The 223,183-nt window shown below is 43.7% G+C and overlaps 1 protein-coding gene, 1 long non-coding RNA gene, 1 other non-coding gene and 1 pseudogene across 4 annotated transcripts; all 4 read left to right on the top strand.

Moving 5' to 3' along the window:
- The first annotated feature begins 16,988 nt into the window (after positions 1-16,988).
- On the top strand, positions 16,989-17,107 carry LOC125396411 (5S ribosomal RNA). Its single transcript, XR_007230794.1, has one exon. It is a non-coding gene; the product is annotated as a 5S ribosomal RNA (ribosomal RNA).
- Positions 17,108-26,055: 8,948 nt separating this feature from the next.
- Positions 26,056-83,177, top strand: Gpat3 (glycerol-3-phosphate acyltransferase 3). Its single transcript, XM_087908833.1, is given in 13 exon segments — positions 26,056-26,696; positions 38,756-38,822; positions 64,954-65,224; positions 68,190-68,264; positions 68,810-68,899; positions 70,389-70,482; positions 73,922-74,037; positions 75,486-75,541; positions 76,536-76,621; positions 77,284-77,412; positions 77,651-77,730; positions 81,812-81,918; positions 81,921-83,177. Coding segments are annotated over 13 exon segments (1,371 nt in total). The 5' UTR covers positions 26,056-26,555; the 3' UTR covers positions 81,980-83,177.
- Positions 37,590-37,685, top strand: LOC148121087 (small nucleolar RNA U13; annotated as a pseudogene).
- Positions 83,178-87,055: 3,878 nt separating the features above from the next.
- Positions 87,056-212,137, top strand: LOC125396285 (uncharacterized). Of its 2 annotated transcripts, none has more exons than XR_015002626.2 (4): positions 87,056-87,146; positions 138,857-138,985; positions 140,126-140,240; positions 212,032-212,137. It is a non-coding gene; the product is annotated as an uncharacterized LOC125396285 (long non-coding RNA). The 2 variants fall into 2 exon arrangements; XR_007230771.3 differs by lacking the exon at positions 212,032-212,137 and adding an exon at positions 144,316-146,442.
- Positions 212,138-223,183: the final 11,046 nt, after the last annotated feature.

Genomic DNA, 223,183 nt, shown 5'->3' with positions numbered 1-223,183 from the left:
GGAGGAAGGCGGCACAGCTCCACTCTTTCCCTTAGGGAATTTCGGGGTAATGGTGTGGAGAGGAGGAAGGGTTTATTAAAAGACATCTTATATATGGATTCTAAGCATCGGGGTTAACAGAGACGCTCAGGGAAAACATAAGATGGGTGTGGGCTTCTTACGGGAGAGTTATACCCATGTCACATATGTAGATAATAGATATAAATTTTTTGTAGTGTGAGGCCGAAATAGATTCCATTTCTGTGCTGGACCCTTTTGGGACCTTAAACTATACCCCAGTTCCCAGTATAACCTGAAGGCCACGGTGGTGTGGGAAGTCCTTCTGTATATGTGTTGCTTTTATTGGTTAATGAATACAAAAGCTGCTTTCGGCCAATGACTTAACAGAATATATCCAGGCTGGAAAAGATATATACAGAGAGTCGGCGGAGTCAGGAGACTCCATGAAGCCACCATAGGAGAAAGATGCAGGCTGCCAGTTGGAACCTTGCTGGTAGGCCATGAACCTCCTGGTAAAATATAAAATAATAGAAATGGATTAATTTAAGAGATAAGAGTGAGCTAGAAATATGCATAAGTTAATAGGCCAAGCAGTGGTTTTATTAATAAAGTTTCTGCGTGGTTATTTCAGGGCGGAGCAGCCGGGAACAAACAAGTGGCCTTCCACCAACACTGCAGGACCCAGGCCCCCTCTTGCTCTCTCTTTTTGGCTTTTTTCGAAACAGGTTTTTTGTGTAGCTTTGGAGTCTGTCCTGGCACTACCTCTTGTAGACGAGTCTGGCCTCAAACTCATAGAGATCCGGGGCTGGAGAGATGGCTCAGTGGTTAAGAGTATTGCCTGCTCTTCCCAAGGTCCTGAGGTCAATTCCCAGCAACCACATGGTGGCTCACAACCATCTGTAATGAGGTCTGGTGCCCTCTTCTGGCCTGCAGACATACACACAGAATATTGTATCCACAATGAATAAATAAATAAATATCTAAAAAAAAAAACCTCATAGAGATCCACCTGCCTCTGACTCCCGAGTGCTGAGATTAAAGGTGTGTGCCACTACTGCCCAGCTGATCCCTCTCTAGAGGAAGTATTAGCTAATGGAGAAACCTAAGTTACACAAAGTTGCCCATTCCCCCACCTGGAGTCATACAGAGAATGTTGACCACCCAACTTTCCCTGTCAGCTGGGTAATATTTCAAACAGTCCCTGTGGTTAGCAAAGGGTCAGCAGATGTCTGGAGGACATAACCGGGGCGGGGGGGGGGGGGGACAGACCTGTTGCTATTTTCCTTAGATAACAATAGCCTATCAGGAACTAACAGCAGGGCTTTACCTAATCTTTAGTCAATTATGATATAGGATACATAATTTTGTATTTTGAGACTGTAACCTTGTGACTGCTTCGTGGTTTTTTCTCTATAAAACCCTTACAATAGTCGATGGGTCCTTCTCCCTCCATCTGCTGTGTTACACCGGGAGGCAGAGGCCCTGTGCTAGCCCGTACTTAATAAAGGAAACCTTGCTTTTGCATTCGGAAGTGTGGCTCCGTGTTAATCTTCTTGGGGGTCCTAGGACTCGGGTACAACAGTAGTACATCTCAAATGTATCATGGATATTATTATACATGACATATGTGTGTGTTGCTCTCACATTTAATTTTCAGAAAAGTAGTATGTGTATCTAAAGAACTGCATAAACAGGGGGTCAAGTTTGATTGTGATGGCAAGGGGAATAAAAATAAGAGCCCTAGCTGACGAAATAAGAGTCCTAGCTGACGAAAGTCACACTCAGGGTGTAGTTTTCCTGCCCCTTAACCTCTGCACTTCCATCCTCTCCTGTGCAAGTGTTTTCATTTACCTCAGTTCCCTGATGTGGAATAGTGCGGGGAGGGATAGTTTCCCTAGTCTTCTCAGAAGAGTAACTCCTACATAAGCCTTTGCTTCCAGCTCTCATTCCCTGAGCACTGGCTTATGTGTGGAGCAGGTGAGCTTGGATCCGGTAACATTTCTGCTGAACATTGCATTGGGTACTTTTCTATGTCTCTAATAAAACGCCACGGCCAAGACACCTTCCAGATGGATGGGTTCTTCTGTTACAAAAGAACAACATCAGGGAGTGCAATGAAACGTGGAAAAACCAAAGTTCCAGCCGGGCGGTGGTGGCACATGCCTTTAATCCCAGCACTTGGGAGGCAGAGGCAGGCGAATCCCTGTGAGTTCTAGGCCAGCCTGGTCTACAAGAGCTAGTTCCAGGACAGGCACCAAAAACTACAGAGAAACCCTGTCTCGAAAAATCCAAAAAAAAAAAAAAAGAAAGAAAAAAAAGAAAAACCAAAGTTCCTCCATCTTGTCCTCTGCCTCCATCTTGTGTCTTGTATAAGCAAGTTTCCGTAAAACGTTCCAGTCCTCAGAAATGGCTAGGGGCAAAAGTAACAGGGTAACCATCTGGAAACGTACAAATAACCATAGAATGTTGTAGCATGAGGGCTGGCTTGTTGGAGTTTCTGTCCCGCCCGGTACCCCACAGCTGGCAACTCCCAAGGAAAATCACACGGAGTCTACATTAGGTTATAAACTGATTGGCCCATTAGGTCAGGCTCCTTATTAGTCCTTGTATCATGTATTACCCCATTATCCTTATCTACATTAGCACATGGCTCAGTACCTTTTCCAGTGGGGCAGCTTACATCTTTCCTCTCCAGTGGTCTGGGCAGAACTGGAGAGGGAGCTTCCTGCTTCCCAGAATACTCCCAGTCTCTTTGCTCCACCTCTACTTCCTGTCTGGCTTTCCCGCCTATACTGCCTGCCTGGCCAATCAGTGTTTTATTAAAATATGATTGACAGAATACAGATAATACGCACCAGAATGTCCCCACCTGAAAGTCAGCCGATAAGAAACTTTGACATCCAACAGGTGAGACTGAGGTTTGAAATGAAAAATTCCTGAAAAATACCTAGACATGAGCCAATCAGGATTGAACCCATCGCCCCAAAACCTGCTAATGTAACTTTCCTGAGTTTTGCCTTCAAATAGTGCTGTCTAGAAGGGTGGGGCACCTCCTCTTGCTGCTGCACTGATGAGGTTCAGGCTGGCTGATAAGTGCTTTTGCATTTCAGTGAGTCAGTCTCCCTGGTGCTCTTTTGGGCACAACAGCATCACCAGTTGAACTCATCTTAAGGTCTTTCCTCTATTTAAACCTAAATCTGCCCTGAAGATGAACTCGGAGTGATCAAACTCATATTTGTTTCCCCGGAGTTGGGAGACTCTCACTCAAGTCTCCGGATAACACGACCCCCCAGGAACTCATGAGAGACCGTCCTTGCTGCAATTGCACGAGGTTTATTGATAGGAACCAGCGCGCTGGGGCAGAAACTCATTTCCCACGCAGTGGTAGAGGAGTTCGACCCTGAGTAGCTGGAAGAAGGGGTATTTAGGGGGAAGAAACCACAACCCAAAGGGGGTAGGGAGGGCATCATTGGAAAATTCTGAAAATACCATTGATAATCACAAAGGGGTAACTCTCTGTTTCTCAAGATTGTTCTCAAGATTATAATCTAACTTTATGGTCAGCTAGTTCCTGGAACAAAGTCACTGAACCGGCTAACCTAGATTTTTGACTCTACTCTTCTTGCTAGGGGGTCCAGATTTATCTGGGTCTTTCAGTGTCATACGCCTTTAATCCCAGCACTTGGGAGGCAGAGGCAGGTGAATTTCTATGAGTTCAGTTCAAGACCAGCCTGGTCTCCAAGTACAAGAGCTAGTTCCAGGACAGGCTCCAAAGCTACAGAGAAACCCTGTTTCAAACGAAAAAAAAAAAAAAAAAAGGAATGACCCTAGTTTGTCTTTATTATAAGATGGCTTTTAAGCCTAAGATGGAGACAGGTTGGTTCTTCACTACCACATCGATAGTTCTCTAACCACAATCCAGGAGTCACAGAATGTTCATATTTATTTTATTTACATGGTATTTCTTATATTGAAATAATTTATATCATTGTGTGATGCAAATTTCACTGTGTGGGCATACATTGGTATGTTTCCCTCTGGTTTCTTCCCTCATTCCTCCAGCATCTCTTGACTCCTTTGGGAGCTAAAGAGATAGTTCAGTGGTTAAGAGCACTTGCTGCCCTTCCAGAGGACCTGAGTTCCAGCATCTATACAGTGGCTCACAGCCGTCTGTAACTCCAGCCTCAGAGGATCCGATATCTTCTTCAAGCCTCTGAGCGTGCCAGGCACAGACATACATGCAGGCAAAACACCTATACACATAAAAAGAAATACATTTATTTAAAAACTATGAATTGCTTTCAGAGGACTCAGGAGGTTTGTGCATAGTTAGACACTGCCTCTGGGGAGGCTGATGCAAGAGGATCAGCAGAGTCCCAGACTTCAAAACCCAGCGTGCTGAACATGGAGGTACATTTATTTTAGCTTCATCTCTGTTGCCATGGACAAAACAAACAAATAAAAACAAACAAACAAACAAAAAGCCCCTCTGTCTTGTGGGGCTAGTGGCACAACTTTAATCCCAGCAGAGGCAGTGATCTTTGAGTTCAAGGTGTACAGATTGAGTTTCAGGACAGCAAGGACTGCCTAGAGAAGTCCTGTCTGGGATGAAATAAAACAAAGAAAACCACAAAAACACTTTGACGAAAAGCAACTTGGGGGAGGAAAGAATTTCCATGAGCTAACAAGTTATAGCCCATCACTGAAGGACAAGTTGTAGCCCAACACTGAAGGATGACAGGGCAGCAGCTTGAGGCAGAAACACTGCTTGTTGCTTGCTTTCTGATCTGGGTAACCTCCCTTCTCAGGTCATGGTTAAAGCTAACTGGGACACCATCTCAAGAAAAAAGTTAATTACAAACCAGATTGTTCCTAGGCCCCATGGATAAATTGAATCAAAATCATTGGAGATGACGCCCAAGCATTGAGAAATTTTCAATATACGATAATGGGAATCTTAAGCTCTTTTTTTTCCCTTTCTTTCCTCCTTCTTCTTTCTTTTTTTTTTGTTTTTTTCAAGACAGGGTTTCTCTGTGTAGCTTTGGAGCCTGTCCTTGAATTTGCTTTGTATACCAGACTGGCCTCAAACCCCCAGAGATCCGCCTGCCTCTGCCTCCTGGGTGCTGGGATTAAAGAGACATGCACCACCACTACCCAGCAAGTTTTATTTATTATTTACTTTATATGTTTGAATGTTTTGCCTACATTAGGTCTGTGCACCAAGTGCTTCTATATTGCTCTTGGAGGCCAGGAGAGGGCGTCAGATCCCTTGGATCTTGAGTTACAGACAAATGGTTGTGAGCTGCCACGTGGGTGTTGGGAATTAAACCTGGGTCTTCTGGAAGAGCAGCCAGTAGTCTCCAGTACCAAGTTCAGTTTTATAAATAACTGCTTTATGGAAGATTATTGGTGGTTTTACTACCGAAATTTATGAATTAATAATCTCAGAGCGTGATGAGTAAGCTTGGACAAGTCTTAGTTCGGCATTCCATAGTAATGTATGTAATGACTCCACTGTAAGTCAGCTCTGTGGTGGAAGAGTGGTGGATCAGACTAAGGGAAGGAAGATTCTTTTCTGACTCCATGGCAGGTCTTTCTTTGAAGCCCACGGACAGGTTTGCCCACTTAGTGGAGAGCCAGTCTGATGGTTCACGCGGTTGGCTGGGAAGCGGGCTGCGGGGTTTTAAATGCTGCCATCTGGACTGACTGTCCTTCCTCCCAAGTCTGTCTGTCTGTGCCGCCGCCTAGGTCCCTGCGGAGAGTGTCCCTGACAAGATCTGTTGCAGATCCAGCCAAACTATTCTTCGCGCCAGCCTTTAACTGGGAGAATGAGTCAGGCTGACTTCAAACAGGCTCCCGTGATTTCTGACGCTGGCACCTGGCGGGTGTGGTGAGCCTACCTGAGATAACAGAAACAAAAACACTTTGTAAGCTGCGCCGAAGTGACTCCTACTGGTCATTACCCCGGGTCCATCCTGCTAGACGTCACAAAGTGGGCACTCAGCAGAACTAGAGCCGTGGCCCACAGCGAGTGTGTGTTCTAGAAACTTGCTAAGGAGCCTTCCACCGCTGAAGCATTGGCTCCGCCCATCTCCCTGGCACCACTAGGAATGCAAACCTCAGTTCTTACCCTTCCTTGAAAGTTAAACTGCCACATGTGAAAGTGGAGGTCCCTAGATTTGTTTTCATTTCCTTCTCTAGCCGTGGGTAGAGAGCTGACATTCTGAGCTGCCCACAAAGAGACAGTAGGAACAATTATCTCTGTGTTGTGTAAATTTCCTAAGAAATTAAACATTCTATCCTGCAGGGAAGCTCCTTAAGCAGGAAGGTAAACAGCTCAAAATAGCTTCAGAAAACCCCCCCCCCCCAAGACTCACCGGTGGCGTGACTAAACCCTCCCCTCCAGGATAAGCAGTAATCTGAGAGTCCCTCTCAGAAGAGCAGAGCCAAGATGCGAGATTCTGAGACCAGACCAGCCTGATTGGAAGAGGTTTAGACCGACTGAAGCGCCTGGAAAGGACACTCTCCAGGTTCCCAGCTCTGCGAGCTGTTTCCCATGCTGGGGTGGGTTTTGGTGATGCAGCCATCTCTGAGTCATTTCTGCTCCTGTAACAAACCCCTCACCCATGCTCTCATAAGTAACCCCAATAAAACTCATGGTCCACCGAGCGGAACTTTGGTGTTATCTGCACTTTGGTCTGCGGTGGACTCCCTGTCCGGGGCGTCTTGAAACACCTCCTAATGAGATAACATACTTTTCCTTCCCGAAGCCTGCTTTTCAGGACAGCCCCTTGCAGCTGCTGTCACAATATCTGCCACGAAGTCTGCCCACTTTTTAAATTACACAGGAAAGTGTGGAGCTTCCCCCACCCCCTCCCTGCCAGAGCCCAGGCACGCTTCCCCAAGGCTCTGTGCTTTGTCGTTTCTTTCCCTGTGGTCTCCCTTTGCCTCTCCTTCCACCACCTGGCTGCTCATCAATCTCCATTACAAGTGGCATTGTCTTTTCTCTTCCTCTTCCATTTCTCTGCTCCTGACCATTGCCAAATTCAGAACTTGCCTGTCCTGTTTCTTTTTTGTTTGTTTTGTTTTGTTTTTGCTTAAGCTCTGAGGAATTATCCTCAACCTTCCTGTCTTCTACCTTTACCAAACAATTTTAACTTTATTATGTATTTGAGGCTTTGTCTGTGCCGCGGGCGTGCCTGGTGCAGGTGGAGGCCAGAGGAGGGCATCAGGTCCCCTAGAACTGGAATCAGATGGTTGCAAGCCACTCTGTGGGTGCTGGGAATTGATCCGGGGTCCTCTGAAAGAGCAGCCAGTGCTCTTAACCACTGAGCGATCTCTCCAACCCCTTTCTTGTATTAATGAAACTAACAATCTTAAAAGGGAACCCCAGTTTTCTTTGTGACAGACTGTTGCACATGTTGAGGCTGAATTTTAAAGCATTTGAGCTGCATCTTAGCAAAGCTGCCATACTTTGAAGGACGGATTTAAAACGCACAAGCAGCAACAGTTCCTTCAGCATCTCGCGTTCTGAACCCCTTGGTTAACCAAGGGGTGCAGAAATTTCTGAAGTGTCCACTAATAACCTTTCAGTCATTCCTTTCAGAAGAGTCTCCTGTACCAGAACTTTACTGGTAATGACCATCACGAGTATACAAATGGATGCAGATTTCACATGCATGCACTTTGCACACACATGTATAGATACACATTATACACATACACACATCACACACACACAATGCATGGTCACACACACGCACAAAGATCTATAAAAGGGGCTGAGGAAATGGTTCAGTGGGTCGAACACTCACTGTGCAAATGTGGACCTCTGAGTCTTGAGTCCCCAGAACCCTGTGAAGCTGGATGGGTAACACACACCAGTAATTCTAAAGCCTCAGTGGTGATTTGGGGTCAGAGGTAGGAGATTCCCTGCAAGTTCACAAGCCAGCTCGCCTAACATCCACAGCAGAGAACAGCAAGAGATTGAAAGTAAAGACTAAAACCCAATGTTGTCCACTGACCCCCATATGTGCCGTGGTGCACATGTGCCCTCATTTACACACCTGTACACTCAGACACAAGATTGAAAAGGAAGCAAAAACCATTTCTGGTAGTGAGAATAGTATTCTGAATCCTTCTTAGATTGACTGCATCTTGCAGCAGCTACCTGTGTATGTGTCTGACAGCAACAGACTGAGTCACTCTTGCAAGGTAGGGTAGTGTCTGCCAAGACCAACAGAATCCCTGGTAAGGGTCGTGGAGCACACATAACCACGGAACCTAGGGTTACTATCGCTGTGAAGAAAGATGGAGAGGAAAGGGTTTATGTGGCTTACACATCCTAAATCACCATCCACTGCCTCATCAATCACTAATTAAGATAATGCCCTACAGGCTTGTCTGTCTACAGCCTGGTTTTATGGAGGCATTTTCTTAATTGGATTCCCTCCTCTCAGATGACTCCAGCTTGTGTCAAGTGACTATAAAACTAGCCAGCATACCTTCCCAGACACTGTTTTACCTGTGGGGAGTCTGCAGTCACCTCTGCTGCAGCGCTCTGAACCCAGGCTTTACACTACCTTTCTTGGAGAATTGGAGCTACCGAAATTCAGCTTCCGGGAGATTGGTGGGCACTCCTGTGTCTGAGGACCAGAGAGCTATGTATTGTTGTTTACCACCTACAAGTTGCCCTTGGTAAATGGTAAATGGTATTTTTACCAGCATGAACGAGTCATTTTCTCCAGTGTTGGTGCCTTTGCAGTTTGAGATCAGAGATTAATGTTATCTTTTCCCAGAAAAGGACAATATTCCCAGACTGAGGTAGTCTTAGTTGTAGTTCAGAGTTTACAAAGAGGAGCCAGACATGGTGGTTCATGCTTGTAATCCTTGCTCCCAGGAAATAGAGGCAAGGGGATGGTGAGTCCTTGGGCTACAGAGCAAGACCTTATCTCGCACACATACACATGTGTATATATACATTTATGTGTATATATATATATATATGTGTGTGTGTGTGTGTGAGAGAGAGAGAGAGACATATTTATATATAATGCTTATATTTCCATAAAAGGAATACTTAATGATTAATAAAATGAATTTTTAGCGTATTTTCTTCCTTTGTTAATCATCTTTAGACTGAAGTAGAAATATTACTTACAAGGTGGCATACAAGAAATGAGTGCATTAAAATTTTTATGAGATGATTTTTGTCTCCCTAACATTTTCTCCTCTGAACAAATATGTAAGCAAATAAAAACATAGAAACACAGAGAAATGTTAAATTTGTTGGGTCAAGCTCTGTTTGCAAAACCATTGCAATAATTATATGTCATTAATATTTTTAACATGAAAATACATGAGTTCTAGTGTACACACAGAAAAGGAAGTTTTTTTGTTTTGTTTTGTTTTCTGAGACAGGGTTTCTCTGTAGCTTTGAAGCCTGTCCTAGAACTGAAAGACCTGGATAAATTCAAGTCCCCCCCCCCCAGCAGAAAAATAGAGTCGAAAAATCTAGCAGGAAAAGAAAAATCAGAAATCTAGGATTAGCCAGTTTCAGGGTTTCAAGAACTAGCTAAAGATAAAGGTAGATTGTAATCTTAAAAGTAATCTTAAGTTTCCCCCTTGTAATTATCATTAGTATTTTTAAAATAGGAACTAGCTGATTATGACCTTGAGAATGATCTTGAGAAGCAGGGAGTTGCCCCCTTGTAATCATCACTGGAATTTTCGGAATTTTCTGTGACACCCTCCCTGCCCCCCTTTCGGATTACTGGGTTGTATGGTTTCTTCCTATAAAAACTACTTCCCCCAGTCACTCTGGGTCGAATTCTTCCCCTGTGTGGGTTCTGAGTCTTGGCCCCAGTGCACTGGTTCTCGTCTCGTTGATTAAAACCTCGCGTGATTGCAACAAGGACAGTTTCTCGTGAGTTACTGGGGGGGTGGGGGGTTGCGTCATCCCGAGGCTTAAATGAGAGTCTCCCCAAATCGGGGATCTTTCAGAACTCGCTCTTGTAGACCAAGGTAGCCTTGAACTCACAGAGGTCTACCTGCCTCTGCCTCCTGAGTGCTGGGATTAAAGGCATGCACCTCTGTAACATGAGGGGGCTGGCTTGTTGGGGTTTCTGTCCTGCCCAGTACCCCAACAGCCGGCAAATCCCAAAGAGAAATTGCACACAGGACTCCATAAGGTTATAAACTGATTGGCCCATTTGGTCAGGCTACTTATTAGCTCTTATAACATATATTACCCCATTATCCTTATCTATTTTAGCCACATGGGCTCAGTACCTTTCTCAGTGTGACAGCTTACATGTTGCCTCTTCGGTGGTCTGTGCAGGAGTGGCTGAGAGAGAGCTTCTGCTTCCAGAATACTCCCAGTCTCTTTGCTCCACCCCTACTTCCTGTCTGGCTTTCCTGCCTATACTGCCTGCCTGGCCAATCAGCGTTTTATTAAAATATGATTGACAGAATACAGATAATTCTCCCGCACCATTTCCCTCTTTTTTTTTTTTAAACAAAGGAAAATACCCATAATCCATTTGTTGGGAATGTGGGCGTAGTATTTCAGGCTACTTCCTGCTGGTTGGGGGCGCTGATAGTCTTAAGGGGACCTAAAGAAAATTTAGAGTTATAATCAAGTCATGACTGGAGTATCCTGTGAGTCTCGATCATCTCAGGCAGCAGTCTTGGATCAGTTCTGGATGTAGACCTCTGTCATCTGGGCCATCTGTTCCTATCAGAGATTTTTCAGGTGGCCTCCCTTGGTCAAAGGTGATTTTTCTTAACTCTGAATAAATCCAAAGCCTCTCATTTTCTGTGGAAACAAAAGCAAAATCTCTTCTCCAAAGTAACATACCTTTTGACTTCAGTTTTGAAGCCAAGGTATTTTCAAAATTCCTATCTTGGGTTAGTTCAGCAGCATTTATAAACAAAAGTCTTTTAGCAGTTGTTGCTCCTTCCTCAGCAATCAAACAATTTAAAGAGAGCATAAAAGCATACAGTATGAAGATTCTCTGTGCATTTTCCATCTTTATGTGGCTTTATTTTAACCTCTATTTCTTTTATTTTTACTTTTACTTTTTGAGACAGGATCTTTGTATATCTTTGTCCTGGAATAACACTGTAGACCAGGCTGTCTTTGAACTCACAGAGATCCTCCTGTCTCTGCCTCCCCAGTGCTGGGATTAAAGGTGTATGCTACCACACCTTGAACTCACAGAGATCTGTCTCTGCCTCCCAGGCATTGGGATTAAAGGCATGTACTACCACACCTTGAGGTCACAGAGGTCAATCTACCTCTACCCCTTGAAGTCACAGAGGTCAATATGCCTCTGCCTCCCAGGCATTGGGATTAAAGGTGTGTACCACCACACCCAACTACTCTCTTTCTTTCCTTTTAACTTTAAGAACTTTAACTTTTAGCCTGCATATACACACTGTAAACCATTTAGAGGTTTTCTTCCTCTTTGAATCTCTCTTTACTGTATATTTTTCTTTTTCTGACCATATGAGCCTTTAATTTACTAAGCAATATGGAGAGCTGTGGCTTTGACGGCTAGATCCAGCTCATTCCTTAGCTTTTCAGCCTCAAGGCTGAGGTACCAGCCAGAGCTGTGTTCACTTCCACAACTCTATGGCGTTTCAAGGTCCTTGCTAGCAAGCAAACAGCGTCATCCTGCTCACAGACCACACTCAGTTGGACTGCCTGCCTGAAAGAGTCAGAGTTTGCCCTGGCAGGACAGCCCAGAAAACCAGCATTTTAAAATGGCACAGCTTTTTTCCTGCTACAGCTGAAAACTGAAAAGCATGCGTTCAGCTTTTCATCAACACCGTTTAAGTGTTTCATGACAGGACCTCTTAAAAGAGCTGCAGGGTTTTGCAGCTAAAGCTGAGTCAGGAAGCCTCTCTTAGATGAGAGTGCTTGCTTGCCTCTAGCAAGCAAAGTAGACCTGAGAAATTGCTGCCACCAAGAAGCCATGCTTTACTCTATTCTTTTCCAAGCTTTCTCAGGCTTTCTGTGGATTCAGTTATCCACGTCTGGGCGCCATATGTAGTATGAGGGGCCGGCTTGTTGGGGTTTCCGTCCCTCCCAGTACCCCAACAAGCCAGCAAGTCCCAAGGAAAAATCACACACAAGACTCCATAAGGTTATAAAGCTGATTGGCCCATTTGGTCAGGCTACTTATTAGCTCTTATAACATATATTACCCCATTATCCTTATCTATTTTAGCCACATGGGCTCAGTACCTTTCTCAGTGTGACAGCTTACATGTTGCCTCTTCGGTGGTCTGTGCAGGAGTGGCTGAGAGAGAGCTTCTGCTTCCAGAATACTCCCAGTCTCTTTGCTCCACCCCTACTTCCTGTCTGGCTTTCCTGCCTATACTGCCTGCCTGGCCAATCAGCGTTTTATTAAAATATGATTGACAGAATACAGATAATTCTCCCGCACCACACCTCCACCACCAGGCAAAATTTTGTTTTTTATTTTTTAATTATTGATGTATGTGTATGTGTGTGACTTGCATGTAGTTCTGTGCACATGTGATGAATGTACTTTCAGAGTTCAGAAGAGGATACCAGATGCCCTGGGCCTGGAATGACAGAAAGTTGTGAAGGGACATAAACCAACTCTATTTTGAACTAGACCCCAAGGTGGCTGTCAGCAGAGTGGAAAATCCCCTGGACTGGAGTCAATCAGAGAGTCACCCATACCCCTTATGCCCATAACAATAGATTTGTGATTTTTTTTTTTGCCTTTATAAACCCTGCCTAAGAACCTACCTCCTCTGGCCCCCACTGCATGGGTGTGCAAGATGAGGTCCAAATCGCAGTTTGCATAATTAAACCTTGTTTTTGCATTTTGATGAGTCTGTGTCTCTAGAGGTCTTCTTGAGGTCCTTGCGACTCAGGCACTACATTTGGGGGCTTGTCTGGGATCCTCAGGCAACCCCTGAGACCCCAAGACCACAAAGGTTTAAGCTGGCTGGAGGGGTGAGTTACAGTGCTGTCTCTATCTGTCTTTTGTTTCTCTATAACCTTCTATTTCAGTAGCAGCCGCATTCAGCTCTCTGTCAGGTTCTTGCCTTAGTGGATGCACTTGCAAGGCAGACTTGGACGAACTAGGAGATGTCCTGGGGGACAAGGAAACACTCTTAGAGACCTCCCTCCCCATCCATATGGTTTTCAGAATCATTGAGTCCGTTTACCAGACTCACGTTCCAGGACCATCTGTAGACCTTGGTCATCTGTTTAGAATCCTCTGTCTAACTATAGTCTGTGTCACAGTCCCTGTCCTAATTGTGCGTCTGCCATTTGACTGACAGACTGAAGATGGGGAATGTTTCCTCAACCTTCTTAGATTTGATGCTGGCACATTGGTGGGAGGTCAGGAACAGCTGCCCCCATAACAGTGTAGACATTAAGAAAAGAAAATAAGTAACTTTTTGTTCCTCAGAATGGCCCTTTTTTGACATGGGCTGGCCTCCAGAGGGTACTTTTGGCCAGACACCATACACCAAGTGAAGAAGCAGATTTTCAACCCAGGACAGAGCATCCAGACCAGATCCCTTACATCCTAACTTGGAGAGAGTTGGTGGATGGGCTACAGGGCCCCCTTCCCTGGATTAAACCCTTTCTTCCTCCACCCCAGCCCTCTTCCCCTATACAGGTGTTTCAAGGTGAAGCCAAAGGAAGATCCCAAATTCTCCAAGGGGGTACTGAGGTGTCTGAACTTCTTCCTCCACCCTACACTCCCCAGCCTCTGCCATGCAGCTCCTGTCCCTCCCGCAATGCCTGAGCCCCAGCCTGAGGCCAATCAAGGGCCAGCACAGGCTACTCAAAACTGCCAAGAAGCAGCAGGGACAGTTTCCCAGCTAGAAACCCCTGTTGCCCTGCCTCTCAGACCAGCAGGGCCGACAGATGAGGACAGGAATCAGCCTTTTCACTAATGGCCCTTCGCAACGAGAAATCTATACAATTGGCGTACCCAAAATGCTCTTTTTTCTGAAAAAACCCCAAGATCTTATTAACGTGTTGGAAACTCTCCTCTTCATCCACCAGCCCACCTGGGACGATTGCATCCAACTGTTGAAAATATTGTTCACCACTGAGGAGCAGAATTGGATCCTTGAGGTGGCCCGGAATCCTTGGTTTGTGGGCCAACGGAAGCTCCTCTAACAGATCCGGCTCTATTGGCAGGTCTCAAGGTGGAGGCTCACAAGCTTACCAATATGTCCAAAGTTTATGACATAAGGCAGGGAGCAAATGAAAGTCCAGCAGCATACCTAGAAATGATGTGGGAGAATTGTCTGTATTCTGTCAATCATATTTTAATAAAACGCTGATTGGCCAGGCAGGAAGTATAGGCGGGTCAACCAGACAGGAAGTAGAGGCGGGGCAATGAGAATAGGATAAGGCTAGGGAGGAAGAAACTCCCTTGGCCACTCCTGCGCAGACCACTGAAGAGGCAGCATGTAACTTGCCCAGCTGAGAAAGGTACGGAGCCATTATGGCTAACATAGATGAGAATAATGGGTTAATATAAGTTATAAGAGTTAACAAGAAGCCTGACCTAATGAGCCAATCAGTTTATAACCTGATGTAGACTCCGTGTGATTTTCCTTGGGACTTGCTGGCTTGTTGGGGTACTGGGCGGGACAGAAACCCCAACAAGCTGGCCCTCATGTTACCTAGAAAGACTCCTTGAGGCCTTCCGTCCTTATACTTCGTATGACCTGCAAACGGAGGAAACCACCCAAATGATGATGTTTGCCTCCATTAACGAGGCTGCTCCTGATGTTAGGAAAAACATGACAGTCTTTAGAAAGGCTAGGAGAAAAACATATCAGAGGATTAGCGGCAGCGGCGGAAAAAGTTTACAATAAGAGGGAGACAGAGGAACAAAAGGAAGAAAGAAGGGAGAGGGTAAAGGAGAGAGAGAAACTAGACAGAAAGCAGAAAGGAACCTGGGCTGGATCCTGGAATGGCAATAAGTGCCACACAGACAAGACCTGGAAGAAATCTTGATGGCGACAGCACCAGTTCACCCAAACCGTCTCAAGATGCTGAAAGGAGATGGCGACCCAAACCCAAGGTAGGCGGGAACCAATGTGCCTATAGTAAGAAAGAAGGATTAAAGACTGCCCTAAGAAGGGGGGCCGCTGACCTGAGGGCTTTTGGCAGCCGGGGCAGAAGACAGCAACTAGGTCTAGGGTGACCCTAAAAGTGGAGGGGAAACCTATTGATTTTATGGTAAATACAGGAGTAGAAAACGCAGTCTTATTAAAACCGGGTGGGGGGGCCATGCCCACCAAAATGACCTGGGTCCAAGGGACTGTAGCGACTAAATCTTACTCATGGACTACCTGAAGAATAGTGGACGTGGGAATGGGATGGGTAATCCATTCATTCCTAGTAATACCTGAATGCCCCTACCCTCTGCTGGGCGGAGACTTCTTATCCAAAATGAAAGCCCGAATTCATTTCTCTGAGAAAGGAGCCAAACTGGTTTATCTGAATGGAGAGCCAGTCAGGATCTTGGTCAATAGTGATTTGGCTGAGGAATACACTCTACCAGGAACCAGCAACACCAGAGCCTGATACAGAGAACTGGATTCAATGGTTCCCTCTGACTTGGGCAGAGATAGGAGGCACGGGACTGGGTCCCAGTCAACGTTGAGATCAAAGCAGGAGTGGATCCCGTTAAAGTCCGCCAGTATCCCATGTCACTGGAAGCAAAGAGAGTCATCACCCTGCACACACGGAGGTTATTGAAGCTTAGGGTCCTAAAACCTATCCAGGCTGGCTAGAACACACCCCTGTTTCCAGTTTAAAGGCCTCATACTAATGACTATCGCCCAGTGCAGGACTGGAGGGAAGTCAACAAAAGAGTAATGGACATACACTTTACTGTCCCTAACCCTTATACACCGTTGAGTACCCTGCCTCCCGACTGGCAATGGTACACTGTACTGGATCTTAAAGATGCATTCTTCAGCCTGCCATAGCCCCTGAGAGCCAGGCCTACTTAGCCTTCGAATGGCACGACCCAGAGATCGGAATCAGCGGAATCAGCGGGCAACTGACTTGGACCTGCCTGTCTCAAGGCTTCAAAGACTCTCCCACCATCTTTGATGAGGCACTGCATGAACACCTGGGGGGCGAGTCTTCTACAAAACGTGGATGACCCTGTTGCTTGCTGCGGAGGATGGAGAGAGTTGCATGAGGGACTGAGCATCTGTTAAACTCCCTTGGCGAACTAGGACACCGAACATCGGCAAAGAAGGCTCAGATCTGTCAACGACAGGTAACCTATTTGGGATATGTACTTAAGGAAGGGCAGAGATGGTTGTCAGAGGCCCGTAAAGAGACTGTGCTAAAGATCCCAAACCCCAAGTTGGCCAAACAAGTTAGAGAATTTCTGGGGATTGTGGGATTCTGCTGCCAATGGATTCCTGGGTTTGCTGAGTTGCCAGACCCTTATATGAGACCGCAAAAGGAGGTCAGGACTTTAGCTGGATGGAGGAGAGATAAAGGACATTTGAAGCTCTAAAACACAAGCTCCTGGAAGCCCCGCTCTTGGACTGCCAGATGTGAGGAAGCCCTTTCTCTTCTGTCTCGCCGGTTCCCGCAGTCATTCAGTCCCCCCAAAATACACAGAGGTCTACATTAGTTATAAACTGATTGGCCCACTAGCTCAGGCTACTAATTAACTTATTCTTATAACTTACATTAGCCCATAATTCTTGTCTGAGTTAGCCATGTGGTTTGGTACCTTATTCAACGAGGCAGTCACATCTTGCTTCTTCTGACGCTGAGTCACAGTTATGTGCTCCCTCATGGGGTTTAGACTCTAGCTCAGATCCTCAGTAACAGTAGCAAGCGCTTTTAACCGCTGAGCCATCTCTCCAGCCCCTTATTTCATTTTATTTTGCTTTGTTTTAGTGCTTGATAAGTACAACTTAGCATCGTTAGCAGCAGCAGCAGTGTCTACGGCCATACCCCCCTGAATGCACCCCATCTCGTCTGATCTCGGAAGCCAAGCAGGGTCGGGCCTGGTTAGTACTTGGATGGGAGACCACCTGGGAATACCGGGTGCTGTAGGCTTTTGAAATAAAAAAATAAAAAAAAATATTATCAGCAGTGACATGTGTTGTGGTGGACAGTACAGGTCTGTTTGCCTGCAATGTGGAACTCAGGGGACAACTTCTGGTTCTTCTTTTCCATGATGGGTTCCTGGGAGAGAATTCAGGTGGTCAGACTTGTAGAGCAAGCATTTTTACCCGCTCAGCCGTCTCATCAGCCTCGCTTTTTTGGTTGTCTGTGGGGAGGGAGGTGTCTCACTTTGTAACCCGAAACTCACTACATAGCCTAGTCTGGCCTTGAACCCAAGGTAATATGTGAAATTACCTGGCGCGAGTGAGAAGGAAACATGGGACACGCAACAAACCTGCTTAGGAGTTTTCTAGAGAGGCGTGTACAGGCCTGGGGAATCCGTGTGCATAGAGAGGAAGATGGTGCGTCCAGCTTTTTAAAAGCTGCCTAGCGCATGTGCACAGGGGGTTGGCATGACTATGTCATATGCAGATGATGGGCTCACGCATGCGTGCAAGGGCTTAGCTGAGTCATAGTGGATGTAACCACGCATGCGTGCACGTGGGTCACACAGGACCCTTTAACATTTAGGCACTTCTGCCTGAGGATGTGCATGACTCTAGAACCCGGAAGTGCAGAGTTATTTGTGGCTGAATAATTACAATATCTCCTGCTTCATTCTCCTAGTGCTACATTGAATGACTTCACACTCATCAGTTGTGGGAGCAGTCACTACTGACTGTCTGCTCAGTCCAACTGCTCTCAGTATTATAGTTTCTCCTAGAACATAGAAAACAAATTCAGTTATGGTCACTCTGTATGTATCCATGAACAGACAATGATTCCTAAAAAAGGTTTAAGGTGACTGATTTTTGTCTTTCTCTAGATTCTTTGCTAAATACACAGCAAAGAAAGCAGAATCTAAGATAATTCATGATTCTATAAATACTGATGACTTGAACGTATGCACACCACACCTGCGGGTCTCAGGACTGTGGTGATATCCTGGGATATTTAGCCTCCACAGGAAAAGCAGGTAGAACATGGCTCCTGGCCATCTTTGTAGATGTGGGCAACAAAGATTAATGTAAAACTAAAATGGCCTGTTAGAGAAGTTTCTCTGACTCCCAAACAACAAACACAGCTGAAGTCTCAGTCCATGACTATGGTGCCTACCCTCCAACCTCAGAGCCCAAGGACTGAAGCAAGCCAGAAGGAAGTGTTGTCTTCCTCCTAGTACAGAAAGGTACCACACCCCTTCCTTATCTCCTGCCCCAAAGCTCTCTACCTCAGGAAGCCAGAAGTCTCCCATAGGGTGTGGCCTTACCCTCTACAACCCTTCAGGTAGTGGCCTCAGAACCCTGGGATAGCTTTCTTATGTCATTAGCATCTGTGGACAAATAGATTGGGGGGTGGGGGTGTCCCTGCAGGTGTCAGAAAAGGAAGTAAACTGCTGGAAGAGGTGAGAATGAAAACCTGGTGCAGATTGACCTCGTCAACCTGGATCAGACTATTCTCAGCACATTTAAAACACGGTACAATCAAGAGGTTTCCAGGCAACAATCAGTCCAGTTCCAGGTGCACAATAAGGTTTAAGACGTGACCACATAGCCGGTCCTCTACAAAGTTTACGTGACCACGAGGGTGGGTTCTATAGCTAAAATGGCTAGAATATAATGTGTTCTTTAACCAAGAGCATAGAGGTCAGAAGGCCTTAAAGTACTTATGACATCAGCCCTACAGACTGGTAACAGTCTAGGGAGGGAAGAGTCTGGGATAATCAATCTGGGAAATTGGGTGAGGTTTGCCTCCACAGAGAGCCAAAGGTCACCAGGTCATTAACAAATCCACTGCGAGCTTCTGTGGGGGGGGGGGGGAAGCAGGTGTTTTATCTCCTCCATTGAGGAGAGGCCTTGTATGTTTAACATTCCTAGTTCCCTACTGCTCTGTGAACACAGGGACCTTTGTGCCCCCAACATCATTTGGTACTCACTTGAATTTTTTCTTATGCTTATTTAGTGTGTGTGTGTGTGTGTGTGTGTGTACAGGCATGCATGTGGAGATCAGAGGACAATTTTCTGTTCCTACTAGGTGAGTCCTGGAGATTGAACTCAGGCTCGGTAGCAGACACCTCACCTGCTAAGACATCTCTCCTATCCTCGATGGTCATTTTAAAGGAATAATTGAAACGTTATACTCCAATTAGAAATAATATAGTAGGGCAAACAAATGATTCCACGTAAGCAGCACCTAAGGAAGAACTGAAGGATTTGGAAGTGTTTGGTGGAAAGTTCCAAGTCCCTCCACTGGGAGCTGCCACAGTCCAGACTTCACCTCCAAGAAAGTCCATCGAATGCTGCCCCCTCCCCAAGGAGGGTCAAGACCACTCCCATAGGTTATTTAAACTGCACTCCAGAGAATGAACATGTGGTCTCCCGGGGTCTTCTTTTCCCCGTCTCCGTGTTGTCTTAGAGGGCCACCTGGGAGCACTGGCATCCATTAAACCTGGGCCTTTTTAGATTCGGTCTGATTTGTCTTATTATGTCGCGGAGAGGTTTGTCGGGCCGGAAAAACTTCACAGGAATCAGCGTATAATACAAATTGGGAGCCAAGAGTGGTGGCGCACACCTTTCAAACCACACTTATTAGGCAGAGGCAGGGGGAGCTCTGTGAGTTCGAGGCTAGCCAGGACAACTTACAGAGACCCTGTCTCAAATACCTGACCCCTCATGAAGAAAATGTAAAATAGAGTTTTAGGAAACCAGAGATTCAGCTGCCCATGGGAGTATATTATGAGTTGACATAAAGCAACTTAAGGGATGAGAAGTTTGTTTTAGTCTGAGGGGATTGAGGTTTGAGGGGATGTGGTCCTTCATCGTGGGGAAGGCACAGCAGCAGATGCAGTTAGCATCTTGGTCACAGGTGCTTGTAGCAGTTTGGTCCTTGACATTGCGGGTCAGGTGGGGTCAGGTGAGGGTGAACAGCAGCAGCCGGGTCACTTTCTGCTTTTTTCCCTTCCTATTTATTCATCCCAGGGCCCTGGGCCATAGAAAGGTGCCACCAACTTCCAGGGTGGCTCTCCTCCTTCTGTTAACACAGGTGCACCTAAAGATGTGTCTGGTTACTGGCCTGGGTCTGTCTGTCTATCTGTTTATCTGTCCTGCCTTCCTTCTTTTCTTCCTCCCTCCCTTCTTCCTATTTATTTATTTATCTTTGTTTTTTCGAGACAGAATTTCTCTGCAGCTTTGAAACCTGTCCTGGAACTTGCTCTATAGACCAGGCTGGTCTCAAACAGAAATAGGCTTGCCTCTGCTTCCTGAACCCTGGGTATTTCTTGATCTGATCAGGCTGACAGTGGAAATTAGCCATCACAACCATTAGATGAGGTTATCCGTATAGTGTGTACTATTTGCAGGTTACTGCATTGGTAAGAAAACAAAGCAGAAAACACGCAGAGGATCTGGGGACTTCTGAGTGCTTGTCTGTGTCTGCCAGGGAGGCAGTTTATCTTTGCTAATTTATTCAGGTGGCTAAAAGCAATTCACTAGTTTTCTCTGAGTTTATGTAAATCCCAACCAAAGTTTTGTTAGCTTCTGGAGAGGACAGATCTGATGGGTTTAAAAGTAAAGAGCCAGGTGGTGGTGGTGCATGCCTTTAATCCCAGCCCTTGGGAGGCAGAGGCAGACAGGTCTCTGTGAGTTCGAGGCCAGCCTGGTCTACAAGAGCTAGTTCCAGGACAGGCACCAAAGCTACAGAGAAACCTAAAAAAAGAAAAGAAAAGAAAAGAAAAGAGCTCACAGTGAAGACAGTGCTTGGGTCTCTGAAAAGATTACATTTAAGCTTTTGCACAGTTTTGGAACTGTTATGGACTATGGGGACTTTTGAAGTTGGAATGACTATTCTTTGCATTATGTCATGATGTCATGAGCCTGTGGTAATAAGAGGTGGAAGATGATGGCTTACCAGTGATATGTTTGGGTGTTACATTGAGTTACCATGATTAATATTGATGGTCAACTTGACAGACTCTAGGATCACATAGGAGATGGTCCTCTGGACCTCATTGTGAAGGGTTATGCAGTTTAGGTGACTTGAGGTGGAAAGCCTCCCTCACCCTGAAGCATCATGGTCTAGCCCAAAAGAACCACACCTGACAAATTTCTGTAAAACACAAGTCTGTTCCTTGAGTGCATCCAAATGCCAAAGAGATGCCTTTTCTTTAAACCTCCTATACCGTTTCATTCAGCCTTAGATGCAGATGGAAATTTCTGTCTTGCCTGGTCCTGCAGCTGTTCAGTTCCAACAAAAAACACAGAGGCTTATATCAATTATAAACTGGTTGGCCTATTAGCTCAAGCTTATTATTAACTAACTTTTAACACTTACCCATAATTCTCATCTATGTTTACCAAGTGACTTAGTAACTTATTAAGTAAGGCATTCTCATCTTACTTCTTCTGTGTCTGTAGCAATTGCAGACTGAGCCTTTCCTCTTCCCAGAATTCTCCTAGTCTGGTCACCCCGCCTATACTTCCTGCTTGGTTACTGGCCAATCAGTGTTTTATTAAACCAATACGAGTGACAATCTTTACGGAGTATAAGAGCATTGTCCCACAGCGCTCAGGTGTTGACAAAGTTCTCCAAACACCCATGCCAATGGTTAAGGGAAGAAGAGTAATGAATGGATTAGGTTTCACAGTCGGTTGTATCTGATAATCTAATATTTTAGGATTGCAAAGGTTGTTAGTATTGTTCTTTTTTAAAAATAATATGATGATGGGATATCCCGGGCAGCTCGCGGAGCAGCTGCTAGTGGCTGTGGGTCCCCGCAAGATCTCCAGGGTGGCAGCGCCATGTGGCTGGGGGAGTCAGGGTCCCCGGGCGAGCGGCAGAGTCAGGCGGCTGGATGCGGTGGACGGCAGAGTAAATGGACATAAGGCTATACATAAAGCTAGATATTTGTTACTTAAAGAAAGGGAGACGTAGACAAACATAGAGAGAACAAAGACACACGTACATACGACACGAAACAAACACACGCGCGCGCACACACACATACACACACACACACACACACACACACACACACGAGAGAGAAAAGATAGCGGCGGGGGGGGGGGGGGGGGGGGAGGTGGGGTCAGAAGTGGCTGGGGTGGGCGTGGTTAGTTCTTAAAGTGTCCCAATGGAATAACAGTTAGAAATTATGAAAGCATAAGGGGAACATTGATTTAATCACCAAAATGCAAACATTTTGAGAGTGAAAAAGGATTCTGGGGAATGTAGCTTAGCAGGGAGAATGTTTGCCTAGAATGCATGAAACCCTGGTTTGACTACTCAGCTTCACATGCTTGGGACAGATGGTGTGTGTATATGTGTCATCCCAACACTCAGGAGGGAGAAACACAAGACGCTGAAAGGTCATCCTTAGCTACAGAGGAATGAGTTTGAGGGTAGCCTGGGCTACGTGAGACTCTGTCTCCAAAAAAAAAAAAGTTACATTAACACACACACACTCTCTCTCTCTCTCTCTCATACACACACACACACACACACACACACATACACACACACACACACATACACACACACATATACAAACACAGTGCCCCCCCCCAATACCAGGGTCTGGACAATTTTTATACTGAGCATTTACTATTAACAGAATTTTATCTTTTTTTTTTTTTAATATTTATATATCACATATACGGTGTTCTGCCTGCAGGCCAGAAGAGGGCACCAGATCTCATTATAGATGGTTGTGAGCCACTATGTGGTTGCTGGGTTTTAGGACCTCTGGAAGATCAGGCAGCATTCTTAATCCCTGAACCATCTCTCCAGCCCCTAAATTTTATCTTAAAAAAAAAAAAATAGTACATAGCTTTATTTAGAAGCATGGACTTTGTCTTAAAACTAAAAGAAAAAAAAATAAAGTGTTAACCGTGGACTGGGTGTGTTGACCTATGTCAGTGGTTCCCAGCCTTCCTAGTGCAGTGAATCTAATACAGTTCCTCTTGTTATGTTGAGACCAACAATAACATTATTTTCATTGCTACTTTATAACTATAATTTTGCTACTGTGATTAATTATAATGTAAATATTTGTGTATTCCCATGTTTTAGGCAATCCCTAAAGTGAGCAAGACCCACATGTTGAGGATCAAATCCCAGCAGTCAGGAGACAAAGGCAGGTGGATCTCTGTGGGTTCAAGGACAGCCTACTCTACAGAGCAAGTTCCAGGCTAGCCTGAACTATGTAGTGAGACCCCCTCTAAGAAAGATAGGGAGGGAGGGATGGGAGGAGGGAGGAGGAAGAAAGTAAAATGAAATGCTAATTGTGCCAGAGTTCTAAAGACTTCAATTAGACTTGGGTACAAAAGGTCCCTCTCTCTTCTTGTGTCCCTATAATTTCTCTGTCACAGTCTGATTGATTGTAATCAATATTGTTTGTTTGTTTGTTGAGTCAAGATCTTACTGTGTAGCCCTGGCTGGCTTTGAGCTCAAAGAGATCCACCTGCCCGGGTTTCTTGAGTACTGGGATTAAAGGCGTGCACCATCGTGCAGGCCTAAAGAATGGTGGGTTTTTAGATAAATTCTTTCTAGATTAGTGTAGGCCCTAAAGCCAGGATTAAATGTCTTCATAAGAGAAGAGAAAGGCTGAGGATGTAGCTCAGTGGTAGGGTTTTTGCCTAGGAAGATCAAATCAATACTGGGGAGGAAATGGGGGTTACACAAACCCAAAGCTTCTGGAACAGGTGCATCAAGAGGGAAAAGATCCTCCCTGAGGGCTTAGAGGGGAGCCTGACCTACACTACAGACGCCTTGATTGCAGATTTCTGGCTTCCATTAAGGTGAAAACTCTGTGCTGTTTGGTACTGCAGAGGAGTCCTGCCTGCAGGAAGGGAAGGAGCTTCCTGGGAGGGAAGGCAAGCCTGGAGCCTCTCCTTTTCTAAGGTTGCCTAGGGGTGCAGGTGTCTTTTGGGGGCTGTGCTGGTTCCCCAGTCTTCAGGTGAGAAGGAACACTGCCCTTCTAGCAGTTTTCTGACTTCCCGATATAGCTTTGTTTACAGAGCCATTCCTAAACAAAACCCCAAAACAAAGCCAGTTCACAAGTTCGGTTATTTATGAACAACCAAACATACTGGAGCGTGTGTACACTCAGTACCAGTGTGTTTAAACAGAAACAAGGGCTACCTGGATGTTTCCTCTACAGGGTGGATTATGGAGCAATCATTCAGCATTTGATTGGAGAAATAAAGGAGGCTAAATATTTTTTCCTGGATAGTATTAAATGAGCTAGTAAATCTTAGATTGTGAGCTAAATATATAAACCACACATGTATACAAAGATATATGTTGGCCAGCTTCCAGAAATGTTTATTTCTGCACAGAGACGTTTCTTTTTGTGTTTTTGAGACAGGGTTTCTTTGTGGCTTTGGAGCCTGTCCTGGAATTAGCTCTTGTAGACCAGGCTGGCCTCGAATTCACAGAGATCCACCTGCCTCTGCCTCCTGAGTGCTGGGATTAAAGTTGTGCACCACCACTGCCCGGTTGCCTGGTAAAATTTTTAAGTGATGTTTTATTTTATCGTGTGTGTGTGTGTGTGTGTGTGTGTGTGTGTGTGTGTGTGATGTTGCTGAGCACCTGTGGTCAGGGGATAAATTGGTTCTGTGTTTGCACCATGGGGGTTCAAAGACTGACAGGTCACTGTGTTTGGCAGCAAGGCACCTTTGTTGGTGAGCCATCTCACTGGCCCCATTTTGAGAGTAAGTTCCTGATATCTTTCCCTTCACAACTTCTAGTGGGAAGAGTGTGGGCAACTGGTTGGAGGTGCAGAGGAGATTCCTACTTCCTTCACGCCCCCTGGGGTGGGGTGGGGGTAGCTTTCTCTGCAATGTTTGCTTAAATTAACAGGTTCTGTTCAGTTTGCGGGTTACCCTACTTTTTTCAGCTCCAAAAACAGTTCCCGACGGTCAACTGTAAAGCTAGTTTGGTCTACCAAGGATTTAGAGCCGATTCAGTGATGGTCTGGACCCTACTGCTCTCATCGTCCCTTCTCAGGCTTAATCTTAAAACTGTTTGTGCTGCAGCGGAATACACGTGCAGGCTTTTTTGTTCTTTGTTCTAGGAAGGGCTAGCACCACAGCGGCGTGGGACGTGGATCCCCGGGAAACTCGTGCGGGTTGGGTGAAGGTTAGCATTTGAGAAGCTTTTTCTGCAGTCTGTGCTGAGTGTGGGTGTACTAAGGGAAGCTTAGACTGGAATCTCCTCCGGGAGGAGGAGTGACAAACAGTCCCCTCCCTGCTCGCCCTTTAAAAGAGAGTCTATAATGGATCTGGCTATTTAGCCCTAGGCTGACTATTGGTACGCCGTACAGCCCAGTACCGTCTCCTCTTCAGTCTCAGATTCTTGAGTGTAAGTGCTGGAATTACAGTCCTGCGACACTGCCACTCCGGTCTTCTGGATCTCTTCCGTGCCAGAGAGGTGTGGGCAGAGTGATTAAGGAGGCCTGTGGGGAGCGAACGCGCTTTCTCCTTTCCAGCCCGGTAGGCTTCAGCCTTGCGGCTGGCTGGGTAAGAAAGGAGGCGTGGGGGAGCCAGGAGCGGCGGTGTGTGACTGCTCACCCTTGCTCTGCTGTTTCCTCCGGAAAGCTTTCCCCACGAGGTCGTTTTGCACGTTCACAAAACAAGGTTTTCCGCAGTGTCCGGGAGACCTCAGATTCTGTGGGTGAAGATGGAAAGTCTGCTCCCGAAAGGACCTTTGCTGGGAGTGCAGTGCACGGGGGCGGGGGAGAGGCGGGACGGAAGGCAGCGGCTCACAAGGCTGCGTGCACCCGGGACTCAGTCGTGCCAGGGAGCTCCCCGTTGGGTGGCGAGGTGGGTGGGGCAAGGACAGAGTGCAGTAAAAGGGGCTCCCGGCACCCGAAAGCAAGCCAGTGGCTTGCTACCCGCATAGCCCGCTGCCCACGCCAAGACACAGGGAACCTGCAGGGATCCTCACTGCCCCAGGGCCTCGGTGAGTCACCGCGGGGTTGTCGCAATCGCTCCCCGGAGGAAATCAGGCCCGGGGTGGGGCACGTTCCTGGCTGCCTTCGTGAGCTCTGACCGCACCAACCAGGGTGTCCCCTAGATCGCCGCCAGCTGGGTCTTCTCGCCCGACACTCAGATCTGCTCCCTCCGCGGTGTGGCCGCAGCTTGGCCTGGGCCTCTAGTGGAGAGTTAGCCCTTGGGACAGCGGGGACTCCAAACGAGGAAGGAAGGAGATCGCCGTAGTTCTGAGAGTTCTCCCTTTCCCCTTGGCTCCGCAGAGCTCAAGGGAGTGAGGCGGGCGGCTCTGACTCCCCGGAGCCCAGCTCCGGATCGGACGCTGTATTTTCCGAGCTGCGCTGAGCTGCCCAGGACTCGGGTATCTATCTACTGCGCTCGGAACTCCTGGCGACGTCTCCCAGAGGGCGTGCCGAGACATGGAGGGCACAGACCTGGCGGTGAAGCTCCTGTCCACCTGGCTGACGCTGGTAGTCGGCCTCATCCTGTTGCCCTCGGTCTTCGGATTATCTCTAGGCATCTCGGAGGTCTACATGAAGATTCTGGTGAAAACCTTGGAGGTGAGCGCTGTGGGGAAGGATGCGGAGCCCCAACCGCTCTGAGAACTTAGTGAGCCTTAGCTTAGAACGGTGGGAGCCTTTTGAGCAAAGGGTCGGGTTGGGGCGTTGGGGGGGATAGAGATGGAGTGGGGACCTGGTCTGCCTTAGCGAGAAAGACAGCGACCCACCTCAGAGGAACCCTTGCCCCTGGGCTCCATCATCACTAGTTTCACTCACTAGATGAACTCTATGACATCCCTTTCCTGTATCAGCAGATTCATTGCCCGCTGTGCGTGCCCTGCAAGCACAGTCACTTCGTTTTGAGTTTTTACAGCCCCAGGTTTCAGAGGTCCTTTTGTGTCTACCGAGATCATGTTTCACTTCATGCCCAAGATAAGACACCAGTGGCTGGGTGGCAGAAAAAGAATCTGATTTTATTTTAGTGGAGTCACGGGGATTTTTAGCTAACCAGGGACACTGGCATACCATCAGAAAGGTTCTTGGACCTCAGCTTGGCCTAGGGTGTGTTTCCAGATTCCCCTAAGGATGTCAGGTGTGACTGAGTGGGGGTTGGAGGGGCAACTTCAGCTTAAGTTTATACAAGTCTTTAGTAAAATTCAGGAGGCCTCTCCACGTAGGGAGGCAAGTTCCAGGAGACTCAGCGTTCCAAGGTTTGTTTGAATTCAGCGCGACAGACAGTAGTCTTAATGGAGAGGGGCCCTGCAGACTGTACAGATTTGCCTAGATTTGGTGCGAAACTCTCAACTCTGTTTCCCAGTATCAGATCTAACAAGGTCATCTGACTCCAGTATTTTATTGCACTCACCTACCAAATAGGAGTACCAACACCTATTTGCACACCATTTTCATCCGTCTGTTTGATTTGAGACAGGCTAGCACTCTTGGAGCTCTAGCTGGCTTTGAATTTTTTATTTATTATTATTATTATTATTATTATTTTGCTTTTTTTGAGACAAGGTTTCTCTGTAGCTTTGGAGCCTGTCCTGGAACTAGCTCTTAGGCAGGCTGGCCTCGAACTCACAGAGAACAGAGATCTGCCTGCCTGTGCCTCCTGAGTGCTGGGATTAAAGGTATTCGTCACCACCACCCTTTGAAATTCTTGGCTTTGAAATTCTTGGCAATCCACTTACCTCAGGCTACCAAGTTCTGGTTTTTGTTTTGTTTTGTTTTGTTTTGTTTTGAGACAGGGTTTCTCTATGTAACAGCCCTGGCTGTCCTGTAGACAGGGCTGGCCTCGAACTCACAGAACTCCCCCTGCCTCTGGTCTCCCAAATGCTGGGATTAGAGGATGTGAACCACCACCGCCCCACATAGTTCTTTTTAAAAGTGAAAATAGGTGGGTACACAGTGCCCCTAGCAGGGTGCCTGTTTATTAGCTGCCCTGTGTGTTTGGTGTGATTAAGTGAACGGTATGGTTGTTAGAGTCCGATGTCTTTGTTTCTCCTGCTTCTTTATTACCACCTACAACTGTACTGTGTGGGTTTTTTTTTTTTTTCCTGGCCTGTACTTTTTGTCCTCCTGTAGGATTTGGCTCTGTCTCTTAGTAAAGGAGTGACTCCTAGATGTCTATCTCTACCCCTATGGCTGCCTGCTAATGCTTTCCTCTGGACTTTTTCTTTGTGGCTATTTCTTTGCTGAGTCCTTGAGGCTATGTTAGATTCTTTATCTCCAGTCTGCCGCTCTCTCTATTGTTTTTTCCAAGATGGCATCTCACTATGTTGCTCAGTCTGGCCTCGAACTCTGGATCCTGCTGCCTCAGGCTCCCAAACACTGACCTAAGAGAGGTGTGTGCCACCTTGCCAGCAAACCCTTGTCTGTTCTTCTTATCACTGTTACACAGTGTGGTCACACTGTGCTCTGAGTTTGTTCCTCCCTCTGGTTAGACATTCTAGCACGCTCACACTGCAGCAAATGATCCTTCCAAGCCCGGGCTCCTGAAATGATTGAGCTGGTTTCCTGGGTAGAAGTGCCATTTGGAGAACGAGATAAGGGGAGTCACACACATTGCTTCTCGGTGCTTATTACTACCTTTTTGCTTTAATCTTTTCTGGGCAGCTAAAGATCCGGCAAGGAGGGAGTTACCACTTAGCCATTCTCAGCTGGCAAATTACTATATTTGATAGATGATTGCCAGGTCAGGTTCTGACTATGAGTTTGTTTGACAGGGCCCCGAGTTTTCCATCTAGAACAGAGAGAAACTCTACAGATGTTCTCTCTCTCTCTCTCTCTCTCTCTCTCTCTCTCTCTCTCTCTCTCCCCACATGAAACCCAAACAAAATACACGTGTGCGCACATACACACAGCACAATACCACACACACCACACCATGTATATACACAGCACATACATACACCCAACCCCACTACACATGCACACATACACACACACACACACGTACACACACACTCTATGACCCAAGTTAACCTGGAACTCAGAACTCAGTATATGAGTCAGTCTACCATCTGAGCTGACTTTAAACGGTCTTGGCCCCCCAAGTTCATGTTTTGAATTACTGATGTGAGCTTCCACATCTAGTGTTAGAGGTGAGTTTCTTGATAATTGGGGAAGTTTGTCTTCAAAAGAAGTCTACTTTCTTTTCATTTTTTTAATTAAAAAGAAAAAGACCCTTTTTTGGGAGACAGGATCTCATGTGGTCCAAACAGTCTTTAACTTGCTGTGTAGCTGAGGATGCTCTTGCCTATCCCAGCCTCCTGTCTCCACCTCCCAAGTTCTAGGATTCCAACCATGCAACACTGTTTGCAGTTTCATTCGATGCTAGGAACGGAAACAGGTCTTTGTGCCTGGCCACCTCCAGAACTTGTCGTTAGTTTTCTAAGCTGATATACAAAGCAGCGAGTCTCATGGCATTTTCACATAATGATGCTGATGCAGTTTGATATTTTAGGTCTCCTTCCTCCTAACTTCTCGTAAGGAATGCTATTCTAGTTAAAACAGACATACTGTTGACCTTGGACAGTAGGTCGGAGCCAACGTAAGCGGTCATCTTCACTGCCACGCTATTAGATTAGGGGTGTTCGCCATCTACAGAATTTAGGTAGAGATTCATTTGTGAATCAGCTGATTGTCAGTCATGGCTGCCTGGTGCTCCTAATGGGGACTCATCAGGGAAGGAAGGGGGACCACAGGTTGACATTCTCCCCCAGAACAGTGTAACTGTCTCAGCAACTTCCCAAAGGCTAGACTACCTGCAGTGGGTCGCTTTCTTCAGTGTAGGGATAAGTTCCTGTGGAACTGTTTAGTCTTAGAACATGTTTAGTTCTCTGTATATCAACACTCAACAAAGTTAATTTTATAGACCCAGTACCTCTGCTACTCCTATTGCTCAGTAAGTGCTCAGGTAATTTGGTTCTGGGTTGTCTCAAGCGTATTCTTAGGGGAAGACACACACACACACACACACACCAAGTCTTACTATTTAACTTTAGCTGGCTTGGAGGAACTTTGAATATGAGTCCAACTTGGGTATATATCAAGTCACAGGGCAGCAAGGGATACACAGTGAGACCCCGTCTCAAGAAACTAACAAGAAAACAAACAAGCAAACCACAGAGATCTGCCTACCTCTGCCTCCCTAGTCCTGGGATTAAAGGCGTGCTCCATATTGCCTGACTATATGTTGTTTAAAAAGATCATTTAGTCTTGCCACTCTGTGTTTACCTTAGTTTTCTTACTGTTGGTAGATGGTTTTATAATGACCACACTCAGGTTCCGGAGGTTGAGTTGGGTATGGATGTCTGCTTGTTATACTGCCAGGGTAGCTACGCTTACTGCGGGGCTTGTTATACTGCCAGGGTAGCTCACGGAAACCACATGTGCCATCCTATCAAGCCCAGCAAGCAGAGACAGGGGATTGCTTGAGGACAGCCTAGGTTGCAGCATGAGACCTTGTCTTGAAAAACATCCTGTGAGCTCTCTTGATGGCTCATAAGAATTGTTACTATTGGGATTGGAGAGGTGGGTTAGTAGCTAAAAAGGTGCTGGCTGCTCTTCCAGAGGACTGGGTTTGAGTCCCAGCACCCACATGATCTGGGATTCTAGCTCCGAGGGGTTCCAGTGCTCTCTCCTGGCCTCCTCAGGCACTGTAAATTGTGGTGAACAGGCATATGTGCAGGCAAAGCACCCATGCTAAAATGAGTAATTCTAAAAAATTAAAATGAAAAAAGTATTATTATTATGATTAATTTTGGCTTTTATGAGACAGGATCTAAGAATTATTATTATTTTAATTGTTACATGTTCACTTTAATAAATGGAATTTATTATATATGCATATATAATACATGGACTATCTATCTACCTATGTCAATGGGCATGAAAGCAGAAATGACTATCTGGGGAGGAAGCTAGTGGCAGAGGGTGAAGGGAGAGAGGGCGGATATGTGGGGTTATGGTCAGAGTAGATGATGCATCTGGATGAAGATGTCTTTATGACACCCATCACTGTGTGCAAGGAATGAATGTATGCTGAGAGATTTAGGTGGAAACAGAACACAATCTTTCGATCTGCTAAAGTGTATCTGTTAAGCCCTATGAACACCAGCCCGAAGTTAGAAATACTAATGTTTCCTTTGTCTGACACGGTGGTCGTACCTATGATCTCAACACTCAAAAGACTGAGGAAGGCTGCTGTAAGTTTGAGGCCAGGTTCAGGAGCCTGGTGAAATGGCACTTATAACCTAGCCTGACGACCTGAGTTTGATCCTTGAAACCCACATGGTGAGTCAGAGAGGTGACCATGGCAAGTTGTCCTCTGACCTCCACACATGCTGAGTTGTACATGCCCACAGGTTCTAGTAGCCATCAGGTTCTCTGTGAGCTATCATTTGATGTCTCCTTCCCCTCCTTCTTTTCCTCCTTCTCTGTCATTAAGTAGGACAGGATCTCCTTGCAGTGTGGCATTAAGGTAGTGAGGGGCATTGACTTTTCTTGCTTTGTTTCTTCCTTTAAAGAAAATACTTCTAATCTTAAAAAATTGTTATATTTATTTATTGTATTATATTATTATTATTTATAACTTATATGTGATTATATATCATTATGTACTATATATAATTACATATTATTATTTACATACCTGTAAATATTATATATTTATATTACATTATTATTTTTATATATTGCTATCACACACATATATTATATATATTTACATATGTGCTTGCATAATAATTATTTTTTGAGCATCTACTGCATGCTGCTTCCTCAGTTGCTAGGTGTCCCCAGATATGAATACATGTCCTTGGTATGGCGAGCTGTTTGAAGACAAGGCTCGAGTATTTGGGACAGGATCACTTCAGTGAGTGTGTAGAGCGGTGATTTCTAAGGGGTATATAAGAACCTACTAGGTAATATGCATGCCAAAGATTAGTTAATGTTGGGGGAAATTGTTTTGGGATTCAAACTGAGAAGTAAAATTTCAGACTAAGGCGGTATCCTCAGGAGAAATCCTCCCCCTGGATAGTCGAATGTATTGTCAGAATTCCTTGTGTGTGTGTGTGTGTGTGTGTGTGTGTGTGTATGTGTGTGTGAGGTTTGCATGTTTATCCAACAGCAGTGTAGGTTAAACATTGCAAAGTGCCCGCTGCTCTCAACCCTCCAAGTTAATCGTAAGGTTAGTGATTAAGGTGCGAGAAGGGAGGAATTGCTTTGCGATGGTCTGAGGTTTACAAGCAGAAAGAAACAAAGAACAGAAAGACAACATAGAACTATTGACAGGAAGAAAGTGAGAGGGCTGTGGATACTCTCGGCTCGTAGAGGGCCCACCGTGGGCCTAGCCCTCGCTTCTCTCGCCAACCCTGACTTCTCTCGCCAGCTCTGAGAGAAAGGGATTTGTTAGATGCAATTGTTTTCTGATAATGCAGCCACAACAAGCAGGAACCTCTTTCCTCTACTTTTGAGGCATGTACAAGTTCTCCCATGTTTCTGGCTCTCTGGTCTCTGGCAAGTCACTTTGTCACAGCCTTGGTTTCTGCATGTACAGCTCGAGTATCCTATTGGGTTATTCTGAGGATTGAACTAGGAGAGGAAATGAAGGTGCTTGACACACAGTATGTGCTGGGAGCTTAGACTGGGACAATGTGACACTGTGTTGTCTGATCACACGAGACTGAGATTTAACACGTTCACTTTGATGGTGAACACCTGCTCAGCTGATTCTTCTTGAGCATTCTCTCATCTCTTTACTATCGCCAAGTTTGTATACAAGAGAGAGGCACTCTCTGATGCTGGAAATATAATCACTGTGCTGGAAGGCCCAGATTTTTATAGCGAGCAATGGCAGCAACACAAAGCTGGGTTTTCATTTATCTTATTCCACAGGGCCCTGTCATTCATTATTCTTATTGATTTAGGGCAGGAGTTCAGTAGCATTCAACTGTGGGGAAGAATCAGGTTTTCAGTTTGAATCCAGAACCAGGAGTTTTAGTCTGTGGATTGATGGACTCTGCCAAGAAGCTCCATTTGGCTGCAGAGAAGAGTTAGCTGTTATTTTTGTAAACCTTACAATTTGAATTTTTAGATGATTTTATTCATTTTCCTTGTCTCCTTCCCCATCTTTAGTCAATTCTTGACTCGTTACAGCATAAATTTTTAGAAGTTGTGATCCTCAAGGGTGAGAATCTTAGAATTGTGCAAGCTTTGGCCTTGCTCAAAACTCAGACTTGAAGGCTGGGGATGTGGCTCAGATGGTAGAATGCTGTCTTGGTACACAGAGCCGTAGGGTTGATTCCTAGCACTACATGAACTGGGCAGTGTGGCACACACCTGTAATCTCAGCACTTGGGAGGTAGAGGCAGGAATATATATATTTACTAATTCATTAATGCAATATATCACTAGTAATTAAAGAGGTCATGAAATTGAGAGGGAGTGATGGAGGACATGAAAAGTGGGAAAAGATGGGGTAAAAGTGTTGTAAATATGGTATTCAAGTATGAAATTTTCAAAAAAAAGATAAAAGAAAAAAAATTAAGGTATCCTCATCTCCACAGCTTGGAATACATGAGATTTTTTTTTTTTTTAAATCGGGCTTGAAATAAACTTTAGTGAATTTCCCCCTCCAGACTTTGGAAATTTACTGGTGAGAAGCTTGACAGATCCATGCCTTTTAGCTTTCCTTGGGGCTTGAAGATTGAGGTGGGGTGTAGCAGTGGATGTTAAAGCTGCTTCTGTATTCAGAGTCCTCTTGTCTGCATGGTTGTGAGGAGAAGCATTCTGAGAATGCTTGAAGAGACGTGGAGTCTCCAGAAGAACCATTCCGGGACTCCCCCATGAGTGGAGAAGCTGGCTTGGTGAAAGACAATAGTGGCTTGTTGGGAGACACTGATGGTCTGGAGGACATAAACCAAGTGAGGAATTGCCTAGTATTCTACCATCCGGTGGGCACCAGGCAGCTGCTCTCCTTCTGTGCTTCCCCACACGTCCACATCCTCATAGAGGGTTGAACCCAAGGACTTGCATGTGCTAGGCAAGTGCTCTCTACACTGCCCTGTCTCCTCAGTCCTCATTTAATTCGTATTTTGACAGAGGGACTCAGTAAGTTGTGCAGGCTGGCCTTTAAATCCCTAGAACTAGCTATTAGATTTAGTGTACGCAGGCCTTGAATTTATGATCCTCCTGTATCAGCCTCCCAAGTAGTCGGACTTACAGAGCTGGGTCAGACCCTGCCTGGCTCGCTAATCTTTACTGTCACCTTTGGCGTTGACCCTCCTTAGAGAGATGATGAAACAGATGCCCCGGGAGCTTAAAGTCTCATCTGGGAAATAATAGGAAGACAAATTCTCCCTGACACCAGGCAGGCTGCAATGCCTCTTGGTTTTCAGTGGTGAATAAGCACACACTGGGAAGCGGTTGTCTACACAGATTCCCAAGCGGCTGTCTACACAGATTCCCAAGCAGCTGTCTATACAGATTCCCAAGCGGTTATCTACACAGATTCCCAAGCGGATGTCTACACAGATTCCAAAGCGGCTGTCTACACAGATTCCCAAGCGGTTGTCTACACAGATTCCCAAGCAGCTGTCTACACAGATTCCCAAGCGGTTGTCTACACAGATTCCCAAGCGGATGTCTACACAGATTCCAAAGCAGCTGTCTACACAGATTCCTGTTGGCTTTGAAGAGCTGTTTCTCCAACCTTGAACAGCTGCTCATCTTGAACAGTTTTTGCAGACCCTTGATGCTCTCCAATGGGGAAACCTTATGTATTCTCAAAGTTCTTTTCTTTGAGTCTGGTTTTTATGATGTATGCAGGAAGTTATCGTGAAGTTATTACCTTCTGTGGATTCTCATGTTTCTGCCTCCCATCTATTCTATAGGAGAGCTGGGATTATAGATGCTTGCCAACACATCTGGCTTTGTGTGGGCCCTTGGGATCTGAACGCTAATCCTCACACATTGTAGTAGAAGGAGCGGCGGGCTGCGTTCCCGCCTGGCTCCCGCCTGGCTAGCTTTACACCCAGAAATAACAACACACAAACTGTATTCATTCAAACACTGCCTGGCCCATTACCTCCAGCCTCTTATTGGCTAACTCTCACATATTGATTCAACCCATTTCTAATAATTTGTATGCCACCATGAGGTTGTGGCTTACTGGGAAAGATTCAGCATGTCTGACCTGGCAGCTTCATGGCAGGCAGCTCTCCTGACCCTGCTTTCTTCCTCCCAGAATTCAGTTCTGTCTTCCCCGCCTACCTATGTTCTGACCTATCAGGCCAGGCAGTTTTCTTTATTAATTAACCAATGAAAGCAACAGATAGATAGAAGACTCTCCTACATCAACACATGCACAGCAAATGCTTCAACCCACTGAACCATCTCTGTAGCACTATCTCCGGTTGTCCAGATTTCTTCTTAGACTACGCATTAGGGCTCATTTTAACGGCTTCATTTTAACCGTCTCACATCTTTTAAAGATCTGCTCTCCAAATATAAACGTTCTATATTTAACATGTAAATTTTGGAGGGTACATAATTGAGTGCTTACCTGCTAAAAGTGCTACGTCATTAAAATTAAAAATGCTCACATTGTTAGTATGCCCTAACTCTCTAGTCTAAGGTGCCTTAGTATGAAATATAAAATTAGGTGGCCACAATAGAAAGGTGAGTTCTAAGAATAATAACAATTGATTGTTCACACAAACTTATTTTATTTTATATGATCTTTGACTTTTTTACAAGTGATAATAGATGTCAAAGCTTTAGGGGGAAAACTATGGAAATTCACCTTTTCCTCAGGTGAGAAAAGATGGGAGCCCAGAGTTTAATGCCTCTCCCCCAAACAAGAAGAGAAAGGCAACCAGGTGAAGACTGGGTCTATTGGTAGTGAGGGGCAACCGGAAGCCTGGAGGACTGGACCTCTTTAGATGTTCTAAGTTAGATGGCTGTCTCCTGCTTGGTTTCGTGCTGCTATGTATGGTCCTGCTGGAGTCTTGCTCCTTGACTTTCGTGCTATGTTCTAGGCTGTTTATTCTCTTGCTTATTGGAAAAATACAATGTTGAATTTCTCTATTTTAAGACGGATGTCTGAGCCTTTCAAGTTTCTTTTTGTACATTAATAAATCTGTCTTTTCATCCCTTAATGGGTGCTTATATATGATTATAATGATCACAGTGCATTTTACCTCTTATTTTGCCCTTTCCCATTCCTTTCAGATAGTCAGTTTAGACGTTAGTGTCTAGGCTGGGTGTGGTGGCGCACGCCTTTAATTTTAGCACTGGGAGGCAGAGGCAGGTCAATTAGAGTTCGATGCCAGCGCCTGGTCTACAGAGTGAGATCCAGGACAGCTAGAGAAAGAAATCCTAACTCAGAAAGAAAAAAAACCAGATATTAGTATCTGAACTGTAGTCTTAGATATCTTGTAATTGGTTTTAAAATAAACCTATTTATCTGTTTCTGTCTGTCTGTCTCTCTATCATCTATGTATCATCTATCTGTTTATCGATCTATCAGCTATGTATCATTTCACTATTATCTATGCATGTATAGGTGTGCCACCTATCATCTACATATCTGTATATCTATCACCTATCTATCTATCATCTATCTATATCTATCATCTATCTATCTACCTATCATCTATCTATCTATCTATCATCTATCTATCATCTATCATCTATCTATCTATCTATCTATCATCTATCTATCATCTATCTATCTATCTATCTATCTATCTATCTATCATCTATCTATCTATCTATCTATCTATCTATCTATCTATCTATCTATCTATCATCTATCTATCTATCATCTATCTATCTATCTATCATCTATCTATCTATCTATCATCTATCTATCTATCTATCATCTATCTATCTATCTATCTATCTATCCATCCATCTATCTTTCTGTCCAGCTGTTTATCTGTCTATCATCTAAGTACTGCTGAGGATTGAACTAGGCAAGTGTTCTATCACTACATCTTTATCCTTTAACTGCTAAATTTTAAACTCAAAACTCAGACCGCCTAAAAAGCGTGGGGCACCAGTATCTGCAGAGTCTTTAAATTCTGTGCTGAAAAATAAAATCCACTTGTACCTTTTAAGTTGTGGTGGTAATAATATTAGAAATCCATGAAGAGAGGACAGATTGTGGCTCAGGTGGGAGAGTGCTTGCCTTGCGTGTGTGAAGCTCTGGATTTAATCTCCAGGCTTGCATAAACCAGGTGTGGATTGTCATCCTCATTACAAGGGGAGGTGGAGGCGGGGAAAGTCCTGTGCCCAGAGACTGGGATGGGGTCAGCAGTAAAGTGCTTGCCTAGACTGCTCCAGGCACTGACTTTAGTTGCTTAGTTTCTGTTTTGTTTGTTTGTTTGTTGTGTTTTTTTAAGTTCAAGGTCATTCTTGGCTATTTTATGAAAAACTTACCTTAGGATCTTTTTTTAGTGCCACGATGGGCATTCATGTCCTTGCGTGAAATGTGCTCCCCCACCCACCGTGTTATCCTGTTAGCCCAGGACCCTTCTGATGGAACTTAGAGGACACTATGACTTTTGGTGACTGAAACAAAAGAGCTAAAGTGGTCATTAAAAATATCTTGGAAGCCTAGTTTGGTGGTGCACGCCTTTAATCCCAGCACTGGGGTTTTGTGGGGGGTGCAGAGGCAGGTGAATCTCTGTGAGTTTGAGGCCAGCCTGGTCTGCAAGAGCTAGTTCCAGGACAGGCTCCAAAGCTACAGAGAAACCCTGTCTCGAAAATCCAAAAAAAAAGTGCAAGTGGGTGTTTTTCAAGACAGCATCTAAAGACTCACATACTTTTGCCCGCCTCCTGGGGTTGGTTTGGGATTTGGTGGGTCTTCTTTTCCAATCCAAACCAGACATTGTTGAAACCATAGCCTGTTTTTTTTTTTTTGTTTTTTTTTTTGTTTTTTTTTGCCCTGCATGCTTCACAGTTTTCTCAAGAAGTAGGACATCATCAGTGACAACTCTAAGTGCACACAGAAGATCTTTGTTAATCCACTGGGTGAAAATAAGACCACTACCACCTACCACATGTTTGAGCTGAATTTGAAGCAAACTTTATTAAATACTGGCCAGGACAGTGGACACTGGCCAGGTTCATACCCGGGATGCCCAGAGAATGGCAGAGAGTTAGTCCGATGTTTATGGAACCCTAGAAGGCGCAATCTCTCACCTTGCTCCACTCTGGGGTGAGCATACACCCTGATGATGAGAGTCCTGCTGTGTTCCTCCTGCACTGTGTGATCAAGCACATCCTGTGCAGCTGGGGCAACCAACCCTGTTACAGACATGAAAACGCGTGGCTTGTCATCCTACGTGAACAACAGCCCCCAGTACTCCAGGGAGTCGTCTGGCTTACAGGCTAGAAGCTTTTTGTTTCTGGATCTCTTAAGCAAAGTGATTTAAACTTAAAACGTAACTTTAGCCCTCACCCTAACAAGAGTGCATCCCAGAGATTCCCTGGGGCGTCTCCCTAATTCAGACGGTGCCCAGCCTTAGTTTTTAATGTCACTTCTGTATGTTTCCATGTTTGCGTGTGTCTATGGAAGAGTTTCAATGAATGCTTCTTGTTTTGAACAGTGGGCCACATTGCGAATTGAAAAGGGAGCGCCAAAGGAGTCAGTTCTAAAAAGCTCGGCTTCTGTGGGTAAGTCTTGCCTTCTAATCTGACTGTTTAATTACGCAAACTGAATGGGTTTAGCGTGCTCAGGCTGAAGCTGGTGCTGCTACTTCTATAGGCCTAAGGCTATTCAGAGTTTGTCTGTAATGTAGAAGGGCAGCTGCCGGAGTTTTGATAGAGCTGTTATCAGGAGGGCTGGGCGATATGTGTTAGCTCCTCTGTGTGTTCTTCCATATATTATTTTATTTCCAAGGCCTGCATTTGAAGAGGGTACTCACGGCTTTAATGATGTAGTCAGCGATTAAATGAAACAGGCACCGTGTATTTTTGTTGCTACAAACTAACAGGGGTATTCAGCTCATTTGCATATAATCAAGGTCGTGGTGTGGTTCAATCTCCCAAGGCACTGAGTTCTTACTACTTGTATATTTGGTTTTGTGCATGCTTGTTTGGGGGTGGGGTGGGGAGTTATTGTTGTCTCTGGTACATTTTCCAGTTGCTGTAGATTATATGGCCGTCTTAATTACTCAGTACTTCACAAATAAAATTTCTATGTTTTATACATATATTACTGTTGTTTGAGTTTTCTAATTTTTACATTGAAAATTTTGTTAGCTTGAAGACATCGGTAATTATTTTTTCCATTTTGATTCAGGGTTTCTCTGTGTAGCCCTGGCTGTCCTGGAACCAGGCTGACCTCTAACTCAGATCGGGCTGACTCTGCCTCCCAAGTACTGGGATTAGAGGTGTGAGCCACCACCACCTGGCATGGTAATTATTTTTTTCATCTTAGTTTTTTGACTTGTCCTTCGACTTTGCTCTGTGTATGTTTTGATGTTATCAGTAAATTCTTTGTTTTACTTTGACCATTTACATCTTAATTTTGCGACAAATTTTTTCAAGAGGGTAGGATGAGAGCTGTTTATCAGGTTTTTTGTTTGTTTGTTTTTTTGAGACAAGGTTTCTCTGTGTAGTCTGGACTGTAGTCTTGACTGTCCTGGAACTCGCTCTGTAGACCAGGCTGGCCTGGAACTCACAGAGGTCCGCTTACCTCTGCCTCCCGAGTGCTGGGAATAATAAAGGCATGTGCCACCATTGCCTGGCTGTTTGTCTTTTTTTTTTTTTAAAATCACTATAACAAGGGGTGGACTACTATTGAGGTGCAAGAGCAGGATACAGCTCTCAGCTCTCTGAGGATCGCCTGCCGGATGGTGGAGCCCAGGTGTCAGGCAGGTGGGAGGAGGAAGCCTCTCCCACTGTGAACCAGAAGCAGACAGTGACTCAGGGGTCTGTCTCAAGCTTTAACCACTCATACCTACAAGTACTATCACCAGACTGCAGAAGCAGAACCTTAGTCTCTTCCCTGATGACTTAGGGACTCATTCAAGAGCCCACCTCATAAAAGTCCTAAGCACTTAAGTGCTGTTGCACCGAGGACCAATCTCCTGACACGGGAACCTTTGAGATTTACACTTAAGTCATCCCAGAGGTTCATCCAAACCATAGCCGAGACCAATCGATCAGAATACCTGGAAGTTAGAACTTAGACGCTGAGGTTTTATCAGGCCTTCATTCTTACTTCTAGCCAAATGTTCTCAAAGTATGGTCTTTAGAATATGTCTTACTGCTGAAGGCTGATTGACAATGCTGCAATAAAGCTGTAGGCTGGAGGGACGGCTGGGTGGGTAAGAACAAGTAGATGACCCAAACGCAGCACCCAGCACCCACGCTGGGTGGTTCACACGGGTGACTCCAGCTCTAGGGAGATCTGATACCTCCGACTGCCTCAGGCACCTGCACCCGCACACACAAGCCACACACATACAGACACACAATGAGAAATAATTCAGATAAATAATAAGGAAATTAAGTAAAACCACCCCAACTCTTGTCTGGGAAAGGATTGTATCTCACTGGGAGAGTATATACCTCATATGCATGTGTGAAGCCCTAGGATCCGTCTCCAGCACCCTGAAACCCCAGGAATAACAGCATCAGATTCTTCAGGGAAAAGTGTAGAGGCATTGTATACTGTCCCTTCCTCTGGAAGAGCACTATTGTGTGGTGACAAACGTCTAGAAAGCCCCATAGTAATGAGCATTAACGGAGCGTGGTGGTATGTGCCTGTAATCCCAGCTCTGGAGGCTGAGGTAGGATCGCATGTTCGACAGCAGCCTGGACTACAGCTGATCCAACGTCAACTTGAACTATGTTGCTAAGACCTTGTTTTTAAAAACTGGAAAAATGAGAGTGCACATGAGAGAGAGAGATTGTTTTCTATTAAATGTAATGCTTTCCTAGGGTTACTTGACTTCAGTAATTTCCCATGCAATATATGATACCTGTTAGCTTCTGGTAGAAGTGAGTTAAAAACCAGTCCTTGTTTACTTATGCGCCTAAAGAAACAGTTTTAGTTGGAGTAATAATTTCAGATTATTACTCGGATAATCATTTCAGACATTAGGTTCATAGGGAGTCAAATTTTATAGGAGTAGTCACTAAACAATAAGGAAGAAATAAATTATTAAATTAATCAAAAGGCTAAACTTTTCAGTGCTTTCAAAGAGTCCCGCAGTGGTCCTTGTCTGCTCTGTAACCTCTCTGATGGAGTGCTCGATCTAGCCTTGCTATCAATAATGTGGGGGGTTCCCCAAGGGCCGAGCTGGCTGTCTCTAACTAAGGAGCAGAGTTTTGTCCCCTCAGTGGTGCTGCCCATGTGTGATAGCTGCCACCAAGGTTAGTTAACAAGGCACACAAGAAGTTCAGGGGGTGTCCTGTCATGTCCAGTGCACACCCTCTTCCGCTGCATTCAGTGGGCCAACCAGAACACAGTGCAAGTATATCTTCCTTCCCTACTTCCCCCCTGGCTGCCGGAGGTGTTTGCCATGCATGCATAGCTTCTGGCTTGGACCTGATAGGGTTTGGGGGCCAGTTCTGCATAGACAGGAGACAGTAGTCAGGGTTTGGAGGGTCTGCGGGGTCTCCTGCTCTCTTTGCCTTGGTGGGTACACTGTGTCCTCTACATTCCAGCATCATAGATGTCTTAGACTTGACCTGGGCAGTGGTTCCAGATGCTGCCACCAAGTTTTTACAGGACTTTAAATTCTCACTCAGTTTGCATGACTTACCTTAGTTTCCAGTTACGATTTTTTTCCTAAATATAATAAAAAATGTAGAAAAATTTTGGTCCTCTGCTTTCGTGTTAAAACTGGTCAAGTGGTCAGGTACTTTATAAGAAGTTTATCCTCTGAAGGGTTGTGGATGAGGACCTGTAGAACTGTATGCTGTTTGGAGCTGTGGATATTAGTTGGTAGATTGCTTGTCTGGCATACCTGAAGCCCAGACTTTGATCCCTAGTGCCACACGAGCTAAGAGAAGTGGTGCTCACTTGTAATGCCAGGCACTCGGGATGGTAGAGGCAGAAAGATCTGGTCAAGATCATCCTTGACTAGAGTTTGAGACCAGCTTGGGTTACATGGGCTACACGAGACCCTCGAAAGAAAGAGTGGGAGAAAACATGTCGTCATTTAGAGTAAGGCTAGCACCTATGACATTTGCTGTATTTAATCCAATCCAGAGTGGTTGTCCTTTAGCCGGTGAAACTGGAATAAACTCTCTAAGCTATGGACCCTCTGCAACATCTAAGATTGGCACGGGGTCCTTAGCTCATTAAAGTGTGGAGTCTGTTGGGAGACAGTCATCCTCAGACCCCTGCGACAGGTACAAACAGGTGAACACACAAGAGACAATGTGAGAGGAGTACTGTGTTCTGTGTTCATTTGTGTGCGTTAATCATGACTGTATGCTGTTCACCTCTGCCCCACTTCTGATTCTATGTTTAGGAAGCCCGGACTTGGGGCTGTGCCCTGTTGATCCACCCAGTGTTTGGAGTCATTAGGGAAATGGTGTCACAATCCTAGACAGACAGTAGAGGGTGATGAAACACACTGAGCATTTGTGTGCCTGGCTGGTGCAATCATCCGTCCGTGGAGCATCATGTCTCTGTACCGGAGCCAACAGAAGCACAAGTCAGTGTGGAGCCATCCAGCTCAGGCAAGGGTCACTGGCAGGCCTGGGGCCCTGGGCAGTGTGATTTCTGACATGCCTCTGAATTTACAGTCCTGACAATACATTTGGAGGACCTGTGAGGCACAGATTGGCTAGGGAGGGGTAGTAACTACTTATCCTTTGCACGCTCACACAGAATCTGCTCACATAGATGAGTCTGCTCACTCAGATCCTTTCTGATGCTTTTAATGAAACACACATGTATTTTATAACACATCAGGCCTCTCTACCAGTTATGTGTCTTTTGTGTTTTATTTCTTCTGTGCTCTTATTATATAAGCCATCTGGAAGCCAACCTAGGAAAATAGCATCATCATGGAGAAGTCTCTTTTTCTGTCTTTAGCCACGTTCACTTTCCTGTGCTGATTGTAGAAGATGGTGGTGTTGTTTGGGCTCAGGATACATTCATGAGTAGGATCTTTCCTCGCCTGCAACTTTTTGAGATTAGAGGCCTTTCTCTCATTGTTAATATATAGGTGGAGGTTAACCCCTTCAAGTAACTGTTATTCTGGCATTTAGTTGGTGGGACTATAATTACTCCCTTACTCTCATCCGTCCTGGGTACCACCTTCACATGTACTCGTTACAGCCATGTGAGGAGGAAGGGAAAGACAGGGAAGGAATGCTAATGGTTCCTACATTGTCTCCTCCCACCCCACCCCCAGACAGGATTTCTCTGTGTAACAGCCCTTGCTGTTCTGGAACTAGCTCTTGTAGACCAAGCTGGCCTTGAACTCACAGAGATCCATTTGCTTCTGCCTCTCGAGTGCTTAGGATTAAAGGCGCGCGCCACCACTGCCCGACTCTAGACTACTTTTAGTCAATGACCACAGGACTCTAGGATATGGACTGAGATCTTAATAACTTTCATTTTAACTTGTTATAAATAGTACAAGACTTTTAGGACTTAGGAAAACTTATTATTATTTTTTAATATAAAGATAGGATCTCTCTGTGTAGCCCTGGATGGCTTGGAACTCTCTATGTAGAGCAGACTGGCCTCAGAGCTTCATTTGTCTCTGCCTTCTGAGTGCTAGGGTTAAAAGTGTGTGCTGCCTTGCTTGGACACCCAGAAGAGTGGCTGCCCACACTCTTTGGGTCCTTGATTGATTCCAGTACAATGTTAGGCTTGAACTGATCATTTTGGTTGTGAAATTTTAGGGGCAGCAGGTGAATTGTAGTGTAAGCGCATGATGATGCAGGGACTTCAGGATGGTTTCCAGCTCAGAGTCAGCTGGCAGGAACATTGGCACAGATCTGAGAGTGAGCAGGACAGGGCCAGCACTGTACGCGGAGCTGGGATGCACAGAGGTGTGGCGTAGTCATTCAGCCTTGGTCCTGGGAAAGCTGTTAAATTGTCTTTGATAGTCTGTTCTTTCTTTCCCCTAAGGATCAAACTCAGGTCTCATGTTTGTAAGTTGGGTGTTGTACCATTGCGCTAGTCCTTGGTCCTATAGTATGTCTAAATTGGGTAAATTGGTGTAAGTACTATTTATTATCTTGGTTTAAACTCACTGAATACACACCCAATACTCACCACCCTAAAGCAAGGAGTGCAGTACATTTAGTGGAGTACTCTTAACCTCTGAGCTCTCTTTCGGGCTCCCGTTTGGCTAGTTTTGAAGACAGGGTGTGGTGGTTTAAATCAGAACGGCTGTCATAGGCTCATATGTTTGAATTCTTGATTCCCAATTTGTGGAACTGTTTGGGAAGGATTAGGAGGTATGGCCTTGTTAGAGGAGGCATGTCACCTGGGACAGGCTTTGAGGTTTCAAAAACCCAAGTCATTCTAGTGTCTTTCTTCCTGCTTCTTGCTTCCTGCTTGTGTCTCAAGATGTGAGCTCTCAGCCGCTGCTCCTGTGCCATCCTTGCCTTCCTGTTGCCTTCCTCCCATCTGTGATGGTCATGGACTCTCACCCTTTGGAACTGTGAGCCCCAAGTGAACTCTTTGCTCTGTGAGTTGCCTTGGTCACAGCGATGGAGGAGTGACTAAGACACAGGTTTAACTCTACAGCCCAGTCTGGTCTGGACTGCAGATTGGTCCAAGCTTGTCTCACATTCCTAAGTCTTTTACTTCAGGCTGCAGGTGGGATCAGTTGTGCTTGGCCCATCATGATCTCTTCTCCACTCTACCCCCAGATTCAGGGTTTCTCTGTGTAGCCCTGGCTGTCCTGGAACTCGCTCTGAGGAACAGGCTGGTCTCGAACTCAGATCTGCCTGCCTCTGCCTACTGAGTGTAGGGATTAAAGGTGTGTGCCACTGCCACCCGCCCAGGTATAATTTCTTATTTTTATAAAATATTTTTATTAGCATAAATGACTATCTGTAACTACAGATTTTATTATGGCATTTCTATACATATATACATGTTTTTCGGTCACATTCACAAATTCAACCTCTACCCCTTCTCTTCTTCCCTTCCCCCACCCCCTCCACTTCTCAACCCTCTTACTCCTGCTAACACCCTTCCTCTTCCCAACTAGCTCCACTTTTACATTCATCTCGTGTATGGGTGTATGTGTGTGTGTGTGTGATTCAGTGGGTTTTATTATGGTCGTTTATGGAGTTTCTCACCCTCCCTCACCAACCATTAGGGAGGGGTAAAGCTCTGTGAGCCCCTTCCTTTCCTTGACAGGTATCGACAGGCCCTGTCTCGGGGAGATTGTGTGCAGGTAATCACAACTACTGTGAGTTCAAAGCCATGTTATGCTCAGAGTCAGCTCTCTATCTCCTTTCTTTCCTCTGACTCTTATGTCCTTCTTATTCTTCCTCCTTCCTCAATATTTCCTGAGCCTGGGAAGGGGGATAATTAAGACATCCCATTTATCGCTGTCCTTTATCCTCTGTACCTTGACCAGTTATGAATGAATCTTTGTAGCTGCTGCAGAGAGAAGCTTCTCTGAGCAAAGCTGACATAGCACTCATGGGTGCTAAAGGTCAGGTTATCTAGAAAGCAACTGATGGGCACATCGTGTCCACTCATAGCTTAATATCCACTAACACACAGCAATATTTATATTACTGCAATTGAAAAATTTATTTAAAAAAAGACTTTTTTATTATGTATACAGTATTCTGTCTGCATGTATGCCTGCAAGGCAGAAGAGGGCACCAGATCTCATTACAGATGGTTGTGAACCACCATGTGGTTGCTGGGAATTGAACTCAGGTCCTCCAGGAAGAGCAGCCAGTGTTCTTAACCTCTGAGCCATCTCTTCAGCCCTGCAACTGGAAACATTGTTTACATTTGATGTGGGTGAACTGAAATTCACTCATGGTTCAGCAAAAATGATTACTAGCTTTCCTCTTTGTTGTTTTACTATGTAACTCCTGCTAAGTAGACCAGGCTGGCCTTGAACTCACAAAGTCACCTACCTCTGTTGTTCTTTTTATGGCAAATATGGAAGTTTTGTGGAAGTTTTTAACATTTTGTAATTCAAGGAAAGTAAAAATGAGTTTAGAAGTAAGTGGTCCTGAGAGAAGTTACTATATTGCTACCTATTTTTGTCTATATTTTTTTTGGAAGGTTTTGTTTTGCTTTTTGAGACAGGGTCTGGTGTAGCCAGTCCAGATTGACCTTGAACTCCCAACCTGCCTCTACCTGAGAATACAATCTAGGTACATAGCTCTGTCTACTATCTTAGTATTGACCTGCAGCTGGCAAATGTTTGGTTATTTGTTTTCTTGTTTGTTTGAAAACCACAGCTTCCTGTCTCCATTTAAGTGCAATAAAAGACTTAACCAAGGACCTTGGAGATTTGGTAGCAGCTGTGCCTTAGTTTGGTTCTCTGTGATGGACCTCCACGAGTAGAAACCATATAGGGAGGAAGGTGCTTTTACGTCATGCTTCAACAAAGGAACTCAGGGCCGGAAGTCAGACAGGAACCTGGAGGCAGGAACTGGGACCGAAACTCCATGGAGTTACTATGCTTACTGCCTGCTTGTTTTTCTTTTTCTTTTCATTTTTTCTTTTCTTTCCTTTTCTTTTTCCCTCTTCTCTTCCTCCCTCCCTTCCTTCCTTCCTCCTTCCCTCCCTCCCTCCCTCCTCCTCCTCCTCCTCCTCCTCCTCCTCCTTCTTCTTTTTTATAAAACCCAGGACCACTTGCCCAGAGGTGACAGCACTCATAGTGCCACCTCAATCACTAATCAAGAAAATATACAGGTCTGTCTATAGACCAGTGTGATGGAGGCGTTTTCTTGGCTGAGGTTCTTTCTGCCTTCCCGGATGACTCTATCAAGTGTCAGGTTGATGTAACTTCCCGGAAGACTTCATCTTGTGTCAAGTTGACGTATCTAGCAGAACCTACTTACTGACTGCAGTTGAAGATTGTTCTTTAGCTCACGGCCCACGGCCTTGTAAGATATCAAGTCTATCCAAACTCCGAGTGTGGCTGCACCAGGCGAGCTGACACAAGTGCGGGCCATGAACTCAAACGTGGATGTGATGCCTTTTCACAGCAGGACCGTTGATTTTCAAGCTCTATAGCAGCTGGAATGAATTAGCTGGACTTAAACGGAGGGAAGAAAGTAGATAAACCTCAATGTTAAGAGAAAAGAAAATATATACCGTGATCACGTTTCTTTAAAATTTCCTGCCATAGGCACTGAGAGTTTGTGGTTGGTGGTAGAATGCTAGTATGTAAGAACCCTTGAGGTTTTTTTTTTTTTAATTTTTTTCGAAGATAAGGTTTCTCTGTATAGCCCTGGTGGTCTCGGAATTCACTATGTAGACCAGCCTGCCTCCCCGTCCAGAGTGCTGAGATTAAAGGCATACACAACTCTGGCAAGCTTGAGCCCCCTGAGTTTAAACCCAAGCAGCATAAACACACACACACACACACACACACACACACACACACACACACGTTAAAATTTACCGCTGAGTATGGATACTACATATTTAAATAAATATTTACAGATAAATAGATGTATGGAAATGATAAATACTGCAAGAGAGCCGTCTTCTAGGAAGGAGGCAGCAAGGTAGGAATTTAAGATTAGCTTTGCTATAAAGGTGGCTGAAGGAGGGCCTGGGGAGGTAGCTCAGTTGGCAGAATGCTCGCCTAGCATGCATGAAGCCCTGTGTTCGGTCCCTGGCAGCCCGCAGTCAGGGTGTGGGAGTGTGTCCCTTTTCTTGCTGGGACACCAACCCCCGGCTCTCAGTTTTGAATCATGACTCTGTCAAATGAAGCTAGGTAGTCTTACAGGAATGGAAACCTGGCACTTGTCCCGGGAGTCTGACTTGATGCTTACTGCCTTCAAAATACACCTTGCTTTAGCTTGGCTAGTGTCTAGAATTTAAAACTCGCCTTCCTTTAGCCTGGTTAGTGTCTAGAATTTAAAGCCAAGGAACAAAGGCATTGTTGACAGAAAGGTCTTGCTGGGGAGTGGGACTTGTGAACTCCCACACTGTGGTTTAGACAGGGACCCCGTGAGGGTGACTGGGTGACCCTTTGTTGTGGACGGTAGTTTCCTACTTGGGAGATATTTAGCAGCATTCCTGCCTGACGCCTCTAGGTGACAGCGGGACACGCCCATCTGATGCCCGGGAATGCGAGCTGACCCTCTCACGCTCACCCCATTGTCAGCTACCACAATAGTGCCTTCAGCGACTGGCATGCACCATTAATAACATGGTTGACATTTGTGTCCAGCAGAACTTGGTTTCCAGTTTTCAGTGGCTGGTCTGGGGAAGAGCGGGGTGACAGGACAGTGCGAGGGGCAGAGGGCTGGCTATGTGAGTAGCTGTTAACAGAGACGCTGGCATTCACGGAAGTTTGCTCCTCAAGGAGTGGCAGAGGCCTCCACCGTGTCTCTTAACCCAGTGAGAATGCATTGCTGTCTGGGTCTCGTCCTAGAGCCAAGGATTTGCTTAACTCTAGAGTGGCGTGGTGACTTGTGTGTCTCTGCCTTACTGGGTTCTGGATGTCCATGTGTCTGCTGGCCCCACTCCCAGTCTGATCATTTGAAATCTTTGCTCCCAACACTATGTACATTATTTATGTGAGAGAAGTCATATTAGCCCTCACCTTGCTCATGAGGAAGATAAGCAACTCAATCCAGATCACACCACCAGGCAAGGCACCCTCAAAGGAGTTGGGATTTGTCCTGTGCAGAAGCCCCTCCTACCACCCCTCCCAAAAAAGGAATCGGGGGTTTATCCCTTGCTGAAGCCCTCATAGGACCCCCTCCCCCCAGAATCCTGCCATTTTTCTGGATCCCTAGTTAGCACCTACTTCTTACCCAGCTGGCTGAGGCGACTGTCCTATAAATAACACCTCCTCTGCCACTGTCACTGTGACCTAGCAAGAACTGGTCATTTGCCTTCCCCACCCCTTCCCTGATGCTTAGTATAGAATCTTGGGAATGCCTGACACGCAGCATCTTTTGGATACCAGTGGAGTGGCTGCTGGCTGGAGTTTCTGCTTAGCTTCAGGATGGAGCCGATGACCCTTCTCCAACCCCAGGGGCTAGGGACTGTATTAGTTCCCCCATGACCAGGACGACTTTCAGAGAAGAATTTATTTAGGTTCACTGTTTCAGAGGGCTGAGAGTCCTTCATGGTGAGGGGCATGGTGGCGAGGGGCAAGCCTGCAGGAGCAGGAGCTGAGAGATCAGACCTTGAACAGCAAGCCTGAAGCAGAGCCAACTGGGAGGTGGGGGCAAGGCTTTAAACTCAGCTCAGCCCCAGTGACATACTTCCTCTAGCAAGGTGGCATGTCATAAACGTTCCTGGACAGAGCCATCAACTGGGGACCAAGTGTTCAAATGCCTGAGCTCACGGGGGGACATTTCTCATTCGCCACCACAAGAACTAAGGGTTATAGTAATTCTTTGTAGCTAATGTTCTAACTAATCATGCCTGTCTAATGAGTCCTTCAGAAATCTCCAATGAATTCTCAAAGAGCGCCCCTGGATCGCCAAACACATGCAGGCACTGGAATGGAGGCAGGTCCCATTCCAGAGGACAGAGGTGCCCATAGTTGAGACCCTTCTGACTCTTGTCCTGTGTGTTTCTTCATCTGGGTGCTCATATATAGCCTTTAAAATGTTCCTCTGGTTATCAGCGGTGGCAAGTAGAGTATTATCTTGAGTTCTGGTGGTCATTCTTACAGACTGCTAAACCCGAAAAGGCTGATTTTGGGAATCCCTAGTCGATCGATTGGTTACCTGAAGTGATTGTAAGATTGAACTCTTAATCTCTGGTGTCTGACTTTGAATCCCTGCCTCCAATTCCTGCTCATAAAAATAGAGGCAGGCGGATCTCTATGAGTTCCAGGGCAGCCAGGGCCATGTAGCGAGATCCTGTTTCAAAAAGAATATTTAATACTGAGCTGGGCATGGCCATGCATATCTTGAATCCCAGCGCTCTCAGGGGGATCTCTGAGCTTGAGGCTAGCTTGGTCAACATGGTGAATTCCAGGTTAGCCAGAAATCATAGCGAGACCCTGTCTCTCGATTTCTTTTTCATGTTATAACTGAGGACATTGCAGGTGTCTAACATGTTTCCCTCCTGTGGAACTTCTTATTTAATTGAGTTACCTATGTATAAATTGACACAGTTGACTTATACAAGTGTGGGCTGTCAGCCAGAGTAAGAATAAACAGTATTGAGTGAGTTGCTAAATTGGAATCTTGTCTACTATTTCAAGTGCTTGTTGATTTCTCTGTGGTGTTGACTGACAACTGATTATAATGTCTACAACCCACCCCTGACTTTCATGCTTCAAAACACAGGGCTAATTCCATAAGAAATACTCATTTGAGTTAAAAAGCTTCCCATTTTCTAATCGTCATTGATTGTTTTATAAATGTCCTCCATAGAGCATGTAATGACTGAAGAGGAAATAGATTTTCCTCAGTTTTTGTTTCCAATAAAGAAGTAAATGTCTAACACTTTTAACTTAGCAAGAATTTTAGTCTATTTTGGCTTATATAACAAAATATAATAATTTGGGTGGTTGAGAAGCAACAGAAATTTATTTTTCACACTTCCAGAAACTAGGCAGTTCAGTTCTAGGGTCATAGACAAGAGTCTTTCACTATGTCCTTAGGTGGTAGGGGTGAGGGTCTTCTTTGAGATCTCTGTGTGTGTGTGTGTGTGTGTACACACGTGTGCGCGCGTGCGCGTGCATTGTGTATATGTGTTGCATGTGGAGGCTAAAAGCTAGCTCAGTCGGTAGAGCATGAGACTCTTGATCCTAGGGTCGTGGGTTAGAGCCCCATATTGGGCACCAGATGAAGAAGGACACTTAAAAAAAATCCCACACTAGCTCAGAATTGAGAACAATAGACGGTTATTTATTTAGGGGTAAACTCACAAATCAGAATCCTCTGCTGGAACAGAGAACAGAAACCAAGTCCCGCAGCTGGAAAAGAGGTCAGGCGCTTGCTTTCCATGGGCATAAATAGTATAAGAGGCCATGCCCCAGTGGGTGGTTAACTTAAAGGCTATTGGCTGTAGGATTTCCTACAGCAAACAGTAAACAACTTTCCCAGCTCTCTCCACCTTACTGTTTTTGAGACAGGGTCTCATTGAGCTAGTCACCTACCATCTAGTGTGGCTCACTGGTGAGCTCCAGCAATCTTCACTTGGATACAGTGTATACCTCAGGCTATGGGATCTCAGCTGAGGTCCTCATGATTGCCATCTCCCAGCTCTGAGAGACACTCTCGTGACCTAACTGACCTCCAAATGTCCCATCTCCAACACCTTCTGGGGATCACATTTCAGTGTGTGGATTTTATGGGTATATAGCTGTTTGTCCTAGAACAATAGCTTTATCTGGGCCTTGAAAGCCAAGGGACACCAGCAGAAAATCATTTAATGATAAAAAGTGTGTGCACGTGTGTATGTGTGTGTACATGAGTGTGTTTGGTTGGTTATTATTGAAGGATGTGCAAACCATGTAAAAATAGGATGATACAAGGTATATTTATTGGAGTTAAGCATTTGAGTCTTTTCATCCTAAGAAACAGGGTCAACACACCAATTGACCACCCATCACTCTGGAGATACAATGAGCTGGTGAGATCTGTTACTAAACCAAGATACAGCCTCAGCATTCACGTCACACTCCTGCAGGCAGATGTTGCAAGATGTAGCCTCAGCTTTATGTCACAGTTCAGCAGACAGATGTCACAGGATGCAGTCTCAGCATTCACGTCACAGTTTGGCAGACAGATGTCACAGTTAGCTAATTTGGAGATGGCTTTCCTGATGGAGCCCTTGTTCCAGCATGTGGATGATGTCATCAGCCTGTTTTGGCACATACTTAGTTTCTTTGCTTGAGGTTATATTGATCAGTTTGACATAATTGAAAGTACAGCGGGGTTGATTGAATGCTTTTAAATTCATCGTGCTTTTAAACAATATGGAAAACAAATAGAATTTAAAGTCATCTTGGCGGCTGGGAATGCAGCTAAGTATAAAGCATATGCTTAACCCACACAAGGCCCTGGGTTCCGCACTTACTATATAAAGTTAAAATAAATATTGGTGGTTTTCATAAGTGAACCATTGGACTTGGCGACTTCATTTTACCTAATTTACCCCAGGATGATGATACAGGGGACCTTGGGATCCCTTCTCTGAGTTCTTAGTTTTATTAATAAAATAAGAATGGATTTTAATGGGAGGAGGAGGACAATTTTTTAGAGTTTAAAAGAAAAACACCTCAGGGCAGATAATCTGTAAGCCTCAGCAGCTACCTGGAGGAGGAGAATGGAAGGAAAAAGGGAAAGGTAGGCTGTTTAAGCCAGCTTGGATGTCAGACAAGTAGGTACATGGCAGGGATGGGGTGGCTTTACAGAAGGAGCAAGGAAACCAAAGTGTTAGGAGAAACATGCTTAGCTCTGGTTGGTCTCTAGAAGAAAGAGACGGAAACAAGAAAAAAGGAAAAGTTGTACATTTCTCAGACAGGACTGAGAAGCACCTGAACCGCTTGTTCTGTAGGGCTGGGATTTCAGGGGAGGAAAAGATAGATTCTCACTAAAATGATTCCACCTGCCTCTTTAGTGTGGTTTAGAGGAGCCCGCCTTCCTAGGTCTGATTCCTTGGCCAGGGGATTGACCTGGCCCAGGGCAGTGGTAGGTAGGTATCCAGGGCAGGCATTCTGTTCTCTTGACCAGAGGACTCTCCACCCATGAGTCTTTATTGATACTCTGGACAAAGATGCTTGGTTACTTGACAGAAAATGCCTTGCTACAAAATGTCAGCAGAAGAAAAACAGATCGCTACTGGTGGAAAATAAGGAAAAACTAGAACCTAGAAAAATGCCAAGGTGGCTTCCACTGCCTGAATGTTCAATTAAGAAAGATGCCAAGGTGGCTCCCGTGACCCGAAGGCTCAAATATGTAATAATAGACTGCTTGACCCATCTCTCACTGAGAACCACGGCTGCCACGTGTCTCCGCATACCTAGTAGTCTAGCCCGCACTGTGGTGATGTTGGGCGTGGCCTTACATAATTCTTAGCTTCCATGTGGGGTGGTGTTTACCAGCATCTAAGTGTTAATGAGAGTCAGGCAATGTCTCATCGAGTTCCACAAATGTATACATGCAATTATTTGAGAAAGACAGGTTCTAAGTGCTTCAGGGGATGAAATCATTTTGGATGGATAAATTGATGTTGAACCTGCCTTGTGGAGATGATTTTTAATCCAGGGAAATGAAGGAAAAGTTCAATTGTGCACGAGGGTGTGTTGGTTTACAGAAGCAGAGGCGAACAGAAGGTTGCATAGGTGGGCATAAGCAGGCCCTCAGAGCGTGCCAGCTTAGAGCTGTGTTCCTGCCTGGAGCCCTAGTACCTGGGCTGTGAGAGACAGGCAGATCCTGACATCTCTATAGCTAGTCAGCCCATGAGAAATGGGGAACTCTCGTTCAAAGAGACCTTGTCCCAAGGCAACAAGAGGGAGAGCAATAAAGAAAGACACCTGGCATTCTGCTCTGGCTTCTGGATGCCTGAACCTGGATACGTGTATACTCATGTTCATGTACCACATACACGCACATGCACGCATACACACACACACATGCACGTGTACATGCACACACAGCAAATCAGAAACTAGCAAGATTTGAGTTGGCTGTTTATCAAGTCCAGAGGAAAATGGAGATGTTTCACTAAAGTTGTTTAATTACTAGAGGAAGTAAACTTTACTTTTCTTCATATTCCTAAAAGATGGGACAAAAATGTTGGCTTAAGTCAAAATCACATAATTAAATTGTATGTAAGGAAAATCTTCTTATTAGTTAAACACGATCAGAAAACCGTGCCAGGTTAGTACATTAGACAGTTGAAAATTGTGAACTAATAAGGAAACTATTCTCATTTTAAAAAAGAATTAGGTCTGGAGAGATGGCTCGGTTCTTAAGCATGTGAATTGCTCCTGAAGACCATTCTTCTTCCAGCTCCGGGGGCATCTGGCATCTTGGTCCCACAAACACTTGAACAACCATTCACATATGTACCTACGTCACGATTATTTTAAAAGCTTTATTTTGTTTTGAAATTGTGTGTGTGTGTGTGTGTGTGTGTGTGTGTATCTGTCTGTCTGTCTGACTGTATGTGGGTATGTGCACAGGAGTGTAGATGCCATCATAGGCCAGAAGAGGGTGACAGAGCCCCTGGAGCTGGAGTTAACAGGCAGTTGTGAGTTACAGTGTGCTACATGGGTGCTAGGAACTGATCTTGGATCCTTTGGAAGAGCAGCAAATATTCTTAACCACTGGGCTACCTTTCCAGCCCCTGTTTTCATTTGCTTTTTTATTTATAGTTCCTGATTGTCTTGGTGGGTATAAATTATCTATGAAAAAACTGAAGATTCTTCTGTGGACTGTGTTTATTTTTATAGTGGTGGGGTCACCTGTAGGAGGTGGGTCATTTGTTCTATGAAAGCCACAAAGATCTTCAGTTCTTTCTCCTTTTCTCTGAAAGGTTTGTGGCATTTCCCACTTCTGTTTCCTTTCTGAAGCTCTTAATTAACCCCTCCCTCATTACTCCCTCCAAAAATAAAGCAAGCAGTGGAATCAATGTCAAAGCAGGCTGTGCAGAGGAGGCGGAGCGCACGAGGCATGCTCCTGTGTTGAGAGAGAGGTTCCTGGGCCCAGGAGGAGAGCGCAACGGCCTTGGGCCTAAAGAGAATCCTTTGCTTGTGTTAGCGCTGTGAGAAACCTGTGATGTGTGGGTGGCCTGGTGACAGGGGAACCTCAGGAAGGGTCCTTCCCATTTCAGAGCAGTGTGAGGGAGCTTCCCTCACTTTCCTAGTTCAGATGCATGGTTTCCCAGTTCTCCCTCCAAGTTCTGTTTGCTCCAGAGCTTAGATTAGCTTCAGAGGAATATCAACTGCTTGGACTCTTCCATTTCCAGAGGGCTCCTCTAGGAGCAGTATGCCCTTCCATCTGTAATTTCTTAGAGACAGAGGTGAACAATATCAAGAGGAGGGAGCAGCTTCTGGGGTGACGTGAGTGTTCCTGAGCTCCTGGTACTCACAACCTGGACCAGCTCGCCTCACCCAGGTCAGCCCTGCAGCATCAGGATGTAGGGGATCAGGTGGCAACCTGGATCAGGTCGCTTCACCCGGGTCAGCCCTGCAGCATCAGGATGCAGGGGATCCAGTTGACAAGCCCTGACCCATTCCCATTTCAGTATATTGAGAAACCTACTGTGGTGAAGATAGCATCAGGAAGGAGGGAGACTTCAGGCTTTTAAAGCAAAATAACTTATTTTGGCAATGGTGCAACGTGTGTAGTAAGTACATGACATTATTTCTCATGTCATAGACCATGATGATACCTCATTACAGCCAGTGACATGACATTCTCTTGGTTTTTGGAGGAGGATACTTAGGGCTTTGTACGTGCTGAACAGTTGTACCACCTAGGTACATTCTCAATTTTCTCTTTGGGGAATTTTGGAAGGAGAGAGATACTAAGAGACAAGAAATTGAGACTAGGGCTGGAGAGATGGCCCAGTGGTTAAGAGCACTGACTGCTCTTCCAAAGGACCTGGGTTCAATTCCCAGTATCCACATGGCAGCTCACAACTATCTGTGACTCTAGTTCTAGGGGACCCAACATCCTCACACAGATATACATGTAGGCAAAACACCAATGCACATAAAATAAAAAGAAATTACTAAAGAAATAAGAAGAAATTGAGACTAGGTAAAGAGGATGGTGTTCTGGTTCCTTGATGGAATACATAATTCAAGTTATGAGCCATGGTGGTACATACCTTTCATCCCTATAACTGGGAGGCAGATCTATATGAGTTCAGGACCAGCCTGGTCTACACAGACACAGACAGATCTAGGTGAGTTCAGGGCCAGCCTGGTCTACTAGTGACAGGCAGATCTATGTGAGTTCAGGGCCAGCCTGGTCTACTAGTGACAGGCAGATCTATATGAGTTCAGGGCCAGAATAGTCTACACAGACACAGGCAGATCTAGGTGAGTGCAGAGCCAGCCTGGTCTACATAGTGACAGGCAGATCTGTGTGAGTGCAGGGCCAGCCTGGTCTACACAGACCTAGTCTCAACACCCACACCACATAAATAAATTTTTTGCAAGGCAGAACACACTCCCCCATAAAATGTGGTATGGGTACCAGTCAGTATTTCATTCATATCTCTTCCTCTTTCTGCCTCTCTGGTGACGTGGGCACCATTCTGCTTAACTGAGTAACTTCCTCATTTCTGCTGACTCACGCCAGTCACATCAGCGTGTGTACTTGAGCTCACCTATCTAAATAGGCATGCCCCCCCCCATCTCACTTATGGTGACCCCACCCACAGGATCTCTTAGCGTCAGCGCGTGCCGCTGGCAGGCTTTCAAACCATCTGCTGCCCGGTGAGCTCTCTATGCAATGATCACGGGTCCATTACCTCCTTTAATCAAGCTTGGTTTAAGTTTTGAAGCTTTGAAGTGGTATTAAGATTGATATGACCTTTTTTTTTTTTTAAAGACAGGGTCTCGCTCAGTGCTAGAACGGTTTGGGCTACATGGGAAGCTGGGCCTCCTCTTCCCAGCCCGTGCCCAGTGTGTTCCCTGTCCTTCAGTTTGCCTAGAATGACTTCTCATCGATTAGTTTTTCCTGTCTTGGAAATCTATGTATGTGGAGTCATGCTGCATGTTCTCTGTGTGTACTCCTTCCCGTTCAGCAGACAGTCTGGAGGCTTCCTTCTGTCGTATGAAGCAGATTCTTAAAAGCCATTTTTGTGGTATATTCCTTTACACAGGCACCAAGGGTTTGTTTATCTGTGGTCATATTGGTTGACATTTTGGTTTGCTTTTGGTTTTTAACCGTTAGGAACAGGGCTGCTGAGAACATTGTTGTACAGATATTCTGCTCCATCTTTTGGCTGTAGGATTGTTCAGCTTTATTAGAAAGTTCCAGTGGTCTCCTGAAGTGTTTGCACTTAACTCACCAGGTACTGCCAGGTGCTCCCCTCTGGATCCGGGATCAGGCACAGGCCACACCCAAACTCCAATTTTCAAGCACAGAGGTCCTTTATTTTTTATTTTTTCTGGTTTTTCGAGACAGGGTTTCTCTGAAGCTTTGGAGCCTGTCCTGGAACTAGCTCTTGTAGATCAGGTTAGCCTCGAACTCACAGAGATCCGCCTGCCTCTGCCTCCCGACTGCTGGGGTTAGGCTGAGATCCTTTATTGAGCAAGGCAAAGAGACTGAGTGGCTGGGTTTGAATCAGAAACAGCAGCAAAGGCTTTGCAAGTGTTAGCGTGAAGTAGGGCAAAGGGCGAGGAGTCTGTGAATGAGTGAGGCCATGTTGGGAGGTTCTGATTGGACATTTAATTAGTTTAACCTAAGGGCTGATTAGTAAGGGGAGAAAGGTAAAAGGCAGAATTCGCCATTGCTAGGGTGCATGCGAATTGCTGGGGTGCATTGCTGGGGTGCATTGCCTTGGTGTTTGCATGGTCCAGTCTGCTGGAGCCCTTCAACTTATCTAAAGCATTTATGGGGAATTTGATACATTTGCTTCATCTGTCTTTTTTCTGGGTTTCTTTGTTGAATTATTTATGCTTTGATTTGGGTCAGGGCCCCAGTCTTTCCGCCTCAGCCTCCAGAGAGCTGAGGTTATAGGTGTGAATTATCCACCCTACTTGGTTTGTTGAACTGTTTTTAAAACTCAAATGAATTGTAGACCAAGCCTATAAATGACATCAAAAGTTTGGAATTTACAAATAGGTAGTAGCATATTTTGGGGCTGGAGAGATGACTCAGCATTCCTGATGGGGGAAGGAATCTAAAATTACAGTTCAGCTGCTTTTCCAGAGGACGAAGTTCAGTTCCCAGCACCCACGTCAGACAGTTCATGATAGTCTGTGATTTGAGCTTTAGGGGACTGGACATCTTTTGCCCCCAAAGGTACCCACCTGCACACTCACGTGGCCTAGTACGCACAAACACTGGGTTGCCTTCCCAGCACCGTTAACAGGATATGGTGGCTCACATCTGTGACTTCAGACGTGGAGATCTGAAGGTAGGAGGATCAGAAGTTCAGTGGCCATCAGCTACACAGCGACTTCATTCAAGGCCAGCCTGGGATATGAGACAGTCTCTTAAACAAAATCAAGTAACAATAATTATAGCACTATTTCCATTATTACACTTAACTTATAACAATAAGAATATTTTTAAAAGTATTTGGGAAAGCTGAAGTGATCACCAGAAGCTCCAGGAGTCGCTGTGAAGTAAGCATAGATTCCCTGACAGACGCCCTGAAGCTAGGACCTGGCTAATGGCTCAGGGGATGCTTTGGAAGTGGAGAAACCAGGGCCTGGCCTTGTTGAGCTCTCGCTGAATCATTGTGAAGAAGGATGCGGTGCGAGAAGGTGGACGGACAGGGGACCTGTTATTTGCCTGTGTAGTTCATTCAGTGATTCACATATCAATGTCCATAGCAATTATCAAGTAGGAGAATGAGGTGGATCAATGTTCAGATCCTAACAGCTAAGTCACGGAACAACCAAGCTAGCTAGCTGAGCTGCTCCCTTGGTGTTAAATAATTCTGGTCTTAAATCCCAGCAGGATTTCTTCAGCTTTAACATACAGCCATGATTATAACTGTTCTCTCTCAGTCCGTTTAAAGTCAGGCTGATCATATCTATGGCTCAGAAGGAAACTGGGTTTTCATAAGGAGGGACCTTATCAGGCCACATGCCATAGTATGCCCTCTCTTCCCTGCCCCACTTTCTCAGTAACTGGGGATGAAATAGGAGAACAGTACAAAGTAGGAAGAAGTCTGTCTTAGTTAAGACTTCAGTTGCTGTGAAGAGACACCATAACCTGGCAACTCTTAAAAATGGAGTTGTTGGGGTGGCTGGCTTACAGTTCAGAGGTTCAGTCCATTATCATCACAGTGGGAAGCATGGCAGTGGCGCTGGCTACTTCTTGGTCCTAAGGCAACAGGAAGTGGACCGTCTGTCACAGCGAGCAACGCTTGAGCGAGAGAGACCTCAAAGCCCACCGCCACAGTGACACACTTCCTTCACCAAGGCTACAACTTCTCATAGCTCCTCTCCCTTTGGGATTATGGGGTCAGTTACATTCAAACTACCACAGAGTCTAAAATTACAAACGCATATTTTATATTTACCAAAGTGAACTTAATTATCTTTCATCCAAAGCAGTGGTTCTCAACCTTCTAATGCTGTGATCCTTTAATACTGTTCCTCATGTTGTGGTGACCCCCAACTATAAAATTTTTTTTGTTGCTATTTCATAACAGTAATTTTTGTACTGCTATGAATTGTACTATAAATATCTGTGTTTTCTGATGGTCATAGGTGACCCACATGAAAGGGCCATTCAGGGGCTGAGACCCACAGTTGAGAAATCAAGAAATGGAACTTGACCAATTCCTGGAATGTTCTCATGCTCCACCCTGGAGAGTGTACACTTAATTTTAGATATTTCCATATACAGTATCCATAAACAATATTAGAATAGATGATTGCCTGCTTTTTTTTTTTTTTTCAAGACAGGGTTTCTCTGTGTAACAGCCCTGGCTGTCCTGCCTCTGCCTCCCGAGTGCTGAATTAAAGGCATGTGCCACCACCATCTGGCTGTTTGTCTACTTTTTAAAATGTTTTTGAGACAGGGTGTCGGGTAATCCAGGTTTTTCTCACTCTAAAGCTGAGAATGCTGTTGAACTTCTGGCCTTCAACTCCTGAGTCGGTGGGATTCCAGGGGTGTGCACAGCTACCTCTGCTCTTTAGTAAATTATTTCTATTTGCAGTTTTAACTCTACGTGTATTCATGCTTTGCCTGCGTGCATGTTGGTGTACCATTTATGCCTGGTACCCAAGGAGGCAGCATTGATCTTTGAGAATGGAGCTACAATGTGAGCCACCAAGTGGGTGTTGGGTGTCAGTCTGGGTCCTGTGGAGGAACAGCCACCTTTTAATCCCCGCTTGGACTTTTATGTGGTGCTGAGGATTGAGTCCACAGCTTTTCAAATGCTAGGCTATCACCCAGCTGACTGAGCTGTGCCCTCAGTCCCACCTGCCTTCTTGATAGAGGATGATAACTGAGTTGGTTTCTTGATTAATCAAGGTTTGGAATAATGGACTCCTGACCTTTGAAACGTTGGTAGGTTAAGGTCCTACTTACGTGTGCAATTATTATGTCCTCTTTGGGTCTGCAGTAGGCCAGCTTTTCTTAATTGGTGGCTTAGAAAGTTCCCCTTATAACTGGAGGATGGAACACTTATCCAGGGTGATTTACAATGGCGCAGTTATCCCAAAAGTTCACTCAGCTAATTTAGAGTTAATTATGGAGGAGATGGTTTTAACTTCTGCCTCCGTTTCTACAGGCCTCTCAGATGTACTGATTTATGCACAATGGCTCGCTAAAGGCAGAGGGCCACAGGGCACCTTGTGCAATTAATCTCTTGCATTAGACCAAGAGCTAGCTCTTAATTTTCATTTTTTATCCAAGCATGGTCTATGTTGGCTCAGCCAGAGCACTTTGTATAAGGACAAAGTTCAAATATTCATGGCTTTATTTTCTTAAACCGAGTTGTAAAATTAAAGGAAAATTTCCTAGAATCAGTATTTGCTCACTTAAGAAGTGTGGGGTCTGAATAGATCAGGATTAGTCTGTTAAAAAAAAAAAACTAGACTTTCTTTAAAAAACCATTGTTATTATTTTATGTGTATGGGTGTTTTTACCTGTGTATATGTCTGTGAACTGTGCATACACCTTGTGCCCTTGGAGGCCAGAGGAGAGTGTCAGAGCCCCTGGAACTGGAGTTTATAGAGACATTTGTGAGCTGCCTCTGTGACTGAAACCCGGCTTCTCTGGTAGAGTAGCTGGTGTTCTTAGCCACCGAGCCATCTCTCCAACTCCTGTTCTTAATGATAGTGTAAGAATTGTGCCCATATTAATTTGATGTGTGTGTGTGGTAAATTTTATTCTCCTTCCGGACATTTTTTAGTGCCCAAAGAAATATTTTTACTTTTTTTCTAACCTTCAATTTGATGCCCGACTCATGGTTTTCACTGTATATTGATTATATTAGTTTTTTTCTTCCTGTCAGAAGTTTATAATTTGGCAAATTGGATGCATAGTTTGACCTGCAATAGTTCCTGTATCTCAGAGAGAAAATGTTCTGAGTAGTGGCTACTCATAGGGCATAGTTTATACATCCATCTTCAGGTATTGTGTGTCTATTGATCTCGAATATTTTTTATTTTCCGGTTGTGGTTTTATCATATTTATTCTCAGTCCCTTGTTCAATAAATAAAATAATATCTTGAGATGTAGGAAGCTTAGTATATTTAAGGCAGCTAAAAGATTTGAAATGTAGGGCTGGAGAGATGGCTCAATGATTAAGGTCATTGCCTGCTCGTCCAGAGGTCCCAAGTTCGATTCCTAGCAACCACATGGTGGCTCACAACCATCTGTAATGAGGTCTGGTGCCCTCTTCTGACCTGCAGGCATACATGCAGACAGAATATTATATACATAATAAATATTTAAAAAAGAGATTTGACATATAAATCTTGGTTGACATGTAAATCTTGGGTTGAATATTGGATCAGGAAAACAATTGTTTTAAAGGACAGCTGTGAAAGAATCGAATGAGGTAGATTAGGCACCAGCATTGCTTTGGTGCCAACCTCTTCTCTTTTGATACTTTTGTTCTGGTTAAGCACCCGAGGAAGTGTCTGTTGAGAGATAAAGAATACTCTGTGCACAGTTTCTTCTAAGCGGGCCAGAAAAAAACTTATTTTCATGCGCAGAGATGGAATAACAACGTAAATGTGGCGGAATGAAGGCAATTAGCGCATCTGGGCGGGATGACCCATGCTTGTAGCCTTTCTGTGCATTTGGTGTTGTGTAAAAGATCTCAGAGTGAAATCCCTGAGTCCTGCTCTCTGACTGACTCTGCTCCATGGTGCTGAATTGCTTTCCAGGACAGTTCTACTAATCTGTGGAGCACGCGATGTGACCGTGTTGTTGTGGCGCAGTGAAGCCGAGCATCTTTTCTGAGAGTCGAGTCCTGACAGCCTTGCTCCTGCTGCGTTCTTAGCCGTCCTTGCTGAGCTTTGGAGCTCGTTCTTCTGCTGGCTTTCTGCCTGTCTTAGTATATGCTGGAAGTCTTCTTCGTCGATCTTGTGGCGCTGCAGCTGTCCGCACAGTTTTGAAAGATTCTTAACCAAACATACAGAACTGCATTCCATTAGATTGGAATCGCAGGGCACAGAATAGGTCCCAGTCAGGGAGAATACCGCATGTCAGGTGGGTGGGGCTGGCAAGCTGCAGTGTAGGCAGGATTCTTCTAGAAGGTCTATCTACTGTCCCTGGCGTATTCAGAGATTTACTGATGAGCTTTGCTCTCTAACCCTTGTAGATGTTTAAGAAAGATGTAGATTGCTAAATCATGAAACTGTTGAATTGCTAAGTATTGGCCAGTACTCGGATAGAGCACTCTGCCTTAGTGGCATTGCGGAGCCTGTGGAGCAAGAGGGTAACCTGGTAGGGACACAGTCTTGGACCATCCACAGGAAGTAATTAAAAGCAAGAAAGATTTGACTTAACTTTAAGAAAAAGACAATCTAATAAGCATTCAAGAGCATGCTTTATTATTCTAATTATTTTGATTAACTTCTTTTGTTGTTATAATTAAGTTATTAGATAAAGCAATTAGGCAAAACCACACATATCCTCTCTCACTCTCTGATCCCGAGGCCTTAGTCCTGTAAGAAAACTAAAGATGTCCAACTTCTTCATTCTATAAAAGACACACAGCCACCATGGAGCTGGTGCCTGACATAAACACAACCTGACTTTCAGTTTCAAGTCAAGTTTTCTTTCTCTCCTGCTGTGTCCTGAACCCAGAACAGCTGGGACTTGACATGGCTGGGGTTGTGAGGGCACGAAGGAAGGACAGACACACAGACAGATGTACAGAAAGCTCACCGTTCTCGCTCTGATGGACTGAACCTACTTGGCAACAACAGCTCAGAATCCCAGGGCATCCATTCTGTACAACACAGGAGGAGTTAGCTAGTCTTGGTAGGAAGTGTCTGTAGGCGAGCCGTCTGCCTGAGCAGTCTCAGGTTGTACCTGTCTAGCAGGAAGCTGTGGTTGCCAGTGGGGCCAATCACTTGGATTAGAACAATAGTTCTTAAGCTTCCTAATGCTGTGATTCTTTAGTACATTTCCTCATGTGGTGGTGACTGCCAATCACAAAATTATTTCATTGCGGCTTCATAGCTGTAATTTTGCTACTGTTATGAATAGTAGTGTTAACATCTAGGTCCGTAGGGATTGTGATCCACAGGTTGAGAACCCCTGGGATAGAAGGCAGTTCTGCTGTTCTCTGGGCCTCACTCCGGGAAGGCTTCACCAGTGTCTGTGGGTGTGAGGCCGTTGGTGTCCTTGACAGCAATAGATGTCCACTCAGGACTTCACCCACTCCTTACACATCCACTTAGGACTTCTTGGGCCCTCAACAAGGGTCCCCCAGTGCATCATGCTGTTATTCCTTCAGAAAATCAAAAAGAAGAGAGAAAGAAACATCCCTTCTCTGTAAACTTGGCTTTGAAAACCTTTTGAATGACTTTTTTTTTTTCTTTCAGAAAATAGTCTCAGTGGAGAAGAAAACCTAATACTGTTGCCCAGAGAGCATGTTTTCTTCTTGGTATTTTTTCCCCCTCCATAAACATATTTCATGGCTTTAAATTGATTTAAAGTCCCATCTCTTTTCACTTGATACTGGAGCCTTGTTAACCGTGGTGGTCTGTATCACTGGGTAAGGTGCTACCATGAACATCTTCCGTGAGTTCTTAGGGAACATTTTAGGAACGGGATTACCAATCCTGGGTAAGGTGCTGCAGTGAATGTCTTCCCTACGTCTCTTAGGCAGGAACATTTTAGGAGTGGGATTACCAGTCCCCAGCTGAACTCTTTTAGTCCTTCCCTGGTGTGTCACTTTTAAGACCAGCCACAGGTCCTCCCACTTTACACAGGGGGATTTAAAGGTAGCAGTTACCATTTCTGTCAACAGATTTTATTGCGACATCAAAGTGTCTGTTTACTAAGGCGGTTACTCCTATCAATCCAGATGCACTTTGTTTATTTTTCTGAAACACCTTATGGTTTTCCTTTCTGTTTTGAGACAGAGTCTCATATAGCTCTGGATGGCCTGGAATTCTCTATGTAGACCAGAGAATTCTGGCTAGCTTCAAACCCACACAGATCTGTCTGCTTCTGCTTCCTGAGTGCCTATATGAAAGACGTCTGCCACCATGTCTGGCTGCATTTTTCTTATTAAATATTTTTGGCAGTTCTGAGGATTGAACTCAGGGCCTTGTGCATACTAGGCCAGCATTCTGTCACCACACATACACCCCAGTCTCTTCTGAAGTAACTTTTATGAAGTCACTGGGTGGAGGTTGCTCTGTAAAGATGCTGTGGTCTCGCCTCTTCCCATCACGCGCTAACATCTTCACGTCACTCACATCTCATGACGTTCACTAGGCTTGTTTTCTGTGTTCTGTGCAGTTAACATCGCCCCTTTACTCCTATGGCATTTTCTCATGTCTGATACTTTCTTTTTAAGGTATTATCCAAAGAGATGAGTCACCCATGGAGAAAGGGCTCTCCGGTCTTCGAGGACGGGACTTCGAGCTCTCTGACGTGTTTTATTTCTCCAAGAAGGGATTGGAAGCCATTGTGGAAGACGAGGTGACCCAGAGGTTCTCCTCTGAGGAGCTAGTGTCATGGAACCTCCTCACCAGAACCAATGTCAACTTCCAGTACATCAGTCCGAAGCTCACTATGGTGTGGGTGCTGGGTGTCCTAATACGCTACTGCTTTCTCCTGCCTCTGAGGTAAGTCTCCTGCCTGGTTTTATGGGTCCATCAGTCTAGCCTCCCTCTTCACGATGTGTGTAATGGCTGCTTAAGAGTACATGGAGTGGATTCCACCTCTTCCGGGTTAGGAAACACCAGCAGGTGTGACCTGCAGCCACGTGTGATCCGTGTACTCCTTTTAGTTTTTTCTTCCAAATGAAGATGGGCATTCAAAACTTCTCTCTCTCTCTCTCTCTCTCTCTCTCTCTCTCTCTCTCTCTGTGTGTGTGTATGTGTTTCATCTTTGCTCTTAGAGTGGTAAATAATTTGCGAACGTAGGTAAAAGAGAGTTAGAACAAGAGGGGGATACGTAGGTGACTCAGTCACTGAAGTGCTTGGCAGGCAAGCATGAGGACCCGATTCTATCCTAGAACTCACATGAGCTGAGTGTGGTGGCCCATGTGTGTCATCCCAGTGTTGGGGGAACAGAGACAGGCAGATCTCGGGCTCACTGGCCAGCAAGGCTAACCTACTTGGCCAGTTTCAGGCCAGTGAGAGACCCTGTCTTAAAAATAAGGTGGGTGACAGTTAAGCAATGACCCGAGAGGTTGCTCCCTGACCTCCCTGTGTGCATTCCCACACAGGAACACACACTCATCGCTACACACAAAGGAATTAGTTTCATATATGCCAGAGCATCAACTACAAAGCTGCCTGCGGGCATCACCTCTCATTGTTGTGCAGAACTGAGAGGTGTGTAGAGAGAGCAAGCCCCCGAGACCACACTGCAAGAACCCTTCAGCAGTTCGAATTTGTTCCATCCAATTCCATCTCTGCCATTCACTGGTAAAGGACCCCATGAGATCCTCTTCTGATCTGAGGCATGCGACCTCAAGACGGTAGATGATGCCAGGCAGGGAGATGACAGTGTGGTCGTGGTCTCTTCATGGTGATGGCAGGAAGTGGGCGTGTGCACCAGCCACAGTGTTGGTCACCTTGCTTCATTTTCTTGGGCACAACTGTGGTTTCCAGGAGTGGTTACTAGCCAGATACTACTGGCATGTGAATGGAAACTTCGCTTCCATGCCTAGGTGGGTGATACTGACCTCTCTCAGATCTAGCATGGGAGACAACATAGTTTACTTGTAAGTATTAAGTATTTCTAGCCAGATGGTGGTTGCACACGCCTTTAATCCCAGCACTCAGAAGGCAGAGGTAGGTGGATCTCTGTGAGTTCGAGGCCAGCCTGGTCTACAAGAGCTAGTTCCAGGACAGGCACCAAAGTTACAGAGAGACCTTGTCTCAAAAAACCAAAAAAAAAAAAAAAGTATTTCTTAAGTATAGACAGACACAAATCACTAAGTTCTGCTTCCATGTATGTATGTAAGTGTGTGTGTGTATGTGTGTGTGCATGCATGTATGTGTTTATATGTGTATGTGTGTGTCCCTTTGTGTCCTAATACTGTAGATTAGACTGTCTTTTGGGAATTGTTACGGCTGTGGTAAATGGTGAAATTCAGGACTGCATATATACTATTACCAGAACTGGAACCTGTCGGGGACCAGCCTCGACAAAAAAATACCTCTTCCCAGAGTAGGGGTGTGGGAATTTAGAAATATAAGTAAAGAATATGATGATGCATGAAAAATAATAAAACAGAAACCATAGAACAGTACCAGGAGGGCAGTCCAGTGAATACCGAAATTGTCCACGGTTAATTTTCCATATGCTTTTATACCCCCAATACAAAATGGGGAGGGGGAGGCAACCAAAGCCTTCTTTAACATGATACAAAGGACAACTAGAACAGTTAATTGCTTTAACACTTTGAGACATCAAGTCATTAACATTCTGTTGTTATAGTAGTAAAGCCACCCTAGACTAAGTATCCTGAAGGCAGCCACTCCTCAGCTAACCAACCGCCTATTACAGAAGAAGGAGCAGAAGTACACTTGCATGTCCTGACCAACTGTCAGGATGGAGCGGATCTGCTTGTCTGAGCCATCTTAATGTCAAAAGACCAAGTAACCACATCCTGATTCAGGATGTGGAGCTACACTTGTCAACAATTTTGAGCAACCTTTAAATTTTCTGACCGTCAGACAAAGTGGAAACAGGCTCACATTTTTGGGCCTCCACAGGAACCTTAATTCTTTGCTTCCAAAGTGGGGTCCAAGTATTCTGGGGATGCACAGGACTGTCTTTTGACATTTGAGAAAAAAAATACTAGATCTTTTTTGGGGGGTATTTTTTTTTTTTTGAGACAGGATTTCTGTGTAGCAGTTCTGGCTGTCCTGAAACTCACTCTATAGACCAGGCTAGCCTCGAACTTACTGATATCTGCCTGCCTCTGCCTCCCAAGAGCTGGGATTAAAGGTGTGTGCCTCTACTGCCAGGTAATACTAGAGCTTTTCATTTTTGGTTTGCTTATTTGATGCTTTTTGAGACAGGGTCTCATGAAGCCCAGATGGCCTTAAACTCACTAAGCAACCTGGAATGGACTTGAGCCCCTGATTCTCCTGCCTTGGCCTCCCAAGTGCTGAAATTACCAGCCTGTGTCCCCATAGAGCTTCTGTTTCTGAGAATTCACCATCTTTTAATCTTCCTCTCAGAATGAATCATAGAACGATCTATAGAGTCATGTCGGCATCAACATATTTACCAGATCTTCCCATCACTGTACCAGACTCCATAATGCTCTGTCTCCAAAGTTAAAATAGTTTTGGTGTGGGGCTGGAGAGATGGCTTAGCAGTTAAGAGCATTGCCTGTTCTTCCAAAGGTCCTGAGTTCAATTCCCAGCAACCACATGGTGACTCACAACCACCTGTAATGAGGTCTGGTGCCCTCTTCTGGCCTTCAGGCACACACAGAATAGTGTACAATAAATAAATAAATAAATATTTAAAAAATAGTTTTGGTGTTCAGGAGGCTGTGAGGGAATTCTTCAGGCTGTGTCCCTAACGTCTGGCAAATGCTTACAGTAGCCTTCTCTTCTCTTTCAGGGTTACTCTGGCTTTCATTGGGATCAATTTGATGATTATAGGAACTACAGTGGTTGGACAGCTCCCAGACAGCAGGTGACGTGTCTCTTTCCTTCTAGCCTTACACAGGACTGTCCTCTTTCCCTCGCTGTGTCCACAAAGCTAGAATTGGGCTAGTCTGTTGGTTTTGCATTAATGTTATGCTCTTAAACCACTTGCGAGAATTCTTACCGAATTCATCTTTCATGGTCTTTATTTGATTTTTTTTTAATCTGTTCAAACTGAAAGTAGATTCTTCCAAGGGGAAAGGAAAAAAAAAGAAAGTGAGGCTGAGGAACCCAGAGGAAAAACAGAGTCTTTGACCCCGGCAACCTGGGAGGTCCAGACCCGAGAAACTTCAGCTGGTCTTTTAGAACTTTATTATAATCTGGCGGGGTGGGGGTTACTTCATACTGGAATTTTGTTTAATTCTCCTGATGTACTTTGGACCTTTAATAGACAACACATCAACAAGATGGCAAGAATCACTCTTTGGCTGCAAGGGAACCCAGGCTGCTGCCGCGAGCAGCGCATTGAAGCTTTTATTGCGTTTCTTAGGAGTACCCAGAACAAGATAATAAAACGGTTTCTTTTTCTTTCAGCCTCAAAAACTGGCTGAGCGAACTGGTACATCTGACCTGCTCTAGGATCTGTGTCCGCTCGCTGTCTGGTACCATCCGTTATCATAACAAGTGCGTGTAGGCCCGTGGCTGCGGGCTTCAGACAGATCCAGCGGGCAGGGAGGGGGTGGGGTGACCAGGGCTGCGGGCTTCAGACGGATCCAGCGGGAAAGGTGGGGGTGGGGGTGATGAGAGCTGGAAGGGGGTCCGGGAGGCAGCAGTGGGATCTGGGAACTTCTGTGTTCATCATTGCTATGTTTTCAGAAGGAATACAAAAATTAACACTGAGCAGGGCTCGTAGATGGGCATGTGCTGAGGTGTGACCGTCTCGTAGGCTATTCCTGGGGGGTGGACACTGCTGTCTCACGGGAGACATGAATTGTGGGAACTCTGGGTCTGGTTGCCGAGGGTGGTGCAGGCTCAAAGTCAGGTTTTGAGTTGGGTCAGACTATTTTGAAGATGCAGCTGCTGGCAGTCCTGGGGTATGGCCGCGTCTGAGGCCTGTTTTCCACACTTAGTCTTGCCATTTCTAAAATTCTCTGCCTGGTTCCTAAGAGGGAATACTTTATTCTGCTCTCTTTATCCACAATCAGAGAATACGAGTAGCTAGGGGAAAAGGCATCAGCTAAATTAAAATGATTGTGATTGCTTTTGAATTACTTTTCTCATAATTCAATGTTATTTTTAAAAAACTTTGTTATTATTTACTATTATCATTCTTTTTGAGACAAGACCACGCTACGTAACCCTGGTTGTCGTGGAACTCATTAAGTAGTACAGGCTAGTTTCCAACTTGTGGCCGTCTTCTTGCCTTGTCTCCTAAGTGCTGGGATAACAGATACAAGCCACCCTGCCTGGCAGCATCATAATTGTAAAAATTCTAGAACAAGCTCTTCCCAGCTTGACTGGTCTTGTTTACAGGCAGAAGCATGTTGTCATTTGGCTTGACCAGGTGTTAATCAACAAAGGGCTCCTTAAAGTTTTTAAACTGGTTGAGTGTGGTGGACCACAAGGTAATCTTAACATCTGGGAGGCTGAGGCAAGAGAATCAGATGTTCAAGGCCAGTCTCAGCTACACAAGCCTGTTTGAGGCCAGCCTGGGCTACAAGAGACCCTGTCTCAACAACATAATAGCTTATTATACTCAGGCCAATCAACATAAATCAAAATAGTTGTGATTTAATGAAGCAAAATATAAATTACAAAGAGAATGTCATGGACCCTCACACAGGTCATCGTAATACACAGGTTAATGTTCTAAAGATGGACCCGTGTACATAAAAACTTAAAAAATAAAATCCTAACCCTAAGTATAGTAAGTCTTTTTTTTTTTTTTTTTTCCCGAGACAGGGTTTCTCTGTAGTTATTGGGGCCTGTCCTGGAACTAGCTCTTGTAGACCAGGCTGGCCTCGAACTCACAGAGATCCACCTGCTTCTGCCTCCCAAGTGCTGGGATTAAAGGCATGCGCCACCACTGCCCGGCATATGGTGAGTCTTTACATGCTGACCTGTAAAAATCAAGTGTTCCAAGGCGTAGTACTTATGGCTATTTTAATTGCAGGCAGTACAGACCCCAGAAGGGTGGCATTTGTGTGGCCAATCACACTTCTCCCATCGATGTCTTGATCCTGACCACGGATGGATGCTATGCCATGGTAAGAGCAGCTCCTTGTAGTTCAGTTGTGTGTGTTTGCTGCATCGCAAACTGAGCGCTGGTTGTTACTAGGGGTTTGGCTGGGGCCGAGCAGGATAGGCTACGCAGTGCGTTTCCACAAGGAGCAAACACCGTGGGAAGAGAGCTGTAATAGTGAGGGCGGGGAAAACTCCTCCACAGACTTTGTAACGTTGTTTCATCTTGCTCTGAACATGCCAGCTGGTGTATTCCGTACAAAGTTTGTATTCCTCGCCTGAATTTTACAGATCCAGCCAGCCAGTTAGTTCTCTTTTCAGAGAGAGATCAGTACAATTCTTAAAAAATCTGTTTCTTTCGTGAGGATCAGGCAAGGAAGGCAAAATACTTGTGCCTCAGCCCAGGTTTCAGGTTTTGTCCACAGCCTCCAAAGAAAGCAAAGGAAAAGAGCAGAAAATCTGGTAACCACAAAGTCCACAGCAAAACCAGGTCCCCAACGCCCTTTCTCGGGCACGGTGTTTCCGCCGTACCTTCTGTTGCTCAAACAGTTGGTCTTGACATTTCCTCTGCTGAGTGAATCCCAGATGCTGACTCAAGCTTCCTCCTGCTCACGGGTCAGATGTGTCCTAAGGAGGTGTGGGCACAGGACGACTAGACAAGTGTCCGGGGTTCTCCTCTGCTCACAGTTGAGGGTGTAGATGGAGGGTCAGGCTGTGAGGACAGACGGTGGCTTTTGTTCACCGGCCAGTTCTCCAGATTGCAACTGGTGGTCTAGGGTGCTTTTCTGGGAAGGCCTTTGAAGGGAACCTTACTGGTGTGTGTGTGTGTGTGTGTGTGTGTGTGTGTGTGTGTGTGTGTGTGCTGAGTGAGTGGGGAGTGCCATCATGAACACCGGTTTTCACGGTCCCAGCGTGTATACTCTCCATGGGTTGTATGACCAACAAGGCCTCTGTAAAGATTCCCACTTGCTGCTGTGTTTGCATTGTCTAAGATTGTAAGCTCAGTGGATTTCGACATGTTCCCATGGTAGAACACTTGTCTAGCAAGTGTGAAACTCTGGAATCTAGCCCCAGCACTGTCAGAAAAGAAATAAAAATGTCTAAAATAAAAGTACAACCTAGACATGGTGGTATATTTCTATAATCCTAGCACTCAGAAGGGAGAGGCAGGAGGATAGTTGTGAGTTTGAGGCCAGCCTGGACTACATAGCAAGTTCCAGGCCAGTCAGAGCTACACAAGAGAGATTCTGACACACCCCATTTCCATGCCAAAGTAAATAAATAGTGAAATAAAATCTTCAGAACATGTAACTCTTAGACAAGTACTTTTTAATAAGTCATTAAGTTAAGTGAGCTTATTTTGAACCTAAGGATTTTTTTAAATCATCTATCTTTTGGTAGGTTAGTGAACAGTTGATGGTTATATACTTTGAAAAATGAAAAGAAACTGGAAAAAACACACACATATGTGTCATACAAACACAATTTTGTTTATCATTTCAGTCCGTAGACACCCAAGGCATCCCTCAGAGCCCCAGAACATGCTTGGGCATCCGTTAGCCTTTCGGGTATGTGGACACGTCTGATCCACCCACTGTATCTGACTTTCTCTGTGATGCAGTTAGGTCAGGCCTGGGGTTGCATTGTAGGAGGAGAGGCAGAAGCCTAGGCCGCTGATCTGCCTCTCTCAGGTCTACCTTGTGCTGACCAGCTAACAGAGTACTGCAGATGGGGTAGGAGGAGAGGCAGAAGCCTAGGCCGCTGCTCTGCCTCTCTTAGGTCTACCTTGTGCTGATCAGCTAACAGAGTACTGCAGGTGGGGTAATTTATGAGGAACAGAAGTTCCTGGCTCACCCTGCAGGGTGAGGAGTCTAAAGTCAGGATGTCTAGTGAGGATTTGACTGTCAGAAGGAAGGCCTGGAGTTACAAAAGGACGTCTGCCCCCAAGAGCACTCCACTTTGAAGATATTTATTTTCATTTTTTGCATGTGATTGTCTTGCCTGTATGTCTGTCTGTGCATCATGTGTGTGCAACTCCCTAGGAGGCCAGAAAAGGCGGTGGATTCTCTGTACCTAGATGGGGTGAACTGCCATGTGGGTGTTGGGAACCAAACTCAGGTCCCTGAGAGAGCAGCACGTGCTCTTGACTGCTGAGCCATCTCTCCAGCCTCAGCAAGAGCACTCTTTATAATGGTTTTAATTTGTTCATTTGAGCAGGGCTGTCGTGATCCAGGCCTGTCCCCTTAAGTCATTTCTATAGTACTGTTGCACTGGGGACTCAGTTTCCAGGACCTGAATTCCAGGGGATGTGCTCAAACCATAGCAACGGTTTAGTTATGATTTGGGGTTTCTGAGACCACACCCTATTTCTTCTGTGCTCTGGCCAACAAAGAATTGACTATCATACATTTGAAACTGAGGACCACAGAGTATTGCTGATCTCTTTGTAGGTTCCCAACATTGTTGCTTGGTCATCCTTTCTTATTTCTTCTTAAAGGGTTAAAAAATGCAAATGTATCATTTCATTTTTCATTGCATCCCAAAGACAACAGGCTTATCTGTTTTTGCCTTTGTCACTTAACATCAGTGTCTGGAAAAAAGCATCACTCCTTATCTGCCCTGGAGGTCAGCCTTGTCCTTTGCTCATCATATTCTACTGTACATATGCATGTGTGTATGCATGTGTGTATGCACACATGCATATAATACACACATGCACACAGATGTATTCACTGTATATGTTCATGTGTATGCACACACATACACACATATTCTACTGTATGTATGCATGTGTACGTACAAACATGCACACGCACATACACACATGTGCACATACATATTCACTGTATATATGTATGTGTATGCACCCCCCCCACACACCCCTCTACCACCATCACATCATTGACACTATTGTTCATCCGTTTCGACATTTAGGTAGCTTTCAATATTTTGCAATAATAAGCAATGCTATATCTTATAATCTTTTGAGCATGTATTTTTATTGTGCCAATATATTTTCAGGGAGAATTTCTAGAAGAGTAATGATTGAAATGGAGGATAATTGACTATGTCATCTTGACAGCTGTTAGATGTCCTCACTCCTTCCCCCAGATCCTTGTGTGGTATCAGGCACTAAGTCCTTGCTGTTCATTTGAAATCATAGTTCAGTGTAGCTTTGACTTGCATTTCCGTGATCTTGATGAAGCTGAGGGATCTCTGTTTTTCAGAGTTGTAGGCCAGTCCGTGGAGCGAAGTGACTTTAACGTCCAGGGTGCTGCTAAAGAGCACATTTTGGCTTGTATTTGGCTTTGCAAATCTGTTGACTAGATTTGGGACTTACCTGTCAGTAAAAGGCAGCCAGCCTACTCTCTGAGTGGGAAACAGGATTCCTTCTCTTAAAAAGACCCCTTGCATCTTGTGGGTGGCTGTACCTTTATGTTTTTCTGTTTCTCCTGATACTTCTAGGTTGGACAGGTTCATGGTGGGTTGATGGGAATCCTTCAGAGAGCCATGGTGAAGGCTTGTCCACACGTCTGGTTTGAGCGCTCAGAAATGAGGGACCGACACCTGGTCACTAAGAGGTAAGCAGTGCAGTTCCTTGGCCTTCATTGGAGGAACAGAGAAGCTGATTGACTTGGGTCTTTTGGCCAAAGGACAAAAAAAAAATATTAAGATGGGAACAAAATCAGGCAAAGCTCTATTTTTCTGGAGTCATTGATAGGGCTGATGTAATAATTCTGTAGTCAGGGGGATATATGGCTGCATATAACCAGATTGGAAAGCTCAGACATCTGCTTTGCTATGACTTGAGTATAATCATTGAACTGTTAAAAGTTTAAAATTTTAAAAATTTATTAGCTGAATAAATGATCGTTTTTGCTGAGTGGCTCCAGCCATTAGAATCTAGTTACAGAGAGCAATGATCACCGCTGTATCTTTCTGTCACTGTCACAAAATGCATGAAAATCAATACAGTAGGGGAAACGGTTTATTTCGGCTCCTGGTTTTGGGGTTGTCAGTGTGTGGTCCCTTGGATCTGGTGCTTGGGTCTGTGACTACACAAGAAACTGAAAGTTTGTGGCAGAAGAAGTCTGCTCACTTCATGGGGACTGGGAAACAAGAGAGAGTGGAGGGACCATGGTCTCAGTCTTCCCAACAAGGGCAGGTACCTAGTGACCAACGTCTTTCTTCTAACCCCATCTCCTAAAGGCTCCATCACCCCTCAGTAGTGCCACAGGTGGCCGCTAAACCATGAACACATGGCTGCAGAGAGTACATCCAGCGATGGCAGATCTTTACGGAAAGAGAGATGAGCCCAGCAGGAAGAAAGCTAAGGAAAAGCTTTCCCTGTAGAGGCCGTGCTTACTGCTTTTAGACATGCAGGGGTGGCCTGTGTTCCTAATGGAAACCTTTTGCTCTCTGTGGAGCCCAGGCCAGACTTACTTGAGCCAGGCTCCTGTCTCACCCTCCTGAATACTGGGTTTCCCATACCTGGTTTAAGTGTTTGACTTTATAGGAAAGCTCATCCTGACTCATCTAAGGGGTTACTTACTTAATGGCCATAAAGCAGACAGATCAAGCTCCATTGGACTTCCCATTTTTTCCACACACGGACTTACCAACACATGGAGAAAGGCAGAACACTAATGGCACATGGCTGTCTAAGTCCCTTTTAAGAGCAGATGGAAGAGCTGGACCTGGCAGTGCATACCTGCAGTCCCAGGACTTGGAGAGTGGAGACAGGAGGTCAGGAGTTCAAACTCATTCTCACTTATGTAGTGAGTTCAAGGCCAGCTGAAGCTAGTGAGACTCTGTCCCAAACACACTAGGCTGAAGTTACCAAAACCCACTCACTCCAGAGAAAATGAGAGAGCCCCAATTTCCTTGTCCCCTTGTGCCTTATCTCTTTCTCTTTGTCAGTTATTTCTTGTCTTACTTTTTTTCCCTGCTAGCAGGATATGATGAACAAGGACTCTTATCTCTTTGTCTCTCAAGATTGACTCCTAGATCCTTTATTTTTTCTTTACAGATTAAAAGAACACATCGCTGATAAGAAAAAGCTGCCCATATTAATCTTCCCTGAAGGTAAGAGCAGAGACTGCCCACCAGTCTACAGCTGACGGCAGTAAGCCACCTGAGGGACTCTTCGATACCCTTCGAGGAAGGGACGGGAGCCTTTTCTTTTCCAGCTTTCTGATGGGTCACAGAACCTAGTGATTTTTTTTTTTCCTTTTCAAGACAGGGTTTCTTTATATAACGGTCCTGGCTGTCCTAGAACTCGATTTGTAGACTAGGTTGGCCTTGAACTCACAGAGATCCACCTGCCTCTGCCTCTTGAGTGCTGGGATTAAAGATGTGCACCACCACCCGATACTTATTTGATCTGTAAAGTAATTTTTCCACAGTGGTATTAAATAGCATGGTCTACGACTTTGTAGGTGTTGTACTTGAAATGCATTGAAATTGTCAATCATTGTGATGGGGTTATTGCTAAGTGTTTAGTGGCAAAGTGAAAGTTTGCTGCTAAAATTATTCCAAACTTTTGAATTGGTTTTGAAGCAAGCGTTGACTTTCAAAGTAGCAGTGACGTGTCTGCGGCTTTGACCTCCAGATACATGCACCCATGTGAAAAATGTAATAATCTCTAGAGCAATTCCTTTTAAAATTTGTTTTTAAAAAGTGACTTGAAGGCGGAGACTGCCCATGTGTTTCCCGGCTGCCCGGACCCGAATACACACAGAAACTATGTTAATCACAGCGCGGTTTGGCCAACAGCTCAAGCGGGTTTCTGGCTAGCTCTTATATCTGAAATTAACCCATTTCTATTAATCTGTGTATCACTACGAGGTTCATGGTTTACCCATAGCAATCCGGGTGACTGTCTCCTTCGGCAGTTACAGGGCGACTCCATGTTGACTCCCGACTCTCTTTCTATCTCTGTTGGAATTTACCACCTGGCTTTACTCTGCTAAGCCATTGGCCAAAACAGCTTTATTTGTTAACGAATCAAAGCAACAATAAAATATAAAATAAAAGGACATCCCACATCAGTGACTCACTTCCTCACCTCCTCTGCCAGGTACCTGCATCAACAATACTTCCGTCATGATGTTTAAGAAAGGAAGCTTTGAAATCGGAGGGACCATCTACCCAGTGGCGATGAAGGTAGAATTCAAGTTTCAAATGGGGGCCTTTGATTGTTAGCTTTATTTGATATTGTTACAAAAGTTTTATTTGATAGCATTCCAAATTTAAAGCATGCAAGAATGAAGAACGCTTGTATATTCAGTTTCTTTGGATCTTTATAGTGTACATTTTGAGCTTAGTCTCTCTAGATAGATAATCAACAATTGATAGACAAGTGATAGACACATGCATAGATAACTGGTAGATGATATGTAGATGCTCAGATAATAGGTAGATACTTAGAGACGGAGATAGGAAGATGCATAAATACAGAAAGATAGATAGTTGGACAGACAGGTTGACTATCAGCCAAGATTGTATCGATACTAATACAAATATTATTGGTGGGCAAATATGATTGACTCCTGATTTTGCTGACTTTCTAATTAAGTGTGGAGTCACATATTTAGAAGTCATGTAAATAGCTTTCTTAGTGTAGCACTCTGGCTCTATTTAGCAAAGCAGTTGGCACTACTTGAAGGCATTAGTGGGATTGACTTAGTTCTTGCTAAGAATTTTATCAAGAAAAGTCAGTTCTCTCGGGGTCTGATAGGCTCATTTATCTTACCACCTGAAAAACTCTGATTTGGATGAGAGAAGCCAGCATAGAATTCATGGCTGGGATGATTGTTTTCTTGCAGTACAACCCCCAGTTTGGTGACGCGTTCTGGAACAGTAGCAAATACAACATGGTGAGCTACTTGCTTCGAATAATGACCAGCTGGGCCATCGTCTGCGATGTGTGGTACATGCCTCCCATGACCAGAGAGGTATTGCTTAGACCATGTCCAGTCTTTGATGCTTTATATTTAATCAGATAAAAGCAAGGAAACCTTTTCCTAAAGCCTTGGGTAGTTCCATTCCTCCCATAATGCTTTTCTTCATTCCTAGCAAACGGAGTATTTCTAAGTAACGTATTTAGTATTAGAAAAACAGATAAAAATGTTGATGATTTTCAGGCATTTAAAAACATCACTCTCAATTGACGTAACCATTTTATTTAACTAGGAAGGAGAAGATGCGGTTCAGTTTGCGAACAGGGTTAAATCCGCCATCGCTATACAAGGAGGACTGACAGAGCTGCCTTGGTAAGATCCTCTCAGAAGCAATTGTCTTCTTTTGTAAAGATGCATACATTTAACAAAATCACACTAGTTAGCTATAGATTTATCAAAAAGTACGTAAGAAAAACTTAAGTAGGTAGACGCTTCTGTCTTTCACCTTAGCCTGGGAGTCCAGGCTGGCTAACAGCTTCACCTTTATTCCTATACCCACCCCTATCTTCTGGCCCAAAATAGTGGTTCTACCTTCACCCAGTGAGCACAGCAAATGACTGACTGGGGGCCCTTGGAAAAGGACACGCCCATCTCCATAGGCGCACACACTGGAAATTGCACAAGTAACAAACTTGTATCTGTCTGCTGCAAGTCTCAGGATAGCAGTGAGCTGCAAAGGAAACTGGATAATGTAGTCTTTGCGCTGGACGACCGTGCTCTTAGATAAAAGCGAGAGTTCTTTTACTGAAGAAGAGGAAGGGAGAGGGAGCCTGGATTTAGGGGCAGGGCTGTTTGTGTTTCATTCTCACTGTAGCTGTATCAGAAAACTGAAGAATGGGAAAAAAGGAAGGAAGTGAGATATTTTGATGATAGATAACTATAGCTTTCTTTCTTTTTTTTTATCTGATGAAGGACTAATGTAGGTGTGTGCATTGGTCAGCTTGGCTTGCCATAACCACAGAGTGGTGTCTTCATGGGATTTGTTTGCTCCAAGTTCCGAGGGCTAGAGGTTCGAGCTTAGGATGGCCAGCCAGTTTCTGGTGCGGGTTCTTCCTTGGGTTTCAGAAGGCTGCTTTCTTCGTTCAAGCATGGAGAGAGCAAACTCTCTAGTGTCTCTTGAAATAAGAGCACGACTCGCTACAAGGGCCCCACCCTTTTGACCCCGTCCAACCCTAATAAACCTACAGCCCTCATTGTCAAGTCTTGTCACACTGGGAGTTTGGCTCAGCTTACACGTTAATGAGGAAAGACATTTTTGGAGGAAAGCGATGAGCAGCAAGGGTTAACTCTACCCACCTTGTAGGAGGAGGTCAATCCCCGTGTGAGCGAGCTGTCACCAAATAGTCTGTATTTTAAGCCCAACAAGTTCAGTAAAGTCGCTATGATCATTTTGGATGTTTCAAAATACTTTATATGGTGAGTTCAACTAAGGCAGTTGTAGTGATTCTCTAGGATTTGATTTCTGAGTTAACATCAACAAGAATAGCCTCAGCATAGGGGATCGGGATTATTTAGGGGCCATATCTTCAAAGATGGCCTGGCTAGCATTTTATATTCCTTTATCCAATAGTAGAGAATGTCACTAAAATAGATTTGCTCATTCACCTATCTTGAAATCAGTTAATTTATGCCGTCCCGGCCGATTTCTCTCAAACACTGCTTTTTTTGATGCTAATTTTTATAGCAAAAAAGTCATTTTAGAAGTTATTATCCTAATTAGCCTATTTTGGAAATTGATGGGAGCTGGAAGTAGATGCCACGTGACTGCTGGGCGTCTGAATTCTTGACTGGCAGCAGCTGATGTGCTCTAAGCCGCAGGCTAAGATGAGCATCTCTTCGTCTTGCAATCTAATCCGGAAGTGTTAAACTGGCAAACACTGACATCACAGAACTGTAGGCCTCCCTCAGACTAGAAGTATCTTAGATTCTTCAGGTTCATGTGTGTAGCTGCCTTCCTCTTTTTCCTCTTCTTAAAACCTCTTTTCCCAATGCTTCCTCTTACCCGACATGCTAACCCTATCTGAATCTATTATGAAAAGCTTGTGGCTGGGTCTGTGGTTTCAGGCACAGGGAGAGAAGCAAGCACGCACACACACACACACACACACACACACGGGGGGGGCAGTGAGGGAAAGAGAGAAAGAGAGAGAGAGAGAGAGAGAGAGAGAGAGAGAGGGAAAGCAGGTAGACTCACTGTCAGGTTCACTTAGGATCTCTATCAACAATGACTTTCACCTCCAACCCTAGTTTTGAGGGACAGAGGCAGGAGAATTCCCATGAGTTCCAGGCCTACCTGAACTGAATAGTGAATTTCAGGCCAGCCTGAATAAGAGCTTATCTCAGAAAAGCAAAACACACCAAAACAAAGCCTTTGAGCTTTTCCACTTCCTTTTACTGGATCATATGCTATTTTATAAATAAGATTACTCTTAACTACCTGGCCTGTTTTTCCAAAAGGAGAGAATCTTCCTGCCTTTCTGGATATAGTTTTCATTCACCTGCTGAGTATAAGTCTAGACTGATTTCTTGGCAGGTGATTGAGAACTGCTGTGTTATTGGGGGGGTGGTGGTGAGTATTTTTAATTTTATTACTTTTGTTTTTTGAGATAGGGTTTGTAGCCCTATCATGTAGCCCTGACAGACCAGGCTGGTCTCAAACTCAGATCTACCTGCTTCGGCCTCCTGAGTACTGGGACTAAAGACATGCACCACCACCGCTGACTTTTTGCTGTGTCTTAACCTGGCTATTATATAGCTGTACCTTCCTAAAGAACTAAGACCCACTGGTATTGTAGTGGGGAGTTTGGTAGAATTTGAAGGACCTAGAGGTGAAGCATCATAGCTGGGGCGGCTCACTGGGTGGCTAAGAAGACCATCCAAAGGTGATGCCAGGAGGCTTAGGAACAGGCATTGTTAACAGCAGCAGCCCTTGGATCATTGTCCAGTTTGATTCAGGCCCTAGAAAAAGAAAGAGACTTCTTCTCTCTCCTCCTTTGTTTCTTGCTACTGAAAATCCATGCAAGTGCTATGAATAATTAGAGATGGCTCATCTGGAGAAGAGAGGCTTGTGTGTACAGTTCTTAGGACCCGATCACAACCGGGTCCATTTTCAAGTTGAAGGCTGTGATTTAGGCTTGACTCTGAGCCTGAACATTGCACTGGCTTCAGGTATGTGTCTGTCTGAAGGTCAGTTTCTGTCCTCGTGGAATCGAGTTCACTGTGTGAACCATGATCAGTCGGTACTGTCAGAACTTGCCTGACTGGGCTAAAGTTCAGCAGTCCTAACACAAAGTTCTCAGCCCCTCCCCACAGAAGTTAAAAATCTAGCATATTATAATGGGGGCGGGGGAAGGAGTAATCCCCATAGCCTGGTCTGCTTCCAGCTCTCTAGTTTGCTGTTCCTTTTGTCCAAAGAAGGAAAGACACTCAGAGAGAGAGAGAGAGAGAGAGCCCTTATAACCCAGAAAGGTCTGTGGTTCACAGCCCTGGAGAAAGTTCAAAGATTCAAGGCTCCAAGTGGAGGAACGCTGTTTCTACTGTACTAACTTCCGGCCAGATGCAGTTTATGATTTTGTTTGTTTTATCTTTAATCTGTTTTGGAGTATAAAAGTGTAAATATGTTTTTAATGAAAATAAAGTGGTTAAACATAGGATTAGATTCGAGTGACTATTAGATAGTTTATTTTTTAAGAAATTTGCCTGTGTTTATAACTCTCGAGTGGACAGCAGTCTCATCGCTTCCTGTGTGTGTGTGTGTCTTTACAGCTTCTCACGGGCTTTCTTGGCAAACCACAGTCAGTGAAAAGCCCGTTTGGTTTTCCAAGGGAAGAATCTAAAGAAACATCTTGACTGTAGTAATCCTTGTTTCTGTTTAAGTATTGAATACAGCAGCTCTAACTTCTGAAACAAAACAGGTCGGAAGCTAGGGATTGTACAAAGTTCTGAGTTCAAATCCCAGCCCCAGAAAGCAGCTGCCTCTTCAGGGCAGAAATGGCACGCAGGTGGTATTACTCTCTACTTTTACCAAGCTCAGAGAGCATGTTCTTTGCTTGAAGGAGCACACACTTGGTCATTTGTAGAACAGAGAGCAGAATCAGCCCTTCCTGTTTCTGTTGAGCATCCTGGCTCCAGGAGGCATCTGCTCCTCCGGCTTCTGTTGAGCGTCCTGGCTCCAGGAGGCATCTATCTGCTCCTCTGGCTTCTGTTGAGCGTCCTGGCTCCAGGAGGCATCTATCTGCTCCTCCGATTTCTGTTGAGTGTCCTGGCTCCAGGAGGCATCTATCTGCTCCTCCGGTTTCTGTAGGGCGTCCTGGCTCCAGGAGGCATGTGTGAGCATGGGACCCCATGTCTTCACTGGCAGAGCATCCTCCTATGTGTACTTCTCTGTCCGCAGGGATGGAGGACTGAAGAGAGCAAAGGTGAAGGACACCTTTAAGGAAGAGCAGCAGAAGAACTACAGCAAGATGATCGTGGGCAATGGCTCTCCCAGCCTGGACCTGGACTGAGCACTGCGGATAAGCGTGACTTCCCAGAGCTGGCCTTCAGGAGAGACGCTGTATAGCGTCGTTTTGTTGTGCGGCTCTTTGCTCGTTTATTGTTAGTCTTTTCTACCGGATGACTGTCTCTACCTCTTCACGCCGGAGACAGAACCTACAGGTGCCCTTTTCTGACATCTTGGTTAGACTGTGAACTCAGTGCGTTGTAAGGCTGCTTCTGAGTGGAAACAGAGTCTGCCTTTTGTAAAATGATGTGTTGTTGATGACTGAATGAAATCTTTGTATGTAATACGACATGTCATTGATGATTGAATGAAATCTTTGTGTGCAAAAAAAAAGTGCTTCTAAAGCGTGCTTGGAACTTGTTAATAAGGTAATTCTCATAAACAACCCCAAACTCTGCAATTCGATTTCCTTCTCCCTTTAATCTCCTTTATTATTATTTTGAGACAGGGTGTTATTTATATAGCCCAGACTGGCTTCAAACTCACTACATAGTCAAGACTGGCCAGGAACTATTGACTATTCCTGGCTTCACTTCCCAAGTGCTAGGATTCCAGGCCTGTGCCACCTTGCCTAGCTGTTGACGTCAGTATCACATGTGAAATCTCACCACAGCTCATTCCTTACAGGCACAATTATGGTTGCATTCTGCTCTAAGAATGGGAGAAAAATGGAGGATTATTTTTAGGGAAAAGGGCAAATCTGTGGTCACCTGATCTGAAAGGAATTGAATGGAGATTATTTTTTTTTTCTGTGTGTTGCAAGAGAGATGTTGATTGGTTATATTTATTTAAGAAATGTGTAGGAGTGGTGTTTGTTCGCCTTTGTTCCAGCAGCAGTGGGAAAAGCCCTGTTAGCTTTTCTTGTTCGTATGCTAAAGATCCCCTTTGTCTTAGGATTTTCTTCTTTTTGTTTTTAAAAGGGAAGGAGCCTTTAATAAACAATCACACTATCTTCAGTAGGAAGTGAGTGAATACAGAGCTTGCTTCCTGTGCCCCCACCAACCTCACTGTAGTGATTTAGTCCCAAACTTTCCCGGCCTTTTAAGCAGAAAACTAAGTGGTATAATTACCTTTTGGAAACTGAGCCTTAACGTTTTTAAAGGGGAAACAAGCTTTCTCCGAGTCCAATAGCATGAGCAATATTTGATGATAGCAATATATTTCCGCGGCGAGCTCTTGAGGCGTTAGGAACCTCCAGAGAAACCCTATACAGAAAGTGAACTGTCTTACTGACTATGAATAAATTTTATATTTTTAAGTGTGTGTTGCATTGTTCTTCCTCCGCGTCTCCCTCTTTTCCTGTAGCAAGTGTTTTTGTTTCAGCAACAGATTTTATTGGACATACACTGGCTAGTTTTATATCAACAGGACACAAGCTAGAATCATCAGAAGAGAGGGCCTAAGCTGAGAAAATGTCTCCATAAGGTTGGGCTGTAGGCAAGCCTGCAGGTCGCTTTCTTAATTAGTGATCAATGTGGGAGAGCCCAGCTCATTGTGTGTGGTACCACCCCTGGGCTGTGATCCTGGGTTCTGTTAGAAAGCTGCACCCCTCCATGGCCTCTGCATCAGTTCCTGCCTCCAGGAACCCTTTCCTCCCCAAGTTGCTTTTGGTCTTGGTGTCTCATCACAGCAATAGTGACCCTGACTAAGACAGCCCAGGACATCAGCCACCACTCTGTTTCTCACCTCGGTGTGCAGCTTGGCTGTTTGGAATCTGGTCCTTGAGTCCAGGAGAGCTCATTTAAAGGAATAGTAGGGACTCCATTTAAAGGGATAGTAAAGGTCAGAGGAAGGTCAGCCGAAGGTCGTGGGTGGGGTGAATACCCACTACAAACCCCACCTAAAGCAGGCGACTCAAGCAATCTTAGGTAACGTGGCTAGATTGGCAGGCATTGTCAGTGCTCTCTAGCCGATTAGATCCAAAGGACACTGGTGGCCAGCGGTTGTCCCTGGTGGCCAGCATCTTCCCTTCTTTCTCCTCTTCCCTCTGGGTCTGTTGTTGCTTCGGGTTTGACTCTTCCTAAAACCAGATCAGGGCGGTGGTGAAGGATCACATTCAGCTTTGCTAAAGTGACCCTTTGTTTGATTTACTTTTTTTTTTTCTCAGAAAGAGACGTTCCTATTTCTTTTTACTTTTAGTATTTGGTAAGGCTTGAATTACTGAATCCATTTCATGTTGCTGTGTTTGAACACATATCTCTTTCATGGAACATAAGAGAACAATAATGCTGTCGTCTATGCTAGTTAATGGAATGCTACTGTGGAGACAGCGACTTTAAAGGAGTCACTGGGTAAAATGTGGTCCTATAGGAAGAGTCTCACCCAGTACGACTTGTTGACCTATGAAGGAGATGACGCACAGAACACACAGACCAGGGAAAAACCATGTGAATAAAAAGGCAGCCAGCCATGTTCAAACTTCTACCTTAGACTTCCTCAGAACTATGAGAAACTTATTCCTGGCATCTTGTTATAATAGCACGAGACAACCAATACACATTAATCAATGGCCAGGGGTGAACACCCTTGTGAAGGAATGGATGAAGCATGGACCACCTGAGAAGATGCGATGGGAAGGTTGAGCATGCTGTCCTGTTACTTCTCCAAGATGGAATGTGTATACCAACCATGAGAACACACCAGAGGCCATGGTCTGGTCACACATTGGCAATATTGTTCCTTTCCACCAACATTGGCACATGAGCCCTGGCTGCATGGTTGGGTGATTTCTTCCTGCCTAAGTGTGGAAACACAACCCATGAACCTCAAGTGGGTTCTTTCCTAGAGAGCAGCAGGAATGCCAGGACCCTGTTTTCTAGACAGGGTCTTTCTGTGTAGCTCTGTCTGGCCCAGAATTTGCTCTGTAGCCCAGGCTGGCCTCAAACTCACAGAGATCCACCCTTCCTCTGCCCCCTGAGGGCTGGAATTAAAGGCATGTGCCACCACATCCAACTGAAATTTATTTCTTGTTTCTTCTGTGTCTCTGGGTGAGACAGCTCAAAGGTCCTGAGAGTGATCTTTGATGCCATCAGAAGAGAAATACTGGAACTGAGTTGAACACGGGTAAAGCGGGGGGAGTAAAAGGCGTTCCTCCTGTGGTCTGATGCTCTTTATTCAACAGTGCTAAGAGCCAGAGAACCCTCAGATCTTCCAATACTAAATCCACTCCCTCCTTTAAGCCAGAGTAAACTGGGATGCACTTAAAGAAGAGGACTGACCCCTGGACGGGGCTGCAAATGAAGCAGATGCTGTTGTGTGAGAGGTGCAGGCTGCGTCCCACTGCCCAGCTAGCTTAACCCCCGAAATAACCACACAGATATTGTAGTAATTAAATCATTGCCTGGCCATTAGCTCTGATTGGCTAACTCTCACATCTTGATTCAACCCATTTCTAATAATCTGTATGTCACCACAAGGTTGTGGCTTACTGGGAGAGATCTAACCTATGTCCATCTCAGGCCGGAGATTCATGGCATCTGCCACACTGCCTTCTTCCCATCATTCTGTTCTGTCTACTCTGCCCACTTAAGGGATGTTCTATCAAAAAGTCTCCTTATCCAACCAATGAAAGCAACACACAAACAGAAGAACCTCCTACACCAGATGGCTTTGTAGACATGCATGGTTAGTGCACACTGTGTACATGCGTGTGAAGGATCCATGTGGTATCAGCTACTTTCTCACTGCATCGAGAAGGAGCACCTTACAAAAGCAACATAAGGATGGAAGGGTTGACTTTGGCTCACAGTTCAAAGAGATCCAGTCCATCGCGGTGGAAACATCAAGGCTGCTGGAACGTGAGGCAGTTGGTCAGATTGTGTATTTAGGAAACAGAGGGAGACAAAGGCCTGGGTTCAGTTTGTATTCCCCTTTTGGCTGAGTATGGGACCACAGACTAAATAAATGAAACGGTGCCCACAGTTGGGGTGGGTCATTCCATCTCGGTTTACCATGTCTGGGAACTCCTTCACTGACATGCCTAGAAATCCTGGAAATATTAACTTTCAGGGTCCTGTACCCAAAGCGCCCTGACTCTGTTCCTGCTCCCCATTGTCCCCTTGGATCGGTTCTCATGCATCCTAGGCTGGTCTCTAGCTCAATACATAGCTAGAGAGACCCTGAAATCCTGGGGCTGCTGCCTCCTTTGTGAGCACTGGGTGTCAGGGCTGCACCAGCATAGTACTTCAGATAGATGGGGATAGGGCTCAACATGCCTGTACCCACTCCTCGGTCTTGAACTCCTTTGATTCTCCGCCATGCTGTGATAAGACTGAGAACTCTACAAAACAAAAATTAAGCACAGCCTTAGAGCACGGAATATGTAATTCGTAGAATTCCCCTCCTTCACTGTGGGATCCCATTTTAGCTTTCAAAATCCATAACACTCACTACAGACTTGGTTGAATGTTTACAGAATCTAAAATCTTCCCCTGAAATAACTTTTGGCAATATAAAACTACTAAGCCAGTGTTAATCTCACTGGGCCAGAATAAGAGCACCACCATAATTTTTTGAGCCAAATTTGAAGGAAACTATTCAGTACCGGCCAGGGTGATGGACACTGGTCATGTCCACACCTGGGGTTCCCAGAGAATCCCCGAAAATGACATTAGTTAGGTACTTATAAAGGCGAACCCCACAAGGCTTTGTACATCCCACCTTCATCCAATCAGGAGCAAGAATACATCCTGACATAATGCCCTGACATAATGCAACCAAGCACATCCTGTGTAGTTGGGGCAGCCAGCCTTCTCTAGAGATGTGAAAATATGTGTCCTGTTATCTTACACGAACAACAGCCCCCAGCATGCTAGAAAGTTATCTGCCCTTGGGCAAGTGGGGCTTATAGGTTAGAGGCGTTTTTTTGTTTTGTTTTCTGGATCTCTTAGGCGTTGTAATTAAAACATAACGTTGGCCTCACAGTAGATTAAGTATTAACTAAATCAAGCCAGACTATAGACGAGCAATTGTGCCTGGGAGCTTCTGGAAATTTCCTCCCTGCTGCAGAGAAGGCGGTGTGGGTATCTCCGGGACAATGAGGGCTCCTGTGGTGCACAGATTCCCTGGCAGCTGCTCAGCACACTGTTTGCCCAGTGCAGGGCAGACGGCCAGGAAGAGTCACTGAACGCTCATAAGGACTGGGGCAGCCTTTCCAGAGTCTGCTTCCCCTTTTCTGAGAGACAGCAGAGAAGAATGCACATGTTGAGGCCCCGGACATCTCTCACTGGTGAGTCAACCCCTTGTAGGCAGAGGGAAATGGGCACATTTGTCTGAGCTGCAGAGTGGTTATCCTGACATAGCACACACTATTCTTACATCGGAACCTTAAAGGGGTAACTCTCTTGAACAGAAACTCAAAGGGATGTTTTCGTGCTGGGAATTGGAGGGTCCACAATGCTGCTGTTTCTCTTTCAGGGAAACACAAGAAGCAGACATGTTAGCCGCTCATGTTTCAGAAGACCCATCCTCATTATCAGGAGGAAGCTCAGCTTTATAGAACCACTTAGAATTCAACAGGAATGAGCCATGTGATCTTAAATAAAGTGATGTCAGAAACGTGAATCCATGGCTGGAGAGATGGCTTAGCAATTAAGAACACACTGACTGCTCTTCCAGAGGACCTGGGTTCAATTCCCGGTACCCACGTGGCAGCTCACAACTGTCTGAAAATCCAGTTGCAAGGGATCTGACACCTCCACACCAAGGCACATAAAATAAAGTTAAATAAATCATAAAAATTATACACACACACATGCACACACACACACAAACACACACCAGACTAGCCAGGCCATTAAAAGAAAGAAAAAAAGAAAAAGAAAAGAAACAGGAGTCTGGAGCAATGGCTCAGTGGGTAAAACTGCTCGCTGCTCAGTCATGAGAGTGATCCAGCCTCCACAGCAAGTCAGTTTCCCCATGTTCTGGACCCTGCACATGTCATTCACACAGAAGCATATAAATACATACATGCGTATTGTAAAGCTATGAAAGAGAGAATTCGTTTTCTCACTGTGCCCTGGGAATGGGTCTGGATTAATACCAAGTGTTTTGGCCGAGCCTTCAACCTTTCCCCTCCATTCTCTTTTCTCCTATTTATAGCACGGCTACCTTGGCACATGTCTTGTGCAGGTTCTCCCTGCTCTGTTCATTCTGACTTGCTATTTTAAACACTGCATGGAGGACATCTCCAGCTATAGCCATGTGTCTCGGCAGCAAAAGTTGCTCGGCTAAGAAAGGCACAAGGTTCACTGAAGTGGTGGTCAAATTAGAATATTTTTAAAAAAGAATATATATTTTTCCCAGTAGCTCTGTAAATTCTTCTCAGATGTATTTTAGAACAAGTCACATTTATTGATCTCATGTCTTTATGACGTGATCATGTCCAATAGTTGGTTCCATCATTAAAAGATAATTCAGTTTCATAGACTATGAGTAAGTCAAAAACTCTAAGCCAAACTTCAGCTTCTACTAAGAAAGTAAATGGTGTCATATCAGAAACTGGAAATACTGCTACATGCTCACACCTTTAAATGTGCTATTTTCTCTGCAATTTCTTTTATTTTAAATGATGTTTTAAAGAAAAATTTTATTCTTTGAAAACTATATACACACATATATGATATATTCTGATATGCTTCCATTACCCCCTTCCCACCACAGATAATCTTTCTACCCCCCCACAAATCTCTTTCCCATGTTCCTGACTTTTGTTTTGTCTTCCATGTGATTAACTCTACCTGTGTGACTATGAATTTGGAACTGTCCAGAGATATTTGGTGGGCACACAAATTACACTCTGCTTTCTTCCCCTCTCAGAATCTGTTTACTGCTATAGTTCAGCAGTAAGTGGTAAGGTCCCATGAGCCCTCCTCCCCATCTCTAGCTGACTGTTGACTAGGACAGTCTCGTGTAGGCCCAGTGCCAGTAACCAAGGTGGTGTGGGGCCATGATTGCCGTGGACATGTGGTGCTGATCTTACAGTGGTTGTGTTCTTTATGCTTCCTCTCATACAATGATCTTGGAGACTTAAGGGATGGTATAAACATCATGTTTAGGCCCGGACTATTGGCTGTCAGTAATAACTGTCATTCACCATCAGTTGTCATTCACCATCAGCTGTCACTCACCGTCAGTTGTCACTCTCCATCAGCTGTCACTCACCACCAGCTGTCACTCTCCACCAGCTGTCACGACCAGCTGTCACTCTCCATCAGCTGTCACTCACCATCAGCTGTCACTCTCCATCAGCTGTCACTCACCGTCAGCTGTCACTCTCCACCAGCTGTCACCACCAGCTGTCACTCTCCACCAGCTGTCACTTTCCACCAGCTGTCACTTTCCACCAGCTGTCACTCTCCAGCTGTCACTCACTACTAGCTGTCACTCTCCATCAGCTGTCACTCTCCACCAGCTGTCACTCTCCATCAGCTGTCACCATCAGCTGTCACTCTCCGTCAGCTGTCAGTCACCATCAGCTGTCACTCTCCGTCAGCTGTCAGTCACCATCAGCTGTCACTCTCCATCAGCTGTCACTCACCATCAGCTGACACTCACCATCAGCTGTCACTCTCCACCAGCTGTCACTCACCACCAGCTGTCACTCACTGTCAGCTGTCAGCCACCATCATCTGTCACTCACCATCAGCTGTCACTCACCACCAGCTGTGACTCACCATCAGCTGTCACTCTCCACCAGCTGTCACTCACCACCAGCTGTCACTCACCATCAGCTGTCAGTCACCGTCATCTGTCAGTCACCATCAGCTGTCACTCATCACCAGCTGTGACTCACCATCAGCTGTCACTCTCCACCAGCTGTCACTCTCCACCAGCTGTCACTCACTACCAGCTGTCACTCACCGTCAGCTGTCAGTCACCGTCATCTGTCACTCTCCACCAGCTGCCACTCTCCATCAGCTGTCACTCTCCACCAGCTGTCACCATCAGCTGTCACTCTCCATCAGTTGTCACCATCAGCTGTCACTCTCCACCAGCTGTCACTCACCGTCAGCTGTCAGTCACCGTCAGCTGTCACTCTCCACCAGCTGCCACTCTCCATCAGCTGTCACTCTCCACCAGCTGTCACTCTCCATCAGCTGTCACCATCAGCTGTCACTCTCCACCAGCTGTCACTCTCCACCAGCTGTGACTCACCATCAGCTGTCAGTCACCATCAGCTGTCACTCACCACCAGCTGTCACTCACCGTCAGCTGTCACTCACCACCAGCTGTCACTCACCGTCAGCTGTCACTCTCCACCAGCTGTCACTCTCCGTCAGCTGTCAGTCACCATCAGCTGTCACTCTCCATCAGCTGTCACTCTCCACCAGCTGTCACTCTCCATCAGCTGTCACCATCAGCTGTCACTCTCCACCAGCTGTCACCACCAGCTGTCACTCTCCATCAGCTGTCACTCTCCAGCTGTCACTCTCCATCAGCTGTCACCATCAGCTGTCACTCTCCACCAGCTGTCACTCTCCACCAGCTGTCACTCTCCGTCAGCTGTCAGTCACCATCAGCTGTCACTCTCCATCAGCTGTCACTCTCCACCAGCTGTCACCATCAGCTGTCACTCTCCATCAGCTGTCACCATCAGCTGTCACTCTCCATCAGCTGTCACTCTCCAGCTGTCACTCTCCACCAGCTGTCACCATCAGCTGTCACTCTCCATCAGCTGTCACTCTCCACCAGCTGTCACCATCAGCTGTCACTCTCCACCAGCTGTCACCATCAGCTGTCACTCTCCATCAGCTATCACTCTCCAGCTGTCACTCTCCGTCAGCTGTCACCATCAGCTGTCACCCTCCATCAGCTGTCACTCTCCAGCTGTCACTCTCCGTCAGCTGTCACCATCAGCTGTCACTCTCCATCAGCTGTCACCATCAGCTGTCACTCACACCAGCTGTCACTCACCGTCAGCTGTCAGTCACCATCAGCTGTCACTCTCCATCAGCTGTCACTCACCATCAGCTGTCAGTCGCCATCAGCTGTCACTCTCCATCAGCTGTTACTCACCACCAGCTGTCACTCACCACCAGCTGTCACTCACCATCTGCTGTCACTCATTCTCAGGCCCCTGTGCAGTCATGGGTCTCTGTACTCACCTCTGCTCATTGTAAAGAGAAACTTCCCTGGTTAAGACTGAGTGGCCTTTGTCTGCGGGCATCTGTAGATGTTTAGAAGGCAGCTTGATGCTGTCAGGGCTCCCCTAGGACCCAAGACATCATGGTGTTTTGACTGGGTTTATAGTGCCAGACATGAGTTCCCTCTTGGGGAGTGGGTCTCGGATCAGTTAGTCTTCTTATATGGTGTAGTGCATTCTTGTACGGGAGCTTTTGTTCTGCAGTTTGTGATGAGCTTCAGAGAGTGGATCACAGTAAACTGATCAAGAGGACACGTTTCTACAGCCTAAAGTTCAGAAAGGAAGTCTGAAAAGGAAGGAGATCAAGTTTGAGAAAGATGGCAGACCCCAAAGAGCTACATGAAGGACAAATTAGTCTGGGTTTCCATCCTCCTGGCCCTCCTGCTGTTGCTGACCCATTACAATAAATATTGGAAAGACTCAGTTATTCTAGGCTGGCCTAGGGGAAAATAGAGAGTGGCTCTTATGGCAACACATTAAAGTAACTTTTGGATCAGTCACCTGTCCTATAGTGTACCTTTCTGAGCAAAGACTTTGCAAGTACTCATTCATATATTCATTCATTCATTCATGCACGCATGCATTTTTTGGTCATTTGGGGAAAAATGTTTTCTGGGCAATACAGCAATACCTCTCTACTCGAGTGCTTTGACCATCTCTGCTCTGTCATTGGCAGCCTCAAGTCATCTGCTGGCGATCTTGTAGTCTTTCTTTAGCCGTGGGTTAGACGTCTCCAGCTCTTGAAGTAGAGGACCAGACCAGGACTAAATGGAAGAGTGAGGGTTTTGAGCCCTGGCTTCTGACAGGGATTGAAGTACTGCCCCTGGTTGCGCACAAACAGGGGCAGAGCCGTAGATGCGCAGGAAGGTGGTTTCGAGACTTCCGAGCTCTAATGAGAGTGGCTGATTCTCTTCACTTAGTCCTGTAATGGGCATCCTACCAAAGTCAGGAGATTCGTGGGCTTTCCTGGAAGAGGAAGGTTCCTCTGTGGCCGCTGCTGCCTTCACAGAACCTGCTAAGACACGTAGCCGGACTGCGGCAATCGCATTCTCTGCCTCTCAGCTTCTCTAGGGACAAAACTCACTGTAATTGCAGCTTTTCATGAAGTCCACCAGGGATTCTAATCCTGCAAGGAAATCTTTATCCTCGTTTTCAGGTGAGAAGAGTGGAGCTCGCAGAGCCTGGGGAAGGCATGGAGGCACCACGGCTGTGTTTTGGTTATTTTCCTTCTGCGGCTTCACTGCCGCCTTGCCCGTTCTTCACCACCGCGGCTCTCTTAACAGCGCCTCCTGCTGGAGGGACTCTCCTAAGCGCTCCACTTCCTTCTCTGTTGGTTTGTCCCGTGACATCTGAAACTTGGTTGCTCCCTCTTCTTCCCCCTGTAGGCAACAGGAGTCTCCTATCAAAATATCTTTCGTGGGGCTGGAGCTATAACCAGTTCAGTGACTGAGAATGCTTGCTGTGTGCTCCTAAGTCTGGACGCCTGCAGCTTCAGCCCGTACAGCCAGTATTACATTCTCTACCATTTCTTCCTGCTAGCTGACTTGCTCTAGAGCATTGGTTCTCTACCTGTGAGTCAGGACGCCATCAGCAACCCTCTATCTCCAAAAATGTTTATATTATGATTCATAACAGTAGCAAAATTACAGTTATGAAGCAGCAATGAAAATAACTTTATGGCTGGGGTCCCCACAACATGAGGCACTGTATTAAATGGCTGCAGCGTTAGGAAGCTTGAGAACCATTGGACTAGAGTCTCTGTCTGTCTGTCCCGTTGCTTCTCCGTCTCTCCCTTCCTCCTGTGCGGGGCTTGAGGAGGGAGACTGCCATGAACCCAAAGCTGCAGCGTCCTGAGGGTCCCCAAGAATTATGTGAGTCAGAACCATGAGTCTCAGGTTAAACCTGAAGCTGGATTGCAGCTTTGAACACTGTACCAGAGGGCTCAGCTAAACACCATCCAGACACCTGACTGGGGTATCTGTAAAAACAATCCCATGTTATGGTAAGCTGCTTGTGGTAACCGGCTGCTCACAGGTAGGTGGCTGACACCCACCTGTCCTCGTCCCTAGCCTTGAAGGGGTGATGTAGCTACTCTGCCAAGCAGGGCTCCGATTGCTCACCACGGTTGCCTTCTTCTTCCAGGGAACTGTATTGTTCCTGGGAAGCAGTTCCTAGCCAGCTGCCACATTTCCCAATGTCCCTTTTCATCTGAATGGAGTCACCATTGACAGGTTCTCAACAATGAGAAGAGAACGGAAGCCATTTGGGTCATTTCCAGCAGGAGGAAGTTCAGAAGTGGGTGTGTTTTCTCCACCCTCTTGGCCTGTCTGCCTGGTGGAGGCAGAAGGCCAAGGTCCAAGAGTCTAGAGAAGCCACAAAACAAAGCAGCCTGGGCACTTCATTTTATCTTGGAAATCCTGGGTCACGCTTACGAGAGTGAGAAGAACAAACATGATGTCAGGCCACAGACTTCTTGAGTTTTTGTTTATCATAGCAACTTATTTGCTTAGTAGTTTATCAGTTTTCTTATTTTGGAAATGGAGATATTTAAAGCATTCATCAAATTCTAACTATCATAAATTGATGAGTGCCCTCACAGTGACGCTGAGGTGACCAGACAAGGAATTACTACTTCATTTCCTGGATGCTGAAACCACACAGAGAGGTTGCGCGGCTTGAGGTTAGTGTGTAGGTTAGCGATGGGGCCAAGCCTGAAACTTCACATCTCCGGCCCAGGTCTGTTCCAAGCATCCTGCCAAGGCTCAGCTTGCGTGGGCTGAGCTGAGGGTGAGATTGCTGGAGGACACTCCTATTGGACTAGAGAGTGATTTCAAGGCTGCCCTTGTCCAGTCAAACCAAATACCCGTCTCTGCACCGACCTCACATTGAACTGTCAGCTCATGCAAAGGACACGTAGCTATGTCGTACGCATTTAGTGAAGAGATTAATGGGTGTGTATTTTGAAGTGATTCTTAAAATACCTTCCTTTTGAATAATGGAGTTCTTTTCTTTTCCCTTTTGGATGCCCGAGACATGTCATTTAACTAGAGGTGTCAGTGAGATTTCCCACGTGCTTCTGTGAAACATTCGTCTTCTCTGGACGGCCGGTGCAAAGTCCAGTGGCTCTGCCAAGCAGGGTACAGAAATTACACACGTGCTGTGACCTCCCCCGACTAGGTGAGAGCTCTTTCACAGAGAAAGAGATGGCCTCCTATCCCAGAGGGGATAACATTTCAATAGAAAGTGGGTGCTGGGCCTGGTGTGCAGCTACAATACTGGCACTGGAGGTGCTGAGGCCAAAGGATTGTGAGTGAGACCATCGTGGGCTACGTAGTGACAGCCTGCCTCAAGGAGACCAAAACAGCCAGCGAACATCCAAAGCAATGGAAGGAGAAGCTGCCCTCTCAGGCTTTAGCTTAGTAGCCTCTTTACTAGGTAGCGGCAGAAGAGTGTCTGGTGGTACAGGAGACAGTTCCTCCTCCTAGACACAGATGGCCTCGGGGAAGGAGAGGAACAATGAAAACAATGCCACAGAAGTGTTTGTAAGATGGCCAAAAGCAAAACTGTAAGCTGCGGACAGAACGGAACGTGTGATGGCATTTATCACCAAAGGAAGCCTGCGGGGGCTGAAGTTTGAGCTACTGTGCTTAAGAGATCCAGAAACAAAAACAGTCTCAGCCTGTGAGCCCCGCTTGCCCAAGGACAGACAGCTCCCTGGAGTGCTGGGGGCTGTTGTTCACGTAAGATGACAAGCCACGCGTTTTCACACCTGTAACAGGGTTGGTTGCCCCAACTGCGCAGGATGTGCTTGATCACGCTTGGCAGGAGGAACATAGGCAGGAAGTACACCAGGATATACGCTTGCCCCTGATTGGACAAAGGCAGATAGTAAGTAACCTTGTGGGTTTTGCCTTTATAAACACTGGACACAGCCATTCTCTGAGAATCCCGGGTATGGAGTAGGCCAGTGTTCATTGTCCTGGCCAAGTATTTAATAAAGTTTCCTTCGAATTTGGCTAAAAATGTGTTAGTGGTCTTATTCTCACCAAGTGGGATCAACAAGCCAAGAAGGAAAGTTTTTCCCTACAGAATATACAAAACTTTTATTGTGGTGGGAGGAGCCTTGTATTTATCCCAGAGGCCAAACCCTTCCATTTTTTATAAACTCCCATTTACACCCCATGCCAAGACAGCACCTAATATCTGGTGTTTATGTTCAGCAAATCTTAACTGGATATTGTAGGTGAGCTTTAAGATTTCTCAGGCTCTGGAGAACTAAATCTAGACTGGAGACAGGGACACACACTTGTGATATACTGACAGGTAACATTTAAATAAAATAAGGCTCTCTTTGGCCATGAAGACAGATAAGGCTGATATATATATATATAAGGCTGATAAGGCTACTGATGACTATAAAGTGTCCTGTGACCTCCGCTGTCACAGAGCATTTTTATACACAAAGTCCAAACACACTGCAGGCTGATGCTATCCTGAAAGAAATGAACACATTGCCTTTCCACATCCGTTTTTAAACCATTACATGTGGGGATGCCCCGTGAGACTCAGCTGTAACTACTGGAGTGTATTCAGAATCGTCTAGATCTTCCTACCCAATAGGATTTGTGTGGGTATAGTAAGCGGTCGGCTACCAACATGATCGTCGGGTTGGGAAGCTACGGAAAGAATGCTTTAGGCGCCATCTTGTGGACTCTTTGTTTAGCATCGTGACTACTACATTGAGTACAATTTAACCTGCCGTGATTAAGTTTAAAACCTGGAAATGGAACCTGTTTCAACTGGATTCAACAGCTCTCACAGCAGTTATGAACTTGCTGTAGGAACTAAATCCTCAGAAGGCAGAGCCAGGACTCAGGGTCAACTAGACCCTACCATTTTTCATTACTGTAACATGGTTTTGTCCCACTTCAAGAAGAAAGGTTGTTGCAAAAAAACAAAAACAAAAAACAATTTCAAATCAAGTAGTTTTTCAAATTTCACATTGTGACTCTTTTTATGTGTGTGTGTATATGTAGATGCACGTGTCTGCGTGTGTGTATGTGCACATGCATGCGTGCGTGCACACGTGCACACACACACACACACACACACACACACACACACACACACACACACATCACCCTAAGACTCTGGCCTCATTGTCTCCCATGTTAGTGATGCAGTTGGGTGAATAAGAGACCATGGCCAACCTGCTTGAATCCAGAGGCTCCCCACTGTGGTTAGGGATAGAGGAAATAGGACAGACTGTGTTACCCCAGGAGGGGGGATTGTGATGGGAATGTTTGCTGGGAAAATGGGGAAACTTCAAAGAGCAAACCCACCCCACTTTGTTCCACCCTGAATGCCCGCCGCTAGCTTTTCTCCCAGGCATGCTGCTTTGCAAAGTCCCAAATTCCATTGCTTTCCTGAGGGCGACACAGCAAGAGCTTCTTCCAGGCCCCAGAGACAACAGGAAGGCATGTTGACTTGGACTACTCAACATGAGTCCAGATTTCCAGGGTGCTGTCCATCCCTTGAGTTCCAGTAGGTGCCTGCTTTTGGTTCTCGAATCTGTGTCCTCTAAGAACAAACTTCTGAGATGGAACAATGGCTTCACTGGCTGCTCTTGAGGACCAAGGTTTGATTCCCAGCACCCACGTGGTAACTGTCGGTAGTCCGTTACCAGTTCCAGAGCACGGGACACACTCTTCCATCCTCTTCTGGCAACAGGTGTGCACATGGTGCACATCTACACACACAGGCAAAACACTCATATGCAGAAAATAAAATAAATAGATCTTTAAAAAGAAAAAATGGCGATAAAGTTGATTTATTTGTATTAATCTGTTTTGAGTTCATGCAGCATTTCTTTGAAAATCCCCAAAAGATTCCTGAAGAAGTCTTGCTTTGGTGGATCAAGTGATCCCAAGACTTTCACTCAACTGCTTCCTTGTTCCCAAGAATTACTAATTCGAGCCCAAATATTTGCTCAGTATCATTTAAGGTTCAAGAAATGTGTCCTTGACTTCTCTGTATTTAAAGACATAAACTCAAGGTACTAAGTATGAAGAAACTATAATAGCATCATGAATCACATATGTGCTTATAGCGTGTGCAGAAAAGTGCATATATTTCATAGCTGGAGCTTTGGTTTCTGAAGCCAGTGAAGTAACAGCTTCACTGATGTAGAGAACAGGAATAAACAGAGCCTCAAGACAGAAAGATTGCCATTGATTTCAGATCAGCGGATACTTAACAATGGCTTGCTCAAAAATATGGGGACATCTCCTTCCTTTCCCTTATTTTTCTCTGGTCTTTTATACCAGGCAGAGTCTAGTTGCTGCACCCGAAGGCCGACTTATCACAAAGGAGAATATTTAAATCAGTTTGCATTATCCACTGCTAGTTTTGAAGCTCATTGTCCTGTGGGAAATTTTAAAGCAATTTAAAGCAAACCAAGGGACTCATCTTTAAAACACACGTTCCGGTTAATGAGTGGGAGAATGGATTGGTGTGCAGTGCACGGGTTTCGACAGGAGACTGACCAGGGGCCCAGTTCTAATGCCACTTTTATTAGTGGGATGACCGCTAGCAAATTCCTTGACCTTTATAGCCCTATTCCTCGTTTGAGTGGTTAGGGAGAATGCTTTGTGAGTATTAAATAAATATGCAAGAGTTTATCACATCACAGGGATTCAATAACTATTTAAAATAAAATAAGACAACACTTTCCCTCCATTTTATAGGTTAAAATCTATTAATGTCAAACAGAATATTGATTTAATGATCATTGTTCATACCATTGATTGCTGTGGTCTTCACTGAGGACCAGTGTCACATGGGATAAGTATTGAGAACAAAGAAATTAAAATTAAAAAAAAATTTATTATGCCAACTATGGTGTCAGGGAGTCACCAACCTAGCAAAACTCAGCATGTTGATTCGGGGTGGACTGGTGGTGGATGGGGGCCCTTCTTCCTGTCCTGGCGGGCTTATTCTACCTGTCGGGAGCACATGGAGCTCTCCTTCTGGCCTGTTAACGTCTCTTCTTTGTTCCTTTTTGGGGGAGTACCATCACCTGGACAGTGTGACTCAGATTCTGCTTTGGAGCCTGCCCTTAGGAAGCTGGCATTCTTCTTTAAATGTAATGGGCAGGCCTGTACTCACAGGCTCCTTGGGTCACTGGTACTTGTCACTTAAAAAACAAGCAGCTTCAATTCTTAGATTGAGCACAATGTGATGTCCTTACCTAAATATGAAAATCATATTCCTCTGGTGGGGGTGAATATTATCAAATACATTTCATGCATGTATAAAGTTCCTGAAGAACTAATAAATTATATTAAATAATATCCATCTATATTACAACATGGTGTCTACTCTTCTATATACTTTTTTTGTGGTTTTTTTTTTTTCTGTTTTTCGAGACAGGCTTTCTCTGTGTAACAGTTATGACTATCTTGGGACAGACTAGGCTGGCCTCAAACTCACTGAGATCCTCCTGTCTCTGCCTCCCGAGTGCTGAGATTAAAGGTGTGCACCACCACTGCCTGACTTTTTTTGGGGGAAGGGATATGCCAATTATTAAACCTTTTGAAATCGCAAAGCCCTGTTACATGCTTTAGGGAATATTCTGAAAACCTGAGGAGAATATACCTCAGAATCATTTATTGGCAGTAGTGTGTGTGTGTTGTGTGTGTGTGTGTGTGTGTGTGTGTGTGTGTGAAAAAGCAAAGTTGTTTATCCACCAATTCCCATGCCTCACTGACTGAAGGCTGTTTGGGGAATGTTAACATTGACTCTGGGGAAATGGATGGGGGCAACCCTGAGGACCTGGGTTTGAATTCCAGTGCCCCTTTAAATAGCCAGGCATGGCTGTTCATGCTTGTAACCATGGCATTAGGGGGCAGGGATGGGTGGATGCTGGGAGCTCCCTGTGCTGCCAGCCTGGCTCAAATGGAAAGTAACAGTCCTCAGCTAGCAGGCCTTCGGTGTGGGAGCCACTGTGTGTGGCTTGAAGTTTTTATCCAGGCTTCCTAATGCTGAGGGTGGCATACGGACAATGAATGTCCTCAAACCTTCACGGTTGTCCACAAAGGGCTCTGAGCTACGTTAAGAGCCTTGCTCTGCAGTTCCACGGCTCTCTTTTCCCACTGTAAAATCAGCTTCCTTGTTTGGGTTGTGTATTTTTTTTTCCCAAGCTGTAAACCATGCGGGCAAAGCAGGATCAGATGGCTCGCTGTGATCTTAGGGAACTAGCTGGCCAGCTAATATTTGTTGAATGAGAATGTTCTTATCAGGGATAAGTAAATAGTCATACTAGAAAAAAAAAAAGCCTTAGTTTCATGAGCGCCACGAAAGTTGGTTCGAGTGTTGGCAAAGTAAACAGACACACAGAAGCAGGAATGGTATTTCCGAGTCCATTTACCACAGGTCCTAAACGCTCCAGCGAGCCCCATCTGGAGCCCGCGTCGGGCTTGAAGGAAACGGTTGCTTTTTGCAACGTTGTGGTCCAAGGAAAAGTGTGGAAACCACACTTTTATTTTTATTATTATTATTAAAATACTATTGTGGAAGGGCAGTTGTTTTTCCCTACGGTAACGGAGAAAGTCATTTTTTTATTATTTTTTATTTCTTTGTTTATAAAAATTTCCACTTCCTCCCCTCCTCCCCATACCCTCCCATTCCCCCCACTCCCTCTTCCCCCTCCACTCCTTCTCCTCCTCCCTCTCCAGTCCAAAGAGCAGTCAGGGTTTCCTGCCCTGTGGGAAGTTCAAGTTCCTCCCCCCTCCCTCCAGGCTTAGGAAGGTGAGCATCCAAACAGACTAGGATCAAAAACAGCCAGTACAATCTGGGGGTCTCTCCTTGGACCTGGGATCCCATTTATAATCAAGTCTCCTATAAACCCTAAAATGATTCCCTTAGTTGAAATATATTCTTCCCTGATCCCATATCCATCCTTCCTCCCTCCCCCCCATCCCAGTCCACCGAGCTTTCCCCATTCCTCCCCTACTCCCTTCTCTCTAACCCTCTCCCCTTCCAACAACCCTCCCCCTCCATGCACCCGAGGTTACCTGGGACTCTTGTCTATTTCCAATCTCCAGGAGGATAGCTACATGATTTTCATCAGGCTCACCTTCTTATTTAGCTTCTCTAGGATCACGAATAATAGGCTCAAAGACCTTTAATTATGGTTAGAATCCACTTTTGAGTGAATACATACCATATTCCTCTTTTTGGGTCTGGCTTACCTCACTCAGTAAAGCGTTTTCTATTTCCATCCATTTGCATGCAAAATTCAAGATGTCATTGTTTTTTACCACTGAGTAAAACTCTAATGTGTATATGTTCCACACCTTTTTTTAACCATTCTTCTATTGAGGGGCACCTAGGTTGTTTCCAGGTTCTGGCTATTACAAATAGTGCTGCTATGAACATAGTTGTTCTCTGGACAGAGGAGAGGGTGCCTGAAACGGCCTTGGCCCATAACCATACTGATGAATATTTTGCTTATCACCATAGAACCTTCATCTGGCGATGGATGGAGATAGAGATAGAGACCCACATTGGAACACTGGATTTAACTCCCTAGGTCCAAACAAGAAACAGAAGGAAAGAGAACGAGAGCAAAGAAGGCAAGACCAGAGGGAACCTTCATCCGACGATGAATGGCGATACAGACGAATGGCGATAGAGACCCACATTGGAGCACCGGACTGAGCCCCCCAAGGTCCAAATGAGGAGCAGAAGGAGGAAGAACATGAAAAAGGAACTCAGGACCGCGAGGGGTGCCATCACCCACTGATACAAGGGGATGGATCTAATGAGAGTTTATCAAGGCCAGTTGGACTGGGACTGAACGAGGATGCTATCCAATCAGATTCTCTGAATGTGGCCGGATTCTCTGAATGTGGCTGGCCTGGAGTCTTTCTGAAAAGCCATTGACAATGACACTGGGACTTATTTCTTCTGCATATACTGGATTTTGGGGATCCAGTCTGTCTGGACACTCACCTTCCTGGACCTGGAGGGAGGGGGGAGGAACTTGAACTACCCACAGGGCAGGAAACCCTGACTGCTCTTAGGGATGGAGAGGGAGGAGGAGAGGGAGTGGGGGGAGTGGGAGGGTGTTGGGAGGAGGGGCGGAAACGGAAACTTTTATAATTTAATAAAATTACTTTCTCATAAAAAAAAAAAAAAACACCAGCCAGTACATGCAGACGAAACAAGACCCAGTGCCATTGTCAATGGCTTCTCAGTCAGCCCCCATGTCAGCCACATTCAGAGAATCTGGTTTGATCACATGCTCGTTCAGTCCCAGTCCAGCTGGCCTTGGTGAGCTCTCATTCTATCAGTCCCCTTGTATTAGTGGGTGAACGCACCCCTCGCGGTCCTGATTTCCTTTTTCGTGTTCTCCCTTCTTCTGCTCCTCATTTGGACCTTGGGGGGCTCAGTCCAGTGCTCCATTGTGGGTCTCCGTCTGTATGTCCAACGTCGGATGAAGGTTCCCTCTGGTCCTGCCTATCTTGCTCACGTTTTCCCTCCTGCTTCTCATTTGGATCTAGGGAGTTAAGTACAGTGTTCCAATGTGGGTCTCTATCTTTATCTCCATCCATCGCCAGAAGAAGGTTCTATGGTGATATGCAAAATATTCATTAGTATGGTTATGGGCCAAGGCCAGTTCAGGCATCCTCTCCTCTGCTGCCCAGGGAAGAATCTGGGGACCTCTCCTTGGGCCTGAGAACCCCTCCAGAAACAAGTCTCTTGCCAGCCCTAAAATGGCTCCCTTAGTTGAGATATATATTTGCCTGCTCCCATATCCATCCTTCCTCCCCCCCATCTCATTCCCCCACGCCATCCCCAATCCTCCCCCTCTCCCTTCTCTCTAACCATCTCCCCTTACTCCCCCCCCCCCCGTGCACCCAAGTTTGCCTTGCAATCTTGACTACTTCCTATATCCAGGAGGATAACTATATGATTTTCTACAGGTTCACCTTCTTATTTAGTTTCTCTAGGATCACGAATAATAGATTCAAAGACCTTTAACTATGGCTAGAATCCACTTATGAGTGAGTACATACCATATCCCTCTTTTTGAGTCTGGGTTACCTCACTCAGTAAAGCGTTTTCTATTTCCATCCATTTGCATGCAAAATTCAAGATGTCATTGTTTTTTTTTACCACTGAGTAAAACTCTAATGTGTATATGTTCCACACCTTCTTTAACCATTCTTCTATTGAGGGGCACCTAGGTTGTTTCCAGGTTCTGGCTATTACAAATAGTGCTGCTATGAACATAGTTGAATAAATGTTTTTGTAGTATGATAGGGCATCTCTTGGGTATATTCCCAAGAGTGGAATTGCTGGGTCCTGAGGGAGGTTGACTCCCAGTTTCCTGAGAAACCGCCACACTGATTTCCACAGTGGCTGCACAAGTTTACATTCCCACCAACAATGGATGAGTGTTCCCCTCACTCCACATCCTCTCCAGCATAGGCTATCATTGGTGTTTTTAAGTTTAGCTATTCTGACAGGTGTAAGATGGCATCTCAAAGTTGTTTTGATTTGCATTTCCCTGATCGCTAAGGAGGTTGAGCATGACCTTAAGTGTCTTTTGGTCATTTGAAGTTCCTCTGTTGTGAATTCTCTGTTCAGTTCAGTACCCCATTTTTTAATTGGGTTAATTAGAGTCTTAGTATCTAGCTTCTTGAGTTTGTTGTATATTTTGGAGATCAGACCTTTGTCTGTTGAGGGGTTGGTGAAGATCTTCTCCCAGTCAGAAGGTAGTCTTTTTGTCTTACTGACAGTGTCCTTTGCTTTACAGAAGCTTCTCAGTTTCAGGAGGTCCCATTTATTCATTGATTCTCTTATTGTCTGTGCTACTGGGGTTCTACTTAGGAAGTGGTCTCCTGTGCCTATATCTTGTAGACTACTTCCCACTTTCTCTTCTATCAGGTTCAAAGTGGTCAGATTAATGTTGAGGTCTTTAATTCATTTGGACTTGAGTTTTGTGCATGGTGATAGATATGGATCTATTTTCATTCTTCTACAGGTTGACATCCAGTTATGCCAGCACCATTTGTTAAAGATGTTTTCCTTCTTCTATTTCCTTTAGCTCCTTTGTCAAAAATCAGGTGTTCATAGGTTTGTGGGTTAATATCCAGGTCTTCTATTCGATTCCATAGGTCGACTTCTCTGTTGTTATGCCAATACCAAGCTGTTTTCAATACTGTCGCTCTGTAATAGAGTTTGAAGTCAGGTATGGTAATGCCTCCAGAGGTTCCTTTATTGTATAAGATTGTTTTGGCTATCCTGGGTTTTTTTGTTTTGCCATATAAACTTGATTATTGTTCTCTCAAGGTCTGTGAAGAAGTTTGATGGGATTTTGATGAGGATTGCATTGAATCTATAGATTGCTTTTGGTAGAATCGCCATTTTTACTATGTTGATTGGAGAAAGTCATTTTAAGAACTGGGTTGGGGAAGTGTAGCTAGTGGCAGGTCACATGCCTCGAGTGAACAGGGGTTTGGGATCAATCCCTTTGGCCACAAAAGGGGATTAGTTACATCTGAAGCCTCTCCTATCCTTTCTCTTTGTGTACCTGCTCGTGAAACTTTCTCAACAGAAGCTCAGAATTCAGCAGCTCATGAATTTCGAGGCAGAGGACACGATGGTGTAATGCAACAATTTTGCCAGTAGGTGGCATCAGAAGCTTTTTGAGTTTCAAATGAGTTCACACTATTATTCTCAAAACAGTAGACTCATTTCGGAGCCTTCGACAGCAAAAAGGAAGGGAAAACGATCAACCAACTCCACATAAGCAGAAAAGAGCTGTAAATGTCGTTGCCATTTCAGCCGACAGCGTAATGGAAAAGAAACACCTAGGTGTGTGGATGCCTGGTGTGGCCTGGATGGGCCCTTTCGAGAGCTATTCTGTAAGGACACAGACGGAGCAAAGTTCTGCTGTAATGGATAGTGGGGGTGTTTTGCTAAAAAGCCCAGAGCTGCTTGAACGTACAACTTAAAGGTAAACCGTGATGATTGCAAGTTTCTCAGTTGCTATATTGAAAAGTAGATAATGAAGGGATTCTTAGTAATCTATGTGTAACCTGACACATAGCAAATCTCCTTCCTTTTCTTTCTCCCTCCCTCCCTCCCTCCCTCCCTCCCTCCCTCCCTCCCTCCCTCCCTCCCTCCCTCCCTCCCTCTCTCCCTCCCTCCCTCCCTCCTTCCCCACTTCTCTCCCTCCCCCCACCTCTCTCTCTCTTTCTCCTCTCCCCCCCCCAGGGGGTCATGTAGTCCAGGCTAGCCCTGACTTTGAACTCACTACCTGGTGGAGGATGGCTTTGAGTTTACGATCCTCCTGCTTCCCTTTCCCAAGTTCAGGGACTGTGGGTGCATGTCACCGCATCTGCTTCACATGGTGTTGAGGGTTGAACACGGGCTCTGTGTGTACTAGGCGAGCCCCCTGCCAGCCAAGCTACGTCCCAGTCTGACTGAGTCTCTTAAGATTTCAGTTGGATCTAATGAACAGTTGTTGTGAGTCTACAGACAGCAGACAGGCAGTCTTACTTTTCTTTAAGGAGACCCTGCTTTTTCCCTATTGAAGCCAGGGAACTTAGTCCAAGGGGTGCAGCCCAAGGAGAGGAGCCAACCGTGGTCATCTCTGCAAGCCCTCCCTAGGTAGGACACTGTGTTCACTCCGGTGGTGACCAGAAAAAGAGTATCTGGCACAGGTGGCGTTGTCACCCAGTAACACACAACTATAGTCACCGTAGATGCGTATCAACACCTAATTTTGGGGCGACTTCGGGAAGATGACTTAGCCTGTACAGTATCCGCTGCAGAAGCATGGGATCTGAGTTAGGATCGCCAGCAGGCACATGGAAAGCTGGCTGTGGTAGTGTGCACCTGTGACCCCAGTGTGCGATGGGGTGGAGTGGGGGAGGGGTGGGGAGGCTCCAGAAAGAGGTGGGTGGGTCCCTGGAGCGTCTCTGCCAGCCAGGTGTATCAAATCTGTAAACTCTAGACCCAGTGAGAGGCTCTGTTCCTGAAACTAAACAAGAGAGTGACTGAGGAACGCATTCCATGTGGACCCCCGATTTACACACACACACACACACACACACACACACACGCACGCACGCACGCATGCAAGTATGCACTTGTACCTGCATGCACAATGCATATGTACATAAACATGTATGCCTACATGGAATACACATACATACTTCTAGGCTTCGCTTAAAATACCTCATCATTTTCATACCCAAGATTTTCATACCCAAATTTGAAAGTCATACCCTGAAGTAGGTTCAAGTGAAGAGTTTGAAAGGTCACCTCTGGTGCCTGTTTGCCCAGACAGGCTTAAGGTGGTGGATGTCCTCCCAGGCAGCAGTGAAGAAGGATGCTCAGGTACCTTCCGAAGAGCTAAGTGAGAAGAGGCGAGCAACAGTAACCTGGGGCCACAGAACAGAGCATCCTTAGAAATACAGCATCCTGGTGTACGGGGGGCGGGGCGGGGAGAGAAGCATTACAAGAGGATTTGGAGATGATGAGAGAATGACTTCCTTGTGCTAAATCTTGGTTTCCTCATTTATAAGCAGGAGCCAGAATTCCTGGCTCTTAAAGTTGTTTCAAAGCTAGTGACAGAGCATATGGGAAAGTCCCAGCCATAACTTCTTGCATGCTAGACATTCTACAAAGTGTTAGGGTTGTTCTCTTTTTATTTTGGTTGTGAAATGGTTCATGGCCCCCAAACCACATTAGGATTGTTTGGTATTGAAAATGTGCCATGGATGTCAGCCTGGCATCATTTGGTACTGAAAATACGCCATCAGTGTCAGCCTGGTATATTTGGTACTGAAAATACGCCATCAATGTCAGCCTGGCATCATTTGGCAGCAAAGTCAACAGGCAATCTCCTGGTTCAGTGAAGGAGCGGCTGAACATTTGCTCTAGCTGTGGACACATTCACAGGCAGACGCCGACCGGAAGAGCTGCTTGTATTTGTCATACATTTTCCTCTCCGTGCTGAACTGTTTCTGCTGTGACTCTAAATGACACAATCCTGCTGCTTCCCAGAGCCTCCTGCGTGTCAGGCGATTCTCAGCCTGCTGGCTCGAGTGAGTCGAGGCACTGTGTCTCTTCACACGCCACGAGCAATATGGGAGCGTGGCTGCTTTTGTTGCTGATGAAAATATTATGGCCTTGGTTGCCTGTAATCAATTTACTGCTTTATGGACCCAAAGTCCTCCAGAGAATTTAATAAATTCACATAATGTTTCTAAGTGCTGCATTGTGCATTTGGAGCGCTGATTTAGCTGACAAACGTGAAAAATCCGTGTAGCTAGACAGCTCCCCAGCGATTCGACACGTGTGGAAGCTAGAGAGAGCATGTTGCTCGAGAGAAGGTCAGCATTAACATACGCTGAGAGTCTCTGCCCTTGATTGGGTTTGTGTCTTTGCTGCACTGATGGATGGGACCATCTGACTAGACATTTGGGGTCTCTGCCCATCTCCAGCGGGGACGCGCTCTTGTACAGTTTGCAACTTACGGTCTGGGAAGCACAGAGAAGAGCGCGGATGATACGGAGATGACAGAGTCAATAGCTAGGACGGACCGCTGGATTTAGACGGTGGTGTGGTCACTGAATAAGGGCTGCTCAGTTCTGAGGGCACCAGGCCCCTCCAAGGGAGCCTTTTATGGTATAAAACCGCAGAGTCATTTGCTTAAAATGGGTTCACGTCAGCTTAGATTGAGTTTTCCTGTATCTCTCCCCCGCCCCAATTTCTTTCCAAAAGTAAGCAGATTTATCAAAAATAATATATGTTAAGACATTTTTATTATTAAAATAATATTTTCTCTCTGTTAATATACACACAAGCTTTGTGCAGAGTTATTTTGTTTTTTGTTTTGTTTGTTTTGTCTTTTTTTTTTTTTTTTCTTTTAGGAGACAGGGTTTCTCTTTGAAACAGCCCTAGATGTCCTGGAACTCACTCTGTAGACCAGGCTGGCCTCAAACTCACAGAAATCCATCTGACTCTGCCTGCCCCGTGCTGGGATTAAAGGTGTGAGCCACCACCACCCAGCTTTATGCAGAGTTATAATTAGCTAACACCAGTTAGTATTTTATTTTTCCTTTTTAATATTATTTCATGGAAATGATATCGCTGTTGATATCTGTTGAGGTGGTCTGCAGGGCTGTGGTTCAGCTGTCTGAATCGAGTTTCTGAGAGGCATCTTTAGAATATCAGGAGCACCATTGTGCTGGGCACGATTCTTTTCAGGGCTGCTGAGAGTTTTACCTTCGAATTTGTTCTGATATTTAGCTCAGGTGAGGCTTTTGCTCAAAATGGAACAAATCATTCACAGGTAAACCAGGCCTGGGATTTTTATATCCGCTGATGTGGAAAGCAAGTCCGCCCCCCTGCCCCACCTCTAGAGACCCAGGTTTGGCCTCTGTGTTGGCAATGAGTGATAGATTGTGGACTCTCTCCAGCTGGGCCCCAAGGGTTAGAGCTCCCTACGCTGTGAGTCTGGCTGGTTACAGAGGCCCAGCGGCCTCGCTGATTAGCGAGAAAATTGCTGCCTGGATCCGGTTGCTGTGCTTAACGGTGTTTGACCTTCAAGTGTTCCAGCACCCGCAGGGTGGGGAAAGGGCTGGGGAAACACAGGACAGCCAAGCACTGACCACTAGAGATAGGACTGGGCGGAACCCCTAATTACTAACTTGGGGTCCCAGGACACAGTTTGTTGTGATGTAGCAGGGGAGGGACTGAGTAGGTCGTGAAACACATTTTATTTTTTACATTTCTGAACGAGCCTCTGCCTACATGTTCTTACCCATCCAAAGTTGAGCTGGACCCACAGAGAAGACAAGCGACATGCCCATGACCCCAAAGCAAGGCACTGTCTGTGGTAAGATGACTTCTGGATCCCGGCGGTAGGATGAATTCTGGATTCTGTGTCCTCCACTGCACTTTCCCTAACACGCAGGTGGCTCTACTACAAAGCTGTTTTTTGTTTTGTTTTGTGTTGGTTTTCAAGACAGGGTTTCTCTATGCCTTTTGGAACTTTTCCTGGAACTCGTTCTGTAGACAAGGCTGGCCTTGAACTCACAGAGACCCGCCTCCTGAGTGCCAGACTTAAAGGCCTGCCACTGCTGCCCTGTACTACAAAGTTTAAAGAACTCTCTTCTACAACAATACCTTTAGTAATTACACGTGACCAAATCCAGGGTCCCCATGGTGACCACGACACTCCCCACCTATGCTTGTGTGGTACTCCTTCCTACAGATCCTGTTTAGGGAGGCCTGAGTTCTTGGGGCACATGGGTTTTAAAATCCTTGCACACAACAGTTTATTTTTATGTCATAAAATGTTTATGCCCTAGAGGGTAGAGCAATGCAGTGGCAATGTGTGTTATTCATGTCGCCGTGGAACTCCCTCAGCCAAGAATTACCCGTGGGCGCTGAGAAATGAAAGCATGGGGGCCTTAGTGATGGCCTCTTGGGGGAAGTGGGGCCTCCTAATGAACTTTCTTTCTAGCGTCCGGCTTTCTCTAAGGGTGACATTACACGGTACCTAATCCAGCTGGATTGTGTCTTCCCATCACCCCTCCTGAGTGGCTAGAGCTGAGATACCCATGCAGGCAGGCAGGCAGGAATCCATATTACTACTCAAATGACAACCTACGAGGTCACCCGTCCTGTGGACTTGTCATTTTATTTTGCCACTGCCTTGTTGCTGTCCTTCCTGATAAGTGCGTCTCCACACTTGTCGGGTCAAAGTTGCCCTTGATTGGAATACAGAATCAGCCCATCTCCATATGTATGCATTCCTTTTCATTTTCTAAAGCGAACATCATAAAAGGACAGAAATGTGACCTCCAAAGGCTGGATACAGACTTCAGATATTGTATAGCCGCTTCATCTTTTTATTAGATTTTCTGTGTTTTTTCCCCCTAGTTGCTGGATAAAATCCATACAAATGAAATACTGGCTCACTCAGTAAATAATAATGAAAAGGTAAATTCGTTTTGCAGACGAGCCAGTACAGTAAGACATCGTTTTGAATGACTGTGATGTCTTGAACTGATCCCTGAGCTAGGATGGGTTCTCAAAAACAATGCCTGGCTTTCAGGCTCTCCAACTGTGCCTGTGACCTTTCCTTAACCCTTTGGATCGCAAGAAAAATTGATTTTCTTTTAAAAACATGTGCACAGTGTACTGTTGAAATCACACAGGTACGGCTTAGTGCCTATCCCCTAGTGGTCCACAGTGATGCACGCATGGAGGCTCTGACTTCCTTCTGCCTCCCCCAGCCTGTGTCTCCCTTGTCTCAGGAGTCAGGATGGGATGCTGAGGGCCTTGAAAAGCAAATGGAAAAGTAATACTTTTGGCCAGTTTTTGGTTTTATTTTATTGTTATTTCTTTTGAGACAAGATGTCATATTGTATCTAGGTTGGCCTGGAAACAGCTGGGGATTCTCCTGTCGCTGCCTCTCCAGGGCTGGAATTTCAAGTGCCCTGTGCTCTGCACAGCTTTTACATGCCTTCTAGAGTCTGAACTCAGGCCTACTTGCTAGTGAAGGAAGCCCTCTGCAGACTGAGTTATCCCCCAGCAAGCAGTCTGAGGACCAAGTCACCCCCAGCAAGTACTCTAAAGACTGAGCCGTCCCCCAACAAGCACTGCAGACTGAGCCATCCCCCAGCAAGCACTCTCCAGACTGAGTCACCCCCCAACAAGCACTCTCCAGACTGAGTTATCTCCCAGCAAGCACTGCAGACTGAGCCATTCCCCAACAAGCACTCTCCAGACTGAGCTATCCCCCAGCCTCAGTTAAACTATCTTAAATTTTTTCTTCAAGCTGACTATATTTGTAAATCTGTCATGTTCTCCATTTTTTGTGTTTTGGAAAAGATAAAATGTACATTGTGATACTTACACTGTTTCTTGAGTGTGTGTGGTGAATTTTAAGGGGGGTTCACATAGATCAGAGGTGAGAACAGCTCACCTCCTGTTGGCCCAGAACTAAGGATGGTCTTGGACACCTTTCAGTGTCCACACTGAGGAACCAAGGGATGATGGTCTATACAGGCAGGGGTTTTCTTGGTCTTAGTAAAAACAAAACTCATCAGTTGTACTTTGAGTACTTATATAAGTCCTCCAAGGACAGAGGCTCACAACGCAAATCTCTTGTCTGTGAGCTTTCTACCCCAAAAAAATAGCTGGTAGATCAAGACCCCAGACAGTCGCAGGGCAAAGAGGCACACACTAGGAGTTAAGGAGGCGCTCACACTGGTTGCTAGTAAAATCAGAGATGGCCACTTTCAGGATAGAGACGAGATATACTGTAATGCTCTGCCTCTCTCTCTCTCTCTCTCTCTCTCTCTCTCTCTCTCTCTCTCTCTCTCTCTTAACTGAAAGCAGAATATCCGAAGTTCAGAAATTCCATGTAAATACAGTCACACACTGCTTTAGTAAAGGATTGTTCTGTCAGGATTTCACCATTGGAGGAATGTGTTGGGCTGATTTTACACAGACTAAATAACTATGAAGTCACCAGGTGAAGTCATCTTATGGGACCACTGTCGTACGTCGTATCTGTTGTGTACCTGTGACCTTATGTCTGGATGCATGGCTGTAAATACAGAAGTATTTACTGTGAGTCTCAGAAGACACAGTTGTGTCAGAAAGGCCTTAGGAGAGAGTTTGTGCCCCATTTTCTAGGTAAGTCTTGGGCTTGACTGAGAGCTTTGAAGATGAAAGTGTGTTGGGGCTTTCGACATACCAGTCTTTGCTGCAATGGCTGGAGAGAAATGCCATTGTAACTTCTGATGCGGCCAGGCTCATGGGACTTTGGATGTGAGAAAAGAGATCAATGGTTGTTTCCACTGTTGTGAAGAGACACCATGACCACGGCTGCTCTTAAAACGAAAAACATTTAATTGAGGTGGCGGCTTACAGTTCAGAGGTTTAGTCCCTTATCATCATGGCAGGGAACATGGCAATGCGCAGGCAGACACGGTGCTGACTGCACTTTGATCAGAGGGCAACAGGACTGGTACTGAGCATAGGAAACCTCCAAGCCTGCCCCCAGAGTGATGCACTTCCTCCAACAAAGCCACTCCCTTTGGGATTATGGAGGCCAGTCACATTCAAACCACCACAGGCTGTGACTGAGTGAGCATAGGATCTGTAGAGAAGCCAGGCCTGCAGGGCATGAAGCCGCAGGTGCTCATGCTTAGAGGGAAGCCCCTGGATTAGATATAGTGACCAAAGATGAAGAAGGAAGGCGTGATCAGCTACAGGCCACTTATCTTGGCTTGTGTGGTGAAGGTGTGGAAGGCACTCGGTGGAGGTAATAGATGTGAAAGGGGACAACCTCTCAGCTGGGATCCTTTCCCGGAGAGTCTGCTTACACCTCTGTGTTCTTCGCTGTAACGGAGACTTAATTCCTTCACTGCCTTTAGGTCACCAGACTCAAATGAGTGAGTGTGAACAGTGCGGTACAAAGCCCTCAACTCACAGTAGCCAGGGATAACGCTACTATGTAACATTTCATTCAGCTGAGGGATGGGTTAACACGTGTGGATCTTTTCTTTTGTGTTCATATGTTTTTTCTTCCTTAACTCAAACTATCCGTAGATATGTACTTTAAGAACCACTTTCCAATCGACCCCTAGATTTAAAGGACAACACAGCCGTATGCTACCTCTCTGAGGCTGAAAATTTGATCCATATTAACGAAGGAGGATCTTGGACTTCTTCAGAAGTAATAAGCTTCCTGAGAGAGGGACTGAATGTCCTTTGGGATATAGTTTGTCTTCTCCGCCATTAGTGTAAACACACACATGAACACATGCACAAACAAAGGAAAGCATATGCACACACATACACACATACATAAATGCATACACATTCATGCCCACATATACACACATGCACAACATACATACGCACACATACACACATGCATGCACATGCATACATACACAATCATATGGACACACACATGCTCACGAACATGCTTACACATGCACACATGTATGAACACGCATAGATGTACATATATACACATGTGTGTTCTCACAGGCCGAGAAAGAGGATGGAAAGCGTGGGGCTTGCTCTTTCTATCCGGGAAAGAAACCACGGTGGTTGTTAGCACCACACAGAAGACTGACCTGCATGTGAACACGCATCCACAGAGCCGCGCCACCTTCCACCTTGCTCCTCCCTCTGCCTTAGCCCCACCAACTTTCCTTCACCAGGAAGCCTTCTACGGGTGGGGATTGATTTTCCTCGAGAGCTCTGGGGATGATGAAGTGGGCACCATTGCTCAAGGAAGAAGAGAGCCATTTGAAATGTCTGCTTAGGTCACAGAGCCATTCTGTCATGGCTTCTTCCTCAAGGGAAGCTCTGAGTTGTCTGGAGAGCAGATGCATTGAGCTTATCCTCACGAGGGTGGATTCTACAGCTAAGACTGTTCTTTTGTCAATTTATCTATTTATCTAGTAGCGCACACACGCATGTGTGTATGCATGTGTGTGTTTGTGTGTGCTTGCGTGCGTCTCTGTGTGTGCGTACATGATGTGTGCTTATGTATGGGTGTCAGAGGACAACTTTAGGGAGTCCGTTCTATACTTCTACTATGGAATCGAGGGGTCAGACTCAGATGTCTGGGTTTCATGGCAACTGCTTTTACCTGCTGAACTATCTCACTGGCCCCCCTTTTTTGACTTAAAAAAGAACCAAGAGTTGTCCAATATTTTAGAAATTATCATATTTAATTTACATTTTATGTGTGTGGGTGTTTTGCATGCATGTATGCCTGCGACCTGCATATGTGCAGTACCTTTGGAGTACCAGAAGGGTGTTGAAGTCCCTGCAACTGGAGTTACAGCTACTTTTGTGTGCTGGGAATCAAACCCAGAACCTCTGGAAGAGCAGACAGGGCTTTTAAACACTGAGCCATCTCGGCCCCTAGGAATTATTCAGACTTGTCAGAATCAGACACTTCTTGGCTCAAAAGACAAGTATTTATACTTGCTTCCTACCAGAAAATGACATTAAAAAGTACAGGTAAATCAAGTGGACCAGGCAAGGCGTGTGAGCACACAAGCGTGTCTGCAGCTGGGTTACAGAGCCTGGCAGGCTTCTGTCCGTGCAAGGCGCTGGGAGGTCTCCTGGGAAAGGGTGCAACTATGCCAGGCAGGAGCCAGGCTTCAGAAGAACAATCCCAAACCAAGGCCCGAGGAAGCTGATGGGTGGGGCAGCTTTCGAGGAGAAGGTGATGGGGGAGCTGGCGGGGTGCTCTCCCGAGGGGACTGAACACAGTCCATGCTGCCGAATGGGGAGGCGCAGGGGCACTGAGCAGCTTTGAAGACAGACACGGAACAAATCTGAAGCTGACATGCACAGGATGGATTCCGTGCCATCTTACTCCCCATTTCCACATCTGTAACAAGAATTGTAGAGACTGGGTGATTTGTAATGAATATAAACTTATTTATTCCAAAGTTCTGCAGGCTGCAAAGCCCAAGACTGAGAAGTATTGGGAAGGGCCAAAAAAGGCGCAGCCTGAAAGAAGGTGCCACATCTATCCTTCATCAGGACGCTGTGTTCATGGTATCTAATCTACTCTTAGGATCGTGGCGCTACCTCACCCTGATGTCCTCCTATAGGGTCCATCTCTCAATGCGGTTGCATTAGGAACTGAGTTCCTGACATTCATTCTGGGGAGATGTGTTCAACCCACAGCACCTGGGAAGTATAAGCTTAGCAGGGTGGGGTTTGTTAGAGCAGGCTTTGGGCTTTGGCAGCTGTGGGAGAGAGCTTGGGAAGATATGGTGTGGTGTCCCAAGGAACTTGGAACTTTGCAGCCAGGGTGTCCCTCTGATGTGGTCTCCAGCTTTAGCTCAGAGACTGGACCTCACATTCTTACACTAACTACCCAGCAAATCCCAGGCTATCCTGAGAAGAGGGGAAGGCTTTGGTCATGTGGATGTTGTCAGCTACAGGAGGCGATTCCAAGGGGCTCAGAGCTGAGACTTGCGGGTGGATGAGATCCTCAGGCTGCAGGAAGGAATCCTCCAGTCCTGAAGGATTGGCTCAGGATTGGATGTGGGTGGCACAGCATGGTGTGTTACAAAGGGACGTCTTGAGAGACCAGTGGAACACCAAAGACTTCTGGCTTGTGGTCCTAGACGTCAGTGTGGACTATCAAGGAAACCAGACTGTCCCCAGGCTTTGGGAATCAGGGGCCCACTTAGAGCTGAAACCAAGCCAGAGTGAAATGAATGAGCTACGTTTTCAGGGGAGGAACTGGTACTTGAGCTCAGAGATTGTGCATGAATTGCTTCACTATGGAGCAACTTTTAGACCTTTTGTTTTTGGAATTTTGAGGTCTGGTCTAGCTAAGATGGCAAGCAGAACCAACTGGTGACCCTCATGCTTCTGTCTCCCAAGTAGTTGAGAAGACAGGCATGTGTCACTACTGTGGTGACATTCTATTTTCAGGGTAGAAAGGGATATGCTTTAAGAGTCTCCTCATAGTCTTGGAAATAGTAACCTGTCTATTTTTCCTCCCAAGATTTCTTACTTTTATTTTTACCAATGTGTATGTGCCTGTCTGAGTGAATGGATGCAAATGCGTGCATTGCCTGTGGAAGGCAGCAAGAGGGCATCAGATCCCTGGAGATAGAGTCACAGGCAGGTGTGAGCTGCCCTGTGTGGGTACCGGGATCTGAACACGCAAGCCCTGGAAGAGCAGGCAGCACCGTGAAGGGCTGAACCCTCTCTTTAGTGCCCCGTATGCTTTAAATGGGATGTGATGCTAGAATCGTAACATATAACAACGACAACCAAAATAACGCACACTGAGTGCTACCTGCAAGTTGGCAGTCACCCACAGCCCTTCCTGATGGCCTCACCTTGAATCCTTAGGTCATTTTTAGTTCATCTGAAAGATGAGGAAACCGAGGCACAGCGAGTTTAAACAGCTGACATGAGGATGTAAAGCTAACAGTTAACTGTGGTTAGTTAGACTCAGGCAACAGGGAGATCAGAATAAGACCAGACATTCTTTAAGGAGATGGGCTCCAGCCCCTCGAGTGGCAATAATGTGGGTCACGGCATGGTGAGCCATTTTCTAAAGAAGTGTGTCTGGTCCATACACAGACAAGTCTCTGCCCTCCCCGCAGAAAGTGTGGTCTCTTGAGGGGTGTGGTTTCTTTGTGTTAACTGAACAAGTTATGGAAGGATGAATTGGAAGGATAAGAGGTTTTGGAGCTAAAACAATTACTCTGTATCTCTCTCTCTCTCTTTCTTCCTTTCTCTCTCTCTCTCTCTAAAATTTATGTTGTTTCCTTTTTAGGTTTCATGCCGTGTTTCTTTCAGAAAAGCAATAGTGTATCAAGGTGATGGGAGGTTTGGAGACAACCACTGAACTATTGTATGGCATCACTTTCAACCAAGAGGGGCATCATTATGCCGGATTCTCCCGCAGAAAGGGGGAGGCAGAGCCAGACCTGCAGGATGTTCCCTGGGGCTGAGCGACCCAGACCCCTCCCCCCTCCCCCCACCCCCCACCGGCCGCCAGGGAGAAACACACAGACACTGAGTCGGGAGGATCTCATTTAATTGTATTAGGCAGAAACTTATCTAGGGTTGGGATGGGAGTGGGAGTCTTGGGATGGGGAAGGTGGAGTAAGGAATAAGGGCCAATGATAGTCTGCCACGGTAGGGGTTGCTGGGCAGAGGCAGGTCTAGGTCAGGCTGTGGTGAATCGCTCATATGCGGAAGTCATGGCCAAACTGGGCCTCACGCCCAGGCCTTATGAGGCCCAACGTCATTATTGGTTTTATTGATCATGTCGCCCTACATGCTGCAAGATGATAGTTGGCTTAGTTGCAGAGAAAAGCGAAAGGAATGGTGGCACACACCTGTAATCCCAATACCTGTGAAGCTGGGGCTAGAAGATTGTGAATTTGAGGCCAGCTGGGTCTACACAGTGAGACACTGTAAGAAAAACCGACAAATCAAAACCAAAAGAGAGGGACTAGGTGTTTCATTCCCTCAGACCACTTTGGAAGGCTCGACTCCATTGCCCCGTGTCTTCATAAAGGATGGACTGACAGATTCTGATATTTGGCAGCAGGGTAGGGGTGGGAGTGGGCAGAGATCTTTAAATAAAATACTTTGTACTGAAGTAAAATAATGGAACTTCCTACTTCCACCCAGCCTCACCCAGACCTCTTCCAGTATTTTCAAGGCACGTCTTGTTTTTTTATTGCCCTTGCATTAACACGTCCACTTCAAGGAGCTTACCATGACCCAGGAAATGGAGGTTGACTAAAAATGGAGGAGAGAGGACAAGGAGACATAAAAGGAATTTTATGTTCTTTTAAAGGAGTCATTAAAGTAGCATAAAATAAGAATCCTTAAAATACATGTCTTGTTTAGGATAGGACTCTGTGGCAAGGCAGAGGGCATGCGACTTTGGCAGTTAACTTCTGGGCTGAGTTGTCAGCATTCAGTTGCGTGTACTGAAAACCACTTGAGTCCTTTAACAAAAGGAAGGGCAACGGAGGGGATGTGTATGGAAGGATCAGAGCTGCAGACCTCAGCAGAGCCTGCAGTGGCTTCCAAAGACAGCCCAAGGTGACCTTGGCTTAGGCAGGCCCTTGGAGAACTAGTAGGCCGCGAGACCCACTGTTAATCAAGGGTCATGCTACCTTAGCTGTGAGTCTGAGGTCAGGAAGCCATTGCCTCGAATGCAAACCCCAGAGACAGCCGTCTGGGGCTAGGATCTGGGACCTGGATGCTGGCTCCAAACTCACTATTAGCTCAGGCTGTGATCTGCTTGCTGAATCTGCACCTGCTGGCTGTGTCTCTCCCTTCCACACAACACAGGCTGGAATTTGAGTCTTACCAAACGTGTGTTTTGCAAAGGAGTCAGAGATATTTGGCTTTTATTGGTCCTACTTCAGCAGTGGAAGATGTCTGGGCAGACAGGTTGGAGCAGACACTGAGGGACTCTATGGACTCTTGTTGCCACGGAAGTTTAATCGGGAAAAACAAGATGTGCGTTCTGTTTCTCTTGTTTTTATTTGTATTTATAGAAAGAACAGCAGGAAGTCTGGGCATGGAGGCTCAGGTTTGTCATCTCAGCATTTGGGAGGCAGAAACAGGAGGATTTCCATGTGTTAGAGGTCAGCCGGGCTACCTCGTGAGATCTGTCTAAAATAAACACACACACAAACAACGTCCCTGTAGTGATGGATATTCTTGGTAGTTAACTTGACTAATCTGTACCAGAGCAGCTGGGCACACCAGTGAGGGATTCTTTTCTTCATTAAATTATTTGAAATGGGAAGACTCACTTTTAATGCAGCTCTTTGGAGGTGGGAAGATCCCCCTTTAATCTGGGCCATACCTTCTGCTGACAGCCTTTATAAAGGACATGGGAAAAAGAAGCTTGCTCCCTTTCCCTGCTTGCTCTCTCTGGAAAGTCCACTCCTTCACTGGCATTGGAGTCTACTTCTCTGGGATTCTAGCATCGACCGAAGACCAGCTGAGACAGCCAGCCTCGGGGGCTGAACAACTACTGCATTCTTGGATCTTTCGTTGGTAAACGGCCATGGTTGGATCAGCCGAACCACAGCCTGTAAACCTCTCTAATGAATTTCTGTCCCTTTAGGGTATCCTTACTAATTCACTCCCCCATCAGAACAGCACAATGCTTGTGATGAGTTTCTATTACAGGACATGAATTGTTTGGACTTTTGCAAAGTCCAGCTCCCTTCCCCAGGGAACCTAACTTGACTGGAATGCCATTGGAAGTCATTCTGGGTTGAGCAGAGAAATCTTGGCAAGCAGAAGCATGTGAGACTCAGACAGAAGTCCATGGCGGGGGCTGGTGTGATGGTTCAGGAACTTGTGGACAAGCTTGGTGACCTGAGTTCTGTCCCTGGCACCCACCTGTGAGGAGAGAACTGAGTCCTGTGAGTTGTCCTCTGACAACATCTATGTAGACATACCTACTGTGGAGTACATGCCCACATGAATGAATAGATGTACAAATGAATGTACAAATGAATAAATGGATGAATGGATAAATAAATTTAATAAAAAAATTAAAAGAACCCCAGAGGGACAAAGCTTCTCTTAGGCTGTTCTCCTTCCATGGGGTCCACAGGAAATAGAACACAAACCTCATCTGAGTCCTGGTATTGTCTGGAATAAATCTCCAAGGATTGAAATAATTGCCTATGATAGGCATAAGAATTCCCATTATTTTCTAATTGACTCATCTAACTGGGCATGGAGTGCATACCTGTAATCCCAGCACTCATGAGGCTTAGCCAGGAAGATCATACATTCAAGACTAGCCTGGGCTATATGGTGAGCTTCTGACTCAAGTCATATTACATATTTGAGATTTATCATCATTATTATTATTTTATGGCTGAGATGCTCAGTGAATAAAGCATTTGTCACATAATCATGGTGGGCTGTCTAATCAACCTGACACAGGCTAGAGTCATCTGAGAGGAGGGAACCTCCATTGAGAAAATGCTTTCACAAGATTGGGCTGTCGGCAAGCCTGTGGGGAATTTTCTGTATTAGTGATTGATGTGGGAAGGCTCAGCTGATTGTGGGTGGTGCCATCCTTGGGCTGGCGGTCCTGGGCTTTATAAAAAAGCAGGCTGAGCAAGCCATGAGGAGAAAGCCCAGAAAGCACCATCTATCTGTGGCCTCTGTATCAGGTCTGCTTCCAGATGCCCCCCCCCCCCCCCCCCGCCCCATGAAGTTCCAGTCCTGAATTCCTTCAGTGATAGACTATGGGTATAGAAGCAGAAGTAAAATAAAACCTTATTCCCCAAATTGCTCTTGTCCATGGTGCCTTATCATAGCAATAGTAGCCTAAACAGAGACAAATTGGTATGAAGAGTTTGATATTGCTATGACAGGTGTAACTATGCTGCTTTGGGGAGGGTTGTTTAAGGGCTTTGGAACTTTGGGCTAGAAGAGCTGTTGAGGGTTGAGAGCTCAGTGAATTGTCCTGTAGGCGCTTGGAAGATGAAACCACTGAGAGCAGTGCAGGAGATGGGGCCTGGCTTGTGACATTTCAGAGGGAAGCAAAGACTCAACCGGGCCATTTGTGTGAAGAATCTGTGGTGTCTGATCAGCTGGGGCTGAATAATCAGCTGTGATTAAGAAGGGACCAGAATCACTGAGGTAAAATCTTCTGGGAAGATTCCTGAGAGCCCAGAGACACTGTGTTCAGCGGGAGCCAACGTTATACCTCATGATGGCTGCCAGACTTGGTAATGGGCAAGTCTCTCAGGCGGCACTGGCTTTGAAAGCATGAGGAGGGTCATGGAGAGCAGCTGAGGCTTGGCTGTGAGAGGCCAGTGTGCCAAGACCATTGGTGAAGGTGCAGCTAGGGTAGCAGTGGAAGGGGTGGTGGGGGAAAGTTGAGGCTTTTCACCTGGAAGAGAGTCAGGAGAAACCACTGATGAAAGTGCAGTCCAGTTGCAGCAGGGACCCAGCATTCTGGAGATGCCAGTGCCATGAGATGACCACCTGTGCCGTGGGATGATCACCAATGCCACGGGATGGCCACCAATGCCATGGAATGACCACCAATGCCATGGGATGGCCACCTGTGCCATGGGATGACCACCAATGCCATGGGATGGCCACCTGTGCCATGGGATGACCACCAATGCCATGGGATGACCACCTGTGCCATGGGATGATCACCAGTACCATGGGATGACCACCTGTGCCATGGGATGACCACCTGTGCCATGGGATGATCACCAGTACCATGGGATGACCACCTGTGCCATGGGATGACCACCTGTGCCATGGGATGACCACCTGTGCCATGGGATGGCCACCAAGAACATCAGCAGCAGTGCAACGGGGCCAGTCTGGGTCTAGAAGACAAGCCGTGTGTTGCAGAGGCTGGATCCAGAGAAGTGACCCCAGTCACTTGGTCACTTGGAGGAGCCCAGAAGATCGTGAGTGAATCCTAGACACTGGGCACTGAATTATTTATACTGTTGGAGTTTGGCTTTGCTTTGTTCAGATTGTGACTGTGTCCTGGTTCTTCCCTCTTGAACTAAGAAAGTATTTAACTTTTTTCTTTTCTTTCTCTTTTTCTTTCTTTTTTATTTTATAGGAGTTCACAGTTGAGAGACTTTGGATTTCTTTTTCTTTCTTTCTTTCTTTCTTTCTTTCTTTCTTTCTTTCTTTCTTTCTTTCTTTCTTTCTTTCTTTCTTTTTTGAGACATGGTCTCACTATGTAGTTCTGGTTGTCCTGAAACTCACTGTGTAGTCTAGGCTGGCTTCAAATTCACAGAGATTTGTCCACCTCTGCCTCCAGTTACTGGAGTCCTGGGCTTAAAGGTGTGTGCCACCATTCCTGGTGAGACTTTGACTTTTAAAGGAGACTTTGGGACAGGCAGTGGTGGCACATGCCTTTAATGCCAGCACTTGGGAGGCAGAGACAGGTGAGTCTCTGTGAATTCAAGGTAGCTGGTCTACAAAGAGAGTTCCAGGACAATCAGGGCTGTTACACAGAGAAACCCCAGGTCCTGTGGTGCTCAGATGTAACTGACTTTAGTGATCTCATTGAAAAGCAGGTTGACTTTTCACCCATGTGTACAACAGCAGCCATGCAGTCTACAGTCACTTACGTGACCATGGCCTCGGCGCTGATGGTTTCCCATGCATATTACAGGATAGGCAGCCCCAGAAGACTACTCATCATTAGATATTCTTATCCGTGAGAACTTATTGCTTTTTATTTTCTGCACTGCAGTTACTTGAGGACTAATAATATTAAGAATGTTAGCTATCTACATGTAATTAATACCTACAGAGAGAGAGAGAGAGAGAGAGAGAGAGAGAGAGAGAGAGAGAGGATCAGTTTACCAGGACCAGACCCCTGAGAGCAGTCATCCCTAGGCACATGTACATATGAGTGACACTAAATGGGTTCAGGAAGTTTGTGTGTGTGTGTGTGCGCGCGTGTGCGTGCGTGTGTGCGTGTGTGTGTGTGTGTGTGTGTGCGTGTGTGACAATAATAAATAAGAGGAAATCAACAATTTTGGAGAGAATGGCGAGAACATGGGAGGAGTAGAAATTACGTAAATTTAGTATCCATGTGTGATATTCTCATAAAAAAGTTAAGTTAAATGAAAATAAATACTAGCAATATTACCAGGAGATGGTAGCACATGCCTTTAATTCCAGCATTTGGGAAGCAAAGGCACCTGGAATCTTTGTGAATTCAAGGCCAGTCTGGTCTACAAGGTAAGTTCCAGGATAGCCAGGATTGGGTAAACAAAAACAATAAACAAATAACGAATATTAGTCATCTAGTTTTCACTCCCACTGTGCTGTAGAAGTTACAGGAAGAAGTGTGCTCAGGTTTGAGAGCAGAAAAATTCAACGTTCATGCCTCCATGTCTCTTTCCTTCCTTCCTTTGGTCCATTTTACAATAAACATTATTTTATAGAGTAGTTTAGTTGTAATAGGATGCTTGTTTATTTTCCGGCCTCCTGGCAGAAATTACAAAAAATAAATTACAAAAAATAAATAAATTACAAGAAATAATTACAAAAAATATGTTACTTAAAACGCTGCTTGGCCCATTAGCTCTAGTTTCTTATTGGCTAACACATATTTTAATTTAACCCATTTCTAATAATCTGTGTATCACCATGTGGCTGCGGCTTACCGAATAAAATTCCCAGCATCTGTCTCTGGTGAGACTACATGACTTCTCTTTGACTCCACCCTTCTTTCTTCCAGCATTCAGTTTAGTTTTCCCCACCTAGCTAAGTTCTACCCTGCTATAGGTCCAAAGCAGTTTCTTTATTCATTAATGGTAATCACTGTAAGGAGCCGCCAGGATGTCGCCTTGGCGAGATAGTGCCAGCGGTCCTACAGCCTGGAGGTATACAAATCCTTTGATGCTGCCGTGCAGGCCAGTGTGCTTGGGGCCTTGTTTTGCATTTCAGAGACTTGGTTCCCTGACCTGTCCTGTGGCCTTGGGCCCTAGCAGAATGGCATCAACCAATCAGCATTCGAGCCTCTCACCCTAGAAAAGCAGCTGCCTTTGGGTTTTTCCGCTCTCTCTAATCTCTCTCTCGTCCCTGCGCTATCTCTCTCGTCCCTGCGCTCTCTCATCTCTCTCTCTGGCTTCCTGCTCTCTCTCTTCCTCTCTCCCTTGCTCTCCCTTTCTCTGTCTTTTCTCTCTCTTCCCTTCCCCCAATTTTCCTCAACCGAGTGGCTCCGAATAAAGACGTGATAAGGGAAGGAATCTCGATTTTCGTGGCCGTTCATTCTCAGCCCTGAAATAATTACAAAAAATATGTTACTTAAAACGCTGCTTGGCCCATTAGCTCTAGCTTCTTATTGGCTAACACATATCTTAATTTAACCCATTTCTAATAATCTGTGTATCACCACGTGGCTGTGGCTTACCGAATAAAATTCCCAGCATCTGTCTCTGGTGAGGCTACATGACTTCTCTTTGACTCCACCCTTCTTTCTACCAGCATTCAGTTTAGTTTTCCCCACCTAGCTAAGTTCTACCCTGCTATAGGTCCAAAGCAGTTTCTTTATTCATTAATGGTAATCACAGCATACAGAGGGGAATTTCACATCATAGTTTTAGGTTTACAGTAGAATATTTTTTTCTCTAGGGAGGAGCATGCGAGAACTGGTATAATATTTATATGAAGGAGAATCACACACACACACACACACACACACACACACACACACACACACACACACAAATCAGGTTAGCAGTTATTACATAAAAATCCGGGCCTGTTTTCTCACAAATTCTTAGCAAAACTGAAGAAATGTGCCACCCCCAGCAGTGCTGAGAATCAAAGAGCCTGCGTAGGAAGGGAAAATCTCCACCATCAAGATGCACCACTGGCCTGGGATCTCTTATACTCCCTGCACCCGAATGTATAACCTCCCTTGACATCAGTTACTCCCCAAAAGTGGTACCTTTGGTACATTTGTTAGGACTGTACCCCTCCCTAGACATTTGAGCACCTACAGACCAGAACGTGCATCAGGGCTCATACTTAACCACCGTAACGATGGGCTTTCTACCATAGTCTCCAGAGGTAGGCTCTTCCTCCGTCCTTGTCACCCAGCTACCAAATCATGAGTGTTCTCAAAGTGTGTTAGCAGAGCTTTGTCAAGGGCAAAGGAGGAACAGAGTCACGCACACCTCTACAGAATTTGGAAAGGCAGGGAAAAAAAAAAAAACCAAACCCGAGTTTGTTTACCAAAAGAACAGACATAGCTTCTGAAATAGAAAAGAGTCCAGAGGAAGCTGGGACTTCAAGGACAAATAAATGTGGAAAGTTCGGGGAAGAAGGGTTGGAATTACTAAAGCAGGAAATGACATGTGACTTCCAAAGGCGAAACAAAACGTTTCTTCTCTATCAGGAGTCAGAAGACAGGGGTGTTGTCCTTTAATTAGATGGGAAGGGAAGAGGCTCACTGATGACATCCAAAGGTCACAGGGCACTCAGTGCCTTTGGAGAAACCTTTCTGCGCGATCAGGCAAATGGGAACAGGTAATGCATACCTGAGGAGAATGAGCAAACAGAAGGAAGACAGGAGGCAGGTGATTTAAATAAGTGAGATCTGTATCGAATTGTGTAGACCCTGATGGTTCACACCCAAGGCTGCTAAAAGAGTTGGCTGAAGCACTGTGGACCATAAATGAGCATGAGTCAGCAATATGTAATGCTATTACTTATAAAAGGGAGCGTGAGTGAGGGATGTGTTAGCAGGAACACAACATGAAAAGGGCAAGAACTCCTGCTCTGGCCCTTGGCAGGGATCGACTGTGAACTTGCTTGCTGTGTGAAGGAAGGGAGGACCAAGCAGGAGGACGTCACCAGGAAGTGACGTGGTGCAGCGATACCCAAGATGTCACAGTCTTTGCCACTTTGATCGGGAGTACCAGCTTGTAGAGCAAGCTCCTCCTGGCCTGGCTTCCCTTCCTGAATGCTCCGTGTCTATAGCTGAATCTCTGCTAAAAGAAGTGGGTTGTGGATTGTTTTAGGAAAGAGATATCACATGTCTAAGAAAGATTATTATAAAAATTATTCTGGCTAATTGTCCTTCCTGTTTCCTAGGAAGGAGCATGATAGAGTTATTAAGAAAGTTGGAGGGAAGCCTAGCCAGGGTGGCAAATGCCTTTCATCCCAGCACTCAGGAGGAAGAGGCAAGAGAATCTTTGTGTTCTAGGACAGCCTAGTCTACAGAATGAGTTCCAGGACAGCCAGGACTATACTGAGAAATCCTGTCTTGAAAAACAAACAAAACAAAACAACCCAAACCAACAATAATCCCACTCCCCAAAAGAAAAATATTAGAGGGGTTGGAGAGATGCTCAGGTCTCAAGCACTTGTTGCTTTTTCAGAGGATGTGAGTTCAGTTCCCAGCAGTCAAATCAGGAGGCTCACAACTGCCTGTAACTCCAGCTCTACAGGGGTCCAACACTTTCTTTTTGGCTTCTGACTTCTTGACACACACACACACACACACACACACACACACACACACACACGTACGTGCATACACACATACAAATAAAAATAAATCGTGAAAAAAATAGGCCAGTCAGGCTTGGTGACTCAGGCCTGTTGTATCAGGCACTTGAGAAGCTGAGTCCGGGGAATTATAAATTCAAGGCCGACCTGGACTCCAGGACAATTTCAAGAGCAGCCTGGGCAGTGTAGTGAGAGCCTGTGGGGAGTGGAGGAAGACCTGAGAGAACGTATAAGGAGTGAAGTCCTGAGTAAATGTGTGTTGATGGCACAAACACTACCATGTCAAGGCCCCCAAGGCTCAGACCCGAGACAATGGCAAAGCCTTCCCCGGGTCAGACTCAGGAATGGGCAAAACACTCATTAAAGGAAGGAAGGAAGGAAGGAAGGAAGGAAGGAAGGAAGGAAGGAAGGAAGGAAGGAAGGAAGGAAAGAAGGAAAGAAGGAAGGAAATCCAACAATCTCACAAGTTAGTAGGAGACTGGTTTGTTCCGCTGGTAATTTTAGTTTGACGCACAAACTGATAGATCCATAAGGCTTAGTTCTAATTCTTTCCCAGATCTGATAAGCTCCTGTTCCCATAGGAGCATCCCAGGACAACCCTTGTCCAGATTCAGGGGACTCTGCGTTGCCTCTGGAAGTCTAGGACTGTCTTAGCTCATGCTGACGTGCCCCCAGGTTGCTTTCTGGTCCTTGAGGCTTCTTCCTCACACGGCTGACAAAGCTCGTCTTTGCTCTCTTTCGTTACTCACCACCCTTCACTTGCCTTTCCGGAAGGACAGTCTATGACCCCTACAGACCTCCTCTGAAAGGGTTAGCCGTGCTTACTGGGTGACACGGAAGGATGCTGGCCCAGGATAGATGAACAGGTGCGAGTAATCATCGATGTGATGATTTCCTGCTGAATTATCCCTGCTGACCTGACCCTCAAACCCTTCAGGTTCGCTGCTGGAGGGGTTTCCTTTCCTTTCTCATTAGAGTTCTTTCTAGTTCTCCAAAACTGCTAAGTGTCATTTATTGGTTTTTAAAACATTTTACTTTTATGACTTTTATTTATGGGTATGTTTCTATGTCCATGTGAGCATAAGCCACATGTGTGTAGATCTTCAGAGTGTAGAAGAGGTGGGTGGAGTTACAGTCTTGTGAGCTTCCTGTTCGGGTCTTGGGAACTGAACTCCGGCCCTCTGGAGAACAGTGAGTGCTCTTAACTGTTGAGTCATCTCTCCAACCTCAAATATTTTTCTTGTTTTCTTTCTTTCATTTTTTGAGGAAGGGTCTCACAAACTAGCTTAGATTGTATTCAAGTTCAAGATGATCCTGTCTCAGCCTCCGGAGATGTGGGACTGCAGGTAGAAGCCACTATATCGGGCTAGTTTTCCTTTCAAAGCAACTGGAAGATTTGGGCTCAAAGTCCATGGAGCTAAAATTATTTCTTGGCCTTTTTATGGTATAAGAATAATATATATACAACAAGGGAGGCATAAATAAAAATATATACCATGATTAATTATATTAGCTAGAATTTAAATTTATTCCTTTATTCTACTTGCAATTATTTATACATCTCTGTTATTTATGCCAAGAATACTGGTTTCCAGGGCGGTGTTTAAGTTTTCTTTAAAAAAGGAAATTTATTAAGTAAAATATGTGCGTTGATTTATAGGGAAAAATATTACTTTGTTCTGCAGAATCTAAAGATTCATATTTCCCTGATATTTATATTCTCTGAAATCATGATACATCATGCAAATTGTGCACTTGTAATACACCCCTGAGCTAGGTACAGCAGTGTGCTTGGGTGTGTGTACCCCACCTTCAGCTGACATTCATGATGAAATCAAGAGAAGTCAACCTCAGAGTATTTCAGACTCAAAGACACAGGGCAGTACTCCAGCGGGGTGGGGGTGATGTGGGATGTTTGAGGACCAGTTGTTGAGAGACCCACTCTTCTTATCTGTTGCTTTTACGTTTCAATAGGGGCTGCCTATAGATGCAGTGTCTTAACCCCTAACCCTTAAAGGGGTCCAGCGGTAAAAATTTCACATCTCTAAGCAGGCTGCTGTGGGGTCAGGGAATCCTAGCGTGCAGGTCTCTTAGTCTTACTTTGTATTCCTTCAGTGTTCATTGCGTATCAACTCTGTGTTTGTCCCCGAGGCCAGCTTGGCCTTTTGTGACATATACATTATCCTTGTTTAGAAATTTCCAGGCACCACATAATCAGGCTGCAGGCTTATGAATGATAAAAAAGAGCTCTGAGATAATATGCTAGACTAAAGATCAATAAATAGCCCAGAATATCAGATAGCTACTCTTAGACTTGCACCAGAATCGCCATCACCCTGTTTGGAGCTCTCTGCCTGGGAGCTTCCAACAACATCTTCAAAGAGGGAAGGAAGATGGGAAAAAGGAAAGAAGAAGGCAGGCAGGGTACTTTGGTCTTCACTAGAAGATTCTAGGTACAGCTGTACCACGAGTCCTGAGCAGCTAGGGGCCAGTAGCAGCCCGCAGTCCACTCCTCCAGCCTCCTCTGCACATTTGTATGGAATACCATTTGCATACTCTAACGAGATGAGCTATAATTGGCCTTCATTGATTTTGTTTTCATTGAGCTAAAATAGAGTCAGAGTTTCTTAGGCTAGAAGAACTGATTGATTTGTGGTAGATTTTAGGACTATTCAGTTGAAGAAATAATTAATTACGTTCTTATTTAGTAATCATCAACGTTTGGCCGGTTTCTTTGTAGCAGAGTGAGCTCAGCAGTATCGAACTCTGCCCAAGCAGAAATGCTTTGAAACAGATACCCTCAACCAGCAAATGGCTATCTCCACTTAGTATTCTTGCAAAACTGACATGGTTCTCTTCATGAGGCGGTAACGCTTATTATTTTTAAAGGATGGATTTGTGCTGAACAGAGCCCGTCTCTAGCGTACTCATAGAGATCAACACGCAGGCCTGTGTCTTTCTGTCCTTCATTTCTTCCTCACATGCGCCTATTGCCTTTAGAGTTGATCCCTTTGCCCGCTCCCGAGTCTTTGAATCCATTTACTCATCTTTTTTAACTCATTTTGTGAAACTTTTCCTGAGATGATTCAGCATGGGTGAATGGTGTTTCTCACCATTGCCTTTCAGTTTGTGGAGGCAGGAGTTGGTCCAGATTGGCCCTAACCCTAGGGTTTCAGGGAAGGAAATCTCTGCCTGCCCTGTTGTTTATCCTCAAGTGTGGTTCTCTTGAGCGTAAGGTCGTTTGGTTGGCCACCCTCTGCAGGCAAGCTCTCTTGAAATTTTGGGCTGATTATAATCAGCATGTTTTGAACTGGTTTAGTTTCATGCCAATATTTTCCTTTTAAGATTCTGTGCCAATTTTGGATCCAATTTGTCACTATTACAATGAGTTCCAAGCACTAACCTGAGGCTTTCTATCCTTCGGGGAAGAGATAAAGCAATGTGTAAGTAAATAACCATGATTCAGTCTAAAGATTTATTCTTGGCTCAGTGTGAGACACTATGGTAAGGTTTGCAAAGAGGACGAAACCCCGCCACTGCTCGAAAAGAAAACTTTTTCTATAAAGTGGGCAGAAGTATTTGTCCAAAGTTGCCCATCTGTGAGTCAGTGATCTGAAATGGCGTAAACAATCTACCATACAGCTGGCGGCTAAATCCTCAAAACTCTCAAGTATTTGATTGAATTACGTGAACTTGGTTCCTCTACTTCTGCTAGTATCCTTGCGCTCATTTTGTTGGTGAGGTAAGCGGTGAGCTCACACGTGTCTCTCGGCCTGAATTCCAGTTCTACCACTTCTCAGCTCTGCAGCTGTGAAGAACTCCGTGGCATCTTCCCAGGTCCTCCATTGGACAGCAGTATGACGTCATCGAGCTTGGGGGCGGAGGGATGAAGGAAGCACATGAAATGTGGAGTGGTTTGACCCACAGAAATACTAAGTGAGCCATTTCTGGCCTTAATCAGTTTGTTGTTTGCAGGTAGCCTTGATAGCTCCATGACCCTGGGAAAATAGTTAGCATCTCTAGACTGCAGCATCAAACTTGAAAAGTCTAGAATATTGTGGAAAGCCAAAAGTGTGTACTCATTATGAAATGAAATAATGATGTACCATATTAATTAAGCATATTTAGTATACTAGTATATTTAACATCTTAGTATAAAACTGGTCATTATGCAACACTGTAATTAACTCAACTTCCAGTTTTTCTTGAAAATATTATCAAAATATCCTAGCAAGTGAGTTAGGTACTCAAGGGATCATTCAGTTATTCCTGTCTTAAATTGTTCCAGCTTTCCTCTGGGTAGGTTTCAAGGATCAGGATCCCAGTCTTAGCTTCTGGCTTTACACACAGTATATGGTATGGACCAACTATTGTACAATAGACTCAAATCCAAGAGCCTCTTCGGATGCACTATTGTAGCAATCCTTATCTTTTTTTCCACTTCTTTTTATTGATTTTTATTGAGCTCTACATTTTTCTCTGCTCCCTTCCCCGCCTCTCCCCTCCCCCCTTCAACCCTCCTCAAGGTTCCCAGGCTCCCAATTTACTCAGGAGATCTTGTCTTTCTCTCCTTTCTACTTCCCGTATAGATTAGATTTATGTAAGTCTCTCTTAGTGTTCTCATTGTTGTCTGGTTCTCTGGGATTGTGGTTTGTAGGCTGGCTTTCTTTGCTGTATGTTTACAAACCACCTATGAGTGAGTACATGTGATAACTGTCTTTCTGTGTCTGGGTTACCTCACTCAAAATAATGTTTTCTAGCTCCATCCATTTTCTTGCAAAATTTAAGCTGTTGTTATTTTTTCTACTGTGTAGTACTCCATTGTGTAAATGTACCACATTTTCCTTATTCATTCTTCAGTTGAGGGACATTTAGGTTGTTTCCAGGTTCTGCCTATGACAAACAAACCTGCTATGAACATAGTTGAGCACATGTCCTTGTGGCACGATTGAGCATCCTTTGGATATATACCCAAAAGTGGTATTGATGGGTCTTGAGGAAGGTTGCTTCCTAATTTTCTGAGAAATTGTGACCCTGACATCCAAAGGGGTTGTACCAACTTGCATTCCCACCAGCAATGTAGGAGAACAACTTCTCCAGCATAAGTTATCATCAGTGTTTTTGATCTTGGCCATTCTTACAGGTGTAAGATGGAATCTCAGAGTTGTTTTGATTTGAATTTCTCTGATGACTAAGGATGTTGAACATTTCCTTAAGTGTCTTTCAGCCATTTTAGATTCCTCTGTTGAGAGTTCTCTGTTTAGGTCTGTACTCCATTTTTTTTTTTAATTGGATGATGTGATCTTTTGGCGACCAATTTCTTGAGTTCTTTGTATATTTTGGAGTGGGGTTGGTAAAGATCTTTTCCCATTCTGTAGGCTGTTGTTTTGTCTTGTTGACCATGTACTTTGCTTTACAGAAGCTTTTAAATTTCAGGAAGTCCCATTTATTAATTGTTTCTCTCAGTGTTTGTACTGCTGGTGTTATATTCAGGAAGTGGTCTCCAATGCCAATGGGTTCAAGTGTTTTTCCCAATTTCTCTTCTATAAGGTTAAGTGTGACTGGCTTTATGTTGAGGTTTTGATCCATTTGGACTTGAGTTTTGTGCATGGTGATAGTTATGGGTCTATTTTCATTCTTTTACATGTTGATATTCAGTTAGTAGAAATCCATATCTTAACAATCAGTGGGCACACATTTCAAAGAGAGTCTCCTTCCTTCCTTCGCTGTTTCTCTGTGTAGCCCTGGCTGTCCTGGAACTCACTCTGTAGACCAGGCTGGCTTCCTGCTCAGAGATCCACCTGCCTCTGTCTTTCAAGTGCTGGGATTAAAGGCATGGGCCACCACTGTCCTGGCACTTCTTTACAATGATATTTTAAGGCATACGGGATATAGATTGTCATTCCCATTATAGAGACAAAAACCCCAGGGTCTTACTTCTAAGGTATGGTTAGGAAATGAATGTGAAAATTGCTTTCCTAACTGTACAATCTATGACATTTTACATATCATCATTTTTGGCAAGGATGTTGATTGGGGGTTTTGAGTCAATATTTGTCCAAAGGTAATATACTATTTAACTAACTTCTTGCTATCATTTTATGTGATATTTTACACATAATTGTGCTCCAGACTTGGACACTGTAATGAAATTCTATGCTGAACACCCTGAACACCAAGAGTTAGTGCAAACCTCACAGGTTAGAGGTGCAATGTTCTCTGAATGGTAGTGACACACACCTTTAATCCCAGCACTTGGGAGACAGGCGGATCTCTCTGTGTTCGAGGCCAGCCTGGTACATTGCGGGTTTCATAGGCTACACAGAGAAACCCCTGTCTTAAAAATCTGAAAAAAGAAAAAAAAAGAAAAAAAGATGCAGTGCCCATCAGGATGACTCTTGCTTCAAGAACAAGCACAGATTTGAAGGTCCTTAGGATGCATGCACTTCTGACCAGTGTACTACAAACTCAGGAGTTTCCACAGCCTGCCCAAGATAGTGCACCTACAGTGACGGTCTCATAACAAACTTACTGAGATGGTTTCATTATAAAAAACACACATTGGTGGGGTCTAGATGGTTTGGAATACACAAATACATAGCAGCCTTACATATACTTTTTAAAAATGATTTACTTATTTATTATGTATACATGCCCTGCTTGCATGTATGCCTGCAGGCCAGAAGGGGGCACCAGATCTCATTAAGGATGGTTTTGAGCCACTATGTAGTTGCTGGGAATTGAACTCAGGTCCTCTGGAAGAGCAGCCAGCACTCTTAACCTCTGAGCCATCTCTCCAGGCCCAGGTGAGACTCCTCTTCCCACTCCTCGGTGGTTTTGCAGACTAGGAAGCTCACCCAAGCTTCAATACCCAGCATTTTCACTCCCCCACCTTTTGTTGTTGGAGCCTAAACCCGGAAACTCACCTCTCCTAAAAAATAATCTCCTAAGCGTATGCTTGTCTCAGCCCTCACTGGTCTTCCATCGAGTCTGGTATTAGCTGCAGTCTCTCACTGTTATTTCTTCACTGGAGATCACATGGAATCCCCTGCCTCAAAGATTTGGGTCTCGGATCATACAGTTGGCCTTTCTGCCTTACAACCACACCCCAACCTAATGCAAAGTCAGATGTGATATACAGCTGAGCCGGGAGCCACAGAGACTCTTAACTATAGCAGAGGTGTGAGAACGTCCTCCCGGGAACCTGGGGCAAGAACATTTCCTTTATTGTGGAACAGAGCTTTAAATAGGACAAGGATAGATCAACATTTACGTGAAACAGGATGAAAGACTATGGAAACACGATGAAGTCAGTGGAATTTCTGTAGGGTTTGACCCAGGCTTGCTAATAGCCTTTCTAGGGGAACGGATGTGGGGACCTCTGGATAGTCCCTCATGCGATGTATTTTGAATTTGTTGATCCAAATCCACTTGCTTTCAGGGGTCACGTGTCTTGTGGGACTGTTCGGCTATTAAGAATGTTTCTCCAGTGTAGAATACCTTTCAATGAGCCGCAGCCGTGGTAGGGGTGGGCCTCACCTATTTAACCAGCACTTACTGAATGTCTGTCATAGACCAGAAACCCTCACAGGTGTGGAGGATACAAATGGATCAAACCAGACAAAAGCCCCGGCCTTCCTGTAGCTTGCCTTCTGGTTGGGAGAAACAGACAATAAGCAAATAATCTCGGACGGGTATGCAAGTCAGGTGGTGGAATGCGCTTTGGAGAAAAAAGCAAATTGAATGCCCAGAACCTGTCGCTGCTCCTCTGCAGACTGGGCAGGGGAGGCTTGATCAAGCCACGGGCTCTGGGGCAAAGTTTATAATTTGTTGTTGCTGCTGCCTGGCCTCTGGCTGAGGGAAAAAAAAAATCTGTCCCTGAATGTTTAGCAAGCCTGTTTGGCCTTTTGATTCTGCAGTGATTAAATGCCAGCCTATTGGGAATTAGTTTTATTTTAATTCAAGGTTAAATGTAGAAAAGACCTCCTACTTCTTCCATCTATCAAAACTCAGCTATGGATCTTCTAAGGGTGTCAGCTCCCGGCGAAGCCTCCCTGACCTCCCCCACACTAATTGCGGTTCATTCTTCCTCCCGTGGCTTCCCCTCCACTTAAGCTTACAAGTGTTACATCCCATTCCCCTGTATTGCAGATGGAGCTACGTGTGTGTGTGTGGGCCCCATTCTGCCAGTAAAATGTGTGCTTTCCTCGGAGCCAGAGGCTCTTTCTCGTGTTATTCTCACTGTGTCCATCGCCCTCCACCCCCAGGAACTTTGGAATGCCTGGTACACGGCACCTGTTCAATTAGCTATTGATTGGGGGAGAGACACCTGATGCATGCTGAGCAGCAGCGATATCTGATTTGCATTATGTAAGTTTCTTATCTAATTTCCACTGACTTCCCAGGTGAATGAAGTCTTCCCCGGCCTCTTTAAGGCATTAGTTGTGACTGCTTCTTAGGAGAGCATTCCAAAGTTAAGGCTTCTGATATAAGATAGCCAGTAGGCATGCGCTTACTGTGGCTTTTTTTTTTTTATCACAAAGGAATAATGGCTCATCATAGGGAATTGCAAATATAAGTGACCATGATAAAAATAAAGGGGACTCAAGAAGGTGTTCACTCACTCAGAAGGTATTTATTGAGCTATTGTCTCTCTGGGTACTGAGCACCAAGGACAACAAACAGTACAGGCCAAGTCTTACATAGTGGTATCAAATGAGTACTTATGGTTTATGTGATAAATGAGTTATTATTTCCATAATTATTATACATAGTAGTAGCATTTTGATATATATAAGATCGATTTTTAAAAAAAATATTTGTTTTTATAATTTAAAATTGTGTATGTGTGCATGTGAGAACAGGTGGGCTAGGAGGCCAGATGTGTCCTAACTACTGGAGCTGGTACTACAGGTAGCTGTGAGCCTGTGAATACTGGGAACTGAGCTCCTGTCCTTGGAAGAGCGGTCCCCTCTCCTGTGGCACGCCGCGTCCGCCAGCAGAAGAGACGACCACAACAGGATTCTTCTCAGAACGTACTTTCATTGGGAGTGCACAAACTTGAGGTTGATGACGAAGGACCCCGGACTCTGGCGCGCATGGCTTATAAGCCGTGCAGAACAAAGCCTGAGACGTGTCCAAGTCTGAATGGCTCTGGCCGCTCCTGATCTTACCCGTCAGCTCACGATTGGTGGCTGGATCGCGCCATTCGGGAAAGCACGCCAAGTGCCTCGGGGCGGGGCCAAAGCTGCTTGAGAGGCAGGAAATGACAGCAGGGTTGTGGCGCCTTGGCGCCCTACACTCTCCCAACCACGAGCCATCTGTCCCTACAACTTATTGCCTCTTAATGGCAGTGTGGCCATATGAATTTCCAGACAGGGCAAGGCTGCGACATTGTTTTCTAGCTTGGCTTAGAAAAAGTAGTGTGTTATGAATAGTTCTTTGGGTCTGGTAGTAGTATTCTATAATATCATTTTTATTAGCCAGTAACGCCTTGTTCTAATGATGACTCAGAATTCCCAGCTGGGATACATTGATTAGTAACTGCGAGCAAATTGCTGGCCGCGGAATTTCTCCACCAAAGGCTCTGCAAACCCGCTCTCTCACGGGCGTGGTTAAGCAGCCATCACATTGCACCCAAAGACAACCGGAGGCTCACATTGATCAGTGTGTGAGAAGAGTTGCATCAGCAGATTTATTCGGTTTTCGTTTGGAAAAGAATTAACCTGGGTCATGTGTTTTTGCTGGTGCGCGTGTGGTCATTTCTTATGCATTGATCTCTAATGAGGCCTGGCCCACAGTAGATAATGAATGAAATCTGTAATCAGTGTTAGGCCAGAGAAGCATTTTGCCAAGGTGGATGTCAGGACTATTAGATGGTTTCAGCCCTTAAGCCATAAAGGGAGGGGATGACTAATAGGTCCTATTCTTTATATTTATGTTAATTGATTCTTCAGTTTGGCCAGTATCTTGTCCTGCCGTCACGTGGAGAAAGGGCATTTAAGAAAAATCCTGGCCTGAGAATGTCAGGAACACAAGGAGAGAGCTAGGGCAAATGGTCCCCGTGTCACTAATGAGATTGTAAAGGGGAAGTGGTCCCTGGACCCAGGGGAGGGGGAGTAAAGAGCAGCAGTCAGTCAGAGGCGGCATTGCGTGGGCAGGAAAGGAAATGCACTGGAGCGCATGCGCACTGCAGCTTGCCTAGGTTTTTGCAAGAAGGCACGAGGGACCCAGAGGGGTCCTGTGCCTCTTATAGTGCCAGTGTGACGTGCAATTTATAAAATGCTGCAGCATAGCTACTGCTTATTAATATTATGGTTCAGGCTCTAAGGAATTTTTGTTTTTCTTCCTAAGGAGGCTCAAACAGCTAACAGGCCAGGGAGGTGGCTGAGTGTGAAGGGGATGGCAAGAAGCCCTCATGGGAAACAGCGCTAGAACGCCTGCCGGTAGTCTATCCTGGATCACACTGCCCTTACCACGAGCTAGACCCAAACCTCTGCTGGCTTAGTGGTTCCATTTTAAAATCTATCCTGGATCACACTGCCCCTACCACGAGCTAGACCCCTAACCGCTGCTGGCTCAGTGGCTGCATTTTAAAGTGAAGTGTTCGAAGGCAAGGGCTTGAACCACTCTTGGCTTTAGGAAAATCTCTGATGCTCTTGCCACCTTAACCAAAGCTTGCACAGGCTCAGTGAAGACGCAACATACTCTTTCCATTGAGAAACAGGGAATAACGAAGACGGCAACAAGTTCAGTCTGCCACCTCTTCTAGGAGCTTCTTTCCTGAGTGTCCCTAGAGCTTCTGAGAGCTGTAACATAACTGAACCGCTCGTAGATGACAGCTTCTTCAATCACTTTATCTTTATAAGTGCTCCCCCCCCCCATGCAGCCCAGGCTGGCTTTGAACTTGTTATGTAGCTAGGGATGACCTCGAACTTCTGACCGCCTTGCCTCCACCTCCAGAGTGCTGGAATTTTACAACCACACTCCCTGTTTACATAGGCTAGGGATGAGTCCCAGGGCTTCAGGCTTGCTAGGCAAGCACTACTGGGTTTTTAATTATTATGTTGACCATCAAGACCTGGCTTCAAACTCATAATAACAGTGGAGAGGAACCCTTTCTAGGCCTGTTACTCTCCCTCTAGTCTTCTGTTAAGTTTCTTAACTTTCCACATTACCACATAAAATCATGAACACTTTGCAATTTACTGAAGGAGTTGTTCTATAAAAGGCGCCACATGTTCTGATGGCCAGCAGTGGTGTTGTATCTTCATCAGCCCTGGAAAAAAGTGTGTGAGTGTGAGAGTGTGTGTGTGTGAGTGTGTGTGTGTGTGTGTGTGTGTGTGTGAGAGAGTGTGTATACATACATCTACAGGGAGCAGAGGAAGAGAAATGATGAGGTGATCTAGCTTCACAGAGAACATTTGCAGATTTTTATCTGAAACGCATTTTATTAAAATTGCAACAAACTTTATAAAATCAGCTGTATGGTTCATTAAGGGAACATTACCTTACAATTATGATTAATTAGATTAAACTTATGAAAGTGTGTTATTTGTTCAGATCAAAAGGGTGGGGGAGATGATGGATGGTGAAGGAGTGTGATAAATGAACAAAGCAGCTGAACTAAATTGAATGTGTATTCATCCGTTCTCACTTCATAACTAATGATAAATTGAGCATGTCACATTTAACAATGCTCGTCTGGGCTCAAGCACACGGTTTCTTTCCGCTTCTCTCCTCAACGCCTTGTGATGGCTGAGACCATGGAACCGAAATTTTACTCCCTGGACTTTACCTGCCTCTTACCTTGAAAAACACAATGGCTGCTTACTCACTTAAGAGCTGTTAACAGGTTGTAAAATCGCCCTTCCTCAGATCATGCCTGGTATCTGAAAATAGATTTCTCTTAAGCTAAAATGAACATCTCCATTCATAGGCCTAATTATATTATATGGCAGGGGCGGAAAACACCCGGAAGTGGAGAAACGGCTTTCTTTCTCAGGCTGTGTTTTCTTTGGCATTAGATGGGAAGAAACACTCCCCCAAACTCACTCGAGAGCCTGGGAATCAGGAAAGTGAGAGACAAAAGCCAAACAGGTTGTGTTAGCTTCCTGAAACCCCAGGCTTTTGAGGATTTTAATCACATCATCCTTTCGCAAGGATTATGAAGCTGGTGTTGGGGTCAGGGAGGAAGAGGTGGAAAATAGCCCCACCCAGTCTGAAATCAGACACATGCGCCACACAGACTCAGGAATGGCTTTTGGAAAGAATCATTTTTTTTCCCCACAGAAGCTCAGGAACTGTGATACGGGAGGTGACACGCAGCCAGCGCTCACTCCTTTCGTCCCCCGACCTTGGTGGGGCTCATCGGAAGTGAGCGACAGTTTCTGACAGACCGCGGGCTTTATTTCTCTCTGCTCTGAGTTTTCCGGAAGGGTTTCTGCGGATTCACTTTGTATCGCGGTGAAGGTTTCCAGTCTGTTCTGATTTCATCTCCTCCTCCTCATCTTCAAACTCTCCTTGAAGTGACTTGATCTTTCCGGCAAGAAGGGAGCGTTAAGGGATGGAGTCAGATGCTTTTTCAGAATACTGCATGCATGGGCTACACAGATCAGACTTGTGGGGCAGACTTATGCTATCCTCGAGGGATGGCATCCTGGCGTAGGAGGCAAGAGGGCCGGCGGTCACTTAGGAGCGTCAGCTGGAAACCAGCTGCTCCATAGCCGTGCTTCTTGTCCGTTTGGTTGTGAGCCTAGCGTTTAACGGCTGAGCCATCTCCAGCCCAGTTGTGGTTCTCGATGGGCAGGGGAGGCTGCATCCACCAGGAGGCAGTTGCTCCTGGCCAGATACCTTTTATCTATCATAGTTTCTGACAAAGATTGTTTCTGGAAATATGGGTTAGGCCAGTGTTTAGATGCTGTGTCACAAAAAGCTATCACCCGAAGGCCCCCCATTTCGAGATGTCACTAGAGGCAAGGCAGAGAGCGCTACCTGACAGTCAGGCGTACATTTACAGAATGGAAGTTGGTGAGCTCTGACTCAGTGAGCCAGTGACGATCAAATTTAAGGTGATTTACAACGCTGGCATAGATCAAAATCTCAATCACATTCTTTTAAGAGATTTATTTATTTATTTAATGTGTGTGCCTGAGTGTGTGCGTCACAGGCGATGGTGAGTTACCATTGGGTGCCAGGAACCAAACTCTGTTCTTTCCAGCCTCCTGGATTACATTCTTAAAGTAGTACAAGTAACACGTGGGTCAATCCTACGCAAAGCAAACCATAAGATTACCAGCTTTAGAGTAAGGACAGCGAAGAGCGCTGTGTTCATTGGCTTGCTTATTCAGTCAAGCCACCCTTCTCTTCCAGGCCAAGCCGTTGCCCCCACTGCTGAGAATGGTGTTTCTGGCAGTAACAGATGCTCTTTGGAGGGGAGTCGTGCTATGCTAGACTATTCAAGATTGGCTCAGAGCAGGAAACCGCCACACTTATCTGAATTTTGATGTCAAAATACATTTCAGAGCTGAGACAATTCATCTGTTGGGTTTCATGTGGGAAGAATATTTACTCAGCTGTGGGAAGAGGGCTCTGGTGAATACCCAATATTTTGTTTGACAATACTCAATATTCCTGAAGTACTCTGAATCAAGAGGGTTCTTAGAGTCAGAACATAAGATGATAAAGAATACGAGGGAAATTTTCTGAGGGGCACAGAGCATCAAGAGCCCAGCCTTCTGCCACCCCAGAGACACAGGTCCTTTGACTGTTCTGGTGAATTAATTTACAAAGAGTAAAAGTGAGGTTAATCGCGTTAGCTATTTAAAGCGTGCAATTTAGTGGTAATAAGTATATATTTTCAATGTTATATAACCAGCTCACAATGTTTCCCAACTTTATTTATCACCTGAAACAGAAACTAGGCATTTATACATAATTCCTAGATCTTTATTCCTGGCTCCAGTAGTCAGGATGGTCCTGCAAGGACCATCAGACCACGGTTGCTGGTTCTTTTTTATGTTTATTTTTTGGTCTGATTACAGTTAGTTCCTTTACCATTGTTAGTGCTCAGTGAATGTCAGGCATGGAGGATATTTGATAAATATGAAAGAAATGAAAGTGGACGAGAAGTAGCACATATCTTCAGGACCTAACAACTTAAAATTTCTCTTGAGGAATAGTGAGATGGTCCTCAACATGAAGACGTGGGGTGGATTCTCAGAACCCTCATGGTGGAGAAAGAGGACCGACTCTCACATGTGGTCCCCAGCCTTCTGTATGTGCACAATGGCATCCTTACATACACTAAGGTATGTACTCATGCCTCATGAAATAAAAAATAAGTGAGAAATATTTTCTTGTGTCAGGCATGTTAGCGAATGCTTATCATTTCAGAACTTGGGAGGTAGAGGTAGGACAATCAGGTCGGGGCCAGACTCGGCTATATGGGAGTTAGGGCCATACTGTGCCATGCAAAACCCTGTATCCGATATGGAAACCACACCACAACGAAACATTTCTTTCCTTAATTTAGCGAGACTAAGATAAAGCCTGGCAATTGAACACTTTCATATTTCTTTACTCAAAGAACTGTGACATGGTGACCCATTTGATGTTCATTGTTTTGGAAAAACACGTCAATATTTTAGGGAGAGATTGAAGCAAAGCATGCATCTGCCTGAATGTCAACATTTTAATTTTTCTAGCTTAATTGCACTTAGAAACATTTTAACTTACTGTTTTGGGGGTTGACCCCCACGTGATGAGCTGACTGGGAGGAATGCCTGTTTCCTAACCATTTATTGATAAGGACTGTGTCTCCAAGAAGGAAATTGGATCTTTCCAAGGTCCCATGGGAAATTAGCAAGCAAGTCAGAATTAGAATTCACAGCCTGTGCATGTCTAAGGCTCCACTGAGCCGAGCTGCCTAGCAGACACAGTTTTCTTCCCCGTGTGCCTGTTCCCAGTCACCTCTACTGGTGCCTACTGAGCGTGAAGAAAAAGTAACCTTCCATGAATTCCCCCACGGGTGCAAACAGTGCAAATTGTTTTCTTTTGGGGTCAGAGCTTCGCCACCTGCCATTTCAGATGCCGTGGAAGGCTGAAATACATCATTTGAGGGGTCATACACCATACTGGCTGGTCCCGACTTTTCTATTGGAAAGCAGGTCTTCCTCCTTTCTGGCATTGTCTCTAGGATCCTGCCTACCAGCTAAGCTCCAGGAGGCTTGAGGAGGTTGGATGGGACATTCTGCTCCCATTCAGTTGTAGCAGAAGAAAAAATTTAGGCATGAATTACCCTAACACCTTCCTCATTGCCAACTTCATCTGTCCCTTCCTCTACAACCCCCCCCTTTTTTGTCCGTGCTTGTAGTTTAGTATAGCTTTGCTGCACTTCTCTGATATTGTCTCATAAAACTCTGACAGTAATATAATTGTCTAATTTCCAGGTTATGTGTTGCCCCCTCCCTTCCCAAGGCACACACTGGCAGGAATGCAGTTAAACTCCACTCTCCGACTTCCCGAGGCCAAGTTCCGTCGTTTTATCCCAGAAGAGGCTTTCAGGTACACACTCGGCACATTTACCTTTTCTTACCAAGCTTCCATCCCTCCTTCTGGGTCTGCTTGCCCAAGGAGGAAAACAGATGGGTCTGCCTGGAATAATCAAGTGAGAAAGCAAGAGGGAAGGTAGGGCAGGGAAAAGCCAGGAGGTAATTTACCTGGGACAATACACTCATTCCAGCTCAGAACCTTAAAATCACCACGCTTGGGAAAATAACTTTTAATGGCATAGTGGTATTTCAGTGACAATGTTTGAGTCTTGTGAGGAACATTGATTTCTGATTGTAGAGGTGGAGAGGGTGGAAGAGGGGCCGAGTAGTGTTCGGGGATGCTGATTTCTTTGTTCAGATCTCTACCTGTCTATTTCAGTGACGACTACAAAACACCACGTCGGGGCCTTGCTGTGCCTGTCTTTTTCTGACTCCCAAGAGGCATGCTGTCCCCGTCTTTCCTAGAACAAACATGGTTGTTCTGCGTCTGCGCCAATCTTAGTCTCAGAGTCCTGATGGTTCTAAGACTGGATCTCTTTTCATCTTAGTGGTTGCTCAATTAGGCTCATCTTCATCACACTTCATCACACACACACACACACACACACGCACACACACACACACACACAAACACTCTGCATGCATACTGGTCTCCATCTTTCTCTGTGTCTCTCACACATACTCTACATGCATACTCTGCTCCCTCCCTTCTTCCCTTCCCTTCCCCTTCCTCCCCTCCCCCTCCCCCTCTCTCTCACACACATACACACACATATACACACACAGACACACACACACACACTGCATGCATACTGTTCTCCACCTTTCTCTGTGTCTTTCACATGTACTCTGCATGCATACTTCTCTCCCCCTCTAGCTCCCTCCCTCTTTCTTTCTCTCTCTCTCTCTCTCTTTCTCTCTCTCTCACACACATATTTCAAGCATATTGTTCTCCATCTTTCTCTGTGTCTCCCACATGTACTCTGCATGCATACTTCTCTCTCTGTCTCTCTCTGTCTCTGTCTCTGTCTCTCTCTCTCTCTCACACACACACACACACAATGAATGCACAGTCATCTCCCCACCCCCACACTGCATGCATTCCCAGAAACGCAGATCCTCTACACTTCTCCTCGTTGATTTTGACTCATTTGGTTTTGAGTTTACTTTCGAATTTATTTCTGAGACAGTATCTCAGTATGGAGCCTAGACTGCCCTCAAGTTCAAAATCCTCCTGCTCTGGCCTCCTGAGTGTTGAGATTACAGGTGTGTACCACTGTGGCTGGTGAGGGTCATGTTTTAACACCACTCCTCATGGTTGGTCAAGTGATTTCTTGTATCAAGAAATCGTTTTTTTACAGTGTTATAGTCAATTGCTAATTGTGTTTCCTCGTAATGGTGTGTCTTTAGCTTGGTCTCTCATCCACAGGGGCTTTTCAGCCTCAAGAGATCAGAAGCGCAGCTCCATACTTCAAAGAAGACTGAAATAGAATTAAACCCCACTTCTTTCTCTCAGCTGTAGGGTGAAATTCAGGCTTCTTGATTTAGCGAATAGGCCTTCCTAAGTTAAATTTCTGTCCTCACTGTCAGCTCCCTATTCTTTGTTATGTGCAGTACAATCTGGACTTCTCCCTGGACCCAATGTGTCTGCACAGCTGCGCCTTTTGCCTGGACCACCCCTCCCTCTCTGTCACCTGGAACGTGGTCCTGCAGACAAGCTGTTGGGTTGTGCGGACTCTGTTAGTTGCTCTGGGGCTCTGGGGTCCCTGTTTCGTGACACTAAGGCGACACTGACTTGACTGTGTGTGTGTGAGAGAGGGCTAATTCATGCCTCTTACTGTTGTCAGACCTAACACGTGATCTGGAAAACAGTCGGAGCTGTGTGGAGCACGAGCAGATAGACTCACATCTGTTTACGGTGCGGTCAGTAAGAGCCTGGGCTCTGCTCCCAGGGCAGGAACGGCTTTTGGTTTTGCTACTTATTAGTTGGATAGTTTTCGCTGAATTACCTCCTCCAATTTCCTCATGTAGTATCATGCCCCCTGTCATATTAGCAGTATTATTGTTATTCTTGCCAATACTGGGGAAAGACACAAGGAATATCAGCAAAGGTTTTGGATGGAAACAAGATGCATCTTTTTTCTGTCTTGGGCAAGCCATGTGACCATGATGTAACATGATTGAACCTACATGTTCTCAGGTCTGTAGTGGCAATGACAAGCATCAATAGTCACCATTTATTATGTGCTTCTTGTGTGCCAGGCAGTTTCCTAGAATCCTCTGCATGTGTTAATGCATTTAATGGTGCAATTGTACCATATTGTGAGGTACAGATGATTATTCTGCAAACTCTATTGATGAGTAATTGATCTGTAAGATAACTTTCTCCATGTTACACAGGAAGCAGGTGGCACAGCCCCGAGTTCCCCCTACAGGTGCTGTATTTACCCTCTACCCACTCTCAGTATGGACAGATAGATTACACACATGTTTATTGCTTAAAATACCCTGTGCCTGCAAAAGAAGGCTGCTTTTGCTAGGCTTGGTGGTGCACACGTTTAATTCCAGAATTTGGGAGGCAGAGGCAGGTGGATATCTGTGAGTTCGAGGCCAGTATGGTCTACAGAGAGAGTCAGGACAGAGAAACCATGTTTTGAAACAAACAAACAAAAAGAATACTTTGGAATTCACATGCAGTTTTTTTTAAAGCTTGATCCTGGAGTTAAATAAACTAAAAGAAAACAGTACATTTAAATTTAGGTGATAAATGTCAAGGAAATCTGTCTAATACGGTGTGTCACACTAAATCTTCATTTTCCCAGAAAGGATAAATTTTGAGTATTTGTTGTATTGCCATATCTTATATACATGTGCATCATTTGGGGTCAATTAAACCTTTTTCTATTTTGAAATGATTGTACAAGAAGCTGAAAAATGGATAAGGAGATTATGTACACTTTGAACTCAGTATACCACAATATTGACATCTTAAATAACCAAAGCACAATATCTGAACCAGGAAACTGACGTTGACACAAACACACACACAGTTGTGGATGTGTGTGTGTCTCTGAGTGTGTAAATCAGTCATTATTGTCTTGGTTATGGCTTCATGCTATAACCACTGCAATCCAGATACTTGACTGGATTGTCACCTCAAGGATGCTCTCTGCTCGTGATTCCTGCCCCTGGGCTCTGCTCACGATTCCTGCCCCTGGGTGGCCACTAGTCTACTCTCTGTCTTGTGTGATTTACAGATGTGATAAGAACACAATCACATCGTCAGGTGGCAGCAGCCGTGGGTGGTAGTGGCACACACCTTTAATCCCAGCACTCGGGAGGCAGAGGCAGGTGGATCTCTGTGAGTTTGAGGACAGCCAGGGCTACACAGAGAGACCCTGCCTCGAAAACCCCCACCCCCAAAAGAATGCATTCAAGATATGTGCCACGTGAGGATGGCGCCCCCTTCCCCTGGTCCAATTCTCTGAAGATCCCTATAGGTTGTATATGTCAATAATCTACCCCTTTGTATAGCAGAGTACTATGGCCTTTATCATTTGTCTCAGGAAGGCTATACAGTGGTTCCTAGTTTCCAACCACTATAGATAAAACCATGATGGATAAGCTTGTACAGGATTTTCTCATCTATGGGAAAAATGCCAAGTTGCTGGGCCATATGGCAACTATGTACATAGGTTTTAAAAAATATCATTTATTTATACTTCGAGAATTTGATGGCTGTATTTTGATAATATCCACCTCCTACTCCTCCTCAACTCCAGCCAGATCCCCTTTCAACAGACTCTCCTCCCAGATTCATCCCCCCCCTCCCCAAGTCTGGTTAACGCTACCCACATGCTCAAGGGCCTGAGGCCATCCCAGAGAGTATGAGCCATCTACCATGGCCACACCCCAGAAAAAGATTTCCTCCCCACGCAGGCCTTTAGTTGAAATGGACACTTTCTTTTAAATTCCTATTATTTATTACTAATTCCGTAATAGGTGAACGACAGCTGCTGGGATTAAAGGGGAGAGGTTGGGGAGGGTGTCCCAACTGCTGACATCGGCAACCTGCTTCTGCCTTCCAGCGCAGAATCGGCTAGAAACTCACTGCCACAGACATGGTGACTGCAGAGATTCGGATCCAGGGGGACATTCATAGCGTGAAGTCTCTGCTGAGCAACTTCCGATTCCATGACTCCGATGCTGGGCTTCATGACCACCATGCCACCCAGGACCGTTCCTATGACGTCATCACTGGCTTTGGAAAGAGAAAGACTGGAATTTTTGGTGGGCTTTGCGCCCTCTGCTGGATAGCTGCTGAATAGCCTTTAGCCTTCTGCAGCAATCTGATTCTCACCAGTGTGGCTGGATTAATCTCCTTCTTACCAGTGAGGTTGGATTGTGGTTCCTGTCGAGCGCTCCCTGATTCTGGTCACATTCAAGGATTTATACTCTTGCGGCCTGGGTCTTTACAGGCACTAAAACTTTATCTCCAGTTCTAACTTTAGGACGAGAAATTGTTTAAAAGTTTGAAACAAGGGACTAAAGAGATGGCTCAGCAGTGAAGAGCACGGAGTTAAATTCCTAGCACCCATATCTTGTGGCTCTCAACTTTCTGTAACTCCAGCTCCTCCTTGGGCCGCTGCAGGCATCGTACTCGTGTACAAACTCACACTCAAACACACTTATCTACATTGTTAAAAATAAAATTATAATGCCGGCTTTAGTCCCTGCACTCTGAAGTCAGAGGCAGGAAGAGAGCTGTGGGTTTCAGAGCTCTGTATAGTCCAGGCAGGACTCTATAGTGAGACCCCAAACAAACAAAATCAAACCAAAGACAAAACCCAATAACAAACACCCCTTCAATGAAATATGATAAGTAAACAAGCAAACGAACAAATTAACAAAGGGACATTTGAAACAAACAAATGATTTTGTTTGATGTCTGTTTATGGGCATTCTCGGTGAATTTTAAAAAACCATGTAGGTTTTGTTTGGCAAACATTTCCTTGAAGGGCCACATATAAAAATATTTTCGATTTTCAGGATACATAATTTTCTCTGCTACTATGTCTTGAAGGCACCCATTGCTTAGGTAGATGAGTATGGTTGTGTGTTAATAAAGCTTTATTTATAAAGTGAAGTGGCAAGCCTACAGGCTGTGGCTTACAACCGTTCTGCCCCCCAAACTGGACAGGTTATTCACTGTTATTTAAGCTTCAGATTGTGGTATTTATGTTAACTTTTACCTTTCTTTTCCTGGTAGGAATGTGAGTGTAATTTATTTTTAGGAAGTGTTTTAATTACCACCCTGGATACTATTTTTGTTTTGAATCTAGCAATATTGTTCTAACACTTTTTGGGTTGGCTTTAGATACTTAAGTCTTTAGGTGTTTTCCATCCTGCTAACTCTCAATATTAGGTCAAATAAGTCTTGTGTTAATGAGAATTTTAGAGGACTTGTTGAAAACAGTACGTTGACATCCCAGCACAGAGTCCACTCCATTTCAGTGGTGCCCTTCCCAGACCTCAGGGAACAGGAACCAACTCTCTTCGGTCAACATTTTGTCCGCGTTGAGGAGTAATTACAGATGCGTTTGAAGCAGGGTGTGTTTCAAGATTGGAGTTTCCGGTGGCACTCGGTTCTTTCCATCTTCCCGTTCTTCCCGTCTCTCTCCTTTCCTCCTTCCCAAGGCGTTGCTGCCCTGTCTCCCTGCTCCATGATGTAAATTCTCCCAAGAGCTCTAATGTCATGTTTCCTCTTTAGAAAACTGTGAAGTTATACATTCTCTCCCTCCTCCTGTACCAGGAAACGAACCCTTGGTAATTTATTTATATTTTATTTCTCTTTAGCAATTAATGTGTATCACTGCACAAGCATCCGGGGACAGAGCAGGCGTTAGCTGTTTAATTAACACAGCAGAGCCAGCAGTAACTTTCTTCTTCGGCATTTTTTCCCCTGTGAAGTACATTGTGCGGTTCCGGTGTCACTTATGCAGTGACTCATCCACACTCTGCCTTTTCAGTCACCTCATCTGTATGCTGTGCATTAATTATGCTAATTTAGAGACGAAGGGGCCCTCTCAATTTCTGGAATTCTTTCCTATGCGTGTGTGCGTAATAAAAAGCATTCAATTCTTAAGTGAGTACATCTTTTCACATACAATATCAGAGGCCTCCCTACTCCATGCTCTCAATGATAATTATTTAAAAATATTACTCCAGGAACTAGTAATTTCTAAAATGGTGTTTTTATGTTCCAGAGAGTTTGGAAGACTGCAGTTGTATCTGTTTGCATGAATACCAACTGTGTACCAAGAACAATGACACTGCACATTCTGGAAAGGATAATATTAATAATAGTCCAAACAACTGTTTCCTGGCCTCCTACTATGTGTTAAGCGCAGCATTAGGAATGGAAACTGAAGTTAAACCAGAGATAGTGTTGGTAATATTTTTTTTTTAAATCAAATGTCTGAACACAAAATTGCTTTATGAGAGAAACCAACCTGAGAAAATGCCCATGAAATGGCATTGTCATCTTCGGTTGAGCTTATGTTTCTTAGATATTCTTTCCAGGGCTTTGGTTGTAGGAGGGACACAGAGAAGGAGGTGAAAGAGAAGATGGGGGAGAAGGAGGAGGAGGTGGTGAGAGTGGAGGAGAGGGCGTGGGAACCAGTCATTACCTGAAGGCCCAAGTGGATGAGATTTATATAAAACATGAATCTCCCTACACTCTGTGACAAGTTGAGAACTTGCTTTGCTTTCACAGGTTTCTGTTGACATTTCCAAGCTTGCTTCTCATTCTGCTTTTGCTTTTGTTCTATCCGAACTTTCAATACCATAAACATTTTATCTTCTGCAGCATTCTGAAGATGTTATTTGGTTACAGATATGAAGCTTGAATGGCCACCCTAGGCTCATATATTTGAATGCTTGGTCATGGGGGCAAGGTGGGGAGGAGTAGAACTGTTTGAGAAGGATTAGAAGGATTGGAAGTGTGGGCTTGTTGGAGGTGTGTCACTGAGAGTGGGCTTGGAGGTTTCAAAATCTCACAGCAGGCCCACGGTGTCTCCCTGTTGCTGCCTGAGTATTAGCTCTGAGCTACTGTTCCAGCCCCGTGTGAGCCACCATGTCCCCACCAGTCTCCACCGGGATGAGAATGGGTTAAGTCTCTGCAACTGTAAGCAAGCCCACAATTAAATGTTTTCTTTCATAAGTGCTGCCTTGGTCATGGTGTCTCTTAGGAGCAACAGAACAGTGATTATGACGACAGGCTTTCCTGAATTTGTGGCTTGCTCTTATTTTATGTGTTGATATTTTGGGCGGTTGTGTCGCGCTGCCTTTGTTGTTTTCCCACATCCCTTTTCTCCATTAACTGATTCTATTCATGCTAAAGAAATGATTATTCCCCAAGTCTCTTAATTTTCTACAATATTTATCCTTTCATGTCCCTGTTTTCATTGTAATTTTCTTTTGATCTCCTCCCTAGCCCATTGATTTAATGTAATCTACCATGCTTTTTAAAGCCATCTATTGAGATCCTAGTTTTGGTTACTATAACTTTCTCAGTTTTAAGGCTTTCATTAGTTCTTTCTAGAGTTTTGAGTTTTTAACCTATATTTAATGCAGTTCTCCAGCATTCTTATTTTTATTTTCTTGAATATAATTTCCATAGCTAAATTACAGTTGTTGGGTGATGATTACTAAATCAGGAATCTCAGAGGGTTTCTCCATGCTGTCCATTGTAATTTTTCAGTTATTTTTTATTTAGTTCACAAAAGTACATTGGCAAATGTGATAGTTTGAATGAGAAATGTCCCACATTAGATATCAGAACACTTGGTTTCTAGTTGGTAGTGCTGTTTGGGGAGATTTGTGTGGCTTGGCAGCTGGAGCTATGTTATCAGGGTGAGCTTTGAGGGTTTGCATCCTCTCTCTCTCTCTCTCTCTCTCTCTCTCTCTCTCTCTCTCTCTCTCCCTCTCTCCCTCTCTCCCTTCCTCCCCCCCTTCATGTTTGCATTTGACAATGCGGACTCACACTTTGCTGGTTCTGTCATTGTGCCTGCTGTGTTGATTCACATACTAGACTCTTCTTACTTCTCTAGAATGGAAAGACCTTAGGGAGAAAAACTCTTTCTTCTGGAAGTCACTTTTGATCATAGTATTTTATTATAGCAACAGAAAAGCAACAGACAGTATTTTTTTTTCAGAGTGGCTAAACATTTTCTTCAGTAATTATCTAAATAATTGGCATGTAGATTGCAATCTTTGCAAGGACCCATTATTCTTCTGCATTGTTGATTTTGCATAAAGGCAGCCTTTCATGAGTCCAATCCAAAGCAAGTGATTTTTTTTTCTAAACAGAATTTATCTGTGTAGTCTTGGCTGTACTGGAACTCACTCTGTAGGCCAGGTTGGCCTTGAACTCACAGATATCCACCTGTTTCTGTCTTCTGAGTGCTGGGATTAAAGTTGTGCACCACCACTGCCTGGTACAAGGTAATTTTTATTTAATCAAGATCTTCTCATCATATCCAGGGCCCTGGAGTCCCTATATCCCAAAAGATTCAGTTTGCTAACTTTTAAGCCTTTGGCTTCATCTGCTAGGCTAAACCACCATGTATATTATAAAAGTATTATGACTTCAGAATTTGGGTCTAAGAATATGATGCTTTGGAAAAGAGGTTTTTCTTTTGTTTTCACAGAAGATGAGACCCTGTGGGTTGCTTCTATACCAATATGGTATGATAGACCACAACCCCCTGAAAGGTTGCCGTGAACACCCTCCAAAAATTACTTCGCTCAACTGCTGACTGAGATGAACCTAGCACACAGGATACACCATGAAAGATCTGATTAACAGCACCCCCATGCAGCAGAAAGAAGTTTGGAGAGAAATAACTACATCTATATTCCCAAATATTGTTTATAAATCTTTGTTTACTTTTAAAGAGGGATATGATATAGATATGAATAATTTGCATTGGTATGCATCTTGCTTTATTGATATAAATTTAAGGTCAATCTTGTTATATGTACATTTCTGCTCTTGATTAAGGTATTGTGATTGTGTAGTTCATTTAAAAATGTAATGTATAATTAGGAAATATAGGTTGTTAATAGATAATCATCAATAATAGTCTAGCTTGTAGTCATGTTAGTTAGATTTTCTAGATATATAGAGATATATTTCAGTTAGATAGGCATTCTTCATATCTTTCAAAGACTACAGAATATGGCATTTAAAATGTTTTAATAACTTAGGGCTTTTCATGACAATGAGACATGTCTGCTCCTGGAAACACCAATCTACTTCAAGAGGAAGATGGGCATTGAAGAGGCTCCTTATGGAGTTGGTTAGCCATTTGGACAAGAAACTGACTGGGGAAATCTCTCTGTGGCACCCTGACAACAAACAGCAAAAAGCTGGGTTAGACTCTCTCTCTCTAGTTTTTTCTTCTAGAATTTCTTTTTCAAGCCTCCTTAGGTTTTATGTGGAGTTAGTAAACCTCGTTGGAGGCACCAAACTGTTGTGAGGAGTGCAGGGTCCGTTTGTTCCATCCCGCCAGGCTAGCTTACACACGAAATAATCACACAGAAACTGTATTCATTTAAACACTGTCTGGCCCATTATCTCTAGCCTCTAATTGACTAATTCTCACATCTTGATTTAACCCATTTCTAATAATCTGTGTTCACCATGAGGTCGTGGCTTATTGGGAAAGATTTAGCATGTCTGACCTGGCATCTCCATGGCAGCTCTCTGTTTGCCCTTCTTCCCAGCATTTAGTTCTGTACTTAGGTACTCCGCCTACCTAAGTTTTGCCCTATCAAAAGGCCAAGGCAGTTTCTTTATTCAACCAATGAAAGCAACACATAAACAGAAGGACCTCCTATACCACCGAGGTCCATCAACTGGTCAGCCTCTGACTCCTGGGCCTCCAGATAATGTCAGTGGTGGACTCCCTTCCTTCTTTCATCTGTCTATCCATCTATCCATCTATCTATCTATCTATCTATCTATCTATCTATCTATCTATCGTGGATAAAACATAAACATTTGATGTTTCAAATATTGCATTATGATTTATATCCTGAATATTTTCAATATGTAATTAAATATTTCTTACTCTATTATGTTATGTATGGGAAGACAAATTAAGTTTATGATGATCTTAAAATTTTGGTATCAACTTAGAATTTCTAAAGGTTATTTGGTTCAAATTATGTACCAGACTTTTCCTTTTTGGGGCACCAACCAGCTCCCAAATCATGACATGGGAGAATTACTGTTAGTTTTGAATGCTTGGCCTAGCTTAGGCTCATTTCTGGCTAGCTGTTTTAACTTAAATCAACCCCTTTCTCTTTAACTACATTTTATCTTGGGACTTTTTAAACTTTCTTACTTTCTTTTTGTATGCCTTACTTCAACTGCTTCTCATGTCTGTCTGTCTGTCTGGCAGCTACCTGGCTTCTAGACATGAGCATGTCTCTTGTTCTCCCCTTTTCCTTCTCTTGTTCTTCCTCTATTTATTATCTCTGCATGCCAGCCCCACATATCCTTTTTCTGCCTAGCTATTGGCCATTCACCTCTTTACTAGACCAATCAGGTGCCTTAGACAGGCAAGGTGCAACAGATGTAGCACATCTTTACATAATTAAATACATGCAGCATAAACAAATGTAACACACTTTTACACAGTTAAAGTGATATTCCACAGAATAAACAAATGTAGCACATCTTTACATAGTTAATATTCCATAACAGGTTCAAATTACAAAAAACAACTACCAATGAATTATTGTCAAAAATATATAATGTATTGTATAATGATCCTTGATGAGGTTGTCCATATAATTTTATTATATGATAAATTTGAAATTCAGAATGACAGTGACAATCATTGACTAGATAAATAATATTAAATAATCACAAGCTGGAACACAAAACCTTTTAAAATGTGATGTGTATGGGAGGGCTGTATCAGATGCTTTACAGCAGAAAGGAAACCCTTTGTTGTTGTCGTATTTAAATTCTTGGAGGTTTCTTACTTGTCACCGGGGTTCCCACTGAGGGAGTTCACAGTGAATAGTTTGAGAACGTGTGGTTAAATGCTCAGGAGAATTGACCAGATTTACACGTTACAGTTCTTAGAATTATGCAAGCTTTCCTTGAACTTCACCAGGAGTCAGTGTTTTCTGTGAATCACCTTGATTTCCCAGTGAGACTTGGTGAGGGACAGCATTTGTCTGGAGCTCGATCACAAGTATGAGCCAACACATTTCCTCTCTGGACACCTCTCCTGTTTCCGAATTAGGCTGAAGGCATGGTAGACTGGTTGTTTCTCAGTAACTCACTTAAATTGATACACTAGTTCTGCTTCAGACTAGCATGGAAAATGACCAAGTGCAGCTTTGTGTAAATATAAATTTACACAAATCAAATATTTTTTGACTAGTGCTCATTTTGAAGCAGTCATCCAAAATACATAGACTATAAACAACTAGAACATTAGAAAGGCTAGGTTATTATTTTTTTTTTTACGGATGGAAAACAAAATAGATTCTATACCACTAGTTAGTCATAATAAAATCAACAAATATACCAGTTCTTTTACTAAGACTCAATTTCTTCCCTGAATATTTCATTGTGCTCCAGGAACTGGGGGTCTGGACCTGCCTCAACGATATGTTAATCTCCTAAATGTCTGATAGTTTTAAATTTGGGAACCTGATTTTCTAGGATCCTAGGACTTATCTGTTAAGACAGAGAATCGAGTACATTTTAATAGGTATCTAGATAGCTTCATTTAGGACTTTTAAATATTTATAAATACGTGAGATTCCATCTGTTTTTTTGTTCCAGGCCTTGAAAATGTTTTACATAGCTTAACCATGTATGTCAATATAATGGCAATCTAGTATGATAACATTTTAAATGACGGGTCAATGACATACAATACAAAAGAGTTTCCAAGATGACTTAGTTGTACAGGATAGTGAATCCGTGATTTAGAACTTCTGTTAGTTATTATTGAATAAAATTATTATAAATTAGTGGACTACAGTAACAAATATTTATTATCTCACAAGAATCCTGGAGCAGCTTGGCTAGCAGTTTTCTTATGGGATCCCAATCAAGGTGTTGGTTAGCGCTGCAGCCACACTGGACTTGAGTGGGCTGAACCATCTGCTCCCAAGTTCACCCACAAGGTTGGAAGTTACATCAACTGTTTTTCCTAGACTTCCTGGTGCCCTCCTGAGGGGCCATCTGGCTTTATCTAGCAAATGACACAATACAAAGAGCAAGCAAGAGCGCCTAAGACAGAAGTGGCAATTTTTAATAACCTCAGCTCAGGAGTGATGTACCTCCATTTTTGCTGTATTGCTATTCTAGGATGATAGTCTGGAGACTTCCAGCAGAGGAGGCTACAAAAGAGGGAGGACCAGACACAGGCCACTGAACTCTGTCTTGGAGGCTGCCTATCACAGAACTCCTTACAGAGCACCTCCAACCCCATAACCCTAGGTTCTGTCTCATCTCAAGACCTCCACATTCATTACCTCTGCCTTTCTATTGGCTTTTGTGTGACTCACCCAGTATGACTCTAAATTTAAACCTTACCGCTGGAGTGAGGTTTCACTGATAGCCCAGCATACAGCGATTATACATTCATTCTTTGTGACATCACATTATTTTAAGTGAGCGGTTCAGCATGCAATACATATGAATGAAGGCATCTTAGTAATCATGTGACCCTGAAGGAAAGGTAAGTGTTTTAAACACTAGTAGCTCTACTCTGTGCTGGATCCCCCACATCTCCTGCACCCATGGCCACATTGGTGCGTGTGAGAGCCAAGTAAGATGGTACTTTTTCAGACAATCATCGAGGAGATTTTTATTGTTGGGTGACTTATTTTTTTTCCTTTTTTCTTTGGGGTAGAATAATTTTTTCTCTTCTTCTGTTTTCAAGTTTCCTTTCTCCACCTGCATTCTAAGATGGCTTTCTTCATCCACTCATAAGAGCATATTTACTGTTCACACATATCTTAGAGGATTTAATTTGATTTATGTTTATTACTTAATATGCGAAAAGTACTCAAATAGGAACAACTGCTTTTGTATCTTGACTAATGCAGCATCCCCTTGAACATGGGAGAGCGTATATGTTTTCCAGAAACTTGTATATAAAGGAACACAGCCCAGGAATCAAATCAAACTCTTAATAAAGCTCACTTGAAGTTCTGGTCATGTTTGAGCCATTCCGAATCTAATCAGTAAAAGCCCCTTGTGTCGATAATTGCCTTCCCTTGGAATCATTGTAGGAATCTGTTATGCCATACATTACCCACATACGAAGGAGCATATGGCTATTGGACACATAAAAACAGACTGCTGGAGAATGTTCCCTTTAGGTACCTTAAAATATTCATACACAGAATATTATGTGGACTGCTTCCTCAGCCTTCTGTCCCCGGTGCAGTGAAGGAAGCTGCTCTCCCTTTACATCAAAAGGCATGGATGATAACACCGTAAGATACTGGAGATCTCTGACCTGACTTGCTAAGAAGGCAGCACAATTATATCCCATGATACAAATAGAACAGTAGATGGGATTTCTTAAAGGTTGAGAAAATACTGTTTTTATCTCAGGAAAAATTAAGCCTTCTAAGAGAGGCAACATGTAATGGATAAAATCTTACATTGACTCAGTCTGATTGATCTCTATTTTGAACTGCTTAGATTTTCCCCAATTTGTGCTAAACTAAAAAAGAGAGATGAACAAAAGCCTTGTAAGCTGTTACCTTATTTGAATCAAGTCACTTCAGTAGTTATAAATTGGTATAGTCTTAGTTTAGTTTATTTTCCTTTATGTTTCTGAATATTTTGCCTGCACCAGGTTGCATGCCTGTTGCATCCTCTGGAAGTGATGCTACAGATGGCCATTGAGCCATCATGTGGGTGCTGGAACTTGTACCTGGGTCTTTAGGAAGAGAAACAAGTGCTCTTAACCACTAGGTCACCTCTCCAGTCCCAGACAGTTATATTTTAGCAGTTATTCTGAAAATGACTTTTCAGATTAGCTGGAATGTGTATTTACTAAACATTAAGTAAGACTGGGATATGAATTTAAGAAATGAACATATTTATATGAATAATGTAGGACACACTCAACGTATGCACACACAAGTCCATGTAAGTGCACGAAACCATGTTAGAATGGCAGTTTCAGCCAAGAGTCTAAGTTGGTAGATACCAGAATTATATAGGTAAGATAAGACTGATTGTAAGACATGAAAATGGCTGAAAATTAGGTGGATGCTCCTTAGACACATTCATACCTTGAAGATACAAGAAAATTCCAGGATTGAGACAGAAGTTAGACTTAGGAATGGAGGAAAGGTTGATGATTTAGGAATGGTATCTGGGAGAACAGTTGGTTTAGGAATGGTATCTGGGAGAATGGTTGGTTTAGGAATGGTATCTGGGAGAATGGTTGGTTTAGGAATGGTATCTGGGAGAATGGTTGGTTTAGGAATGGTATCTGGGAGAATTGTTGGTTTAGGAATGGTATCTGGGAGAATGGTTGGTTTAGGAATGGTATCTGGGAGAACGGTTGACGATTTAGGAATGGTATCTGGGAGAATGGTTGGTTTAGGAATGGAGGGAACGGTTGATGATTTAGGAATGGTATCTGGGAGACCAGTTGGTTTAGGAATGGTATCTGGGAGACCAGTTGGTTTAGGAATGGTATCTGGGAGAACGGTTGATGATTTAGGAATGGCATCTGGGAGACCAGTTGGTTTAGGAATGGTATCTGGGTGAACTGCTGATGATTTAGGAACGGTATCTGGGAGAATGGTTGGTTTAGGAATGTTATCTGGGAGAACGGTTGATGATTTGGGAATGGTATCTGGGTGAACTGCTGCTTCATTTTCCACTTCCTTTCTTTCCCAAACATATGAGTTTGGAGTATACCTGCCTTTCATTTTGTGCTTATTGAGTGGTGTTTTCAATTAGGACACTTGGAAAACATGGATGTGTGGGAACATGGTGGGCTGATGTCTTACCTCCATCTGAGAAATTGCCAGGGCTGCCAACAGATCCCATGGGAAAGCTTTATATGACCTCAGGTCTAAGATCAATGGCTCAAGAAGATTCGTGTGTATTTTCTATGAACTGAATGGGTCATTCCTGACACACACACACACACACACACACACACGTATACACACACACAGCTACATACGTGCATAAGGGGAGGAAAGATTTAATAGGGATATAAAATAATCTAAGAGAGCACTAGATTGGTGCCTATTTCAGTTTTTATACAGGGCCAAAGGATACAAGGATGCTGCACTGGTCCCGTAGATGTGTGGAAGCTTAGGAAAATGTTTGGCAAGATGAATCTCCAGTTGTCCGCAGGAACTCTTAGATACAGAAAGATGTACGTGTGTGTGTTTTTTTCTGTGACTGATTCCACTGAAATGGCAGTGTTTTAACTAACTTCACCTTTTTACCTGTTACATACCCCAGGGTGACCTTGAACTAGTCATTGCCATTGCTAGTGTTATAAGATCACCATGCCTGGTTAACTTAGCTTTTTAAGCTTGCCTTTCCAGTTCTAACAAGTGGTAAGCTCTTATTCAAGTCAAGTTACTAAAAATGACCAAATAAGCCAGGTGTATCTTTAATCTTAGCCCTCAGAAGGTAGAGGAAGGTCTACACTGTGAGTTCCAGTCCAGCCAGAGTTACATGGTGAGAGTTTGTCAGCAAAACAAATCAACCCTGATGCGGGAGAATTGTCTGTATTCTGTCAATCATATTTTAATAAAACGCTGATTGGCCAGGCAGGCAGTATAGGCGGGAAAACCAGACAGGGAGTAGAGGTGATGCAATGAGAACAGGAGAATTCTGGGAAGCAGAGCTTCCTCAGACATTCCTGTACAGACCACCAAAGAGACAACATGTAACCTGCCCAGCTAAAAAAAGTACGGAGCCATTATGGCTAACATAGATGAAAATAATGGGTTAATATAAGTTATAAGAGTTAACAAAAAGCCTAACCTAATGAGCCAATCAGTTTATAATCTTATGGAGTCCTGTATGTGATTTTCTTTGTTGCTTGCCGGCTGTTGGGGTACTGGGAGGGACAGAAACCCCAACAAGCCGGCCCTCATGTTACACAACCCCACCAAAACCAAGAACAACAGCCATGAGAAAACCGTTGATGGACTTGTGAGGTGACTGTGTGTAGTTTCAGATGAGACTATATTCCTGGTGTGTGTGATGACCATTTGAAGTCTTGTTCATTAATAGTTTGTTAATAGTTCATGGGTGCAGTGCTAAAACTCCCTTTGCCACTGACCCCTGATCAGGTACTACCTCCTGTGCTCTCCATTGGAATCTTTGGTGTGTGCCAGAAGGAAGGAAACACTGTCTGGTTTCCCTGTGAACTTCATGGCACCCTCGGCTTGAAAGAGAAGACAAGCCCTTTATTATCCAACCCGGACATCATCTATGCAGCCATGTTTCCTCAGGGAAATGCTTGCAAATGGGATTTGCATGGCCCTCTCTCCCATTTGGCTTTTCCTTCCCCATCTTCTTTTCCCACCCTTGTCTAGGTTTCTGATAGTTGTTTCTTCCAACAACACTGCTCTGGCTGCAGCTGAGAGGACTTTTAATGGAGGAGCCGTACTTGAGGCATAACACTAGGTCACTTTCTGAGTTACATTTTATGGGGTCGATTAAACTTTAGCACTGTAACTGTTGACTTTACAGGCTGGAGAAGACACTCAGAGCTCAACATTCTGAATAATCCGTGCTTCACAATCTTGAAAAAAAAAATCAAATAGAGATAAGAGTTTAATGTGCTTGACAAGAGAAATGACCATCCATTTTCGAGTCTGCTCTATTTACAAGACCTCAATATTTAAAATGAAATAACATCCTTCACACTAATGAAGTTCAGTTACAGCAAATAGTTATATGTATAAAAGGTGGTTTTAGTTATGGGGGTGGCAATGAAGATTTAAATGGTCCCAGTGTACCAAGCTGACTGCTGCCTTCCATCCTGGTTGCTTCTGGAGAATGAAGGATTTACTCTTGGAATTTTCAAAGTTTGAGAAAGGCTTAGCTGTTATTTTTACTGAGAAACAACCTTTGACTGACATACAGCAGAACCATGAATGCAACTCATTTCTTCTCCAATTAATTCAGGAGTCGGAAATGCAAATCATTGACTTTATCTATGCTGCTAAACTAGGGAGAAGTCTTCCCAGCTCGTCTATTGTGACGTCTTAATGTGCTCATAACTAAAGGGAAGGGAAAGAAAGCAAAAATGAGATGGGGAAAATGTCACCCTGGACTCATAGGCTTGTCTTCTCCTGGTAAGCTAGGCTGGCACTCTGTTCCACAGAAGGTTCTGGATTGGGCTCAGGGCGGGATGGCAGAGGGAGAGCCAGTGGGCAGGCTGGTAGCAGCAGTAGAGTAACTCAGAAGGGCATGTGTATTGTGGCTGCTCTCCCCAGAGGCCTTGCACAGATGGCTGACTCTCTTAGCAAGGGACACCAGTTGAGCTTGCAGTGACCTAGTACTGGGTGGGTCCACAGCTTGTGTTTTCCCAAATCTCATACATATATAAACATTCATATGGTAATTTAGACTGTAGAGCCAATCACTATATAATTTAAATTGTGCCAATTTTAAGTTCTAATCTTGAAAGATTATTTCCAAATGTGTACTAATGGCAGAAAAATATATAGTGGTGTGAAGGCGTAAGGTGAAAGGGAACAGTGTGTAAATAAAAGCAAGCCACTAGCAATTCTCGTGTGTTTGACAACAACCTGTATATGTGTGCATGCATAAATGCATACACTTATATCCATATACACGTACCCAAGTATAGAGGTATAATGTTCACATGTGTGTGAACATATATAAATGGATGTATAGATGGCTATACATACAGATAGTCACATATGTATAGGTATGGAGACCAAACATTCCTGAGAAGAGCCATGCTTTACATCAAACCTTTGGCAAGGCTGACTCAACGTTCAGTGACTGTAAAGAGGCTGGAATGTTGCAGGTCCAGAGCCTCACTACGATTTATCTTGGACTATTTTTAGCCTGGTAATGGCCATTCCTTCCCCTTCTAGTTTGTGTTCTTATGGCTAACATGTTAGAACTTCTGCAATGTGTTAAATTAACAGACCACCAACCAAAGCCCAAGCATGCCCGCCAGATAGCAACTGATGCCTCTAAGTAGAGATTCTCTGCTTCTCTTTAACTCTAACCTGATGTTTCTACCAATGTATCTAAAAGGGGCCTTGATCAATGACTTCCTGTGTTTTCTTACCATAGAACTTCTTGAAACAGTTATCAGGTTAGAGTTTGGAACATGGGGTCACTTGAACTGTTATCCAGGATGAGTAATCTCTGACTCCCTTTGAGGTGAAAGGTGTGTTCTTGTGAAAATGGAACATACAACACATATGACCATACATGTGATAGATGCCTGTGCCTATAAATTTCCCCCTCTGTATCCATGCAGGATTACTCCAAATAATAAAACTTACAGATGGTCAAATTCCTATGGTGCCCTCCAAGTTTACAACAGAGCCTGCAGATATGAAGCTCTCTATCTGTCTGTTGGTCTGTTTGTCTGTCTCTCAGCTGCAATTACTATCAATCAGAATATCTCATACTTATAACTGGTTCTGTGACCTTTTACTTCCTGAAGGGCATAACACAGGCCTAGTGTCAGTAAAAGCCGTTTCTTTCTTGGCCATGTCTCTGGTCTGTTGTCCTTCCTTCCTTCTTTTCTAACTTTCCAGTCTTCCTTCCTTCTTCCCACCATTTCTATCCATCTATTATAGCCTAAGACAAATGAAAAATTAGGTGCGTGTTTCCCAGTGGCTGGAGACCCAAGAAATGAATTCTTACAGATGTAAATATATATGCAGATTATTCTGCACCAAACCCTTTTCACTCCGATGTACTTGCAAATCTCCTAAATACTGTTATGATAATACCAGGTGATTTATTCCAGGGAAGGGTGCATCTGAAGGGTGCAGCACATGGTGATTTGCAAACCATTTAACTTGCTAGGATCAGATTGTACTGCTTCATCTGCACAGCTCGCCCACAGGAATTTAATATAAAGGCTTTTATTCATGTTGTTTGAGTGTTGTACTTCCCTGAGATCTGATGGATGAGTTTGAAATGTGTGTGGGGGAGGGGAGGAGGAAATTAGCCCCTCTGCATCTTCTCATGAAAAGCAACCCCTCACCCTCCATTTCCCACAAATCCTCTGGAAAGAGTCAAGGACTCCGAGAGAGTGACAACACGGGAGACATTACTCAGATGCGAGCTGAATGGGCACGGCCCACGGAACAATGACGGGGACATTTGTCCCTCTGGCTCTTACGTCTCACCTTGAAACCTACATGGAGAAGAAGTGACTAAGTGCCCAGCAGTCTTGCTGTTTAAGGGACTCCAGTTCATTGCCGTCCTCCTGTGACATCCCTGCATGGCAGGACGAGGTTGGCTTCCCAGCTTCTTACCAATCTGTATGGTGTGAAGCGAGTTGTTTCACTCTTTGTGTGCAAAATGAGTTGGGCACAGAGCATGGTTTCTGAGGTCCTCGATAGGCTCGTGTTCAATATATGTGCTCATTTTATGTCCCTTCTCTCCCCAGTTTAGGATTTCTCTTTCCTTATGATTTTTAATATGGCTTTTAAATTTGATATTAAGAATATATTTATTTAAAACACACACACACACGCGCACACACACACACACACGAGTGAAGGGACTGAGGAGAACTTTCAAGAATTGGTTCTTCCCTTCCACCATATAGGTTTCTGGAATCAAACACAGGTTGTCTGGCTTGGCAATAAGTGTGCTCACCCCACTGGCTCCTGTTTTGTTTGTTAAAGACAGGGTTTTACTATGTAGCCCAGGCTGATGATGATGATGATGATGATGATGATGATGATGATGATAGACAGGGTTTTACTGTGCAGCCCTAGCTGCCTAGAACTAACTATATAGACCAGACTGTCCTGCCACTCGCAGTACTGTCTGTCCTGTCTTCCTTGGCTTCAGAGATTTAAAGTATGTGTCGCTGTGCACAACCAAGGCTGGCCTTGGGCTCAAAAGTTTGTTGAGGGTCTATGATACATTAGACACTGGCATATTTAAATGCTGAACAGCACACTCAGAAAACCCCTTTCAAAAAAGGAAGCGTGCAGAGGTTCTTTCAGTAATAGAGTGTTGGGGGAGGGGGTGCTTGTTTGTTCCGGGGTGCTTGTTTGTTCCCGGCTGCGGGCTATCTTAGACGAGATATAATCACACAGAAACTGTATTAATTAAATCACTGCTTGGCCCATTAGCTCTAACTTCTTATTGGCTAACACTTACAGCTGAATTTAACCCATTTCTATTGATTTGTGTATGGCCGTGTGGCTGTGGCTTACCAGCTAAAGTTTCAACATCTGTCTCTGGCTGGGCTACAATGGTGTCTCTCAGACCCTGCCTTCCTTCTCCCAACATTCACTTTAGTTTTCCCTGCCTAGCTCTGTTCTTTTGCCCTATCACAGGTCAAGACAGTTTCTTTATTCATTAACCAATTAAATCAACACATAGACAGAAGGACTTCCCATACCAATAGAGCATAAGGCCTGAATTAGGTTCCCAGTACCAGAAGTAGGGAGAGGGATGTATAAACTCATAAGTGATCTAGGACTTAGTAAATGAAGGGTCTCTGGGAATTAGATAAGTAAAGGGATGGGTGTCCCTCTTCTGGATATTTAGGAAAGAGGTTATAATATGTGATTCTGAAGCTTAACTAAGGGGAAGGAGGGTATCAAGGAGAGAAAGAGACCAGTCTTGAGTTTGTAGCATGAAGGAAGTGGAGGAAGAGTGAAGAGTAAGAAATGATGCCTTCTGAATGGTAGGGGGGTTTGAACTGTAAAAGCAAGGAGGGCAGCAAGCAGGTGGATGTACAGTGGTGGCTGATTGAATTAGGAACCCCCTGGGGATGGTGCCTTGTAGCACAAAGTACTTCTTTGTGTACTTTCTCATTTACATCTCATAGCAAGGCAGTAGCTAGATATTAGTACCTCAAATACTGAGTTGCTAAGAAAAAAATCCACACCTTGGGCAAAGGGAAAAATATGACTTTTCAAGTCACAGCATTGATTTTTTTCCCTGGGGGTGGGTATTTTTGTTTGATTCATCATTTACTGTCAGTATCCAGTGATATGGAAACCTGGGTGGAGACAGGACCCACAGGGGAAAATAAATAAAGGTCCCAGGCTGCATGGCCAACATCAGAAAGGATAGCTCAGGGATTGGGCCAGAATTTTCAACTGGAATTCTAAAGGACTCCTGCATCACCTGTGATCAGCACCTGTGGTCATCACCTGTGATCAACACCTGTGGTTAATACTTATGATCAGTACCTGTAATCAACACTTGTCAGCTCCTGTGGTCAGCACCTGTGATCAATACTTGTGGTCAGCACCTGTGATCAGCACCTGTGGTCAGCACCTAAGATCAACATCTGTGATCAGCACCTTGATTAACACCTGTGATCAGCACCTGTGATCAGCCCCTATGGTCAATACCTGTGATCAGCACCTGTGATCAACACATGTGGTCAGCTCCTGTGGTCAGCACCTAAGATCAACATCTGTGATCAGCACCTGTGATTAACACTTGTGTTCAGCACCTGTGGTCAGCACCTGTGATCAGCACCTGTGATAAACACCTGTGATTTACACCTGTGGTCACCACCTGTGATCAGCACCTGTGGTCACCACCTGTTGTCAGCACCTGTGTTCAGCACCTGTTGTCAGCACCTGTGTTTAGCACCTGTGATCTACACTTGTGTTCAGCACCTGTGATCAACACATGTAATCAGCACCTGTGATCAACCCTTGTAGTCAGCACCTGTGGTCTGCACCTGTGAATAACACTTGTAATGTCAATGTTTCTTTACTTTCTGAAATTATTGGAATTAAGAAGTAGTTACTAATTATTTGAATTTTACTGTATTTTCAGAGTGTATCTATAGCTCTGATAGTGATCAATTTTGGAGGCAGTATTCCATTTTTAGTAGAGTATTGGGAACTGAGCCTGGCACCTTAAATGGTAACATATTAGAGAAAAATGACACCTCAACCCTACTATATGCTCATCTATTTTTAATATTGAAAACACATCCATTTAAAAATTAAGAATAGTTAAAAATCTAACTAATGATTTAATTCCAGAAACACAAATTGCAACACAAAATTACCCAAAAGATGAAAAACTAAGGCAGTACAGCTCCTTTCCCCCAAATTACAATACTACAGTAATGGCTTCCAATAAGAATGAACTATATGATCTTAGCCATTCTGATAGGTGTAAGATGGAATCTCAGAGTCATTTTGATTTATATTTCCCTGATGGCTAAGGATGCTGAGCCATTTGAAATTCTTCTGTTGAGAATTCTTAGTTTAGATCTGTATCCCATTTTTAATTGGATTTGGTTTGTTGATATCTAGTTTCTTGAATTCTTTATGTATTTTGGAAATCACTCTTTTGTTGAATGTTGGGTTGGTGAATATTTTCCCCATTCTTTGGGCTGCTGTTTTGTCCTATTGATGGTGTCCTTTGCCCTACAGAACCTTTTCAATTTCATGAGGTCACATTTATTAATTGTTCATCTTAGTGCCTGTGCTGTTGGTGTTCTGTTCAGTGTCTCCCGTCCCGATGCATTTGAGGTTATTTCCCACTTTCTTTTCTATCGGGTTCAATGTATCTGGATTTATGTTCAGATCTTTGAGTTTTGAGCAGAAGTGTAGGAGCCAGAGGAGTCAAGGACACTACAGAAAGTCTCACAATAAACTAACCTGGCTCCCAGGGGCTCACAGAAACTGAACTGAACCAGGGAGTTCCCTCCATGGGACTGACCTAGGGGGTCTGCATATATGTCACAGCTATGTAGCTTGGTCTTCTTATGGAACTCCTAACAGTGGGAACAGGGGCTGTCTCTGACTCTTACTGGCTTTTAGGACCCTACTCTTCATATTGGGTCATATTGTCCAGCATTAACACATGAGGAGATGCTTAGTCTTACTGCAAATTGATATGCTGTGTTTTATTGATACTCATAGGAGACATGCCCTTTCTTGGATGGAGACAGAAGAAGAGGGGATTGGGGGGTGGGAAGGGTGAATAGGAGAGAAGGACTGGGAGGGGAGGATCAGGGGGCTGTGGCTGGGCTGTAAAATAAAAAGACAAATAATAAAAAATGGATTATATAAAATCTAAGACAAAGAATTCAGAAAAATAATTTTAAGTGTGTAAATTAACTAACGTAGCACAAATATATTGCTACATGATTCCAAGATAAAACAAACAAAGTCAAATGAAACAGGGAAGTCAATATAGGACATGGAAGTGAAAATCAACAAAGAGATAAAGTTCTGGAAAAATCAAATTTAAATACTAGAACTGGAACTAAAATAAGTCATATAAGAAGCTCTGTGAAAAGTATCTGATAGAACAGACCAAGGAGAATATAGAGTGTTAGAGCTTCAAGATAAAGTGTGTAAGGTAAAGGGACCAGTGGAAGAAACTCACCCTGGCCCTTAAACCAGAGCCAGTAAAATAAACCCATTCTGAATCTAATAACAGAGCCAGGGAAAGAAACACACCCTGGTTCCAAAAACAGAACCAGTGAAACAAACTCACTCTGATCCTGAACCAGATTCAGTAAAAGAAACACACCCTGGGCCTGAAACTAGAGTCAAAAGGCTACAAAGGTCTAGTGAAAGAAACACACTCTGGCCTTGAAACCATAGCCAAATCTGTCACTGCTCCTGAACATGAAACCAACTAATCCCTGAGCAGATCAACCAGCCCTGGAAAAGAAAATCAACCAATCTCCGAGCACAAAAATCTAGCCAATCTGAGATTGTCCAAGCCCAAGGGAACTGTCCAAGCCAAGGGAATTGAAATCTGACCAATTCCCTCCTGAAAATCTTCTCCCTGGAAAAACTCCACCTCTAAGAAGCCCTATTTGCGCCCTCTGCCACTTCAATTGGCAACTGTCCTTCTCTACCCTGGCAGAGGCATCCACTCTCCTCAATTACTCCTTCCCAAATAAATCTCTTAAAAGAGTTTTGGTTGAGCAGAATCTCCACTGGGAAACTTCCTTAGGGGAGTAGAGCAGAAGAAGCAACTGATACCTCTGATGGGAGACTCCCTTAGGGGAGGGGACCAGAACTAACAACTTTTTGGGTGAGACAGAGCAGATTGCTAGATTTCTGTAGGGGTTTCTCCCTTAGCAGAGTGATGCAGAAGAAGTAACAACTTGGGCCAGAGCTGAGAAGAAAGGGTGTCTTTGCTGGGAACCTCCTTTAGGACAGTGGAGCATGACTCAGCTGTTATGGCTCTCTCTCAGAGGAGAGCAGGATTGTCATATCCTGTGGGGAGACATTCCCCATCAGACCCCAACTTCAGGTATATCCTGACTTTCTGTCAAGTCAGAATACCTTTTTTTTTCTTCTCACAGCTGTTGGTAACCAGGATTCTTTCCCTTCACAGCTGTAGGTATAGCCTGGCTTCCTGAAAGTCAGGATACCTTTCCCTCCGGAGCTGTAATACTTGCAAAGTGAATACACAAAGATAAATGACTAAGAAAGTACGAACATAAATTTAAGATCTATGGGACACTGAAAACACCAAATCCACAAATCATGGTTATAGTCAAGGTGGAGAATTTCATTCTAAAGGCATAGAAAATATTTTCAATACAATTAGAGTAGAAAACTTCTCAAATGTAAAGAAAGAGATACCCATCCAGGTACTGGAGGTATTTACAAGACTGGATAATACCAGAGAAAAGCCTTGCCATACCACTCTATAGTCCAAAGATGAATACACTGAAAGCTGCAAGAGAGAAATTGCAAGTCACGCCTAAAGGCAGTCCCATTGAAGTAATAGCTGATTTCGTAACAAAAACTTTAAAGGCCAGGAGGAATTGAAACAATGTTATTTCAAGATCTGATAACAACTGCAGACTCAGACAACAATTCCCAGGAAAACTATCTGTCAGAATTGAAGAAGAAGAAAAACTTTCCAAGATAAAAAGTCTAAAGAAATTTATGACCAACAAACTGATATCACAGGAGAAATGTAAAGGAATCCTTTGCATGGAAGAGAATGCCGACACATCTGAGACCACAGGAGAATACCAATTAGCATAGTAATAGACAAACAAGGATTAGGAAAATGAACAACACAAAATAGACAGAGTTACAGGAATAAGAACACACCTTTCAATAATAACTCTGAGTATTAATGGCCTCTGTTCCCTAGTCAAAAGACGCAAACTGTCAAACTGGAGTCAGTAAGCAAGGTCTGTCTATTTGTCACCAACTATGACAGACACAACTTTGGAGTAAAGGAAGGAAAAGGGTTTTGCCAGCAAATAGGTCCAGAAAACAAGCAGGTCTCACTCTTCCACTGTTTGACAAAATAGACTTCAAACCACATGTACTCAGAAGATTTGAAGAAATTCACTTTATCACAGTTAAAGGAATCAAGAGATCATCACAACTTTAAGCATATATACACCAAACACTGATGCACCCAACTTCATAAAACAGACACCAGTGCATGTCTATCAATTTCAGCACAACAAAGGGAAGAGACTTCAGTATGTCACTTCCACCAATAGGCAGGATTCTGACATAAAGCACGCTGAGAAACATCTCAGTTAAAATGTATCAAAGAGCAAACGGACCTAACAGACATCTGTAGAGCATTCTACTCAAACACTGAGGAGTATACAATTTTTTTTTTGCCACAGCTTTTGGAAATTTCTTTAAAATAGATCATATGAGAGGACACAAAGCAAACCTTACTAAATATAGGAAAATCGAAATAACTTGTTGTATTTTCCCTGACCACAATAGGGTAATTCTAGAAACAAACAAGAACGGTTATATCCAGAAACGCTTGGAGATCGAGCAATGCGCTCTTGTATGATGAATGGATCACTGAAGAAATAATAAAAAGAAGAACAAAGAATGCCCCAAATCAAACGAAAATAAAAATACAACATACCTAAATCTATGGGAAAAAATGAAGGAGGCATTTATAGCTACAACCGCCTACAGTGAAATATTAGAGTGCTCTCAAACCACTAACAATGCACCTTGTGGCCTTAGGAAAACAAGAAGAAGCCGAACTGCAAATCAGTAAATGGAAAGAAACAACTGGGAACAGGACAAAAACCAATGAAGTGGAAACAAAGATGCAACAAGGAAGCAATGAAGCTAATAATTAATTATTTGAATATCTAACAAGATTAATGAACCCTTACTCAAACTAATGAAAAAAAGTCCAAATTTAATAAAATTAGGAATTCTATAACAGATATCAATGAAATTCAAAAAATTACAAGAATATATTTTAAATATTTGTATTACACTAAATCCAGAAATCTAAAACAAATGAATTTCCAGATGTATGTGACCCTACCAAAATCAAACCAGTATATAAAAACAGTTTAAACAGATATATATCAAGTAATGAAATTGAAACAGTGATTTGAAAAAAAGCCTCACAGCTGAAAACAGTCCTGGCCCAGAGGAGGTTCACTGGTGAATTTTACCAGATCTTTAGAATTAACATCAGTGCTTCTCAAAGTAGCCTAAAAAGTAGAAACGCAAGGATTGCACCAAGTTGTTTGATGAAGCCAGATACCCAGATACCAAAACCAGATAAAGGCATACCAAAAAAGTAATCCACCTACTTCACTGTTTAACATAGAAGCAAATATTCTTTTTTTTTTAAAAGTAATTTTATTAAATTATAAAAGTTCCCATTTCCGCCCCACCTCCCAACACCCTCCCACTCCCCCCACTCCCTCTCCTCCTCCCTCTTCGTCCCTAAGGGCAGACAGGGTTTCCTGCCCTGTGGGAAGTTCAAGCTCCTCCCCCTCCCTCCAGGTCCAGGAAGGTGAGAATCCAAACAGACTGGATCCCCAAAATCCAGTATATGCAGAGGAAACAAGTCCCAGTGTCATTGTCAATGGCTTTTCAGAAAGACTCCGGGCTAGCCACATTCAGAGAATCCGGCCACATTCGGAGAATCTGGTTGGATCACGTGCTCGTTCAGTCCCAGTCCAACTGGCGTTGGTAAGCTCTCATTAGATCCGTCCCCTTGTATCAGTGGGTGATAGCATCCCTCGCAGTCCTTATTTCTTTTTTCATTTTCTTCGTCCTTCTGCTCCTCATTTGGACCTTGGGGGGCTCAGTCCGGTGCTCCAATGTGGGTCTCCGTCTGTATCGTCATCCATCTCCAGATGAAGGATCTATGGTGATAAGCAAAATATTCATCAGTATGGTTATGGGTCAAGGCCGGTTCAGGCACCCTCTCCTCTGTCCAGAGAACAATCTGGGGATCTCTCCTTGGACCTGGGATCCCATATATAATCAAGTCTCCTGTAATCCCAAAAATGACTCCCTTAGTTGAAATATATTCTTCCCTGATCCCATATTCATCCTTCCTCCCTCCCCCACATCCCGGTCCACCGAGCTTTGCCCATTCCTCCCCTACTCCCTTCTTTCTAACCGTCTCCCCTTCCAACAACCCCCCCCCCCATGCACCCGAGGTTACCTGGGGCTCTTGTCTATTTCCTACCTCCTGGCGGATAGCTAAATAATCTTCATCAGGTTCATCTTCTTATTTAGCTTCTCTAGGATCATGAATAACAGGCTCAAAGACCTTTAATTATGGTTAGAATCCACTTATGAGTGAATACATACCGTGTTCCTCTTTTTGGGTTTGGCTTACCTCACTCAGTAAAGCGTTTTCTATTTCCATCCATTTTCATGCAAAATTCAAGATGTCATTGTTTTTTACCGCTGAGTAAAACTCTAATGTGTATATGTTCCACACCTTTTTTAACCATTCTTCTATCGAGGGGCACCTAGGCTGCTTCCAGGTTCTGGCTATTACAAATAGTGCTGCTATGAACATAGTTGAACAAATGCTTTTGCAGTATGTTAGGGAATCTCTAGGGTATATTCCCAAGAGTGGAATTGCTGGGTCCTGAGGGAGGTTGACTCCCAGTTTCCTGAGAAACCGCCACACTGATTTCCACAGTGGCTGCACAAGTTTGCATTCCCACCAACAATGGATGAGTGTTCCCCTCATTCCACATCCTCTCCAGCATAGGCTATCAGTGGTGTTTTTGAGTTTGACTCAACATTAATCCGACCACTTTGAACCTAATAGAAGAGAAAGTGGGAAGTAGTCTACAAGATATAGGCACAGGAGACCACTTCCTAAGCAGAACCCCAGGAGTGCAGACAATAAGAGAATCAATGAATAAATGGGACCTACTGAAACTGAGAAGCTTCTGTAAAGCAAAGGACACTGTCAGTAAAACAAAAAGGCTACCTTCCTACTGGGAGAAGATCTTCACCAACCCCTCATCAGACAAAGGTCTGATCTCCAAAATATACAAAGAACTCAAGAAACTAAACACTAAAACCCTAATTAACCCAATTAAAAAATGGGGTACTGATCTGAACAGAGAATTCACAACAGATGAATTTCGAATGGCCAAAAGGCACTTAAGGTCATGCTCAACCTCCTTAGCGATCAGGGAAATGCAAATCAGAAGCAAATATTCTTATAACTTGAAAACCAAACTCAAGAACACATAAGAAAGTTTAGCCACATTGTTCAAATCGGTTTCATTCTAAATATTTAGGGATGATTTAAAATAAGTAAACCAGAAAATGTAATTTATCACATAAACAGACTCAAGGATAGAAATCACATATTCATCTCAAGAGATGCGTCAAAATCCAACATTCCTTTATGATAAAAGCCTGGATAAACTAGGGATGGAGTGAACGTATCCCAACACACAAGAAAAGTCTGAGCAACACTCTTTCTTCATGATGAAAGCCTAGAGAGACCAGGGATGGAGGGAACATATCTCAGCATAGCAAAGAAAGCTATGCACAGCATACCTACATCCAACACCATATTAAGAGGGGGAAAACCTCAAAGTTTTCCACTGAAGTCAGTGACAAATGCCTTCTCTCCCTCTATTATTCAGTGTAGTGCTTAAAGTCATAGATAGAGTAATAAGACAAGCCAAGGAAACAAAAGAAACACAAAGGAAGAAACCAAAGTATCCTTGTTTGCAGATGATACAATTCGATGTGCAAAAGAACCCCAAAGACTCCACCAAAAAACTCTTGGGTATAAGAAATCATTTTAGCAAATCACAGGATATAAAATTAATGTACAAAAATTAGTGGCCCTCCTAGATAACAATAATGAACATGCTGGGAAAGAAATAAGGAAAACAATTACCAATAAACAAAACAAAATATTCTTGACCTCTAAACAAAGATGTGAGGACCCCTGTGACAACAACTTTAGAGGGCCAAAGAATGACATCGCAGAAGACCCTAGAAGATGGGAAGACGCCTCATGCTCATGAATTAGATAATACATACAGTGAAAATGGCTACCGGACCAAGAACAATCTACAAAGTCAATGCAACCACCATCAAAATTCCTATGCCCCTTTTCACAGAAATAGGAAAAACAACCTTAAAATGTAAATGAGTGCACAGAGCATCCTTGGTTGTTGATAGAGGTTTCTGTCCCACCCAGTTCCCCAGCTGTATTAACCACGTGGCTTGGTACCTTTTATCAGTGAGGCATTCTCATCGTGCTTCCTCTGCATCTGGGTGATGACTGCAGACTGAGTCTTTCCTCTTCCCAGAATTCTCCTGTTCTGGTTGCCCTGCCTCTACTTCCTGCCTGGTGGTCCTGCCTATACCTCCTGCCTGGTTGCCCTGGCTATACTTAATCTCTATTTCTGACCCCATACAAAACCAAACTCCAACTGGATTGAGGACATTAATAAAGGACTTGAAATTCTTATCCAGTTAGAGGCAAAGCAGGGAAAACCCTTTAGACCCAAGCCTAGTCTCATCCTGTAAGGGACTCTGGGTACTCAGGAAATAATGCAAACAATTAACAGAATTGAAAAATGGCACAGAATGAAATTAAAAAGCTCCTGCAAAGCAAATGGTTAATGGAGTGAAGAGACAAATTCTGGAGTGGAAGAAAATCTTTGCTAGCTATACATATGGAAGAATATTATCTGTATCATTCAGAGATTAAAAAATGAAACTATAAGAAATTAAACTGTTCAATCCACAATGAGGTAATGGAATAAACATACAATTCCTGAGTGATGAAATATAGGTCTGACAAGGGTTACTAGTTTTGTTGATGGTATTTTTTGTCTTTCTGTTTTTGAGACAGGGTTTCACTGTGTAACTCATATGTATATGGAGCTCATATGTATACCATGTTGGTCTCACAGAGATTCGCCTACCTCTGCTAATTAAAAGCTGGAATTAAAAAATGTGTTCCATCTGTCTGGCTTTTTTTTGGAGACAGGTTCTCATTTAGCTCAGGCTGGCCTTAAATTTTTTTTTGTAACCATGGATAACTTAAAGTTCTGAACCATCTGAAATGGCCACTATGCCTGGACACTGAGGATTGATCCCAGGACTCTGTGCACACTAGGCAAGCACTCAACTAACAGATTTACCAGGCATTTTTTTTTAAAATTCAGTTTTTTAAATAAACAGTTTTTAGGGTTGGTGCTGTAGCTCAATGGTAGAGTACTTCTCTGATATTTGTGAGGCCCTAGGTATCATGTACACACATAAAAGTTTTGAAATTTCAATTTCTTGGTACCAAATAATCTTGCCTGGTTATCAACTGTTTGCCTTTACTTTCAATTTTTAAAAATAGATAATGGACCACTGAATTGCTACAATGGTGCCTAGAATCCTGTTTATCGAACACTACATGGCAGCTGGGCTACCCCTGACTTTAACAGCTCTTTTATTAGGTTACAGTTAAGCTTGAGGTTGTCTTGTGTCTATTGAATGTGGGAGCTAGACTCTACATTTCTTATCGTCCTACATTTACCATTAGCCCGGAGTCAGCTCTCAATTCACAGAAAAGTTACGAGGCTGGCAGGCCTGAGCATTGACACATCTTCTGTGTATACCCACAGCAGCAGGAGAGAAAGACTTCTTTCCCAAGTCAGTGTTGAGAAACAGATTCTTGTCCCAGCACTTGAGCACACCAGCTTCTGGGGCCCCTTCTGTTACTAATTAATACTGTGCAGCCGACTGTGGATCCTGCACACTGGAGCTCCTCAGCCCACATGTCTTCAGCTTGACTGCATTTTAGGAAATGCTCTGGAGAAGTGGGGTTGGACCAAACCTGCGGCCCCTCCCACTGGTCATCGGAGGAGAATCTTATTTTCATTTTTCCAATGTTCAGGAATATCAACATTTGTTCTAGGATTCTCTATAAAATTCTTCTTGGATCCACTTTTTTAAAATTTCATTTAAAATACTGAAGCTTGCTCTTACCTGGTGTTTAGGAATTATCCTTTTCTCTGATATCTTAGAAGTTCGTTAGTGGACTACTGCAGTGGCCTTTTCAAATTTGTCATGGGTCCTGAAATATGAATTTGAGCAGATCTTTTGGCTGATTTCTTTCTTAGGTTGTCATTCCTGCTAAATACACCTGTGTCTCTCCAGAAAAATCCTGTTGCTTGTGGAGAACCCTCTAACAAAGTGGCACTGACTAGTACAAAGTGTGGTTGACTAGTACAAAGTGGGGATGACTAGTACAAAGTGGTGTTGACTAGTACAAAGTATCACTAACTAGTACAAAGCAGGGATGACTAGAACAAAGTGGTGCTGCTAGTGCTGACTAGTACAAAGTGGAGCTGACTACTCCTACCTCCACCCAACCCCTAGTCTCAGCAACATTACGAGATAGCAAGCTGAACCTGATGCTCTGTTCTGGTGACAGTAACACAGGAGAAAAAAGTGTGTTTGCTCTGTAGAGTCTCTTCTACTCCTCAGTCAGATCCATTTTGGATTTTATCTTTCAAAACAGTATTCCTACCTGGTGTGGTGGTACATGTCTGTAATTTCAGAATTTGGAAGAGTGATATAGGAGGATTTCAGATGCAAGGTAAGGCCCAGTCTCCAAGCAACAATCAAAACAGAACAATCCTCCAGTATTCTTAAAACTTTGTGTGCGTAGAAAAAGACCCTCTAGGTTATGTGACCCATGTCTTTAATATTTTCAATCATTATATGATGTTACAAACCTATTTATTAGTATATGTTCCTTATTTAGAACATTTTTTTGGAACAAAAAGTAAAATTTAATATTGGAGTTATTTTTTTTATTATATGGTCAGCTTTTAAAAGTGAACTTTTTTGGAGAATTTCATATGTGAGTTCTGTATTCACATTGTTTCCATGTGACTCAGTTCTCCTTAAACTCTCCTATGCCACAAGTTTCCTATCAAATCCATGAACTGTTCTTCTTTAATTAGTGTTGTTTTACACACACACACACACACACACACACACACACAGCCTGCTGAATCCACTTAGTGTTGCTTGCATGTGTTTAGGGCTGACCATTTGGGATTGGGTAATCTATTAAGGGACTTATCCCTAGAGAAGATTGATTTTTACTTTCTCAACAATCATTGATTGCTTGGAGGTCTTCATCTAGGGGTGGGGTCCTATGAGAGTTCCTCCATTCATGTCGACAGAAACTTCTATCATGCCTGATTCCACAGCCGTTCAGTCCCAACAAAACACACAGAGGCTTATATTAATTATAAACTGGTTAGTCTATTAGCTCAGGCTTATTATTAACTAGCTCTTACAACTTAAATTAAACTATAATTCTCATCTATGTTTAGCCATGTGGCTTGGTACCTTACTCAGTGGGCATTCTCATCTTGCTTCCTCCATGTCTGGGTAACAACGGCAGACTGAGCCTTTCCTCTTCTCAGAATTCTCCTAATCTGATCACCTGGCCTATACTTCCTGCTAGGCTACTGGTCAATCAGCATTTTAATAAACCAATGCAATACAAGTGAGAAATCTTTACAGGGTGCAAGAGCATTATCCCAGAGCACATTCATATTAGCATAGTGTTGTCATTGTGCAGGTTTGGCTTAGATGGCCATATGTTTTAGATTTCATGGGTATGTCTTCCCTGTCATATACAGAAGGTACTGTCATACAGCAGACATCCTAATCACCTGGCTTATAGTCTTCTCACCCCCTCTTCAGTGTTGTTCCCTGAGTCTTGGGTGTAGAGGTTCTGTTGTAGACATGCCAAGGGCTTGGACACCATATGACAAATGCAGTCATTCTCTGTATTTTGATCATTATGGATATCTGAAATTGTCTCTGTATAATGCAAACAGAAGGTTCTTTGATAAGGGATGTGAGCTATGCTTTTCTTTGTGTAAGAATGGTATTAGGAAAGCAGTTAGAAATTAGACTGGCTTGGCAAAGAGTCATTAGTAGCTTCTCCTTACGGGTCTGTGATCTCATCAGTCACAGGGAGTTGTCTGGGTTTATAGTACCAGGCACATATTTCCTCCTACCAAGTGGGTCCTAAGTCTAATGATATGGTTGTACCACCAAGATATAAATGCTGCTATTAGATCACGGGAGATATCCTGTCATGCTGGTTATTGCTGTTCTATAGGGATCACAGCTGAATAAACTGCTCTTCTCCCTTGGAAACTTGTACTACACCTTTAAATACTGTGGAGATTCGAACAGGAATGATCCCCTTAGACCATCCTGAATCTTTGTTTGAATGCTTGGCCCATAGAGAGTGGTGTTATTAGGAGGTGTGGCCTTGATGCAGTAGATGTGGCCTTGTTGGAGGAAGGGTGTCACTGTGGATGTGGGCTTTGTGTCTCATTTATGCTCAAGCTCTGCCCTGTGTGGGACACAGCTTCCTTCTGGTGCCTACAGATCAAGATGTAGAGCTCTTAGCTCCTCCTCCAGCACCAGGTCCGTCTGTGTGCCACCATGTCCCGCAGTGATAATAGTGACTAAATCTCTGAAACTGTAAACTACTCAATGAAGTGTTTTCCTTTATAAGAGTTGCCATGGTCATTGTGTCTCTTCACAGCAATAGGAACCCAAAGTAAGACAGATACTGTGAGAGTTAGTCTTCAGAGAAGTTTCCAGGTATGTTTCTGTTCAGTTGCTCCATGTCTTGTATCTGCAGGGTATGGTACCTTCAGTGATAGGATCTTAGCTTCAAGCTCTGGGAAGCAACAAAGGGAAACAGTAGTAACCTATGGTGCTTGGGGGATCTCTTGACCTCTGCTGAGTGTGGTCTGATGTGGGAGTCCTCTCTGTGTGCTGTTAGCTGAAAGTCCTGCATTGACCCAGGACCTTCTTCTTTCCCGGAGCTTCTGTTTGCACCTCAAGGGCTGAAGAGACTATATTCACTGTGGGAAGATGTGCTGGGACTTTCACGTAAATTGCAGATTATCTCTATCTGAACAGAATGTACATGCTCAGCTATCCATCTTTATGGAGTTGTATGTATTTATTTGTTATATATAGTGTATGACTAATATAAATTTTTAAGTTACTTTTAAAAAATTTGAAAATTTTCTTTTAAAACTCTCTTCACACACACACACATACACACACACACATACACACGCGTGTGCGTGCAAGCACACACACACGCACACATGCGCAAGGCCCACCCCCCCACATACCCTCTGGATCTCTGCTGCTGTGATAAAACACGATGACCAAAGGCGACTTAAGGAGGAGCTTGTTTTGTGGTAGGGTTCCAGAAGGTTAGAGTCCCTGAAGGTGGAGACAACATGGCAGCAGGTGTGGTTGATATCAGGAGGCAGAGGGACTCCTGAGCTTCCTCAAACAAGCCACCAGCCGGGGACCAAGTGTTCAAATGCCTCATACCATGGGGGACATTTTCATTCAAACGACTACCCTTAAACTTGATTAAGCATTGAAGAGCAATGTAGGCATTCTTTCATGAAAGGTCACCAAGTCTCCAAAAATATACTTTAAAAAATATATTCTTTAAAATCAGAAAACCAAAGCAAGAAGGGCCTTTTCAGGTGTCAGGTGCCCTGAGGATCTGTGTTTTCCTGGAGGGACCTGTCAGGTCAGGACTCACCCCTAGGCTGAGGTTATTCTGTTGTGGAAGTCAGCACATAGCATCCTGTGGTTTGAGATTCACTGACACAGTAGCTTGAACTTGCCCTTTAACCTTTGTGAAATTCGACTTCTGGCTTGCAGTGGAGCCCGTGTTTCATTGACTGTGAAATTAGGAGACTCTCCAATGAGTTAAAAATGATTAGCTTTCACTTTTAGATGAAAACATGCCAAGGACAAACATTGATTCTGAGAGCTCCTTTATAGAGAGTCTCATGCCTTCTAATCTGTGGTTACAGGCGACTCAGGGGAACACTAGCTGTAGCTCGTGGCCAAAATCTACCTTCTACCTACCTCACTGCTCCTTAGCCTGACGTGGAAACTTTCTAAGTCAGTTTCTTCATGACCTCAAATTGTAATGCTTTGAGAGGTAATGACACCACTGCTAATGCCTCAAATGGCAAGCATTTAAGTGCCTATTTTTGTAAACTGTATTTAACTGATGTCTTTCTCCCATCCTTCTGAGCAGAGCTGTGTGTGTTTTATGCAACTTTAGCTCCTTGCTCGTGATTTAATAGCTCACTCATCATCGTATTTCTGGTCTTTGTCTCTATGATTTTCTCTTGGACTAAATCGCCCCAAATCAGAACCCCTGTCTTTATATTCCTTTGCAGCAGGTGCCACAGCACTTGGAGCAGATTGTTAAAGTACATGTTGGCTGGACAGACTAATTCCATGGCATTTAAGAAATGTCAGTATTAGAAGAGACGGTGAGTTAATTGTGCAGGTGGAAGTGGGGTTATGACATATTTTATTTGCAAATTGCTAAATCTGGGGACCTACACTGTGCACAGAGACCTGAGTAATACTCTGACCTAAGGCTTCATTTTTGTCTTTGATTTTACTCAGTTTAAATATCCATAATTCTGATTCTACGATTCATTATTTTATTTGCTTTTATTTTATTTTTTTTATTTGTGACTTTTTTGAGGCACAGCCTTAGTGATCCCAGGTTGACCTTGAACTTCTGACCTATTTCCTCAAATACAGTGAGAGCTCTGACTGCACTGCCAAGTGTCAAACCCATCAGGTTCTCCAAGCTGAGATCTAAAGTACAGGTGGCTCTTTTCATTTTCGAGAGACACCCCCCCCCCCCAGTCCTCCGCCATGACGCTGAGTGAGGCTCCAGAGCAAATGCCAACTGCCCCATCCCCCGGGGACGTTTCACCCTATAAGACAGACGTTTAAATAACTGTTTTTTTTTAAGGAAACAAAATGCCTACTGCCTGAAAAAGGTAGCCGTTGCCTTGCGTCGTTGAGGCCTTTCTCCCGAAGCAAGGAATTATATTGTTGGTGTGGAACAACTTTCTTTCTTTAGTTGTTCAATTTGATCGGAGGATTTTTTGATTAAGCATTCAGAGGTTATGAATAAATAAGAGCCACAGTCCAGTAATCTGGGCGACCCCTGAAGGTGGTGGGCATTTAATGTTCGGCTCCCCTGTGCTTTATAACAACCCCCCCTCCATCTTCCGCCACGACCGTGCCCCACCCCAGAGGCAATCGTGGTATTGCAAGCCTCAGAAGTTAGCATTAAAATGAATATTTTTTAATTTCTGTGGATGAGATGGGGCCCGGGGCTCTGGGACAATGCTGATGGATGATGTTTTAATGCAGCTGAAATGTTATTTTTACTGAACCAGGGAAAACTATAAATTTTGCTTCATTGCCACTGATGGCTCTATGCATAAAACTACGGTGGCGCCCATCGGCCGTGAATAATCACCTCGGCGCGGCAGATGTTACTTTGCGGGGGGGAAAGCAATTCTTATGCCGAAGAATTGTGGAAAGATTAATTGTCTACAGCTGTTTCATGGCCCACAGCAATCTTGATACATTTATGATAAGTTTAAGAGCCCACAAGAGGCAACTCCTATTCCCTGTCGTGAGAGGAGGGCGGGGGAAGGGGCTGGTGGCTTTATTTTGACACCTGGATTCATAGAATCTGTCAGCTCCATTACAGCCTTCATAGAAATCTGGCAGTTGGCAGTTCTGAAATGATTGTGAGTGAGGTAAGATGCAGGAATTATCCATAAGTAGATAAAGAAAAGGAGACGGAGAAGAATTATTCAAATTTGTGCAAATGAATTGCTTCCATTTTTCCTCCCTCTGCCAAGTGGAAATTGAACGTGACCTGCTCTGACCTTTCTCTATTAAGTGCCGCAAATTGCAGTAAATGCACCGTTCTGAGCGCCCTAATGGGACAGAGCCCCAGCAATGCCTCATTAATAAGGGGAGTTTGACCTTGCTGGTCAGCCCTTCATTCGATATTGAAAAGAAATAAGAAAAAGAAGAGATGACCCACTGTAAATTTTGAACAATACGTTTGATTTAGTTTGCATATACTCCCGGCCAGGCATTTTTGCGACCTTTCCCTCTCCCAGTTTCCCTTCAGCCACAGGCTAGGAGGAGTTCTGGGAGTGTGTCTAGAGATTGTCTCCACTGAGCAGTGGGTAGAGGGCGGGGCGGAAGGACGCTGACCCCGCCCCTCGCCTCAGACCACGCCCACCGAGGCCCAGGCCCTCCTGCCCCTCCCCTTCTTCTTCTATTTTTCTTCCCCCCACAACCGCCTGCTTTCACTTCAAGTAAAGGAACCTCTTAGCTTTGAAGGGTGTGTGTGTGCGCATATGTATATGTGTGTGTATGTGCGTGTATGCATGTGTGTGCAGGTGCGTGTATGTATGTGAATAGAATGTGTACATATGTGTATGTGTGTATAAGTTTGTGTACTTGTATGTAGGTATATGTATATGTGTGTATGTGTGTGTACGTATATATAGGTGTGTGTACTTGTGTGTAGGTATGTGTATATGTGTTTGTGTGTGCATGTATATATATGTGTGTGTACATGTGTATGCATGCGTGTAGGTTGTATACATGTGGATGTGTGTGTAGGTGTGTGTACGTGTATATGTTTGTAGGTATGTCTAGTATTTGTATGCATGTGTGTGTACATTTGTGTGCATGTATGTAGGTGTGCACACGTGTGTAGGAGTATACGTGTGCATGTATGTATACGTGTACATGTGTGTATAGGTGTGTATACATGTGTGTATGTATAGATATGTGTATGTGTGTGAATGTGTAGATGTGTATATGTATATGCGTGTTTGTGTAGGTGTGTGTACGTGTGTGTGTGTGTGTGTGTGTAGGTGTCAGGTAGCTTCTCTGAGTTTTACTGTGGCTTTGTGCAGATCTAGGTGAGATAATCTCTCTTCACCTGATGAAAGAAAATCTAGGGCAAGGGATGGAGCACGTTGCTTGTTTGGGAACAAAAGATTTTATTTTATGAAGCATGGGAAACAGAAAATCACTATGAAAGTGGCATTTGGAACAGCTGGACCTTCACATAAAAATTAATATTTGTATGTTTGTTTGGGTATGGGTGTTTTATCTGCATGTACCTTTACCACAAGAAGGAATTAGGTCCCATGGGACCCCTTTGACCAAAAACTCAATTAGATGTAACCCAATGCTGGTCCTGGAAGCTTCACTCGGTGACAAGAGATGTCCAGCTGGGACTCTGTCTTCTCAGGTATTGTGTTTTCATTTAGCTCACCTTCACTGTGTGTGTGTGTGTGTGTGTGTGTGTATGTGTGTGTGTGTGTACTTAGGAAGCTTCTACTCTATTAGGTTTCCATACTATCCCTTAAGTGGCCCTTAATTTTAACTGTCTCTTTCCATATTTTCTCTCTCATCCCCCTCCCCTGTCCCTCTTGATCCTCTCATTCCAGCCCCATCCATCCATAATTATTTATTATTTTTCTTCCTTAACAAGATCCATCTATCTCTCCTCAGTCCCTTACTCTATATCTTACCTCTGTGGTTCTATAGATTGTAGCTTGGTTATCATTGACTTAATAGCTAATATTCACATATAAGTGAATACATACCATATTTATCTTTCTGGGCTGGAGATTCCTCACTCAGGATGATTATTTTCTACTTCCAACCATTTACCTGTGAATTTCATGATTTTATTTTTTGTTTAACGACTGGGTAATACTCCATCCTGTAAATGTACCATATTTTCTTTTGTGAGAGACATCTAGGTTGTTTCCAGTTGCTGGCTATTATGAATAGAGCAGCAATGAACCTGACCAAATGCATTTCTCTGTGGTAGGATGAAGCATCCTTTGGGAACACGCCCAAGAGTGGTATGGCTGGATCTTAAGGTAGACCTATTCCCATCTTCCCGAGGAGCTACCACACTGATTTCCACAGTGCTGTGTAGGTTTACACTCTCACCAGCGATGGAGGAGTGTTCCCTTCCTCCACAGCATCACTGAAACAAACTGGTACTTGTTTTATTGATCTTAGCCATTCTGAGCGGTGTAAGATGAAATCTCAAAGTAGTTTTAATTTGTATTTACCAGATAATTAAGGATGCTGAACGTTTCTTAAAGTGTTTCTTAGTCACATGAGTTTCCACTATTGAGAGTTCTCTGCTTAGATATGTACCCCATTTTTAAATTGGATTCTTTTTTTGATATTTAGTTTTTTTGAGTTCTTTATGTATTTTTTAATATTTATTTATTATGTATACAATATTCTGTCTGTGTGTATGTCTGCAGGCCAGGAGAGGGCACCAGACCTCATTCCAGATGGTTGTGAGTCACCATGTGGTTGCCGGGAATTGAACTCAGGACCTTTGGATGAGCAGGCAATGCTCTTAACCACTGAGCCATTTCTCCAGCCCCTCTTTATGTATTTTGAATATTAGCACTCTATTGGATGTGTAGCTGGTAAAAATAATTTCCTATCTGTAGGCTGCTGCTATGTTCAAAGGATGGTATTCTTGGTCATACAGAAACTTCTCAGTTTCGTAAGGTCCCCCTTTAGTAATTGTTGATCTTAGAGCCTGCATGATTGGCACTCTGCTCAGGAAGTTGTCTCCTGTGTCAATGCATTCAAGGCTATTTTCCACTTTCTTTTCTATTAGGTTCAGTGTATTTGGGTTTATGTTGAGGCCTTTGATTCACTTGGACTTCAGTTTTGTTCAGGGTGATAGATATGTGTGGTAGTTTGAATGTAATTGGCTCCCATAAGCTTATAGGGTGTGGCACTATTAGGGGGTATGGCTCTATTGGAGAAAGTATGTCATTGTGTGTGGGGGCTGTGAGGTCTCCTTTGCTCAAACTACACCCAGTGTGACATTCAGAGTCCTTCTTGTCACCTGTGGATCAAGATGTAGAGCTCTCAGCTCCTTCTCCAGCACCATGTCTTCCTGCATGCCGCCTTGCTTCCTGCCATGATGACAATGAACTAAACCTCTGAACTGTAAGCGAGCCACCAAATTAAATGTTTTCCTTTATAAGAGCTTCCGGGCTCTTTACAGCAATAGAAACCCTAACTAAGACACTATGATCTATTTGCATTCTTTTACATGCTAAAATCCAGTTAGACCATTACCATTTGTTAAAGATGTCTTCTTTTTTCACGTGGTTATTTTTGGCTTCTCTGTAAAAAAAAAAAAAATCAGGTGTGTGGAATTATGTCTGGGACTTTGATTCGATTCCATTGACCACCTGTTTATTTTTATGCCAGTATCATGAGGATTTTTATAATTACACATCTGTGGTAGAGCTTGCAAACAGGGATGGTGATACCACCAGAAGTTCTTTATTATACAGGACTGTTTTAGCTATTCTGCTTGTTTTATTTTTTTTGAAATTGAGTATTATTCTTTCTTTAAAAGATAATCAATCTTTTTTAAAAAAAGATTTGTTTATTTGCTTGCTTGTTTTTTTACTTAATGTGCACTTGTGTTTTGCCTGTATATATTCTGTATGAGGATGCCGGATCCCCTGGAAAGGGAATCACAGACAGTTGTGAATTGCCACGTGGGTGCTGGAAATTGAACCTGGGTCCTTTGGAAGAGCATCCAGTGCTCTTAACTGCAGAGCCAACCCTACAGCCCCAAGTGTTGTTCTTTGAAAGTCTGCGAAGAATTATGTTAGGATGTTGATGGGGATTGAATCTGTAGCTGGTGAATCTGTAGATTCCTTTTGGGAAAGTCATTTTTGCTATGCTAATCTTTCATATCCATGAGCATGGGAAATCTTTTCATTTTCTGATCTCTTCTTCAGTTTTTTTCTTCGACAACTGAAGTTCTTGTCTTCCAGATCTTTTACTGCTTGGCTCAAGTTACACCAAGATATGTTATATTATTTGTGACTGTTGTGGAGGGTGTTGTTTTCTGATTTCTTTCCCTACCCTTTTATTATTTGTATATAGGAGGGCTACTGATTCTTTTTAAGTTAATCTTTTATCCAGTCACTTTTCTGAAGGTGTTTATCATCTGTAGGAGTTACCTGGTAGAATTTTTGGGGTCACTTATGTACACTATCATATCATTTGCAAATAGTGATACTTTGACTTCTTCCTTTCCAATTTGTATCCCTCTGTTCTCCTTTAGTTACCTTATTGGTCTAGAACTTTGAATATGATATTAAATAGACACAGAGACAGTCTTGTTTTGTTCCCAATTTTAGTGGAATTACTTTGAGTTTCTCTCCGTTTAATTTGATGTTGGCTTGCTGTATATTGTTTCTATTATGTTTAGAGATGTCCCATGTATTTCTAATTTTGTCAAAGGCTTTTTCCCAGCATCTAATAAAATGAACCTGTGTTTTTTCTCTTTATGTTTGTTTATATGGAGGATTACATGACAAATTTCCTTATGTTGAACCATCCCTTCATCTCTAGAATGAGTCTTACTTAATTATGATGAATGATATTTTTTATGTATTCTTGGATTTGATTTTCACGTATTTTATTATTTTTGCATCTATGTTCATGAAGGAAATTGGTCTGTAATTCTCTTTCTTTGTCGAGCCTTTGTGTGGTTTGTATATCAGGGTAACTGTGGTTTCATAAAATGAATTTGGAGATGTTCCTTTTGTTTCTATTTTATGGGCTAATTTGAAGTGTTTTGGTATTAGCTCTTCTTTGAAAGTCTGGTAGAATTCTACACTGAAACCATTTGGCCTTGGGCTTCTTTTTTTTTTTGGTTAGAAGATTTTTAATGACTGCTTCTATTTTCTTAGGGGTTATAGTTCTATTTAAATTATTTTTCTGATCTAGATTTAATTTTGGTTAAGTGGTATCTATCCAGAAACTTGTCCATTTCTTTTATACTTTCCAATTTTGTGAAGTACAGGATTTCGAAGTATCATTTACTGATTGTTTGGATTTCTTGAGAGTATGGTGTTATGTTCCATTTTTTGTTTCTTATTTTGTTAATATTGATGTTCTCTCTTTGCCTTTTCATTAGTTTGGGTAAGAGTTTGACTATCTTGTTGATTTTGTCAAAGAACCAACTCTTTGTTTCTATTAATTGATTTCATTCCTGTTTGAGTATTTCCTGCCATCTAGTGTTCTTGGGTGTGCTTGCTTCATTTTGTTCTAGAGTTTTCAGGTGTGCTGTTAAGTTGCTAGCTTGAGATCTCTTTAATTTCTTTATGAAGGCACTTAGTGCTATTAATTTTCCTCTTAGCTTTGCTTTCATTGTGTCCCATAAGTTTGGGTATGTTGTACATCTGTTTTCATTGAATTCTAGGAAGTCTTTAATTTCTTTCTTATTTCTTTCTTGATCAAGTGGTCTTTTAGTAGAAAGTTGTTTGAGTTTTATGAGTTTGTAGGCTTTCTACTGTTTTCATTGTGTTGAAATTCAGTTTAATCTGTGCTAGTCTGTGCAGGGGGTTATTTCCACTCTCTTGTATCTGTTGACTCTTGCTTTGTGATCAAATAGGTGGTATATTTTAGAGATGATTCCGTGAAGTGCTGAGAGGAAGGTATATTCTGTGTTTGGGTGAAATGTTCTGTAGATGTCTGTTAGGTCCATTTGAGTTATGCTGTCTGTTAGTTCCATTATTTCTGTTTAGTTTCTGTGTGGGTGACTTGTCCATTGGTGAGAGTTGGATGTTGAAGTCTCCCACTATTCATGTGTGTGGTTCACTGTGTGATTTAAATTGTAGTAGTCTTTCCTTTTACAAATTTGGGGGTCCTTGTGTCTAGGACATAAATGTTAAGAATTGAAATGTCATTTTGGTGAAGTTTTCCTTTGATGAGTATGTAATGCCCTTCCCTATCTCTTCTGATTAGTTTTTGTTTGAAGTCCATTTTGTCAGATATTAAAATGGATGCACTGACTTGGTTTTTAGGTCCATTTGTTTAGAATATCTTTTTTCATCCTTTAAGCCCGAGGTGATGTTTATTCTTGATGTTAAGATGTGTTTCTTGGATTTAGAAGGAGGGATCCTGTTTTCACATCTTTTCTATTACTCTGTGTCTTTTTTATCAGGGATTTGAGACCATCAATATTAAGAGTTATTGACCTTGGGGGGCTCAGTCCGGTGCTCCAATGTGGGTCTCGGTCTGTATCGCCATCCATCGTCGGATGAAGGTTCTCTCTGATCTTGCCTTCTTTGCTCACGTTCTCTTTCCTTCTGCTTCTCGTTTGGACCTAGGGAGTTAAGTCCAGTGTTCCGATGTGGGTCTCTGTCTCTGTCTCCATCCACCGCCAGATGAAGGTTCTATGGTGATAAGCAAAATATTCATCAGTATGGTTATGGGCCTAGGCCGTTTCAGGCACCCTCTCTTCTGTCCAGAGAACAATCTGGGGATCTCTCCTTGGACCTGGGATCCCATTTATAATCAAGTCTCCTGTAAACCCTAAAATGACTCCCTTAGTTGAAATATATTCTTCCTTGATCCCATATCCATCCTTCCTCCCTCCCCCCCCCATCCCAGTCCACCTAGCTTTCCCCATTCCTCCCCTACTCCCTTCTCTCTAACCCTCTCCCCTTCCAACAACCCTCCCACCCCCCCATGCACCCGAGGTTACCTGGGACTCTTGTCTATTTCCAATCTCCAGGCAGATAGCTACATGATTTTCATCAAGTTCCAGACTGAGCCCCCCAAGGTCCAAATGAGGAGCAGAAGGACGAAGAAAATGAAAAGGAAATAAGGACTGCGAGGGATGCGATCACCCACTGATACAAGGGGACGGATCTAATGAGAGTTTACCAAGGCCAGTTGGACTGGGACTGAACAAGGACGCAATCCAACCAGATTCTCTGAATGTGGCCGGATTCTCTGAATGAGGCTGGCCCGGAGTCTTTCTGAAAAGCCATTGACAATGGCACTGGGACTTGTTTCCTCTGCATATACTGAATTTTGCGGATCCAGTCTGTCTGGACACTCACCTTCCTGGACCTGGAGGGGGGGGGAGGAACTTGAACTTCCCACAGGGCAGGAAACCCTGACTGCTCTTAGGGATGGAGAGGGAGGAGGAGAGGGAGTGGGGGGAGTGGGAGGGTGTTGGGAGGAGGGGCGGAAATGGAAACTTTTATAATTTAATAAAATTACAAAAAAAGAGTTATTGATGAGAGTGTTTGTTGATTTCTGTTATTTCATTCTTGCAGTGTGCTTTTTTCTCCTTCTTTTAATTTGCTTGTCTGGGATTATTTATTTATTTAATCTTTTTAGGTTGGAGTTATCCTTCTAGTACCTTCCATAGGGCTTTATTTGCATATAGATATTGTTTAAATTTGGTTTTATCTGGAATGTCTTTTCAGTTTTTATTATTTGTGCTCTATTAAGATTGAAAGTTTTGCTGGGTATGGTAGCCTGGGCTGGCGTCTGTGGTCTCTTAGATTAAATACAAAAACAGAATCCATCCTTCTGCTGCATACAAGAAACACAAGAAACACACCTCAACCTCAAAGACAGACATAACCTCATAGTAAAAGGTTGGGAAAAAATTTTCCAATCAAATGGACCTAAGAAACAAGCGGGTGTAGCTATTATAATATCTAACAAAATAGACTTCAAACTAAAATCAATCAAAAGAGAAAAAGAAGGACATTTCATATTAGTCACAGGAAAAGCCTATCAAGAGGAAATCTCAATACTGAACATTTATGTCACAAATACAAGGGCACTCTCATATGTAAAAGAAACACTACTAAAAGCTTCAGTCATACTTTAAACCCCACACACTAATAGTGGGAGACTTCAACACTCAACTCTCACTACTGGACAGGTCTATTAGACAAAACTTAACAGAGAAATAAGGGAACTACCAGATGTTATGACTCAAATGGACTTAACAGACATCTATAGAACATTCCATCCAAACATAAAAGGATATACCTTCTTCTCAGCACCTCATGGAACCTTCTCAAAAACTGACCATATATTAGGTAAAAAGCAAACCTCAACAGATACAAAAAATTGGAATAACCCATGTATCTTATCAAATCACCATGGCTTAAAATTAGAATTCAGCAGCATCACTAATTTCAGAAATTCCATAAACACATGGAAATTAAACAATGCTCACCTGAATCATCAATGGGTCAAGAAAGAAATAAAAGAAGAAATTAAAGACTTTCTAAAATTTAATGAAAATGACCACACAACATACCAAAATTTATGGGACACAATGAAAGCAGTGTTAAGAAGAAAGTTCACAACACTAAATGCCTACAAAAAGAAGCTAGAAAAATTCCACACTAGTGAGTTAACAGACCATTTAAAAATTCTAGAACAAAAAGAAGCAATCTCATCCAGGAGGACTAGATGGCAGAAAATAATCAAATTGAGAGCTAAGATCAACAAAATAGAAACAGAGAAAACAATACAAGAATCAATGAGTCAAAGAGTTGGTTCTTCTATAAAATCAACAAAATAAATAAACTTTTATCCAAATTAACCAAAGGGCAGAGAGAGACTATCCAAATTAACCAAAGGGCAGAGAGAGACTATCCAAATTAACCAAAGGGCAGAGAGAGACTATCCATCCACATTAACCAAATCAGATATGAAAAAGAGGACATAACAAAAGACATGAAGGAAATACAGAGAATTATTAGGTCATATTTTGAAAGCCTGTACTCCACAAAATTGGAAAACTTAAAGGAAATGGACAATTTTCTGGATAAATATCACTTACTAAAATTAAATCAAGATCAGATAAGCAAATTAAGTAGACCTATAACTGCTAAAAAATAGAAACAGTCATCAAAAGTCTCTCAACCATAAAAAGTTCAGGACCAGATGGTTTCAGCTCAAAATCTACAAAATTTTCAAAGAACTAATACCAATACTCCTCAAATTGTTCCACACAATAGAAACAGAAGGAACATGGTCAAACCCTTTTTATGAGGTCACAATTACCCTGATACCCAAACAACACAAAGACATTACTAAGAAAAAGAATCACAGACCAATCTCCCTCATGATCATTGATGCAAAAATATTCAATAAAATACTGGCAAACTGAATCCAAGAACATATCAGAAAAATCATCCACCATGATCAAGTCAGCTTCATCCCAGAGATGCAAGGATGGTTCAACATATGAAAGTCTGTCAATGTAATTCACCATATAAACAAACTTTTATAAAAAGACATGTTTCATTAGATGCTGAAAAAGGCTTCAACAAAATACAACATCCCTTTATGATAAAAGTCTTGGAGAAAGCAGGGATACAAGGAACATACCTAAACATAACAAAGGCAATAAACAGCAATCCAACAGTCAACATCAAACTAAATGGAGAGAAACTCAAATCGATCCCACTAAAATTAGGAACAAGACAAGGTTTTTCACTCTCTCCATATTTATTCAATATAGTTTTTGAAGTTCTAGCTAGAGCAATAAAGCACCAAAAGGAGATCAAAAAGGATACAAATTGTAAAAGAAGGAGTCAAACTCTCACTATTTTCTGATGATATGATAGTTTATATAAGTGACCCCAAAAATTCTACCGAGAACCTCCTACAACTTATAAACACCTTCAGTAATGTAGCAGGCTACAAGATTAACTCAAAATAATCAGTAGCTATCCCTTACACAGATGATAAATTGGCTGAGAAAGAAATCAAAGAAACATCACCCTTCACAATAAATACAAATAGCATAAAATATTTCAGAGTAACTCTAACCAAACAAGTGGAAGACCTGTTTGACAAGAACTTTAAATCTCTGAAGAAAGAAATTGAAGAAGACACTAGAAAATGGAAAGATCTCCCATGCTCTTGGGTAAATAGAATTAACATAGTAAAAATGGAAATCTTGCCAAAAGAAATCTACAGATTCAATGCAATGCCCATCACAAATACCAGTAAAATTCTTCACAAACTTTGGAAAAACAATATTCCACTTCACATGGAAAAATAAAAAAAACCCAGATAGTCAAAACAATCCTGTACAATAAAGGAACTTCTGGAGGCATCACAATCCCTGACTTCAAACTCTACTACAGAGCTATAGTACTGAAAACATCCTGGTATTGGCATAAAAACAGAGAGGTTGACCAATGGAATTGAATCAAAGACCCAGATATTAATCCACATACCTATGAACACCTGATTTTTTACAAAGAAGCAAAAAATATATAAAATTGAAAAAAGAAAAATATATTCAACAAATTGTGCTGGCATAACTGGATATCAACACGTAGAAAAATGAAAATAAATCCATATCTGTTGCCATGCATAAAACTCAAGTCCAAATGGATCAAACCCATCAACATAAAGCCAACCACAATGACCCTCATAAAAGAGAAAGTGGGAAGTACACTTGAATGCATTGGCACAGGAGACCACTTCCTAAATATAACCTAAGTAGCACAGACACTGAGAGAAACAATTAATAAATGGTTCCTCCTGAAACTGAGAATCTTCTGTAAAGCAAAGGACATGGTCAACAAGAAAAAATGGCGACCTACAGAATGGGAAAAGATGTTCATCAACCCCACATCAGACAGAAGGCTTATCTCCAAAATATATAAATAACTCAAGAAATTGATCATCAAAAGAACAAATCATCCAATAAAAGGATAGGGTACAGACCTAAACAGAGAACTCTCAACAGAGGAATCTAAAATGACTGAAAGACGCACAAGGAAATACTCAACATCCTCAGCCATCAGAGAAAGAAAATCAAAACAATTCTGAGATTCCATCTTACACCTGTAAGGATGGCTAAGATCAAAAACACTGATGACATCTTAAGCTGGGGCGAATGTAGGGGAAGGGAACTCCTCCATTGCTGGTGGGAGTGCAAACTGGTACAGCTGCTTTGGATTTCAGTATGGCGATTTCTCAGAAAATTAGGAAACAACCTACCTCAAGACCCAGCAATACCTCTTTTGGGTATATATCCAAAGGATGCTCAATCGTGCCACAAGGACATGTGCTCAACTATGTTCATAGTAGCATTGTTTGTCATAGCCAGAACCTGGAAATAATCTAAACGTCCCTTGACTGAAGAATGGATAAAAAAAATTTGGTATATATGTACAACAGAGTACTACACAGCAGAAAAAAATAATGACATCTTGAAATTTGCAGGCAAATGGATGGATCTAGAAAACATCATATTGAATGAGGTAACCTAGACCCAGACCCAGAAAGACAAATATCATATGTACTCACTCATAAGTGGCTTTTAGACATAAAGCAAAAACAAACAAATAAACCAAATCAAAACAAAAAGACCGCAGCCTATAATTCATGATCCCAGAGAACCTAGACAACAAATAAAACCCCAAGAGAGATGTACATGGATCTAATATACATGGGAAGTAAAAAAAGACAAGGTCTCCTGAGTAAATTAGGATCATATGGATCATGGAAGATGGTTGAAAGGGAAGGGGGAGGAAGGGAGGGGAGCAGAGAAAAATATATAGCTCAATAAAAACAATAAAAAAAGAGGTAGTCAGGAATATGCCCAAGCTATTGGCCAAACAGTGTTATAATTAATTATAGTTTCTTTGTTGTTATATGGATCTAGGTGGCCAGGAAATGAAAGAATAGTCTACTTCTAAAAAAAATGTTGTGGGATTCACTTCTGTATGCTATGAATATGTATTAATATCATTGATTAATAAAGAAGCTACTTCAGCATTTAGCAGGCAGACTATAGCTGGGCTGGAAGAGATATAGAGAGAGAATAGGCGGAGTCATAGAGATGCCATGTTGTTGCCAAAGCAGAAAAATGATGAAAAACTTTACTGGTAGGTACATGGTGATATATAGATTATAGAAATGGGTTAATTTAAATTTAATCGTTAGTCAGTAATATGCCTAAGCTATTGGCCAAGCAGTGTTGCAATTAATATAGTTTGTGTGTGTTTATTCAGGTCTGGGAAGCCGGGAAATGAACAATTTCCTCCTACAATTTTCTGCGCCTTTGGCCTGGCTTTCTTCTCTTTCCTCTATTTCTATTATCTTAGCTTTGGTCTTTTCATAGTGGCCCAGATTTCCTGACTGTTTTATACATGGAAATATTTTCAATTTAACTTTTCTTTTTGACCTTGGTGGCCATTTCTTCTATCTTGCGTTCAGTGCCTGAGATTCTGTTCCATCTCTTGTATTTTGCTGGTGAGGCTTGTCTCTGAGTTTTCTGCTGGAGTTCCTAAACTTTGCATGTCCAGATGTCCCTCAGTCTCAGTTTTCTTTACCGATTCTATTTCCACTCTCAGATCTTGAACTGTTTTATTTTCTTCTGTCCACTGATTGTGTTTCATATATTTTTTAAGAAATGAATTTACTAATTTCCTCTTTAATAACCTTTATTGAATTCATAAAGGCTACGCTAAGGTCCTTGTCTTGTGCTTCAGCTACGTTGTACTGCTCAGGGACTACTGGGCAGGACTCAGGGTTGCTGGGCTCTAGTGGGGATATACTGTTCTGGCATTTTTACACTGGTGTCTAGACATCTGGGTTTGGGTTGTAATTTTAGGTGCTGATGTCTGATCTTGTCTTGGCTAAGTGGGTGCTTTCTTTCTTGCTTTCTGCTGCCCTGTCTAGTTCTTATGAAAACTTGGTAGCTATATGTTGTCTAGTAGTGAATGCTTCTAAGATCCTGCTAGGTGTGGTCACTGGGGATTCTGGTTTCTAGGTATTAAAAGTTAATGGTTAGGGATGGGATGTGCTAGAAGTGTGTGTGTGTGGGGGGGAGCTAGAAGAGCCACAGGAGGGTGGAAATAAGGGTGTGTCACCAGAATCTACTGGATTTCCTGGGAGTGGGGGCAGAGAGTGAGCAGAGACTACAGCAGGTTGTCTGCTGCAGAGCTGGGGATGAGATTTGGGGGTTGAATTTGGAAGAGAAGGGAGAGTGAATATCTGAAGCTAGCCTATCTGCTTAGTTGGCTTGTGGAATTTACTTTGTGTGTGTGTGTATGTGTTACATACTTGTACACACACACATGTATGTGTGAGGGCATGTGCACGCCATGGTGTAGGAGGAACACTTGTAGGAATCAGTTCTCGCATCCTATCACGTGGATTCCAGGTACTGAGCTCAAACCGTCATGCCTGGAAACAGCATTCTAAACTGTTAGCCCGTCTTGCTGGCTCAGGGTTCTAATTTTGATGAGTGCTCTGCTTTACTTCACAAAGCCACTTCTTGTCCCAAGGTTCTGATAACTTTGTTTATTCCCCAAATAAATGCCAATTAATAAACCTGATGGCATAATCACATTGATGAACCTTCTTCCTTTTTTCTCTTCCTTTTCCCTTTTCTCCTCTTCCTCCTCCTCTTCTTTTTCTTCTTTTGTACTTATCCATATCTGACAAGCTCTGGCTCTTAGTCTTTCTTTAAAACTTTCAGCTGTGAAATCTTAGTGTCTGACTTTGTATTTTCCCTCACTCAGCCCTCACTCAGTGAGAACTTAATACACTCCTGTGCATTTTCCCAGACCCAGTGAGGCTGTCTTGCAGCCTTGGTGCTCTATCTACTTCATCGGTTCTATTTGTGTTCTATTTAGAGACAATGTCTTTACTGGACACTAACCATTTTGAAACCCAGTTCTTAAAGGTAAGATTAATTTTTAAGAAGAATATTTTAGTAGCTTATTCTTTTGAATTGATTCTCAACTCTGCTGGTCTTAGTAGTTACCCAGGTTGCCGGAGATGAGGTCATCCTAGTAAAGCAAACAATTCAAAGAGAAAGAATCTTGGCATGATTCCCCTTTGGAAGTAGGAAACTAGTTCTGCATGAGGCTTGAAATGTCACAGTTGTTATTTGCCGACTGGGAGGGAAATACACTCTTGGATAAAGGGGCCTAAAGAAGCTGGGATGCAAGAAGGTACAGTGAGCTAGAAAGTGGGCTGGAGGCTGCCTAGGATGTGGGGGAATGAGATGACTGCCAGAGGAAAGAGTGATTCTTTTGTGGAGGGGAATGAATTGATTTGTGTGCTCAATGGTGTCCTAAAATAATGTCAGTAGTAAAAACAGAAAGCATAAAGCATAAAAGGCAATACATAAGACATGTAGAGTGTGGCTTTGCCACATAAACATGGGACACACTGGGCAACGCGTGAGACATGCAGAGTGTGGCTTTGTCGCATAAACATGGGAACCAGTGAGCAATGTGTGAGACGTGCCTGGCGGTTTCTTCAACAACTATCCTGTGCTTTTGGAATCTTATTTATTTTCTGCAAATTCCATTCCTATGTAGGTTTTCCCAGATCATATCTAATGTGTATTTATAGAAACTAATAAGGAAAGTGTAGAACTTAAAATAATAATAGAAAACCATTTAAAATAAAGTAAAGCATATGACTTACCTAGGGATAAATGTGACAAAAGATGTGCAAAAACCTATACACAGATAATTATATATTATTCTGAGAGAAATTAAAGATGACATAACTAAATGGAAATAAACTCTGCTTATGAGTTGGAAGACTGTATTAGCATATTAATTGTGCCCAAATCAATCCATGTATTTAACACAATCCCAATAGGCGTACTGTAGAAATTGACAAGTCAATTTGGAAATCCATAAGGAAATGAAAAGGAAGTAGACTAGATAAAACACCTTGAAAAGAACAAGGTTAGAGGGCTTATCCTAAATCATCTGCAGTCTTATTGTAAAACTATATCAATCAAGAAAATGTGTCATTGTTATAATGATAGACATATCGATTAATGAAATCAAATAGTCTAGAAATTGACTCACACATATGTGGTAATTGATACTGTTTCTAAAGTTCTAAAGGCAACATAGAGAAGAAAGGATAGTTCTTTAAAAAGTGCTGCTAAAATGGCTAGATAGACACAAGCTAAACACGAGACTTGGGTGTATATGCATGCTTTGCACCTTGAACTACATTTAGATAAAAATGGACTATAGTCATAAATGTAAAACTCAAAACTCTAAGAATTATAGAGTGAAAATAGAAAGTCATTGTGATCATGGGTTAGAAACATAATATTTTAAGCAACATTAAAACCATAATATATGAAAGAACAAAGCCAATGCTCAATTTTCATAAAATGGTATTAAAAGAGAATAAAAGGACATCGGAAACTAGAAGAAAATATTTGCAAATTGAAAGTTTGATAAAGACTTGTATCCAGAATATACAAAGAATGTTTGTGTATTCATCACTGTGACTAGTTAACGTTTTTGAAATTAGGCAAACCATTTGAACAAAGTTTTCCCACAGAGGCCACATGGATGGCAAGTGGGCACCTGGAGAGATGCCCAGGGTCACTCGTCATCAGGGAAAGGCAGGCTTGAATTCCAGCGGCACATCTACATACATGTTAAAGTACTTGAACCGAAAACCTGCTGTGTCAATTGTTGGCTGGAATCCGGAGTGACTCAACAGTTTCCAGTGGAAATGCAAACTGATACAACCCCTCTGCAGATTTGGCCATTTCTTTAAAAGTTAAATGTCTAGTTACCGAATGACCCCACTCTTTGTTCTTCATGGAATCAATCTTCAGAGACTCACAGACGCTCATACACAAGTCCCTGTCGACTTTAATTGCCACCGCCTCAAACAAGAAGCAGTCCAAATGCTCACGGATGTGTGACTGGCTAAGGAAGTGCTGGGATATTGCTTGGCAATAAAAAAGAATGAATTCAGAACAACACAGCTGAAATTTTGAAGGTCGTCTATTGAAGGAAAGAAGCGAATAAAGCAAAAGCAGTTCCCACAGCGTGATTAACTACTGTAAATGCTGAAAACACGGGCGTGATTTTGATTTTGTGATGGGACCATAAAGGTATGTTTATGTCAAAACTTGACAAGATGTTCATTATTTACATATCAAAAACGCGCTGTTCGAATGCATGTAGCTTATTGTATGTCTGTCACACTTCCATGAAACCATCAAAATATCTCTCCTGTGCATTTGAGAGGGCAATCTCTGCATGTGGCTTGACCTCTAGATGAGTGGCTGGATTCCGTGGTTTGCCCTGAGGCAGCCCATACCCAACATGAGTAGCCTACATGATCTTCTGTAGGTAGCACTGTAGTACCATGGCTTATTTCTATTTTAGTCCATTCTATATGCTGTTACTTTCTGAAGAAAAATAAAAAGGTGATCATAATCTATCAGCTTTTCATTTCTTACAGAATTAGATACAAATTTCTCATGGTGGCATTGAAAGGGAGCCAGGATTGATGGCTTTCTGCTTTTCCACGTTCAATAGACAGGGATGGAGAGCACTGGTCCTAGAGGACGTAACGTTGATCCAAAGATTATTCTCAAACTTAAAACGAAATAGAACTTAACTGCTTGGGTTTGGAATTCTATGGAGCCCCTGATTCCTTCTCTTCAAACCCAATCTTTGGCAAGGGAAGGTCTGTTCTCAATATGGACAGCATCTAGTGAGCTGGGTGCCCCAGGGAGAGGAAGCATGGGGGGGGGGGGTCTCGCTCTTTCTGTTTCAGAGCTGCAGGGCCTCTCTCCTGCTCTTGACTTTTAAAACTCCAGGTTCTGTGGCTTTTGCACTTGAACACAGGACAGTTCTTTCCTGCCTGTCTCAGCTTATAGACCTGTGACTTCACACTGAGAGTTACAGGGTTTATTTGCCTAGTTATATTGGCTTAGGCCTTGTACTGAGTTATGCCACTAAGTTCTCTGGTTCTCCAGCTTCCAGACATCCTCAGGTGACTTCTTAGACTCCCAAACCAACTCACATACCCTAATGAATCCTTATTTCTGTCTTTCAGATGCTATTGAATGAGAACAGCCCACATAGGCTCTGGTATTTGAACACTTGGTCATGCTGTTTGGGGAGATTTAGGTGGTGATCTCACTGTGAAAAATATGTCACGGAAGGCAGGCTTTGAGATGAAAAAATCATTTGGCCATTTCCAGATGGATCTCTCTGATTTGTACTTGCCATTCAAGATGAGAGTTCTCAGCTTCCTATTCCTTCTGCCATGTCCTCTGCTTGTTGCAAGCCTGCACTTTCCCATCATGGACTTTTGTGTTGGATCAATAAGCGAAATAAACTCTATCTTCCTTAAGTTACCTTAGGTCATGGTGTTTATCACAGCAAGGTAACTAATATAAATTCCATCTAGTGAACTGCTTATTAAGACTATATATTTACTTGAGTATATAGCTGTCCACTTAAAATTTTATCCTTGATGACGTGGTGCGATCGGTAATTAATGGTCCGCCAGACTAGCTTACAAAAGATACAGCTTTAATAAAACAGAAGGAAAACTTACACCAGAATCCCAACCATCCAGAACGCTGGAGCCAGGCCAGAGAGAGTGGAGAAGTGCACCTGCCAGGTTTATAGATAAATTTTTGCCTTAGGGCAACATGCCCCACGGACAGAATGTGATTGGCTGAACTCCCCTATCATCTTTGATTGGTGAAGGGATAATAATATATTGGTATTTGTGAGTTATTGTTTTTAGAAAATTGTATTGGTGTTGATTCTTGTCCATTGATATGTTGAATATTGTATGTGAGTATGCTTCTACCTCTATTTGTATTGACATTTCTACCTCTGATTAAGATATTTATGTAATGATATACATTGTTTACATTTGGAGGTCATTGTCCTCATTCATCGCACAGTTGTTTATTCTCTTAGTCTTCAAATTAGATAGATAGAAATCAATAGTCATATATGCTTATTATACTTATATTTAGGCTAATCAGGTTATTTAGGTGTGTGCCCCTTACATAGGTACATAGAGATCATATTTAGTATAGATAGTATAATCTTCAACCTCTTCAAAGAGCTGTAGAAAATGGCCTTTAATCTAACTCATAGTTCTATAGTAGTGAGACACAATCGCTCCTGATATCACTGCTCTACTCCCGAGAGAACGTTGAGCATCAAAGGCACTCCACTTGGAGCGTGTCTTCTTCCTGGCAGAACTGGCCTTTGGGCAAAAAAAAAAAAAAAAAAGCCCATACCTCGACCACTGACAGAATTACAAAATATCCATAAATGGATAAAAGCAGGATTGTCTTATCTTGCCAAGACAGGGTGAGAGAGCCCTAAAAGCTTTCTTGCCTTTAAAAAATGGCATGTCAGTTACATCAGGCCTTAGCCAAGGTTGGTTGACTCAACATATCCTAATATCCTTTGTGCCCAGCTGTGACCAAACAAATAAATCAGTTATGATTAATGCAACAGGAGCAGTGATCAGTGCAATGTCTACAGCCTGAACTCAAAGACCCTAACAAAACCTGCTGATAAGAGGGTTTTGCCTCCTGCTGGCTGGATTGTGAACATTCTGTCTCCTGAGGTTTTACAAGGAAAGATACTCAATCTCATTTCAGAATTTAAAAGAGTTGAGTTCCAGAAAGACAAGCACTGCTTATATGGTTTCCAGTCTTTCTCCTGATTTCAAGTCTTTAGCTTTGTGTGTTTAACCTGGATTCCTGCAGAAGCCAGGAAAGTAAAAAAGGACCAGAAATGGTAGAGTAGAGAAAAAAAAGTTTAAGAGGGGGAGGGGAGTAGAAAACAGGGAGTATGAATGGGCAAAAGAGAATAATCGGGGATTTAAATGGAGGGTAGAGGAGGTAAAGCAGAAAAGTGGGAGGGGAGGTATAACTAAGACTAAGGATGTTTGAGGAAATCTACTGTAAATAAATAAATAAGCATCTATTTATCTATTTGTCTATCTATCTATCTATCTATCTATCTATCTATCTATCTATATCTATCAATCTATCTACCTATCAATCATTATCACCATCTATCAGGTTTAATTAGAGTTACCCTACACAGGGAGATTATCTTCCTCCCAGAATTCATAGTTTAGTAAACAAACAAACAAACAAAAAACCCAGTGCCAGATGAATTGTTTGCTAGAAGTTCTCAGATATTCCCTAAAATAATATTGGCTACTGGCATTGCTCTTGAAAGATCTTATTGCTAAAGGCACCATAAACTTAGGTTACACACCACGGAAAATCAAGTCAGTGCTGATCAGGAACTATATGCCCTATTGGGTAGCTTTCATAGACTGGAAAATGATAGGCAGGCTGCCAGGTCATAAAAGTCATCAACAGTCTTACCTATCTGTGAACTGTGTGAGCTACAATAATGACTGGTATGACAAAGTATGCCTAAGGGTGATATAGTGGCACAGATATCATGGGGGTAATCACCACTGTATAATCAGATTTAAGATGGGCTCCACAGAAGGAAGCCCATTCCTGCTGTGGTAAATCTGTTGAGAACCCATGACTGAGGAGCTCATATGCTTCAGGTAGATGAATCTACTGGTGTTCTTTTCCTGAAGGAATAGAGTATCAAAGTACCCTCTATCTTGTAATTTGTATTTCTACACCTGAAATACAGTTTTCAATCCCCATCAAGGCTTTTGTTCTGACTCATAACTAGTCAAAGTACAGAGAATAGGGTCTGCAGAATGCTCAGCCTTAAATGAATGTCTGCTTTACACTCCCTCGCCCTAAGGCTCAAGGAACATCTTGGAAGAGGCTGTGGAAAGATTGCTAAGAGCCTAAGAATGGAGAAGTGTAGGTAGGTGTAGGTAGGTCCCGGCCACCAGACCCAAGTAACCACACAGAGGCTTATATTAATTACAAATACTTGGCCGATAGCTCATGCACACTACTAACTAGCGTTTATAACTTAAATTAACCCATTTCTGTTAATCTATGTATTTCCATGTGACTCGTGGCTTACCTGTCTTCCAGCATGTCTTGCTCCCTCTATGTCTCCTGGCAACTCCACGGACTCTGCCCTTCTTCCTCCCAGCATTCTCAATTTGACTGTCACGCCTATACTTCTTGCCTGGCTACTGGCCAGCCAGTTCTTTATTAACCAATGAAAGTAATATATATTCACAGTGTTTGGAAGGATTATTCCACAGCAGAGAGGAGTGTTGCAAAATAGTGACCTTTTGGGCATGGCAGAATGGATTTACTCATGAATTCAGCAGATGTGGTTGTCTACGTTAGTATCAGTTCAATCAATATTTCAGCATGGAAAGAGGAGCTGAGGAGCATTGACATTTAAAGGTTCCTGGGGAGGGGTAGTCAGGATTTTTTCAAGGGTGTGGTCCCTGGTAGATTGTCTATGTTTCAGGGGATGACCCTTTACCTATACACAAATAAACTGCACTAGACACACTGTGTTATAGAAAGAAGAAAACGACATGGGTTGCTGGAGAACATGGGGAAGAGGGGTCAGGGATGATTGTAAAGGTAGTGAGGGGTGGACGTGATCAAAATACACTGTACACATGTATGAAAACTTAAAGAAGAAATACATGCATAAAAGGTTATATGTGCACATGTGAATATATTTACATATGTATGCTACATGTAACAATAGAAATTAAGAAAGATATGATGAATTTGGGAGGAGAGAGGAGTTGGGTGGGGAGGAGAAGATGTGGGAGTAATGTGGATGTAGTGTTTATATATGAAATTATAACAAAAGAAACTTAAGAGGTCTCTGATGCTCTGGCATTATTGTATCAGCTCTAGTTGAAATATTTTTTTATGAGAAAGAAATGCAATTCTGTCTCATGCAGACCATCATGATTTCCAGTCCTTTTGTTATAACACAAGTATAAGCACAGTATAAGCAAACAAACATATACATACACACATGCACACGCGCGCACACACACACACACACACACACACACACACATGCCTCTTCAGCTATTGAATGCACTAAATCATTCTAATTGGAACAGAAAACCTCTTTAGATGGGAATGTCTTAGATTAAAAATGTCAGCATTGTTTCAACTTGTATATTTTTGTTTCTGTAATCAACGTTGTCTCTTAGCAACCGCAATGAAGCTTCCCATTAGCTAAATGTAGACTGACGAGCAGGGAGACTGAGATTACCTCGGCATAATTCGCTCAGGCTTTCTGATGAGATCATAAACGGTACTAAGAATATTTAGCAGCAGTGAATTCTCCAGTGCCTGATAGGAGCCTGGAATTTGTCCATGTTTCTGAGTTAAGTGTACTTTTTAGATTGACTGTAAAAAAAGAGCACTTTGAGTCAGAGGCTAAATAGAAATAATGAATAAAACCAATAGCTCCACAGTTAATCCTTTACACCTGAGAACACGCCCCTAAGGTCTTCCATTGTGAATTTAGCCAGCATGGGATATCATGAGTTTTTCATTGGATTTGTTGAACTGTGTGTACCAACCTCTGTGATTTCATAGTTGACAGGGCTGATAGCGGAAGTGTTATCTTTGATTGCAGAGGAGTCCAAGAATGTGTGCCAAGGAGGGGTGTTGGGGATGGACGAGGACTAATAATCAGCGGTGAGAGGGGGAAGAGGAATGATCTAGAATATTAAGGCCTCATTTACCAGACATTTATTAAATGCCTGCTATAGTTCAGGTATTATTCTAGGGTCTCAGGGTTCAGAGTCTAATGATATTTAATTTCTGTTCTTCAAATGTTTATGATTCTAAGCAGACAAACAAGTCAACTGTTATAAAACAAAATAAGACCTTTTTCAAATTAAACTTTTATTACTCTTTTCAGAGACAATGCTACAATATATATGTGAAAGTACGCCACAATCTGGGCACTGATGGCTTCAGGGGTAGGCAATAACTCACCATTAGGGACTCTCTTGGTGCTGACACGCTGAAGATAGAAAAGGGGGGTCATTACCACCCCCTTCCTCCATCATTGGTTTCTGTACGTAACCACATGATTTCCAGTGCAGTCTGTGGATAAACGCCCTGAAGATCTCAGATATTTGACTGTTCAAACGAGATCCCCTCCTTCCCTTGTGGATGTGGCACTGGACACCTTATGGAAGGGTGGGTTTATTGGGTTTATTGTGACCCATGCTTCACGGGTTCAGTCCACGGTGGCAGCGTCTGGTCACATGGCACCTGCAGTCAGGAAACAGGGCTGAATGCAGATGCGTGTGCTCTCTCTTCTTCCACCCTGGTCCTTCAGATGGAGTTTCTCACACTAGGGTGGGTCTTCCCACCCTAAATGACCTAATCTGAACAATCCATCACTGACATGCTCCCAGGTTTGTTTCCTAGGCAACTCTAGATCCTGTCAAATTGACAACTAGTTAGTACCATCACACACACACACACACACACACACACACACACAGAGAGAGAGAGAGAGAGAGAGAGAGAGGGAGAGGAAAGGAGGGAGAAGGGAGAAAGCGATGCTTTATTTTGGGCTCATATGAAATCATATTTTATGTCACATATAAAGTCTGCCTTAACATACCTTTCTGTACACTTATACACTCATACCCACCTTCAAGTATGTTCAAGCATTTCTCAAGACAAAAACTGACTCCCTCAGACAAGTGTCTTGAGGACATTTGGGGAAGAGAGAGGAAGTCTTGTAAGGAGGAAGCACTCTGCTGGGAAGCCTTTTATTGTCACTTCCCCCACAGTCCCTGCAGTAACCCTGTCTGACTTTTCTGCACATCTGCTTTATTTAAAGTAATCGTCTCTGCCCCAGTTCATCTAGACCCGCGTTTCGCCATCCATCACTCCGCTCATAGATCAGGGTGTTTCATATGAAAACGGAAATCTCTATGTTTAGGAATCACTTATAAAAGTCACCCCCAAATAAAATGCAACTTCTTGTAGAAACGACTTTAGTTGTGTTTAGCATGTTTTAGTTTAGTTGTTTAAACGACTTTAGCATGCACATGTGTGCATCTCTGTGTGTGCGTGCATGTGTGTGTGTGTGTGTGTGTTGGGGGTGTTGTCTTGGGCAAGGGTGAGCAAGGGCAGAGTGCCCAGGAATAGAAAGACAAGTTTCCAACTTGGAAGCTGACCTTTAGCTGGGCATAAATCATGAAGTTTGTGTTCCCATGAAGTCTCTGCCTGAATAGTGCAGAGTATTCTAGTGTTTTTACTCTAAGTTATTTAGCCAGGAACATACTTTTTTAGTCATATTTGACCTCCTATGTAAAAGGGTGAGGCACCAAGAAGATATTATTGTGTGTTTAGCCTCTGGCTAGAATTTGCGTGAACAAACAGGCAGGTATTACTAACCTGCGGTTTGGGTTTCTCCTCCTATGCCATTCTTCTCTTTCCAGAACAGAGAATTGGGAGGAAGTTCCTTATGGCGCCCTGGAAATGCCAAATGGCACTGGTTCTTAGTTTGGGAATAGAGACTCTGTTTTTAGAGTCAGAATTTCCTTTTTACTTGAAATGATGGCTTGACATACTTATGGATATCTTTCAAAATCTGAAAGGAAAAGAGAGTATGTAAATGTGTGTGTGTGTGTGTGTGTGTGTGTGTGTGTGTGTGTGTGTGGTGTGTTGGGGTGGTGTTGTCTTGGGCATCGAGCAGTGGTCTGCAGTTCGGTTTTCCTGGGACACATCATTCTTATTCTTTCTCATATTCGAAGGCCGTTTGTCCTGTTTTTATTTTGTGTTGCCCGTGTTTTAAGGGTATATTTGTAATGCCTCTAATGCTAGCTGGCGGCTAGGCAGCATATAAATAACCTTTATTGTTATTATCATTAGATGTAGCATTCAGTCTGTTTCGACGTCATTAATAAACCATTCCAGCAATGTTGTTGCAATGTATAATATTAGCAGAAGGCTCCCTGGGGATGCGTAGAAGAGGGTGTTTAATATTCTGCTTGTTTCTTAGTCCAGCTCTTCATGGGCGGAGATGGGAGAGCCTTGTTTGCTGTTCAGCTGGAAAAACAAACGTGTCTATGGGATCACAAACCAGCCTCAACTTGTGGTTGTAATTCATAGAACTGCCTTTGCTTTAGCAGTTTTGCTAAATTAGGAGACCATAAATTTGCTCTGTAATCTGCTCTTGATATTTTTTTTATTCCAGATAACTTGCAATTGACCAAATATACAAAACAGTTCCCACGGTCCTATACAATAGAGGCAACTTCTCAGCAATGTGGTCAAAACAGTTCAGCAAGCAGTTTCCAAGCTAGGTGAGTGGTCTACTCAGATGCTCAGCTGAGAATCTAGCTTTTGAGAAGAAACAATCCGTACTTTGTGTGGTTATTTTTTTTATCATAATATATCATGGATGCCTTAATGAAATTAAGACCACATTTTAAACTAGAACTGTAGTAAGAGCGTAGAGCCAAGCCTAAGCCGTCGACATTCTCAGAAGGTTGGAGGTAACGTGTGGGAACGGATGAGCAACTGTGTGCTGCTGTGAGGTCTGGCCCTGATGATTTTCAGAGGAATATTTGAACCTCAAGGATCTCCTTAGATTTGAACCACCTGGGTCTTAACACATGTTGTTTTTGAATGTCAGGATTTGTGGAACTTAAATAATTTTATCTTCTCCAACACATTAATCAGTTATAACTATCATCTTCATGCAGAAATCCTTTGAAGGTTTGCTTAAGGAAGTTATGTGTTTGCTTCTTCTGTGCCACAAACTAGAAGTCTGGACAGAGCTCGGTAGCTTGGACAAGAATGTTTATTTGACTCAGAACTCTGTGGTTTAGAAGTGTTCATCAGGCTCAGATTGAAAGTTTTTCTGGTTACGATGGAGTTCATACTGTGTCTGTGGTATGATGGGGTTCACACTGTGTCTGTGGCACGATGGGGTTCACACTGTCTGTGGTATGATGGTGTTCACACTGTCTATGGTATGATGGGGTTCACACCACTTGTGTGGTTAAGTTGTTGGCCAACAATTATGTTTTGCATTCGGACTGACTGATTGACGGTGTTTTGACAGGGATGGCCTAGCAACCTGATTTTTGTTATATTGCAGACTGGCATGATGCTACAGTTTAAATATGGAGCATTCTCCATTAGGGTGGACTGTCCAACAGCCCAGGGCACTATTGAGGATAGAAGAGATGTTAGAGGGTAGGGCCTAGTGGAAAGAAGTGAGAATACTCAGAGGCACGCCTGCGAAGGGGATGTAGGAACCCTAGTGCCCCTCCCTCATTCCTAGCTACCATGAGGCGAACAACTATGTTTCTTCCCATGACCCCGCTGGAAACGTTCAGCTTCATCATAAGCCTACGTGCTAGGGCCAATTGACCAGGAACTGAAACTTGTGCAACCATAAATTCAGACTAGTCTTTCCAACTTTCATGTTGGTTTATAGCAGGTGTCTTGTCATAATGAGAGGAGGCTGACTAACACAGGACATTGATACCAACAAGTCTAATCGTTTCAGAGACCAGATCTTGCAATCTTGTTGTAAGATGTCGGGAATTGCTTTGTGGGATGAATTTGAAAACTTTTGGAGAAACTGGTTATAAAGTTCAGAGTGTTGTGAGCAGAGCTTAACCGGTGATTCTGGAAAACTAGAATGCTAGGATGAATGTGGACAATAACGGCTAAATTCATGCAGGCTTAGACAGGCTGAGGAGCTTTATTAGGAATCGGACTCAACCCCATTGTGTTGTTTTTTGGAAAATAACTTGACATTTTTGAGGCTTTATTGGACAATGAGTATGACTGATGAACAATTGTTTGGAAGAAATTTGGAGACTGCACGATGTTCAGAAAGTAACATGGACAGTTCCAGCTGCCTTTGGTCAGACTAACAGGGCGGTGCAGAAAGATTTGTAAAGTGTTAGGTCTTTGTCAGAAAAGGACATTTAAAGTTACAACCAAGGATGATATCATTGCTGAAGGCATTAGTGCCACTAAAAGGAAGCTAAGTACTCTGAACCAAGCAACAGGAAGAATACCTTGAAGACATCTAAGAAATTACCAAGATCCCCAAAATCATGTACCCAAAGGTATAAAGACAGGGACTCAATTCAAACACTTTGCCTTGCTCAGAGAGTCCCAGGGTGCCCAGTTCAAGCAGAGATGCTTGGGGAATTGTTTTTCCAGTTTCTTTCCCTGTGTTCAGCTTTCCAGGTAATCAGACTTCTATAGTTGTGGTTCTCATGGATTTGGGTACGGTTCTTGTTGGCAGTAGACCTTGGTGGCATTCACACAATTCTGGTTTCGTAGGCACATAGAATGTAAGAGTTCAGAAGCAACTGAGGCATCCACCAAAATTTCAAAGGACAATGTAGGAATGCAGTCACGGTGAGCAAAGATTAGCATCTGTACAAATTATCACTGACAAGGCAACATGAGAAGCTACCAGAGGGAAGCTGCAGCTGCAGTGGCGATCCTAGAAATAGTAAGGTCAGAAACATTAAATGGTCTGAGAAAAGATGCAGATGGGAGTCAGACTCAACAAATGAGAAGCCTTCTGAGCTTTAGGCAGCAAGGCTACATGAATCAGAGCTCCCCAAGCCATTCAGGGTTCATGCCTCACTACCATGTACCCCCAGGTATCAGACATGGATTACACAAGTCAGTATTTTTGGTCTTGCTCGGGTTTGGTTCATTCTTCTTATTTTTAAAATTTTTCCATCTTGAATAGAATGTGTGTTGTAATCCTAGAAGTTTGGTTTGTGTGGTGGCTCACTCTTAAGGGTTCACCTTTTCTATAAAAAGATTTTTGTAAACAGAGACTTCTGGTTCATTTCCTGGCTACCCAAACCCAAGTAATCGCTCAGAAACTATATCAATTACAACACTGCTTGGCCTATTAGCTCAGGCGTTTTATTAACTAACTCTTTTGTCTTAAATTAATCCATTTCTATTAATCTGCATATCGTCATGAGGCTGTGGCCTACTGGTAAGGTTCTGGCATCTTTCTCCTTTGGCAGCTAAATGGTGTCTCCCTGACTCCACCTACTCTCTCTCTATTTCTCTGTTCAGATTTCTTACCTGGCTTTATTCTGCCCTGCCATAAGCTGAAGCAGATTCTTTATTAACTAATGGTAATAAAACACATTCACAGCATGCAGAAGAGAATTCCACATCAGACTTGAGCTTGTCAATGTTCTAGAATGGCTTGGGAATCCTTGGAGATGGACCAAATGCTCTTTGCATGTGGAGATGAGTGTGAGTCTTTTGGAGCCAGGGATAGAATCATTTGGATATGAAGTGTTCCCCAAATTCTCATGTGCCAAAGGCTTGGTTGGCAGTCTGTGGAATTACTGGGAGATAGGCTCTCAATGGGTCTTTCTGGATGTTGATTAGGAGGGGAAGCTCAGGGGAGAAAAGTTAGGTCCCTGGACACGCTCTTGAATATGATACTGTAACCATGACCCTTTCTCTTTCTTTTGCTACTTGGATACCCTGGAGTTTATAATACTTTCCTCTGAAATGCAGCTCTACCCCAGTGTGCTGTCTTGTCACAGGCTTGAAGCAGGGGCTAAGGAAGCAGAGACTGAAATCTCTGTAGCCATAAATAAAAAAAAAACAAGCAAAATACAAAATACAAAAAAAAAACACCAGTCCTTCTTCTGTAGGGTTATTTCGTTTGTATTTTAATAAATAAAGCTTACCTGAAGATCAGAGAGTAAAACAGTCACACTGATAAACCATACAGACCAGGTAGTGGTGACACCTTTAATCCCAGTGGCCACACTAGTTTGCCACAGTAACCATGTGGCAGTGTTACACACCTTTAATCCCAGCCCTAGAGAAGAATTTAAAATGAGAGGAGACAGCTCTCAGATAGTCTCATTCCAAGATTCCTGGAGGCAGGATCACCATTTCAGACTGAGGCAGAGGTAAGAGCCAGTGGCTGACTGTTTTGCTTTTCTGACCTTCAGGTTGAACCTCAGTTTCTGTCTCTGGGTTTTTATTATTCGTGCTACATTCTTCTTTACTCGTTAATTTGTCTAGGTACCATGTCTCAACAATGGAAAATGGACCAACAAAGCTGGGCTCAGACAAGTGGTGGTGCAAAATTCTAAGGACACGGAGAGAGAAAGGATAAGCCCATTGCACAAGTGATTATAAAATTTCTGTTTGGTAGCATTTGTTAATGTCCTATTGACTCAGTGAAGCCAAAACAGCTATATGAAGTCAGAGTTTGAAAGAGGCACTCGAAGTTACATGGTGGTGGATCCAGGGCAAGGAACAGGGAGAGATTTGAGATAGCTTCCAATCTATTGTGATCACAGAGCTGTCTTTGCGTAGCTAGAAGAAGGTGCTGATGTATTTATCAATAGCTCTAGCAATCTTTGGGAAATCACATCTTCTGCCTAGAAAGGCACCATGGTATTCCGTCCACCGTGCCTTGGCTCTGCCATCATGGACTCTAATGCAGGAAGCTCAGTTAAATGCTTTCTTACATTTTCAGTTTCCTGATTGTGGTGTTTTATCACAGGAGTAAAAAGTGAGTCAAGAGCACAGGAGACAGCTCCTGGAGTCAGACACTGAATGGCTCTCGACATGGCGGGCGCACTGGTTACACTGGATGGCTCTTGATGTGGTCACACTGGTTAAGTTGAATGGCTCTCAATATGGCAGATGCACTGATTACACTGGATGACTCTTGATGTGCTCACACTGGTTACACTGGATAGCTCTCGCCATGGCGGGCACATTGGTTACACTGGATGGCTCTCAACATGGTAGGCATACTGGTTACACTGGATGGCTCTCTACATGGTAGGCACACTGGTTATGATGGATGGCTCTCGCCATGGTGGGCACACTGGTTACACTGGATGGTTCTCAACATGGCAGACACACTGGTTACACTGGATTACTCTCGCCATGGTGGGCATACTGGTTTCCCTGTGTTACTTCTCATGGGACTTTTGGTGAGTTCCCCAAGGTTTTGCACTGAGCCCTCTTATTGCAGCTTCCAGAACTTCTATAGGCCTGCTTCTCTGTGTATACTATGTAGGGCGGGTCTCTTCGGTGGGTGCAGCCCTCTCCCAGGGAGCCCCTTTCTGCTTACTCTTGTCTATAATTGAATTTAGCCATCGTCTTTCTACCCATCTCCTGAGAGTCAGGCTCCAGTGTTTAGGCCTACAAAATTCCTGGGGCCATTTATTTAATTTTTGTAAATTTAAATTTTTGCTTCTCTCTTCTATGAGCTTGGTAGTAGACATGGCATACCTCAGGGGAAATGCCTCCTTAATGTTCTCCCTTTCCAGGGTCTGTCCTGGAATCCTCTCTAATGTCCTTGGAACCTTTGTGAATTGCTTGTCTTCCCTCCTGTAGCTTAAAGTGGGAACATGGATGTGGAAGCATGGCTTTCATGCTCTCCACACACAAAGCTGCTAGTTAAGTCTAACTCCTTTCAGAATGTAGGGAACCTGAAAGTTTTCACATTATTATTATTATTTTGCTCTTGATTCTTGTTGAAAAAAAAAGTACATGAGAAGCTTTAGTGGCTTCATTTGAGACAGAGGTTATATGTTAGCTTTGCGTGTTGCTGAAGACTTAACTGTCCCCTCCAGAATTCATGTGTCGAATTCATCACTAACTAGCAATAGTGATGTGTTTAGAGACAAGACTTTAAGTTAAATGAGAGGATGAGTGTTGGACCTCAATCTGATAGGATCGTAATTCATGTAAATAAAGTGAGGTGGTTTGAATAAGAGTGGTCTCTATCGGTGCATGGATTTGAATGCTTATTCACCAAGGAATGTAAATCTTTGATATGTTTAGAGGGATTAGGAGGCATGGTCTTGTTAAGGTATGTGTGGCCTTCAAGAGAAGTGTAGGCTTTGAGGATTCACAAGCTTGGCTTTGTTCTCTTTTCTCTTGGCCTGTGGATCAGGATGTAGTTCTCAGCAACTGTGTTAGCCCCATACATGTTGCCATGCTCCCCACCGTGATGATAATGGATTAAACCTCTGAAACTATAAGCAAGATCCCAATTAAACGCTTTCTTTTATAAGAGTTGCCTTGGTCATGGTGTCTCTTCACAGCAATAGAACAGTGACTAAGGGGAGTATGTGTGTGTGCGCGTGCACAGGTGTGTATTTATATAGAGAAAGATAGGACAATATAAACATTCCTGTCCCCCCCCCCAGCTCTCTACAAAGTCTATATAAGAATGCAGGAACTCACAGGTCATCAAGTCAAGGTTAGAGTTTTGACCTGAGTCTGAAGCTTGCCAATCTTTGAAACCGAGACATTATGTTTCCAAGAAGTCACCTGTCTATACTGTTTTGTTCTGGCAGCCCCAGGTGGCCAACATGGATGTCTTTGCTTTTAAAATCTAAGTCAAATTCTGAAGCTGCTCACATAGCATGTTTAGAAGCTCGTCTCACATCCTCAATGGAATTTCAGCTCAAGGAAGCCCTTGTTGACTGCTCAGGCTACTGGGCTGTCTTCAGGCATCTTCTCCACCGAGAAAGCTCAGACACAGCATCCACAGTGTTAATGTTATCTCAAGAGACAAACAAGCTCCATTCCCGGCTTCTCATTTTGTCAGCTTTCTGGGGCTTGACTTTCTCATGTACTGATTTCCTCATCCATGACATCAATAGTATAGCAATTTCCTGTAAACCATGGTTTGATCATACTGAAATATATTAACTGTGGTGAGCAGTGAAATTGTCAGTGCTGTTATTGTGTGGGCCACACTCTAGGAAGAAACAGTGGCAAGCCCTGGGAGATTACGTTCACGCTGTGGAATCTATGATCGCCCCTGAACCCAGGAAGATGGCAACCGTTTTGAAGGAAGAAGTTGAAGATCAAGACCAGAGTGATTGTTCTGGCTTCCATCTCGTACAATCATGCACACATCTGTTGTAACAGGGGTTTTCAATGACAAAAATAGAAAACCACATTTCTTTGGATTTAAAAGGTATCTTTTTTCTCTCTTAATTTTTAAAGCATTGCCTGTTGATATCAACCTTTGGCACATAAAATTTAAACTCTTCAAAATAAAAGGAATCAACTTTTGGTACTTAAATTTTAAACTTCAAATACAAGGAAGTTTTTTTTTTTAATCATCCACATTATCAGAATGTTTCTCTTAAAATTATTATTACTATTTTATGTTGGGGTGTTTTGCACGAATATGTGCCTGCACAGCACATGTGTGCCTGGTGCCTGCTGAGTTCAGAAGAGGGAGTCAGATTATCTGAAACTGAAGTTACAGATGGTTGCCAGCTACCTTGTGAGAGGGACACAAACCAGGCACTCTGGAAGAACAGCCAGTACTTCTGATGGTCATCCTTTCTGTTTTCCAAATGATCTCATGGAAAGTAAGCTGCTCACTTTTGAGGACGGAGTGCTATGGAGTTTCTTTTCTTCAATTTTTTTAAAGATTTATTAATTTTTATTGTAAGCATATGAGTGTTTTGCCTGTATGAACTCCGTGCATCACAAGCTATCAGATTTCTTGGAACTAGACTTACAGGTGGTTGTGAGCTGCCATGTGGGTGCTGGGAAGGGAACTCAGATCCTCTGGGAAAGGAGCCATCTTTCCAGCCCATTTCTGAAAGATTCAAACTGAACCCCTAAGGGAAAAATCCAGTTAAATATTAAAGACAGCATCTATTCCACATTAAGAAATGAATGGAGTAGTATTAACTAAGTTAGTCTTCTTCAAAGTAGGTGCTGGAATATTAACTAAGTTAGTCTACTTCAAAGTTGGTACTGGAATATTAACTAAGTCTACTTCAAAGTAGGTACTGGAATATTAACTAAGTTAGTCTACTTCAAAGTAGGTACCGGAATATTAACTAAGTTAGTCTGTTTCAAAGTAGGTGCTGAAATATTAACCAAGTTAGTCTACTTCAAAATAGGTGCTGTAATATTAGCTTAGTTAGTCCTACTTCGAAGCAGGAGCTGGGTTTGTTGGCCCAATCAATCAATGGATGGATGATTGTTGGTCTTTTAAAAATTATTACTTTGTAAAATGTTATTAAAAAAACTGCATGTTGGGGACCAAACCCAGGGCCAGGCATGTGCTGAGTGAGGGCTTTGCTGCATCCCCATCCCACACAGTTGCTGATGATGGATGTCTTTCTAGTAACTTGTCTCTGTTTTATTCCTTTTATGGAAAGTTATGTAAAATGTAAAACCTCATTCTACTTTATACTTAGCACAAGGGGCAGACAAACCACGGGAGAAGTACAATCATGTTTTGATATACATCATCAATTAATATGAATTGATCTTGAGTGCATTTCTACACGTACTTCTGTACACACAGGATTTAATCACATAGATGTACATGCGGAGGCCAATTTCCTTGAAGTCACTCTCTTAAGTAGTTCCAAGCAATGCTTGAGTCCTGCTAAAAAAAAACTGCTCAGAGCTCTTGCAGCCAAGTCCCCATTTACGTATTACTTTGCATAGCAAGTCCCAAAGGCTTCAACTCAAAGAATGGAAAATAAAATTAAACGAATCAATTAGTGTATCTTACTGCAGTTATAGTCAAACCCAATAGTGAGGACATTACATATAAAGTACATAACAGATTTAGAAAGCAATTCAATTTAATCACGTCTTGGATTAGGAGAGACAGGAGTCCAGATCAACAGCATGAGAGGATGGCAGTCAGCCCTTAGCTGGAGGTGTACGGGAGGGGCAGGGAGCACTTGTCAACCTGATGGGAACAGAGCTGGGTAAACCCTGCAGTGTGGGCCAAGGCAGGCAGGTGGGACCTCCTCCTCCTCCTCCTCCTCTTTCTTCTTCTTCTTCTTCTTCTTCTTCTTCTTCTTCTTCTTCTTCTTCTTCTTCTTCTTCTTCTTCTTCTTCTTCTTCTTCTTCTTCTTCCTCTTCCTCTTCCTCTTCCTCCTCCTCCTCCTCCCCTTCCTCTTCCTCTTCTTCTTCTTCTTTTTCTTCTCCTCCTTCTCCTTCTTCGTTTTTTTCTTGTCTGTTGTCTTCCCAGCCACTGAATTTTTGAAAATTAAAATTTTCTTTTTTAAAAAAGAGTGTCTTTACTGTCATTATGCATTTGTCTTTGTGAATATATGTATATGTGTCAGGAGAGGTGCGTGGAGGCCAGACGTGGGTGATGGGAACCCTGAAGCTTGATAAACACACTTGTAAGTCACCTAATGAGGGTACTGAGAACTGAACTCGGGTCATCCGAAAGATCAATGAGTCCTCTTAACTGCTGAGCCATCTCTCCGGGACCCAAATCCTAGAATTTCAACGCTAGTACTGAATAGTTAATAACTTCATACATCATTCTTGGGCTGGGAACTACCTTGAGTGGTTGGCTGCTCCATGCATCTCTCCAACAATTCCCAGCCATTTGAAATTGCCCTCACCTTGTGCTATAAGATCCTGTTTGAGCCAAAGCCCCCAAATGTGCTTCTAGACCAGAAGTTCTCAACCTGTGGGCCACGACCCCTTTAGGGTCAGATATTTACAGTATGATTCATAGGAGCAGCAAAATCATGCTGTGAAGCAGCAATGAGATCATTTTATGGTTGGGGTCCACAACACGAGGAACAGTGTTAAAGGGTTGCAGCGTGAGGAAGGCTGAGGACCACTCACTGAAACCTTTGAACTTATTTGACTCAGCATGGTCTGAAAGTCTCTTTTACTGTACATTTTGTGAGCTCAGAATATTGTTCAAGAATTTCATTTTTGCTATGACATGTACTAAGTTTAAATTACATATCAGATTTCTTAGTATGGAAACAAGAACGTAGAACTTCATTGATAATTGTTATGTAAACTGGACTCTGGAAGGGTACTGTTTTTAATACAAATTATGCTATTAAAATAATAATAATAATTCCTTGTAGTACTGCAAATTGAAAGCAGGGCCACCCACACGGCAACAAGTGCTCTACCACTGGGCTCTTTCCAGGCCCTAAAATTGTTTCTGTCTGTTTATTTTCACTTTTTAGACACAGGTACTAGAAAATTCAAAATGAGGGACTACGAGATGGCTCAGTCAGCAGAGTGATTGCTGCAAAGTGGTTGCACGGGGACCTGAGTTCAAATCCCCAGCACCTATACAAACTTTAAAAGCTGGGTATAGCTGTTTGCTCTTGTCATCTCAGCACAGGAAGGTTGGAGACAGGAACATCCCTGGGGCTTGCTGCCCAGACCGAATCAACGATCTTGATCTCCAGCTTCAGGTCAAGGCTCTATCTCAAAATAAAAGGTAGAGTAAGAAAGGCACCTGACGTCAACCCCTTGTGCCATGAATATTTGGATGCTCGGGCATATCTGCACCTGTGTACACACACATATACTACACACACAAAACAATAAAGGAAAAGGAGATTAAAAACAGCTCTGGTGCCTCATTGTGTCCTTCTGTTGGATGGTGCTGGACTGAAACCAAAGGGTAAACGTGGTGAATGATTTGTTTGGAAATTCCAGTGTCACAGTTCACTAATAAAATGGGATATCCGAAAGAACAGGCTGTACTTTTGTGTGTGTGTGTGTGTGTGTGTGTGTGTGTGTGTGTGTGTGTATTACCGTCATGGAATATACATGTTTCCTTGGTCAACAGTGAGGTTTCTCTCTGGGATGAACAGACCTTTGTTCATGCCTTTCTGGGAAAAGTCATACAGCAAAGTGGCATTATGTGATGCCAACCCTAAATGCTAGAAGATGGTATGGTTTCTATTGGTGTTTATTCTCTCTCTCTTTCTCTCTCTCTCAGAAAGTGAACTCGCCAAGCAGAGAAGAAGCATCCTATTCTCTGTGAGGGTCTGAGACTACTGATCTTGCAGAAGAACCTGCTGTGGATGTTGGTTTATGATCAGGACTTTAATAAAGTTTCCTCTCCTAAAATCTTGACCAATTGTTGTGTTAGCTCCATCTCCTTGTGTCCGCAAAATCAAGCAGTTGGAGTATTAGGTCATAAAGTAATCATTGCTCAAGGCTATGACTAGAATTTGTTTTTGTTGCTGATGAAAATGAATGATTTTGTTTTTGCTTGCATTTAGGTATTTCTAACAGAAGCAAAGTGTTCAGGAGAGATGGGAAAAGATCCCAGGAGAGGACCTTGCTAGACTTCATTATCTTAGCAGGGCATTCTGAGAAGACTGGAAGTCCCACGGTCCTGCAGATTGCGAGAATGTGTTGGAGGATTTCCTGGGGCACAAACTTTTAGATGAACTGTGAAGTGATCCTTCTCACTTGAAACTCAGAAACAGTAGATGATCTCAATACTACTTCATGATTTCTAATGAAGTACAATCATTTTAAGGGGAAAAAAATGAGCATTTCTCTAAGTAGGATTCATACCCTTATGTCTGAATTCCTGTATTCTACACAGGCACATATATATACACGTTTCTACATGGAAGCCCAGCTCTCTGAAGAAGGGCCCTGATAGTAGGGCCATTGCTATCTTGTGGATTTGTTTTACTAAATGTTGGATGAACTGGGATGTGGTGATGCAGGCTTTTAACCCTAGCACTTGAGAGGGAGAGGCAGGCAGATCTCTAAATTCCAGGCCATCCTGGAGTAATAAGTTCTGGGCCAGCCAAAGCTATGTAAGTGAGACACTGTCTCGAGAAAGCATGATGAAATGAACAATTGTTTTTCTAATAATTTAAAGAGACACACAATAGTCTATTTGTTTCCCTGGAAACATATGGCGGCTCAACTGTTTTTGGCACTGGAGATAAGAGGCAGGGCTGAAATATTCCTTCTGAAGTTAAAAAAACAAAAGCAAAACATCCATTCAAGCACAAACACAACAACAAAGCAAAACACAAACTACACAAACACACACCTGCACATCCATCGCAATGTTAGCTTTTTTTCTAAAACACAAACACACAAACACACACCTGCACATCCATCGCGATGTTGGCTTTTTTCTCTAAAACACAAACTACACAAACACACACCTGCACATCCATCGCGATGTTAGCTTTTTTCTCTAAGCGCAGGTCCTCATTTTTAGCCATCTGTCCGTTTGTCAAGATTCATGTCTCGGTTGTGGTATTATGAGTCCAGACGTCCTCATGGCTAAACTCGATGCTTTGCCCTCAAAATTTTATTATGATCATTTGTTTGACAGCGACAGAGATTCTTAACGTCAGCCCCCTGGATGGGTTGTGTGTACAGAGCTCTGTGAGTAATGCTGAAGTTTAAGAACTGAATTAAACACAGTAAGAAAGAGAAAGAAAGCCCAGCCCTTCTGCTAAAACATCAAGGCTTTCTGCTAGAAGTCACATTGCTGTGCGGAAGCCTCGCGAAGGAGAGGAAATAGGAGCTATCCAGGGCTGCGAGACGGAGGTGTTCTGTTTAGACACACACTTTTGATGCTATTCTTCTGCCTCTAAACTCAGAAAAACAAAGTAATGTCAAACACATTTGCTATGTTGATTCTGCTTATCAAAAAAACCAGCAAGCAATCAATACAAACTCTCTGAGTTAGAAGTATAGAAAAAAATAGGCTTCCATTTATGAATATATTTTGCATATGGTTCAAGATGTAGTCCTGAAGTAAGAGTCCTCTAAACGTCTGGGTGACCGCACAGCCTCCACTGTAGGAGAATAATAGAAACGTGTGTACCTTGCGATACTCCCCAGCATCATTTGTCTTCCAAGCTCCTGGATAAAAACAATCCATGCTAGGGTTTCACTAGCTCTGTCTACGAGCTGTGCTGTTTTCAGGTTTTGAAGGTAAAGGTAGAGGCGAGAGAAACGTGGGTGGAAGCGCTTGGTAAGATAAAAGAGATGCGTGAAGGGAGCTCATCAAAGTCCACTTTTGGCAGCCACCTGTTGAGCACGGAGAGAAGACGAATCACCAGTTTAGGCCTATGACAGTTTCTCTGAAATGAGAATAAAAAAAAGGCCCCAGTAAATGCATGCAGCCTGGTCCCGTCATCCCTTTAATAACCTGTAATATCGTGGCAGGATATTTTTGTCACACTGAATCTGATTGATGGCCTTGGCTATAAGACATTACAAGTGTAGAGTAAATTGACCGAACACCTAAACATACAAATTATTAAAAGGAGGGGGAGCAGCCCTTGGCCTCCTGGGGAAAGCAGGCAGGCTTTAGTTAAGACGCTCCTATTTCCAAGTGCAATCTATAGTCTATTGACTTGTGGCAGTGTCTTTTTAGATGTGTGAGGAAATTGTCATACATTGCAAATGAGGAGGTGGTTTGACGCCGGAATCTCGGCGAGTGCCAGGGAGGAATGCTATCAGCTGTCTGGTCTGTTCAGGTTAAATGAAGTTGCCTTGCTGCGTATAGACAAGCCTTCATTTCCCTCTCTCCCCTGGCTGCTCGGTGGGTACAATTACTCTGATTAGGATGAGTAGCAATGTGTTTCTGACACCCGCTGTATTGACAGTGTGTGGAATTTTCCACTCAAGTAGCACCAGTCATTACTTAGCTGCTCAGATATTGTGACAGGGACGATCCACGCCTGCCAGTCAAGTCTATCAATGACAAAGAGGGCTTAGACCCTGGCCATACGCCTCCAAATTGAAGCCGTCAAAGTCACCTCCAGTGGGGTATGATGAGACTCTTAGGTGTGACTCTCCTGGCTACCCACACCAATTTCTGAACTGGGGTTGTTTATCTTTTTCTCCTCATAACCTCCTTTTGTTTTCAGATTGCTAAAATTGTAAGATATTTTATTTCTTCATGCCACCAAAACTCGTCTCTACTCCTGCTTTAGGCCAAGAAGATTGAGCAGTATAAATGATAGGTTCCTTCCTAGTTGGAGTTGAGTGATTCTAGATTGGGGTGAGACCTTAAAGGGCCTCTCAGAGAGAGGAGTATTTAAATAAATCTTTGCATACAGAGAGGATAGGATCCACACAGATGTGCACTACAAAGGTTCAAAGGTCAAGTAACATGGTCCCTTGGCCTCAGGTGTTTTCTGCTCAGGTGTAGTTAATGTATCTACAAAATCAACTCTGGTTCCAAACAAATGTGCTAAGTAAGCTCCCACCCCTGAGACATTAGAAAAACCGGTTAGACTTCCCCTTCTCCACTCCCCTCCAATCCCCAAGGAGAACTCACAGAAAATCCCCTAGGGAATTTCTGCAGAGAGCTCTGTCTCCCTGACTCCTGAGACCAGTTGCCTATTTCATCTGCAATAGCCCTCAGGGTACTTGCCGCCACTAGCTGGATCTCTTCCACTATGGGAACAGTCCCAGAATCCTTGACATCTTCGGACATTCGCCTCTCTCTGACCCTTTTGCATTCTTTTTCTTTATTTTTGTTTGTTTTGGTTTTTGAGACAGGGTTTCTCTGTGTGTAGCTTTGGTTCCTGTTGTGAAAGTAGTTCTTCTAGCCTAGGCTGGCCTTGAATTCACAGAGATCTGCCTGTCTCTGCCTCCCAAGTGCTGGGATTAGAGGCATGTGCCACCACTGCCCAGCCCCTTTTTCATTCTTACTCGCTGCTAAGCAAGGAAAGGCATTGTATGGACACAAAGACTCGGTCACATGAAGTCCAGAATAGAGTCCAAGAGTCATCCAAAGCCAAAGTGAGATGGTGCCACGAGCATCAGAAGGGTGAGATGGTCCACGAGCATCAGGAAGGTGAGATGGTCCACGAGCATCAGGAAGGTGAGATGGTCCACGAGCATCAGGAAGGTGAGATGGTCCACGAGCATCAGGAAGGTGAGATGGTCCACGAGCAGACCAGGACTTACTCTATCTATCTATCTATCTATCTATCTATCTATCTATCTATCTATCTATCTATCTATTTATTTTTTACCATGTACTCTCTAGTTGGGAAAGGATACTTTTTCAATGATAAACAGCACTTAGACCCCAGCCATAGACCACTTCCCAGTGATAACAGAGACAAAGGTTGTGTGTGTGTGTGTGTTTATATCTGGAGAGATATAAAACCCCCTTTCATTTGTTGTACTGTCTTTTAACTTCTGGAATAGGAAGGAGTCAGCCAGCAAAGAGAACTTTGCCTAGATCCTCGTGATTATTTTTTGACTCTTGAAGTTCTGTAAGTTCAGATTTTTTTCCTGCTCTGTTTTCTACCCTTTCTTTCCTAACGACTGTGGAGGGAAGAGCCCAGAGCCTCGTTCTATCCTGGTGTGTTTGTTCAACTCACTCGCCTTCCAGCAGCCACTTCCTCTTTGCATTTCTCTCCATAGAGCAGACCTTTGCAGTTCATGTCTTACAAGAATTCTGAATTCTCTTATATTTCAAAAGACTGGTCCTTGAGGAAAACGTAGTTTTTGCATGTATCAATGCATAGACTTGTATATTTTTCTCCAGAAATGGAAGCGTTCTGCTTTAAGAGAGCACAGATGCAGATTCACTGGACAAGCTAATTGAAGGAATGATTAAATTACAAAAGCATTTTTATTGCTTTCTAAGAGTTAAATCAAAATTCCCTTGAATAGCCTTTTAAATTAAATATAATTACATTTGTGTTTACAATTACATATCATATAAAATACAACATAATATAATCATTATATAATTGCATAATATATTCATATGTAATGCCATATATTAGTATATATGATTTTCTTAATTACTTTTGATCGGGTTGATAATAAAATGAATTCCCTCTTTATACACTTTGAAAAACAATGATACAGTAATAGCCAACATTTTGGCTTTTGAAGTACAGCTCATAAGTATTTATCAGGAGATACTTTCTTTATTTTTTATTATTTTTTTTCCTTTAAAAAATTACACTTCCTCCCCTCCTCTCTTTCCCCTCCCACTCCCCCAGGCCGCCTTGTCTCTCCCTCTCCCTCCTTAAGAGAGGGCAGGAAACCCTGCCCTGTGGGAAGTCCAAGGCCCTCCCCCCTACATCCAGACCTAGGAAGCTTTGTATCCAAATAGACTAGGGTCCCAAAAAGCCAGTACAAGCAGTAGAAACAAGTCCCAGTGCCTTTATCAATGGCTTCTCAGTCAGCCCCCATTGTCAGCCACAGTCAGAAAGTCCGGTTTGATACAAAAAATCTTTAAAATTAGATTTGGAGGTGGCAGCCCTCATTTGTTAAGCTGAACTTCAGGACAAATGAGACCCTGGGGAATAGAACCGGTTTTAGATTCAGTTTTGGAAGACATTCTTTTGGAGATGTGTCAAATTATGGGAGAAGTTTCTGGTTTCATCTTTCGAGTGAGAGTGTGCGTCCTCCCAGCCGCAATCCCTTCTTTTCCTACCTTAATTTAGTAAAGGTGAGTTACTGTCTATCAACCACCCATACGTCTCGTGAGTCATATTGATCTCAGACATGTGGTACGGTCCTTGGCTAAGGTAAAATTGGTTTAATGGTCCTCTTCTCCCTCCCAGGATTTCCAAGGATACTTAAGCATTCAGGCAACAGCACAGGTCCCTTCCCCCATCAGGAGAGTGCGTCTGGGAAGCTTACAATGAAGGACGTCTTCCACAGCATCATCAATACCTTGATAGCACTGGGCTAATGGAATCTCGTGACTTTCAGTTCTTGTTGGTAATAGGCCCAGATGCAGATGTCTGTGTGGGACAGTCTGTTGGCACACACTTATTTTCCTGCCTGTTCCATGGAACAATTTTCAAGAAAACCAAACAACTACATTTCTGGCTGTAGCTCTTTCATTTACGTTAAAAAGTTTTTATTTTTGCTTGATGATCACATGCATTTTTTCCTCATTTTTATTCTGTTAAGAAAGTAAAGATTTCCCCAAGCCCTCAAAAATGTTTGCATTTTTTATTTTGGGATTTATTTTATTTTATTTCTTTTTGTATGTGTGCATGTGAGTGCATGTCTGTGTCTGTGTAAATTTAGGTGTACTATGTATGTACAGGTGCCTTTAGAGGTATTGGCCCCTGGATCTCAAATGACAGGTGATTTTGAATTGCCCGATGTGGGTGCTGGAAACTGAACATAGATCCCCTGGGAGAGCAGCAAGCTCTCTGAACTGCTGAGCTATTCTCCAACTCCAACCTTCACGTTCTTAAGTGGAAAATACTGACTGACGTTTGCTCCAAATCAATTTCCTTAATAATTTACGTATTGGGGCTGAAGAAGTAGCTCTGCGGTTGAGAGTACACACTCCTCTTGCAGAAGCCCTACTTCCTTTCCCACCAACTGCCTTGGCCAGCTCACAACCACCCGAAACTCTAGTTCCAGGAGATCTGACGCCCTCTTCTGACCTCTGAGGGCATCTGCACTCATGTGCACATACTCTTTCCCCCAGGCACATAATTAAAGCTGAAAAATTATTTAAAGTTTCCCAGATTTTGTTTTGAAAGGGCAAATAGTGAGCAATGGTGAGTTAGTATATACACAGGGCACTACAAGTTGCTTACATATGCTATCTCACTTAGACTTTGTGGGAAGCCATACTGGCCACATTTTCCAGGTGTAGACTGAGAGCAATGTTACACACTTAGATCAAGGCTAGCCCTTCAGCGAGACGTGATGGTCCACCTCAGTTCTGTCTCCCACATGGCTGCTCCCCCTTTGTGGATGCACTGACTTTAGGGGTGTCTACGTCTGGTGGGTGTGTAGACTCTTTTAGCACCCTGGTGTTGGAATAGCAGGCTAATTGCTTCACTGGTTCTCCCAGAGGTTGCTATTCTATTGTGGTAAGAACCCTAATCTGGAGAAGCAACATTAAACCCTTCCTAGGCTTGTGGTATTGCAAACAGTGACAGTCACACAGCACAGGACTCAGTCACACTTGATCTCATCATTGCATTTGGAAATATTCTTTTTTATTTTTTAAAAAAATTATGTACATAAGTGTTTTTCCTTCATGTATGCCTGTGTACCATGAACATGCCTGGTGCCTGAAGAGGGCAGAGGAGGGTGCTGGATTTGAGGAACCGGATTAAAACTGTCGTTTAGCCACCAATGCTGAGAGCCGAACACTCGTCATGAGGAAGGGCAACCAGTGCTCTGAACAGCCGAGCCATCTCCCCAGCTCTTGGAATATTCTTAACTCAGATTTTTGAAGCTATCATTTCTGTTTCCTAAGTAATATTACAGAAAGTAAGGTATTTGCCTCCCAGTGACAAAGGATCATGGAGTTTGGAGTTTCTTTTTTAAAAAATTATTTTTGAGACAGGGTCACATTGTCTAGCCTTGGCCAGTCTGGAACTCACAATGTAGACCAGGATGACCCCAAACTCGTAAAAATCCACCTGACTCTGCCTTCTGAGTGCTGGGATTAAAGTTGTGATTCACCTTTTTTTCATGGCTGATGGAGTTTCTTATTCCCAACTCTCCCATCTTTTTATTTTTTCTGCTTTTACGGCAGCACGGTCTTCACAGTTCAGGCTGACCTAGGGCTCATTACCTTCCTCCTTTGGCTTCCTGAGTGCTAAGGCTAGAGTCCTGGGCCACCATGCCCAGCAATCTTGTCTCATTTCTGACAATGATTTAGCATCTCTTGGCTTATTTGGCCATTTTTTGTTCCTCTTACTGTTCAGAAGTAGTGGAGGATGATGAGACACTGTGGAGATAGTTTGTGGAATTTACATGTGGCTTTAACACTTAGGGAGGGGGCCTGATGAAGGTCGTGTGAAAGAACTGGAAATGACAGAATGGTAAAATATGTTTGCACATATTACTGGAGTGTTTGGGGTATAGGCTTGGACAGTTTGATTTTTGGTTTAAATAATAATTTCCTTTGGATTTTTCTCTAGGGTCCTATTAATTCCATTGCTTACTAACAGGCTGGGTACCCTAGGATGTTCGGAAGTACCTAGTGCCAGGCATCCGTATTTATTGGTGTTGGGTGAAGTTGACAGGCACATTTGTTATAATTAGGTGTGTAGTTATATTTCTACCCATCAAAGTTCTGATAAAGCAGCTTCTACAAGTATGGCTGGAAACTAGAACCTGTCAACAGAGAGGGTTTTGTTTTGGGATGGGGTTTCAGTATCTATTCCAGGTATATAGTTCAGGTTAACCTCAAATCCACAGAATCTTCTGGTGTCCACTTCTCAAGTGTTGGGTTCTAGATATGCACTCTGAAGCCGAAGAGAACACATTTGGTGCTCCTTCTTCCTGTTAGAGATCCCTCTAATTTTACTATTTATTCTCCTAAAAGACAGATGTCCATTGCAGACGACAGGGTTTCTGTAGCAGCTTCTAGAGTAGATGCATGGGCAGCAGCTAATTAATACAAATCCTTACGCAGGAAAGCAAGTGGCTTAGAAGCACAAAACATGGATACTTGGAGATTGGGGAGAGTTGCTCACGGGGAATGCCGGGAAATAGCTTCAAAAGAGAACTTTCAGGGAGACATTCACCTGTAAGTGAATGCCTTTGGCAAGCCAGGAGCAGCTGTCAGGTCTTATTATCACCACTGGGTGTCACTCCAGACAGCCTTCTAGTCAAGGTTAAAATACAGTTAAGGGGACGCCCGATTAAGGACACCAAAGGGGAATAATGGAAGAAACACAGTGTCTCTCTCAACACGTATTAGGAGTTTGGAGGAGAAGGAGGAAAGCACCATGAATGGAATGAAGCTAGAGACCTAAAGAATTGCAGCGGAAGCTTCTCAATGCAGGGGCCACCCCACTAGCTCACTGAAGCAAGACCACGGAAAGAGAGCAAAAGGCCTGCTAGATTGCTAACTGCGTTGTGAGAATATTTTGAAGGATTTTGATTCCCGAGGCCTAACTACATCTGTGGAAGGCCATGCCCTGTTACGTTAATGATCATATATTTTTTTATTCCGTGTTCTCTCAGTGTCTGTAGCATACATGGTAGCACGGCCCTAGAGGAAAAACCGTGTGCTTACCACAGTCGGTACTGGGTTGCGGCTTTGGCTCCAACATCACACAGTCTTGGGCACCTATTTGACGTTTTTTGCCTTATAAATCATTGTATTTGATTCTTTTAAATACCTAGATCTCTTTGTCTCATCTCTCTACGATCTAGTGGGAACTCTGGGGCCAGAGGTCTAGACTGGGCAGTGGGATGAAAACACAGAGCAGGGAGATAAGAAGTTCAGGGCTGCGTCCCCTGTTTCTTCCCTCACAGCTCCTTCTGCAGAAGGGAGACTGCAGCGGGGCTCTCAGTACAGTTTCCTTCCGACCCCGCATGCGCAAGTCCCTCTTTGCTCATCCAGAGCATTAGTATTGGTTCCTAGTTGAGAAAGTCATTTTTCTCAGGAAAGTATTCTGTATCTCTAAAAACTATAAATACAAACCAGCAAAGAAGACGGTGATCCTGATGATTAAAGTAACGAATCCTAGGTTTTGAAGATCTCAGAAATAATTGGAAAAAAAAATCCTGGTGTTTGCCTACGTTTACCACGTGACTTCAGAGTTTCTGCCTTTCCTTTAATCGTGTGTTTATTGTCGCCTTGTCACTGACTTTCATTGAGTTAATTCACTGTCATTTTCACTGTTAGACGTAGTTTTCTTGTCTCGCAAGTGGCAAGTGTATGCGTTACCTATTGCTGTGAGCAATGGTTACAAAACCTGGTGCTTTTGTTTACTTCTCTTCTGTTAAAATTATGTATATAGGCGATTTGCCTGCATGTATGTCTGTGTGCTATGCATGGGAAGTACCCTTAGGGGTAGATTCTTTGGAACTGGCCTTACAGATGGTTAGGAACCTCCGTGTTGATGCCAGGAAACAACCCAGGGTCCTCTGGAATGTCAGCTAATGCTCTTATCCTTTGAGCGCCTCTCCAGCCTCCAAACTTAGTGACAAACTTGTGACATCACAGTGTCTGTGGGCTGGGGGTTTGAGTGCAGTTAGCCAGGGCCTGGCTCAGGTTCTCAGCCTCAAGCTTCTGAGGAACCCTCTGGGGTGGCGCCATCTCATGACTCTTATGGTATGGTAGTCTATCCACAGAGCTCGCAGCATGAAGGCAGGCTTTCCTCTTGGTAAAGAACAGAGTGCACCAACACAGGAGCCTTGCATTTGTAACTTCCTCTGGAAGGTGCTGTGTTACCCTTGCTGTGCTCTGTTCAGGAAGAAAACCCATTCTCAAAAGGGAGGCAGACACACAGCCTGCAATGACTGCCATCCTGGAACTGGTCGACTATTCCAGCAGATGGGGAGGCTGTGAGTTTTTGAATGCTGGTGTGCTTATATTATTGGAATTTAGCCTCCTCTTTTTTTTTGTAATATAATGTTGATGTGGAGAACATTTTCTTGTTGAACGGATTGTTGAGATTGTTAGAGAATGCACTGAAGATTTTATGAGACACATAGCATTTGGAATGGCATCTCGGATGGGTTCCTAGTAGTACAATGTTTATAATTGCAAAGATTTGGCCTGTATTTACTTATTTACTTACTTTCCAGGAAAAGGTTGTGTTACTTGATACTAGATGAGACATAGTTTTCTCCGTTTGGTTCCTTGCAAGACCAGCAACGTGCATTCTTAGGAAACATCTAGAAAGCTGCACACTTATTTCCAAGGCAGCAGAAATAACAGGCTGGGTGGGGATGAGACAACCACTTAAGTACCAAAGTGAGAGGGTTTGCTTGTTGAAAAGCGAGGGAAAAAGTGAAGTGAGGTTCCCATGGGGTGGTGGTAGAGGGGAACTTGGTATTTTTATGTTGGAAGAAATCTCCAGTCCTTCAGCTTTTTAGCTACTCCTGGGACCCAGACAGAGTCATGAGTTAACATGAAGACAGATGGTTGATTCTAAGCTACAGGTGAAGAGAGGGCCTGTGAACTCTTGACCTCCCCTGTCTAGTGGACAGAAGGACCTTAGCAGTCCACTATTCAAACACAGGATGAGTCACATGATCCCAGAGGAGTCACGTGGTCCCAGAGAGGTCACATGATCCCAGAGGAATTACATGGTCCCAGAAGAGTCACATGGTCCTAGAGGAGGCACAGGGTCCCAGATTTCCAGATTGTCCTTTGTATCACTCAGGAATGCTTCTGGCTGCAT

Source organism: Myodes glareolus, chromosome 8 (assembly GCF_982192425.1).
Source record: "Myodes glareolus chromosome 8, mMyoGla1.1, whole genome shotgun sequence".
NCBI classification, from domain to species: Eukaryota; Metazoa; Chordata; class Mammalia; order Rodentia; family Cricetidae; genus Myodes; species Myodes glareolus.
Note: the sequence above shows the minus strand (reverse complement) of the source record. Positions and strands in the feature narration are given on the sequence as shown.